This window comes from Ascaphus truei, chromosome 5 (genome assembly GCF_040206685.1).
Source record: "Ascaphus truei isolate aAscTru1 chromosome 5, aAscTru1.hap1, whole genome shotgun sequence".
NCBI lineage: Eukaryota > Metazoa > Chordata > Amphibia > Anura > Ascaphidae > Ascaphus > Ascaphus truei.
In genome coordinates this window covers 174446145-174734502 of record NC_134487.1, presented here as the reverse complement: position 1 = coordinate 174734502, position 288358 = coordinate 174446145, and positions in this window count along the sequence as shown.

The following is a 288358-nucleotide window of genomic DNA, read 5'->3' as shown; positions in this document are numbered from 1 at the left end:
CTGTGATGGCCTATTACACATTTCAAGTGCTCAGAACATTTGAAAACATATAACTATATCTGTTTGAAGATTTCACTTTCTGCAATTTCTGCAATTTCAACTCTCAGTGTCACCGGCGATAGGAGAATATATGGGGTTTATCCCATTGGGCTTTAGTGAGATAGCAACATGTATTGGTGCATGTTTTTACCAACACGCTGGAATGCCAGCACAGTACAGTATATACAGCGCTGCCCACAGTATCAATTATAAAGACAATGGAGAATTATTCGTTAACCTCAACAGTGCTGTGGATTTGGCGGCACCAGAATGCCGCCATCACATGATGCGACCAGGCCAAGGATGATGGAAATGGAAGTGGAGGGGGCTTCACTTCCATTTCAATTATGCCAATGAAGCGATCAGCCCAATAAAAATAAGCAAGTACTCATGACGTACCTAGTACATTATAAAAATGGGAATGATAGAGCCCCGATCGGCACAACTGCAGTTTAATGAATAATTCTGCATCTGCCTTGGCTCAAAATGAGAACCCTTGTAGAGATGTAGCAAGAATTACTGTTTTCTTGCCTAAGCAACTCACAGTCCCTTGACCGCGATGATCATGACCCAAATGAATTAACGCTGCAGAGGATCAGATGTGGAAGCATGGACTCCCTGCAGTAAGATCGTGGCAGACAATGTCCCCAGCGCTGCAGCCGTTTACTTTTTCGACAATCGAGATAGTAAGTATAAATACAAAGAATGTCCCCGGCGCAAAGTGTGGTGATGATGATTACAGTACCATATCAAAAGACAGTCCTGGTTGAAAAGTCAGTCCTGGTAGTAGAATATTTCATCAACAATGTGAGGTAGATTTTCCTCTAGGCGTAGTTCCCTTGTGTTGTCTGCAATAACAGATAAAGAAAACACACCATTGCGCAGTATACAGACTCAATTGCCCCAACCTGAAGAGGAAAATCCCTACTTACAGGATATTTTCTTGTTCATTCGGGGGAGAGGATCTGTTCTTTGGCTCTCTTCCTCCACCTTGATCTCCACGGGCCCCTCGTGGTTCCTAAGGTGGCTCCCTTCAACTCGGTCTGCGTCGTCCCAGGAGCAGCATACACCGCAACAGCCGTGGTTGGAGAAAATTGAAAGACAGCCTAGTGTACTCCGCAAATTTTATTTAACAATGTTAAAAATGTCCAGTGTACTGGACTCCTTCATCCCCTGAGGAAGTGATGTAGCATCATGAAACGCGTAGGGAGGAGGAGCCTAGTACAGTGCACGTTGTAAGCCGTCACCTGCGTTGCATCTCGTGGTGTGGGTAGAACTCCGGGTGCTGCGCTACTGACGTCATCGGTTGGCGCGCGACCTCGTGAACAACACACCTTCGAGTGGACACAAGCTGCGGACGGCATTCTTGAGCGGCAAGTTTGCCCTCGCAACATGTGAGTGTAACATTGCTGCTTTTTAACATTGTTAAATAAAATTTGCGGAGTACACTAGGCTGTCTTTCAATTTTCTCCAACCACGGCTGTTGCGGTGTATGCTGCTCCTGGGACGACGCAGACCGAGTTGAAGGGAGCCACCTTAGGAACCACGAGGGGCCCGTGGAGATCAAGGTGGAGGAAGAGAGCCAAAGAACAGATCCTCTCCCCCGAATGAAAAAGAAAATATCCTGTAAGTAGGGATTTTCCTCTTCAGGTTGGGGCAATTGAGTCTGTATATTGCGCAATGGTGTGTTTTCTTTATCTGTTATTGCAGACAACACAAGGGAACTATGCCTAGAGGAAAATCTACCTCACATTGTTGATGAAACATTCTACTACCAGAACTGACTTTTCAACCAGGACTGTCTTTTGATATGGTACTGTAATCATCATCACCACACTTTGCACCGGGGACATTCTTTGTATTTATATTTGTATGGTATTGGATTGGAACAATCTTTTGTTTATTGCCCCCTTGGCTGCATATGTAATCACATTGTAATCACACAATTGTTGTTATCACACCAATTAGTTTATCACTTGGATCAAGCGCTGGTAGAGAGTTTTTTAGTTAGTTTTGTATTTCATAATCGAGACAGTAAGCATTGATTAATCTGTATATTGCTCCTATATGTAGAAGCTGCGGATCTTCAGCGTTTCAATCTATAAATGATTTTCAGTAAAGCACACTGGATACGCCACCAAAATGTAAACAGTATTAAAAGTCTACTCTTACTCCAAAACATAAGGAATACATATTTTCCACAGCATAATCAGCCACCAGTACTGACCAATAGAGATGAAGAAAAGTCGGAGGGCAAAACATATCAATTTTTTTTATTTGACTCGTATAAAAGGAGGTAAACATTCTACAAAGCGTTTCTCACGTCTGGGTTCTGACTGACTTCTGGATTAGACATCTAGGGTGGTTCCCACCTCCGTCCTCCACTGCCCTCTCCCGCCACCATCGCTACCATTACCGTCCTCCTCCCTCTTCTTCCACTGCAAACCTCTGCTGCTCACATCCTTGTCCACTGCCATCCTCTGCCACCACTCTCATCTGTTGCCATCCTCATCTCCCACAGCCCATCACCGCTGGCCCAATCTTCACCTCCTAAGAACAGTGCTGCACACATGGGGAGAGAGCTGGCATGACGGTCCCAGGCCTGGTAGCTGTGGGAAGCACAGTTGGCTGGTGCTGGGCCCCCCAACATTTGCGCCCAGCTGCGTGGCCTTTGTTGTCTGTTAGGCCCCCCCCCTCCACCCTGATGTGGTCCTGTATCCCCTGCTGTGGCTTCATTGTAGGCCCCACCCTCACGCGCCAAACATTGAGCCTGCCTGGAGGTTCAATTTCTGAATCTGCCAGTGGGAGAGAACTCCACTGCCCATAAGTTAAGGTGTGTGTGTGATATTGGGATGGAGAGTCATTATATATATTGGGGGGTTATGTGTATTGCAGAGTTATTATATGTATTGGGGAAGGGGGTATGTGTATTGGGGTGTTATATGGGAGGGGGGAGATAGAGGTCATGGTAGAGGGGGAGAGGGAAAAGGGGGTGGGAGAGTGATATGTGGGTGAGAAAGGGAGGATGTGGGAGAGGGAGAGAAGAGGGGTGGGAGAGGGAGAGAAGAGGGGGAGGGAGAGAAGAGGGGGAGGAGAGAGGGGTGGGAGAGGGAGCAGGGAGGTGACGGAGGGAGAGAGGAGGAGTGGGAAAGGGAGAGATGGGTTGGGAGAGGGAGAGAGGAGGGATTGGAGAGGGGGTAGAGGATTATGAGAGGGATAGGTAGGTGAGAGTGAGGGAGGGGGTGAGAGAGGGGGAGTGTTAAATGGAGAGAGGTTGGGAGAGCAGAGAGGGGGTGTGGGAGAGAGAGGGGGTGAGTGAGGGAGAAGGGTGAGAGAGGGGGAGTGGGAAAAGGAGCTAGAGGGGTTGGTAGAGGGAAAGAGGGGGGTGGTATAACGTTGCTGACTGCAAACAGGATTCGGACCCGCAGGGCAGAGGTAGGGAGTAATACACTGACCTTGGCCTGGGATCAGATGCCTGGGATGCAAGGGTAGTTAGGTCCAGTTCCGAGGCAGGCAGCAGGCAAAGGGTAGTCAGGTCCGGTTCCGAGATCGAGGCAGGCAGCAGGAAAATGGTGGTCAGATTTAGTTCCAAGGTCAAGACAGGCAGCAGGCAAATCAAAGGCAACAGAGAGCTCAGACAGAACAAGGTATCCAGGACTTTGCAAGAGCAAAGACTAGTAGCAACTGCCATCCTCTGCCACCACTCTCATCTGTTGCCATCCTCATCTCCCACAGCCCATCACCGCTGTCCCAACCTGTGCCCCCTAAGAGCAGTGCTGCACACATCGGGTGAGAGCTGGGATGACTGTCCCAGGCCTGGCAGCTGCGGGGAGCCCAGCTGGCTGGTGCTGGGCCCCCCAACATTTACGCCCAGCTGCGAGGCCTTTGTTGTATTGTGGGGTTATGTGTTTTGCAGAGTTTTTATATGTATTGGGGAAGGGGGTTATGTGTATTGGGACGGGACGGGTACAGGAACAGATCAGACGCATAAGCATAAGCATGGGCATGAAGTCTGGACATATAAAACAAAGGCAAGCGAGGAAGAAGAAACAGGAACTCTAAAGACAGAGAACAGAAGCAACAAGAAGACAGACAGACAGAGGAACCCAGGGCAGACAGAAACCAGAAGCACACCCGGTAGACAGAGAAAGGAACTACAGCTAGGAGCAAGATGTCTAGGAGACCCTGACATTACACCCCCCTCTCAAGAGCGTTCTCCAGACGATCCTCCAGGCTCTTCCCGGAGGCCTTTATGGAAGGTGGACTCAGGGTGACCCACCTCTGGTGGTTTTTTGACTGGCAAAATACTTGTCCCCACTGCGACGGCACAGGGATCAGTAACCGACACATCGGGAGCTGCAAGGACCCTCCAGATGGGTGCGTCCAACTTAAATGCAGGGGCATGGACACCAGGAACACGGGGCACCAGGAACGAGCGCACCAGGCTCTCTACATGAGTCAGTGGGGACAAAGAGTTCACTTTCCGTGGTCCCTTTTTGTGACCAACATATTTCTTTTAGTTTTGGACTCAGGAACTTCCCGATGGGTACGTTCAACTCAATCGCAGGGGCATGGACATCAGGGATGGGTGCATCAGACTCTTCATATGAGTCAGTGGGGACATTAAGTTCACATTCCGTGGTCTCTATTTGTGACTGCCGTTTCGTGGTATAACTTGATGAGAATTTAAGACCAGCTATTTGAGTTTTTAGCTCTTGAAGCTGTCCCTCTGCACTTCTTTTCCCACTCAATGCAGTTACCAGTTCAGCTTCTTTGGCATTGAGTCGCGACTCCATATCTCCCAGCTGACTCAGAGCAAAGCTTAAATCTGTTTCATTTTCTTTATTTCTGACCTGCAGCTGCCGGTACTCCTCCTTGACCTTGTCCAGCTCCAGCTGCATCTGGGCCTTCTCATGGACTGTGTGGTTCAGTAATTCGCAGGCATTGGCCATTTTGACTTCTTCCACTTCTAGGCTTTGCAGCAATTTCCACTCCTCAGCGAGAGACCCCTGGTTGAGTTCACCCTGCAATACTCCTCTCAAGGCCTCTATCTCTTCACTGTGCTCATTCTGAACTTGCTTCCACACATCCTTTATTATATTTTGTAGCTCTGCCAATTCCTTTGCTAGGGTCCCAGCAGCTTACCTTTTCCAGGGTTCTTTCTCCTGGGTGTACTGACTGTTGGGGATGGAGCAGTGTCTCTTCTCCTCTAGCTCTTGCTTCAGTTTCTGGACCACCTTGTGCTCCCTCTAATACAGAGTTACCTGGCCTCTAAGCTCCTCCTCCAGCGAGGCTCTGTTTATGCTCAGTGTGGGTTTCAGCTCCTCATGCTGCTTCCTGGGGACACACTGGGTACTCAAATGCTCTTGCAGCATTTTTACATTGTTAGCAGTCTGGATACTTTCTTCCAACAGAACTCATTGTTTCTCCTCAGCATCCACCTGTTTCTCCTTGGCATCCTGCAGACTCACAAAGAGTTCTTGCAGCTGTCTCTGCAGCATATTTTCTGCCTTTGTGCGCTTCTCCAGGGAGACACGTTCTTCTTGCAGTACTTTCTCTGCATTCTGCAGTGCTGCCTGTATGTTTAACTTTTCCTGGGCCAACTATTTCTTCTCCTATCCTAATTCATGTAGTCTTTTATCTTCTTCACTGACTCGGACATAGAGATTCTTGCACTCTTGTGTTACAGTTTTAAACTCACTATTCAACCCTTTGAAGGCCTCTCACTGGATGTTCATCCTCCAGAGAGGCTCCCATCTCTGTTTTTAAGTAGCAAATCTCCTCCAGAGAGCCAACCAGCTCTGTACTAAGACTCTGAAATTATTTTTTAAAGGCCTCAAGCCCTTTACTACAACCTGTGAACTAACATTTGAGAGGCTTCAAGCTCTGTATTAAGCCTGTGAAATTCTTTCTGAGAGGTTTCCAGTGCTATGCCAAATTGATCAATGAAACTCTGGTCCTGGGCAGAATCAGCATATGCCTGTAACGCTCGGCCTGCCCACAAGCCAGACGAGACCCCGGGACAGAGGTGGAAAGGGTAAAACCACACACCTAGCAGCAAACGGGGGCACGGCCGGAGTGTGGTAGTAGTGTAGGTGGTCCGGGTAACAAGAATGTAAATGATACCGTACTTGACAGCTCTGGCGTAGAAGGGTTAAGTTTATATGCCAAGGGTCATGGATTGGAGAGGGCAGCGTAATCGATTGTCCAAAAGCCTGGGTCATGGAGTGGAGAGAGCAGCGTAGTAGTTTGTCCGTGTGACGTGTCCAAGGGTTGTAGAGGTCTGCAGCTTAGAAGTCCAAAGCAAGGTCCAAAGGGTTCCAGAGAGTAGCGTAGTAGAGTTCAAAGCAAGGGTCAAATCCAGGGAGGTAAGCAAGGATTCCAGGGACAGGAGCAGCACTGAAAAGACAAGAGAGGCCAGGCAACTGCAGACAGCACCAAGGTACAGAAGATATGCAGAGCAAAGAGGAAATGGAGAAGAGGGATTAAAAGGGGGCTGGGACCAATCAGAGATAGGGGAGTGACAGAGGAGCGGACTGAAGAGGAACCTAATAGGAGAGCAGAGTGAGGAAGTTTGAAATCAATGAGAGTGAGGGGAGGAACGGAGGGACGGACAAGGGAAGGGACAGAAAGGGAAGGAGGACCTGAGAGGCAAGGCAGATGGGGAAGGGGCGTGCCGGGCACGTGCGTGATATCCGAGGAGGCGGAGCATGGGGAAGGTGCACCGGAGGATCCAGGAATTGAGAGAAGAAGAGTAGGAGCAGAGGGACGGACAGGGGAAGGGTAAGGTAAGGAGGGAGAAGCGCGAAGGCGGAGCTGACAGGACCCGACCGGCGACACGCAAGGAGCGTGTGCCACGCCAGCGGAGACAGAGTCAGGCACCTGGCGCCAACCAATGGCAGCTTGGGTGCGTGCGCCCGTAGGGCTGACGCGCATGGGCAGGAGGTGCAGGGAAAGCAGCCAGGAGCGGGGAATGCCGCCGGGGAGCCTGAAAGGCCTGAGAAAAGGTAAGGATGCGCTGGACACGGGTATACCCGCAGCGCGGATCCTTAAAGTACCCCCCCCTCGAGGGTCGGACTCCGGACGGACCAACCATGGTTTGAGGGAAAATTTTTGGTGGAAACGTCTGAGTATGGAAGGAGCATGAATATCCGAATGTGAAACCCATGAACGATCCTGAGGTCCGTATCCCTTCCAGTGGACCAAATATTGGAGTTTGCCCCTGGAGAAGCGAGAATCAATGATAGATTGAATTTCAAAGTCCTGTTGTCCAGGTACAATGGGAGGGGGAGGTCGAAGGGAGGGGTGAGCGAACCGTTGGCCTTGAATAAAAGGTTTCAAAAGGGAAACGTGGAAGACGGGTGAAATCTTCATAGATGGAGGCAGTTGGAGTTGATAGGCGACAGGGTTAATCTGTTTCAGAATAGAAAAAGGGCCCAGGAACCTGGGAGACAATTAATGGGTTGGAGCCTTCATTTTGATATTTTTTGAAGAAAGCCAGACCTTCTCTCCAGGGATGAACTTATGGCCCTCCTGACGGAGCTTATCTGCCTGTTTCTTCTGCCTTAACACGGATCTTTGAAGCACTGCTTGAATCCTTTTCCATGACTCCTGTAAGGAAGATACCCTCTCATCTGCTGCCGGAACTCTGGACCTGGAAGGATGCATGGGAAGACGAGTAGGGTGAAATCCGTAATTAATAAAAAACGGTGATTCTTGGGTAGACTCGTTCTTAAGAGAGTTGATCGCGAATTCAGCCATAGGGAGTAACTCAGCCCAATTATCCTGAGAGTCCGAAGAAAAACAACATAAATACTGTTCCAGGGATTGGTTCATACGTTCGGTCTGCCCATTTGTTTGGGGGTGGTAGCCTGAGATAAAAAGAAAAGGTAATGCCCAACCTCTGGGAAAATGCACGCCAGAATTTAGAAACAAATTGCGTACCCGGATCTGAAAAAATGGACCAGGGGACACCATGAATACGGAAGATTTCCTTTACAAAAATGTCGGACAAAGTACTGGAATTGGGGAGACCCTGGAGGGGAAAAAAATGTGCTTGCTTAGAAAATCTTAGAGAAAACACTAGGGTTAGGGAGTGATCACAAAACCACACCAATTGAAACAAAATAATGGGTGAATATATGGTAATCAAAAAAGTGGGTGCAAACTGTGAACTGAAAAGTGAATCAGAAAAAGTGATGGAAGGAAAACACAAAATGGATGTGTCTCCTAAAAGAATTCACTATACTGCACTCCTACTTGATTTAAAATTTAACTTTTAATATATTTACATAAAACATATGTTACCAAAACGTCGTGTATTGTGCATTAAAAATAAATTAAATTAACAAGACCAAGCGTCCGTGTCAGTGAATGTGCGTTGGAATTGTCTCAAACAGCGAATTGATTCCGAATCTTTGGGATAATTGGAATGTCGGGGCGTTTCCATAGTGCTGCGATCTCGCACCGAGTGGCTATTGCAAAATGTGCAATTAGTTTGTTGTTTGACTTTGATAGGCCCTTTAGGGGTTTGTTCAATAGAAACAGCCAAGGGTCTGGGGGAATAGTGAGATCAAATATTCTCTGGATCCAATTTCTGATCGTTTCCCATATCGGGGATATCCGCGGGCAGGACAACAGCATATGTAACAGGTCAGCTGTTCCTCCACATTGTTTAGGGCACAGTGGGGAGGACCCTGGCATAAACTTACCTAATTTGAGTGGGGTGAGGTACCATCTCATAAGAACTTTATATGCGTTCTCCTTTAGTGTGGTGCATACCGAGCTTTTTGCGGCTCCTAAGAATATAGTATTCCATTGTTCGTCATCTAAGGTCTCCCCAAGGTCTTTTTCCCATTGGGTACAGAATGATGGCATTTGTTGCCTTGAATTTGCAGACTCGATTACCTCTCCATATATCGTAGATATGAGTCCCTTAGTGTCGGTTTCTGCCCGACAGAGCTTTTCAAAGTTCGTCAATGGGGGGTATGGGGTGAATTTATTATAGAATGCTCGGAGCTGGAGGTATTTGTAGAATTCAGCATGGGAAAGTCATTTGACCACCTCATGGTGTCACGGGAGACCATGCAATTTACACCTTTATAACAGCGATCATTCACTGAGCAAAACAATGTAATGAAATAAATTGAAGTTTATTCACACAATATCCCTTACGTACAATGGAACACAAAATACAGATTAAAAGACACACTTACTGGGCATCTGGGGTAAAAAAAAAAACTAGACTTTCCTAGGTGCAGGGAACTCTAAATAAGAGTTTAATCCTAGCCCGGAATCTACTGGTTCCCAAATCAGCGTGAAGTTCCACACGCCACCGCTCCCTTCTCTTTTGAGACCTTGGACTTTCTTGTCCACGAGCTACCACCGATCCTCTGGAACCAAAATCGTCATCAAATCCCAGCCGCATCCGCTGCATTCGATTTTGAGAACTTGGTTGCAAAAGTCAGGATTTATAAGCCAGGCCTTTCTGGCTTGAAATCGAAGCTGGTTGCTCTGCTATTCGCGCAAGAGCAACTTTGAAAAGCCTGTCCGCGCTCTTTTTACTGGGAATCTCAAATCTCATTGGATCAGACATTCTTTGTAGTATTCTGAGTTTCATTCATGGAACTCAGCAGCCAATCATCGTGTGGGAACTTTCTCAGCAGCCAATCAGAGCCAAGCTGGTAAGAAAAGCTGGGTCAGTGGGAAATATGAAATTGCCAAGGGACATGCGCAAGTTTGCCACCTATGTCACTGGCTATATCAATGCCACCCACTGGATCAAGCTCCACTAGGTCTGGCAGAGTAAATTGCAGCCCCAGCGACTGCCATTGTTCCCTGGACCTGGGTACTTGAGCCCTTCTATGCTACCCAAATGGCTTTCACACTTTTGACAGCTCTGGCTACTTTGAACTCCGATGTCTAGCAGACGTGCTGGCGCCTATGGGTTAGCCCTTGTAGTCTATTTGGGCATCGGTTCCGAAAGTGCCAAGCACATTACTTTATCTGACATTTAATAAAGCCTGGTTCTAATATATTTCCTAAGTCTCTAGGTATGGGGAATAGAATAGAAAATATGTACTTTATTCCTATCAGCTTTATTCCCCTTACACTATCTTTTGGGACGTAGTTTTGACTCTGAGTGCCCCCCCCCCCACCAACCTTATGTACGGTTGGGGCGCCCAAAAACCCAATACAGGTTCTGGGTCACCTGGGCACTAGCTGGGGTACCCCCTTAACCTAGGGATCCCCTCAACTACCGGGACAATTGTTCATCCCTGTGCCCCATTCACCTCTCTGGGCTATGCTGAAGCAGGCTACCCTAGTGGTGAGTCGCGCTTGTGTTTTCAGGGGAAGATATTGCTGGGACAATGTGCCTATATGTATCTTGGAATTAGGCATGATTCCCGGGTACATTTTATGGGCCGACAACACCGGACCCCAACTAACAAGGCACATTCTGACAACAATTCCTCTGCAAAATCCCCCTTGAAACTCGTACCCTAGCAATCCCTGCGCGCTGGCATGCCGGGAAAGGGAAAAACACATAAAATACTTTTAATACGCAAAGTACTGTAGAAGCATACAATGTTACTGGGTCCAAGAGCTAACTCTTGAACCCTTATACTCGGATCAGGGATAGCCAAAAACGGGCTTAACCTTTATTTGAGAGCCTGGTTACCCCCTACAATCACACCTGGCCTTTCACAAATGGCTGCACACTATCTTGGGAGACACAGATCAGGGATGACTTGAAATGTGAGTACAAGAGTCTTATTATTTTTGTCCAGGGACTACCCCAATGAGGCTCTGAGGGGTGGATTTATATTTCACCAGCTCACTGCTTTAAGGGAATATTTGTCCCTTGCCACAGCCATCCTAGACTCCTCACTTATCATCATCACATATTTTTGAAGGATACACCTCACCCCACTGGTTTCTGTGTCTCAATTTGTTCTATATTATAAGCATATATAACAATACTTGGTGATCCAGTACTTGAGCACCCATACCACTGTTTTGTTGCATTTACTGGTTGCACATTGATACCCTGATTTCCAAAACCTATGCCAAACTAGGTGTGCTATATAGGAACAAATCCTTCCTATGTCTGTAGCTCAGAAACGCATCACACAGCAGATGCTGATGCCTATTATAGACTATGGACACATAGTATATGGTATGGCAACCCAAACGTACGTTTGCAAACTTGATACCCTATACAACTCACTATGCCGCTTTGTCCTCCAATGCAACTACAACACACATCACGGCGAAATGCTCAAAGAACTAGATTGGTCATCACTTGAGTCTAGGTGCAAAGTTCCTTTGATGGTGCTCATCACGAATCAGGAAGCGGACCCAGGCTGAGGTAGGATTGCAGAATAACCGACCAGAGCCCAGGGACAAAATCCTGTTAGAGTATTCATAGTAAGTAAGCAGGCAGGGGTCAGGGCTGGTGGCAGTGGTGCAGAGTCCAGGCGACAGGCAAAAGGTCAGGGCAGACAGCAGAGGTGCATAGTCCTGGCGATAGGCAAAAGTTCAGGGCAGACGGAAGGCAGAGAGAGGTCGGGGTCACGGTCCGGGTCAGCAACAGGGATTCCAAATATGCAAAATGGTAATGTGTGACAGTGAATATAAAACGGAGCTGCAGCAAACAGAACTTTGCTTGGCGATTCCCACTGGGAACTGCAGCCTTAAGTAGCAGGCTGTCAGTAACCAAAATGGCTGAACCGAGGAGAAAGTGCAGACAAGATGGAAAACCGGAACTGCAGCAAACCCCGGCACAGATCAGGCAGAATCCTTACAGTTCCTCTTTCCTGCTTTGCCTTCAAATACTTTTTTGGCAAGCTACCCGCCGATCTGAACAAACTCCTCACCCCTACCTCATGAAGCAGTTATCATCTGAGATCTGCCACCAAAAGACTGCTTGTGATCCCATGGTTCAACGAAGTATCCGGCCGCTCATCCTTCTCTTACCGTGCACCCCACAACTGGACCAATCTACTGGAGACTCTCAAAGGTGCCACAGTCTAAGTGCTTTCAAAACAAAAGCTTTCTCACATTATAATCTGGACTGTAACTGTTACATACGCCTGTAATATATATTATCTGTAACTGTGCATGCAATGTCTTGTATATAATGTATAACCCTGTTCATTTAATGTAACTATGTATTTGTAACCATGTATTATTTGTCATCATAACTCTATGCCAGGACATTCTTGAAAACGAGAGGTACTTAATGTATTACTTCGTGGTAAAACCTCCTTATAAATAACTGTATTATATATATATATATATATATATATATATATATATATATATATATATATATATATATATATATCTATATCTATATCTATATATATATATATATATATATATATATATATGAGAAAAAAAAAAGAAAAGAAAACAGGCGCACACCTAGTGCATTAAAGTTTAACAATAATTTTATGGAACATTTAAAACCAGACAAATGCCCACTCACAAGTAAAGCGTTATTTGAAAGCAGTTATGAGATTGGCCCTCATAAGCCAGTGGTGCCGTTCGAGCCTGTAATGGTGTCCTCTCGTGCGCGGTCTCCTTCTACCGGAAGTGACGCTCACCCGGTCTGGTGTCCCGCACAAAACGGAAGTCCCTCCAGGAAACCGAGGCCTCTCCTGACTGCCTCTAGCTGCTGCACCACCAATCAAGCCAAACGATGTGTCCACTGATCTGCTTTGCTGAGCCTCCCACAAGCTGCGTTCCTCTCAGTCTGCTCTCAGTGGGACAAATGTCTGCTCTGCTCTAGCCACGCCCTACGCGTTTCGTCATCGATGATGACTTCTTCAGGGGATACCCATTGGTTGTATCCCCACAGTATTTATAGTGAGGTTCATTTGCAAACATAATTAAAAACAATTAATCAATTACAACATTAATAAAACACTTTAAACTAGTCCATTGGTACAATTACTAATACTACACTGATCACAATGGACAAGTTCTAAGGACCACACTGTACTATTGGAGAATTTTATAGCTCATAAGATGTTAACAAATATATATGGGTAGAAAAAATGAATATTGTACTGAAACTACCTATTTGTGCAATAGAGATAATTGATAAATGTATTAAATCAACATGTAGTGCCATATAGATGTGTGGCTACTAATTGAATTACCAAGTACTTACTAGTTGGATAGAGTTAACCATACTTCATGACAATAGATGACAATTAGTTGTGATTCTATTACACACCCAGATACCATAGTATTTTTGGATTTAGAACTATTTGTGGGTCCTCAAGATGTCATTCATACCAAAACACACTTTAAAACAGTGGCTGCGAACAGCTACCTACAATATGGTAGCAATCATTATAAAAAAAATGGTTAGACAATGTGCCAAAAAGTCAGTTCTACAGATTAAGACGCAACTGTTCAATGGACATAGACTTTTATACCCAGGGTACAGATCTTTCAATGAAGTTCCAGGAAAAAGGCTATGATATGGCAGTTGTTAACAAATCGTTTTCAGATGCCAGTTTACTGGATCGCGCGTCTTTATTGGAGAAATCCAAAAGTAAAACAATATCAAAAAATAAGGTTAACTCTACAGGTTCTGTACCTCAGTTTATTACACAGTTCAATCAGTCTGCCAAACAAATTAAGAAAATAATAAATGACCATTGGAACATCTTGGTTAGCGATCCAGAGATTGGTCACCTGTTGCCAACACATGCTCCTGTGATCTTCAGGAAAGCAAGGAGTATAAAAACAATAATTGCTCCGAGCAAATTAAAAACATCTAAGCTAGTCAACAATTGTAGAGTGGATGGATCTGTTCCCATTAGGGTTAAGGGAAACTTTGGATGCGGGAGAAGTAGATGCTTAACGTGCAAACATTTGATAAAAACCAATAAATTTAAATCTTATTCCAATGGGACATCACATGATATAGCAGAATATATCAACTGCCTTAGTGACTATGTGATCTATCTTATATCATGTGAGTGCGGTCTACAATATGTAGGCCGCACATCAAGAGCCCTAAGCACGAGGTTTTTAGAGCATCGAAGAAATATAATCAATGGGTGTCTAACACACAATCTCTCCCGCCACTATTGTAATGAACATTCGAAAGATCCTAGGTCCTTACGAGTTATGGGCATCGAGTTCATTCCCCCTACATTTATGGGTGGTGATCGTTTCAAAAGATTGTGTATGAGGGAGACCTATTGGATGTATATTCTAGATACTTTGCACCCAAGTGGACATAATGATCACATAGACATTAGCACCATAGTGTGATCACTCCAGGTGGGTGATCCTTCGGAGGTCTGGTTTGAGTGCTTCGGCACTCCCTCTGAACTATGGTGACATGTCAACTCTCTAAAATATTCATCCTTCACAGAATTTTTTGAGGAATTTTTTGAGGCATTTATTGCATTGCATTCCATTATGGCTATATATATTCCCAATAATGCATTGTACTGCGGATGTGTCTGTTTGAGTCCAGAACAGGTCTCAACATATATGTTTACATTTTTATACATTTTACACGTCATTACCAATAGAGGTTATACATTCATTCATATCATTAACTTCACATTTATATTTCATTATTAAAATATTTGGATAATCACCTACACATACACATTATCCAATCACTTTAATATCTATTCTTTATATTAATATATTTTATCATTACAATTTTTCCATTTCACTTTATCAATACATCACAAACACATTATTATTTAATATCACATATATTATACACCATTTATACAATCACTTCATCACTTCATTGCTAGCCTTTCTGAGCATTCTTCTGTTCTTGCTTAAACCATCTTCTTTGCTCCACCTCTGACTCCAATTGCAATCAATCACAGATGGATCATTCAACATGTATTATACCATGTCCTAAGACCTGATTTGTTTAATTTATGTAGCACATTGTTTGCTGAACATACTATAAAGGGGTTAATTGATGGTATTCAGTTTTGATAGTATTCTCCAATTCTTGGGATCTCTCAATTAAATCTTGTTCCAAATTGCCAATCATGTTTTGTGAATAGGATCACAACTAATTGTCATCTATTGTCATGAAGTATGGTTAACTCTATCCAACTAGTAAGTACTTGGTAATTCAATTAGTAGCCACACATCTATATGGCACTACATGTTGATTTAATACATTTATCAATTATCTCTATTGCACAAATAGGTAGTTTCAGTACAATATTCATTTTTTCTACCCATATATATTTGTTAACATCTTATGAGCTATAAAATTCTCCAATAGTACAGTGTGGTCCTTAGAACTTGTCCATTGTGATCAGTGTAGTATTAGTAATTGTACCAATGGACTAGTTTAAAGTGTTTTATTAATGTTGTAATTGATTAATTGTTTTTAATTATGTTTGCAAATGAACCTCACTATAAATACTGTGGGGATACAACCAATGGGTATCCCCTGAAGAAGTCATCATCGATGACGAAACGCGTAGGGCGTGGCTAGAGCAGAGCAGACATTTGTCCCACTGAGAGCAGACTGAGAGGAACGCAGCTTGTGGGAGGCTCAGCAAAGCAGATCAGTGGACACATCGTTTGGCTTGATTGGTGGTGCAGCAGCTAGAGGCAGTCAGGAGAGGCCTCGGTTTCCTGGAGGGACTTCCGTTTTGTGCGGGACACCAGACCGGGTGAGCGTCACTTCCGGTAGAAGGAGACCGCGCACGAGAGGACACCATTACAGGCTCGAACGGCACCACTGGCTTATGAGGGCCAATCTCATAACTGCTTTCAAATAACGCTTTACTTGTGAGTGGGCATTTGTCTGGTTTTAAATGTTCCATAAAATTATTGTTAAACTTTAATGCACTAGGTGTGCGCCTGTTTTCTTTTCTTTTTTCTTTCATAGGTATTCCTAGGGAGTTGTGATCCCTTATAAACGGGCTGCCTATACCTGGATGCATTCACTTGGAACAGGACTCTGTGACTTTTAAGGTTTTTTAAAAGTTTTTTGGAAAAAAGTTTTTATTTTCATTTTTTCATATTTTTTATATTTTTTATTTTATTCTAGATATTTTTTGTATTACAACAAAAAAATTTTTTTTTTCCAGAAGCATTTTTTAACAATTTTGTTATGTATACTTTGTATTAAAGTTATTACACATTTTATCTTAGAATCACATAGGGTTTTTTAATTATATTATTTCACTTTAGCCACCCCATAGGTTGTATCAACGCAGTTGGCTACTTATTCACAGTTAGGCAGGTTGTTGCATTAGGCGCTCCTTTATTATTTCTGTTTTGTTTTGATATATATATATATATATATATATATACATATACATATACATATACATATACATACATATATATATATATTATATGTATATTAGGTTTTTATCAAGTTAACCAAGATGCAAAGCTGGGGTACAACTGCTGCAAACAGCTTTGGCTCTATCAATTAACCATTTGAGTGCAAGATGGGCAGTGGTACCAGAGTGTCCATGGCGGCCCTTAGCCCAGAAATGGAACAAGAGGATTCGTCCTCTTCTACTGTTTCCCTACACTTCAGATCACATCCTACTCTACATGAGAACATAGGACGGATCTAAGGGGACAAAAATGCATTGTGACAAGATGTAGGCACTACTACTGTACAATAGATCATTGGGCCCCTGGAGTGCCAGACCACATCTTGGGGCACCCAAAGAGTTAAAAGGCATGCAACTAAAAGCAATTGAATGTTTTCCTTAGTTTTTTTTCTTTGCACTGGTTTGGTTCTAGCTTTGCAGGTAGGAGACTTTACAAAATGTAAGAAATAACACACATTAACCCATATTTAATAAGCAGTGCTAATGAATGGTACATTAAGTGACAAAATGCATAGGACCATGTAGAAAATATGACTATGGGAGGGAGGCGGGGAGGTATGTATAAATGTCTTAGGGTATAGTGGAGCATAAAACAGCAACCCACTTACCAAAGAAAAGAAATCCTATTAATTGAAATTGCTTTGATAATTGTGATCTTTCTGTTCTACTCTGGTTATGCAAACGATTTTTCACTATCTACAGTACATCTGTAAGTAATATAGGTGATTGGTTATGTGCCTTAATAAGATGATTTGTCTGACATATTCATGAAATTTATTATTTTCAGTTTGTGTCAATTCAACCAGTGGATCTAATCAAATATATCAAAGTTGAAAAACAAGTTTATTAAATTTGATTCCGACAGTAGGGGACGTGGCGCTAATTAACTTAGTGACTGAATGACGTAGATACAGTATAATTACTATGCAGGCATACTATAGAATGCATCATGAAAAACGATCGTTAGCATCTCAATGATTCTTGATTGTGCTATCTTACATACTCTGCTTGCTTCCTAACGACATACAGTACACAGAGTCCTCTCTATTTTGGGTCTTCATTCATAACACTTCGCACTGTCTTGAGCCTAATCAGTAGTAATTCAGCGATGCTTTATGACCTTGTCATCATCAGAGGTATAACTTTGATAAACGAGATGCAGTAATTTACCCAAAAGCTCACCTAGCGTTGAGTTATCCATCACTCACTTTAATTCATTTTAGTTCCCCCACATCCTACTTCACTCATCATAGAGAGTTAAGGACAATTTTGCTTTTCTGCAAATAAAAACAAACAAACTAAAAAAAAAACCTTATGACATAATGAATAAACTGTGGAAAGATGAAACAGATGGTAGTGAAATCCCAAAGAGGTGTTGGTAGTGGAAGGAACACATTGGAATGCAAGCTGCAACAGAGCCAGAAATAGTATGGCTTTATTTTTATTAGGACGAAATAGCATTTCACAGAGCTCATTTGATATGTGGATCATGGTAACATTCTCACACTACACAGTTTATGAGTCAGCCCAGCGCAATAGATTATGACCCAGTAATTATCGGTCTGTGCTACAAGTGAAATTATCTAGGATGACTTGTAATATTTATGAATGACATAAATGTGTAGTATTAAAGTAGTGCAGACATTTGTTCCTTTGGGAGCATGAGTCACTGACTGCTGTGTTTTTTTATTTTATTTGAGAAAATGTGATAAATTGGGTGAGTTTCAGTGTAACTGAAAGGTCCCTAATTAACCTCATGGGGCTTCTATTTATCCATGAGGCAGATATAGTACAGCAAAGGGAAAGAGTGATGCAGAATACAGGACGATCCTGAAGCTCTGCAGTTTCAGTGTTTGTCATGGCACAGTATATATAGACACAATGGAAGTCTTCAGTATGTGCAAAGATTATTTTGCACCATTATGAGACATAGCCTTAGCTTAATCACAATGTCCTCTGCACACATGATTCATTTTAACAACAAATGTAATTAATCAATGTACCTGCTTAGTGCCTCAGGAGAGAGCCACCTTGAAGCTGCTGATGTCATTGTTGATACAAGAAGAAGACATAACGGCATCTTTATCTGCTGTCAAAGTTCAAGGATCTTCTAGGGTAAACAATTTTATAGCATAATTGTGACTTCACAGAGTGAAACCCCATTAAAATCCATGGGACCACTGATTAAAACCAAGTGAAATTGCCTTCAAACGTGTGGTGTTCATTCCACATATGAAGAAGGATAGAAGAAAAAAACTGAGAGCACTGCAAAAAGGATGTGAACTGGAGGCCAATGAAAAAATAACAAAAACTTTATTGAAACATAACCTAATTGAAAAGAGAAACCTCTAACGCGTTTCTCGCCAGGGGCGCTTTGATAAAGTTTTGATAAAGCGCCCTTGGCGAGAAACGCGTTAGAGGTTTCTCTTTTTAATTAGGTTATGTTTCAATAAAGTTTTTGTTATTTTTTCATTGGCCTCCAGTTCACCACCTTTTTGCTGTGCTCTCAGTTTTTTTCTTATATCCTGCTTGCTTACCTGTGGATGCACGCTGCTGTATACCGGATGTCTTGAACTAACCTGAGAATGAATTTGTGAATACCCCATTCATTGAACTGTTTGCTGCTACATTGTTCATCACCTGGGGATTTGTCTGGCATTTCGGGGGTCTGCTGGTTCCCGTCGGGGGACCTCATGATCGCCGTGGTCAGCCTATACCTGTTCTATGTGATTGCCTTAGGGGCATTACTCATTACAGCTACAGCTTGCTTGGTGTTTAAAGTTCTGGACTCCGGTATGGATCGGGTTAATATTGTTGCCTCTGCGTGATGCACGCGTGTCTATTAGGCTAGTAGCGCCGAACATTGAGGTTCATTCCTCTATCTGCCACATATGAAGAAGGGCAGAAATATCAAGCAAGAGAGAGCATAGGGGTACGAGACACATTTAGAGACAGTTTCACAACTTGGAAAACAGTCTCTATCACATTTTGCACAGGAAAACCTTTTGGCTCCAGTGTCGTTTCAAGCTTTGAAACGGTCTCTGGACAAGTGCAAATTCTGCAGAATGTCTGTTGCCTATGTGGGGCATATCGTCTCTAAGAGAGGAGTCACCACCTATCCAGCTAAACTAGAAGCCATCGCTTCCTGGCCATAACACAAGTAATTAACAGAGTTGAGATCCTTTTTGGGGTTGTGCGGGTATTATTGTGGGTTTTTGGACAATTTCTGAGCCATAGTACAGCCGTTGACTCAACTAACCAGGAGCTACCTAAGATCTTATAGATACAGTTTGGCCCAGAGTGCCAGCAGCCTATTTCAAGACTAGATTTTACTCTATGAGATAGACCAGTTGTTGTTTGAAACGCGTGGGAGGTATTTTATTGTTCACCCTTGTATGTTGCAATAAATATTTTTTCATCTTTACTCATTGATAACTATATACAGATATATTCGGGGACAGTACAGGGAGATTTCAAAATAACTGTTCATCCCACGGGCAGTACTAAGGACTCGGGGCCATCCCTTAAGGTTAGAGAAAGGAAATTTCACCAGCAACAAAGGAAAGGGTTCTTTACAGTAAGTGCAGTTAAAATGTGGAATTCATTACCCATGGAGACTGTGATGGCAGAGACAATAGATTTGTTCAAAAAAAGGTTGGACATCTTTTTAGATGGGAAAGGTATACAGGGATATACTGTACCAAATAAGTACACATGGGAAGGATGTTGATCCAGGGATGAATCCGATTGCCAATTCTTGGAGTCAGAAAGGAATTAATTTTTCCCCTTAATGGGTTTTTTTCTTTGCCTTCCTCTGGATCAATAAGTAAGTATAGATATAGGATAAAGTTTCTGTTGTCTAAATTTAGCATACAGTAGGTTGAACTTTATGGACCTATGTCTTTTTTCAACCTCATCTACTATACTATATTATACTACTATACTATACTATCTCTGGGACCACAGGTTTTTTTTTTTTCATTACACTCAGAAGAGAATTGGATCGTTTTTTAGTGCCCTGGAGCCTGTTTTCAATCCTATTTCAAGACTAACAAGCTATTTGGAGACAGGTGGACCCCAATTAGGAGGAGGACTTCAAAACTATCAAGAGCAATCTCACCAACGCCCAGCTACTGGCATTCGCTGACCCACAGAATGCTTATGTCCTGCATGTGGATGCCAGTCTAGACGGATTAGGAGAAGTATTTTATCAGGAAAAGTCTGGCCAACTAAGAAAGGATTAACGCAGCGGGATTCCCATTCAGAAGCAGGGACCCCGCTGCATTAATCCTTATGGGAAATTAGTTTTTGGGCCGCGGTCAGGCTCCGTTCAGTTGCATTGTCAGGCTCCGTTCAGTTGCATTTTCTATGCGCCTAAATTCAAAATAAAGGTGGCTGCCTCTGTATCTCTATATTAAGATATCTATGAAAGTAAAGAGAGGTTCCAGTTATAACTAAAGAATCTCAAAATATCCATTCACATTTATCTGCTGCAGGAGAAGGCAGAGAAACCACATAAAGACAAATCCAAAAGGTGAATAAAGAAAGAATAGTTTTAGAACTGCTCAGTTGGTCACCATGAAACATACACTTTGTGATCAAGGGAAAAAAGAGTCACTGATTTAAAAAAAAGCCCAGTGCTTTGTTATGTGCAGTATAATGATGCTAGTTTAACATGAGGGAGGTGTAGGCTCTAAAGGGATGTAATTTAATTTGTGATGAATTCCCTTGAATACCTATTTATTTTTGATAATCAGGTCTAAAAGAAGATTACACTTCAGCTTCAAGATATTGTATGTGTTATAAATATACATTTGCTTTGAATTCAATTATATTACAACTTCAGGGTAATGCTTAACATGGCAAGGCATATATAAGATCATGTGGCTCTTTAAAATATAAACTGAATGAACAAAAGGAGATGTAAGAGAAAAGAATGGAAGTGTTACAGCTTTATGTACATACATTTAAAAGGTGCAATTCCTGGTAGCTGAACAAAAACCAACATTTTGTGAATAATTTAACACTATGATTGTCTTCTTTGAATGAGCCGTCCACCCCTGGAAATACCAACCACTTCATGCATTTTTTTTACCTGGGTAGAAAGCAGGGGGTTTCTGGAGATGCACCATGCTAATTGAAGCCCCCGGGACCCCCTGGTTCACAAAATGCATACAGGGAAATGTAGTGCGGTATTTACATGCAGCTTTCAGTTTGGCTCGAGTGGCGCAGGAGATTTAAACTGCCATTACGTCTCCACTGGGGGACAGCACCAGCAAAACCTTTATAGTTATGTATCTGAGGAACCAGACACCCTGCTTCCCACCCATGCTAAAAAAAGGGGTGGGGGATGAGTGTCAAAAAATAAAGTAAGGAGAACTTAGAAGTATGTAAGTAAGGAGAACCATGTAAGTATGCTTAGAGCCAAAATGTGGATGATTTTCTTTCTTTGGATGAGGTCTCTGTATGGGGGAGTGCTTGGCAATCAAGTTTTTCCTCTGTCTGTATACTTCCCTGTGTTTATTAGCGAGCCAAGATAGGCGTCCCGCTGATAACAATCAGCACTTTTCCTTTCGGATAAAACATTTTGGTCCTGAAAGCCAAATCTGACTAATTTGAGTTCTTGTTTGTTGATATCTCTAGGAAATTGAAAAATGTACACATATCATATATACAGATATAGCATATGACACGTTGCAGCGGGACATGCATAACGTGTCTGCAAGAGAAGGCACCAGTCAGCAGAATTGGATGATCTGAAAAGGCGTGGGGCTAAAGTTATCACTCCTGTTGCAATGGGCAAGCATGTGCAATATTATCTGCTTCATCTGTATGCAACACAAGTCCCCCACCCTCTGGGAGATTTCACTGCTACACGGTGTGATGTGGTGCATACCTGCTGGCTCACAGTTGATCTGAGTCTCCTGCAGTGTTTTGGAGGAGAACAGAACAGGACAGGCTTCTGGGGCAGTAACTGATTCTTTCTCTTGGTGACAGCGCCTCCATCTCCTGCAGGCCCCAGGGATGTGGGGACAATCTCTACAGGAGAACTTACTTCTCCTCCCCATGATAGATTGTAGTCTCAGGCTGGAACATATATTTGAACAGGATCACTATATTCATACACACTGCAGATGGTCAGCATACTGTACATAGCTCACATAGTGAGTACAGGAAGTTCTTGGGGCTTCACCCTGAGGATGTACCCTGGACCTCCACTCCAGACCAAGGGGCCTTGAAGCAGTCCTTGCTCTTTCCTTACTCCCTAAGGGAGGGAATACAGATTGGCAGAGCCCTGCACAATTGTTGTAGGTAGACCAGCATCTCTCAAGCAGGTAGAGGCACTGACTAAATGTAGCAGTGCAGCTCTGTAAATAGAAGGGAAGCAGGTACCAAGTCTGAGTCCCTTATTGGACACACACAGGCCTAGCCCCACTGCCTCCCCTGTGACTCACTGAAGCTGATGTGGGTGGGGAAAACCCATTATTACTCCTGGCAGGCCTGCTCTTACTGCCAGGAGGGGGCAGACTGGTAGCCAAGGAAACCAGTCCTGGCAACATGTACATCATTTAACTCCTCCCCTACCCCCCCCCCCCCATTGCTCAATATTACCATTGCCCATATCACATGTAGAGCAAACAAACACAAAACTGAAATGAACTATTTGACAATACATTGCAGTACCCTCTGGCTGTTTAAGAGATGCATTTACCAAATTACTCCTTTCAAGGGTCACATATATAAACCGAAAACGGAATACAATATATAAATCAGAAAGTGTTATAACATTCTCTCAATTATTCCAGAACAGCCGTACTGTGAAAATAATACATTTTATTATATATCTGTGATGCATCAAATAGGTTTTTGATTGATACATAGCAACCAAATATTTCTATAGTTGCCTTATCCCTGCTCCATCAACTGTGGGAGGTAATTGTCCCCATCTCCCTTGGTGCCACAACTGTGCCAGGGAGATCATCCATGCCCCAGACCACCCACGTGCTCTAGCCAATCTGGTAACCACCCTTCCCAACCTCATCTAACCTGCCCTCCCTCTGTCCAACTCCCCCCTTTCCCTTCACTCTAGTTTCCTTCCACCACACAGGCTCCACCCCTGGAAATCCACTCTCTCTTGGCATGGTCATCCCAGACCCCCCCCCCCTTATAAGAGTAGACAGTGTAGACATTGACCAGTCACTTCAATAGAGTTCCTTCGATTACCTTCAATTCTGTAACCTTGGAAGCAAGTCTACCCTTAAGTCCATCACACCCTATAATTAGTCAAGTCATTTCCACTAGGAAATTCCTGGTCAAGGGTACTGTTAAAGGGCCTTAACTCCTGTCTAAAATGGCTTCAATAAAAAGCCGGTATTGCTCTGAGGAATCTAGCAGGGAGCAGGGTAATTTCAGCTAGAGACAATTAACCAGTCTGCACCTGGATTATCAGGCAGGTAGAAAAGACTCCTGCTTGAACTGCAGGGGATCTCTTGAGCACAGAGGGACTGTATTGCCAGCAAGAGACTCACAGAAACATTGTCTTGACCACAGAAGGACTGTGCTTCCAGCAAGACACAAGGAACCAGACCTCTTCCAGGGCACAGCGGACCCTGGAACCCACCAGAGGGTGGCCCTTCAAAGGACATAAACCCTGACCCAGATACTGACATAAAGACCCCCCTGCTTAAGGTACCTCTTTGGATTTTGGGGTCATAGGTTGAAAAGAGGAGCTTATCTTCCCAGCCCTACAGATAGGGACTAGGAAAGCGAGTTAGCCCTTAAAAGGGATAGGATGTTTAATTTGTGTGCATCCGTAAAAAGTATTGCTTAAAGCTACAGGCTGAATAAAAGCCATGGTTTATTTTTCCTAAATATGTCATCCATGGTTATACCTCTGCACATGTCTCATACAGGTACCTTCACCTCCACCACCCTTTGGCCAATTAAATCCCACCCGCCTTCAGTGATATTATTATTTCTCATGTCCATTCTCCTTTCAAGCTCATCAATTAATCTGTAATGCCCTTGCCCCTAACACCAAGTAAGTCTACTCCTCCACCTGACAAAATGTAAGAATTCCTAGTCTTCCATAAAACCTACACCCTACTTGTCCTCTATAGAAGTCATTTTGGCCTTCTTCACCACTAATAGTTACAGACTTCTTCAATCCACCTACAATCCTAGCCAAATCATCAGCAATTTACTTGGACCCCCAGGTCATCTGTCATTGTTTCTTGATCTTCTAAATCTTCTATCTTCTTGTTGTAATCCAAAAAGCCCCATGGTAGATTCTAACCAATGTTTTCTTGTCATCTTCTTGGGCTAAAATGAGGTGTCACGGCCTTAAATATTGCTTTTAACGTCACATTTGGGCCATCTGATTGGCTGTTTAAACCATGTGCCGACTTTAATTCTTTTTTTTTTTCGGACGTCATTTAAAGCGAATTATGCCAGCCAATCAGAAAGGCTGTGCTTCATTTCCCTTTAACATGACATCATCAAAAGCAAGATGGCCACCGTCACATGGTACTTGAGCCAATCAGAGCGTGGGAACTAAATCCCCAATCTGATTGGCTCAAGTATCATGTGACTCCCTTTGCATGATGTCACATCCTTTCTCCCCCAAATCTCTGTCACATGGTCTACTACAGCCAATCAGATTAGGGATTTAGTTCCCACACTCTTATTGGTTCAAGTACCATGTGACAGCGGCAATCTTGCTTTTGATGACATCATTTTAAAGGGAAATGAAGCGCGGCCATTCTGATTTGCTGGCTTCGTTTCCTTTACATGACGTCATAAAAAAAAACCCCACAAAATCACATGGTTTTCACTGCCCAATCAGGGCCTTGGGAACCATTTGATGGAAATGTGATGTCAAAGGCCTAAAAAAAGCCTATGTCGCCACATTTTAGAGCAAGAAGCCGAGGACGACGGACCTCCTCCAGCAAAAAGAGGACAAGGGCGTGCCAAAAGAAAATACAGATGAAGAAGAAAATACAGATGAAGACCCTGAAGACCCCAGAAGACTCCAGAAGAGTGACGGTATGGATTACAAATGGAAAGAAAGAAGAAAAAGACTTGTGTTTTTAAAAAAATATTAATAATAATTTTACCTGGTTCTTGTGCGTGCATTGGTTTGTGAGTATGCGGTGTCCCCGGGATTCAGTGGGTGAGGTCATCTAAAGGTAAGTAAACAAAATAAATGTATATTGTGACAGAAACCAGGGGATGGTAATAAATTCCATATATAGGGCTCCCAGGATACTGAACAGTTTCTATCCTGTTTGGCCTGGGAGTGCAGCCTTATAATACATGCACTCCATCCCACAGTTTGGCAAGCGCTGGAACTGAGGGATGAGGGATCCAGACCAGAGTTTGTCTGCTGCCTGATTTCTGTCACCTGTCATGCTAATTAGAAATCATGTATGTAAGACTGATTTCCTGTTTCCTCTCCCCTCTCCCCAAGAGCCTGGAGACAGGAAGGCTGCTGGAAGCAGAGAGGGGAAAAGCTTCTCCACAAACAGGTTAAATAATTCTGTTCCTTTTTGTCTAAAACTGAAAAGTACCTTGTTTTGTTGTTGGAAGTGGAAAAGCCACTTCCACCCTGAGTTAGGGAAAATCTAAGTTAAGTTATCACTCAGGTGAGCAGCTTTTTGTTTTGATGTGTTTCTGTTGTATGCACTGTGGCAGTCTCAGTGCCTGGGACTTAATAAACCAGGCATAGCCTGTTTAAAGGAACAGCATGTGACGCTTCATCATTTAACCTATCCTAAAAGACCGTGTTCTAACAGTCCCGGACAGGCGGCGGAGCCCCGGAGTAAGCCGTTTGTCACATATGGTGGAGAATGCGGGCAGAACACTAAAAGGTCTGCGGGTTAAAGAACTTTGAAAAAAAAAAGGTTTTTTTTCTCTGCAAACAAGATGGAAGACGTGGTGAGTGCGCTGGTACGCAATGTCGCTGTCCAGAAAGATGCAAATGAAGCCCAGCAAAAGACTAATGCAAACCAGCAAGAGACTAATGCAAACTAGCAACAGCTGTTAATAGCCCAGCGAGAGTCAAATGCAAACCAGCAAGAGACAAACCGCTTGCTGAGAGAGGAGCAACAACGGTTCGCTCAAGGCTTACAGCAGGAACTCGAGATCCTGAGGGGGACTATCAGTAACCTTCCACTGGCAGAGGCAGCCCCAGTCTCGAAAATGATCAGGGCAAGCCACTACCTTCAGAAGATGGGGCCCTCGGATAATGTGGAAACCTATCTTCTCACGTTTGAACGCACGGCACAGAGAGAGGGATGGCCAGAAGCTGAGTGGGCCAGTCTAATCGCACCCTTCCTAAGCGGCGAATACCAGAAGGCTTACTTTGATCTAGAGCAAGCCGAAGCTAACGTCTATGCAAAATTGAAGTTCAAGATCCTCGCCCGCCTCGGCGTAACCACGGCTGTTCGTGCCCAAAGGTTCCATGCATGGTCCTTCACGATGGATAAAGCCACCCGAAGCCAGATGTATGACCTCATCCACTTCACTCGGAAGTGGCTACAACCCGAGATCAACTCAGCAAGCCACATCGTGGAACGGTTGGTCATGGACCAGTTCTTGAGGAAACTTCCCTCTGCCCTACGCCGTTGGGGCAGTCAGTTTGACCCCCACAATGCAGACGAGCTTGTGGCCCTCGTAGAAAGGTACAATGCAGCAGAAAAGCACCCACAACCCATAGTCGTGGAGCAACACCACTCCCCAAGGTTCCAGGACTCTTCCAGAGACGGTAAAAGGGTACCAGGGTTAAGGGGGGCTGAAGAGCGACAACCGCCTTCACACAGCACCAGCAACAGTGGCTCACACACTAAGGGCAACAGCCAACATGGGGAGCCGAAAAAAGGTTTTAAGTGGGACACAGACTATGTACCTAAATGTGTAAATTGTTATGAGAGGGGCCACACCGCGAAAGTCTGCCCACTAAATTCTGAACCCATGCAATGCAACAGCGTTGAACCTTATTCGCTGTGGTCCCAATGTATGGGCCCTAGCCCAGAGGACCCCATGAATAACCATCTGTGGGCATTTGTAAAGGTTAATGGTAAGAGGGTTCGGGCACTTCTTGACTCTGGGAGCATGGTCACACTAGTGTTCGAATACCTGTTGCCTTTAAGAAGAAACAGGTAAACAGTTCACAAAGAGTGGCAATTTGTTGTATACATGGGGATAATCATGAATATTCCACTGTTGATGTTTTTTTTTAAACAAAGTTTGGTTCCTTAGATTTCAAAGTGGGTATTGTACCCAAACTGGCACATGATGTGTTAATAGGGACCGACTTTCCCCATTTTCTAATAATGTGGTCCTCCTCTCAGAATAGCGCCCAGAGTTCAATAGCGGACCATAACGAAGTAACAGAAGAAACAAATCCTTTCCCTTTTTCAGAAATAGAGATTGACGAGGGCCCAAATAAGAAGGGGGAAAAGGAAGAGTGCTGTAAAATTCCCTTCCCCATGGCTACCTTGGTAGGGAATACCCCAAATCAAGATGTTGAACAGGCACTTACCACCCCAGAACAGGATAAGACCCTCGCTGACCTAGAGGTCAGTCCTGGGAGATTTAAGTAGGCCCAGTGGGAAGACCCAACATTAGCAGTAGCAAGGGGGAATATACGGGACCAGAATAGTACTCCTGACCAACCAGATAGGTCACTTGCCTACCCCTACTTCGAGGTAGAGAATGACCTAGTATATCGGGTTGATAAAAGGAAATCAGTTACAACTAAACAATTGTTGGTACCACGGACATTCCGTAATGTAGTATTACACCTCGCACATAGTCACCCATTGGGGGGACACCTAGGGGTGGAAAAGACAAAAGAAAAGGTTCTCCGAAGCTTCTATTGGCCTGGGGTTCTGGCAGAAATTACAAGTTATTGCTCCTCATGCCCAGAATGTCAGATCACCGCCCCGTTCAAAGCGTACCGTAGCCCATTGGTACCCCTTCCCATAATAGAGGTGCCATTTGACCGGATTGCTATGGATCTAGTAGGACAAAGTCCGCTAGGGGACATCAGCATATATTGGTAATATTAGATTATGCCACCCGATATCCGGAGGCAGTTCCCCTACGTAGCACCTCTGCTAAAAACATAGCAAAAGAGTTAATAGTTCTGTTTTCCAGGGTCAGAATTCCTAAAGAGATCTTATCTGACCAAGGAACACCATTTATGTCCCAAGTAACAAAAGAGTTATGTAAACTCCTAAAAATCAAGCATCTCAGAACCTCAGTCTATCATCCACAAACAGATGGTTTAGTGGAACGGTTCAATAAAACCTTAATGAGCATGTTACGCCGGGCGGTCGATAAGGATGGGAAAAACTGGGATTGTTTGTTACCATACCTGTTATTTGCCATTAGGGAAGTTCCCCAATCATTCACAGGCTTCTCCCCATTTGAGCTATTGTATGGCCGACACCCAAGGGGCTTACTGGATATAGCCAAAGAGACTTGGGAACACGAGGTTACCCCTTACAGAAGTGTAATAGAGCATGTTGCCCAGATGCAGGACCGAATAGCTGCAGTCCTACCTATAGTGAGGGAACACATGGAAAAAGCTCAAGAAGCACAGAGGAATACGTATAATAAGGGTGCTAGGGTCAGAATTTTTTTTCCAGGCGATAGGGTGCTAGTTCTGGTTCCCATCGTAGAGAGTAAATTCCTTGCTAAGTGGCATGGGCCATATGAGGTCTTGGAAAGAGTGTCAGAAGTAAATTATAAGGTGAGACAGCCAGGTAGGAGGAAACCTGAGCAAATTTACCATATAAACCTACTTAAGCCCTGGAAAGATAGAGAGGTCTTGTTAACACTAGGACCCCCAGGTCAGTCAGAGAATCGAGAAACTGACCCAGAGGTTAGCATAGCTGAAACCCTGTCCATTCATCAGAAACGAGAGGTTCAGAATTTAGTGAGAAGAAACAAAGAAGTCTTCTCTACACAGCCAGGTAGAACTAGCGTAATTGAACATGACCTAGTCTCTGAACCGGGGGTCCGAGTTAACCTTAAACGTACTGAATCCCAGAGGCCAAAAGAGAGGCTATAAGTTTAGAGGTTAAAAAAATGCTAAAACTAGGCGTAATTGAGGAATCCCAAAGTGGGTGGAACAGCCCTATAGTTTTAGTCCCAAAGCCAGATGGTACAACAAGGTTTTGTAATGACTACCGGAAACTAAACGCGGGGTCAAAATTTGATACTTATCCTATGCCCAGGGTAGATGAACTTGTAGAGAGACTGGGCAAAGCCCGATATCTCACAACCCTAGACCTAACAAAAGAATACTGGCAGGTTCCCCTCACAGAAAGGGCAAAAGAAAAGACAGCCTTCTCAACCCCAGACGGCCTCTTTCAGTATACGGTGCTGCCTTTTGGCTTACATGGAGCTCCCGCCACATTCCAAAGAATGATGGATAAAATTTAAAACCACATGCTCGGTAGGCTGCCGCCTACCTGGATGATGTGGTAATCCATAGTGAAGATTGGCAATCCCACCTTCCAAAGGTCCAAGCTGTGCTCGACGCAGTTCGGTCTGCTGGACTAACTGCTAACCCCGCTAAATGCACTATTGGTCTGGAGGAGGCCAAGTATCTGGGGTATTCTATTGGCAGAGGTTTACTCAAACCCCAAACACTCAAAGTAGAGGCGATACAAAATTGGCCAAGGCCAGTTACAAAAAAACAAGTAAGGACCTTTTTGGGGTTAATTGGGTACTATAGAAGGTTTATTCCCAATTTTGCAACTAAGGCAACCCCTCTAACCGACCTCACCAAAGCAAGAGGACCGCTAATGGTAAAGTGGTCCCCCGAAACCGAACAGGCCTTTAGAAGCCTGAAAGAAGCTCTCTGTGCCCAACCAGTGTTGGTCACACCTGACTTCTCCAAAGAGTTCGTATTCCAAACCGACGCATCTGAGGAAGGGCTGGGGGCGGTACTCTCCCAGGAGTTTCAAGGTGAGGAGCACCGCATCCTTTATTTACACTACCGACACACTTTATTGAAGTGTGGTCGGTACCGCAAGCCGGGAAATCTCCCGGCTTGCTAGTGGCCGCCCCTCGGCGTGCCGCGCGTCATAGACGCGCGGTCACGCGTCATCGGGAGCGTGCGCCCCCTGCACGCGTGTCCAGGGGCTCCCCGAGGGAGCCCTGGTGTCCCGCGATCGCGGGACAGCGGCAGGGGGTTCCGGGGGACCCGGCGGACCCGGCAGCGGTAGGGAGAGCGCCCCGATCGGAGGGCGCTCTTCCGCTGCTTCGGCGCGCGCCCGTCACACTCGGGCGCGCGCCAGGCTACTGCTGCGGCACAGAACGGGCAAATGCTCGAATAAACTGTGCCACAGCAGTAAGTAGGAAACTAAATCCCCAGGAGAAAAATTACTCCATAGTCGAGAAAGAGTGTCTCGCAATAAAGTTGGCTGTAGAGACGCTCAAATACTACCTGTTGGGGAGAAAATTCCGGTTGTCACAGATCATGCACCCCTTAACTGGATGTGTCAAAACAGAGAAAAGAATGCTAGAGTGACCAGGTGGTTCCTAAGCCTACAACCCTTTAAATTTTCTGTGGAACACTGGTCAGGGCACAAACATGGCAATGCTGATGGGTTGTCAAGGATGCACTCCCTAATATCCATGGTCGCTCATCCCTCGAGGTCTGAGCTGGGGGGGAGGATATGTGACAGAAACCAGGGGATGGTAATAAATTCCATATATAGGGCTCCCAGGATATTGAACAGTTTCGATCCTGTTTGGCCTGGGAGTGCAGCCTCATAATACATGCACTCCATACCACAGTTTGGCAAGCGCTGGAACTGAGGGATGAGGGATCCAGATCAGAGTTTGTCTGCTGCCTGATTTCTGTCACCTGTCATGCTAATTAGAAATCAGGTATGTAAGACTGATTTCCTGTTTCCTCTCCCCTCTCCCCAAGAGCCTGGAGACAGGAAGGCTGCTGGAAGCAGAGAGGGGAAAAGCCTCTCCCCAAACAGGTTAAATAATTCTGTTCCTTTTTGTCTAAAACTGAAAAGTACCTTGTTTTGTTGTTGGAAGTGGAAAAGCCACTTCCACCCTGAGTCAGGGATATCTAAGTTAAGTTATTGCTCATGTAAGCAGCTTTTTGTTTTGATGTGTTTCTGTTGTATGCACTGTGGCAGTCTCAGTGCCTGGGACTGAATAAACCAGGCATAGCCTGTTTAAAGGAACAGCACGTGACGCCTCATCATTTAACCTACCCTAAAAGACCGTGTTCTAACAGTTCCGGACAGGTGGCGGAGCCCCGGAGTAAGCCGTTTGTCACAATATGTTATTTTTACAGGTTTTTAAAAAAAATTGGATTGTGCCAGATTTTTTTTTGGCAACGTTATTGTCCCTATATTTATGTATGTCACTATGGTTATATACATACATACATGCATACATACATATATACATACATACATACATACATACATACATACATACATACAGCGACAATATATGGGTGTTACGTATTTTTAATTTTAATGTCATTGAATTGTTTTTTATGCTCATTTCTTGCCCCTGTATTTATGTATGTCCATATATATATATATATATATATATATATATATATATATATATATATATATATATATATATATATATATATATATATATATATAAATACAGGGACAATCAATGCTTGTATTACAAATTCTTGTTTGGCTTGTTTTGATGTTTTTTATATGTAGTTTGCTTGTTTGTTTAGAACTGTTTCTGCAATGTAATTTGTATTTTTATTTAGTTAGATGTAGTTTTGAGTGTTTTTTTAAATAGTTTATTTCAGGGGGGAGGGCTTTCTTTTTAATAGTGGCTTCTTTTTGGTAGTTAGATTTTGGCTGATAGTGTTACTTTGAACTTGCATTTATTTCAGAATTGTTTGGTTTTGTGATTTTAATAGTGAATTGTGTAATTCATTTTCGATTGGATTAATTGATGTTAATTTATTTTGTTTTACTTCTTGCTTTTATAATATGTTCTTATTATTTAGATGGCATTGTATATTGTTTGTAATTGTTTCTTTTAGTTTGAACATTGATTGGCATAGTGTTACATGATGCACAGAATATTTGCATCATGTACACACTGTATCATTCAAGTGTTTGATTGACATTTGTTAGATATTTAATTGGCTATGGGATGTTTTGATTTTGAGATGTGGTGGGTTTTACATTTGGCTAAATCATAATTTTATTTGGAGATGTGCTGTGTTTGATATTTGGCTATGTGATGTTTTGATTTTGGTTTGCTATGTGATGTTTTGATTTGCTATGTGGTGTTTTGATTTTGCTATGTGGTGTTTGGATTTTGAGATGTTTTGGTAATCCTTAACCATTTCTTTGTATATTGGTTAATCATGCCCATATTATACAGTCATGTGAAAAAGAAAGTACACCCTCTTTGAATTCATTGGTTTAACATATCAGGACATACAGTAATAACAATCACCTGTTCCGTAGCAGGCCTTAAAAGGAGGTAAATACAACCTCAGATGAACAACAAAACATGACATATTGTCATGTCATGATTTATTTAACAAAAATAAAGCCAAAATGGAGAAGCCACGTGTGAAAAACTAAGTACACCTTATGATTCAAAAGCTTGTAGAACCACCTTTAGCAGCAATAACTTCAAGTAATCGTTTTCTGTATGACTTTATCGGTCTCTCACATCGTTGTGGAGGAATTTGACCCACTCTTCTTTACAACGTTGCTTCAGTTCATTGAGGTTTGTGGGTATGTGTTTATGCACAGCTCTCTTAAGGTCCAGCCACAGCATTTAAATCGGGTTGAGGACTGGACTTTGACTGGGCCATTGCAACACCTTGATTCTTTCCTTTTTTTCAGCCATTCTGCTGTAGATTTTCTGGTGTGCTTGGGATCATGACCCAATTTCGGTCAAGCTTTAGCTGTCGGACAGATGGCCTCACATTTGACTCTAGAATACTTTTGTATACAGAGGATTTCATGGTCGACTCAATGATTGCAAGGTTCCCAGGTCCTGTGGCTGCAAAAACAAGCCCAAATCATCACCCCTCCACCACCGTGCTTGACAGTTGGTATGAGGTGTTTGTGCTGATATGCTGTGTTTGGTTTTTGCCAAACGTGGCGCTTTGCATTATGGCCAAACATCTCCACTTTGGTCTCGTCTGTCCAAAGGACATTGTTCCAGAAGTCTTGTGGTTTGTTCAGATGCAACTTTGCAAACCTAAGCCGTGCTACCATGTTCTTTTTAGAGAGAAGAGGCTTTCTCCTGGCAACCCTTCCAAACAAACCATACTTGTTCAGTCTTTTTCTAATTGTACTGTCATGAACTTTAACATTTAACCTGCTAACTGAGGCCTGTAGAGGCCGATATGTAATTATTGGGTATTTTGCAATTTCTCGGAGCATTGCACAGTCTGACATTTGGGTGAATTTGCTGGGATGTCCACTCTTGGGAAGATTGGCAACTGTCTTGAATGTTTTCCACTTTTGAATAATCTTTCTTACTGTAGAATAATGGACTTTAAATTGTTTAGAAATGGTCTTATAATCCTTCCCAGATTGATGGGCAGCAACAATTGCTACTCTAAGATCATTGCTGATGTCTTTCCTCCTTGGCATTGTGTTAACACACACCTGAATGTTCCAGATCAGCAAACTGCTAAAACGTTGGCTTTTATAGAGGTGGTCACACTTGCTGATGATCAATTAATCAAGGGCATTTGATTAGCAGCATCGGTCTGCTACTTAGCATCTTAATTCCTATGGAAGCAGTATGGGTGTACTTAGTTTTTCACACATAGCTTCTCCATTTTGGCTTTATTTTTCTTAAATAAATCATGACGGTGTAATATGTCATATGTTGTTGTTCATCTGAGGTTGTATTTACCTATTTTTAAGACCTGCTAAGGAACAGATGATTGTTATTATGTCCTGATATGTAAAACCATGGAATTCAAAGTGGGTGTACTTTCCTTTTCACATGACTGTATATACAGTATATATTATATATGGGCATGATGAAGCCACTGTACAAATGAATGGGTGAAGGGTGGGGGTAGTTGCCTCGTGGGTGGGTATCGGGGCAGGGTGGGTTAACCCCTTAATTACTTTCACGGTTATAAACCAATAAGGTAATTAAGGGGTTAGGGGATATTAGAATGTATGTGCTATGTTTTTGTACTGGCAACAGAGGACACCTGCTGTATCCTGACAGCCATCATATTGCTGTAGTAAGTAGAACTGTATTTATTTACTTCATTTATGCTGGTTTATTTGATTAATAATGGGCAAATAATCAGTTATCCATATCTGGATAATAGTTATTTTGCACATTACTGTACTGTATGTGTTTGTTGGTTGTGGTACAGGGTTGGTATCTTAGGTTTGCGGGGACCTATGGAGACAACCTAAGGACCCCCAGACGCCCACAGGTACTACCTGCGGACCCACGTGGGACACCTGCGGGGAAGAACCAGGGGGCCCACAGCTGTGGGGTCCCACGGACCCAGATGGACCACCCAAGGGCCCCCAGACCCCTGTGGGAACCACCCGAGGGCCTCAGACACCTGTGGGGATGATCCGGGGACACTCGGTGGACCCACTCACGGTCCCAACCGTGGATCCAATTAAGGCCCACGGTGACCTGCGGGAACCAGCTGGAGGCCCATGGCACCAACCGGGGACCACTCGGAAACCCCCAGACACCTGTGGGCACCCCCCTCTTGTGCACTGTGGGGTCTGCGGACACCCATCGGGACCGCCGGGGACTACCGTAGGCTTGGGGTATTAACATACAATTGCCCCCAATAAACATTGCAATACACAACACACACACATGCACACTATTAATAAAAAATGACATTAATGTAGCTTCATTACCATAGCGGATAGCCGCTACGGTAATGAATTATTGTTTATTGATATTTGTGTTTTTTAACTCTAGTGTAGATGTGCAGGGGGTCTCTGGAGCAGAACCGCATTGGTTTTAGGTCCGGGGACCCCCTGCTTCCCGAGATACAGGCCCCATTATGGGGTGCCGGTATCTCTTTGCTTTTACATCCCACGGTCACATGATCAGGACATTTAAAAGCAGAGGGATACCGGCACCCCATAACGGGGCCTGTATCTCGGGAAGCAGGGGTTCCCCGGACCTCAAACCAACACGGTTCAGCTCCGGAGACCCCCTGCACATCTACACTATTAATAAAATTTTATTTAAAAATATTTTTTACGGTGAGATTTGCACAGAGAGATTGGTGGATCTGTCTCTGCTGCAGACAGATCTCTCCAAATAAACCCTTCTCGACAAGCAGATCATCTCGCCATTTAGAAATTTTTTGCTCTCGCAGGTATTCGGGACTTCCTGCATACTGTGAGAGCAACTCACCAAAAACATGGCGAGTTCAAACCCCTGCCGAAAGCGCTTACTGCATAGACCCCACAGTGTCTCCTCTTCCACAGACGTCATTATTGGCTGCTTCTCATGTCCATCACAGCCACGTTGGAGAGGAACCTGCTAGGGTCAGTGTGACAGTGTGTGAGCTCACACACACAGAGGGGGTTACATCTGCTTTCAAGAGGAGGGGGAGGGCACCAAATAGGAATTTCTAGTTAAGTATAAGTTACACCGTACACTTAAGATGTTCACATACACAGTACTGTATGTATCTAAAGAGCTTGAAAGATTGACATTTTTGCTTAAAACAACTTTTTCTACAAATTTAGCAAAGCTCTCCATTCATTCCAGTGAGAGATGGAAAATTGCAGTCTTATTAAGGAGGAATAGTTAAAACTTCTAATACTGCATGATGCATTAAGCTTCATGTGCTCTAGGATTAATAAGAATGTTACTGACATTCTTATTTTCTACTGCTCTTACTGAATCTGATTCAGCTTGTTTAAGAGACCGTTTCTGTCCGCAGTTTCAGTAAGTTCTCTCTAGTGAAACTTGTACAGTATATCATTTAATTAATTCATCTGTATACACCAATCTTTTAATGCCATATCAGATTTAGGCCTGGATAGATAAAACTGGTAAAACAGAGTTAATATCACCAGTAAAAAAAAAAAACCAACATGGTCTTATTACTGCAATTGTAAGTTGGTATACATCATCATTGCACAAATAATTTACTGGGTATGATATTTTATCCAAAGTTGCGATTCAGGAACTAACACAAAATGTAATAATGCATTAATTACTGCATCGCAATCACTTTAATAATATTTCTGTAACCCTCCTTACCCAGCTCTAAAGAAGGTCACATCAAATTGGTTATATACAATGACAGTGCTCCAGACCTTTGCAGGGTGCTGGGTAGGTATAGGCTAGGCATGAATACGCAGATAGTAAGAAGATGGGCGCCAGGAACTATTATAAAAAAGAAAAGGTGCTTTATTGACATACGTTTCATCTGGACGGAACCCGTGGTAAACAATAATATTCAGGACTTCATCCCTTGGTAGCTCTCATTTCTAAGCTGTGGAGGTAATTAACTTGAGGACCTATTGTAAAGGAGATCATGGGAACTGTTTGCAGCTATGAAGCTGTAAGGGTTCTGGTCCAGGGTTTTTCTAGAACTTGCCTTTATGTTGCTTTAGTGGCCATGTTGGTTCCTGGAAAAACTCTTCCTAAACTTGGTAATTGGATACACCTGTTCCAGGGATTTAAATAGCCATCACAGACTCCTAGTACCTGCATACATAAACCCCGCTGAGGTATGGAGGGTTGTGTCCCTCCGGGGCAAACTCCTGGAGACTCACTCCAACCACCTGGATACATTGGAACAGAAGCTGGACACCATCACCATTATGCAGCAGACCCTCTTCCATCAACTCAGTGCTTCAAGTCCTGTTCCTATCCCCCTTGGGATACCCATTTCTTTTTCTAAGGGCCCCCAAGTTAACATTGTCTTCCAGGAGCCAAGAAACAAATTTTCCAAGGCTCTTGCTTTAACACTGGCGACACACTTTATTTGAGCTCGGCTAGTCCCGCGAATTCGGGTATACTCGGGTGTATTGAGGTTTGTGACTGTTTTCTGCCCGAGTGCATTGCGTTATTTTCCCGGCAGGGATTGAAGCATTTTATTCCGGCTAGCTACAATACTGCAATGCCGTGTAAAAACACATGAGGGCGCTTGCGAGCTGTTCTCTTGAAGCCGTCCCCTATAGTGAATTGTAATGCAGTATATATACTGTATATATATATATACTGTATAAAACAACCCCTATAACCCCTAACATACAGTACTGTACACATACAGTACTGTATATGCACATACTGGGGGCGAGATGTGTTTGCAGCAGAGAGAGATCCGCTGCTCTCTCTGCGCAAACAGCGACACATTAAAAATTACTTTAAATACATTTTTATTTATAGTGTAGATGTGCAGGGGGTCTCGGGAGCTGAACCGCGTTGGTTTCAGGTCAGGGGACCCCCTGCCCCCCGAGATACAGACCCCTTTATGAGGTGCCGGTATCCCTCTGCGTTTAAAGGTCCTGATCATGTGACCGTGGGATGTAAAAGCAAAGAGATACCGGCACCCCATAATGGGGCCTGTATCTCGGGAAGCAGGGGGTCCCCGGACCTAAAACCAATGCGGTTCTGCTCCAGAGACCCTCTGCACATGTACAGTATAAATAAAACACATACAGTATATACAGTAAATAAACACTTGTTCTTTACCTTAGCGGCTATGCGCTATGGTAAAGAAGCAGCATTTCTGTATTTTTAATAATATTGTACAGTGAGCAGGGGGTTCCCTGAGCCAGAAATCTAAACTCAGGGGACCCCCTGCTCCTGCACAATATTATTAAAAGTACAGAAATGCTGCTTCATTGCCATAGCGTATAGCCGCTAAGGCAATGAAGGGGTTAACCCACCGTGCCCGCTTTATTGTGGGTAGCGGGGGTGGGTGAAGGGGGTATTTGGCCCTTGGTGTGAGTTTAGGACTTGCGGGGGGGTTGCGGGTGCACTTAACCCCTTCATGACCGTAGCCGTTAATACCGCTACGGTCATGAAGGGGTTAACCACTCCCGCTACCCCCTGCAAGCCCAAAACAAGCACCGTTGGGGCTAATACCCCCTTCACCCCCCCCACTACCCACAATAAAAAATAATCACACAGCATCCCCGCAATACATAAATAAATAAATAAATAAATACAAATAAATACATTTGAAATACATTTTTATTTATAGTGTAGATGTGCAGGGGGTCTCAGGAGCTGAACCGCGTTGGTTTCAGGTCGGGGAACCCCCTGCCCCCCGAGATACAGACCCCTTTATGAGGTGCCGGTATCCCTCTGCGTTTAAAGGTCCCGATCACGTGATCGCGGCCTGTTAAACCAAGTAGAGGGATACCGGCACCCCCAAAAGGGGCCTGTATCTCGGGGGGCAGGGGGTCCCCCAACCTGAAACCAACGCGGTTCAGCTCCGGAGACCCTCTGCACATGTACATTATAAATAAAACACATACAGTATATACAGTAAATAAACACTCGTTCTTTACCTTAGCGGCTATGCGCTATGGTAAAGAAGCAGCATTTCTGTATTTTTAATAATATTGTACAGTGAGCAGGGGGTTCCCTGAGCCATAAATCTAAACTCAGGGGACCCCCTGCTCCTGCACAATATTATTAAAAGTACAGAAATGCTGCTTCATTGCCATAGCGTATAGCCGCTAAGGCAATGAAGGGGTTAACCCACCGTGTCCGCTTTATTGTGGGTAGCGGGGGTGGGTGAAAGGGGTATTTGGCCCTTGGTGTGAGTTTAGGACTTGCGGGCGGGTTGCGGGTGCACTTAACCCCTTCACGACCGTAGCAGTTAATACCGCTACGGTCATGAAGGGGTTAACCACTCCCGCTACCCCCCGCAAGCCCAAAACAAGCACCGTTGGGGCTAATACCTCCTTCACCCCCCCTACCTAATACCTACCTTCCCCTAAGCACCCATGTCTCCAGGTCTAGCTATCTGCGGGCAGAGTGTTCATCCACAACTACAGATGGAGACAGGGTCACCTACCTACGTCCTACTGTATCTCCCTTACCCCACTTTCCAAATACTTTACACGGTGTGTTACAACTAAGGGACTTAGACCCTACACCACATGTCATTTAGGTATGTAATTGGTATCTACATTAATTGGGCACTGTAACCTTAAGAGGTCTGACATATCAGTATGACACATCCAATTCAGGTCTTTGCTGTCTACATCTGCACTTACGAGAAACACACGTAACACAGCATGATCACGTAATGTACCTAAGATGCAGGCACTGCACTATGTTTAATCAACAGGGGCTATTATCCCCACAACATGTGCAGGCCACGTCATGATCAAGACTAATCAATTTGCTGCAAAACTGACAATACAACAGTTCAGGCCAGCAGGCGATCTGGGGGAAACACGCCCCCAGCGGTCGCTATGGCAACCATTAGCTACTTAAAGTGCACATTGACAGCGTGCATGTACCTTTGAGAAAGCGCGATCACGCGCGAAACGTGCGTCAGGTGACCAGAACGTGGTGACGTCACCGCATCCAAGATGGCGCCCCCGCGATTGTAGCTGCTGCCTCGAGACCGGGACACTTCTCCCCTGGCATTCTACTCCCCTTCTCCTCCACATATGATGGCGCAAAGGACGATACAAGCGCCAAGGAGCTAAGTAGTACATCTCACCAGTGTGCAAGACATTTATGTCTAGGGTAATAGGAGTAGACTGCATTATATGTTTTGCCTCCTTCCCCACACAGCTACCAGTGTGACAGTCTTACTACTATGCAGAATACTTACTTTACTGCTATATAACAGGGGGGCTGAATCTGGGGTAGTGCCCACTTACCGTGAACAGCACTAGCTGTTCATGCACTGTGCATATTCCCTACATGGAGACATAGTATGATTAATGAGTCAGTGTGTTTTATGCCCCTAAACCAATCAGGTATTAATATTGATTGGGTCTGATCAGTGTTGTTCACCGGTTTCAAGCTAGATTACTATATATGTGACCTCTGCACCATACAAACGGTAGTATACAGAGGCTATAACTGGATACGGTCCTTGAACCGTGCCTCAGGGCGTCCACAAGAGCACACTTTGTGCTTGCCCTTTGCAGAGCTCTCACATCATTCAGCTACGTATCTCTATGTGTACATCCACACATTATTTTTTGTGTGGTTTAGTATTTATTTTTATTTTTGTCACTATTATCTTTCTTGCGTCGTTATTGTTTTCACCCTGTTCTGGTATTTATTTTACACAACGTATAAGTGGTCTAGGGACATCACACAGATGTATACTATCTGACCATTCGGCTTTGAGTTAATCACCCCTCCAGATTTAGCTTCAATGACCTACATCATGTCAGGTTCATTGAATTATTGATATTAGGATTTCCATAGGTGATATGGGCCTCCCATTCTGGAGCTACATACAGGGGATTATCTGAGCGAAGCAGTCCACATTAAGGTGGTGTAATATCAATATCTCCTTACGATTGAGGAAGATTTTGTTGGTTTGCCTTCAAAGGGCTGGTCCTGGACTGTATATACCATGCCCCTCTTTACAAATATGTTTTAACCTTCTCTTGCGATTAAAAGGTTTTTAAATATATATTCATATTACAAATTACTGGCCTTTCTGAGTGCATTCAGGGAGGAATCTTTTTTCTGTCTGTTTACATATACCTTATCCTCTTTTGCACCAGTATTTGGCACGACTCAATAGTCACTACTGTTTTCATTCTCGCTGATGCGGGAGCATTCCCCATCCCCTCCCTTCCCCTCCTCCCACTCCTGGACTTATTAGTTCACCCCCCCCCCCCACTACCCACAATAAAAAATAATCACACAGCATCCCCGCAATACATAAATAAATAAATAAATAAATACATTTGAAATACATTTTTATTTATAGTGTAGATGTGCAGGGGGTCTCGGGAGCTGAACCGCACTGGTTTCAGGTCGGGGGACCCCCTGCCCCCTGAGATACAGCCCCCTTTATGAGGTGCCGGTATCCCTCTGCGTTTCAGGCCCCGATCACGTGACTGCGGCCTGTTAAACCAAGCAGAGGGATACCGGCACCCCCAAAAGGGGTCTGTATCTCGTGGGGCAGGGGGTCCCCAGACCTGAAACCAGTGCGGATCTGCTCTGGAGACCCTCTGCACATCTACACTATCAATAAAAATTTATTTTAAATGTATTTATTTCTCTTCATGTATTTATTTATTTATTTAGATTTATTTATTAATTGTGCTGCTGCTGCAAGTCCTAAACTCACACCAAGGGCCAAACACCCCCCTCACCCCCAATAAAAAAAATTCACGCACAGCAGCCCCACAATTAATAAATAAATCTAAATAAATAAATAAATACATGAAGAGAAATAAATATATACTGTATATATATACTGGATATATATACAGTATATATATATAATAACAATCCCTATACATATACTATATATACTGTGTATATACAGTATATACTGTATACATATATATATATATATATATATATATAGAGAGAGATATATAGATAATAGATATATAGATATATACAGTATACAGTATATATACACACAGACGATGAACCAATATACAAATACATGTAGAATGGTTATCAAAATCATACTGTCCTACAAATAACGCTTCTCTATACAGACAATAATAACAATCCATTTAATAATCCTAACTGATTTTACAATATAAAACATAACATTCCAATCCACACAGTACATTGCATTTACATTGTATAAATGATGCATAAAATCTATGCACCATATACATTCTGCAAATGAATGTTAACAATATAATTGCAAGCTACTCTACCAGTAAATACAAACACTTCCAAACAAGTCAACTATTTTAACCAATCAAGTAAACCAAAATCAATATGTACTGTAAGTACCAACCAGAAAACACAATTTAAAACCAAAGCTAACCCTTACAATACCAAGGATTACATCTAGCTAATTGTAAAAAACCTTATACTTTATACACAGCATTGCAATGTACATGATGAACAATACAGTACATTCCATGTATCTCCCTGCCTTCAGTGTAATCTGTTTAAAGCCCTCTCCCCCCTAATGTTTCTGTTAAACAGATTACACTGAAGGGAGAGAGATGTAAAGGCCTAAAGCCCCCTCCCCCCTAATGTTTCTGTTAAACAGATTACACTGAAGGGAGAGAGATGTAAAGGCCTAAAGCCCCCTCCCCCCTAATGTTTCTGTTAAACAGATTACACTGAAGGGAGAGAGATGTAAAGGCCTAAAGCCCCCTCCCCCCTAATGTTTCTGTTAAACAGATTACACTGAAGGGAGAGAGATGTAAAGGCCTAAAGCCCCCTCCCCCCTAATGTTTCTGTTAAACAGATTACACTGAAGGGAGAGAGATTTTACAGAAACACACATTAGGGGGGAGGGGGCTTTAAACAGATTACACTGACGGCAGAGAGATGTTTCTGTTACCAGTAAATCTCCCTCCCTGCTGTCAGTGCAGTGTATGTAAATGTGGGGAGGGGGGGGGGACCCAATGTGCATACTGTGAGGTCTAACCACCCTCACCCCCTACCCACATACCGTTACCCCCCCCATCCTGGCCATGGCCCCTCCGCTTCTGCAAAACAGACACAAAAATTAAAACATACAGTACAAGGTAATGTCCCCTAACCCCTTAATCACCATAGCGGTTATTAACCACTACAGTCATGAAGGGGTTAACCCACCCTCACCCACCACTCGGGATGCCTACATACCCTCCCACACTAACCCCCCCCCGTGAGGCCTAACCACCCGGTCAGTACCCACAAGGGAGGCCTACCCACATACCGTTGGGGAAACACCCCACCCCCAGTACCCACACTAAAAACAGTACAATGACCCACAATAAACAGCATTATATTTATTAAATACATTACCCACCCCCTGTGCCCCCCCCATAAATACAAGATTTATCCTTTTACATACAGGGTTCATAACGCAGACCCACGCTAGTCCCCGGTGGGCTGGCAGGGCACCTGGACAGACCTACAATTTACCAGCAGCATTCCACAGGTTCTGGAGGCCTGCTGGTGGATCCTGCCAGCACCATGGCCCTCAGGTGGTCTCCTTGGGTCACCGTGGGCCACAATTGGATCCCCACGGTAGGCCCAAGGATGTCTGGGAGCCCTTGGTCAAACCCACAGGTGTCTGCGGGGCCTCGGGTGGTTCCCATGGGGGTCTGGGGAACTCAAGGGTGCTCACTACGGGTCGGAGGTGCCCCCACAGAAGTGGGACCACACATCGTCATGCCCGCAGACTACGGGTCGGAGGTGCCCCCACAGAAGTGGGACCACACATCGTCATCCCCGCATGTGTCACCCATGGAACCACCAGCCTGCTACCCTTTAGGATACCCAAGGATACCCACAGGTGGTCTCCATAGGCCCCACGCAAAACCACGGAATCAAACCCTGAATGTAAAAAAAATAAACCTGGCCTATACATTCAATACATACACCCTCCCCCCCAACACCTACAGTACAATAATGTGCAAAATAAGTATTATCCAGATATGGATAATAGATTAATTGCCCATAATTAAAAACATTAACTAGCATATACAAATAAATAAAGTACTACTGACCTCATCAATACGAAGTGTCCGTTGCCAGCAAAATCCTTGTCTTGTCCACAACATACATAGCAAATACAAAGCCAATACATTGCAATTACATTCAGATATCAATTAACCCCTTAAACACCTTATCAGATAATAACCGCAAAGGTGATTAAGGGGTTAAGCCACACAGGCCCGATACCCACCCTTCACCCATGAATTTGTACTGTGGCTTCATCATGCAACTATATATATATATATATATACTGTATATATATACAGAGAGACAGAGAGAGAGATATATACAGTATATATATATATATATATACACACGTTATATACACACCCATGATAAACCAATATACAGTACAAATAAATGTAGAAGGGTTATCAAAAGCATACTGCCCTACAACCAAGTAAACAAAAATCAAAAGCCAATACATTGCAATTACATTCAGATATCAATTAACCCCTTAAACACCTTATCAGATAATAACCGCAAAGGTGATTAAGGGGTTAAGCCACACAGGCCCGATACCCACCCTCACCCATGAATTTGTACTGTGGCTTCATCATGAAACTATATATATATACTGTATATATATACAGAGAGACAGAGCGAAAGAGAGAGAGAGAGAGATATATATACAGTATATATATATATATATATATATATATACACACGTTATATACACACCCATGATAAACCAATATACAGTACAAATAAATGTAGAAGGGTTATCAAAAGCACTGTCCTACAACCAAACACTTCTCCATACATACACACTAAATTAAAATCAATTTCCTTTAATATTCATAACTGATCTCTCAATCTAAATCATCACTAAACCTCTGAAAAGCCATTTAAACAACTTACATACATTCCAATATAAATGATGCCTAAATATCTATGCACCATATACATTCTGCAAGTAAACAAAACTCAATTAGCAATCATTATTTACATCCCTAAACAATTCACACTAGATCCCGAACAATAAAACCATTAACAAATTCACGCCTAGAGCAGAACAATTAAGCCTTTGAAAAAATATAAGTACCGACAAAAATACAACCTTTACAAACCAAGCCTATCCCTGACCTTCCTCAAACACACAATACAATACCAAGGAATACATCTATCTAATTTTAAAATACTTTAAACTCACAATAAAGCATACTGTAGCAGCATACACAAAATAATTTAAAACACATCTAATCCAGTTTTTAAAACAACATCATTTCTTACCCTGTACTGTACTGTATGTATATATCTCTCTTGACATATATACATACATGCATACAGTGGCAAGAAATGATATACCACAAAAAAAAAAATACACATGTTTGTTAAAAAACCTTTTGAAAAAATTAAGAAGTTAAATAAAATACATTTCTTTACTGTAGTTCACTTACCATTACTTGCCCCCACCGACTCCCGTTGCGCAGCTTACTCACGAACCAATCCACGATCAGGAACCCATAAAATAATAAACCAGAAAATAATAAACATTAAACTAAAAATCCAAACCAATCCACGGGTCTTCTATCTGTAATCCATCTTCATCTGTGTTCTTCTTTCTTCTATCTCCTTCCAGCGGGGCGGGGCGGGGTCTTCTCCCCGTCTGCGGCCACGCCCTGGTCTTCTTTCTTTCCCGGAGGTCCTTCCTCCGCGGCGTCTGGCTTCAAAATGAGACGACATAGGCTTTTAAAGTCCTATGACGTCCCATTTTGCGTCATGGTTCCCACGGTCCTGATTGGACCGTGAAAACCATGTGTTTTGGCCGACAAAAAAAAATGATGACGTCACTTAAAGGGAATGAAAGCACAGCCAATCAGAATGGCTTTGCTTCAATTGCCTTTAAGATGACGTCATGAAAAGGCACATGGCCGCCGTCACATGGTATGGTAGCCAATCAGAGTAGGGATGGAGTTCCCACGCTCTGATTGGCTACCATACCATGTGATCATTTGATGTCATCATTTTTTTTTGGTCGGCCAAAACACATGGTTTTCACGGTCCAATCAGGACCGTGGGAACCATGACGCAAAATGTGACGTCATAGGACTTTAAAAGCCTATGTCGTCTCATTTTGAAGCCAGACGCCGCGGAGGAAGGACCTCCGGGAAAGAAAGAAGACCAGGGCGTGGCCGCAGATGGGGAGAAGACCCGCCCCACCCCGCTGGAAGCGCTAGAAGAAAGAAGAACACAGATGAAGATGGATTACAGATAGAAGACCCGTGGATTGGTTTGGATTTTTAGTTTAATGTTTATTATTTTCTGGTTTATTATTTTATGGGTTCCTGATCGTGGATTGGTTCGTGAGTAAGCTGCGCAACGGGAGTCGGTGGGGGCAAGTAATGGTAAGTGAACTACAGTAAAGAAATGTATTTTATTTAACTTGTTAATTTTTTCAAAAGGTTTTTTAACAAACATGTGTATTTTTTTTTTTTTGTGGTATATCATTTCTTGCCACTGTATGTATGTATGTATATATGTCTAGAGAGATATATACATACAGTACAGTACAGGGTAAGAAATGATGTTGTTTTAAAAGCTGGATTAGATGTGTTTTAAATTATTTTGTGTATGCTGCTACAGTATGCTTTATTGTGAGTTTAAAGTATTTTAAAATTAGATAGATGTGTTCCTTGGTATTGTATTGTGTGTTTGAGGAAGGTCAGGGATAGGCTTGGTTTGTAAAGGTTGTATTTTTGTCGGTACTTATATTTTTTCAAAGGCTTAATTGTTCTGCTCTAGGCGTGAATTTGTTAATGGTTTTATTGTTCGGGATCTAGTGTGAATTGTTTAGGGATGTAAATAATGATTGCTAATTGAGTTTTGTTTATTTGCAGAATGTATATGGTGCATAGATATTTAGGCATCATTTATATTGGAATGTATGTAAGTTGTTTAAATGGCTTTTCAGAGGTTTAGTGATGATTTAGATTGAGAGATCAGTTATGAATATTAAAGGAAATTGATTTTAATTTTGTGTGTATATGTATGGAGAAGTGTTTGGTTGTAGGACAGTGCTTTTGATAACCCTTCTACATTTATTTGAACTGTATATTGGTTTATCATGGGTGTGTATATAACGTGTGTATATATATATATATATATATATATATATATATATATATATATATATATACTGTATATATATCTCTCTCTCTCTCTCTCTCTCTCTCTCTCTCTCTTTCTCTCTGTCTCTCTGTATATATATATACAGTATAAATATATATAGTTGCATGATGAAGCCACAGTACAAATTCATGGGTGAGGGTGGGTATCGGGCCTGTGTGGCTTAACCCCTTAATCACCTTTGCGGTTATTATCCGATAAGGTGTTTAAGGGGTTAATTGATATCTGAATGTAATTGCAATGTATTGGCTTTTGATTTTTGTTTACTTGGTTGTAGGGCAGTATGCTTTTGATAACCCTTCTACATTTATTTGTACTGTATATTGGTTTATCATGGGTGTGTATATAACGTGTGTATATATATATATATATATATATATATATATATATATATATATATATATATATATACTGTATATATCTCTCTCTCTGTCTCTCTGTATATATATACAGTATATATATATATAGTTGCATGATGAAGCCACAGTACAAATTCATGGGTGAAGGGTGGGTATCGGGCCTGTGTGGCTTAACCCCTTAATCACCTTTGCGGTTATTATCTGATAAGGTGTTTAAGGGGTTATTTGATATCTGAATGTAATTGCAATGTATTGGCTTTGTATTTGCTATGTATGTTGTGGGCAAGACAAGGATTTTGCTGGCAACGGACACTTCGTATTGATGAGGTCAGTAGTACTTTATTTATTTGTATATGCTAGTTAATGTTTTTAATAATGGGCAATTAATCTATTATCCATATCTGGATAATAGTTATTTTGCACATTATTGTACTGTAGGTGTTGGGGGGGAGGGTGTATGTATTGAATGTATAGGCCAGGTTTATTTTTTTTACATTCAGGGTTTGATTCCGTGGTTTTGCGTGGGGCCTATGGAGACCACCTGTGGGTATCCTCGGGTATCCTAAAGGGTAGCAGGCTGGTGGTTCTACGGGTGACACATGCGGGGATGACGATTTGTGGTCCCACTTCTGTGGGGGCACCTCCGACCCGTAGTCTGCGGGCATGACGATATGTGGTCCCACTTCTGTGGGGGCACCTCCGACCCGTAGGTGCGGGGATTATGATGTGTGGTCCCACTTCTGTGGGGCACCGCGGACCTGTAGTGAGCACCCGTGAGTTCCCCAGACCCCCATGGGAACCACCCGAGACCCGCAGACACCTGTGGGTTTGACCCGGGGCTCCCAGACATCCTTGGGCCTACCGTGGGGACCCAATTGTGGCCCACGGTGACCCAAGGAGACCACCTGAGGGCCATGGTGCTGGCAGGATCCACCAGCAGGCCTCCAGAACCTGTGGAATGCTGCTGGTAAACTGTTGGTCTGTCCAGGTGCCCTGCCAGCCCACCGGGGACTAGCGTGGGGATGCGTTATGAACCCTGTATGTAAAAGGATAAATCTTGTATTTATGGGGGGGCACAGGGGGTGGGTAATGTATTTAATAAATATAATGCTGTTTATTGTGGGTCATTGTACTGTTTTTAGTGTGGGTACTGGGGGTGGGGTGTTTCCCCAACGGTATGTGGGTAGGCCTCCCTTGTGGGTACTGACTGGGTGGTTAGGCCTCACGGGGGGGGGGGTTAGTGTGGGAGGGTATGTAGGCATCCAGAGTGGTGGGTGAGGGTGGGTTAACCCCTTCATGACTGTAGCGGTTAATAACCGCTAAGGTGATTAAGGGGTTAGGGGACATTACTTTGTACTGTATGTTTTAATTTTTGTGTCTGTTTTGCAGAAGCGGAGGGGCCATGGCCAGGATGGGGGGGGTAACAGTATGTGGGTAGGGGGTGAGGGTGGTTAGACCTCACAGTATGCACATTGGGTCCCCCCCTCCTCCCCACATTTACATACATTGCACTGACAGCAGGGAGGGAGATTTACTGGTAACAGAAACATCTCTCTGCCTTCAGTGTAATCTGTTTAAAGCCCCCTCCCCCCTAATGTGTGTTTCTGTAAAATCTCTCTCCCTTCAGTGTAATCTGTTTAACAGAAACATTAGGGGGGAGGGGGCTTTAGGCCTTTACATCTCTCTCCCTTCAGTGTAATCTGTTTAACAGAAACATTAGGGGGGAGGGGGCTTTAGGCCTTTACATCTCTCTCCCTTCAGTGTAATCTGTTTAACAGAAACATTAGGGGGGAGGGGGCTTTAAACAGATTACACTGAAGGCAGGGAGATACAGGAAATGTACTGTATTGTTCATCATGTACATTGCAATGCTGTGTATAAAGTATAAGGTTTTTTACAATTAGATAGATGTAATCCTTGGTATTGTAAGGGTTAGCTTTGGTTTTAAATTGTGTTTTCTGGTTGGTACTTACAGTATATATTGATATTGGTTTACTTGATTGGTTAAAATAGTTGACTTGTTTGGAAGTGTTTGTATTTACTGGTAGAGTAGCTTGCAATTATATTGTTAACATTCATTTGCAGAATGTATATGGTGCATAGATTTTATGCATCATTTATACAATGTAAATGCAATGTACTGTGTGGATTGGAATGTTATGTTTTATATTGTAAAATCAGTTAGGATTATTAAATGGATTATTATTATTGTCTGTATACAGGAGCGTTATCTGTAGGACAGTATGATTTTGATAACCATTCTACATGTATTTGTATATTGGTTCATCATGTGTGTATATATACTGTATACTGTATATATATATATACAGTGCTTGACAAATCACCCAAAAATCTACTCGCCGAACCAAAAAATCTACTCGCCACCTAGTCCCGCCCCAACCCCGCCTCTAGTCCCGCCCCCAACCCCGCCTCTAATCCCGCCCCCAGCCCCGCATTTAAAAAAAACCATAAATGAAATAAATTTAATAAATTTCTAGTAAGAACATTCGTTTTTGACATAAATTTATTTATTGTATTACATTATACTACAATTAGTCCTTGTTTTGTGTGTGTGTATGTGTGTGTATAAATGTCGAATCTAGAAAAAAAAGCCAGATGTGAATGACTAGTTTCCTGCACCCCTTAACTAGTGCCTGGATGCCCCCGCTTCAGAATGTTTAAAGCAGCAATCCCACCTGGTATCTTACCTGATCCGCAGACCCTCAATGTCCAGGTACCTCATTCCCACAATGTTATACATTGGAGGGGATGTGTTCCCTACCTGTCTTCTGGGTTACGGGGGATTCCAATGTCTTCTGTGTGAAGCTTGAGTCAGATCTGGAAGAAAGCAGTATAGGTTATTTCGGTGTAGTATAGGGCAGTTAAGATATACAGGGTAAATAAAATATCCAGATCCAGATTTTGAGACAGAGAGAGGGTGAGACAGAGAGAGGGTGAGACAGAGAGAGGGTGAGACAGAGAGAGGATGAGACAGAGAGAGAGAGAGGGTGAGAGAGAGACGGAGAGAGGGTGAGAGAGAGACGGAGAGAGGGTGAGAGAGATATGGAGAGAGGGTGAGAGAGAGATGGAGAGAGGGTGAGAGGACGGAGAGAGGGTGAGAGAGAGACCGAGAGAGGGTGAGAGAGAGACGGAGAGAGGGTGAGAGGGAGACGGAGAGAGGGAGAGAGGGAGAGACAGAGGGAGAGACAGAGGGAGAGAGAGAGGGTGAGAGACGGAGAGAGGGTGACTGTGGGGGGAATGGGTGACTGGGTGGGGTGATGGGGAGACTGGGTGGGGTGATGGGGTGACTGGGTGGGGTGATGGGGTGACTGGGTGGGGTGATGGGGTGACTGGGTGGGTGATTGGGTGGGGTGACTGGGTGGGTGATTGGGTGGGGTGACTGGGTGGGTGATTGGGTGGGGATTATTGACTGACTGGGTGGGGTGACTGGGCAGGGGGGTGGGGTGACTGGGCAGGGGGGTGGGATGACTGGGTGGGGTGGGGGGATGACTGACTGGGTGGGATGGGGGGATGACTGACTGGGTGGGGGGATGACTGACTGGGTGGGGTGGGGGAATGACTGACTGGGTGGGGTGGGGGGTACCTTTGGTGTTCTACACGTTCTCTCTCTCTCTCTCTTACACACACACACACACACACACACACACACACACACACACACACACACACACACACACACACACACACACACACACACACACACACACACACACACACACCACTCTCTCTCATACATACACACACACACACCACTCTCTCTCATACATACACACACACACACTCTCATACACACACACTCTGTGGAACCGGAGGGCAAGCGGGACAGGGGGGGGAAATCCCCTGCCCCGTGCGAGCAGCCACGGGGACAGGAGCGGAGACCAAAGGGGAAGCAGGTTTGGGGGGGGGAACATTCCCCGCTGTCATCTCCTGCCCGGGCGTGCAGCCACAGGGACAGGAGCAGAACCGGAGGGCAAGCCGGGCAGGGGGGGGGGGGGGAGATGGGGGGAGAAATCCCCTGCTGTCATCTCTTGCCCGACAGCAGCGGAGACTGGAGGGGATGAGGAGGGAAGCGCGGGCAGGAGACGGAGACGGACAGCGCGCGCGAGGAGAAGCCATTACCCCTGCAGAGAAGGGCTCCATTCCGCGTCACGACCAATTGGCCAATCAGCCAGGAGGATATTTTTTTTGTTATTTTTTTTTTTTAATTTTTTTAAATTTGCGCAGAGCAGGGGGAAAAAGTAGCTGGCCACGGGCCAATTTCCGTTCGCGCCTGGCGAGTGGGCGACTGGGTTTGTCGAGCACTGTATATATATATATATATATATATATATATATATATATGTATATATATACACAGTATATACTGTATATGTATAGGGATTGTTATTATATATATACTGTATATATATCCAGTATATATATACAGTATATATTTATTTCTCTTCATGTATTTATTTATTTATTTAGATTTATTTATTTATTTTTTGGCGGCTGCTGTGTGTGTGTATTTTTTTTATTGTGGGTAGCGGGGGTGGGTGAATGGGGTATTAGCCCCAACGGTGCTTGTTTAGGGCTTGCGGGGGGGTAGCGGGAGGGCTTAACCCCTTCATGACCGTAGCGGTATTAACTGCTACGGTCGTGAAGGGGTTAAGTGAACCCGCAACCCCCCCGCAAGTCCTAAACTCACACCAAGGGCCAAATACCCCCCTCACCCATCCCCACTACACACAATAAAGCGGGCACGGTGGGTTAACCCCTTCATTGCCTTAGCGGCTATCCACTATTGTAATGAAGCAGCATTTCTGTATTTTTAATCATATTGAGCAGGAGCAGGGGGGGGTACCTGAGCATTAATTTCTGGCTCAGGGAACCCCCTGCTCACTGTACAATATTATTAAAATACAGAAATGCTGCTTCTTTACCATAGCGCATAGCCGCTAAGGTAAAGAACGAGTGTTTATTTATACTGTATACTGTATGTGTTTTATTGATACTGTACATGTGCAGAGGGTCTCCAGAGCAGAACCGCACTGGTTTCAGGTCTGGGGACCCCCTGCTCCCCGAGATACAGGCCCCTTTAGGGGGTGCCGGTATCCCTCTACTTGGTTTACAGGCCGCGATCACGTGGTCGGGCCCTTAAAACCAAGCAGAGGGATACCGGCACCCCCTAAAGGGGGCTGTGTCTCGGGGAGCAGGGGTTTCCCAGACCTGAAACAAACGCGGTTCAGCTCCAGAGACCCCCTGCACATCTACACTATCAATAAAAATGTATTTCAAATAATTTTTAATGTGCGGATGTTTGCGCAGATAGAGAGCAGCGGATATCTCTCTGCTGTAAACACATCTCGCCCCCGCCGCCCATACAGTAGTATCATTTATGTATGTGCATATACAGTACTATATGTGTACAGTACTGTATGTTAGGGCTTTTAGGGGTTGTTTTTATACAGTATATATATTTATATATATACTGTGTATATACAGTACTGTATATATATATACTGCATTACAATTCATGAATTTATGCCATCTGGTGGACACGCGAAGCATTGCAGCCTATTAAATCCTGATCATTATCATTTAACAGATCAGGCCACCGTCAGCCAGGCATGAACCGTGGCTGGGAAGGCAAACGCAACGCGGCTTGTCAGAGGTGAGGAGCGGCGCATTCCAGGTATCTGCCAGGTACAAACTGGGCATTTGCTCGAATAAAGTGTGTCGCAGCAGTAATGTCAAGTTTCTCTGTCTCTGATTTCCCTGCAATGTTTGATATACTTATTATTGATTCGAAGACTCCTGTTTTAAAGACAAAATCCCCTACTAACGGGTTCCCTGCAATGTTTGATATCCATATACGTGTTGCTAAGACTCTTGCCTTAAAGTTCCCCACAATATTTGGTGTACCTACACTAATACAGTACAATTCTCCAGTTTCCCACTTCAGAGACAAGTGTATCCCCTTCTGATTCCTCTGTAGTACCTGTAGTAACCCATGTTGATTTAAAAGCACCTGCTTTAAATACACACTTTCTTTTCGTGACACTTCTGCAGTTCCTGGTTTAACCACTGCTGCTTTTCAGTCTCTCGCTTGAGACAAATTTACATGTTCCTGAGTCCTCTGCAGTTTCTGATGTACCCATTTCTAATCCCCAAATTCTCACAACAAAGACAGGGTTACCTCTCACTCATTTCCCTACAGAACCAGATATATTCCTTACTGATTCAAAGTACCTCGCTTTAAAGAGGTTACTGCTCCCTGATTACTGTGCAGAGCCTAATGTACCTATTGCTGATTCATATGTCATATGCTCCCACTTTGAAGACAAGCACACTCCTTTCTGGTTCACCTGCTGTATCTGATGCATCATCTGTTGATACTATGACCCAGGGCCGCCAACAGAAATCATGGGGCCCAAGACAAATGAAAGGAGCAGGACACCCCCCCCCGCCTCCATAGTGCACCTGCTCCCCCCCCCCCCCGCCGAACCCATAGCACACCTACCATGAAAAGATATATTTTAGCGCGCAACTTTTACTTAACTGTTTTCTTATTGAGATACAGAAAAAAACATTACAATGCAACCTGTTTATTTTTATATTTTCAACAAAAGATAGGTGACTGTCTGCCTGGGTGACTGGGGGGGTGAGTGAGTGAGTGAGTGACTGAGTGGGTGGGTGGGTGACTGGGTGGGTGAGTGAAAGGATGAGTGTGTGGGTGAGTGTCTGGGAGGGTCAGTGACTGGGTGGGTGAGTGAGTGACTGGGTGGGTGATTGGGTGAGTGAGTCACTGGGTGGGTGAGTGAGTGACTGGGTGGGTGATTGGGTGGGTGAGTGAGTGACTGGGTGGGTGAATGACTGGGTGGGTGAGTGACTGGGTGGGTGATTTAGTGACTTGGTGGGTGAGTGACAGGGTGGGTGAGTGAGTGACTGGATGGGTGACTGGGTGGGTGATTGAGTGACTGGGTGGGTGAGTGACAGGGCGGGTGAGTGAGTGACTGGATGGGTGACTGGGTGGGTGAGTGAGTGACTGGGTGGGTGAGTGAGTGTCTGGGTGAGTAAGTGACTGGGTGAGTGAGTGACTGAGTGGATGGGTGAGTGACTGGGTGTGAGTGAAAGGGTGAGTGTGTGGGTGAGTGTCTGGGAGTGTGAGTGACTGGGTGGGTGAGTGAGTGACTGGGTGGGTGATTGGGTGAGTGAGTCACTGGGTTGGTGAGTGAGTGACTGGGTGGGTGATTGGGTGGGTGAGTGAGTGACTGGGTGGTTGAATGACTGGGTGGGTGAGTGACTGGGTGGGTGATTGAGTGACTGGGTGGGTGAGTGACAGGGTGGGTGAGTGAGTGACTGGATGGGTGACTGGGTGGGTGAGTGAGTGACTGGGTGGGTGAGTGAGTGTCTGGGTGGGTGAGTAAGTGACTGGGTGAGTTAGTGACTGGGTGGGTGAGTGACTGGGTGAGTGAGAGACTGGGTGAGTGAGTAAATGGGTGTGTGAGTGACTGGGTGAGTGACTGGGTGATTGACTAGGTGGGTGAGTGACTGGGTGGGTGATTGGCTGGGTGGGTGAGTGGGTGAGTGAGTGAATGGGTGGGTGAGTGACTGGGTGGGTGAGTCACTGGGTGGGTGAGTGACTGGGTGAGTGACTGTGTGAGTGAGTGACTGGGTGGGTGAATGAGTGACTGTGTGGGTGAGTGAGTGACTGTGTGGGTGAGTGACTGGGTAAGAGTGACTGGATGGGTGAGTGACTGGGTGGGTGGGTGAGTGACTGGGTGGGTGGGTGAGTGATTGGGTGAGAGTGACTGGGTGGGTGAGTGACTGGGTGGGTGAGTGACTGGGTGGGTGAGTGAGTGACTGGGTGAGAGACTGGGTGGGTGAGAGACTGGGTGGGTGGGCGAGTGACTGGGTGAGAGTGACTGGGTGGGTGCGTGACTGGGTGGGTGAGTGACTGGGTGGGTGAGTGAGTGACTGGGTGAGAGACTGGGTGGGTGAGTGACTGGGTGGGTGGGCGAGTGACTGGGTGTGAGTGACTGGGTGGGTGAGTGACTGGGTGGGTGAGTGAGTGACTGGGTGGGTGAGAGACTGGGTGGGTGAGAGACTGGGTGGGTGAGAGACTGGGTGGGTGAGTGACTGGGTCGGTTAGTGACTGGGTGGGTTAGTGACTGGGTCGGTGAGTGACTGGGTGGGTGAGTGACTGGGTGAGTGAGTGGGTGGGTGAGTGAATGACTGGGTGGGTGAGTGACTGGGTGAGTGAGTGACTGGGTGGGTGAATGACTGGGTGGGTGAGTGACTGGGTGGGTGAGTGACTGGGTGAGTGAGTGACTGACTGAGTGAGTGACTGGGTGACAGTGACAGGGTGAGTGGGTGACCTGGGCTGCTTTACCCAGTCCAATTATTCTTAGTTGGGTGATTGGGGGGTTTATTTTTGGTAGCACTCTTGGATTTATACATCATAGTTTGTTATTCACTATTCATTATCATAGTTTGTAATATTTTTATTGCAAAATTTAGGTCTAGCGCTTTGTTGAGGTTTTAGTTAGATTTGTTTTTGGGTGGGTGACAGTGACTGGGTGGGTGACAGAGTGGGTGAGTGAGTGACTGGGTGACAATATTGGTTGGTTGAGTGATTTACCTTTACCGGTGGGTGCTGCTTCCTTGCCGCCAGACGCTTCCCCCCTTGCACCCGATATCCCCGGCAGCTGCCAGGGACGGTAGGGGGGCGCGGGAGGTGGGCAGCTGGGGGTGCGGGAGGTGGGTGGCTGGGGGGGGGGGCGAGGCGGGCTGGGGCAGGAGGCCCGTGCGGGGGAAGCTGGGTTGGCGCTTTCCCCTCTGTATCAAGTTGGGAGAGGGAGTGGGAAGGGGGTGGGGTTGGGCTGGGTTGCATGCAGGGCTGGTGTTGGTGCTTCCCCCTCCATCCCACGTGGGGAGCGGGGGGGGCTGGGTTGCTGGGATGGGTTGCTGGGGCCCACAGGCAGCGGGCCCACAGGCAGCGGGCCCACAGGCAGCGGGCCCACAGGCAGCGGGCCCACAGGCAGATGGCAGGACACCCTGCTTTCCCAGCGCATGCGCGCGGGGACCACGGGAATCACGCCATTTTTTTCAACTTTTTTTAAAAATGTAATTAACTGGTGCCCAGCCGAGCAGAGGGCCCGGGCCCCCCTGACTCACTTGGCCCGGGACGCCAGTACACTTTGTCCCCCCCTGTTGGCGGCCCTGCTATGACACCCCCACCCCACTTCAAAGACCAGCTTTCTGCACACTGATTATCTGGCAAAGCCTGATGTATCCATGGCAGATTCCACGGCTCCCACGTCAAGTTTACAGCCTACAGATTCCGTAGCATTTGTATTAATGCCTTTCATTACTCAGCTAACCATGCTGTCCTTTGACTGGATTCAACCTGTGACAGAACATTTTCATGAACTTTTACATGCTTATCTGAGTTATATAATTACTCCTCTAGAACTTTTGCATTATGATTTCGACCAACTGTCTGTGCTTCTTACTTCGTACTCTGGAACTACTACAGAGAAATTCGAATCTGACTTGCGGCCTTCCAACACGCTTATCAGCATGTGCCTGAGACCCCAGGTTTGCAACCACTCTGCATGTCCAAGTATTCAGACTCTCATCATGAACTGGTCTCTATCTATATGCAATCGGCTATGCAGTAAGCCTTGAACTTTGTGTTGACGATGCCTGTGATAGTACCTGAGTTTTGATGTCATACATTCTGCATATCCAGACTTACAGTACCACTACTTTCTGTCTCAGAGGTGGTACTCACAAAGAAATGGTTTTGTCTCATCTGATGAGACAGTTTTGCTTCCCTGAAGAGACGGTTTCATATCTAAGCTGTTACCTTGAGGAGATGGTCTCAGTTCATGTATTACCCGTCCAAGATGTTTCTGCAATAATCCCAAGTCACCAAGATCCCAGAGCGAGGCAGGTTCTGATCGCCCAGATGTCTCTTCTGAAGGGGGGGATACTGTAAGGGTTTTGCTGGAACTTGCACTTACATGGCCGTTGCAGCCATTTTGGTCCCTGGCAAGCCTCTTCCTGAATGTGATCATTTGAAACGTACCGGTTCCAGAGCTTTAAATAGCAGTAATGAACTCCCAAAACCTGCCTGAGCATGGTATTCTGTGCCCTGTTCCTGGGCCCTCCGGCCGACCCCAGCCTTTGACCCCGACCTTGCATCTCTGTTGTCTGGCTTGAACTCTGCCTGCCTCCAAACTATGACTACTCTAACAGGACAATGCCCCCGGGCAATGGTCACCTTTGCTGTGTGGGTCTGCTTCCTATTGGAGACGAGCATCTTTATAGATGCGTTGAGAACCCGCTGGAAGAGCAGGTTCTATATGAATATGTGCTGCAATGTCAGTAACTCGTTGAGAACAGTAGTGGTCAAACTGCTGTAGAGGCAACCCTTCTAGGCCAAAACAAGTGGCAGCCCTCTTCCACAACATAAAGTCCCCATTCCTCTAACGCTATCTTAAAGGCACGTTCCTAACTGAAAACGGCAAACGGTGACATGACACATCTTAATTAATATGACTATACACACAAACCTATTTACAGGACTCATCAAAGGAGAAGGAGTAGAGCAGGGGAGCCTGGTTCAATTCCTGGTGTCTGCTCCTTGTGACATTGTGAGGATTGTCCGTCGGCCCCACCCCCGGGACGCACCCCAGGACGGGTGACGCGCGCCGCGCTACAAGGTTGAGGGAAACTGCACGTCCTGTGCTTAGGCCCCTCCCCCGTGACGTGTCTCGTGACAATGCGGCTGACACACACCGCTCTTCCAGGTTGGAGGACACTGCATGGATCTCACTTAGGCTCTGCCCCCGTGACGTCACGGGTAAGGCGCACCACGCGCAGGTTACGTGCAGGTGCCGCACTACCACAGGCACACGAGGGGTTAACTCCATCTCCAATTACCATTCATCTGCACTTCTCCCCGTCCCTGCCTATCAGTGGACTGCATATGACTAGGGGGCGGGTTTCATTCATTACCTTTCACCTGTGTGCTGCCTTTCCATTGGCTGCCTGCCCTGTCTATACTCAGCCAGCCCTCCTACAAATTGGTGTCTTTTCTTGCGTATCCTGTTCCTGTTTTGACCTCGGCTTGTATCTGGACCTCCGCCTCTCTGACCATTGACCTCGGTTGGCTTTTGGACTTCTACCTTCTCCACTCCTGGACACCGGCACCGAACAACAACTATCTGACTTCCCCAATCCATGGTGAGTATATTCGACCATTCTGATCTCTCCTATCCTGACCCAGCTACACAACCTTACTCTACACTCCAGACGCGGTCTCGCGGTTGAAGGTCAGTGTATTCCAACATCCCCACCTCAGCCACGCGGTCCCGTCCTGTTTGTGGAGCACTCATTACAGACATTGGGCAAGTCACTTTATCTTTCAAAAACATAGATTGTAAGCTCTGGGCAGGGATTGTGTATCTAAAAACTTCTATGTGCTATGTACCATGCACAATGTTACAATTGTGATGTGATGTAATTATATTTATTTCATGTAGCGCTTTTCTCCAAATGAGATTCAATCCCAATGGGATAAAAGCGCTTTATGAAATAAAATTATTATTATTGTGAGAACCCCAGTTACAACAATCCACGAATTGTGGAATCCACGGATCGGGTTCTTCAAAATCCAACCGGATTGTATCCAATGGCAAATTTGGATTGATCAGCATTGATTTTTAATGCCCAATCCGCAGGTAGATTTTTTGGGGGGAAGGCGAGGCGGGGGGGGGGGGGGGCATGGATTTGGTCGAAAAATTCCGTGGAACGAATTTGGACTGGTTCGTCATTCTTTACCTATGATATATATATATATATATATATATATATATGTATGTATGTATGTATGTATGTATGTATGTGTATATATATATATATATATATATACAGCAGCGGCAGCTCTTATTCGAGCAAATGCCGCTGGCTGTATGAGGCTGGAAAGCGGGTAGCCGCGGCGCGTGGCGGCGCACTGTGACGTCACAGTCACAGGCGCGCCCGGCTTCCCCGTCTTCCCCGGCTTCCCCAGGCTTCCCCGACACCCCTGGACATCAAATTAAGGTAAGCGGGGGTGCGGGGAAGCAGAAGGGCAGAGCAGAAGCCGGGCTCGGGGTCCGGAAGGATAATAAATTGCGCGCGAGGTGGAGGGGGGGTGCGTGTGGGAAACGCGGCGGCGCGCGGATATTACTGGCGGCAGCTGGGGTAGATCCCGGCATGCCGCCGGCATTTAGTGCGATAAAGTATGTCGCTACTGTATATATATATATATATATATTGACAAACAGAACAAAAAAGCAGCGCCTGTGGGGGTATGAATGTGTAGGTGTGTTATATTAATAAATATTAATTTAATATGTGTAGTAGAGTGACTAAGTGCCTATCCTAGTGGGTGGGTGTGAATCTAAAATATAGGATGTGCTATAATAATAAAATGAACAATTAATTAATATAGTGATAAGTGACACCGAATAACAATGCAATTGGAACAATTATACAAAAATACAGTGTAATATTAACAATGAAAAACAATAAAAAGAGGGTGATACCAGTCCTCAAATTGAATGTCCAATGATGAAAAAAGTAAAAATAGAAATAAAAAAATAAATAAATAAATAAGTGTTGGGGGTCTCCGGCTGCTCTCAAAGGATTAACCACATCCGAATGGAATCTGCATAAGAGAGAGAGAGGAGAGAGCGCACGCCCCATAGTGTAAAAACATAAATTTATTGAGGGGAGGGGAAAGGCGGGGGTAAAAAATGCACTCACAAGGGTACAAGTTTTAAAGGCATATTGTGATATAATCACCACCATCCGGTAACTTCAACAGGTGCTGGAAAAGACCCTCGGTCCCGAGATATTGTTGAACCACGCTGTTTGCAGGATGTCCTAGGCTTTGTGATGGTAAGAAGCGATTTCCAAAGATCCCAGGAATACACCGCCTTGCTTGGAGTCCTCTGCGATATCCGGCGCTCGATTCAGTTACTTGCTGCGCTCCGTGATGACGTAATGCCCATGCGTCGACGTGATGACGCTCCCTGACGCGTTTCGTCACACACGGGTGACTTTTTCAAAGGGTTGTGGGACAGAGTGGTATGTCCACATCAGAAAATGAAACACAAGAGCGCACCAAGGGTCAAGATTTAATAAAAACAAATAAATAATAACAGTAAAAACTTACATATGGGGGTAAGTATATCCAGTAGAACAGTGCAGGGGAAACAGTCCTGGTGGTGGCCTGGGCACAGGGAAATGGTGCTGAGGCTTACGAGGTAGACCCGCGCGCTGGGGCTGCCTGGCTCGGCACCACGTAGTTCTTCCTTCCGGGTTGCGGCTTCTCGCAGGACCCGTGGATGGTTGCCCGCCTCATCCGCCGGTTCCCAGGTTTGCCTGATGAAGCACAACACCGTGTGAAACGCGTTGCGAAAGCCCTACAGTGCAATTGGAGATTAGCCGACTGGTGTACTAAGCCTCAGCAGTCCCATCAACATCTAGAGACTGTCCGTGAACCGGAGGAAAAAATTATTTCTGGGAACCGGCGTATGAGGCGGGCAACCATCCACGGGTCCTGCGAGAAGCCGCAACCCGGAAGGAAGAACTACGTGGTGCCGAGCCAGGCAGCCCCAGCGCGCGGGTCTACCTCGTAAGCCTCAGCACCATTTCCCTGTGCCCAGGCCACCACCAGGACTGTTTCCCCTGCACTGTTCTACTGGATATACTTACCCCCATATGTAAGTTTTTACTGTTATTATTTATTTGTTTTTATTAAATCTTGACCCTTGGTGCGCTCTTGTGTTTCATTTTCTGCTGCTGCCCGACGGTTGGAGCCATCCTGCGACGGGACCTGTGGAGGAGGGGTGCCTTCACACCACATCAGCTGCAAAAGGGAAGAGTTGGTCTATTCCAAGATCGTGTTAGGAAGCAAGAGCGCGGTTTGACTTTATCTTCTATGGTATGTCCACATATATACCCTAATGGATAGTTAGTAGTCCCTACAGGCAGCTGGGTATAATCGTTGGAGTAATAAGAGCTTGAGTGGCTTCCAAGGTGAATCAATTATTGTAATGAGAGAGACACATACTTAATGAATATATATAGTAAATAAATACAATAAATTGATAAATTATATAATAATAGGAACCGTTAGATTCTATCTACACTCTGGAGAACATGTGGACCATATTATGCAATGATATCAATTCTCAGTGGACATGACAATACGAACAATTTAAAGAAGATATAGGTTACAATTAGCACTCATATATCGTGAAGGTGTTAGAACTATACTAAATATTACTTAATAGGGAAATTATAAACATGCCAGTAACTTCCTAGATTAATAAGTGCCAATTGATTAATGCAAAATATAACAAGTAATAAATTAATCCTAGAACATCTATTGTAACTTAGAACATGTCCCAAACAGAATTATACAAGATTATCTTGTAAGTAAGGCTTATGTGCCTATATGTATGTAAAAGATACAATGCAGACTAAATACTAACTAGTCTTTGAATATATATATACACATGTATACACACATAGTTACTAAGTATATAGATCGATGAAAGAACAATTGGAACAATAAATATATAACAAATATATTGGCAAAGGAGATAGGTATAAAAAAATGTATCTACATTCAACAGTTATCTCCCATACAGACTATATACGGTCTGAACAATAATTATGATATACTAGTTTAATGATTATGAACCCTAGGATCCTGTATATTAATATAATTGATAGAATAGGTTACTCTATTAATGCAACTGTCTATTAGTTTTTATCATTCCATAATTAAATTAAACCTGATAATGTTAGTAAGGACCCTAACGTGTATAATATCATGTATAAGTAATTGTAGTGACGGGGGTAATTGAATTTAAATACCACTATATAGGACGAATGATCTCAAGGAGCCCAAACGGATGATTTACATGAAGTGCAAATGCACACACACATACAATGTACATGTACATATATATACACATGTATAATACCTGCATGACCAATGCTTAAGGGACAAGGATGGATCTAGGTGAGATCCAGACAAAAAGAGATGGCAGAGGAAACAGAGGAGGCAGTTGAGCAGGAAGGGGTGTCCGCGGGAAGAACTATACTAAAGTACTAACATCTAAGCATTCATTCAATCCTCCAGGGGTCATGGTCCCCAACTGGTGGATCCAGAATGTTTCTCGCCTGCAGAGAGTCTTGAAACGATCACCCCCCAAGGCACAAGGAGAAATGGACTCAAGTCCCATGATAGTCAAGGATTTAGGATCCTGACCATGGTGTGATTTGAAGTGTCGTGAGACGCTATGTGAATTTAAGCCCTTAATCACATTCCTCCTGTGCTCTAGGAAGCGAGTACCAAGTGACCTAGTGGTGCAGCCTACATATTGTTGACCGCACCCTCACTGGATCAAGTAGATAATATACGTACTGAGACAATTTATTGAAGTAGTAATTGTATGTATTGTTCCTCTGCTGGCAGAACAGAACTGGGATTTTTTGAGAATGTGTCTGCAGGTGATACACCGGCTACGTCCACATGGGTGATTACCTGAAAGGCCTTGACGAACAGGGACTTTGGATGTACTTACTGACCTCAGTTTGGTAGGAGCCACAAGACTCTTGATATTCCTAGTCCTCCTATAGACTATAGCAGCTTTCTCTGGTATAGTGGCTTTCAAATGGGGGTCGCATCTGAGGATACTCCAATGGTTTCTCAAAATTGCATTAGTTGATCTAAATGACTGATTAAATGTAGTTATAAACCTGACTGTGGATGGTCCTGTTTTCATATGTTCAGTCGGAGCATCATAACTTGAACGTACCCCCCTATCTGATTTAATTTTGGATTTCTTCAGTAAAGCTGACCTCTTCATGGAACTGGTTTTGTTGAGTGAGTCGGAGACCAGATCCGGATCATAGCCTTTGGATATGAATTTTTCACCAAGTAGTTTGGACTGGCTGGCAAAATCTACATCTCTGGTACAATTTCTCCACAACCTGTGAAACTGGCCCAAAGGGACATTGTTGAGCCATTGTTTGTGGTGATTGCTGGACGCATGAACATAACTATTGACAGACACGGACTTAAAGTGCGTGGTAGTGGTGATATTAGAGTCCGTGTCTACTGTTAGAACGAAATCAAGAAAAACAGTGGATACTGCATTGATTTCGAAGGTAAATTTCAGTACAAATTGATTATCATTAAAGGAACTCAAAAATTCAGATAGAGCAGACTCTTCACCATCCCAAATGAAAATAATATCATCTATGAAACGGCCATAGTATACAAGACGCGCTCCAAGGTTGGTATTTTGCCACACAGAAATCTCCTCCCAGTGCCCTTGGAAGAGATTGGCGTATGTATATATATATATATATGTATATATATATATATATATATATATATATATATATATATATATATATGTATATATGTATATATGTGTGTGTGTGTATATATATATATATACACACACATATATATATATATATATATATATATATATATATATATATATATATATATATATATATATATATATATATATTATAGGCTGTGTCACGTATGACCCACCTGTGAGCACATGACCTGCTTATGTGACAAATGTTAATATCCACTTATCACCTCTGCAAAGGTCCCTCAAATGGACAATATCTCCTCTACAGGACAGGGGTTAATACGCAGCTCGCAAGCTTCCCCACTCTTCTGTAAAAAGTGGTAGTGCGCAGCTAATAACGTGGTGATGTGATAAAATACATAAAAGTGAATATAATACACAATAGTGATGACCTTGTAGGTGTAAAGTCACAAATGATGCGTCTGCAGCCTTTCTTGGGGGGTGGCTCAACACCCCTGGGACAAGAGAAACAGAGAAAAGACAAGGCGCACAACGCACATAGTGAAGTACAGTTTAAAAAATAGATTTTACTAGAAGCTAATAAGTTCTGCGTACATCAAAAGATATAAAATCAAGCATTTGTTAAGTGGGGTTACCCCAAAGGGAACAGCTGGGCTCGTCAGGTTTCATCCACTAACAGAAGAGGAACCGGAGACAAACAACAGAGCAGACTGCACGCTTCCTTGGGACTTTATTCCTGCCTGGTTCGCTGTGTACCTTCCTTGGTTACTGCACGGCGCATTGCGCTATACTCTGTGGACATTACAGACTTTGCCTTGGGCTCTGCACTGAAAGTAATACCAGTGACGTCATCAGCGGCGTCCCGTGAGGCGCAACAGCGTGCTACCGGCGTGTAGCAGTGGAAGGCAACAACAGAGCAGACTGCACGCTTCCTTGGGACTGTATGTATATACACACTGTGGATTTAACATCTCAGCATCCAGACACGGCGTGAGTGTCCTCCACGGATCCAGAGGGCCCCCCCCCACCTACCTGGTCAGATGATCGTTGGTCTCCGGTTCCTCTTCTGTTAGTGGATGAAACCTGACGAGCCCAGCTGTTCCCTGTGTGGTAACCCCACTTAACAAATGCTTGATTTTATATCTTTTGATGTACGCAGAACTTATTATCTTCTAGTAAAATCTATTTTTTAAACTGTACTTCACTATGTGCGTTGTGCGCCTTGTCTTTTCTCTGTTTTCCTTCCCCACTCTTCACCTTCGCAAAGCTCCCTCAAATAAGTTAACATCTCCCCTATCTGTCCCAATATACCAACTGTCACGAACAGCACACAAGTGAGCATGTTACTTAGATATGCAACCAGTGTTAATACACACAACTACTCTGGCCAACTCACCTTTTTCCTCTGCAAAAGCACCTCAGTTAATATTAACCCCTTACTCAATCACAATCATATCTATTCACTGCCACTACCTGCGATAGTTATGCAAACAAAAGATGTCAAATTAATATTTGATTGGATCCCTGTCTATGATAAAATAAACTATGTATTTTAACACACAAAAATCCATTGTAGCCAAATAAAATAAAAATACAGTGCTAAGGTTACAGAAAAAAGGATTACAAGAACATACAGTTACAATAAATGCAGAACGGTCTCTAAAAATAAAAAGGATAAACATAGACAGAAAATCCTATACATTTCCAAATGCCATAGATTTTCCCCAGAGAGGCCACTGGTTCAGGAACATGAGTTATCACATTTTTGGTCCAAACACACCTTTGTTGAAATCTAATTTTCCTAATCTTTTCTCAGATGTAACTACATTCTTTCCTCATGGAAACAGCATAAGCCCACCCCCGTCAAAAATCAGCTGTCAGATTGACAGTTTTATGACTGAGTTAAACATTTTTTTACAAACTGTTTAAAATACTTTTCAATATCTTAATGTACTCATAACTGTCCTTAACTAATACTTACACACACGTGAGTCACATCAATATATTCAGGCACTCGTGCCGGACCCGGCATGACTAAATATGTCTTAATCCTAAACCTGAACGACAAATGAATATCTATCCCCCAGTATCTGTTAAACATGCAGTGTGATGTCAGAAAATTCCATTCACTGACATGATTACAGATTCTTTACACTTATTATGCAGAGGAAATGACGTCACATGATATTCTCATTTTTTATAAACGCACTCTTAGGTTGAATACTTTCTTAGTCATCCCCTGAACTCTCCAGAGAATGCCTTTGAAGATAGCTCTCAAAGACTCCTCTTTAGAAACTTGTCACAGGCCATATTTTATTCCCATGTCTGGCAAGACAACTGCCCTTATCCTGAGACTATATCTGCACATGCAACCCATCTGGCACCTTTAGTGGGCAATACAGGATAGGTGCCTCCAATTAAGCTCTCTTTGAAAACCGGCACAAACCCAGGAAAAGTCCTGACCTGTTACAAACCCAAAATATATATATATTTTTTTAAATAAACCTCCAATCACATTATTCCCTGAAGCACCAGATGGATTAAAATATTATGATATGATATTATCATTACAAGCCATCACAGCGTTTTTGATCAACATGTCCACAATTGCCATTCCTTCTGGCACATAAGGATACTCGTATCTCTGTGTATCCCATACATACCTGTCAGGAATCGGCGTTCTCCGCACTCCCCACACAGAGCACTCTCTCCCCTCAGGGAGTCCCTGGACACACAAAACAATCCTGCCTTACCGGCCTACGCGGCTCCCCGCCCCTGCCGCCGTCGCAGGATCACTCCCCTCGACGATTCCTCTGCTCAGCGCCGGGCGCACCCACGCCCTCCCGCACGCACACCTGCACCATCCACTGGCTCGGTCCACGCACGTACACACGTTACGGAGCGCACTCATTCTGCACACTCTTCTTCCCGTCCCCCGGACCTCAGGCTCTGCCCCCGCACACCGCACGGACCATACTCAGGTTACTACAACAAGACTCACCTGGCCTGTTATGCCTGCACCAATCTGCAGTGTCTCCCTGTAGCTCTTCCTGTCCCGCCTCCATTCCTAATTGGACCTTCCTGCTTTATCTAGCTCCTCTCTGCTCTCAGTCTTTGCTCGACATAGTCTCTGTATGGAAGTACTTCTGGATTCTCTCAGTGTTTTCACAGGTTCTGATGCGGCTTGTACGACTACCCCCTCTGGCTCTCGATCCTGGTACTCTTTGGACAATGCTCACTCTGGTAACCCCTTGAACACGGCTTGGACTACGACCTATCTCCACTCTCCACTCCCTGACCTCGGCAAGGCATTCTTCACTCTATCTCTACAACCGGTAAGGCAAGTATTGTCTACCTTACTACACCTGGCCTGGCAACACTTTATACCACACTCCGGACACGCTCCCTTTGCTGCGGGTGTATGTATTACCACTTCCCCCTTGAGCTCAGGGGACGGGTCTGGTCTGCAGGCAGCACCGGCGTAACAATACCGCTCCCATCTTCACTTAGTCAAGTCAGATTCCTGCGGTGGGACACCCCAGGGAGAACCCAGACTAACGATTCCTCTTTAGGGGTCTCTGCCAGAGACATGTCCCACAAACAATCCTCTCTGTAGAAGATCCTATTATCTAGAGAATTGATATAAGTTGGTAAACCTCTTCCTCTTACAAAAAAGTTAACAGACCCTCCTACCATCACACTTTTTTTTCTTCCCAGAACAGACAGGAAAAGGTGGAATCGGTGTCAATCATGCACCTATTCCCCAAACATGCCGGTGGGGATACCCCTGCACCAGCAGCATCTGGTGGTGTAATATCATTTCTGTCATCATCTCCTCCATGATGACGATCAGTTGCTCTGCCATGAAAATAAATGCTAAGTTCTCCTTAGGTGACATCGCATCTCAAAGTGAGGGAAACACATGCTACATTAAAGAATCTGATTAGTTGATGTAACATGTGACTTCTGGCCTTCTGTGTTGTCCCAGTCCCTATATAAGGCTTGGGTCATAATTGAAAACTGAAATTTAGTGAAGGCCACATACAGTATTTTTGCTGAAAAAAAGAAGAGAAGAAGAGTGAAGACAACTTTAAAGTAAAGAAAATGTAAAGATGCTGAAGGGATGGCTCAATGTAAAGGCACTAACTCTGAAAAACAATGACTGAGTTTGAAGCAGGGGAACCTGGTTTAACTTCATTTCAGCTCCTTGTGACCTTCTGCAAATCACTTTATCTCCCTGTGCCTCATCTGGGCCGGGATTGTGGCTGTAATAATCTTATATGCTGCTTACAGCACACTATATTGTAAATTTGTTTAGCACATTGAGTGCCATTGGGAGGAAAGTTCTACATGAAATGTAACTCCTCTATTTTACCTCAGACTAACCCCCACTGCTGAGGCGGGGGCCTATGTTCTACTATTTACTTTACCCCTACCTGTGGGCGTAGGTCAGACAAAGGGAGACTGACTATGGTAATGTTTAAAGCAAAAGGGTATTTATAAGGTAACTGTATTCATACAGTATATCCACATAAACTATATGATCCTCAACTGGAGGATCATTCAATGCACATGCAATACATGAGTACATAAACAATCCCCAAAAACCCAAAAAGGGATGCACAAGTGTGTGTCCGTGTCTCTTCCTCTCTGATACCACCCCGCCCTAAGTATAAGACACTGTGTGAATGTGCAGGCACACTGTTGGAGATCTTCATTTGTGTAGTTATGTAGCCGACCTGTACTTCGCAAATGCTTCGGTGCCCTTTACTTTGCTTCTGTTTAGGATCCCCTCTGATGGTGAATGTGCATCCTACTATTTCTAATGCATGCTCCGCTGGACCCCACTCGAAGAGTCGACCTGCACTCCCTTCAGGCACCATACACTAACCTTGTGTGGATCGCTGCCTGGCTCTTAATCACCATTGGTAGTCATTAGATCCCGCAGGATGCAGATACTCTGCCCCCACATGCTCTGCCAGGGCCTCTTGCAGACTGCTCTACATCTTAGTCCCTCTTCTCTCTAGTCCATTGTCATTGGCTGATGCCATGCCCGTCATGAGTCACATGCTGAGCACACATTGGAGAGACCGCAAGAAGAGTGGTCCTGTTTGACAGATATCTCCTGGTAGAAGAAAACAATAAAAGCCCCAAATAATATGGACTCAAACACCTCTATTTAAGCAATAGGACTGGTTGAAGGCAGACACAAGCAGAATTACTCTACTAACAAGGGATTTGTTAGTTAGAAAATGGAATAGGGCAAAGTGCAAATATACTGAAGACCAAGATAATGTGTCCCCAAATATCAGCAGAAATGAGGATATGAAAGAAAATGTAAAAACCATTTATTTCAAACTAATTAAAAGAATGGGGGGACACAATTACTAACACAACATGGCATAAAAATGTATATAACAAGACTATAGCATGGTCAACCTTACTTGGGTCAGGAGGTAATTATGTCTACCTTATCCTGAAGAACACCTTTGAACTTTTATAACTGACAAGAGAGCAAAGTAAACTACAAGAACTCTAAAATAGTCTTGTATACAATCAAAATGGGCACTGTGGTGAAATGTGCAACACTATTACCAAAAATCTCTCCTGGGGTGTAGTGTAACTTAAGCAGAAAGAGTATCCTCCTAGGAGAATGGCTACATAAGGCTGCGCTTATAGTGCTGGCGACAGCGACGCCACATCAAAACAAATGCATTGCCGCCGTCGCGTGCGCTTATAGTAAGCACGGCGCACTGGAGCGACGGCTTGGTCGCGATCGCTGGAAGTCATCTCAATTTGATTATTCCAGTGACCGCAGCCTCGCGTCGCTGTCACTATAAGCATAGCCTAAGGTGTACTCCCCCACTGGGATAAAGAGGGAAGAATAAGAAAAATAAATGCCTCATAATGCTGACAAGACCGCACAGTGTTAATGGTCCTAGTTAGTATTTAAAAGGATACTTTATGTTGCTCTGATACAGTATATCAGAGTGCTGTGTAGCATATACCAGATATGTATCACGCTCCTCGGTTGTTTATTTGGACCAATAATTATAATGATGGAGTCATATAATTGGTGCTTGGTGGTCAGGGAGACATAGGTAAATATTGTACACTGTCCCGTTATTATTTTACAGAGAGAACCCAAAGAAACGGATTCAAAGCACCCCACTAATTGCACTCATAACCATAAATCACAATCTAACCACCTTAACATTAGGGTTCGCTGTAACCATCTACACACACAGTAGCTATTGCAGGACATTTACCCTTGACGAGCAACGGGCTGCGCTTGTGTATATGTGTATCTGAGACAGAGGATACAGTGTGTCTGCAACTTTGAAATTGATGACTACAATAAGAGTGATATTGTGTGAAAAGACTACACTGACTGTCTAGAATATCATGCGAGGGGAATTTTACCCTGTCTAGTGATATTGGCTTTGTATTATCTGTGTTTGAGATTCTGATACACTAATCCCTGACTAACAGCTAGGTTACAAGTGACAGCGAATACACTACTAACTGTTGCTTGGTCCTAATATATAAGTGTTTGTCCAGCATAGAAAACTGTTGTACACAGGGATATATACCCATTCCCTTAGTGGAAAACATAGGGTTAAACAAGCTTTGACTCGGACACAAGGGGCCCTGAATTGCTGGATACACAGAGCAAATACAGATAGTCTAGGATGATCTGCATCTAGAGTGTAATATATACTCCCACTGTCAAGGATAGTGGTAATGACATGACCTAAGGATCGCAGGAGAGAAGAGAGTTATTTGGCTACAAATTCTATTATAGCTAACTGGTAGCCCTACTCTCTATTTCTCCCTACCTCCTCCGTGGGGAATTTTAACTTTTTTAACTAATAGTGTGTAATTATGTAATAAAACTTTTTTATTTTTTGTCGCTCTTATTGTCCCTTACTTGGATCTGGCTGGTGGACCACAGGAGAATTTAGATTGTGATTTATGGTTATGAGTGCAATTAGTGGGGTGCTTTGAACCCGTTTCTTTGGGTTGTCTCTGTTAAATAATACTATGTTTAACTCCCTTGCACCGACCAATTATACTTTTGGACATTAATATATAGGTGAGCAGTCTTATTCATTCATTTACACTATCCCGTTAGCAATTGTGGCAGGACGGCCAAGCGGCGGGGTCAGTAAGACGCTAGACACGGTGGGAAATGTTCAACTATAGTGGTTTATTAGCCACATCCAAAATAAAGTACGGGTGCACTGTCCCTTTAAGAAACTACTTTCTTGAAAATTAAAGCCTAGTCCCGTTAGGGACACTAACTCACTTCTTGAGCCCTTACTAACAGGACAGCCAGCTAATCTGGTCATGCCCAAAACATGCTACACAAAGGATAACGATACGTATAAGAATAAAGTCTTATCTGTTTTGCCGCTCCAGTAGCAAACAGGAACACGGTTCCGGGGAGCAGGCTGTGTCCAGCCTCGCAGCGATCTTGATCTTTATCCTGGGTTGGGGTCCCAGCTGGTCCCAGCAGCCTAGCTCCTCGCAGGACTGGGGGACCAGAGCAACAGCAACTGCTTCCCAGCCGGGAGAAGTCTCTCCACCTTCCTGTGGAAAAACAAGCTCACCTTGTGTGAGCAACTTCCTGCTTTTTAAAGCACTTGTTTCACTAATAATTCAGCCCCTGTTTAATTAGGCTGCAGGTGTGCTTCTTTCTGTCTGAGGAGATTAACACTCTGTGAACTGGCTGCAGCATCTCTCCATTCACTATTCCAGCCTACTGAGTTAGTGACTCTGTCACACAATATACCCAAAGAAACTGCAGGTTATTCAATGCAACATCGTAAATAAATGTCGGACCATAGTTGGGTAACTGTCAGAATCCGTGATCCTCGGTGTGCTCAGCGCTTACCACAGAAAGGCAACTTCCAGACAAAAGACACAAGCGGACCGTCACAGAAGAAATACCCAAGAGTTCAACCCAGGAGACAGGGTGTGGTTGTCCTCTAAGAACGTCAAGTTCAAGGTTCCTATGCAGAAACTGGCACCTAGGTTCTTCGGTCCATATACCATCACGGAAAAAGTAAACCCGGTCCCATATCGGCTACGCCTTCCTACAAATATGAGGATTCCCTCTATCTTCCACATATCCCTGTTGAAGCCAGCTGTCCAGGACCCCTACTTTCCTGATCCTTCCTCGTCTATGGCTCCTATCCTCATACAGGGCCAACAAGAGTACGAGGTCCAGTCCATCTTGGACTCCAGGATTTCCATGGGATCGATCCAGTATCTGGTACACTGAAGGTGTTTCGGACCGGAGGAACGCCTTCATGCCCCCGACTTTTCCAGCTATTCCATGCCAAGTATCCACACAAGCCATCCCTGAGTCACCTGGAGGTGGCTCCTGAAGGGGGGGTACTGTCAGGATCCATGATCCTTGGCGCACTCAGCGCGCTCCTCGCTTACCACAACCCACGACCAGGTCTTCCGCTTCTCCCACCTACTGCAGCACATCTCACCTGACAGCAAATACCAGCATTCTATCTAGGGGCGCGCGCCGACCACACTCTGCACTAAATGCCGTTCCCCCTGGCCCCGCCTCCAGGCTATGCATATTCAGTAGTATGCCTGGCTGTGATTGGCTGGAGAGAATCAGCACAGGTATAAACTTAGACAGAGGAATTAGCCAGAGGTGTTGTATAGGCAAAGGAGCGAGAAAGGTTCTGCGCATGTGTGCAAGTGCCGCGCATAGCGGGTGCGTGCTGTGTGATGGCCACCATCACACAGCACGCACCCGCTATGCGCGGCACTTGCACACATGCGCAGAACCTTTCTCGCTCCTTTGCCTATACAACACCTCTGGCTAATTCCTCTGTCTAAGTTTATACCTGTGCTGATTCTCTCCAGCCAATCACAGCCAGGCATACTACTGAATATGCTCTCCTCTCATTGGACAATCTCCTTTTATATGCTCAGCTGCCACCCTGGCAAAATGGCTGAGCATAAATCTACCTATGAGCGAAGTGTTCTCTGCTGTCTTGCCTCCACAGTCTTGTCATGCTTCCAGATCCTTGTTCCTGACCTTAGCTTTTCCTCCGGACTCCGCTTTTCTATTCTCCTGACCTCGGCTACGTATGTCTATCCGCACCTCTCCAATACTGACCTCGGCAAAGTACCATGACGATCCGCCTCTCTCCAATCCAGACCACGGCTAAGTACCTCCTATGATCCGCTACTCTCCAACACCAACCTCGGCAAGTATTACTGACCATCCAGACCTCTCCTACCCCGACCCGGCTACCTCGACCAATCTACACTCCAGACATGCTCACACAGCTGTGGGTTAGTGTTATATCAAATCCCCACCTCGGTCACTCCTTGTTTGTGGTGAGTACCCCGTTGCAATAACTTTCCCTAGGTACATAACCCTACAATATTGGGATGGGTAGGGAATATAGAATCAAAGGGAGTAACTAAACACTTTGGCTAAGCTTACCCCATGTTCTGATCTTGTTGCACTGCTGTAGGCTAGTTACTGACCACTGGAAAACATGTGGAGCTCAGGGAGAGGAGTAAATCAGTTGGCGGCTGGTGTACTAGTTGTGGCGGTAGTCTAACGCATAATACTGCCTATGCACATCTGTCATCTGCCTATACCTGCTGTACCCTTACCATGTGTATGTACATAGCCACTCCCTTGTTGTTGCTTAGAAACACTTCCCCCACCACTTTTCTCTTCATTGTGAATTCCTACTTCCTTTTGGGTATTTACATGTTTGGCTCCCAGCAGGCATGTTACCTCTGAAGAAGCCCCCCCTGGGGACCGAAATGTCGGGCATGTCTGTGCATTTTGGACCCAATAAATCACTTTTATGTGATTATCTCTTGTGCTGCACCAGTATATTGGATCTTGATGGATCCTCACAGACTTTAACTATTTACCCTTTACCATGCACCACACTGGCCTCTGCTGAGGCTTTTTATTTGTAAGTGTGTGCTGCCATACTCTCACACTCTCTCACACTCTCTCACACACACTCTCACACACACTCTCACAAACTCACTCACTCTCTCTCTCTCTCTTCACCTATTGCTCCATTTAACGTCTCCTATAACTCCTCCCTAAAGTTTCCTGTTGCTCCATATAACTAATCCCTAACAAATCTTATAACTTCTCCCTAACTCCCGATAACTAGGGTTGCCAGGTGTCTGGTTTTGAACCGGATAGCCCGGTATTGTGCCCCTGAACGTAGGGTGGCTGTGGGGGGCCCAGCGGCCGGTCAGCGCAGTTGTTCTACATGGGACATAAAGTGAGGGAGAAGCCTGCAGCTGGGGGAGAGCCAGAGCCACGTCAACTGCTCTGACCAGCTGCCGCCCCCCCCCCCCACAGCAACTGCCCCCACAATCCTCGCAGCCAGCAACCTCCACCCCCATTACATTTTTATATGTATTGGGGGATGTGGGGGTGTATATTTTTATATGTATGGGGGGAAGGGTTATTTGTAATGTTTTGTTGGGGAGGGGTATTTCTATATGTATTGGGCGGGTGTATTTTTTACATGGGTAACTTTTTATATATATAGGGGGGTTGGTGTTTTTTTTTTTATGTATCCGGGGGGTGTTTATGGGGTGTATTTTTTTATGTGTTGGGGGGGAGGGTGTATTTTTATATGTATTGGGGGAGGGTCACATATTTTACCATTGTATCCAGTATTTTTGGAGAAGCCACCTGGCAACCCTTCATATAGTTCCAAATAACTCATACCTAACTCATGTTCTTCTCTTTATAAACACTCCCCAAACGTAAAGCTGACACAGATTTTAAAGAGGTGCTTCTCTTTTTTACCGGATACACAGACCACATTGCATGCAAAAGGAGTCTCTTATAAAGTGTTTCTAGCAGCTAATATTGAATGGAAAACGTTGAGCCCCATGAGACAGAAAACAAGTGTTTAGGTTCCTTTGAAAACTGAGCTTGTGGTTACTGCGCAGATAAAGGCAAAACATTACATAAATTACCAGGTTCCTGCACCAGACCTTAGTTGGCTGCCTTTGTTATTTCTAAGCGATGCCTGCAAGGCATCATCTGAAGTAGTTTTAAGTAGACATAAGTACAGCATGGCTTTAGAGTGGCAAGGATAAGCACTGGAGGCTGCACTATAATTCTTTTTAAGTGAAAATATCCTTTATATGTACAGTACTTACTATACATCATTTAAAGTTGATGTTTGATGGTCTGGATGAGTACTTTGTTGGGGAGTGTGTGTCACAGTTGTCATTTTGGCTGAGCATTAAGTATTTCAGACTTAAGGATGCACTTCCGCAAAACTCAAGTTAACCTCTCTTAAATGCCCAAGCATGGCAAAAAGGGCAGCAAACAATGGCATTTTTCCCTTTTTCTGAGTCCATGTGATTTCCTGCCCTATCCAGTATCCTGACTATCTGAAAGACCATTTAGTTATTGATTAATTGATTTGATTTTTCCTGGACTGGGGAAGTTCTTAATGCAATTTTTGTTTAGGACACCTTTTATTTCCAGGTATTTTCAGGAAATTTAAAATGTCTGCAACAGGAAGTTGCAGATTAACCTCTCCTTTGCTTCCTGTGGCAAGCTGCCCAGGGGCCATCATGGAATAAATGACTGATAAATGCCTCCCAGTCAGGGCCCTTCCTATTCTTTTTGGGAACATCAGTGTAGTTTTTTTTGTTGTTCTAGCACTAGCTTTGTACTGTTCATATACAAGTAATCCTATTTTATAGCATCCATGTGTGACCTCATATACTATATATATTGTGGAAACTCTCTGGAGTTTTTAAATGACTGAAAGCTGGGGGAGAGTCTGATGGTGCATGGTAGGAAATTCCAGGGAGAGAGGGCAGCACGAGAGAATTCTTGTAGGCGGGAGTGAGAGGAGGTAATAAGTGAGGAGGAAAGGCACATGTCATGGGCAGAACGTAGGGGGCGTCTAGGTAAATATTTGGAAATTAGTGCTGAAATGTAAAGTATGGCAGCATCGTTCAGAGCCTTGTAAATCAGAACTAGGGTTTTAAATTTGATATTGGAAGCCAGTGTAGGGATTTGAGTAGTGGAGCAGCAGAAGTGGAGCGGTGAGTGGGTTAGATGAATCTGGCAACAGCAATTTAGATGAATTGGAGTTGTGACAGATGGACATGGGGAAGGCAAGCTAGGACAAGGTTGCAGTAGTTAAGGCTGAACAAGATAACTCAGTGAATTCGGATTTTAGTTGCCTCATGAGTGAGAAAAGGGAGCATCCCGGTAATATTTTGGAGGTTTAAATAGCAGGACTTCATGAGGGACTGAATATGAGGAATGATGGAGGTTGACTCAAAGATGACCCCTAGACAGCAGGCTTGAGGTGTTGATGAGATTGTGATATTAGTAATAGTGAAGGAAAGTTTTGGTGTAGGAGTTGCAGTGGAAGGGGAATGAATATTAGTTCTGTTTTTTAAATGTTAAGCTTCAGGAAACAGTGGGACATTCAGAAGGAGATGGTAGAGAGACTGTTAGTGACACGGGACATGAGAGAAGGGGAGAGGTGAGGAGAGGTAATTAGAGTGTCATCATATGACACTGAAAGCCAATAGAATGTTTGAGTTCACCAGGAGGTTGTGTAGAGTGAGAAGAGCAAAGGGCCATGAACTGAGCCTTGTGGGACCTCAACAGAAAGAGGAATTGAAAAGGAGGAGAAATCAAAGAAGGAAATACTGAAGAAGCAGTTGGATAGGCACTCTAGGATGTGACCCAGGAGAATGCTGTGTAATGGAGGCCAATGGAGTGGAGAGTGTGCATGAGAATGGGGCAGTTGACAGTGTTGAAGGCAGCCAAAAGATCCAGGACAATTAGTAAGGAGAAGGGACCCTAAGGCTAAGCCACAATGGGTGCACACATGATGGAGTGCATGGCGGCGTGCATGCCCTCCCGAGCGCTTGGTGGACTTCAGATTGCTTACAATGGGGAGGCGTGGTGGGGGCACGGCCATGACATTCGCCCTCATTGCCTGAACCTCTGCCGTGATGTAGCCATCGTGTCAAAAAATTTTTTTTTCGTCTTTTGAAAATGTGATCGCGCCATGGCGCTTGATCATGCCCGTGCACACTCGGACTATGGACAGCACCATTGAGGGCTCTCTTGTTTCCACCACGCATTCTGTTGCATGCGCTGTCGCGATTATTGTGGACGAGTCCTTAGACAAAGCTGAGAGTAGGTCCTTTGCCACTTTTGTTAGTGTTGTTAGTGGAGTGTAGAGGGCGGAATCCAGATTACAAAGGGTCAAGACGGGAGTTTGAGGAGAGAAAGTGATCTGTAGTGCTATATATTTCTATTGTGTATCTCATTTCACTCACTGTGTAGATTAAAAGCCCTGTGGGCAAGAGACGCCCCTTCCACACTGTCTTTTATTATACCCATAAATAATAACTGTTGGATAACCTATAGTAAAATGCTGATTGAGTACAACATCAGAGTAATGAAAGAATAAATAATAATGATCAATTATCATGTAGTCATTAAGTGCTATTCTGTTAGGACCATCTTTGGGTACATGTATAATATAACTTTACAGAAGAGGCGTGGGGGTGCATTTTCATCCACAATCAATACTGTAAACCTCTACACACGTGTTTAATACCAGCCTTCCCCTTCCTTAATTTTTACCCTTAATGCATTAATAAAAATGAATTACAGGATGTAGTGCTTATGCAGTTTAGTTTAATTGCTCAGCAGATGACATGTATCTCCTCCCCCACATCATTAAAACAAAATAAGCACTTTTTAACTATCAGTTTGTATTTCATTATCATATTAATGTTTAATTTGAAACACAAGCTAATTGGAGATTAGGTTTTGAAAGGCTAGTAAAAATGACGCACAAACCTCATGCTTTTATGATGAGTTTAGATTATAATAGACTGGTTTGGCATTTTCTCTATGCTGAGACCATATTAACCAACCACTTAATTAGAAGGAGTTAGGAGTACAGTATATTGGTAACAGTTCAATAAAGCAGCATTTCTACGTAACACTACCAAAAGTGCAACAATTCTCTTATGATAAATCAAAGTATGAATTTATTTCCACACTTAGGGGGCTATGCTAAGCAGTGATAACTGATTTTAAGACCAATACTGCCTGCTGCGCGATTCACTAAGCTAAGATAACAGTGCTTTATCGGCCTTAAACGGCTTTTTTGGAGAAACGGCCATGGAAAAAAAATAAGCCAGAACAGGCAAAAAATGACAAACGCAACGTTTTTTGCCAGTCAGTTGGATTCACAAAACAGTGATAAGTCAATCGTGCTTTAAAAGCACGCCAGATTTTTAGACTAATTATAGGCTGGCGCAAAAGAGCTGGATACAGTCACAAAAGCATTGTTTACTTTTTTGTCAGCACACCATTAATACAACAGGCCGGCGGGTGTCCCCGGGTGATTCCTGCGGGAGTCCATAGGCCCTGGGTTGCCACTACCCACCCAGGAGGTCTAACCACCCTCCCCAGGTAACTACCCCCACATTTCACCCATTCATTGGTACAGTGGGTACATCATGCGCATATAATATGGGCATCATTAACCACTATAGTAAGAAATGGGGTAGGAATAAAAAAAAAAACAGACCCAAATCAAAAACATTACATAGCTAAATAAAACACAGCACATTGCAAAATAAAACACATCACATAGCAAAATAAAACACTATGCCAGTCAATGGTCAACCTAAAAATACAATCACAGACAAGATCCAATGCAATCAAAACAATGAGAAACTAAAAACAAATAAAGAAGTAAACAGAACTAAATAACTACTGTAGTGCCGACGAGTATTCTAAAACAAATCTGGGGCAATCACCAACAAGACCCAGGTACATGCTGGGTACATGTTGCAGCATTTCAGTGACATTTCTGCAGACAGACTAATGGCCCATTGGATTAACAGCGAGGGTCCCTAGCAGTCCCATTCAAATGGACTGCCAGGGACCCCTGCTGTGTTAATCCGATGGGCCATTAATCCCTGCAGAAATACCACTGAAATGTTGCAGCATGTACGCAGCATGTACGCAGCATGTTCCTGGATCTTGTTGGTGATAGCCCAAGATTTTCCAAGGCAAGTTTAAGGCAAGTTTTAGAATACTCGTCGGTGCACCTGTACCAATCAATTAATCCAATCCAAAATAAATACCACAATTCCCAATTAAAACACCAAAACATTAATTGCCACTGTATTTATGTATGTCTCTTTATGGATATATAGAAATAGGTATGTGAGAGTGGCACATCACTGCTTAAAAATTTATAGAGAAGCAATATTCCCTCCTGGTGCTCATCCTCTGCTGATCCCGGTGTCTCAAACCTGGAGCCACATATAATATACATGAATTGAAAGTAGAAGAAGCACACAGGAGCCTTGGTTAGAGTTCAAAACTTATAGTTATATTAAAGCATCAGAGCAAGTGTACAAGTAGTGACATTTCTGGACAACCCTGTCACTTCCTCAGACCATACACAGGTGTAAGGTCTGAGGAAGGGACAGGGCTGTCCAGAAATGTCACTACTTGTACACTTGCTCTGATGCTTTAATATAACTATAAGTTTTGAACTCTAACCAAGGCTCTTGTGTGCTTCTTCTTTATGGATATAGATACACACAATGGTTGTTTTTACAAATGCTTGCTTTTATGTATTTTAAAAGTATTTTGCTTCTTTGTTTAGAAATGTTTGGCCAATTTAATTTTTCGTTTTATTTAGTAAGATGTAATTTTTTGTGGTGTTTTAAATAGTTTCTTTAAGGGGGGAGTGCTTGCTTTGTAATACTGGCTTCTTTTTGGTAGTTAGATTTTCTCTGATGGTGTTTACTTTGAGCTTTCATTTATTTATTAATGGTTTAATTTTGGTGTTTTAATTGATAATTGTGGTGTTTATTTTGTATTGGATTAATTGATTAGTAGTAATTTTGTTCTATTTACTTCTTTATATGTTTTCAGTTTCTCATTGTTTTGATTGCATTGGATCTTGTTTGTGATTTTTTTTTTAGGTTGACCATTGACTGGCATAGTGTTCAATGATGCCCATATTAGATGGGCATGATGTGCCCACTGCGCCATTCAATTGTTTTTTGGCATTTGTTATCTTTTTTAATAGCTATGTGCTGTGTTTTATTTTGCAATGTAATGTGTTTTATTTAGCTATGTAATGTTTTTGATTTGGGCCTGTTTTTTTATTCCTTCCCCATTTCTTACTATAGTGGTAAATCATGTCCATATTATATGAGCATGATGTACCCACTGTACCAATGAATGGTTGAAGGGTAGGGGTAGTTGACTGTGGAGGTGGTTAGGCCTCCTGGGTGGGTAGTGGCAGAGGGTGGGTTAACCCCTTAATTAATAATGCGGTTACTAACCGCTAAGGTTATTAAGGGGTTAGGGGACATTAGATTTTTTTTTTTTAATGTACTGTATTGTTTGTGGCAACGGAGAACATGGACGGTGATGAGGATGAGGACGGCCTTCATCGTGGCAGCCTGGCAGGGGTGAGTGCAAGATGTATTTACTTTATTTATGCTGCTTAGTGTTGTCTTTAAATGGCCAAATGCACTATTATCCATATGTGGATACTAGTAATTTTGGCCATTATTGTACTGCATGTGTTAGGGGGCATGGGAGGGAGGGTGTGTATTTATTTTAAAGTATGTTTTTTTTTGGGGGGGGGGAGCACAGGATTGGTACCGCAGGCAAGCGGGGACTCCCGGACACCTGCGGGAACCACCCGGGGGGACCACCTGAGGGCCACCGCCATCCTGTAGTATAATTCCTGTGCATGAAAAAAAATGTTTATGTATGTTAGGTGGTATAGGGGTTGTTGGGGGCACAGGGGGTGGGTGTGTTGTGTATTGCACTGTTTATTGGGGACAATTGTCCCCAATAAACATGCTATGTGCCTTAAACCCTTCATTGCCTTAGCGGATAACCGCTAAGGTAAGGAAGCTGCTTTAATGTATCTTTTTAATAGTGTACGGGAGCAGGTGGTCTCCTGAGCTGAACCACTTTGATTTCTGGCTCAGAGACCCCCTGCTTCCCGAGTTACAGTCCCCGGTATAGGGCATCGAATGCCAGTGTCGCCGCCATTTTTAAAGCGTCTACGTTGCGTGAAGTGTGACATGTAAATAATAGAAAAACCGGCACCCCATATTTGGGCCTGTAACTCGGGAATCAGGGTGTCCCCGAGGCTGAAATCAATGCGGTTCAGACACAGGGCATCCGGCAGGAACCTGACGAAGCATCACTGCGAAACGCGTAGTTCCCTGCCGGAGCCCATTGAGTGAAGGACCCAGCCAGCCTGCTGACATCCGGGAAGATCTCTTCTTCCGGTCCCGCCGTCGGACGTGATCACGGGAGCCACACTGGTGAGAGGGATACCACCGGATGGATCGGGCTGACGCTGGGCTGTTTTAAAACTGTATCGTGAGTGTTATTCTGTTATTCTGTTGTTTTTTTGCACTTAATAAATCCTATTCGCTTACTCACCGAGTTTGGCCCATTTCTTCCAATTTGGGCACCCGGGAGAGAAGCAACTCACATACTGCCTCCATTGGGAGGGTGAGAAAGCTACCTATTGCTTCTGGCAGTACTCCCTAAGGGAAAGACTGCATATTAGACTTTGTAAGCCAGCCTTATTACCTCATTAACCCCTGACCAATAGCAGGATATCCAAACATACAGAAGCCCACTAGTTACCCATATATATCACATATTTTATTATTTATTTATTTCACTTACCCCCAAGTCGAACTACACGCTTTATAGTTCCAATCTTGCATTTACACAATTGACATTGGCATTTTCGAACTGCACACAAACTGCTCAAACCACACAATTATTTTTTAATTTTTATTTATTTATATTTGGTTTTAAAAAAAAATTTAAATTTTTTTTTTTAAAGATAAATTTATTAACTCTCCATTGTTCTGTTTGCCTACCTAAAACACTGATTCCGTGTTTCCCATTGTTCTATCTCAATTTCTGAGCTAAATCCCGTGCGCTGACCAACCCTCCATTTCCACTGCTACTACAAGAAGATTCCGGGCTTTATCTTCTCTACTGGTCCAGCTGCAGAAAACAACAAGGGCAAGTATACACTACCCTTTCTTTGGTTACACATTACCTCACAGGCAGTACCGCAAGCTTTAATAAAAAGGGAGCGCCCCAGCCTTTTCTCTTTTTATCATGCTGTTCTTAGAGCCCAGGTGACACTCGGCAAGAGCCAGATTGTAACCGTGCGGTGTTTGGGGGCGGACCCTGATCAGGGATAAGTTATGGGGCTGTTGTGTGTGCGCTGTAAGTCCGACGTGCGCATGCGAGGAAGCAATGTGGGGTGCGCGCGGAGCGGTGATTCTGCCCCGACGGTTGAGGCGTAGAGTGTGGAGGAAGTACCTCGTGGAGCGTCCCACCATGCTGAGGGGTAAGTGATGCAGCTGAAGGGGGCTTGCGTGGTTGTAGCGGAAGGGTCTGAGCAGTGAAAGGAGAGAGCCGTGAGCTCTGCATGTGGCGCTGTGTGCTCACATTCCTAACAGTACACCCCTCTTCAGGATTGGCCTCAGGACGATCCAAGAATGGCTTCTCCAGAAATTTCCTCCTTAAAGTCTTCAGGAGGCTGGGTGCATGGATGACTTTGAGCGGAACCCAAGACCTCTCCTCGGGTCCGAAACCCCTCCAGTGGACCAAAAACTGAAGCTGCCCCCTGGAGATGCGGGAGTCCAGTAAGGCTTGTACCTCGTATTCTTCGTTATTGAGTACCGTGACTGGATCTGGCTTGCTGGTCTGTTTAGAAAATAAATGATTGGTAATGTGGGGTTTTAATAGCGAGGCATGAAAAACGCCTGGGATCCTCATGGAGGGTGGTAGTTTAAGGCGAAACGCCACTGGGTTATTCTGCTCCACGACGGGAAAGGGACCCAAAAACCTAGGAGCCAATTTAGGGGAAGGAACTCTCAAGCGGATGTTTCTTGAAGAGAGCCATACTAAATCCCCTGGCTTGTAGTTGGGTGCCGTCCGATGGTGGCGATTGGCCTAAAGTCTAGCAGTATCGGCGGCCTTGTGGAGAAACGATTGTACCTTGGACCAAATGTCTTGGAGAGTGGAAATCCATTCGTCTACCGCCGGTACCCCAGAAGCAACATTGGAAATAGGTAAGCAGGGAGGGTGAAACCCATAATTGACAAAGAATGGAGATTCTCGTGTGGATTTGCTTTGGGCCGAATTGACCGCGTACTCTGCCCACGGGAGGAGTTGGGACCAATCGTCCTGGGAATCGGAGATGAAACATCTGAGGCATTTTTCCAGCGACTGGTTAGTTCTCTCTGTCTGTCCATTGGACTGGGGGTGGTATACAGAGGAGAAGGAAGAGACAATTCCCAGTCTTTTAGTGAAGGACCTCCAGAACTTGGAGACGAACTGGGATCCTCTGTCAGAGACAATGGAAGACGGAATGCCATGGATCCTAAAGATATGCTCAGAGAAAATGTCTGCTAGGGCGGGAGTCGAGGGCAGTCCCTCGAGGGGGATAAAGTGGGCCATCTACGACAACTAAAATGGTGTTGAAGCCCCTAGACCTAGGGAGATCGACTATGAAATCCATAGAGATATGGGACCATGGACGAGCAGGCACTGGCAATGGGAGGAGAAGTCCCTGTGGTATCTGTGGACGTGTCTTGCTTGGGCGCATACAGGACAAGCGTGAGTGTATTCCGTAATGTCTTTAGACATACTGGGCCACCAAAAGTTCAGACGAATTAAGTCTAACGTCCTTCGGAAGCCCGGGTGACCTGTGAGTTTAGAAGAGTGTCCCCAATCTAGGACCTCTGGAATGAATCTGGGCGAGACGAAGAGCTGTTAGAGGGGATCGCCGTGTCTGAAGGGATCTGTTGCTGGTCCCTTTTGATCTTGTCTAGCGATTTGAAGGTGGAAGTAGCCAAAATTATTTTGGGAGGTAGTATGGGTTCCAAAGATGCCTCAGGCCTGTCTTCCGAGGAGTATTGTCTGAACAACGCATCGGCCTTCACGTTCTTCATACCAGGGATGTAGGATAGGTGATAGTTAAAGCGAGAGAAGAAGAGTGCCCAGCGAGCTTGTCGAGGACCGAGGCGACGTGCTCCTTCAATATACAGTAAATTTTTGTGGTCTGTTAAGATAGAAAATGGCTCCTTTGACCCTTCCAACAGCTGTCTCCACGCTTGTAGTAGGAAGGAAGAGCCTGGGCACTACGGATTTCTGCTTGTGAAAAAAAGAATTTATTAAGCCTGTATGATGACGTTTCGCCCCCTATGGCCTTTCTCAAATGCTAATGGCATTAGCATTTGAGAAAGGCCATAGGGGCCGAAACGTTATCATACTGGCTTAATAAATTCTTTTTTTCACAAGCAGAAATCCGTAGTGCCCTGGCTCTTCCTTCCTATTTCACTTGGAATACCACCCAGAGAGTCCTGAACCAGGAGCACCGGTATTTATCATTATTTTATTTGTTGGGGAGTGCAGCATTCATCTTCCTTTTTCCACGCTTGAAGTGCCATCTTAACGGCCAATTACTCTCTATTGCCGACGTCGTAATTCCTCTCGGAGGAGGATAATTTCTTGGAGAAATACACACAAGGGTGAAGTTTATCCTGGGGCGAGAACCTCTGTGATAGTACTGCCCCTGCACCGCAGTCCGATGCGTCAACTTCTATTACACAGGGAAGATCCGTGTTGTGGTGGCGCAGGATCGGTGCCGTGACGAATGACTCTTTAAGGACCTGGAAGGCGGAGATAGCTTCGGCGGACCAGGCAGAAGGGTCAGCCCCTTTTCTAGTCAACACCATGATGGAGGCCACTAGGGTGGAGAAATTATGAATGAACTTCGCAAATCCTAAAAAGCGCTGGATAGCCTTGAGAGTTTCTGGTTTCTGCCTGGAGTTTACCTGGATCCATCAAAAAGCCTTTGTCCGAAATAATGTAGCCCAGAAATTAGGTAGAGCGTTGATGGAAGGTACACTTCTCTAGTTTGGCGTACAGGTGATGTTTGAGTAGACATGAGAGGACGTACGAGGTGTGACGAATGTGATCCTGGAGATTTTTGGAGAAAATCAAAATGTCATCTAAGTAGACAATAATAAAGATGTTGAGCACCTCACGAAATACGTCATTAATAAAGTCCTGAAAGACAGCCGGGGCGTTACATAAACCAAAAGATATGACTAGGTACTCATAATGCCCACTGTGGGTGTTGAAGGCTGTCTTCCACTCGTCGCCCTGCCTGATGCGGACCAAGTTGTAAGCCCCAGGGAGATCCAATTTGGAAAAGATCTTAGCCCCTCGCAGTTTATCGAAGAGTTCCGTGATCAAGGGGAGAGGATAGCGGCAATGGGTAAGTCTTGGACTTGGGCAAGGTGTATCCTGGGACCAAATCGATTGGGTAATCGTAGGACCGATGAGGAGGTAATTGTTCTGAACGGACCTTGTTAAAGACCTCGCGGAAAGGGTGGTACATGGGGGGAAGAATGGAATCCTGAGTGTTAGCCAAGAGTTTGGGACACTTCCCTGACCTCAGTTTTCAGGTGATGGGGGTAGGTGAGACCCAGTCAATTGGAGGGTTGTTCTTCTGCAACCAAAGTAGGCCGAAGGTTACTGGTGCACCTAGGGCCTGGATGGCATCAAGGACCAGGGTCTCGCTGTGGGAGTAGGTAGATAGGTGGAGAGGTACGGTCTGTAGTGAGATAAAGGCTGGAGATAGCAAACATCCGTCAATCCCTACCAAGGCAATAGGTTGGGCCTTCTTCACCAAAGGTACCCGGTACTGTTTGGCAAAATCGAGGTCTACAATGTTTCCTCCAGGACCGGAGTCGATAAAGGAAGCAGTAGATGTGCGAAACTCAGCGCCTGCGAGAGAAATAGGAATCGTAAATTTCTTAGGCAGTGCCTCCTTGGGGAGGGGACAAGAAGAGATAACACCCAGTGAGAGCCCCTCAATACTCAATGAGTGTTCCCATTTCCCAGATGTAAAGGGCATGCACGGACCAGATGTTCAGGAGATCCACAGTAGAAACAGAGTCCGCCGGAGTAGCGGTGTTGTCATAGTGGATTCCGGATCTGTTGCACCCCTAATTGCATTGGCTCGGGAGTCTCCAGTGCCAGCTGCTATGAAGGAGATGGTCTAGGAACCAGAGGAGAGTTGTTGAAGGGTGCTTGGAAGGTTAGTGGCCGGGCATGCTGATGCTCCGAGCGTCGTAACTGGATGCGTTGATCAATGCATACGGCCAAGTCGATGAGCGCCTCCAATTGGTCTGGCCTGGGATGCCGAGCAAGCTCGTCCTTGATGGATTCCGAGAGACCTTGCCAGAAGACGGAGACGAGCGGCTCTTGTCTTTAGTTCATCTCGGCGGCGAGCGTGCGAAATTCCACCGCCTACTGTGTCACCGATCTTCGCCCCTGAATTATCTGGAGGAGGGAAACAGACGCCATGCCCCGGCGTGCAGGGGAATCAAAGACTTGTCGGAACTCACCCTGGAAGGCTAGGTAGTCTTGTGTCAGGTCCGGGCGCAACTCCCAGACTGGTGAGGCAGATGCCAGTGCGCTGGTCGTCAGTAGGTTGTACACGTAGGCTACCTTCTTCCGGCCGGTGTCGTACTGAAGGGGTACAATTTCAAATTGAACCTCGCACTGGTTAAGCAAACCTCTGCACTCCTGCGGGTTGCCGGCGTATGGCTTGGGAGGCGATATCTTCACGTCCAGAGTTCTGGGTCTGACTGGTTCCACAGCCTGTGGAGGAGAAAGAGGTACAGGTGCTTCCGGTACCTGAGCCGAAAGTTTGGCCATTTGATGTGTTAGGGCCACAATCTGATCGGCCATGGCCTGGTTTTGCTGTATCAGCGTAGAGATTGCTTGCCTCAGTTCGGCCTGGTCTGCGTCTTGTGGGCTCGTCATAATGTTACGCCGGAGTAGCCCACAGACCAGACCTGTCCCTAGAACTATATAGGGATTTGAGCGCGCTGTCGCTCCAAATGTTCTCCCTCGACTCCCAAGTCTTCCCTGCAGCACATAGTCTCCCGTGATCAGCGGGGCACACTCAGCACATAATACACAAAAATAGAGCGCATGAAAGGAAACCAGAAAAAAACGAAATTAGTACATATATTTTAATCATAAAATAAACAGATAACCACAATGGATTGTATCAAAATGGAGGCCACATGACACTACATAAAGATATAGACCACGAAGGTCAAAATGAGCCTGTGACACACAGGGGAGTGAGATGGAATTACTCAAAACCACACAGGGAGTCCCCCTAGTTGGAACAAGGGGAAGGGAGTGCTATGGCTGCCAAGATGGTAGGAAACAGACCTGAGCACTCAAAGACCTCCCGTGTGGTATCCTCGTTGTGTGTCTGGCCTGTAGCAGCAGGTGAGAGACTGGAAGGTGGTGGCTCCCAGCACCAGAGATCAAGACACGCCTTCGGAGTCAGACTGCCGACATCACCAAGTGTACTTGGCCGTAAACATATGGTGTCGGTAGCTAAAACAGTAATTTGATCATAAAATGATCCACGCCGGCAAACAGAAGCTTCGTAGCTGGAACAGTACACCCGTCTGCTCTCCCAGCTGGTCACTCTTCCCGTCTGTTTCTGTTCCGGCGAAATCCCCGGATGACGTCAGACGACGGGTGCCGCGCTTGGAAAACAATAGGTCGCGCTGCAATCAGCCTTCCTCTTGGTACAGGATACACTCAACGCGTTTCTCCTCTACTGAGGTTTCATCAGGAGTCTCCTGCAGACAACACAGTTGGATATTAACATGGAGACAGCACAGGAGGCTAACAGATACGTGCCACGTAATTTGTGGGTTCACTTGTTGCATCTTTTCTGTTTTTTGTCTTTAGGTTCTGAGAAAAAGCAGGTTTGGATCACAGAGGGGTTCTGTAATCTTCTGGGCTATTCGCAGAGCACAGGAGTGACCGTACCACTATCAACTAGGTTTCCTCCCAGACCTGCCTGTATAACTTGGTTAGAAAGGAGGGGATTAAGCTGGATTCAGGATTTGCCAGAATTTATCAGACGAGAGGCACGATGCCTCCCGCATGTGCTGTTAGTGCATGCACATGGCAATGACCTGGTATTTAAGAGATCAGATGAGTTGGTGAGGGAAATGAAGAAGGATGTGGCGAGACTGATGTTGGCTTTGTTGTACTAATTTAGACACAGTTAGTACCGTGGCTGGTTTGGAGAATGGCTAGGACCCCTGAAGAAATTAACAGATGCTGGCACAGGATAAACAAGACCATGAGAAAATATTGAACCATGTGGGTATTTACTCCATAAATCACATTGATTTGAAAATGTCATACCTATGCTATTTGTAAGGATGGGGTTCACCTCTCAAATATCTGTAATTTAGCTCTGCAAGAAGGCATTGTGATCGTTTTTGGCTATGGCAGTGCCTAGGACAATTTAAGGTTTTAAATGCCCTTGGTGGTGGTCGGGGTAACCTACCAGGCTGCGGAGCGCAGGAAGTAAGAAGGTTGTTTGGTTTGGTGAGAATATGCCCTTGGTTGGGGCTGGTTTGTAACTCTGCTATAAAATACTGTTTTGTAGCAGCTGGAGTCAGAAGGCACGACTACGCACTATGGACATGCAGCCTGGCAGGGGGTGGAAAAAGGATTTAATATATAACATTCATATTCAATAAAAAGCTTGTTCATCCAAGAAAACAGTTGTCCTTGTCTTTATGGGTTGGGATGAGCATGTGAGTGATGAATGTACTTCTTTGATATATATTAAGAAGGTTTTTTATTTATCATAATACTTTTGCCCCAAGAAGATGTTGATTTGTGGTAGTCCATGGTTTTTGTTACAATAAGTTTATAAATGTTTTAGACAACTTTTACAGTGACAGCTAAAGCTCCCAAAGGAGATGCCATCAGAACTATGAGCCCTAAGGACTTTTCTATCGGGAAGCACAAGCCACAATTTGGTAACTCAAACTTAATGCAAATCAGTTTCCATAGTTGGTGGAGAGCGCAGAAAGATGAAAGTTTGTAAAGATGAAAGAAGCAGCATGAGAGGATGTTAGAAGAACTCACTCTCTTCAAATAGAGCAGTGTGTTTTCAGGCATGTTTACAGGCTGCCCAAAGAAGTCAGAAAGATGCTGTTGGTAACTGCAGACACAGACGGTGTCTCAAAGGCATTTTTCTGCATCCCAAAGGCAATCTACAGAATGACTAAACAATGGTCATTAAGGTATCCGGCACAAGCAAATACTAACTTCCTGCTTATAACCACAAGAAAGACAAAACAAGCTAAAAAAAAAAATGTTTTGGAAAAACAAGATAAAAATATGTTTGCAGACATACTTTGTAAACTAACTGATGAGCCGTAGAGAGGTTACTGTGCACTGAAGCATTCATATTAATAAACTAATGAAATGCCAATACTCACTGAAGCAAGATAGAAAAATATGTACTATAATAGCACCATACAAACCAACGTTTGGTCCCAAGAGTGACCATCATCAGAAGCCTAGGAATCAAAATGTTGATGTACTGTATATAGTGCTTATAATAAATATTGTTGTATTCTTGTTTTTGAAAGTGCTGAAATCTTATTTAGTTAGGTTTTACCTTTGATTTCTGGGTCTATAGAACCGTTTCTTAATTTTGAATGTTTTCACTTTTCTGTATTTTTGCTAAGTTCATATACAGATGCAGCGGGCATTATTGAAACAAATCACGGTACCGTTTTCATGTGCGCTGCTGTACTCCACACGGCATGAACGCCGCCAATCGCCCCAGGTACACGTGTTTATCGCGGTTGCTTTGTTTGAATTTCATGGATTGTGTGCAAATAAATGCAATGAAATGAATAAACTGTAATGGTGTACAGAACTGTGCTACTGTGCTACTGTGTCAATTTCAGGTGTTTAAAAACCAGAACACTAAAATGCCATTTTATGCACTCGCGTCTTAAGGCGGAACGGTTGGAAGAAATCCCGCGCCATGACATGGGTATTCCAAGGTATACACCGCGTGATTTGTTAAAATAATGGCCACTGCAACTGCATCTGTAGATAAAATTAAATTTCTTTAAAAAAAAATCCCTTTTCAGTGCCTTTATTATGTACTAGGTACTAGAACTAGGTACGTCATGGGCACTTGCTGCTTTCAAGGAGCAGATCGGGATGCCCGATTCAAACAAAAGTAGAGCTCCCTCCTTTTCTGTTTCTGGCACCCAGAACCTGGGCACATCTTGTGCTGGTGTTCTGGTGGCACTCTGGTACCACAAGACACCTGGCACTGTAAAGGTTATAGAAGAAACAATATTTATTTTACATATATAGTATAAAACCTACAATGAAATAAAAATATTGTTTTTAAAGCATTAAGCATTATATATCACACACATGCCAAAGCAGCCATTCAGTAATTTTTTTAGCCAAAAATACCCGTACACTTCAATGGGGATTTTCAACCATGAGCGGCCTAAACTGCCTGTAGATTGTAGACATTAGCTCTTAAATCCAGGCATTAAGATAATAGTGATGATGTCTAAAAAATAAAATGCACATTATTTGGTATTGTTGTCCTTGTAAGTTTGTTGTTTACCCTCTGACAATACTGACATACAGTATACAGATGTAGACAGCCTTATTGTCTCAGGTGCCGCTATCTCCCGCAGTCATGCTACCATGGCACTGGAGGGTTAATGCTGCGTGGGTTCCCATTCAGAAGTATGGACAGCGGCAGCGTGATTGCAGCCAGCCCTGTCTCCGGCACCACAGACCTTTTCTTCTTCAACCGCAGTGCCGGGGACAGTTGGTCTTGCTCCTCTATATTAGATCTGCCATTACCGAATACAATGATTTCAAAGAAGATATGTATAATAAAGATTTTACAAGTGTGCCCCTGTTATTTAAATTTTTTTTACGATTCCATGTATTTTCCTATCCATATCAATTTATTAATACCAGAGTATGGAGCCGCTAAGACTTTTTTTTCCAGTTGAGTACACCACCACATGTGTTATCATGTCCTTATCATTCCATTGACCAACCCATGTTGGATCTAAGGGGATCTATTGGTGTGGATAAACCAACAGTGCTTGGAAATAGGAAAGGAGAAAAAATTCAAAAATATTGCCGTAGACTGTCTAAAGAGAGAAGAACAAAGATAAAGGGGTGAAAAGAAAAATAGCGTTTCAAAAATAAATTAAGAGAGAAAACAGGCTCTGAAGAGGAGCCAGAACTTGTCGACATCTGCTGGAGCAAATCAGTGGTTGTCAAGTTGTACCCTGGTTAAAGAAACAAAGCCTGCCACTGTGACTGTTCAGTTTCACTCTAATTTGAAGACACAAATAGAGGAGGTGTTGTGGTGGTGGTGTGTGTGTGTGTGTGTGTGTGTGTGTGTGTGTGTGTGTGTGTGTGTGTGTGTGTGTGTGTGTGTGTGTGTGTGTGTGTGTTTGTGTGTGAGCTGATCCGCAGTGAAGATAATTCTTGATTAAAGGAAACTACTGTGCTTCTTCACATTGACCAAATGCAGGCAGGTTTGCGAATATAAGTGATTGTTAACAATCCCAAGAGAGGTTAAAGCGTTACTGTCAGCAAATACACACGAGTGCAGGCGTTCCCTACCTGTCTTCTGTGTTAGGGGGATTCCGAGGTGTCCTGTTAGGGGGGATTCCGAGGTGAAGCTTTCTAGTCAGATCTGGAATAAAGTAGGTTAGAAATTGTTTAAAAAGCTAGGGTGACCATATTTACAAAAATAACAACTGGGAATCATTAAAAAAATATTTATAAAACAAATTACATCACCAATTGCACCCCTCCCCTTTCTGTCTCTCTGCAACCCCCCCCCCCCCCCCCACCACCACCACCTACACACATGCAGGCACACTATCTTCCCCCTTCCCTCCATTATTTCTCTTCCCCCATTTCCTTCATTCTTTCTTCCCCCTTCCCTTCATTCTCTTTCCGCTCATCTGATACTCTCTCTCTCCTTCATTCTGCCTGTCTCTCCCCCCATTCTCTGTCTGTCTCTCTCCTCACTTTCTGTGTGTTTGTGACTCTCTCCCCATTCTGTGTGTCAGTCACTCTCTTTCTCCATTCTGTGTCTGTCTCTCTCCCCATTCTGTCTCTATCTCCTTCCCCATTCTGTGTGTCTGTCTCTTTCTCCCCATTCGCTGTCTCTCTCTCCCTCCCCATTCTGTGTCTGTCTCTCTCCTCACTTTCTGTGTGTTTGTGACGTTCTCTCCCCATTCTGTGTGTCAGTCACTCTCTCTCCCCATTCTGTGAGCCAGTTACTCTCTCTCCCCATTCTGTGTCTGTCTCTCTCTCCCCATTCTGTACCTGCCTCTCCCCATTCTGTGTCTTTTACTCTCTCCATTCTGTCTGTCTCTCTCCCCATTCTTTGTCTCTCTCTCCTCCCCCCCCCATTATGTGTATCTCTCTCCATTCTCTGTTTCTATCTCCCATTCTGTGTCTCTCTCCCCATTCTCTGTGTCTCCCTCTCCATTCTGTGTGTTTGTCTCTCGCCTCACTTTTTGTGTGTTTGTGACTCTCTCTCCCCATTCTATGTCATTCACTCTCTCTCCCCATTCTGTGTGTCATTCACTCTCTCTCCCCATTCTGTCTGACTCTCTCTCCCCATTCTGTGTGTCTCTTTCTCCAAATTCTCTGTACAGTATGTCTCCCCATTCTCAGTTTCTGTCTCCCCATTATCTGACATACAGGACACCTACAAGCTCATATTGAACACCCAAAATAACCACAACATATATATAAGCATATAAGTGTCACAGAGGAGTGCTACTGAGCATGGCAATATATATTTAAAACCAGAGACAGAACATGAAACACAGACAGAGCTCAGTGCACATCAGTGAAACTTATACACGGTACAGTGCCTAAATAAATATGTATAGATATCTTTTGAATAAAATGGTCTTTTAATTTAACATTTTGGCCAAAGTGTTGTAGCACTTGAGCCACTACACGGCAGACCAAATCTCAAGGCTACCTAACACTAATATAAATTCTTAATAACCTTTGCATTACCAGGAAGAATGATTTATAATAAATCTGTCAAAATTAGTTGCATAGTTCTAAGTCTGATTGAAGCTCTTATTAACCTGTACATTACCAGTAAAAGCACTCTGTATTAGATTTGTCACAATAAAACTGCAAGCAAGCAAGTTCCCCTGAGAGTGGGAGATGCAATTGAGTGAGCTTTTAACCATTTAAATGTGGGAGGGGGTGAGCTTCAAACTAGGTAGGAGGAGCCACCCTCCAATTAGCTAAGACCAGCTGATCAAGAATTGTAAAACATACAGGACACCTACAAGCTCATATTGAACCCCCAAAATAACCGCAACATATATATAAGCATATAAGTGTCACAGAGGAGTGCTACTGAGCATGGCAATATATATATATTTAAAACCAGAGACATAACATGAAACACTTGCTTGCAGTTTGATTGTGACAAATCTAATACAGAGTGCTTTTCCTGGTAATGTACAGGTTAATAAAGTAAGAGCTTCAATCAGACTTAGAGCTATGCAACTAATTTTGACAGATTTATTATAAATCCTTCTTCCTGGTAATGCACAGGTTATTAAGAATTTATGTTAGTGTTTGGTACCCTTGAGATGTGGTCTGCTGTGTAGTTGCTCAAGGACTTACAACACTTTGGCCAAAATGTTAAACTAAAAGACTGTTTTATTCAAAAGATATCTATACATATATATTTAGGCACTGTACCGTGTATAAGTTTCACTGGATGTGCACTGAGCTCTGTCTGTGTTTCATGTTCTGTCTCTGGTTTTAAATATATATTGCCATGTTCAGTAGCACTCCTCTGTGACACTTATATGCTTATATAAATTGTAGGCGGACGCTCAAAGAGGTATGCAAGGGAGACTGTTATGGTGAAATTAAATAAGGCTTTTATTGCACCTGTTTCCTTAACATCAGGAAACCATCCAAACAAGGGGTAAACAAAGCTTCTATTCACTTGGGAATATTTCTAGGGAAAACTATGCAGTCCACAACTCCCTTTAGATAAGCATGTCTCCCAGCCCCCAAACATATATCACGAAATGAGCAGATATAAAAAGTCTTATAAATGAAAGTCTTATCTGTTCCTTGGAGGGAAAATCTTCTCTGTTCCTGGTTGCTACCTTTTCCTCAGGGTTTGTCAGCATTCAGGTTTAGAAGTTTCCCCTGTGTCTTGAAAGCAGCCTCTTCTGGTAGACTCAAGACGTCTGTCCCCATGTCAGTCTCACAAGTTGTGAGAGTCAGGAACAATCTCCCTTTCTGTTTCAAGGGCAGGCTTTTCTAAGCAACCTAATCAGGCAGGTGGTGTTTCTTAATTGACTACCAGCAGTTAACCACCACACTGCTGGATTAGAGGCATATTTCCTGAATAGGGATAACTCTCCTGTTACATACCTCCCCTGTTTGTGGGAAGCTCGGGCTTGCCACGGCCAAAGCCCATCCTTCCACTCTCATTCTAGATATCTCTGTGACTCGAATGAGAGTGGATGGAGGAAGAGAACCCTCAGTCCCCTTGGGATCGGAGCCCTTTCTCCAGTTCATTCGTGTCTCCTCTCGAAGGTGCTTGAGATCAGCACTCCTCATTCGCTCGAGGAGGACTTTTTCTAAGTATAGTCTTTTTGCTACGTGCGCGGTCATGAGATTTCCCTCACGTCGGGTGCTCGTTTTATTGCCGGTAGACTGTATGGCAGCAGTTGCAGAGCGTTTAAAAACAGCCCTTTGAGTTTTCCGCTCTTGAAGCTGTCTCTCTGCCCTTTTCCCACTCAATTGGGTTGCTAGTTCAGCCTCTTTGGGATTAAGTTGCAATTCCACACCCACTTCCAGAGAATGTCCCATCTTTTCAGCTTCATCAGCTAAGGATTCTTCTGGTTTTGATTCAGCATGTGTACCTTCTTTTATTGCCTGTTGGGTGGCTGAAGGTTTTGCTAGTGCTTGTTTAGGTGGTTCAAATTTTGCAACCTTGCCTTTCAGACGAGCGGTATTCCCAGCTCTCACTGTACCCTTGTCTTCATGGGTTTTTGTGGCTGTGGGATACTGACGCTTAATCAGGGTCAATACTTGTCCTTGTAGAACTTTCATCTCATCCACGAGAGATCCCTGTTTTTTGAGTGCGTCTTGCAAGTTTCTTCTCAGGAAATTTATCTGTACACTTTGTTTTTTCTGAGCTTGCTTCCACATTTTCACTGCATTGTGAAGCACTATGAACTTCTTTACTTGGGCCACAGTTTCTTGTTTCAGTTTCTGGACCTTCTTGTGCTCCCTTTTGTGCCGAGTCACCTGGGTTCTAAGCTTGGCCTTTAGCGATGCTTTGGTGATGCTCAGGGTAGCCTTCAGTTTCTCATGCTGCTTTGCAGGAACATACTGGATAATCAGACGTTCCTGCAGCACTTGTATTTCTTTAACAGCCTGCAGATTGTCTTCCTGCAGAGTTCGCTGCTTCTCCTCAGACATCTGGAGGTGCGTACGCAGACCTTGCAATTGGTTCTGCTGTCGGTGCTCTGCTTCAAACTTCTCACCTTCCAACAGTCTATTTATTTCCTTAAGCTCGTGCAGCTTTTCATTCTTTTCCTTGACTTCGTCTGTCAAATGAAAAAAATTTCTTCCAGTTTTAAGTTTTCTCTTTTTAATCTTAAATGTTCTCCTTTTTCAGTTTCTGTACTATTCAGGGCCTCCTTGCAGTCCTCTTTCCATTTACGCACATCTGCTTTGAGATTGACAGTCTCCTGGCGTGAGACTTCCTTCTCTAGGTTGAGGGTCTGAAACTCCTTCTGAGAGACTTTGAGATCTGTATTAAGATTGACAATCGTTTCTTTAGAAATGTCCAGCTCCTCAGTGAGACTGTGTAATTCCTTTCTGTAAACTTCCAGGTCTGTGCGGCAGCTGTTGGTCTCATGATGTGAAGCATCCAGTGCTCTGTGGAGTGTCTGAACCTCTTTATGAGATACGTCCACCTCTGTCCGGACGTTGTTGACCTCCTGTTGTGAGGCATTCAGCTCTACGCGAAGAGTTTGAACCTCTTGCTGAAAGACTGTCATCTGCTTTAGTGCCTCCTCATACTTCCGCTTCAGCTTAGCCATCTTTTTATCAGATTGGCTCTGCTTTTCATCGATGGCGGAAATAGTAGCGTTTGCAGTATCTAGCTCAGTCTTGAGATCGTCTAATTCTGTCCTGGCCAAAGAGTAAATTGTGAGCACATCTTTCTGTAGCTTCACGTTATTTTTCTGTAGCTCTGTGTAACCATCTTTTGTTTGTTTCAATTGTTCACGGAGCATATCATAGTCATGCCTGGCATTTTTCAGGGCATCTTCAGGGCTGGTCAAGGGATCGTCACTCACTGGTTCTGGCTCCACTTCCCTTGGATAGTTGGTTGAGGGTTCCTCACTGTTAGCACCGGACAGACACTTCTTTGGGGTACACGACTTCTGCCTTGGGCCCTCTGGATGTTCGGTTAACGGTGGGACGAATTCTCCATTTTCTCTAGGCTGCAGGGCAACTCGATCTCACTTCTGACACCATTTGTAGGCGGACGCTCACAGAGGTATGCAAGGGAGACTGTAATGGTGAAATTAAATAAGGCTTTTATTGCGCCTGTTTTCTTAACATCAGGAAACCATCCAAACAAGGGGTAAACAAAGCTACTATTCACTTGGGAGTATTTCTTGGGAAAACTATGCAGTCCACAACTCCCTTTAGATTAGCATGTCTCTCAGCCCCCAAACATATATCACGAAATGAGCAGATATAAAAAGTCTTATAAATGAAAGTCTTATCTGTTCCTTGGAGGGAAAATCTTCTCTGTTCCTGGTTGCTACCTTTTCCTCAGGGTTTGTCAGCATTCAGGTTTAGAAGTTTCCCCTGTGTCTTGAAAGCAGCCTCTTCTGGTAGACTCAAGACGTCTGTCCCCATGTCAGTCTCACAAGTTGTGAGAGTCAGGAACAATCTCCCTTTCTGTTTCAAGGTCAGGCTTTTCTAAGCAACCTAATCAGGCAGGTGGTGTTTGTTAATTGACTACCAGCAGTTAACCACCACACTGCTGGATTAGAGGCATATTTCCTGAACAGGGATAACTCCCCTGTTACATATATGTTGTGGTTATTTTGGGGGTTCAATATGAGCTTGCAGGTGTCCTGTATGTTTTACAATTCTTGTTCAGCTGGTCTTAGCTGATTGGAGGGTGGCTCCTCCTACCTGTTTGAAGCTCATCCCCTCCCACATTTAAATGGTTAAATCTCACTCCATTGCATCTCCCACTCTCAGAGGAACGTTCTTGCTTGCAGTTTGATTGTGACAAATCTAATACAGAGTACTTTTCCTAGTAATGTACAGGTTAATAAGAGCTTCAATCAGACTTAGAACTATGCAACTAATTTTGACAGATTTATTATAAATCATTCTTCCTGGTAGTGCACAGGTTATTAAGAATTTATATTAGTGTTAGGTAGCCTTGAGATGTGGTCTGCCGTGTAGTGGCTCAAGGGCTTAAAACACTTTGGCCAAAATGTTAAACTAAAAGACCATTTTATTCAAAAGATATCTATATATATATATATTTAGGCACTGTACCGTGTATAAGGCCTTGGACATAGACACTTTGTCCGTGCGTAGGTGCGCTGAGGCTCAGGGAAAGTGGTGCTTTCCCTGGCCTTAGACAGCGTGCCATCCGTGGGCGTGTCGGGGGCATGTCTGGGGGCGGGCTAGTGACGTCACAGAGCTGGGCGAACCGCTCACGTGACCGGCCCTGCGCTCCGGCGAGCACCAAATCTGAAAACTTGGTGAGACACACGCTTCCACAAGCGTGTGAGAGCCCCTGCTAAAGCCGCTCTCATTGCAGCTGCAGGGGCTCAGTGCTGAGCGTGAGCGCGCCTCAGCACGGATAAGCAAGGCTGATCCCACTATGTCCCAGGCCTAAGTTTCACTGGATATGCACTGAGCTCTATCTATGTTTCATGTTCTGTCTCTGGTTTTAAATATATACTCCCCATTTTTTGTCTCTCTCCCCATTCTCTGTCTAACTTCCAATTATCTGTGTGTCACCTCTCCATTCTGTGTATGTGTCTCTATCCCCATTCTCTGCCTCTCCCCATTCTCTGTCTCTCCCCATTCTCTGTCTCTCCCCATTATCTGTTTCTCTCTCCCCATTATCTGTCTCTCCCCCCACTATCTGTCTCTCCCCCAAATATCTGTGTCTCTCTCCCCATTCTCCGTCCCTCTCTGCCCATTCTCTGTGTCTCTCTGCCCATTCTCGGTGTCTCTCTTCTCATTCTCTATCTCTCCCTCCCTCCCCATTCTATGTGTCTCTTTCTCCCCATTATCTGTCTCTCTCCCCATTCTTTGTCTAACTTCCAATTCCCTGTGTGTCACCCTCTCCATTCTGTGTATGTGTCTCTCTCCCCATTCTCTGTCTCTCCCCATTTTCTGTCTCTCCCCATTCTCTGCCTCTCTTCCATTCTGTCGCTCTCCCCATTCTCTGTGTCTCTCTCCCCATTCTCTGTGTCTCTCTCCCCATTCTCTGAGTCTCTCTCCCCATTCTCTGTGTCTCTCCCCCATTATCTGTTTCTCTCTCCCCATTATCTGTCTCTCTCCCCACTATCTGTCTCTCCCCCAAATATCTGTGTCTCTCTCCCCATTCTCTGCCTCTCTTCCATTCTGTCGCTCTCCCCATTCTCTGTGTCTTTCTCCCCTTTCTCTGTGTCTCTCTCCCCATTCTCTGTGTCCCTCTCCCCATTCTCTGTGTCTCTCTCCCCATTCTCTGTGTCTCTCCCCCATTCTCTATGTCTCTCTCCCCATTATCTGTGTCTCTCCCCCCATTATCTGTGTCTCTCTCCCCATTCTCTGTCTCTCTCCCCATTATCTGTGTCTCTCCCCCCATTATCTGTGTCTCTCCCCCATTATTTGTGTCTCTCCCCCCATTATATGTGTCTCTCTCCCCATTCTCTGTGTCTCTCTCCCCATTCTCTGTGTCTCTCTGCCCATTCTCTGTATCTCTCTGCCCATTCTCTGTGTCTCTCTGCCCATTCTCTGTGTCTCTCTGTCCATTATCTCTGTCTCTCTGTCCATTCTCTCTGTCTCTCTTCCCATTCTCTGTGTGTCACTCTCTACATTCTGTGTATGTGTCTCTCTCCCCATTCTCTGTGTCTCTCTCCCCATACTCTGTCTCTCTCCCCATTCTCTGTGTCTCTCTCCCCATTCTCTGTGTCTCTCTCCCCATTCTCTGTGTCTCTCTCCCCATTCTCTGTGTCTCTCTCCCCATTCTCTGTGTCTCTCTCCCCATTCTCTGTGTCTCTCTCCCCATTCTCTGTGCCTCTCTCCCCATTCTCTGTGTCTCTCTCCCCATTCTCTGTGTCTCTCTCCCCATTCTCTGTGTCTCTCTACCCATTCTCTGTGTCTCTCTCCCCATTCTCTGTCTCTCCCCCCCATTCTCTGTGTCTCTCCCCCAATTCTCTGTGTCTCTCTGCCCATTCTCTCTCTGCCCATTCTCTGTGTCTATCTCCTCATTCTCTATCTCTCCCTCCCTCCCCATTCTATGTGTCTCTCTCCCCATTCTCTGTCGCTCCCCATTCTCTGCCTCTCTTCCATTCTGTTGCTCTCCCCATTCTCTGTGTCTCTTTCCCCATTCTCTGTGTATCTCTCCCCATTCTCTGTGTCTCTCTCCCCATTCTCTGTCTCTCTCCCCATTCTCTGTGTCTCTCTCCTCATTCTCTGTGTCTCTCTCCCCATTCTCCGTGTCTCTCTCCCCATTCTCTGTGTCTCTTTGCCCATTCTCCGTGTCTCTCACCTCATTCTCTATCTCTCCCTCCCTCCCCATTCTATGTGTCTCTCTCCCCATTCTCTGTCTCTCCCCATTCTCTGCCTCTCTTCCATTCTGTCACTCTCCCCATTCTCTGTGTCGCTCACCGCATTTTCTGTGTCTCTCTCCCCATTCTCTGTGTCTTTCTCCCCATTATCTGTGTCTCTCCCCCCATTATCTGTGTCTCTCCCCCCATTCTCTGTGTCTCTGCCCATTCTGTGTCTCTCTGCCCATTCTCTGTGTCTCTCTGCCCATTCTCTGTGTCTCTCTGCCCATTCTCTGTGTCTCTCTGCCCATTCTCTGTGTCTCTTTCTGTCCTTTCTCTGTGTCTCTGCCCATTCTCTGTGTCTCTCTGCCCATTCTCTGTGTCTCTCCCCCATTCTATGTGTCTCTCTCCCCATTATATGTGTCTCTCTCCCCATTATCTGTGTCTCTCTCCCCATTATCTGTGTCTCTCCCCCCATTATATGTGTCTCTCTCCCCATTCTCTGCGTCTCTCTGCCCATTCTCTGTGTCTCTCTGCCCATTCTCTGTGTCTCTCTGCCCATTCTCTCTGTCTCTCTTCCCATTCGCTGTGTTTCACTCTCTACATTCTGTGTATGTGTCTCTCTCCCCATTCTCTGTATGTGTCTCTCTCCCATTCTCTGTGTCTCTCTCCCCATACTCTGTGTCTCTCTCCCCATTCTCTGTGTCTCCCCCCCCATTCTCTGTGTCTCTCTCCCCATTCTCTGTGTCTCTCTCCCCATTCTCTGTGTCTCTCTCCCCATTCTCTGTGTCTCTCTGCCCGTTCTCTGTCTCTCCCCCCACTATCTGTCTCTCCCCCAAATATCTGTGTCTCTCTCCCCATTCTCTGCCTCTCTTCCATTCTGTCGCTCTCCCCATTCTCTGTGTCTCTCTCCCCATTCTCTGTGTCTCTCTCCCCATTCTCTGAGTCTCTCTCCCCATTCTCTGTGTCTCTCCCCCATTATCTGTTTCTCTCTCCCCATTATCTGTCTCTCCCCCCACTATCTGTCTCTCCCCCAAATATCTGTGTCTCTCTCCCCATTCTCTGCCTCTCTTCCATTCTGTCGCTCTCCCCATTCTCTGTGTCTTTCTCCCCTTTCTCTGTGTCTCTCTCCCCATTCTCTGTGTCCCTCTCCCCATTCTCTGTGTCTCTCTGCCCATTCTCTGTGTCTCTCCCCCATTCTATGTGTCTCTCTCCCCATTATATGTGTCTCTCTCCCCATTATCTGTGTCTCTCTCCCCATTATCTGTGTCTCTCCCCCCATTATATGTGTCTCTCTCCCCATTCTCTGCGTCTCTCTGCCCATTCTCTGTGTCTCTCTGCCCATTCTCTGTGTCTCTCTGCCCATTCTCTCTGTCTCTCTTCCCATTCGCTGTGTTTCACTCTCTACATTCTGTGTATGTGTCTCTCTCCCCATTCTCTGTATGTGTCTCTCTCCCATTCTCTGTGTCTCTCTCCCCAAACTCTGTGTCTCTCTCCCCATTCTCTGTGTCTCTCCCCCCATTCTCTGTGTCTCTCTCCCCATTCTCTGTGTCTCTCTCCCCATTCTCTGTGTCTCTCTCCCCATTCTCTGTGTCTCTCTCCCTGTTCTCTGTCTCTCCCCCCACTATCTGTCTCTCCCCCAAATATCTGTGTCTCTCTCCCCATTCTCTGCCTCTCTTCCATTCTGTCGCTCTCCCCATTCTCTGTGTCTCTCTCCCCATTCTCTGTGTCTCTCTCCCCATTCTCTGAGTCTCTCTCCCCATTCTCTGTGTCTCTCCCCCATTATCTGTTTCTCTCTCCCCATTATCTGTCTCTCCCCCCACTATCTGTCTCTCCCCCAAATATCTGTGTCTCTCTCCCCATTCTCTGCCTCTCTTCCATTCTGTCGCTCTCCCCATTCTCTGTGTCTTTCTCCCCTTTCTCTGTGTCTCTCTCCCCATTCTCTGTGTCCCTCTCCCCATTCTCTGTGTCTCTCTCCCCATTCTCTGTGTCTCTCCCCCATTCTCTATGTCTCTCTCCCCATTATCTGTGTCTCTCCCCCCATTATCTGTGTCTCTCTCCCCATTCTCTGTCTCTCTCCCCATTATCTGTGTCTCTCCCCCCATTATCTGTGTCTCTCCCCCATTATTTGTGTCTCTCCCCCCATTATATGTGTCTCTCTCCCCATTCTCTGTGTCTCTCTCCCCATTCTCTGTGTCTCTCTGCCCATTCTCTGTATCTCTCTGCCCATTCTCTGTGTCTCTCTGCCCATTCTCTGTGTCTCTCTGTCCATTATCTCTGTCTCTCTGTCCATTCTCTCTGTCTCTCTTCCCATTCTCTGTGTGTCACTCTCTACATTCTGTGTATGTGTCTCTCTCCCCATTCTCTGTGTCTCTCTCCCCATACTCTGTCTCTCTCCCCATTCTCTGTGTCTCTCTCCCCATTCTCTGTGTCTCTCTCCCCATTCTCTGTGTCTCTCCCCCCATTCTCTGTGTCTCTCTCCCCATTCTCTGTGTCTCTCTCCCCATTCTCTGTGTCTCTCTCCCCATTCTCTGTGCCTCTCTCCCCATTCTCTGTGTCTCTCTCCCCATTCTCTGTGTCTCTCTCCCCATTCTCTGTGTCTCTCTCCCCATTCTCTGTGTCTCTCTCCCCATTCTCTGTGTCTCTCTCCCCATTCTCTGTCTCTCCCCCCCATTCTCTGTGTCTCTCCCCCAATTCTCTGTGTCTCTCTGCCCATTCTCTCTCTGCCCATTCTCTGTGTCTATCTCCTCATTCTCTATCTCTCCCTCCCTCCCCATTCTATGTGTCTCTCTCCCCATTCTCTGTCGCTCCCCATTCTCTGCCTCTCTTCCATTCTGTTGCTCTCCCCATTCTCTGTGTCTCTTTCCCCATTCTCTGTGTATCTCTCCCCATTCTCTGTGTCTCTCTCCCCATTCTCTGTCTCTCTCCCCATTCTCTGTGTATCTCTCCTCATTATCTGTGTCTCTCTCCCCATTCTCCGTGTCTCTCTCCCCATTCTCTGTGTCTCTTTGCCCATTCTCCGTGTCTCTCACCTCATTCTCTATCTCTCCCTCCCTCCCCATTCTATGTGTCTCTCTCCCCATTCTCTGTCTCTCCCCATTCTCTGCCTCTCTTCCATTCTGTCACTCTCCCCATTCTCTGTGTCGCTCACCGCATTTTCTGTGTCTCTCTCCCCATTCTCTGTGTCTTTCTCCCCATTATCTGTGTCTCTCCCCCCATTATCTGTGTCTCTCCCCCCATTCTCTGTGTCTCTGCCCATTCTGTGTCTCTCTGCCCATTCTCTGTGTCTCTCTGCCCATTCTCTGTGTCTCTCTGCCCATTCTCTGTGTCTCTCTGCCCATTCTCTGTGTCTCTTTCTGTCCTTTCTCTGTGTCTCTGCCCATTCTCTGTGTCTCTCTGCCCATTCTCTGTGTCTCTCCCCCATTCTATGTGTCTCTCTCCCCATTATATGTGTCTCTCTCCCCATTATCTGTGTCTCTCTCCCCATTATCTGTGTCTCTCCCCCCATTATATGTGTCTCTCTCCCCATTCTCTGCGTCTCTCTGCCCATTCTCTGTGTCTCTCTGCCCATTCTCTGTGTCTCTCTGCCCATTCTCTCTGTCTCTCTTCCCATTCGCTGTGTTTCACTCTCTACATTCTGTGTATGTGTCTCTCTCCCCATTCTCTGTATGTGTCTCTCTCCCATTCTCTGTGTCTCTCTCCCCATACTCTGTGTCTCTCTCCCCATTCTCTGTGTCTCTCCCCCCATTCTCTGTGTCTCTCTCCCCATTCTCTGTGTCTCTCTCCCCGTTCTCTGTCTCTCTCCCCATTCTCTGTGTCTCTCTCCCCATTCTCTGCCCAGTCTCGGTGTCTTTCTCTCATTCTCTGTGTCTCTCTCCTCATTCTCTGCATCTCTCTCCTCATTCTCTGCCCAGTCTCTGTGTCTTTCTCTCATTCTCTGCATCTCTCTCCTCATTCTCTGCCTGTCACTCTCTGCATTCTGTATGTCTTTGTCTCGCTCCATCTGTGTCTGTCTCTCTCCCCATTCTCTGTCTGTCACTCTCTCCATTCTGTGTGTCTGTGTCTCTCTCCCCATTCTCTGTGTCTACCACTCTCTCTCCTCATTCTGGACCCTACCAGTCAATGTGGAGCAGGGGGGGAGGGAGCCAGCTTGCACCCTGGCAGTAGTCACTGAAAAATCTCAATAACTTCTGAGTTTTACTGCTGGGTCTCCCCTGTAGCTAACCCCGCCCCAACCCTCTACAGCTGTAGCCAGACCCGGCTTCTTCTCTTCTCCTGCTCTCCTCCCTGCAGGCTCCATGCTGGGAGGTAAGGGGGAGGCATGGGAGGTAAGGGGGAGGCATGAGAGGTAAGGGGGAGGCATGGAAGGCAAGGGGAGGGCATGGGAGGCAAGGGGGAGGGCATGGGAGGCAAGGGGGGAGGGCATGGGAGGCATGGGAGGCAATAGAGGCTATTTATTTATAAAATGTTTTACCAGGAAGTAATACATTGAGAGTTACTTCTCGTTTTCAAGTATGTCATGGGCATAGAGTTACTGTATGATGACAAATAATACAAGGTTACAAATACATAGTTACATAAGTGAACATGGTATATACAAGCATTGCATGAACAGTTAGAGATTATATATTATAGGCATATGTAACAGTTACAGACAGATTAAAATGTGAGACAGCTTTAGTTTTGAAAGAACTTAAACTGGTGGTGGATGTGAGAGTCTCCGGTACACTGTTCCAGTTTTGGGGTGCACGGTAAGAGAAGGAGGAGCGGCCGGATACTTTATTGAACCTTGGGACCATGAACAGTCTTTTGGAGTCAGATCTCAGATGATAAGTGCTGCATGTGGTAGGGGTGAGGTGCTTGTTCAGATAGATAGGTAGCTTGCCCAGAAAGTATTTGAAGGCAAGACAGGAATTATGAACTTAACGCCTAGACTCAAGTGATGACCAATCTAATTCTTTGAGCATTCCTCTTCTCCTTCACATTCTTCATACTCTTTGTATTTGTAGCAAAGATCTATCCTAGATCTCCTCTTACCTCTCCCATCGTACTTTCAGTGTCTCTTCTGCTAACACCTCCTCCTCCTTTATCGATCTCTCTGTGGTGGCACCCCAGGTCTCTTGTTACGCCACTGCTGCCCGCAGACCAGACCCGTCCCCTGTGCTGAGGTGGGACGTAGGGATACACATACCCGCAGCAAAGGGAGCGTGTCCGGAGTGTGGTGTTATTGTTGCCAGGCCAGGTATAGTAGTGAAGACAATACTTGCCGGTACCGGTAGTAGAGAAGGAGTAGTTATTGCCGTTACCAAGGTCAGGGATGCCAGAAGTCACGAAGTCCAAGTAGAGCCAAAGTTGAGAGCCAGAGGGGGTAGTCGTCCAATCCGCGTTAATACCTGAGGAGTCACTGAGAGAATAGTCAAATGCTTCCATACAGAACTATGTCGAGCGACGAGTGATGGGAAGCACAGGCATAATAAAGCTGGGCAGGCCAATGGGAAAAGGAGGCAGGCCTGGAGGACTGCAAGGAGTCCTCCCTGATAGGAGAGAGGTGTTACAGCCCAGCTGAGTGTAATCATTGATTTGCCTTGAACTGTGTGATGCTTTGGGGCGACGCCTCGCTGCAGAAGCAGTGGTTAAAAGTGCTCTGTTAGGCGTGTGCTCTGTAAAGTGAGAATGCATGCACATAACGTCTGGGGCTGGCGTGCGTGTAGGAGGGCGTGGGCGCGCTCGGCGCTGAGCAGAGGAATCGCCGAGGGGAGTGATCCCGCGACGGCAGCTGGGGCGAGGAGCCGTGGAGACCGGTAAGGCAGGATTATTTTGTGTGTCCAGGGACTCCTTGCGGAGAGGGAGTGCTTTGTGTGGGAAGCGAAGAGAACGCCGATTCCTGACAGTACCCCCCTCTTCAGGAATGGCCTCAGGACGGTCCAAGAACGGTTTCTCTGGAAACTTTTTCCTGAAGGACTTAAGAAGGGCCGGGGCATGAATGTCCTTTGAAGGTACCCAGGATCTCTCTTCAGGGCCAAAGCCCTTCCACTGCACCAAGAACTGAAGCTGACCCCTGGATAGGCGAGAATCCAAAAGAGAGTGAACTTCGTATTCCTCGTTATTTTGTACAGTAATGGGATCCGGTCTACGAGTCTGATCCGGAAAGAAGTGACTGGAGATAAATGGTTTTAAGAGGGATACATGGAAGACATTGGGAATCTTCATACTGGGTGGTAGTTGGAGCCGGAATGCCACAGGATTGATTTGTTCACAAATAGGGAAGGAACCGAGGAACTTAGGTGCCAGTTTAGGAGATGGTACCTTGAGGTGGATATTCCTAGAGGAGAGCCATACCAAATCCCCTGGTTTGTAACTGGGCGCCAAACGACGACGACGATCGGCCTGTAGTTTCGATCTGCGGGAGGAGTTGAGAAGGGTAGACTGAAACCTGGACCATGCGGTTTGGAGGGAAGAAATGCATTCATCTACGGCTGGTACTCCAGAAGGAATGTTGGGAATGGGAAGACAGGGAGGGTGGAACCCATAATTTATAAAAAAGGGAGACTCCCGGGTGGACTCGTTTTTGCAGAATTGACGTATACTCTGCCCAAGAGAGGAGTTGAGCCCAATCATCCTGGAAATCAGATATAAAACATCTCAGGTACTTCTCCAGGGATTGATTGATTCTCTCCGTTTGTCCATTGGACTGAGGATGATAGGCGGAAGAGAAGGAAGAAGAGATGCCCAATCTCTTCGTGAAAGCTCTCCAAAATTTGGATATGAACTGAGAACCTCTGTCAGAAACAATGGACGAAGGAATCCCATGAATCCGGAAAATCTGCTCCGTAAAGATATCAGCAAGGGCGGGGGAGGTGGGTAATCCTTTAAGTGGAATGAAATGGGACATCTTCGAGAACCTGTCCACGACCACCAAGATAGTGTTCATTCCTCTGGACCTGGGCAACTCCACAATGAAGTCCATAGAAATGTGGGACCAGGGGCGGTCGGGAACTGGAAAGGGGTAACAGAAAACCCTGAGGCTTTTGACGGAGAGTCTTGCTTTGAGCGCACGTGGGGCATGCGCGGGTAAATTCCAGAATATCTTGAGACATCCTTGGCCACCAGAAATTCCGACGAATGAGATCAGTAGTCTTCTTAAAACCTGGATGACCTGCAGATTTAGAGGAGTGACCCCAAGACAGGACTTCTGGAACAAATTTGGATGGTACAAAGAGTTTGTTGTCGTGAACGACCAAGTCCTTGGGAATGCGTCTCTGGGAGTGCAAAATCTTGTCAAGATTCTTGAAAGTAGACGTGGCGCGAATCCTCTCATGTGGATGGATAGTCTCCAACGATTCCTCTGGCCTCTCCTCAGAAGAATGTATTCGGGAGAGTGCGTCTGCCTTTACGTTCTTGGTCCCAGGGATATAGGACAGGTGAAAATCGAATCGAGGAAAAAAAAGAGCCCAACGAGCCTGTCGTGGACCAAGGCGTCGAGCATTCTCTATGTAAAGAAGGTTCTTGTGGTCCGTGAGAATAGTAAACGGCTCTTTCGACCCCTCCAGCAGGTGTCTCCACTCTTGAAGAGCCATCTTCACGGCCAGAAGTTCCCTGTTACCCACGTCATAGTTCCTCTCGGCAGATGAGAATTTCTTGGAAAAATATGCACAGGGATGTAACTTATCTTGGTACATGGGTCTCTGAGACAGAACGGCACCAGCGCCGCAATCAGAAGCGTCGACCTCCAGTACAAAGGGAAGTTCAATGTCGGGATGACGGAGAATATGTGCGGATATAAAGGCTTCCTTGAGTGTCTCGAAGGCGGAGATGGCCTCGGATGACCAAGCAGAAGGATCAGCTCCTATTTTGGTGAGCGCAGTAAGGGGTGCCACAATGGTGGAAAAACTCCGTATAAACTTACGATAATAATTAGCGAAGCCTAAAAAACGTTGTATGGCCTTGAGAGAATTGGGTCTTGGCCATTCAGTGACCGCTTGAAGTTTACCGGAGTCCATCATAAACCCCTCATCTGAAATGATATACCCCAGGAACGGAGTAGAAGTCGTATGAAAGGTGCACTTCTCCAGTTTAGCGTATAAATGGTGTTCACGGAGACGGGAAAGGATGTAGGAGGTGTGGCGTACATGGTCCTGGAGATCTTTGGAAAAAATCAGGATATCATCCAAGTATACAATAACAAAAATATTGAGTACCTTACGAAAGACGTCGTTGATGAAATCCTGGAAGACAGCGGGAGCATTACATAAGCCGAAAGGCATTACCAGATATTCGTAGTGTCCACTACGCGTGTTGAAGGCCGTCTTCCATTCATCCCCCTTCCTGATGCGCACCAGGTTATAGGCACAACGTAGATCCAACTTGGAAAAAATCTTGGCCCCCTGTAATTTATCGAACAGTTCGGTAATAAGGGGAAGGGGGTAACGATTTTTAATAGTGATGTGGTTTAAACCCCTGTAGTCGATGCAAGGCCTCAACGACCCATCCTTTTTCTTGACGAAGAAAAACCCAGCCCCTGCTGGGGAATTGGAGTGACGAATAAAGCCTTTCTTGAGATTCTCCTGGATATATCCATCCATAGCGTGAGATTCTGGTAACGACAAGGGGTAGGTCTTGGTCTTGGGTAGGGAGTAACCAGGAACTAGGTCGATTGGACAATCGTAAGTCCTGTGTGGCGGCAATAGGTCTGACTGTACCTTATTGAAAACGTCACGGATGGTAAACGGAAGGTAGAATAACATCGGGAACAGAGGTATTGGCCAGCAGTTGATGAGTCTCGCCTGACCTCGGCCTCCAGGAAATGGGAGCGGAGGAAGTCCAGTCAATGAGAGGATTGTTAAGCTGTAGCCAAGGAAGACCAAGGGTGATGGGTATCCCAGGAGCGTGAATGGCATCGAGAACTAAGGTCTCCTTGTGTAGATGTGAAGACAGAAGCAAGGGAGCCGTCTCTAAGGAGATGTGGGCCGGGGTAAGAGGACGTCCATCGATACCGACGAGTGCAATGGGAACCTTCTTTCTCACTGGTGGTATGCGGTTAACCCTGGCGAATTCTAGATTCACGAAGTTTCCTCCAGCTCCTGAGTCAATGAAAGCAGCGGTAGAAGTCTTGAACTTATCGCCTGAAAGGAAGACTGGAAATGTAAGTTTCTTAGGGAGTTCACCTTTAAGAAGGGGACGTGGAGACATTAGACCCAGGGAGAGCCCCTCTGTACTCACTGGGTGTTCCCGTTTCCCGGACACAATGGACACTCCCAAATCCGATGTTCCATGGATCCGCAGTAGAAACACAATCCCCCGGCGTGGCGTAACTGCCGTATCGGTGTGCGGATGCGTTGTACCCCCAATTGCATTGGCTCTGGCAACTCCAGTGCAGGATGAAGAGGTGTGGTAGCACTGGAGGGAGCAGGAGTACTGCTGAAAGTACTGGAGAACGGAACTTGAAAGTTATGGAAGCGAGCGCGCTGACGCTCTGAGCGGCGTACCTGGATGCGTTGATCCACTCAGATGGCCAAATCAAACAGGACCTCCAGTTGATCCGGCCTGGATTGGCGAGAGAGTTCGTCCTTGATGGGATCTGCCAGGCCTTGCCAGAATACGGAGACGAGAGCCTCTTGTCCCCAGTTAGTCTCGGCTGCTAGAGTCCGGAATTCCACAGCATACTGCGTCACCGTTCGCCGTCCCTGCGTGATCTGGAGGAGAGAAACAGATGCCATCTCCCGACGAGCGGGGGAATCGAATACCCATTGAAACTCGGCTTTAAATGCTGGGTAATCTTGGGTAAGGTCAGAACGTCGCTCCCAAACCGGGGAAGCCCAAGCCAGGGCGTTGCCAGTTAGGAGGATATAAATGTAGGCTACTTTCTTGCGATCAGTATTGTAGAGATGGGGGGCCATTTCAAACTGCACCTCACACTGGTTTAGGAAACCCCTACAATCTTGCGGTTCACCTGCATAAGGCTTGGGAGGAGGAATTCTTACATCTGAGCTGCTACTGCGCTAGCGGAGTGGGGGCTTACATCTGGCGGGGTCGCGGTCAGTACCCTGTCTGAGAGTACTGCGACCTGGCGTGTAAGTGCCACAATTTGATCCGCCATGGCCTGGTTTTGCTGAAGCAGATTAGAGAGAAACTGCTGTAGTTCGGTCTGGTCTGCGTCTTGTGGGCTCGACATAATGTTACGCCGGTGCTGCCCGCAGACCAGACCCGTCCCCTGTGCTGAGGTGGGACGTAGGGATACACGTACCCGCAGCAAAGGGAGCGTGTCCGGAGTGTGGTGTTATTGTTGCCAGGCCAGGTATAGTAGTGAAGACAATACTTGCTGGTACCGGTAGTAGAGAAGGAGTAGTTATTGCCGTTACCAAGGTCAGGGATGCCAGAAGTCACGAAGTCCAAGTAGAGCCAAAGACGAGAGCCAGAGGTGGTAGTCGTCCAATCCGCGTCAATACCTGAGGAGTCACTGAGAGAATAGTCAAATGCTTCCATACAGAACTATGTCGAGCGACGAGTGATGGGAAGCACAGGCATAATAAAGCTGGGCTGGCCAATGGGAAAAGGAGGCAGGCCTGGAGGACTGCAAGGAGTCCTCCCTGATAGGAGAGAGGTGTTACAGCCCAGCTGAGTGTAATCATTGATTTGCCTTGAACTGTGTGATGCTTGGGGGTGACGCCTCGCTGCAGAAGCAGTGGTTAAAAGTGCTCTGTTAGGCGTGTGCTCTGTAAACTGAGAATGCATGCACATAACGTCTGGGGCTGGCGTGCGTGTAGGAGAGCGTGGGCGCGCCCGGCGCTGAGCAGAGGAATCACTGAGGGGAGTGATCCCACGACGGCGGCTTGGGCGAGGAGCTGTGGAGACCGGTAAGGCAGGATTATTTTGTGTGTCCAGGGACTCCTTGCGGAGAGGGAGTGCTTTGTGTGGGAAGCGAGGAGAACGCCGATTCCTGACAGCTCTGTCCTGAGACCTCTTCTCTTTTCTCTGTACACACATTCTCTAGGTGACCTAACCATCTCTTGGGTTTAAATATCACCTCTACTGCACCGACACACTTTATTCGAGCAAATACCCAGTATGTACCTGGCAGATACCTGGAATGCACCGCTCCTCACCTCTGACAAGCCCCGTTGTGTTTGCCTTCCCAGCCTGGGTTCATGCCTGGCTGACGGGCGGCTGATCTGTTAAATGATAATGATTAGGATTTAATAGGCTGCAATGCTTCGCGTGTCTACCAGATGGCATAAATTCATGAATTGTAATGCAGTATATATATATATACTGTGCAGTATTGCAGCCAGCGGGAATAAAATGCTTCAATCCCTGCCTGGAAAATAACCCAATGCACTCGGGCAGAAAACAGTCAAAAACCTCAATACACCCGGGTATACCCGAATTCGTGGGACTAGCCGAGCTCGAATAAAGTGTGTCGCCAGTGTATGCTGACGACACACAAATTTACTTTTCAACACCTGACCTTACACCTGCTGTACAGACCAAAGTTTCTGAATGTCTCTGCGATATCATCCTGGATGGCCATCCACCGACTTAAACTTAACATGGCAAAAAAAGAGCACCACATACTTTCAGCCAAACATGGCCCTACTACCACCTTCTACATTACTGTTGGAAGCACTATCATTCACCCAGTAGCCCAACCATGCTGTCTAGGGGTCACACTCGACTCCTCTCTCATATTGTCCGCTCACATTCAAAACACATCTAAAACCTGTCGCTTTTTTCTCTGCAATATTACAAAGATACGCTCTTTCCTCTGTTGCTCGACTGCTAAAACTCTGACTCAGGCCCTCATTCTCTCCCGTCTCGATTACTGTAACCTGCTGTTCGGCCTTCCTGCCTCTCACCTGTCTCCCCTACAATCTATCCTAAATTCTGCTGCCAGAATCACTCTACTCTTTCCTATATCTGTCTAAGGCTGAGTCCCCGTTGGCGCTAAGCAACAGGTGTCCTGGCATTTGCGCACATGTGCGGGGGGGGGGGGGCATTGAGCTCGCTTGAAAGTATAATTTTTTTTGTTTACCTAAGTGCGGGAGAGCGTGTGTGGCCATGCATGAGCTCTGCGCGCACTGCGTGAGCAGGGACTTACATATATCTACATATATATCTATATATGTAAGTAACCTCTGCAAGCTCTGTGTGCTCAGCGCGCTCAATGTCAGCAGGGACTCAGCCTTAGCGTCTCGCCTGACGAAAGCACTCTCCTGGCTTCCTATCAAATCTTGCATCTCGCACTCAATTCTCCTCCTCACTTTAAAAGCTTTACACTCTTCTTCCCCTCCCTACATCTCAGCCTTAATTCTCATTATGCACCAATCCAACTCTTGCGTTCTGCTCAAGGATGCCTTCTTTTTACCCCCTTTGTATCTAAAGCCCTCTCCTGCCTTAAACCTTTTTCACTTACTGACCCACACCTCTGGAATACTCCTCCCCTCAATACCCGACTAGCAAACTCTCTATCAACCTTTAAGACCCACCTTAAGAAACACTTGCTTAAAGAAGCCTATGAATAGCACCGTGGCTAATAATATACACATGATGCATAAAGCTTGGACCCCTGCAGACGCACTTACCAGAATGCCCTCCTACTGTCTCTGTACATTCTTACTATCTACCAATTAGATTGTAAACTCTTCGGAGCAGGGACTCCTCTTCTGAAATGTTACTTTTATGTCTGAAGCACTTATTCCCATGGTCTGTTATTTATATGATTGTTACGTGTATTACTACTGTGAAGCGCTATGTACATTAATGGTGCTATATAAATAAAGACATACATACAGTACATACCTTATTGAATTAAGTTTTGGTTCCAAAACTATAAATATACACAAGCACACATGTGTAATTGTTTTTTGTTTTGTTTTATTGCCTGGGGCGTTAATGTATATTGTGTTGATGTTGGCCTTTAACCCTATTGGCCACTTTTGGCTAGTAGGGCTAATGGCCAGTGCTATAAAGGGGGTGTTAGGTTTGTTGGAGGGATGAAGGAAGGGGGTTAAGTTAGTGGGGTAGGTGCCCCATGGATGGAGGTTAGGCTGCTCGGGGAGCTTAGGGGTGGGGTGGTGGGAGGGTTAACCATGTGTATGCTATAGTGGCTAGGATATACAATGGGTAGTAGGGTAGTTAGTCTACTTGTATTAACCCATTGGTTACTCTAGTAACCATGAAGGCATGCATCCATGTCTTCATAGCCACTATTACTTCACAAAGGGTAATACATTGGTCTTTGAAACATTTTTTGGCTCCAAAGTGGCCCACTTCAGAACCCTGGACAAGGCCCAAGAGAAGTGTGCTACTGTACCTGTCATTAGGTGCTAGAAGCACCAAAAACAAGGTATAACCATGTCCTAAATTAAGATATTGTTGTGTAAAGTACCACAGTAGCTTTAAAGGACTGCTGAGTATATGCGTTGAGATGGTCCCCACTTGTTTTGTATATCATTAGCACTAACATGCGTTAAAGCTAACGGCAGGCATCTTAACATTACAACGGCACTTAACACTTCGTTAGGGAAATTTGAAGATCCCCATTAGCACATAACAAGATATTTAGTTAAGTAAATGCCTCGTTAAGTTACTAACAAAGCTTTGTGAATCTGTCCCTAAGGGCCTTATTCTTTACAGCCACATTGTACTTTTTAAATTACCCCCTTAGAGAGCTATTTATCAATGAAAATGAGCTTTATTAAATAAATAGAGCAGGGATTTTTTGCCCTAGTTTTGCAGCCACATAACTTGAATGCATCATCTATTTCATTGCTCATTGCCCATAATTTATTGTCTCTTCCACCCAGTCCTGTCTCCTTAGTGAGTTGCCTCTAATTTGGGAGGGGGGGGGAGGGGAGCATTGTGAAAGATCACCAGAATATCACATTTTGTTCCAGAAAATATCCATGCCAAAAAACAAATCTGATTTATTACATTTGCACTTTCCATCCTTTTGATTTCATCTAATCAAAAAAGAAATGCAAATGAACAGACATACAGGAGTACAGTCTCCCGCACCCCAAGCTGTCAATGCCCAATCAGCCTGTCTCTTTCACTCGCCTTTCCACTGACCTCTAAATATTCAGCCTTAGTTTACCTTACATCACAGTAAGAAAACGTTCTCCGATAGCAAGACTCATTACTCACAGCCTTACTATGTGCTTTCATATATGGCAAATTCTCCCCTTGCTCGACAGGCTATTGTTTCCTGAGTGATTCTGTGGGAGCTTTCTCTTTAGGCCATGATCATGCGTCCGTTTGTCTCATGGGAAGCAAACAAGCTTATGTATAGTTATACATCCGTGGCCGTGCAGATGGATTAACAAGCACATCTCATGCCCCTATGCTGGGGAGACAGGATTACTGAAGAATTTGGTTTTCTAATCTTACCTTGAAATAATGAGTTCTGAATTCAGGATCTTTCCAATGTTGCAAATGTGAGCTGCCTCACTAAAAAAGAATATCCGCACGATACACAATGTATCAGCAATCAAACTTTTTGTTAAGTACTGTATGTTTCAATATCTGTACACCTCTAGCGAGAATCACACTGCAATTTGATTGCAAGCTCATTATGGTGGTAATTGTGTCTGGAATTACTTTTCCTCTGCACTGCTGTGCTATATAATAAAAATACAACACAGAGCTTGATTTACAAGAAACATGCTCAGATCAATTCTGTATTTCTTCAAAGGGGTCCAATCTAAAATAATATTTCTTCAGAAACAAGATTTAGACAGACGCTCCTACTGAGTATAGTGAGAATTGGGATAATGCACTAACTGCTATTTACTTGAATCAATGTATCATTAGCGGCACCTTAGCGCATTAACTTTTGGTTCCCAGGCTTTTTTAACCCAGACAATTCACTCTACAATCAGGTAATACTCTCAACAACTTTATTGATACCAGTTCTACACTAGTGAAACAATACAGAATTACATCTAGAATGATTTACGGTAGATCCTAATTTTGTCATCATACAGGAGGAACCATCTTTGATGATAAGATCGAAGAGCATTGAGATTTATTGTTAATCAGTCTGGCAACTGCTTTTACTAGAAAATCCCATATTTGTCAATATCCATCCCATTATACCTTCCCCTCTCGGCTTTCTCCTGTTTTAGATGTCAGAAAAGAGTAATGTCCATGAAAATTAAGAATTGGAGTAGTTCGCAATAAGTCTGGATACAAATCAGCTTTTCAGTGTCATCAGTAACATCACAAGTTAAAGATGATTACCTTCTGACTCTTAAGAAGTCATTAAGAATCACTGTCATTTTTTTTTCAGATTTCATTTTGTATATATCCTATAATGTACACATATTTTTAGAAACAGGTGTAGCCTGTCTCTATGTCAGGAGACACCAGATTCAGTCATCAAGAGGAACCACCAGGCCAGGTTATCGGGGATATATATATATATATATACTGATAATTAACCAGTCAAAATACAGTACCAAAGCACCACTATGGTTGGTCGCGCTGCAACCCATAAATCCGCTACGGTACCATATTTTTTTGTGCTGATGCGTGCTCGTTGCCTCAGTGAGGAGACTTAATGGCCCATCAGGATTAGCACAGCGGGGGTCCCTGCATCTGAATGGGACTGTATTACTAAGGTAATGAGAAAGGGCATACTGCCCGAAACGCGTTGGTGGACCCCTGTTGTGACCTAAGGGGGGACCTTTGATCCACTTAACATGGAATAAACACCTTTTTGATGCTGCATGCCCTGAGCCTCCTTCTATTCTTTTTTGCAGTGCACTGCCTTATCCTTTACCTGTTCCTGCTACTACCTGGGAGATTGCACACCTAAGAACACACCTGTGGCTGGACACTTCAGGAGAATATAAGTGAGTGATAATTATGGGTCGCTGTACCCTTCATTTCTCCTTTATTATGGGACTCTGGTCTGTACTATTCATATATGGTGCCGCTGGCATTAGGTACTAGTCCCCTAACCCTATTAGGGCTATGCTATGATACATGCTTATATGGAAGGAGTTTATACCAACTGAAGTTCTTTATTACAAAACAGGACTTGTTTTTTCTTATGCGCTGGCTTTCTATATACCTTCAGCCAACCACTCTACCCTCAAGAAACCAGGAACTCTGGCTTAACCCCTGTCATGGGAGACCAGGTTATTTATACCTTTTTACCGGGATCATTCATTGAGTAAAACAAGGTAGAGAAATAAATTGTAATGTATTAGGCATAAATTCGTTTACACACAATTAGACACAAAATAAAGATGAAAAGACATACTTACTTTGGGACTGGGGTTGAAAACTAAAATTTCCTAGGTGCAAGGAATTCTTTGGGAGAGTTTTACAACTTAGCCCGGAATCTCCTGGAACCCAAATTGTCGTAAAATTCCATACGCCACCGCTAAGTTCTCTTCTGAGAACTTGGTACCTCCAGACCGCGGGTCAGCCCAAATCTCCTGGAGCTCAAATCGGTATAAAATCCCAGTCATGTCCGCTATGTTCGATTTTGAGAACTTGGGCACAACATGCTGGACTTAGTCTCTGGCGGGCAGGCTTTTCAGGCTTGAAATCGAAGCCGGTTGCATTGCTATTACAAACAAAGCATCAAAGGGAGAAGGAGCGGCTCAGTGAGTAAAGACACTGACTGGCATGGAGTTTGAAGCAGGGGAACCTAGTCCAATTCCCGGTGTGTCGGCTCCTTGTGACCTTGGGCAAGTCACTTTATCTCCCTGTGCCTCAAGCACCAAAAACATAGATTGCAAGCTCTATGGGGCAGGGACTGTGTCTGCAAAATATCTCTGTAAAGCCCTACGTATAACTAGCAGCGCTATACAAGAACAAACAATTATTATTATCTTTTAAAAGCCTGCCTGCGTTCTTTTGGCTCTGACCCAAGGGGAACACACCATCTGATTGTCTCTTGGCTTCTTATAGTATTCTCTGCTTCATTCATAAAATAGAAGCAGAATGGACAGCCAATCAAGAGCTTTCTTAAAGAGCCAATCAGAGCTAAGCCAGGTAGTAAAACCTGGTCAGCGGGAAATTTGAAATAGCTAAGGGACATGCGCAAATCTGCCACATCTCCCCCTATCTATCCCAGTGCCACCTGCTGGGCAGGCAACCCTAGGTCTGGCAGAGCAAGTGGCATCCCAGAGGACTATCATTGATCTCTGGACCTAGTACTCTGCCATTCCCTGTTAACCAACTGCTGTTCACACCACTGGGAATCCTCTGGCTGCTTTGAACTCCGATGTCCAGCAGACCTACCGGCGCCTATTTGTTTGCACGGGCTGCCTGTTTGGACATCGGTTCCGAATGTTTATTTCAAATTGTTTCATTGGTTTTTCAGAATTGCAGTACAATAACAAATTCAAATCAGGCAAATGTTAACCATAATTATTATCACAATTATATATACACTACTACTAATAAGAGCTGTGGGAATCGAGTCGTTAGTATTATCACTGCTACTATGGGCTTTACTATCAATAGAAAAGAACAGACAAATAATCACACAGTACAGTCAAATAATATATATATAGTAGTTTTGTTCAGAGCAACACCTGAACCCTATTAACTGTGTAGTGTCCAGCACTACAAATGAAAACAAAAACAAAAATATATATATATATACATAACTATATGAAAAAAGACATATTTTTATCATTTAGTTTATACGCGCTTATCATCAGTCATGAATCTCTAATTATTGTTCAGTCATTAATCCAGTGTTCCAAAGTTTTATAGAATCTCTCAGTGGATTGTTTGAGAAAAGCTTTAACATCAACATTATCTCATCAATCCTCCTTTCAACCGTTAGCCCGGAGGGGAAAAGAGGACCCTTCCAGGCAGCAGCCACCAAACACCTGGCAGCAGTCATAATATTGTAGATCAGTCGTCTCATTGGGTGGGTGAGGTCTTCTATTAGTTTTGCCAATAGCTTCAGATGCAGCAGCCGTTATTCGAACACATCTCAAAATGGAATTTCGAGATATGCCTGTGATCCTCACGAGTTGTGCCGCAGCAGAGTAAAGGCCCATCAGATTAACACAGCAGGGGTCTGTGACAGGGTGAATAAACGTCACCAGCCATATACCTGGCAAACCTATCTCTAGGCTTGCAGTGCAGCAGTGACGAGGTTAAGTTTCAGTTGAGAAGAGCTGCTTAATTAGTCTGACCCCAGCTGCATAATCAAGGTGTTTTAAAACCCCCAGGCTGTACACACATGCAGGCTAGCTGGTCAGGAGACAGGACTGAAATACTGAAGAGATTACTGCTATAAGGTCTGTTTATAAAGAACATGTGTAATGAACTGTCTGTGTCCTGCATGCTGAAGAGAAGCTGCCTTGTTTTCTATGCTGAAGAGAAGCTATTTTGTTTTTGTATGCTGAAGAGAAGCTACTGCTGCGGCACAGTTTATTCGAGCATTTGCCCGTTCTGTGCCGCAGCAGTAGCCTGGCGCGCGCCCGAGTGTGACGGGCGCGCGCCGAAGCAGCGGAAGAGCGCCCTCCGATCGGGGCGCTCTCCCTCCCGCTGCCGGGTCCGCCGGGTCCCCCGGAACCCCCTGCCGCTGTCCCGCGATCGCGGGACACCAGGGCTCCCTCGGGGAGCCCCTGGACGTGCGTGCAGGGGGCGCACGCTCCCGAAGACGCGTGACCGCGCGTCTATGACGCGCGGCACGCCGAGGGGCGGCCACTAGCAAGCCGGGAAATCTCCCGGCTTGCGGATCTGGCCGCAGTGCAATTAAATGTGTCGCCAGTGTATTTTGTTTTTGTGTGCTGTATGTTTTTAAGGCTCAATAAATAAGCCTTATCAAGAGAACCCATGTGTGTGGTTGCATGTACCCTGCAACAGGGTCCCTGCTGTGTGAGTCCTATGGGATCTGCCTTTCTTTAATAGACACAAAGTAAGAGATAGGCTGAATCAGTCACTCTAACTGTGCACCTCTCACATGCTATCGTGGGGGTTTTATTAAAATTCAACATTACAGCAGGGGGTCTCTGGAGCTAAACCGCATTGATTTCAGGTTCAGGGACCCCCTACATCCCGAGATATAGTTCCAGTTATGGGGTGCCGGTTTCCCCATGTTAAAATCCTGTGGGTCACATGACCGTGGGACCTAAACAAAGCAGAGGGATACCGGCACCCCATAACGGGGCTTGTATCTCTGAAATTAGGGGGTCCCGAGGCTGAAATCAACTTTGTTCAACTCAGGAGACCACCTGCTCCCTCATACTAGTATCAAACACCCCCCCCCCAAATAAAAAATCATTATCTTAGCGAGTGGTATCTGCTAAGGTAATGAAGCTGCTTACATTTTATTTTTATTCGTAGTGTGCCTGAGCAGGGGGTCTACTGAGCTGAACAAAGCTAATTTCAGCCTCGGGGACCCCCTACATCCCTAGTTACAGGCCCTGGTATGGGGTGCCGGTATCTTCTCCATAATAAAATCCACGTGGGAAGTAAACAAAGCAGAGGAATACCGGTATCCCATACCGGGACCTGTATCTCAGAAAATAGGTGGTCCTCAAGGCTGAAAAAACTTTGTTCAGCTCAGGAGACCCCCTGCTCACATACACAAAAAATAAATATGTAAGCAGCTTCATTACCTTAGCGGCCATGCAATGCCTGCTAAGGCAATGAAGGGGTTAAGACACAATACTGTAGCAGATTACATTACAATATGTACTGTACTACCCACCCACTAATACACAACCCACCAACCCCCCGTGCCCTCCCATAAAACCACGATTTAATATTTTACACACAGAATTAATACCCCACGCCGACGGTGTCCCGACGGGTGTCCGCAGGCCCCATAGTGCACCCCGGAGGTACCAACGGGTATCTGGGGGCCTCCGGGTGGTCCTCGCTTGGTGCGGTGGGCCTCCAGGTTGTCCCTTGGGTTCACGGGGCCCCCACAGATGTGGGTTCTCAGATGGTGTCCGTTGGCATCCTGGGGTGCTTGGATGGTTCCCACTGGGATCTGGGGCACTCAGGTGGTCCCTGTGGGTCCACGGGGCCCCCACAGCTGTGGATCCCCTGGTTCTTCCCTGCAGGTGTCCCCATGTGTCCTCAAGTGGTACTTGTGGGCGTGTGGGGGGCCTCGAGTAGTAGCCGTGGGTGTCCGAGGGTCCTTAGGTGGTCTCCATGGGTCCCTGCAGCCCTGCATTACCAATCCTGTATGTAATAAAATAAAACATGTCCTACATTTAAAGAAATACACCAACCCCCCCCCCCCCTACCAAACACATACAGTACAGTAATGTGAAAATAACTATTATTCAGATATGGATAATAGATTATTTGCCCATTATTAAACACAATATTAGCCAGCATAAAGAAAGTAAATAAATACAGTTCTACTTACCATAGCCAATATGAAGGGCGTCCTCGTCAGGATACTGCAAAGTCCCTGTCCTCCATTGCCAGAAAGCATTCATAGCAAAAATACATTCTAATGGCTCCCAGCCCCTTGATCACCATAGTGGTTAATAACCGCTACAGTAATAAAGGGGTTAACCCACCCTGCCCTGCTACTCACCTGGGAGGCCTAACCACCCACCCATAAACCGAAAATACTATACCCACCCTATTCCCATTGAGTAGTATAGTTGTACATCATACCCATATAATAATATGAGCTTGCTAAGCAACTATAGCACTCAATGGGCACCTAATCACAATACATGAATGCACAAAACACACAATAATAAAACATTCCAAAACACTGAAACACCACAATTCACTAAATAATTACATCCTACGTGGATTTTAACATGGAGGAGATACCAGGGCCTATAACTTGGGAAGTAGGGGATCCCCGAGGCTGAAATCAACTTTGTTCAGCTCAGGAGACCCCCTGCTCACGCACAATATGAATAAAAATAAAATGTAAGCAGCTTCTTTATCTTAGCAGCTACTGAAATCAATTCGGTTCAGCTCCGGAGACCCCCTGCTACATTACTGTAATGTTAGAATTTTAATAAAACCCCTGCGATCGCCTGTGAGAAGTGTGCAGTTAGAGTGACTGATTCAGCCTATCTCTTATACCATTTCAATTACAGAGAGGCAGACTCCGGTAGAACTCACACAGCAGGGACCCCTGCTGTGTTACTCCGATGGGCCATTATGTCTGCAACTGACCATCTCAGATCCACCACGTGCCATAACGCGGGATGTACCCAGGTAAATGTTCGAATAATGGCCGCTGCATCTGTAGATTAGGGGATTTTAAGGGATTTCGACCCCGGTTATAGTATTGATAAATTCTTGGATACTTATCAAGAATTTTTGAATAATTGGGCAATTCCACCATTGATTGGAGGATTCGGGGTATATCTGTTTGCGCCTTTTTGATGTAAGGTACCACTGGTATAATTGTATAAATGTTCTCTTTGGTTATAGTACATATAGATCTTTTGGACGCATTCTCCAAGATATCACTCCAATCCTCCATATCAATTTCAACTCCTACAGTAGGTCGCCGGCCCATTTAGATATATATTTATGGCCTGGGGTGTTTCTGGCTGCTTTGGTCCCTGCATATATTTTTGTTATTAATCCCTTCTGGTAGGTATCTTTATAGCACAGATGTTCGCAATCAGACATCTCCGGGAAGTCAAGTTTGCTTGATAGTTTGTACTGTGGGGGAGTATACCATGCCTTTATTCAGATTAAAATATCCTCTTAAGGAGAGTGTTATTTTTTTTACAACTTCTGGGTCATTTAGGAAGGACTCATTTAACCTCCAGTGGAATAGATTGTTTCTAGTGAAGAGGGCTGTTACTGTAAGATCAACCGGTGCGTGGTCTGACCATGTAATTAGTCCGATGCTCGATTGCAATATGGCTTTAAGGATATTTTTAGTAATTAAAAAGTAATCGAGTCGGGAATATATCTGGTGGGGGGTTGAGTATAATGAGTAGTCCCTTTGGCCTTGGGGTCTAGCTCTCTTGACATCAACCAGGGCAAACTCCCTTATTGGTTCTTTGAACTGTTTTGATGTTTTCAGCACCAGGGTGGAATGGGCCTGACCTGGTGTTGTTGACTTATCTAATTCTGGGTATAGGACCATATTCATGCTTGCAACCAAAACCAGAGAGGACAAAAATCGGGGTTCAACAGACTCCAGTACCTTTCTCAGAAATTCTGCTTGGTTGCCGTTTGGAGTGTATACATTAATATATGTTACTATAGAGCCTGACAGAACCGTATATAATCAGGAATCTGCCTTCCGTGTCTGTGATCACTTTCTGTACTTTGAACGGGACTCCCTGTTTAATTAGAATAGCCACTCCTTTCTTTTGCTGCTGAAGCATGAGTAGTATACAGTTGTAAATAATTTTCTAAATGTATTTGGGGGGTCTTAGAAGTCGAAATGGATTTCCTGGAGATATAGAATGTCACCCTTTGAAACTCCTGGGGGGCTATTTTGCACTTTCTATTTGAGTGAAGGCCTTTCACATTTAGTAAAATTACCTTTATTGGAGTAGAGTTAATCATTGGGTGGTTGTTGGTTGTTTTTGTGAGGTGGCTCTAATAAGGACCCCAACCTCCTAGGAACATTCTGCCAACGGTACCTCCGCAAACCCCCCTTGAAACTCCTACACTAGCAATCCCTGCTTGCTGGCATGCCCGGAAAGGGAAAACCACAAAAAATGATTTAATTACACAAAGTAAAATGTGATCATACAATGTTACTGGGTCCAAGAGCTAACTCTCTGGGACCCTTATACAGAGAGCAGGGGTAACCAAACGGGCTTGACCTTTATTATAGAGTCTGGTTACCCTCTCCCATCACAACCCCTTCATTGCCTTAGCGGCTAGCCGCGAAGGTAATGAAGCTGTTTTTATTTTATTTTGATAACTCTGTATTGAAGCAGGGGTCTCCGGTTCTGACCCGCATTAATTTCAGCCTCAGGGACCCCCTGTTTCCTGAATTACAGGCCATGTTATGGGGTGCCGGTATCCCCCTGCATTGTTTAAATGTCCCAGTCACATGGCCGTGACGCAGGAGAATTTAAACATGGCGGGGGCCTGTAATTCGTGAAGCAGGGGATCCCCGAGGCTGAAATGAATGCGGTTCAGCTCCGGACCCCTTGATTCAATAATGTTTTATTAAAATAAAATAGAAGTCGTGCCATCGCCAAATAGAGACACACAGGTCGAGTGACTGATTCAGTCTCACTCAGTGTGGGTCTCTTATAGTCAGATGCAGCCCGGTAGGATTCACTCAGATAGAGTCCCATTCAGACACAGGGATGTGTTCATCCCGATGGGCCATTACCGACTGGTAGGCGATGTGCCGCAGACTGTCAAGGCATTGCACATTGTCGCAGTCAAGCGACCGACCATAGCGCTACATCAGTACCTCTAATTAAATGTTAATTAGATAAATCTAGAGCACTAAAATTGATGACCCCTGCCTTAAGATAGCTCTCCAATGTTATTACTGTATAAATACATATATATTGTTACATGTCTGTTTAAAAAAAAAAATATATATATATATATATATATATATATATATATATATATATATATATATATACACTGATGAGACCCATCAAGGTCGAAACAGCTGTCTGTGGGTGGTTTTCTGGGTATGCACCTTAACCCTGGCTGTGACCATGCAGCAAGCTTAAGCCTATAGGGAACCATGTTAAAAATGGTTATTGAGGCAAAAAGTGACACTGTGTGCTCATTTGCATGTCATTTCCCAGAATCCCTTGCTTCAGTGGAAGTGCTGTATGCTGGGTGATAATGGGGAAAGGCGGGGTTGCAGACCTGCCTAAGACATGCAGATGAGCATACAGCTATATTTGCATATTTGCTTTCCTGTGGAGGGTTTTTGTCACTTTTTTTACTCACCATAACTTAACTCAGTATTATGGTTTAGCCTATTCCATAGCCTCTCTTGCATTCCCAGTAAAATCAACCCCACACTGATGAGACCCATCAAGGTCGAAACAGCTGTCTGTGGGTGGTTTTCTGGGTATGCACCTTAACCCTGGCTGTGCTCAAAGCTGTGACCATGCAGTCTGAGTGCTGTCTCGTTTCTTGCTGCGTGGTTTTGGACTCCTGGTCTGCCTGGTAAGGAATCTCTATTTTTATTCATTACTATATGGGATTAGCACCTGTTCTCCACTCATTTTGCGAGTGCCATCTGCCTCTGTATGTATATATATATATATATATATATATATATATATATATATATATATATATACATACATACATACACATACACACACACAGTTACATACAGTGTCATTTCCCAGAATCCCTTGCTGCAGTGGAAGTGCTGTATGCTGGGTGATAATGGGGAAAGGTGGGGTTGCAGACCTGCCTAAGACATGCAGATGAGCATACAGTTATATTTACACACACACACACACACATATATATAAAGACACCCCCCAAAATAAATATTAAAAAAAACCCTACCCCCAAATAAATATAAACCCCCTAAATACATATGTAGCCCCTTTCCCTATGCCTAAGGGAACTACGCGGGCAACTACGCTTGCAGGTGTACCTGTATGTTCACAGGAGGCCTTAGATAGCCAAGCAAGTAAGGCACCACACAATGCATATAACTAATCTTTACTGCACACACACTAACCGCAGCTAGCACACAATATCAGGTACCAACAGTATAATGCCGTGACCCCAAACACTGAGTGGTTCCCCTAAAGTACTGAGGTTGCCATGGCACCAATAACCTCTGTTATCTGTCCCAGCAATCCCACCCAAATGTGAGGTAGAGCTACCCCCTCTGAATGTTGCTTCTGCTCTCTGGCCGTACCCGCAGCGTGGCAGCCGCAGCATCTCCGTGCAGTTCTTACAGGCTGCTTTTTTTCTATCAGCTATCACTCTGTTGAACTTTAAGCACGATAGCAGAGGGGAAAAAAGCAGCTTGCGCGATCTAGCATATTTTTGCCACCCGGAAAAAAATGCGCTTCACTTGTTAGTGAATATCGCGTTTGACTTCACTTTGTATCGGGCAAGTGAAAAATACCCAATCGGGCGCCGAAACGTGCTGCTTAGTGCATAGCCCCCATAGTGTGGTGTGGACCCGGTCCCTCATTTAAAACCTGCCCAGTTTGGGCATTATGTGGAGGAAGGTAAATTAAAAACCAAAACATTCAAGCCAGTGTATAGTAACAACTTTATCCTGAACAAATAGAAGGTAAACTGTTCCTGGCCTCTGTGTGGTTACTGGAAAAAAGGGGTTCCTGCAGGGACTACTCTCTGCCTCCGGCAGCTCCCTACAGGATGGAGGCGCTGTACCGGAGAACTACCAGCCTTTCCCATTGCTACTCCAACTACCATCCACGGAGACTCAGGCTTCCTGGCCTACAGCAGGTGAACTAATCAGCACCAGATACACACTTAGCATACAAGTCTCCTGTAGTGAGGGGAAAGGTATATATATAAAAAAACAAAAAAACAAATACATATATTTAAATTAAAAAAAACCCATAAAAAACAAACAAATACATATAAAAAAATCCCCCACTCCAAATACATATATATAAAAAAATACCCCCCAAACACATAAAAAATACAGACTTTCCATGGGGATGTTCTCAGGCCTATAGCCGGTTGCTGGTCCTCTAATTACTACTGGGTCTAGCTCTTCCCCAGCTTTGAGCCACCCTCACTGACTGTCCCACGCTGAGCTTCTGACACTGGCGCACTCCGGGCCTCCCTCAGGCCGGTGAGGCTGGAAGCTGTGCCCAGTTTGTTTCCGGTGTGAGCTGACATTAGAGAGGGAGGCCCGCAACTGGGGGAGAGCCAGGCCCAGCGGCAACTAGACGCCCAGCAACCGTTTCCCCGCAGCCACTGGGCCCGGGAAACTTGTCTCGGCTCTCACTATAGTCGGCGGCCCTGTGTGTGGAGCCATATAGAAAGCCTTTGTAAAGGGATTTAATTGGATTAAAGGGATTTAATGCCTCCTGTACACTCTATATAAATGAGATTGCACAAATCTGGCCTAAGATGATGAAAATGTATAGCATCCATATAGTACAGCTCAACTCCCTTATAACGCTGTGCTTGGGGTCCAAAGAATCACATCATGTTATAAGCGGATTGTGTTAGAAATTATGTACAATTGTATGCACTGTACAATAAAGTATTTAAGATACCAATAATCGTGTTGTAAAGTATTCATAAATACGAAAATTGGGAGCCATGCTTACATCGCGGTATAAGCAGATTTGCATTATAACGGGGTTGAGCTGTACCAAGAATATTCATCTACAAATAATAATCGTGCTTGCTTGAGAAAATGAAGTTATAACTGTGTAGTGCCTAGAGCAGCATCCTATATCCCTACTTACAGTATATTGATCCAGAGGAAGGCAAACGACCCCCCCCCACCCAGTAAAATATCCTCCAATGAGATCTCATAAGGGGAAAAATAAATTCCTTCCTGACTGCCAATTCTTGTAATCACATCATTCCCTGATAGAAGGGAATGTACTGTTTAAACGCTTTCCCTGGATAACTGCAGTTTGTTACTGACTCATTAAGAGATTCAGGCAAAATCCAAGGATCATCTTGAGGCATACTCAGTTTCACAGCGATCAGCAACTTTCCCTTGTGTTTCAACATTGTCCCTTTTTCTCTCTAGATTGCAAGTTCTCACATGCAGGACCCTCAGTGCCTTTTGTATATGTTTGCGCTCATTTGTTATTATATTGTATGTCATTCTGTTTAGAACATTTACAGCTTCGGAATATGTTGGCATTTCATAAATAAATAATATTAATCATAATAATATGAAGTCCTGCCCCAAACTATATAGTATGCTGTACAATAAAATTGCCTTATTCAGCAGCTATGATTGGCAGGAAAATAATACATCCATTATTACCAGGGGGGGGGGGGGGGAAGAAATTGGAAAGAAAAATTGCATCATCAACAAATGCTCTCCATCTAAGCACAGAATAATATTTTAAAAAAAGTCATATATATTATTTGTAATACACAGTGGAGAGTAGTTCAAGGAACAGTAAGGACACTGACCTCACATTTTCCATTATCGTTACAATGCATGCAACAAAATACTTTGCAGAAGGGTTCTTATTATAGGTGCACGTTTGACAGGTTACAATTGAGCAGGCTGGTTTCACACGCTGCCCTGTAACAATGTTAGAAGCAAAAAGGCATTTTAGATCTCTGTAACCTTGTTTTCACCATCCAAACTGCTACGGGGCCAGACGAGGTAATCCCCAAAGAGATGACGTGGCTGTATATAAATATTTTGTGCCTTTCACAACTCATAATTCATTTTCTCAGATGTAATAGAGGAAATCTATCAAAAGCTGGAAGCATTTGCTGAACCAGGGAAAGAGATTTTATTTTTATTTTTTTTACGGTAATGCTGTACCAATTTTTATAACTTTCGTTACTGGATTTCTTGTTTTTGAGTCAAGGAAGCAGAAGTTAATGCAGTGAGCTTCTTTTTACAAGCACTGCTAGTAAAAAGAGCCTATGATGCATCGCAAAACAACTAGGGCCAGATCCAGACCGTTTTATTACGTGACTTAAAGTGACATCAAACTAAGTTAATGTAGCCCCCATTCCCCCCACCTCACCCCCCTTGGGGTCTAATACATAATGTACGGGTTTAACAGCCTTAATGGGTTAACTGTATGAGCTCGCTCACTTCACTCCCGTCCCCATCATGTGATGAATGATGAGTTGCAGGAAGGATAGCCACTCTCTCCAGTCTCGTGACTAGTGATGTCATCATAAGGAGATGGGAGGGTATATAGGTCTCCCCTGAATGTTCTAAAATCAGGTTCCTTGAGAGTGGCAGTTGGAGATGGCATCACTGTACTTTATGTAAATATATTTAAGTGTATAGTTATATGTACTAAGGATGTCTAGTAACTATTATTGTTTTCAATTACAGTAGGTGACCCATTTAGATAAGAGACTAGAGCAATAGCTCAAGATGTTTCTCATTTGGGAAGATGTCAGCATGTGCTTAGCCGGAGTTCTCAGAGTAGTAGCTCCGGAGCATAGTTGAATTGGCCTCACCGGCAGGTCCTTAGTAAACTCCTGATCCTATATGCATAAGGCTGTGAGATCGCGACTCACCCTGTCTCCAGGAGTCCCCAGTTGTAAGTGTTTTTATGCTCCAAAATAACTATCTTCTTGTAAGTGTTGAGTCTGGAGGGTTTTTTATTGTGGATAAAATTGCTTTTTAACACTGCCCATACCGACCGTCTGCACTATTTTGATCCATTTCTCTCTCTCTCTCTTTGCTACAGATTGTGATTTCCTTGTTGTTACCACAGTTGTGACTAGAACAATAGGAGGATACCTCAATTGTGAATAAAACCATTTGAGGATGCCTCATATGAGTGCCACCTTTAACATTGCAGTATTACTCTATGCTGTGTTCTGTGTCTTCTCCCTCGGTGCAGTGCCCGCTCCCCTTTTCTTTCATTATAGTGGGCCCAGAACTTCCGCTAAAGAAAGTTCTGCCAAAGCAAATGATACTGCTGGTTACCGCCAGTGTAGCTTGTTGCACAGTTAAAGTATCAACGACTGTTTATCAACGTTTGTGCATCAGGAATTAAAGTCTGCAATTTCCACGAACTGAGTTTTGCATTGTACAATTGTCCTGAATAAGAGAGTTTTTGCAGTACGAAAGGTCTATTTTTCCTGCTAAAAACAGCGTTTGTAAAGTGCACAGTTGTAAGGATCCGGGAGTCACACTGCCCTCGGCGAGCCTTAACTCCATCCACGATTAGGGGTCCCGCTCCCTGCAACGCTCCGTCCACGTCCACCACCGGTACACTGCACAAAGGTGTGCATCTGGCACACTGCCTTGTGCTGTAAGGGTCGGTCCCGCCTCCAGTTTGCGGCGCGCTCATGTGACACATGCACAGCGCACACAAGCTCTTCGTCAACTAACATAATCAGCAAAATTCACATCCATAGAGGTGAAGGCGCACAGCAAAGAGCGTAGGTCAAAAACTAGTAAAAATGTACTTTATTTGTCCATAAAAGAGAGAATGGAGGTGCAAAAACCCTCCTACAAGTTTCGTGCACCAAGCACTTTATCAAGGAGTGTCGGCATTGGCGGGAAACGGAACAGCAGGTAAGGGGCTTAAAAGGGTGAGTTGTGGTGTATTTAGACACTCCTTGATAAAGTGCTTGGTTCACGAAACATGTAGGAGGGTTTTTGCACCTCCATTCTCTCTTTTATGGACCAATAATGTACATGTTTACTAGTTTTTGACCCACGCTCTTTGCTGTGCGCCTTCACCTCTATGGATGCGGATTTGGATGTTCTAACAAGCTGCAGCACGCTCCACACACCAGTACTGGATTGGGATGATCCAGAGACTTTTTTCTATTCAAGATGATATGCTTTGTGGTTTAATAGTGTTCCAGGGCCCATCCAAATGAGGTTCTGTGCAGGTAGTTTGCTCCTTTGCTCATTTCCTTCAGGGAATATAGGTCCCCATTAAGGATACCATACCACAGGAACTTTTGCTTCAATCTATGCATTGTTACCCCCTATGGGGTTTGTGGATTTATTATTGACAAGCATAATTTTGTATCTATAATGTACTCGGCATTGGAGCGCATGTTCCACACTAAGAATTCAATATAACCTAATCAGCAGCTTAGCCAGCACCTGTCTCCTGCACCACTACCAATCTCCGCTTGCGCTGAGGACGCGCCTCCACTCCGCCATATCATACAGGAATAGAACCCAGGACCTTCCATGTGCTAGACCAATTCTATACCTCCAAGCCACAGTGATTGAAGGAAAACCTTAATTTCCTCGCCTATGCTTAAAAACTGAGAGGAGCCTTTCCTCTGCCAAGAAAACTGAAGCCTTGTGACTGGATACACCATCTGCACCATTGTGCAGCAGACTTCCCCGGGAAGTTTTCACGCCCTGCCACTGTTATCTTCGATCTTTGATGAACTTTCAGGCCTGGTAGAAGAACGAAATGAAACGTAACGCAAGCCAGGTTTCAAATCCTTTGTCTCAATTTATTACTCATGGGGTAATGACTTTTATACAGAAAAAAGAAGATATTGGTTAGAGGCGTAACATAGGCATAACATAGGCGTGTCTTGGGCGTAGCTTTGATTAGAGGCGTGATTTAGGGGCAGGACATATTAGTGGCGTGATTTTTGGGACGTGTCTTTCCCAATACAAGCAATTTCTGAATACATGGCTTATTCATTGTCTGTTATCAAAAGAGACCTTGAATCTTTTGCAACTAATTATACTATTTTGCTTCTTGCAGAGAACCATTCTATTATATTCTAACTAAAACATCAGGAAATTGACAACACAAAAGTATCGTAGTAATATCCTGACCAGGAAGAAAGGAAATGCAATTTGGCAGAAACTGAGTGCATTTAGGAATTATATTTCAGCAAAAGGCTGACTACAGAATCTTAACTAGTTATGACCAGACAAAATGGAATCTTAACATGAGTGCAGATTCTGGCCTGACATACTGGTCCTAACAGTGATTGTGTAATGTCACAGGCTCTAAAAGAATACTTAACATACAGTACACAGTGCAGTCCACTGCCCTGTGCTACAGAGGTTAAGTATATTTTTAGAGTCTATGACATCACACTAATGCTGTGGTGTAGCAGGTAAAGAATTGGTCTAGCAAATGGAAGGGGTGTGTGCGTGCGCGTTACCAATAAAGTACTGAATGTTTAAAGAAAAAAAAATCCACGTGGTGTAAGGTTATGTGTGTGTGTGTCAAGTGACACACCTCTACGCTCGTAAAGTCTACGAGAGAGCGGAGAGAGATGAGGGCCGCAGAGAGGAGAGAAATGCAGAGAGAAGAGAAATGCAGATGCCGGTAAGTCCTCGTGTAGCGAAAGGAGGTGTTTTTAAATCGGGAGCCACACATTTAGACCGCGTTATAAGCGGAACAGGTTTGTAGCGGATCACGCTATAACTGGGTTGAACTGTATATATACAGCATATATACAGTATTTTAAAGGCAATGGTACTTTAAGGCCTAGTCAAGTGAAAATAAATATGATTCTTTGGGCCAGATTCATCAAGCTGCTGTAACCTAAATATGGGCTATTATCGCAAAAAAATTTGCCTTATTTTTATCGTGACCAGAGGTGAAGAGGTTAAAGCGCAAATTTCAGTTGTAAATTAAGGTACTATTAAACCAACCCAGTGACCTGAAAAATGAATGTAATAAGAATAATATACATCAAAATACAAAAACCATAGAGAGTAGTGCAACTCGGATGAAAAAATACTTTTTACAATCATTTTTAGAATTGTTTGGTACAGGATACATAGCACAAATACTCCAAAGTATATGAAAGAATACAAAAGGGGGGAAAATAGTGCAACACAGCAAAAAGCTTCAAAATACAGAAGCTCCAATAACCAAAATCATCACACTCACATGCTACATACAATATGCATTAGAATAAGGCAATGAAGAGATTAACGGGGTCATGCACTAAGCAGTGATAAGTGCTTTTAAGTGAGATAAAAAGCCATTATAGCGTGATATTGCCTGCTGTGAGATTCACAAAACAGTGATAAGTCTTTTAAGTGGGAAAAAATGCCATTATAGCATGAAACTGCACTGTTATCACTGTTTTTGTGAATCTCACAACAGGCAGTATCACGCTATAAAGGCATGTATCTCACCTAAAAGCACTTATCACTGCTTTGTGCATAGCACCCAGAAAACACACTTATCACTGCTTAGTGCATGACCCCCTAAGCCTCTTAAGTTGGTGACTGGAACCTCAGTATTGCAGGCATGGGATGGGGTCACTGATTCAATACATCAACGTTGCACCATCAAAAATATCACATTGGTTTTTGGATGCGTCAAAAATATCGATTTCGATAAAATCAGTCATAATACCACAATTTTTAGTAAAATGATGGTATACATCAAATTTTTAAATTCTAAATAACCACTTGTTTTTTATCGCTAGCGTAAGACATATCTATCCTATGTATATAATGGACATTCAATTTGAAAATGTATACATAGGCAGTACATGTACAGTATATAGTACTTTACATAGGCATCTGCATGCTTTCTGGGAAAAACAGGAGCAGCCTCTCTGGCCTTTCAGTAGGGAGCTGTGGCCTGGGCTGTACCATATGCTGCAGTGACAGAGTGCCATCATAAATAGGTGGGGATGGGAATAGCTCGGGTGAAGACGGTGTAAAGTACAGGGCTGGCCTTATTTGTGGCGGGGCCCACGGCGACGTGCTACAGCAGGGCCCCTCCTGCAGTGTTGCGGCGTCATGATGTAATGACGGAACATGACATTGCATTGTCGTGGCAACGCATCCCAATGTGACGTCATGTCACCATGATAACACAATGCTACAGAAGGAATGCCGCTCCCCCTAAGGCAAGACCCCCCTGTGCGTGCACTCACGCACCCCCCCCCCCGCGTGTTAGCTCTACAAACACACCTCCCCTGTTCGTGCCTTGGAGTAAGCAACAGCTCCCTCCTCCAGCTCTCGCCTCTCCTGCCAGGGGGAATCTGGATCCCGGTGCTGAGAAGCGGAGGGAGAAGAGGGAGTTCAGGGCCCCTCAAAGGCACAGGGCCCATGGCAGCCAACCTTGCTCGGCCTTACCTTAAGGCCTCAGTTATAGTGGGCGCGCACACGAAGGAGCGCATAGCATCGCACGCGCCTGGTGGCTGAGTGATCTGTGGCTTGAGATCCACAGCGACGGGGAGGCCTGGCCATGACGTTACGAGGCTGACTTGCCCTCATTGATTGAACCATGCACATGAATCGGCCGTCCCATGACCAAAACAAAATAATTTGTCGGCTGAAAAATCTGCCACTTTGTCTCGCTTCCTCGCTCTATGACGGGCCCCATAGATCCCCTGCATTTTGTTAGAGCCACATTCCGTCGCTTGAACCAACGCTCGCACCATGGCCGTGGCCTAAGGCTGGCCCTTTCACCATGTAAGTTGCCTTGATGGGCAATATTGTCTGCTGGTGGAAGGACCTATCAGGTAACATAGAATGTCTTAAAGGTTCACTGCATCATGATGTGTTATGGTTTTACCTATGATAAAGTTGTAATATTTTCAAACGTGTATCCTATATATTACAGTCATGTGCAATAACTATATTTGATGGAAATGTCTTCAACCATGGGCTGAAATGAGACATTCATTTATCGAGATGTCATATATAGTTTGGTTGAAGTTTATTATTATGCCATGTAGGTCATATTTTGTCTTCTAATGTATAGTGCCCTTATGTCAGTCACAATGTATGTAGCATAAATAGAATGCTGCAGGTATGTGACTAGTGAAGAATAGTGCTTATAAAATGTTAAGACTTCACACATTTTCATTAGCTTACCTGGAGAAATGGAACTCTGTGGACGAGTAGACACAGGTTCAGGATGGCTGGATCGACCTATAAGAAGGTAACATATACTGTAATTGAATCATTAAAGCTTCTGTACATTATAAAGTATCTTGGTGGTTTCAGACAGTCACATGTACTGACAGAACTAAATGTGTATGTACTATATTTTATTCTAATGAACAAACAGAATAGGCAATAGCAATGTTTGTTAACATTATACATTACATGTACATAGAATGTATATATTGGGTTACTGATGATGGTTATTGCATATTACAAATATGTGGTTATTGCATTTATTGTTACGTAATGTAAGTCTGTAACAAACTTTTCCTAGTTTATTCAATAAATAGTTTCATATGCAAATTGCAAGTGGCAAACAGTTTATCGTGCAGCCCGTTAAAACCTTTTAACAGTCTAAGGATAAACACTTCTGCCACAAGGTTCACAAAGAAAGAAACACAATAGTATTAAACAGAAATACATATGTAGCAGGGCCACCCCTGCCTACTATTCTGCCCTAGGGCTGGCGATAACCCTGGTACTATCAGGTTGCCAGGAGTTGGTATGGGGGTTTCCCCTCACCTTTGGTACTACACTTGAGTGACAGCAGAGGGTGGAGCATCCTGTTGTAGCTGGGACAATGGGGTGCCCGCCTCCTGGCTGTACTTAAAGGCAGGACCGCCCCAAAGTTAGTAGTTTTGCCTTCCCCCACTTGAGGAAGGCAGGTCACACATTGGAGAGGCTGCATATTGGGCCTACTCTATTCCTCTTCCCCTTAGGGGAGAGTGAGTGTGTACCTTCCCTCTGCCTCCACTAGGCAGGTGGGGAAGAGCTAGGATGGCTGCGGGTGCCCTTGGCCTGAAGTGACGGTACAGGGACCATCTTCAGTGATAGCTGACCTGACAGAAGGAATCCGGCAGAAGACTGCCGTGTAACTGTTACTGCAGAGTATAGAAATAAACCCAAGGTAAGAAAAGATCAGAATGGCAGCCGATCCTTGAAAAAGCAGAACTCACCAGCCAGAAGTTGAAATAAAAAAACCTTCATTTAAATTACATAAAAAAATTGAACATCCACAGACAAAAAAGCTCATCCTCCCAGGTGTTTCACGCCATCACTGGCGTTTTCTCAAGAGTATAATAGGAGAGGAGAGGCACTGTTATTTAAACCCCTCCTTTCTGATACTAAATTGCACAAATGTGTGCTTGTTACTTGTCTTTAAAGAAAGACGTAATTGGACAGAAACATATTGGGTATAATGCAAAGCACAAGTAAAGTACATAAATATAATTATATCACTGATCAAAAATATGATGTTGGAATTCATGTACTATATGAAAACAAAAAAAATAAAATTATATATATATATATATATATATATATATATATAAAATTTTATTTTTTTTGTTTTCATATAGTACATGAATTCCAACATCATATTTTATCATATATACTGTATATATACAACACAACAGCACAATTATATAAACAAAACATCCTCAAACCTTGAAAATAACAATAATAAATGAACCCAAAAAATATATTAGAACAAATTAGCCAACTTGATAGTCCAGGAAAAAGTTAATCCAGTCTTTGAACAAGGGAGAAGCTAATAACCAATTGTTATAGCGGGGGCAGCCAAATCCAAAAGGAGGAATCACTTCCACAACTGAAATTAGAAAGAAAAGAAAAAGTGCACCCCCTAGTGCATTATCTTCAAAGTAAGGAAGATGAATATTTTATTTTAAAAATAGGTGGTAGGCAATGCACACTTACAAGAAATAAATATGCAATGTTCACATAAAGGTATCTTTAAGGAGCCTTGAATGACCAGCCGGTGAATGGAAAATGGGGGCACTGCGATAACACTGGGCAGATGGCGTCTCCCACAACATATACAGCTTGTGCTTGTTGGTCAATAGCACAGCCCAGTATCGACAGCGGGGTCCACCGCCCAATAACAGGCAATCAACAGGCACCTAAAAGTTCAATGGAAGTCTCTCCAGGAATAACGCGGAAGTACCGCGAGAATCTAGTGACGTCAGCCCTACGCGTTTCGTCCGCGACAGCGAACTTCATCAGGTTTGCAAGTTGAGTTGTTTTTGCCCCCATTTTCCATTCACCGGCTGGTCATTCAAGGCTCCTTAAAGATACCTTTATGTGAACATTCCATATTTATTTCTTGTATGTGCATTGCCTACCACCTATTTTTATAATAAATTATTCATCTTCCTTACTGTGAAGATAATGCACTAGGGGGTGCGCTTTTTCTTTATATATATATATATATATATATATATATATATATAAAGCAGAAAATAGCCGTGCTAGTCCAGTTGCGATAGTGCAGAATAAATGAGTTCTTCAGTATTCTGTGATATCTTTTTTATTGGACTAACAATTTATGTCATAGGACAAGCTTTCGAGAGTTATCCTTTCTTCTTCAGGTCATTCAATACTGATAAACAAAGGGTTTAATGGCTAAAACAGTGTGGGGAGAGGGAAAAAAACAAAGAAAAAAAACAACAGATATTTATTGTAGATAAGGTAGGGTGTTAAGTGTTTGAAGCCAGGGTACAGTGTCAAAGAAAGGTGGGGAGGGATACTGGGGGGGGAGAGAAAGTGTGGATAAGAATAGAGGCAAGCAGGATAATTACAAGCAATTTTGATAGGGTGTGAGAAAACCCATGTCCGCATTAAGGGCCTCATGCAGTAAGCGTTGATAAGGGAAATATGGCCATGTTATAGCCAAAATTGGGTTTGAGATTCAGTAAGCGCCGATAAGTGCTTCATATCGCCAGGTTTCGGAGCCGATAATTTGGTTATGGCCAGTCGCCTGCCGATAAGCCTGTTTTCGACACTGATCGCCACTTTTTTAAATCGGCTGGATTCAACAAAAAAAAACAGCTTATCGGGGCTGATCGGCACTACGAAATTGAGATGTTATGGCCGATTTCTCCCGCCAACTAAAGTTGGCATTTTGGACGGGAGAACGATCGCTAAGGCTGCCGGAACGGCACTTAGAAAAAAAAAATCTTCTGTACATCAATGGAAGTCAATGGAGCGGGGACGTATAACAGTATAGTACTGTTTACGTTTCATTGCTCACAATACAAGGGGGATTTGCATTACAGTGTGGGGGCATTCCCTGCATTGTGTCACAGCTGATGTGTATTATTTGCATAACATTCGACTTTTACATGTTTTCAGCATTTGCGGGTCACATTACTCATCATGTGATGATGTGGCAAGGGAAAATACTATACTACACTCTTAAAGGAGAACCTCACATCATATCACACATTTTACTCAACTCAGCGACAATTATTTACATGATGTTACACATGTCACACATGTCACACATACACAGTATATTCATCTTCCTTTACATTACACAATGCTTGTAATGTGACACGCATCTTTAAACGTTCATGTACATCTGTCTTCTCATGTTTACATATACTTTTGGGTCCTCCCTATTTTCATGACGTCACTTATTGGACGCTCAATCACATTGCATGTTTACATTGTAACCGTTGCATTACAAGCACTTCAACCTAACTTATACACACATGTACAGTAATTCATCATTGGGACACCTTGTAAACTCATTCTATACCAACTATCCTCCTTACACAAATGCATGCATATGCACACGACTATTCATTGTTGCCAACATGTCACAATAACATGGATAATTACACATGTTACACAAAACTTTTCCCACGTCAATCTCAGCCTTTTTGTCTCATTACATGACTGACTCTTGCGTTCACAAGTGTTACATGCATTGCACATGCAACTATTTATTTGCAAGCAATCTTTGTACAAAGCTTCACGTCACATCATTGCCAAATATCATCATTCCCTGCAGAATACACACAACAAATACTTAGAACAACAAGTGCACACAGCTTGCCACAGAAGTACTTTATTATGTTAATGTAACACCTTGCATTTTACTATGTCACCTGACATCATCACATACCTATTTAAAGGACGCACATTACCTGCTCATTCACAGCTACTCATTTCAAAATGTTGCAAATGTTTAGGAGACGCAGGAACATTCTTTTCTATGACATGCTTGCTGATCAAGAGAATGATATAGGGCAAGGTAGGGACACACCGAGGGACAGTGACAGTGACGCGGATACGACAGGGACAGGGAGAGGGACAGGCCGAGGGACAGGTAGAGGGACAGGAGATCAGAGGAGAAGACAGAGGAGACAACTTGTGCCTCGTCCGCGTCTGTACAGGGAGAGAACCCTGTTAGATGGGATGAGTGAGGAGGAGATTGTAAGTCGCTATCGTTTGAGTTCAGCAGCAATCTTAGCTCTTTATGAGGAGATAAGGGGGGATTTAGATTTTTTCACAGCCAGAGGTCGTGCAGTCCCTGGGCTTGTTAAAATGCTGTGCTCATTACATTATCTTGCTTCCGCGTCATACCAGACAACTGTGGGCATAGTGGGCGGGGTCTCGCAATCTACATTCTCGCGGGCCTTGACCCAGTTTCTCTATGCACTCAATAGACGCGCTAGGAATTATATTCATTTTCCTACAGAGGCAACAGAGTGGCTGGAAGTCAGGACTGGCTTTTATAATATAGCAGGGATACCATCTGTGCTGGGTGCAATCGATTGCACACATGTTGCTTTGATTGCACCTAGTCAGAGTGAGCATGTGTACCGCAATCGGAAGCACTACCATTCACTCAATGTACAGGTGGTATGTGATGCCACGATGAGGATAATGCATGTGGTACCCAAGTTCCCTGGTTCCAGTCACGATTCCTCTATCCTGAGGAACTCTTCAGTCTTCCATGCGTTCGAAGAGGGACATTTTGAACCTGGTTGGCTGCTGGGTGAGTACATATTTACATGTTCTAACACAAAACACATGTTGATTTAGGAATGTTGGCATTGTACAATTTGATCACTAATGTCAGCTTATGTGTGCTCCATTCATTATAGGTGACTCAGGATACGGAATTAGGCCGTGGCTCTTGACTCCGGTGCTAAACCCTCAAACTGAAGCAGAGGACAGGTACAATGCAGCCCATATATCTACAAGATCTGTTATAGAGAGGACATTTGGCCTACTCAAGACCAGGTTTAGGTGTCTGGACAGAACTGGTGGGGCTCTTCTATACAAGCCTCAAAAAGTGTCTGATATTATCCTTGCCTGTTGCATTTTGCACAATGTTGCACTCAGGCACAATGTACAGTCAGACCTAGCTGAGGCTTTGGTAGACGAGCATCCCACCCATGTAGCTGCTGAAAATGAACAAACAGCCAGTGGTGGCCAGACACGACAGAATCTCATCAATTCATTTTTTTCTTGTAAGTACAAACTCATATGTTCCTAGTACTACTTTTATAGTTTAATTATGTTATATTAACAATAATGTTTCTTTATATAACCTTCTGTTAGGACACAGATGAATATGGGTTGCACACCTTTCTTTTCTCTGCTGTGTGCACAAAGGGATGTGGCACCGGTATGTTATTGTTGCACAGGTTATATAATCCCTCTTCAATTGTACTTTAGTTGTGTGTATGTGAATACAACTTGGGTAACAAAGCACTAATATTTTAGCATTGTGTTATTCCTTATGCTAAGACAAAACACATATTATGCCCATAATCATTCATGCTTCTAGTATGCTTACATACAATGTTATTGGTGCAGTGTAACATGTACATCCATATGATGTGTACACCAGGCTGATTTACATTTTGAATGTCATGAAATATACATGGTGTTGTACATTTAACACCAAATACACACTTTGCTGTGTTGTTTACGGTACTGAAGATGGCATGTCAATGTTTGCAATTTATATATTGTTCCTTTGCATTATAGGTATATCTCCAGTATGACTGATCATGGTATGTATATTTGCTGACATCTCTCATAAGATGTGGCTACCTCAATCTTCCTATAATTATTGGAACTAAAAACCCAACATATTGGTTTAAACACAAATGTTACATATATGTACTTTCTGTATCATGTATATGCATTTAGCTACTCTTGAGCTTTCATGTGCATTGTATTACAAAATGATTACTCACATTTCATCACATTTTATGTATGTTTCCTTATAATTTCCATTAATGTAATATAGAGGTGGTTGGAGAAAAGGGGATAACTGTACTTATTTGTTTACTTACGGGAGCACATTCATCACTAGCATAGACACACTTTTTAAGACAACTGTTTGTGTCTCTATCAATTGGTGTAGGATCCATGTATAACACCGACAAATGATAACACCAGCTTTATTATGGTAGCTTATATCATCATATTGACTATACTATGTATTTCTAAACGATTAATAAACACAGTAAACTATAGTTAGTTAGGTTAATGAAATATACACAGAAACGTACTTCATAACATGATGGTGATGTCATATTCAGAACATCATGCATTGGAGGGGACCATAACATCTGGCCAGTAACATTATTTGCTACAGTCCCAAACCATTTTATCTACATACCCATGTAACAAGAGATTTTAAAAATAAATGGCTACTTGGTTGTAAGTGTCCTTTACATTGGGAGAAGGAGTGGCTCAGTGAGTAAAGACACACACTGGCACTGATAGTTTGAAGCAGGGGAGTCTGGTTCAATTCCCGGTGTGGGCTCCTTGTGACCTTGGCCAAGTCACTTTATCTCCCTGTGCCTCATGCGGCAAAAAAACATTTGTACGTTCCACGGGCCAGGGACCTCAGGCTGAAACATGTGTCTGTAAATCGCTGCGTACAACTAGCAGCCCTATACATGAACATGCTCATATTATTATTATTATTGTTACATAGTTTCGACAGTCATACGTTCCATTACATATTATAATACACAAATGTGTTAGCAGAGTGGGAATGGTTGTTATATATAAAACACACCATGTCATAAAATGTTAGTAGTCATTAAAGAACACTCAATAAAAATTCATGAGGCACTCTTTTGCAACATCATTATGTTAATTAAGTGCTTATGCAATATAGGCATAAGGGTATCACATTTTTAATTGTTTGTTAATAAGCGCTGCAAGCAATATAAAATTAGTTCCATATGTAGTATAGTAGTCGGTGGCTCCTCCTCACAATCATCTCATATAAAGGTAGACTCTTCTGAAATCATACATTGATCCGATTGTATCTTCCCCGACATCTCTGAAATACAGCAAACACATGATGGTCAAAGATGGCACCTTACTAGATATGCATCCGTGACAACGCGTTACGCAGCTCTATATGATTGTGTAGATACACACGTCAGTCACTTATATGTTAGAAGTAAAACTGTTCATCAGTATGTAATGTTTCTTTAAATTTGTAGCAGGCATAACTATGTATAAGAAGTGAACGTTGCCTGTATACTGAAAGATGTGCGCGCACATCTTTGTGTGCGCACGCACTTCACGCTTGGCTCCACTAACTGTTAGCGCATGCGCAAAACAAAGCGTACGTTGTGCGTTCAATACATGTTGAAAATACCAGTAAACATAACATCTTTATTTCAAATACAATGAAGACGAAACTACATTCGTTCTAAACGAGTACATCTGTATTCTTTTTAAACAGACGTGTTTGAACAGAAAGCACGGCCGATAACACAATGCGCAAATGCAATACGTGTGACGTCATGTTAAGCCAGCGTGAAACGCACGCTAACACTCCTCCCACTCAATTAACATTCGGCTAACGCCCAGGGTACGCCTACAAACACTGAGCCGCACGCATCACACACTGCAGTTACCGTTACTATAACAAAACATGACAGCCAATAGGCTTTGAGGCGCGCATGTCGCTTGGGGGCGGGACTTACATCACTAATCCTTTTTAAGGACGCCTTGGCCCATGACAAGGGTCCCACGTCATACGTGGTGGACCCGGTTTTCAATGTTGTAGATGTTGCATGATAACAAAACAGGTACAGTATGTGTTAGAGTAATGGTAAAATGTTGCTAATATGTTTAAAGGGATAGGAAAGTACGTATATTTATTCCGTCAGCAATGTGTACTACTCTTTCAGGTCCTACTATATTGTATTAGGAAACAATTTGTTTGTGATCGCTACATGTTATGCAGTCTGCAATGTTACGCTGTATCCACGCATTGAAAGTGAAAATGGTGGTTACAAAAAAAAAAAAAATTTAAACGCAGAGTCAACGCATAACGATTGTTATATTTACCATTCTTCTAGAATTAACTCTTCGCCTGGCTGCAACTGGTCGCTCCAGAAATGCAAGGCATTTTCATCCACGCTTAACCCAACCGCTGAATCCAGTATGGCACATATCTCCTCCAGGATGCGCTCATAGGAATCGCCACTGCTTTCTTCAAATAATTGGTCGGGAGGTAGGTTCATTTCTTCGGGTTCCCATTCCAATGCATTTTCAGCTGAAAGGCTTGGTACATAATCATAGTACTTTTGTTCTTGTACAATGTGGGTTTCAGGAATGGAGGCTGCAGATATTGCAGCACGTATCGATTCAAACGGATCAGTAGTAGCGGATACATTGCTATTGCCATTAGGAATAAATATGCCTTTCACGACAATATAAGTGCCGTCTTTCAGGAGAAATTGTTTTTCCGGGGCAATCTTCCAGAAACCATAGGTGTGTTGTAGCTTATCCTGGTCACGTTCAAAAAAGTCATTACTTGATAAAGTGAATCTTATTGAGGAATTAAAATTCCGTGCATGCTTACGGTCTTGGTAATAAGGATATTTTGCTCGAATGAAATCATCGATTTGGCGTGTGCTTGCTTTCTGTCCGCGACTGTTCAAGATGGCTTCACAGATCATGTACTTATACCCTAAAAGGGGATTAATATTGTTAACGAATTCATCAGCCATGTCTGAGTAGCACAAAAGCTGTGTGCAGGTCTGTGTTATTTGCTCATCAAAATGAATGTGCTGAATGGCTAACAAACTCCTGTTTTTCCTTGTCAAGGTCAACAAAACTAACTACTTTGACTCCTTATTTCAAACGCCAATTGGATTTGTTTGTCTAATTGGGTTAACAGTTGTGGTTCGTGATATGGGACTGTGGGAGAAACATTTCTCCTTCTTTTATCTCGTTTGTGAAAAACATCCCTAGACTTTGAATGCGTTCACATAGTGTTTTTTTGAAAACTAACAAAGACCAGTGTGTGAAAATATTTCTTAGCCAGGCATATCAGTAAAAACACACCTGCAAAAAGAAATGTTTTTTCCCCGCTTACATTTCTGTGTGTATGTGAAAGTCTGGTTAACTCCCTGTCTGCATGAGTTTAAATACGTGTGTATATATATATATATATATATATATAAATATATCTCTTATAAAAATATATATATATTTATATATTATATTTTATTTTTTTTTATATTGCAGGAGTACACACAACATTGATGGCATTAAGTATACCTTGTATGAAACCTATTTAAATGGTGAGAAACATGATTGAATTAAGTAATAAACATTTGTTTAAGCACAATACTGTTAGAGTCTCATACTTAGGATATTTCTCAAACATTAGGCCTGTATTATTAAAATAGTGTTTTCACAAGGAAGCATGAAGTGTATTAGTTTGTGTATACCAGTTTATATAGTACTATATATATATATATATATATATATATATATATATATATATATATATATATATATATATATATATATATATATATATATACATATATACACATATACATATATATATACACACTCACACTCACACTCACACTCTGTGTGTGTGTGTGTGTATATATATTATTATACATTCTGAGATGTTATAGAAACGAACACACAACTGATTAAAGGACAAAATTACAATGGCCAAGCAAGGCAAAGGTAAGTAATAATTTACACATAATCCTGCTGTACACGTACAAGAAAGATGTTTGCACTTACTTAGGTGTTTTAATAATTGCATGTGACTAATATGCATATGCAATTCTTACATCAATTAACACACCCAAATGCAATGTTTTGCTGCAAAGTCAATGGCAGCTTCTCTAAACTTAGCAACTGGCTCCTGGTGGACCATTACTGAACAGACGATTACAACATAAATATTTATAACACAATTAATTATGAGTGTTAACATTTCCAAAACTTCACGTGTACAAGAACATAGTTGAAAGTTTGGAAACAACACAGTCTTCAGCATACATACAATAGTAATTAGATAATCTGAAGTCAACAAAACAAGGCCAAAGACATATTTTCTGAATTATAACATTTATTTTTTTTGTTCCTTTTGCGAGCGAGTAACAGGCCTGCTTGTTGTCTCTTGAATTTTCCTTTTTCTTTTGCCACCAACTTTAGGCACAACAGAGCCACTTTGAGTGGCCTCTGGCACTTCACGGGCAGGGCTTGTGGCCAGTGACTGTTCACCTACGGGGCTTGTGGCCAGTGACTCACCTACAGGGCTTGTGGCCAGTGACTCACCTACAGGGCTTTTGGGCAGTGATTCACCTACAGGGCTTTTGGGCAGCGATTCACCTACAGGGCTTTTGGGCAGCGATTCACCTACAGGGCTTTTGGGCAGCGACTCACCTACAGGGCTTTTGGGCAGCGATTCACCTACAGGGCTTTTGGGCAGCGACTCACCTACAGGGCTTTTGGGTAGTGACTGTTCACGGACAGGGCTTGTGCCCAGTGACACATGTGAGCAAGTTGGTAGACACTGCACAAGTGATGGTTGGTCTGTTTCATGTGTGTCTTGTTTTGTTTTTGTCGCCTCCTTTGTAGGTGTCTGCTGCTGAATTTGTACAGATGGCAGCGGTAGGATGTCATCAGGAACCTGCACAGCAATGTCTGCTACTTGACCGGTAACATTTGGGCCTGGTGAATGAATATCAGATGAATGTGGTGAAAACTGACCTGCATGAACAGATCCTGGCTGGGAGGTGTTGAATTGTGGTACATTAGTCATTCTCCAGTTATTAGCTTGTGTTTGCTGAACAACTAATGCTTCGAATGAGGTGTTGATTTTTTGCAACTGTTTAGGCACTTCAATGAAGACTCTGTGGAGATGTGCCAATTGTGATACTGTTTCTTCCTGCAGTCCAATCATCCTTTCCAGCACTGTCATCATGTCTGAATGGCGACGATTTTCTGCGTCCACTATTTTTCCCTCTGAAGCTACAATTGCATCGTATGTGGAAGTTGATGGACGATTTGGCGGTACAACAGTTTCTATTGGCACCTCTTCATGGTCACATGATTGTATTTCAGTCTCTTCTGTGGCGTCATCCTCATCATACTCATCATCCTCATCACCATGATGTTCTAAAAAGAAATGTACACATTATTAAATGGCATGTTAATGTTTGCTGTGTTACTATGTAATTGTACTGTGTCCTAAGTAACACCTAACATGTTAGCATACGTTTTATAACCTCATTAAAAACTACCTTGACTTACGAATAATGTTTGGACTCAGTATGAAATATGAATGAATGAAAAGTTGCTCTAAACTCAGAAGTCCTACATGATAATTAACATCACTAACACAATACATGTTGCCTTACACTTAATTTTCACTGACACTAAGTAATCCTATTTAAAGAAGATGTGCAAAACAAATAATGCACATGACAACATAACATATAGAAGAGCACATATTATATGGCCAGCAAATGATACACTCACCTTCTAGTAGTGTTGAGCTGGCTGACCCAGGTGAAGACACTTGTTCCATCTCAGGTGACACATGTCCTCCAGGGGCAACTATATATAACAATAACATAAGTTTTACATTTACATGTGTAAATATTGAACAAACACTTATTGTATGTTCTGTATTTATGATTAACTAACAACATCAGTTCCTTAACCGAAAATGTGTGTGAAAGTGAACATAAATAGTTGTAATAACACTGTACATGCCTGTGTACTTAGAATTTTTGAGTTCCCTAACATACAACATACTATGTTTCTGCAGTAATGCGTGAGGATAAATAGATTAAATGAGTACATAAAAATCATATGTTGTGTAGTGATATCAGTATCATAATGTACATAACTATCATGAGATGACCATTCACAATGGTTATCATGAAGGTGGTCATATTGCAAAAAGTGTTGTTTTTGGTAGAGGATATGTGTGGTACATTAATCGAAGATGTGGCACACCTGAATGTGGCTGTGACTCAACAAGACAACACATGCAGTGTGTGATAATGTGTCTTTCATAGTAGTTCAACTATAGATATGAGTGAACTAATGTGTGACGTACGCTTTGATAAGTAATGAGTTGTTGGGGCATTTAGTAGCTAGAGTTAAGCTTTCAAATGAGTGTGATTAACTTCAGTTGTGCTATTCAGGTTGTAAGAAAGGTATTCCCTTCCCCAAAAAGCCTAATCAGCCACACCTTTCAATGACTTGAAACAGGTGCAAATGGTCTGAACTAAGTTGACCGTGAAATGAGGCTGTAATTAGTGTGTGTGCTGAACCCCACCCCCTCTGTTGAAGTGTATGCTGTGATGAGATATTAATTGCAGCTGCTTTAACACAATGGTAGATGAGCTAAGTAGTCATCTGCAGTGTTTAAGTTATGAAAACAATGACATAACATATGATACGTGTGCCTCATTATGCTGTCTGTATATGACATAAAGCAAAAATGGACCTTTTCATAAGCAACTATAGATGTGTTAGTGCCAGTGATGTTTGTAGGCCGTTACATGCAATTTCTTTGATGCATGCTTAAAATAGGCAGTAATGTCATGTTTGTCGGAGTAAAATCAATAAAATACACAATAATATGATACATATTTCTGTTCTGTACCTGTAGCTACTAATAATTTCTCATGAACATGTGTTACACATGTGTACTACCCTGTTGTTCCCCATCTTCGCCCACCATCAATTGCTTCCACTGCAGCTATGCATTTTGGGAATTCACATGTAAATGAGCACGCAATGGCACGTGCTATATTAGTTACTGCTTTTAGTAGGACTACTACATATATGTCTATTTTGAGATATATATATACAGAATCAGACATATACATATATAGATGCAGGTATGCTTATATTGTGAAGACAGTATAAAAAGCAGTGTAAATATGCAAAATAACTGTAAGCAACGACACGCCTAGTACAGTAATATTTATCACCTGCTGGAAATTGTGACGGATAAATTCCAATGTCACGGTCACCAGCCAAGCCTTCCACGACGACGGTAAGTAATTTTGGCCGAAGCAGCTCCTCCAATGGAGTCAATATGAGACGTTGTGGTGTGGGCCCACCTCCAGTGCCAGTAGCATGCACGCGTTGGTCTTGTATTTTCTTTTTCAATTTGGACCTAATATCATCAAATCTTTTCCGACAATGATACTTGTCCCTGACACTATTCCCACAGGCATTGACACCAATGACTATTGTGTCCCACATTTCTTTTTTGCTTGCTGCACTTGTCCGCCCTTGAAAAACATATAAAAGATATGAGGTAAATTAATAATAATATAAGCACCAGTTTCCTACACTGCTAGCTGTTCCAAGAGATAGCAAACATGCTGTTTTATGTGTAATATGTGCAGCACATGAGCATTCACTACTAAACCTATACATGTAAGCAAGGTTGCATTCATATTGTATGCAGTTCTGGCAAATTGACCGCCTGTGTTTATTTGTCCTTGTAAGGCATGATAAAAAGCTGTGTTTCCACACTAATGAACATAGAAAGATATTGTGTACCCATATTTGCATATGAACAAAACTCAGATGACCTAGGATCACATGTATTTGAATAATAAATGTAAAGTTACACTTACCTACTAAATGTCCATAGAGACTGTCATAGTGCTCCAGAATGCCAGTGACAAGAGCCCTATTTTCTTGGTCATTGAAGCGAGGATTACGTGGCTTCTCCACACGTTTTTTCCGAGCAGGTTTAGGGTCAGATTGGCTTGGCTGGTGCTGACTGGACTCTCCTTCTTCCAATGGAAGAGCCTCCAAAAGCTGGCCACCAGCAAGCACGCCACCACCAGACACCCCATCAGCAACTGCGCCACCAGCAGCACTCCCAGCACCAGCACTCCCACTCCTAGCACCAGCACTCACACTCCTAGCACCAGCACTCACACTCCTAGCACCAGCACTCCCAGCACCAGCACTCCCACTCACAGCAACAGCACTCCCACTCCCAGCACCAGCACTCCCACTCACAGCAACAGCACTCCCACTCCCAACAACAGCACTCCCACTCCCAACAACAGCACTCCCACTCCCAGCAACACCACTCGCAGCACCAGCACTCCCACTCCCAACAACAGCACTCCCACTCCCAGCAACACCACTCGGTGCACCAGCAACATCACTCCCCTGAACAGAACGTTCACTCCGACGCGTACTCCCACGAGTAGCACTCCCACTCCCACCAGCATCACTCTTCCCACGCTTTGCGGGCATACTTCCAGCACTCACAAAAAACAGACAAGAAATGTACAGGCAATCACACGACCCACTTCCACATATAAAACAAGACAAAGATGTAAACAAAACAACAAAGGACAAAGCTCACCCAATACACAACAAGTCTCTCAGTCAATATGCAAATCTTCAATCGTCCAGCTCTGTGCGTCTCTCTCTCTCTCTCACTCCCAACAACACAGAGAATGATTAGCAGTACACGTTGCCTTTAAATATGGCGCGCAATCAAAAACATGCTTGTTTCGCCTGATTCAGCAAGATTTGTGATTGTGCAACCTAACAGCACCCCGCCACGCACGCCGATACACCTGTGTGTGATCGGCTCATCATCGTGAGAGTGGGCGGATTTGTTTTCTGGTTGATTTTGAATGTATTCGGCACTTACTGCATACGGAGAGGGAAAAACGCCAATAACATGACTAATCGATAAGCTTGCCGATTTCACATAATCGTCGCTTACTGCATGAGGCCCTAAGTCCTTTGGTTTTAGTGTCAAAGAGTCTTATCATTCTGAGTTCAAATGTTTTCCGTTCTTGGATGCTTTTAAACATTCCATTGAGGATTTTGATTTTTAGATCATTTATGGAATGATCTGGTTGTGAGAAGTGATGTCCCACAGGTGAGCAGTATCTTCCTTCTTCATGATGGAGTATAGAGTGTCTGTGCATATTCATTCTTCCTTGTAGTTTTTGGCTGGTTTCCCCAATGTAGCAACCTTGGTCACATTTGTTGCACTGAATCATATACACTAAATTCCTGGATGTGCAGCTGTATGATCCTTTAACATTGAATGTTCTATGGTTGTGACTGGCTGTGGGATCCTGGCAAATATGTTTGCAGAGTTTGCAGCGTTTGTTGTTGCATGATTTATATATATATATTAATATGAGAGAAGACACGAGTGCCCAGTGCTACATCAAATTGACAAAACATATATAGTAATGAGTATAAAGTTTAAATACTTGAATAAATAAATGGATTTATTGGATATTTACTGAGATATGTTTTTTGGCTCATTACAGTAGTTCAGTTTTTTACTTAGCATATGTTGATATATACTCATATCGTTTCTTGCCTGTTATTTTTTGTTAGGTTACCATTAGTTTATGTATGTTTTTATGTTAGTGTGTTTCACTGCTTCTTATTAAAATCTTTGACGCATTTTCACTGCCGACTCATGGTTCCAGGTTTTTTTGTTTTCTTTTTTGATTTAGTTATTACAGGCTTATTGTGAGTGCTTGATATAGGGATCTTGTCAGTCTTTTTTGTGTGTTTTCATATTATTTTTTATCCCCTAGCACCCCCAGGATTTTTACTATCTTATTATTGGTTTGCTTAATTTAATCTTTAAACATCAATATTATATTTATTTTTGGGTCCTGGGTTAGCCTTTTCTATTAATATAGTGTTAGCGACTTTTCCTTTTTGTGTGTGTTTGATATATATATATATATATATATATATATATATATATATATATATATATATATATATATATATGAACAACAAGAAAAGATAGCGCCCGATCCTAGTGCAGCATGAAAAAATACAATTTAATAAAAATGAATAAAACAAACAAATGCAAACTCACAAACAAATAAAAAGTTAAAGCATGTAATGAGTATACTCATTCGCCAACCGCCCACGGAATGCCTCTGCTTGTGCGCCAATCTCTCCGTCTGTGTAGTCCCAGCTCTTCTGAACCGACTTCCGGCAGGGGATACAGGATTGAGACAGCAAAAGTGTGACCCGGAAGTCCTCCACACTCTAAGTGAAATCCGGATATGAGGTCTGTTCCTCGTGACTCCGCAAGGCAAGGGATATTCAGAGAAATCTCTTCAATGTCCCGCAAGTGTCCGTGGTGAATGGGCAGTGATGAATGAGTGTAAAATTGTACCAGCACTGTAACAGCAGCTGAAAAACACTCTTCCCTACGCATTTCTTCACTCTCTCGGTGATTTCATCAGGGGATATCTGACGGATGTACGTCAGACTGTTTATATAGTTATGAGTCAATCAACCAATTTAGCACCTAAATTGCTTAAATAAAAACACTTGAATTGTTTTGGTTAAATGAACATACATTAAAAGAAGACAATCAGTGTCCTGTTCATGATTCATGACAACCTTTCATCAACAAATGGATTACTACTGTATATCAAAAGTTAATAAATGAATAATAATATCATCAAATGCATAAAAACATAATATAGTCAATTTAGTACAAGTAGTGTTTATGAACAGTCTTTAGATCTATATAGACCACTTATAGATAATATCCTTTCAAGACAGCAATAAGATATTAGACAACATGATTTTAATTATGGGTGGATATCCAATTTAGAATGTCACTAGTTTGTAAGTAACCCCCCAATATGATAGTTTGGGAACCAATTTAGTGTCCTGATTGATAAAAAACTTGCAGACTTGAATGTTCTTATCTACAGTATATGTGGAGACAATGATACAATGTTAAACAATAATGGTATAATGTTAAATTAGAATCCTAAATGCCTGTGTCCCCTATCTACCTCAATGGATATGTATGAGACCTCAGACATGGGCTAATAGGACCTAAAGCATAATATAATATTTTAATATATTATTTGATTTGAAGAAATGAATTTTCTAAAAGGAATAGTTCGGGATAATTGTGGAGAAAATGATAAATATTCTTAATCTTTATATAAATTTGTATATTAATTTGTGTATTAAATAAATTGATGGGAGACGATTAACCTCTTCTTGAAATCTATTGGACCTTAATATAAATGGTCTTAAGGATAGATGATTTTGTATCTATTTTTCAAAAGAACAAGGAGAAATGCAAACTGGGACTTTGTATCCCACAGTCACCTGTATGACAAAATGAAAAGTAAATGCATTAAGGCATACTGTATGTGTAGTTGCTGACCAAGGGTACATGATGTGTAAATTTATCAAAATTTAACAATGAAATAGAATTAAAAATATGTGAATGGATAAATGAAATAAATGTATTTTAATTTGTGCTCAAAATAATTAATGTGTTCAATGTGCTTTTTATTATTTAATTTAAATAAATAATGAAGTTTCTATAGTGTATGAATCTTAAATATTTATTAGATACGTGTGCTCATTATTAAATGTCCAGGACATTATTATTTCTTATTTGTCCAACTAATTATTAGGATATTATTCCAATGTGAAAGTGAATGTGATGTGTAACTTAATTGTATCTAATAATAATTCTATCATGTGGAACTGAACAGACCCAGAAAGGACACTCCCCAAGACAGATGTGGAGGGAACAAGGCAAGCATGTTCAACCCAGACCTCCACATTTTTGCCTGGTAGGAAGCTACCCTCAGATGACTGTACTCACATCAATGCAGTCATTTAACCCGGATGGACTTAGTGTATTTAGAACATAAATCCAGTATGTTTCACGAAGGTTTAGGCTTTTATGTCTGTCGCCACTCAATAAAGTAGATTTTATATGTTCTATTCCCAGTATTCTAAGTGTTGCTGGGTCTTTATTGTGTTTTAATTGGTATTGTCGTGACAGACTATGAGTTTGTAGCCCATGGATTATGTTTCCACGATGTTCTAAGAACCTAGTACTTAGGGCTCTTGCTGTCCGGCCAATATATTGTAGCCCGCATGGGCATATGATGTCATAAACCACAAAACTGGTTAGACAATTTATATGACCCAGAATGGAATGAGTGGATCCATTTGAAGCAGATACAATGGAATTGGATGTGTTTAAATGTTTACAGGTAATGCATCTACTGCGTTTACACTGAAAGTTTCCATTCAATTGATTTTTACTTTCACAGGTGACTATGGTGTTTTTTAATCTGCTTGGTGCTAGAATGGATTTGATGTTTCTTGCTTTTTTGAAAACCACTGGTGTCCTAGTAGGTAATTTATGTCCAATTATTGGATCATTCCTCAATATGTTCCAATGGGAATTTAATATGGATTTTATTTTGGAAAATTAGTTTTTATATTGGGTTATAAAAGATGGTACTTCAAATTTGTTTTCTACTTTATTTACCACTTTTTGATTGTTCTCAAATTTCAATTTGCTTTTATGTAATAGATCAACTCTATCTAGTGTTCCTACTTGTTTGAATGTGTCAGTGATGATATTCTTGTCATATCCCTTGTTGATGAATTTGTTGACTAAAATATCCCCCTGGGTCAGATAATCAGAGTCCAGAGAACAATTTCTCCGGACCCTTAAAAACTGACCGCGGGGGATGCGGGGGATGTTTTCAAGCCATTTGCCATAATGGTTACTCTTGTTGTGAATATATCCATTGGCGGGCACTTTTTTGAAAAATGTTTTCGTAATGATGTTGTTCTCATTATCTACACTAAATTCTAAATCAAGAAAGGTGATGATGGAATCGTTGATCTCGGATGTAAACCTCAACCCCATGGTATTGTCATTGAATGTTGAAAGAATATCAATAAGTTCCTGTTTTGGGCCATCCCATATGAATATTAGGTCATCAATGAAACGGCCATAGAACACAAGTCCCGCCCCCAGCCTTGCATTGTCCCATACATGGATACTCTCCCACAGACCCATGTACAGGTTCGCGTAGCTGGGGGCAAATCTCGTGCCCATGGCCGTTCCGTATACCTGGAGATAAAACTGGTCTTCGAACAGGAAATAATTGTGTTCTAGGATGAATCTTATCGCCTTAATAATAAATTCCCTTTGTACATATTCCAGTTTGGTGTCTGTCTCCAGAAATGTGTCAATGGCCTGTATACCTTTTTCATGATCAATACACGTGTAGAGGGATGATACATCACACGTGGCCCACATATATGTGGACTTCCAGGGGATGTTGGAAATGAGGTCAATGACGTGCAGCGAGTCCCTGATGTGTGACCTCAATTCTACCACAATTGGTTGTAAATAATAATCCACATATTGGGACACGCTGGACGTCATTGACTCCACACCCGATACTATGGGTCTTCCTGGGGGTGCCGTTAGATCCTTATGGATTTTCGGTATGTGGTAAAAGACTGGAGTCCTTGGATGACGTTTGTATAGGAATTCAAATTCCGATTTGCTTATTACATTTTGCACCAGGGCATCTACCAGCAGAGCCTTTAACTGTGATTGAAAGTCAATTAGGGGATCCTCATTTAGCTTGACATAATAAACTTCATCATCTAGTTGGCGTTTGGCTTCTACAATATATGAATCCCTATTTTGCAAGACTACTCCACCCCCCTTGTCTGCCTGTCTTATGACCACATTTTTATTTTGGCTTAGTTCATCTAAGGCTCATTGTTCATTTGGATGTAAAATTTTCCTTTTTAGTGTGGGTGTTTCCTCACAAACTTTTTCAAAGTCACTAAGGTATAAAATGTGTCTATGAATCCCCCTTTAGACAGGTAAGGAAAAAATGTAGATCTTGGGACAAAGGGGGAATGTAGAATCTGAGGTTCAGTTCCTACTATTGAATCTTCCATTATAGTGACTGACACTGTACCTGGAGTTTGTATGAAGTGTTGAGTGAATAGATCAAGATCTAACTCTGTTTGTGTATCTGTGACTTCTATGTTTAGATTGGTTTTTATTGGTATTTGCTCAACCAGATATTGTGACTGCATGGATATTTGAGACGCCATTGCTCTTATGCAATTTTGTTCTTGTGTGCTGAATAGCACTTCCTTCTCTCTACTTTGAATGGCAAAAAACAGGCATCTCTGTAGAATTTTTCTTTCTTGGATAAGTTTTACAATATCAGCATTCTGTGCATGCATTTTCTCTCATCAGGTATACAAGATGAGCTCCAAAGAAATGCCTTATTTGTAAAAATGTGAATATGGGAAGATGGGGGGCTGACAGTTTGTTTCTGTGCTCCTGGAAGGACAGAGCTTCGTCATTCTCTAGCAGATCCGCAACCATGCTAATATTTAGGTCCTGGAAATGACCGATCCGAGCTTGGGCAAATCCAGGAGGGAATGCTGGGTTCCCAAGTATGGGGATGAGTTGGGAGGGGGGTGAAGTTAGGCCATATTTCCCTCTATTTTTGGACCAGGTAGACCACGTGCATTTCATTGCTCCCAAACCGAGTTTCTGGGAGGGTTTTTCTTTCTGGTCCGGAGACCAGAGCAGGACTGGGAGAGGGTCAGGGGCTACATGGTTGGTCTCTATTTCCAGCCAGAGTCCGGGGGGTTATTCCACACCACTGCTTGTCTGAGCTGGGCTGCTTGGTAGTATCTTATCACGTCGGGCACACCTAACCCTCCTCTTGTTTTTGCAGCCATGAGCACTGACCGCGGAACTCTGGGTTTACGCTGCTTCCATATAAAACGCATTATTTGCGTCTGTATGTTCCTAAGGTCAACTAGTGGGATTAGAACTGGGAGAGTCTGAAAATAATATAACAGTCGGGGAAGAATATTCATTTTAGCGGAGACGATTCTGCCAAACCAGGAAATCTGGTATGTATTCTAAGCTTCTAGATCTTTCTTGATCTGGCTAAAAAGGGGGGGATAGTTAGTTTTATATAGCGAGGAGTACATTCTAGTAATTTTGATCCCTAGGTATTTTATGTGGGAGGAGTTCCATCTATATTTGTGGTTGGCTTGGAGAAGTTTCCATGTGGGTTCGGGGAGGGAAATATTTAATGCTTCTGATTTGTCCATATTTATTTTGTAATCTGAAGCGAGACTAAACTGATCAAGCAGTTTGTGTAGATTGGGTAGGGAGACATGTGGGGCAGCTAGGGTCAGAATGACGTCATCCGCGAAAAGGGATATTTTATAGTCTTTGTCCGCTATGGTTATGCCTAGAATATCTGAGTTCGCTCTGACTTGTGCTGATAGCGGTTCTATTGAGAGTGCGAACAGTAGTGGGGATAGGGGGCATCCCTGTCTGGTTCTGTTTCGTATATGGATCGGGCTATTTTGTCCTCCTGGCAACTTTAGGTATGCAGTAGGGTTCTGGTATAGTGCCCTAACCCCTTCTAGGAATGGTCCTGAGAAACCGAATTTGGTCATTGTTTGATCCAGGAAGGACCATTTGATACGATCAAATGCCTTTTCGGCGTCTAGGCTCTGGATCATGGCCTGGAGTTTGTTGAGATGCACGTGGTCAATGATATCAATAATTTTGCGGGTGTTGTCAGAGGCCTGTCTTCCTGACATGAATCCCACTTGATCTATATGAATTAGTCGGGGGAGAATAGGGTTTAGCCTGTTTGCAAGGATCTTACTATAGAGTTTTAGGTCTGTGTAAAGCAGGGAGATTGGTCTGTAGCAACCGCAATTCAGCGGGTCCCTTCCTTCCTTGTGAATGATAGCTAAATTGGCCGCTGAAATTGTGCCAGGGATCGGGGCACCTTCTAGAAAGGAGTTGAACATCTCTAGGAGATATGGGGAGAGAGACGATTTAAATTTTTTTATAATAGGCGTTTGAAAAGCCATCGGGGCCAGGAGTTTTGGCTATCTTAAGCTTATGGCTTGTGCCAGTTCTTCCTGGGAGATTGGGGCGTTTAAGACCTTGAGTTCCTCGTCGGAAAGAGAGGGAAGTTCGCAATTTGCTAGGAATCGAGATGCAGCTTCCGCCGCTGCTGGGGCTTGGTTAGGAGGGTGGAGGTTATAGAGCTCCGTGTAATATCTTGCAAATTCATGGGCAATTTCGTTATCTAGGTATGTGGTGCGACACTCTTTGTTTCGAATTCTTGTGATTTGGGATCTTGTTTTTACGCCTCTTAATTTTGACGCTTGTAGTTTGTCGGCCTTATTACCTTTATCGTAAAACCTCTGATTGGTACATTTGAGCGCTCTCTCCACTTCTTCTAATTGGGATTGCTTTAGCTCAGTTCTTGCTTTGTCAAGTGTTCTGAGTAATTTTTTAGAGGGGGACGTTTTGTGTTGTTGTTCGAGGGAAATTATTTTGTCAGTCAGCGCCTTATGTGCCTTTAGTTTGGATTTTTTCTTGTAGGATGCCAATGAAATTAGGTCGCCTCTGATTGATGCCTTATGCGCTTCCCACAGCATGGATGCTGCGGAAACTGACCCTTTATTTAGTGCGAAAAATGAGGTTAGTTCGTGCCGAATTGTCTCTACCAGATGCGGGTCGTTGAGCAGGGAGTCATTTAGTTTCCAATTATAAAAGGTATTCTTAACAAAAGGGAGAGAGAGCGTCAAATCGACTGGGGCATGGTCGGACCACGTCATTGGCCCTATGTTAGATTGGGAGGACGCCTGGAGAACATTATTGGAACCTAGGAAATAATCGATCCGCGAGTAAGACTGATGTGGGGCCGAGAAGGACGTGTAGTCCCTCTGGCCCACGTGCTGGGCCCTCCAAATATCCGTAAGGGAGTGGTTCTGTAGGATTTCCCTGAAACGTTTCGCCTTTTGCTGGTTCTGAGATGTGTGTTGGGCCGTGGTCAGAGAGGATTTATCCTGCTCCGGTGATAGGACCATGTTGAAATCTCCTACCATTAACAGTGAGGAGAGCACCGCTTGATCCAGGGGCTCCAGTAGGCCCTGAAGAAATTGCGTCTGGTTTTCGTTGGGTGCGTATATATTGAGTATGGAAAGGGGGCTTCCAGACAAAGATCCTTGTAGGAGTAGGTGTCGTCCCTCCGGGTCTCGTGAGATTTTGGTGGGGACGAATGGGACATTATTTCTAATTAGGATGGCTATTCCCCTTTTTTTTATGGGGGATGAGGCATAGAAGGCCTGGGGGAAGGCTTGTTTGAATGTGTTAGGGGGGTCATTGGAGTTAAAGTGGGTCTCTTGTATACATATAATATCACTCCTGGTTTTTTTGAGCTCTTGTAGCGCTAGCTTACGTTTCCTGACAGAGTTGAGGCCCTTAACATTGAGGGAAGTAATCTTAATTGACGACATTATGGGGGCATTTTTCTCCCAAGGTCGTAGGACTGGGTCCCGTATCATTCCCATGACGGGGTAGGGCTGTTTTTTTTGTGGGGTGAGGGGTTAGTGGGCGAACTGTCTGTGCTATAGGACATGGTGCTGTGGAGAGACAGAGAGGGGTGGGGAAGGGGGGGGGGAGGAGGAGACCGGGTGGGGGGGGCAGACACAAAAAGAAAGAAGGAGAAGGGCTAACTGGGAGCCCAATCGTTTGTACCCTTGGCACCGTTTTGTGTCAATGAGTCGGGGATTAAGTCCCCTGTGAGTCCGTCCGGAGCGCCAATCGCAGGGCACTACCAGGATGGGAGGTCCGACACCCTCCCTAAATAGTTGTGGCGGGTAGGGGCGTAGGGGGGGGGTAAAGCCCATGTTTATCTCACTTGGTGGCCCGCAAGAGTTCGGGTTGCAATTTTAGACAGGTATAGGTAAAACAAACCTCAACTTCTACGGTTTTGAACTACATTGTAACATAAACAACTTCACTGTGAGAACTTATCTCAACTTTCCTGAGTGGCGACCTTGTCGACACTGTGGAGGGGGGGGGGAGGGGTAGGGGGGATGTTAAGGGGGGGGTGTAGGAGGTGGGAGAGGCGGGGGAGTGGGGGTGGGTGGGGAGGGAGGGGGAGGGGTTGGGTGGGGGGGAAGGGGGGGTAACACCCATGTTTATGTTACCGGGCTGCCCGCAAGATCTTAGGCTGCATTTTTATACAGGTGTTGTTACAATAAACCTTTACATTTTCAACTTTACATTTAGAACTTATATCAGCTATCTTGAGTGGCGGCCTTATTTTCGCTCTGGAGGGGGAGGGGTAATGGGGTTGGAAGGGGAGGGGAGGGTGAGGGAGGGGGGGGGAGATGGGAAGGGGGGGGGAAAGGGGGGGGGGGAGGGGGCTGGGAGGAGCAGCACGAGTGTGCGGCCTCTCTTATTTCTTCACCTTGCTACTGTCATGAAATCCTATAACATTTCAGTGTATATTGTTGTAAAACAGTTGTCAGCATCAGTGCAGAGCAGAGTTCAGTCGACACCGTAGGAAGGGAAAAATGGGGTGGGGGGATTTTGACAGACATGACCACAGTACTGTGCAGCATATGTGGTCTGGTACTACTTCACAGACAGGAGGGGGGGGAGGGGGGGAGGGGGGAGGAGGGGGGGTGGTGGGTTCTCTCTGGGAGCTTGTACTTCCATCCCGGAGGAGGGGGCACAACTGTGTGATTCACCCCCTTGCGAGTTGTACAGCTAGAGCTTGTGTCAACTACCTTGGGTGACGACCTTATTGCCACTCTAGGGGGGGGAGGGGGCGAGAGAGGGAATGGGGAGGGGGGGAGGGAGAGGGGGGGAGGGAGAGGGGGGGGAGGGGGGGGAGGGAGGGAGTGGGGGGGGAGGGGGGGGTGTTGGCAATGGGTCGAGAGGGGGGGGGGGGCGAGCGGGGGGAGGGAGGGGTGGGGGGGGACAATCATGTTATTCCACACTTCTTAAGACGAACTAGTCATAGGCTGCAGTTTTGTGCACATATTCCCAGCTTGATTTTCTACCTTTGTGGGGGGGGAATCAGGGAGGGGGATGGGGGCGGGGGAGGGGGGTGGAGCGTGGGTTTGCAATCTCTCTCAATTCCCCACATTTCTGCAGTTATGGTATTGCGAAACATTTCAATATATATAACGTTTCCTAACAGTTGCCAGAGACACATAGGGGCCTGTGGTTATGCACAGGGTCCCTTTAACCCATGTCGTCTCTCCCATCGGCAGACCCTCACACCCTGGAGCCAAGGGGCTAAGAGGCCTCAGCAGTGGCCCTCTGTCTCTATGTCGGTGTGTTCCCTTAGAATAGCAGGGGTCCGCCGAGGGGAGAGAGGACCCAGAGGACCCACCTGGAGAGGGCCATAGGTGTTTGCCCTACATCTCTACCTGGGAGGTATATATGGGGAGGGGGGGGGGTTCCATGTATACAACCTGGTTGCCTTGGCTGTTGCAGGGGAGGCGATCAGCGTCAGTGCCAGGGAGGCCAGGAATGTCACCTTGATGTGGCGTGGAGTGTTTGAGGCCTCGCCGTGGGGAAGCGGGGGGGGGAGAGGGGGCCAGGGCGCCAGCGGGGAGAGGTGGGGGGCTCCAAAAACACGTCCTGGTTGCTCCGGTTGCTGCAGGTGAAACGTCCACCGTCTGTGCCTGGAGAGGCCAGGTATGTCCCTGTGCAACGGCTTGGGGTGTCTGGGGCTTCGCCGTCGGGGGACCAGGGAAAGGTTTGGAGGGGGGGGCAGGGGTTTCCACAGCACGGGGACGAGTGGACTCGGCGGGGATGACTCCCTCGGGTGTGGAGCTTTAAGGGACTCCTTTTCCTCTCGGAGCCGGACATCGACTGGACACGTGGGTCGTAGGGGCATCTCTCCTGGTTTCTGGTTGTGCGGCTCCGCGGAGGGATCGAGTAGTTCTCGGCGCCATCTTGTGTCCGGTCCTCGGGAGCGGCTCTGCATCGGTGGTAGATGGACGTCACCAGGGTCTCGGAGTTGTCCGGAGCGGAGGATGAAGACAGGGAAGGTAAGTAGGGGGGGGGAAGGTAAGGAGGGGGGGTAAGGAAGGAGAGGAGGGGGGTAGGGAAGGAGAGGAGGAGGGGGCAGGGAAGGAGCAGAAGGGGGGAGGGAAGGAGAGGAGGGGGGACGGAAGGAGAGGAGGGGGGGAGGGAAGGAGAGGAGGGGGGAGGGAAGGAGAGGAGGGGGAGGGAAGGTGGGGAGGGGGGGAAGGGAAAGTGAGGAAGGGGGAGGGAAGGTGAGGAGGGGGGAAGGGATGGTGCGGAGGGGGGGGAAGGTGAGGAGGATGGGGGGAAGGTAAGAGAGGAGGGGAGAAGGTATGGAGAGAGTGTGTGGGGTTCAGATCAGAGGAGAACCGTTGTGGGAGGGGGGGGGGGTTGTAGGGTGTTGGTGGGGGGGGAGGAGGAGGGGGAATGTGGAATAGGGAAAGCAGGGTACGCAGAGTGCTGGCCACTGTATCAACGCTACGGGGGGTAAAGATCTGTAGCAGCGGTGGGATAGTGCAAGGGAGTTGGGGTTTCGAGAGTTCCAGCAGGTCTTTCAGGGCATCGAAGCTGGCTCACGGGTTCCGCAGGTTGGCGAGCCTTTTGGATGTTCGGAGGGTGTCGGGGGGGGGGGCAGATGTTGTTCCGCGGGGGGCCCTCTCTTCCCCTCGTGGTGGGGCGACACCTATAACTTTCAGGAAGTCGGTCGTGTCGGCTGGATCCGAAATCGTATAGAAACGGCCGTTTCTTGGGACGATGAGCTTGAAAGGGAATACCCATCGGTAGGAGATCCCTTGATCCCGGAGGAGGGTAGTAAGGGGTTTCATGTCCAAGCGTTTCAGGACCGTGGACCGGGATAGATCGCTGAATACTTGGACCGCGTGGTCGGCCATTTTAATGGTTCCCGCGCTCCTCGCCGCAGCCGCCAGCTTCTCCTTGGTGGAGTATGTATGGTATCGGACTATGACGTCCCTGGGGCGATTAGGATCGGGGGACTTCGGGCCCAGGGCTCGGTGAGCTCTATCGAGCTGAAGTTCGTGCTCAGATAGGGTAGGGACCAGGTTCAGAAAGAGGGTCTTAAGATAGGTCTGGAGGGACTCAGGCGTGACCGACTCCGGGATCCCCCTGAAGCGCAGGTTCTGCCTCCTGTCTCTATTTTCCTGGTCCTCAATAGAGCTTTTAAGCGCGGTGATTTCGTGCCCCATACGGGCCATATCATCTTCCATGTTGGAGTGGGCATCTGATATGGTGGTGATTCGTTCCTCCACTGCATCCGTCCTCGCGGTTAGGGTGCTTACGTCCGCCCGTATGTCCCTTAGGACCTTCTCCAGGTACTCCATGAATCCTCGGCTCATTCGTAGGAGAAACTCTTCAAAGAACTCTTTGCCAAGTTCTGGGGGTATCGGGGGCGTTTGACTCCGCGTTGCGGCCTCCGCGGCATGTTCTTGCTCCTCGGCGCCATCTTGGGAGTCTGCAGATGGTTCCAGCGGGCGCGGGTTTGGCTGGAAAAATTTGGAGACGGGGTTCTGAACCCTCTTCGGAGGCTTCCCCGCCATGCCTGAAGTTTCGGGGGGGGAGGTGGGCTCTTTTGGGGGGTCTCTGCGGAGTTTGGGGTGTGCGTTTTAGACTCTTCGTGAGGAGGGTGTCGGGAGCTCTTCTCCTAACCTGCCATTCGCGGTGACATCACTGGAAGTCTCCAAAACCCCTATTTCAATGACCATATTACACTTTGTGATGGGCAAAATAAGGTTTAGCTACTTCAGCAGTCTCTTCTGGGTATTTGTAAGTTCCAGTGCAGTGTGGTTTCAGTGGTGTATATCCCTTTAACTCTGATCTCTACTGCATGAGGTTTTTTTTCTAAGTTTCTCAGATTGTTTGTAGGTAAAAAGCATAAACAAAAAATTTCACATAAATATCTCCGGTTCTTTTTAACTACAAGGACGCCTCTTATGCCACTTCTGACACCAAATGTAGATGGATGTTCACAGAGGTACACAATTGGAGGTTTTTATAAGGTGAAATTATAATAAGGCTTTATTGTGCCTTTTCCTTTTCATCAGGAAATCATCCAAACACAGGGGTGGGGGGAAACAAAGCTTAATTCCCTTGGGAGTATTTCTAGTGAAATCCCATGCAATTCACAACTCCTAGTTAAGCAGGTCTCCCAGCCCCAAACACATAGCATGACATAAGCAGATATAAGAAGTCTCTTTAGAATGAAAGTCTTATCTGTTAGCTGCTGTAGAGTAAGCTTCTCTGCTCTCCTGGAACCGCACCCGTGCGTGCACAGAAAATCAGCATCCAGGTTTAGAAGTCTTATTTGGTGTCTTGCAATCAGCTCTGCTGTATCTTCTTGACAGAGCTCAAGACAGGTCAGCTCCAGAGATCTGTGTCCTCCAAAGTTCAGCCCACAAGTGAGCTAAGGAGCCACTTCCTGTCTCAAAGGCAGGCTTTTTCTACCACCTCTAATCAGGCAGGTGGTGTTAGTTAATTTGCTACCAGCAGTTAACCACGATACTGCTGGATTAGAGGCACATTTGTGAACAGGGATAAGTCCCCTGTTACAATCCTCCTATGTTTTCTTACTACGGATTGAATAATGGTAGCTTGGCTCCAGAACTTTGTAATGAAAAGGTGTATCACGATTCTCAATAGCTGTGCAGTCAATATGACCCACAACATTAGTATAAAATTTACGATTTCTTTTGGAAAAACTTGAAGGATCCTGATTAATCAAATCCTGTCTTGATCTATCTCGTGTATTTTGATATGCCTCCTAAGAAATCTTAAAGTACTGTAGTGCCGAAGAGTATTCTAAAACAAATCTGGGGCAATCACCAACAAGACCCAGCTACATGCTGGGTACATGCTGGTACATGCTGCCACATTTCAGTGACATTTCTGCAGATAGACTAATGGCCCATCGGATTAAAAGTGGGGGTCCCTGGTAGTCCCATTCAAACTGAATGGGACTGCCAGGGACCCCTGCTGTGTTAATCCGATGGGCCATTAGTCTCTGCAGAAATGTCACTGAAATGTTGCAGTATGTACCTAGCATGTACCTGGATCTTCTTGGTGATAGCCCCAGATTTTCCAAGGCAAGTTTAAGGCAAGTTTTAGAATACTCGTCGGTGCACCTGTAAGTTCTTTAGAACTATTTTGAAGTATTCCATAGTAGAGCAGTTCCAGAAACTGCCCATATGGAACACCCCAAAAGAGACCACGGTTGTGACAGCAAGTGGCGTGTGAAAGGTTGTTGCGGGCGTGAGGTTTACGAAATATGTCTGTGTGTACTTTTAAATCTGGTGCCACACATAGATAGAGATCAAGAAAGTGTATATGATGGTGATGGTGATGATGAGTGCATGTGAGATTGAATGGATTAGTGTTGATAAGATTAATGAAGGAGTGTAATTGGGTGACAGTGGGGGAAACACCGTTACATTTGGAGGCGCTGCTGAGATCTGTAACAGGACAGGCTTACAGCGAAACAAAACTGGAAGTAACAAGGTATGCTTCCAGAGTAAGTGCTAATGAAGGAGTGATGCTAGGTGTAGTCAGGGGGATGTATTCCTCGCAAAGAACAAAATAGACGGCTCTATCGGGTGAATGGAATGCTAATGCTGTTCTAAGTCACCCTGAGGTGGGTAGTTGAGATGCCTAGAAAGAGGTGTACCTGGGAGCACCATGAGCCAGTGAAGGAAGGATCTGCGATACTGGCAGCCAAGTGAGGTGGCATAAGGGTACTGCATAGGGAGTATCTTAGGAGGGGTGCCGGATGTACAATGTGCTTGAACCTCCATTTTAAGAACCCAGAGTACTACTAGCCAGTAGCCAGACAATGGAACCACAGAGTACTTGTGATGGACTAAAATCGTGTACAGCGTATCAAGATGGAGCTATGCTAGCCTGGGGTACAACCTACTCTTGGTAGACTGCTAATCTATGAACTGTGTTGAACCACAAGGAATGGATTCCTGTCCGAATCGCGGTCACTGCGTGGTCTGTGGAGGAATTCAACCCAAAATGGAGGTTCCCTTGCCCAGGAATATGCCACGGTAGTTACAGGACTTAAAATGGTGTCTCCCGCCAAGGCTGGATAGCGCACGTGCTGATTGCAAAAGAACTGCACGCCTCACTACAAAATTTTGCCCGGGTCTGGCGCGAAAGCCGGGACCCCACCCAAGCGATGTGACTGGCTCAACTCGGAGTCAGAGTCACGCCCCGTCAACGTCATCTTGTGTCCCTCTAATCTCTACCAGAGGGAGTGGACACACCGACAACCAATGCCTAAAGACTTCATAGAATAAGGGAGGTACCAGATGCAGCAAACTGCACCCTCACTTCTTCAGAGCCTGGCAAGTGAAAGGAGCGAGCTGCCCCTTGCTCTTGTGCCCTTGTGTTCAGCAAAAACTGATTATGTCTGGAGATATGGAATTTGATCCCTATCGATTACCAGGAGGACTCCTGGTGGTAAACGTGGAAAGAAGTGGTACGTACGATGTTTCTGTCCCAAATGCGATTTCCCATTTGGCAAACTGATCTGGGGAGCCCAGTTTGCCTGTTGCAGCACACGTTTCCTGAAGACCACGCCGCTGTGGCCTACGGAGTTCACAGAGAATGATGTGATTGATCCCAGTACTTGGGTGGTCAATATTGCTGCTAAAGCAAAGTCTACCTCAACTATGGAGGCTTCAGAGGGCACATGCTCTTGAGATGAGGCCCAATGGGATCTGAGTATTCCAAGGACAATTGAGCAGGCTGAGATGGTTCCAGACCTGATCCCCGCAGAGGAACCAGAGACCGTCAGTGAGCCAGAACCAGCATCCGAGATGTCGGGTAAGGTGACTGTCTGGAGTGATGAGGCACTGCTGTTCCCAGAGGCGCAGGAGCCCAGAGAGTGTCTTTCCCCTGCCGATGTGTCCCTACCCTCATCCTGCACAAGTAGCTGTTGGTCTTCAGTGGTATTTTGGTCACTGACTGCCATGCTGATCGATAGAGAAGATGGACTGAATGGTGCCAGTTATTCTGCCCGACAGCGGAGCCCGTTACCGATGATCGCAAACGTGAGAACTGGGAGACGGATGAGCCTACCCATAGTGTGGTGGCCAGAGGCCTAATCAGCAATTCTCTGGTACCGATAGAGGTACCTTCTGGTGCCAACGTCCACGTGGTGGAAGCTGATAAAGACAAAGGGAGCACCCCTACGCAATGGCCGAATGTCAATTCCCTTCCAGTGCGGGATCTTGACATGAGCCAGGACCCCGCGAGACCTGCCAGAGATGACATCGTACTACGAGCGACCGCTGTGGCGGATGAAAAGCCTTCGATTTGCTCTCTGGTGAGTACCGCTATAGCTCCGGTGAAAGGAACTGTTGCCTTTATACAATCCATGTAGGAACATTTGGCCCATAAACAAGCGGCCGCTGCCGTGGCCGATACGGCCTTTGTCCCTGAGACAGATAGTTCTTGGTGTGGTCGGGTGTTCTGACATATGCTTTTCTGGCCGGTATCAGAAATCTGTAATGGCCCATAGGCCTATGCCCAAACTGCCCTTGGACAAAAAGATATGTGGGTGCCCAGTATGTTACCAGGAATATGGCTCTGCTCTCGCTTTAGAGTGAGTGGATCATGGCATGAGATGACCCCCCTAAGAAAAAGGTTCTCCATGGTGGGAGGAAACTATGTTTCAGTAAGGCAGTCATTTCAAATGTGTATGAAATAAAAATGTAATGTACTTTGTTCACCAAAAATATATATCATGCATACTACTGTGATATCCATGTGAAATATTATCTTGTTTTTTTCAGGTTTCATCTGACGATGGTACCCAAAAATGTAGGACCCATGCAGGGTTGTTGGGAATCCACCAGAGGGAGAGTGTTGCAGGGCCATCCCTGACTACTATTCTGCCCAAAGGAGGCAGAAAACCCTGGTGCTATCAGTTTTGCCAATAGTTGGTATGGGGTTATCCCCCTCACCTTTCTTACTGCACTTGAGTGACAGCAGAGATTGGTACATCATGTTGTAGCTGGGATAATGGGTGCCCGCCTCCTGGCTGTACTTAAGGGCAGGACCGCCCCAAAGTAAGTAGTTGTGCCTTCCCCCACTTGAGGAAGGCAGGTCACACATTGGAGTGGCTCCATATTGGGCCTAATCTATTCCTCTTCCCCTTGGGGGAGAGTGAGTATGTATGTGTGAGGACATGTGCAGAGGTACACAATGGAGACTGTTGTAAGGTGAAATTATAACAAGGCTAAATTGTGCCTGTCGCTTTAAACAGCAGAAAAATCAACATAAGCGAAATAGTGAGCCAACCAAAAAACCCTATCTCTGCTTTGGAGACTATCTATACATGTAGTTCAGCCCTCTCTGACTGGGTTGGTTAGCTAAGCTATTTACCAGCCCCAAATCATGGTGACATTTTATCAATATACATACATAGATAATAGTCTTAAACGAAAAAGTCTTATCTGTTAGCTGGGCTGCTGTAGGGGAAGCTTCTCTGCTCTCCTGGAACCGCACCCTTGTGTGCACAGAAAATGTCAGGCTCCAGGTTAGAATCTTGTCCTCTTTGTCTTGTGGTCAGCTTGTCACTCAAGACATCTGCCCTTCCTTGGTTCAGCCCAGTTGTGGACTAAGGAATCTCTGCTCTGTCTCCAAGTTCAGCTCAGGTGTGAGCAAAGGAGTCTCTCTTCCTGTTTCAAAAGACAGGCTTTTCTAAGCCATCTAATGGTGGTGATAATTAATTGCCTACCAGCAGTTAACCACCACATTGCTGGATTAGAGGCACATTTGTGAACAGGGATAAGTCCCCTGTTACATACAGTACCTCCCCTGTTTGTGGGAAGCTCGGGCTTACCACGGCCAAAGCCCATCCTTTCACTCTCATTCGAGATCTTTGTGACTTGAATGAGAGTGGATGGAGGAAGAGAACCCTCTGTCCCGCTGGGATTGGAGCCCTTTCTCCAGTTTATTTTTGTCTCCTCCCGAAGGTGCTTGAGATCAGCACTCCTCAGTCGCTCGAGGAGGACTTTTTCCAAGCAAAGTCTTTTTACAGAGTGCGCGGTCATGAGATTTCCGTTGCGTCGGGCACTTCTCTTTTTGTAGACAAACTGTATGGCAACAGTTGTAGAGCAGTTAGTACTAGCCCGTAGAGTTTTCCGCTTTTGAAGCGGTCTTTCTGCACCTCCTCCACACAACGGAGTCGCAGTTCAGCTTCTTTGGGACTGAGTTGCACCTCCACCTCCCTTTTCAGAGAACGTCCTATCTTTTCAGCTTCCTCAGCTAAGGATTCTTCTGGCTTTGATTCTGCACTCCTACCTCTGTTTGTTGCCTGTTGGGCAGCTTTAGGTTTGGCTAGTGCTTTCTTAGGTGTCTCAAACTTCGTAATCTTGTTATGAAGGTGCGTGGAGTCCCCAACTTTCACTGTACCCTTGTCCTCACGGGCATTAGTTACTGTGGGATACTAGTGCTTGGGCAGAGCCAATAACTTTTTCCGTATTGGAGGAATCTGTAAGTTACTGGTCTGCAGAGTCTCAACCTGTTTGAGTGCGTCTTGCAAGTCTCTTCTCAGGGAATTTATCTGCGTACTTTGCTTTCTCTGAGCTTGCTTCCACATTTTTATTGCAATGTGAAGCACTATGAACTTCTTTGCTTGGGCCACAGTTACTTGTTTCAGTTTCTGGACCTTCTTGTGTTCCCTTTTGTGCCGCATCACCTGGGTTCTAAGCTTGGTCTTTAGCGTTGCTTTGGTGACGCTCAGGGTAGCTTTCAGTTTCTCATGCTGCTTTGCGGGGACATACTGGGTAATCAGACGTTCCTGCAGCACTTGAATTTCTTTAACAGCCTGCAGATTGTCTTCCTACAGAGTTTGCTGCTTCTCCTCGGCCTTCTCGAGGTGCGTACGCAGACCTTGCAGTTGGTTCTGCAGTCGGTGCTCTGCTTCAAACTTCTCACCTTCCAAAAGTCTATTTAATTCTTTAAGCTCGTGCAGCTTTTCATTTTTTTCCTTGATGTCGTTTGTCAAATTAAAATTTTCTTCTTTGAGTTTTAAGTTTTTTCTTTGTCATCTTAAATTTTCTCCTTTTTCAGTCTCTGTACTATTCAGGGCCTTCTTGCAGTCCTCCTTCCATTTACGCACATCTGCTTTGAGAATGACAGTCTCCTGGCGTGAGATTTCCTTCTCTAGGTTGAGGGTCTGATGCTCCTTCTGAGAGACTTTGAGATCTGTCTTAAGATTGACAATCGTTTGACAATCGTTTCTTTAGATATGATCAGCTCCTCAGTGAGACTGTGTAGTTCCTTTCTGGAAACTTCCAGGTCTGTGCGGCAGCTGTTGGTCTCATGATGTGAGCTATCAAGTGCTCTGCGGAGTGTCTGAACCTCTTTCTGAGATACGTCAACCTCTGTCCGGACTCTGTTGACCTCCTGTTGTGAGGCATTCAGCTCTTTGCGAAGAGTGTGAACCTCTTGCTGGAAGACTGTCATCTGCTTCAATGCCTCCTCATACTTCCGCTTCAGCTTAGCCATCATTTTATCAGATTGGCTTTGCTTTTCATTCATGGCGGAAATAGTAGCGTTTGCAGTATTTAGCTCAGTCTTGAGATCGTCCAATTCTGTCCTGGCTAAAGAGTAAATTGTGAGCACATCTTTTTGTAGCCTCACGTTATTTTTCTGTAGCTCTGTGTAACCATCTTTCTTTTGTTTCAATTGTTCACGGAGCATATCACAGTCATGCCTGGCATTTTTCAGGGCATCTTCAGGGCTGGACAAGGGATCGTCACTCACTGGTTCCGGCTCCACTTCCCTGGGATGGTTGGTTGAGGGTTCCTCACTGTTGGCACCGGACAGACACTTCTTTGGGGTACACGACTTCTGCCTTGGGCCCTCTGGATATTCGGTTAACCGCGGGACGAATTCTCCATTTTCTCTAGGCTGCAGGGCAACTCGGTCCCCCTTTTCCTCCACAGGATCTGCGGACGTGTCTGTTCCTTCCACGGTAAGTGAAGAACCGCTTTTCTTTTTCCGCTTTTTTGTTTTGGGCGACTCCTTCCCATCAGGAATACTGGGGTCTCTTTCTTTATTTGATACTTTAGCAGCTTCATTATATACGCCAGGCTTTTCTTGCAGTTGCTTTAGCTTACAGAAATATTGGGTGATCTGCTGCTCCCGCTCTTTATCTCATCGACCATATTCATCATGATAGAGAGCGGTCTTTTCGGTTTGTGCCGAGTTCAGGCACCCCCACCATTCTTGGGGTGTTTTGTGGGTGTGACTCGGTTTAGGTTCCCCGTAAGAGATGCAGCAAGAAGAAGAGTGTAGATGTGTAGCACTGCCGCAATCTCCAGCTCCCAGTGAAACCGGAAAAAATGATGAGGTAAGCTTTCAATTGAACAACAGGTCAGGTTTTATTGCAGGGTGGTGCAGCAAGGGGACAACGGAACAACACTAACGCACCTACGCGTTTCGTGCACTAAGCACTTTATCAAGGTGACAAACATACACAATACTGCATAATTTATACTCACCTGGACTGTGCCTCGCGCTACCGGGTGTGACGTCATCGTCCCGCGTCGCAACGGGTCGCGGTGACGCTGCGTGCACAGCCATTGGCTCGGCCAGTCAGGTGGTATGCTGGAATTTTTCTGACTGTCTTTTTTTTCACTTTTTTTCTAAAACAAACTTTATTAGTAATACATGAACAACACTTAAATAAAAACAAAATAAAATCACATACGAAATAATATATTAGCAGTGGATCAACACAAGTATAACCAGTAGGCTTGAAACATAAAGGGGCACATATGAATAAGTATAAATTTATAGAGGAATACTCAGAAAAGCCCCATATAGATAGCATGTTATGGTATATACTTGAGTGAGTGATGCTTGATAGTTCGTGAGGTGAATGTGATCATAAGTCAGTCTGTACAGTGGATACAGTAGATGGGAACAAATATCAAATAGAAGTGTACCACTAGAGATATAATCCATAGAACACTAATGATAATGTTAATAATATATTCCCTGCACAGATGACTATTGTGAAATAGAACCTGATCTCTTGTGTGGATAATACAATACCATTCATATACTTGATCATATACCATATATGAATAACATATATCAATAACATATAACATGAGATATAATAAATTGCTTGCATTATAATTGCAAAGGCATGAACATGGATTGGGAGAGCATGTAATAATTAAATTAATTGAACGAATAGTACTAATTAATAATAACAAATGATGAAAAATATGATGAAAAATATTACTAAGCTCTATTTGTCCACAAGGATTGTGTAATTATATGTTAATATTTGTAAATATAGAAAAATGACAATAATAATGTTTTAATAATATTATACAATTCAACGTAAACAAAGTAAGGCAATGTGTCAAATTATAAAAAATGACTTATATCCCAATCAATGTTCATGCCAAGAGGTTCCCTGGTTCTTAGAGTGAAAATCCAAAAGGATTCGCGTCTGTCTAACATCTTAACCCTATCTCCTCCTCTAGGGGAAGCAGGAATATGTTCAATACCTTGAACCGTGCATAGATTGGCATTACCATAAGGACAATTCGAGAAATGTTTTGGTACAGGGTGATTCATATCTTTGTTCCTAATTAGTCGGAGATGTTCTAGGACTCTGGTCTTTAATTTTCTCGTGGTCCTCCCGACGTATTGACGTCCACAGCCACATTTCAGTAAATATACTATGTGTGTGGAATTACAATTGATGAAACCTGGGACATTATATGTCATTCTCGTAACTGTAGATGTAAATGTTTTACTCTGACACATGGAAACACATGCTTTACATTTAGTACATGTAAACATTCCTTTAGGTAAAGGGGATTTATTCTCGTCTGCTGTGGTGAATAGGCTGGGTGATATCGTGTTAGCTATTGTTTTTGCCCTTTTGAAAATGATGTTTGGGCCTAGCGACACGTATGGTTTCAGCACAGGATCAAGCGACAGTACGCTCCAATGTTTTTTAAAAATGGCTTTAATAGATTGAGCTTGTTTGCTGAATGGTGTTATGAAAGATGGACTGAGATCAATTCTAGATCTTTTCACTGTTGATTGACTAAGTAAACTATTTCTGTCCATCTTCCATACCCCATCGAGCAGTCTGTCTAAGTCTGTTTTTTTATATCCTCTCTGTAAAAAACGAACATATCATTCTTGTGCTTTCACTTTAAACTCTTCATCATTTGAACAATTGCGGCGGGTTCTAATGAATTGACTTTTTGGTATTCCCATGAACGTGGCTTGAGGGTGACAACTACTTGGTCTTAAGAATGTGTTCCGTGAATTTGGCTTACGGTATAATGTAGTTTGAATAGACAGTGCTGTGTCAACATATAAACATAAATCTAAATAATAAATGTGATGATGGTGATAAGAAAAAGTGAAGGAGAGATTAAACTCATTATCATTAAGTGCAGAAATGAACTCCCGGAGTGTGTTGATGTCTCCTTCCCAAATGAACAGGAGATCATCTATGTAACGTCTAAAAAATACAATGTGTTCCCTAAATTTATTCTGATCTCCAAAGACGTGGAACGACTCCCACCACCCCATAAAGAGGTTGGCGTGTGAGGGGGCAAAACTCGTGCCCATAGCCGAGTTTTGCCCCCTCACACGCCAACCTCTTTATGGGGTGGTGGGAGTCGTTCCACGTCTTTGGAGATCAGAATAAATTTAGGGAACACATTGTATTTTTTAGACGTTACATAGATGATCTCCTGTTCATTTGGGAAGGAGACATCAACACACTCCGGGAGTTCATTTCTGCACTTAATGATAATGAGTTTAATCTCTCCTTCACTTTTTCTTATCACCATCATCACATTTATTATTTAGATTTATGTTTATATGTTGACACAGCACTGTCTATTCAAACTACATTATACCGTAAGCCAAATTCACGGAACACATTCTTAAGACCAAGTAGTTGTCACCCTCAAGCCACGTTCATGGGAATACCAAAAAGTCAATTCATTAGAACCCGCCGCAATTGTTCAAATGATGAAGAGTTTAAAGTGAAAGCACAAGAATGATATGTTCGTTTTTTACAGAGAGGATATAAAAAAACAGACTTAGACAGACTGCTCGATGGGGTATGGAAGATGGACAGAAATAGTTTACTTAGTCAATCAACAGTGAAAAGATCTAGAATTGATCTCAGTCCATCTTTCATAACACCATTCAGCAAACAAGCTCAATCTATTAAAGCCATTTTTAAAAAACATTGGAGCGTACTGTCGCTTGATCCTGTGCTGAAACCATACGTGTCGCTAGGCCCAAACATCATTTTCAAAAGGGCAAAAACAATAGCTAACACGATATCACCCAGCCTATTCACCACAGCAGACGAGAATAAATCCCCTTTACCTAAAGGAATGTTTACATGTACTAAATGTAAAGCATGTGTTTCCATGTGTCAGAGTAAAACATTTACATCTACAGTTACGAGAATGACATATAATGTCCCAGGTTTCATCAATTGTAATTCCACACACATAGTATATTTACTGAAATGTGGCTGTGGACGTCAATACGTCGGGAGGACCACGAGAAAATTAAAGACCAGAGTCCTAGAACATCTCCGACTAATTAGGAACAAAGATATGAATCACCCTGTACCAAAACATTTCTCGAATTGTCCTTATGGTAATGCCAATCTATGCACGGTTCAAGGTATTGAACATATTCCTGCTTCCCCTAGAGGAGGAGATAGGGTTAAGATGTTAGACAGACGCGAATCCTTTTGGATTTTCACTCTAAGAACCAGGGAACCTCTTGGCATGAACATTGATTGGGATATAAGTCATTTTTTATAATTTGACACATTGCCTTACTTTGTTTACGTTGAATTGTATAATATTATTAAAACATTATTATTGTCATTTTTCTATATTTACAAATATTAACATATAATTACACAATCCTTGTGGACAAATAGAGCTTAGTAATATTTTTCATCATATTTTTCATCATTTGTTATTATTAATTAGTACTATTCGTTCAATTAATTTAATTATTACATGCTCTCCCAATCCATGTTCATGCCTTTGCAATTATAATGCAAGCAATTTATTATATCTCATGTTATATGTTATTGATATATGTTATTCATATATGGTATATGATCAAGTATATGAATGGTATTGTATTATCCACACAAGAGATCAGGTTCTATTTCACAATAGTCATCTGTGCAGGGAATATATTATTAACATTATCATTAGTGTTCTATGGATTATATCTCTAGTGGTACACTTCTATTTGATATTTGTTCCCATCTACTGTATCCACTGTACAGACTGACTTATGATCACATTCACCTCACGAACTATCAAGCATCACTCACTCAAGTATATACCATAACATGCTATCTATATGGGGCTTTTCTGAGTATTCCTCTATAAATTTATACTTATTCATATGTGCCCCTTTATGTTTCAAGCCTACTGGTTATACTTGTGTTGATCCACTGCTAATATATTATTTCGTATGTGATTTTATTTTGTTTTTATTTAAGTGTTGTTCATGTATTACTAATAAAGTTTGTTTTAGAAAAAAAGTGAAAAAAAAGACAGTCAGAAAAATTCCAGCATACCACCTGACTGGCCGAGCCAATGGCTGTGCACGCAGCGTCACCGCGACCCGTTGCGACGCGGGACGATGACGTCACACCCGGTAGCGCGAGGCACAGTCCAGGTGAGTATAAATTATGCAGTATTGTGTATGTTTGTCACCTTGATAAAGTGCTTAGTGCACGAAACGCGTAGGTGCGTTAGTGTTGTTCCGTTGTCCCCTTGCTGCACCACCCTGCAATAAAACCTGACCTGTTGTTCAATTGAAAGCTTACCTCATCATTTTTTCCGGTTTCACTGGGAGCTGGAGATTGCGGCAGTGCTACACATCTACACTCTTCTTCTTGCTGCATACTTACCTGGATGAACAGCATGCCCTGGATATCGAGGAGTCCTGCTAGCACCAAGGTAAAGGGCCATAGTGCCCCCACATATATGTATATGGTTACCGGTGCCTGTTATTACGTCCTATTTGGTTACTAGGAGGGGCCGTTATGGGGTTTCTTTCTGTGATGGTCAAGTGGACCTCACTAGACTCCTAGCCCTTACCTGACAAATTACCACATCATTTATGGACTTTCTCATGTTATCCAGTATTATCTACATATGTCATGGAGGAATTCTGACCGATTTTGACGCATCACAAACACATTTTTTGTTCCCCGTAAGAGATGTCTTCCTCTTTATTGGACTGGAAGGGCCACTTTCCGTGGGGTAGGGTTCATTACAGGAACGCTGCATCTTGTCCTCCATTTTGGGGCTCTCAGGTGTAATTTTCTTACTGACCTCAGGAGGCGCTATTGAAGCTGTTGCCACTGTATTTGCTAGAAACCCCAATTGTGGTAGTCCTACAGGTGGGCATATTTTGCTTGTAGAGGTCGTAGCTCTCACAGGCATCTCTGTAGACTTTTTCTTTCTTGGATAAGTTTTACAATATCAGCAGTTCTGTGCATGCATTTTCTCTCATCAGGTATACAGGATGTGCAGGATGTGCAGTTGCTAGGTAAAAACGTCTATTTGCTATACACCATTTACTTGCTAGGTTAATCTCTCATTAGGTATGCTGGATGTGTAGTTGCTAGGTAAAAACTTATGTTTGCTTTACACCATTTACTTGCTAGAAGCAAATCCTCCGCTTCAGCAACAGAATTTGGTTTTCTGCTTGAGTTCAGTAACTTTCAGTCTCATCTTTGGGTATTATGGCATTCACACTTCACACTTTGGGTGTCTGTTTTGCTCCCAAGATACATAGGCAGACTTTTTTACTTGCAGAAAAAAAAACATTCTTTGCAGTGGAATATTTCTTTCACTCCCGGCAGGGTGACTCAACACTCAGCAATTGACTTTGGAATACCTTTTACACAGTTCAGCAATTACTTTTTCCCCGATAGGGCAATTTTACACTCGGCATTTGTTTGCTAAAAACTCCCCTGCTTCAGCACAGTCTTGTATCAATTTTTACACTTTTCTGCATATACTCCATTCACAGCTGGTAGTCCTATGCATTGTGGCAACCTTAATTTGCAAAATCAGTACCGCTCGTGGGTCACCATCTGTATTCACTGCTGCCGCGAAACTTTTGAAAACAACAAACACATATCCCTTTTTAAGGGCTGACTCACTTCTTGAACCCTGACTATGGCTGGAAGGTAAAACCCCTATTTCAATGACCATATTACACTTTGTGATAGGCAAATAAGGTTTAGCTGCTTCAGCAGTCTCTCTCCTCTTGGGATTGGGGAAAAGAGTCCATCTGTGATTTTGTAGGTTTCAGCGCAGTGTAAGTTTCCTGCCTGGGTGTGTGTAACAGGGGACTTATCCCTGTTCAGTAATGTGCCTTTAATCTAGCAGTGTGGTGGTTAACTTCTGGTAGTTAATTACTAAACACCACCTGCCTGATTGAGATGGCTTACAAAAGCCTGTCTGTTCAAACAGGAAGTGAGAACTCTTTAGCTGACACCTGAGCTGAACTTGGAGACACACTTGTTTTGAGCTCTGCCAAAGTTAGCAGAGCTGCTTTCAAGACACAAGGCCCAAATAAGACTTCTAAACCTGGATGCTGATTTTCAGTGCACGCTCAGTGCGGTTCCAGGAGAGCAGAGTAGCTTACTCTACAGCTGGAAGGAAGCGTTACAGCTGATAAACAGATAAGACTTTCATTATTTAGAGACTGCTTATACTGTATCTGCATATTTTCATGCTATGTTTGGGGCTGGGGAGAAATGCTTGACTAGGGAGATGTGAAATGGTTGCATAGTGTTTTCACTAGAATTACTCCCGTGAATGGAAGCTTTGTTCCCCCCCCCCTGTGTTTGGATAATTTTCCTGATGAAAAGGAACAGGTACAATAAAGCCTATTATAATTTCACGTTATAAAGCCTCCTAATTGCGTACCTCTGTGAACGTCCGTCCACATATGGTCGTCAGAGGTGGGACAAGAGGTGTCCTTGTAGTTAAAAAGGACCGGAGTTTTTATGTGAAATTTTTTGTTATGCTTTTTTGCCTACAAACAGTCTAAACAACATGGAAAAAAAAAAAAAAAAAAAACCTCATGCAGCAGAGATCAGATTTAAAGGGACACACACCACTGAAACTTACAAAACCACAGATGGACTCTTTTCCCCAATCCCAAGAGACTGCTGAAGCAGGTAAACCTTTAATTACCTATCACAAAGTGTAATACGGTCATTGAAATAGGGATTTTGCCTTCTAGCCATAGTCAGGGTTCAAGAAGTGAGTCAGCCCTTAAAAAGGGATAGGTTTTTCTTGTTTTCAAAAGTTTCGCTGAAGCAGTGAAAACAGATGGTGAAACACGAGTGGTACTGATTTTGCAAATAAAGGTTGCCACACCGCATAGGGCTACCAGCTGTGAATGGAGTATATGCAGAAAAGTGTGAAAATTGATACAAAGACTGTGCTGAAGCAGGGGTATTTTTAGCAAACAAATGCTGAGTGTAAAATTGCCCTATAAAGAAAAAGTTTTTTCAAAGCCAATTGCTGAGTGTTGAGTCCACTACAAAGAATGTTTTTTTTTCTGCAAGTAAAAAAGTATGCCTATTATCTTGGGAGCAAAACAGACACCCAAAGTGAATGCCATATCCCAAAGATGAGACTGAAAATTACTGAATTCAGGCAGAAAACCAAATTCTGTTGCTGAAGCGGAGGGATTTCACCTAGCAAATAAATGGTGTATAGCAATAGACTTTTTTACCTAGCAACTGCACAATCTTGTATACCTGATGAGAGAAAATGCATGCACAGTACTGCTGATATTGAAAAAAAAAAAAAAAATTACCCAAGAAAGAAAAATCTACAGAGATGCCTGTGAGAGCCATGACCTCTACAAGCAAAATATGCCCATCTGTAGGACTATCACAATTGGGGGTTCTAGCAAATACAGTGGCAACAGCTGCAATAGTGCCTCCTGAGGTCAGGAAGAAAATGACACCTGATAGCCTAAAAATGGAGGACAAGATGCAGCGTTCCTGTAATGAACCCTACCCCACTGAAGAGTGGCCCTTCCGGTCCAATAAAGAGGAAGACATCTCTTACGGGGAACCCGAACCGAGTCACACCCACAAAACACCCCAAGAATGGTGGGGGTGCCAGAACTCGGAACGAACAGAAAAGACCGCTCCCTCTGATGACGAATATGATCAGCAGGAGACAGAGCGGGAGCAGTGGATCACCGAATATTTCCGTCAGCTATTACAGTTGCAAGAAAAGCCGGGTGGATCCAGTGACGCTGCTAAAACTTCAAATGAAGATGGAGACCCCAGTATCCCTGAAGGGACGGTGTCATCCAAATCAAAAAGGAAGAAAAAGAAAAGCGGTTCTTCACTTACCGTGGAAGTAACAGACACGTCCGCAGATCCTGTGGAGAAAAAGGGGGGCCGAGATGCCCTGCAGGCTAGAGAAAATGGAGAATTCGTCCCACGTATAACTGAATATCCAGAGGGCCCAAGGCAGAAGTCGTGTACCCCAAAGAAGTGTCTGTCCGGTGCCAACAGTGAGGAAGCCTCAACCAGTCATCCCAGGGAAGTGGAGCCGGAACCAGTGAGTGACGATCCCTTGACCAGCCCTGAAGATGCCCTGAAAATTGCCAGGCATGACTGTGATCTGCTCTGTGAAGAATTGGAAGGGGAAAAAAATAATAATGCTGAGCTACAGAAGACTGTGCTCGCAATTTACTCGGCGGCCAAGACTGAATTGGAGGATCTCAAGACTGAGCTAGATACTGCAAAGGCTACTATTTCCGCCATGGATGTAAAGCAGAGCCAGTCTGACAAAATGGTGGCTACGCTAAAGCGGAAGTATGAGGAGGCACTGAAGCAGATGACAGTCTTCCAGCAAGAGGTTCACACTCTGCGCATAGAGTTGAATGCCTCACGACAGGAGGTCAACAGTGGCCGGATAGAAGTGGACGTAGCTCAGAAAGAGGTTCAGACACTCCACAGAGCACTGGATGCCTCACATCATGAGACCAACAGCTGCCGCACAGAAATGGAAGTTTCCAGAAAGGAACTACACAGTCTCACTGAGGAGCTGGACATTTGAAGGAAAACTATGCTACATCTTAACTTAGATCTCAAAGTCTCTCAGAAGGAGCTTCAGAACTTAAACCTGGAGATGGAAGTCTCACGCCAGGAGACAGTCCGCCTCCAAGCAGATGTGCAAAAATGGAAGGTGGACTGCAAGGAAGCCCTGAATAGTACAGAGACTGAAAAAAGAGAAAATTTAAGATTAAAAAAAGAAAATTCTGAGTTGACAGAATACATCAAGGGAAAGAATGAAAAGCTGCAGGCTCTTAAAGAAATAAATAAACTTTTGAAAGAGAAAATGTTTGAAGCAGAGCACCGACTGCAGAACCAACTGCAAGGTCTGCGTACACACCTCCAGTATGCTGAGGAGAAGCAGCACACGCTGCAGGAAGAAAAGCTGCAGGCTGCTAAAGAGGTTCAAGCGCTGCAGGAACATCTGAATACCCAGTACGTCCCCACAGAGCAGTATGAGGAGCTAAAGGCCATGCTGCAGGTCTTCAGAGCATCATTGGAGGCAGAGCTTTGATATCAGGTGACTCTGTATGAGAGGGAGCGTGAGAAGGCTCAGAAACTGGAGCAAGAGCTGGAGAGACAGAGAGACTGTTCATTCCCTTGAGTCAGTACATCAAGGAGAAAACAGACGCAGCGGCAACCTTGACGAGAAAAATTACAGAGCTCCAGAATATGAAGGAGACTCTGATACAGATTCCTCCAATATGGAAAAAGGTATTGGCACTGCCCAAGCACCAGTATCCCACAGTAACTATTGCCCGTGAGGACAAGGGTACAGTGAGAGTTGGGGACTCCACGCAACTTCAAAACAAAAATACGAAGTTTGAGCCACCAAAGAAAGCACTAGCCAAACCTACAGCTGCCCAACAGGCAACAAACAGAGGTAGGAGTGCAGAATCCTTAGCTGAAGAAGCTGAACTGGTGACTCCGTGGTGTGGAGAAGCTGCAGAAAGACCGCTTCAAGAGCAGAAAACTCCAAGGGCTAGTCCTAACTGCTCTACAACTGTTGCCATACACTTTGTCTACAAAAAGAGGAGTGCCCGACGCAACAGAAATCTCAAGACTGCGCAAGCAATAAGAAGACTTTACGTGGAAAATGTCCTCCTTGAGCAACTGAGGAGTGCTGATCTCAAGCACCTTCAGGAGGAGACAAAAATAAACTGGAGAAAGGGCTCCAATCCCAGCGGGACAGAAGGTTCTCTTCCTCCATCCACTCTCATTCAAGTCACAGAAAGATCTCGAATGAGAGTGGAAGGATGGGCTTTGGCCGTGGTAAGCCCTAGCTTCCCACAAACAGGGGAGGTATGTAACAGGGGACTTATCCCTGTTCAGTAATGTGCCTTTAATCTAGCAGTGTGGTGGTTAACTTCTGGTAGTTAATTACTAAACACCACCTGCCTGATTGAGATGGCTTACAAAAGCCTGTCTTTTCAAACAGGAAGTGAGAACTCTTTAGCTGACACCTGAGCTGAACTTGGAGACACACTTGTTTTGAGCTCTGCCAAAGTTAGCAGAGCTGCTTTCAAGACACAAGGCCCAAATAAGACTTCTAAACCTGGATGCTGATTTTCTGTGCACGCTCAGTGCGGTTCCAGGAGAGCAGAGAAGCTTACTCTATAGCTGATAAACAGATAAGACTTTCATTATTAAGAGACTGCTTATACTGTATCTGCTTATTTTCATGCTATGTTTGGGGCTGGGGAGAAATGCTTGACTAGGGAGATGTGAATTGGTTGCATAGTGTTTTCACTAGAATTACTCCCAAGTGAATGGAAGCTTTGTTCTCCCCCTGTGTTTGGATAATTTTCCTGATGAAAAGGAACAGGCACAATAAAGCCTATTATAATTTCACGTTATAAAGCCTCCTAATTGCGTACCTCTGTGAACATCCGTCCACAGTGTGTATCCCTTTAATTCTGATCTCTGCTGCAGGTGAATCTTTGTTTTTGTTGCTCAGGTTTGTTTGCAAGACTGTATGCAGGCAAAAGCACAAAATAAAAATTCCACAGGCAATCTCCGGCCCTTTAAACTTCAAAGGCCACCTCTCATCCCAAATTTCTGACACCATATGTAGGAGGACATGTGCAGAGGTACACAATGGAGACTGTTGTAAAGTGAAATTATAACAAGGCTTTATTGTGCCTGTCGCTTTAAACAGCAAAAAAATCAGCATAAGCGAAATAGTGAGCCAACCAAAAATCCATATCTCTGCTTTGGAGACTATCTATACATGTAGTTCAACCCTCTCTGACTGGGTTGGTTAGCTAAGCTATTTACCAGCCCCAAATCATGGAGACATTTATCAATACACATACACTGGCGACACGTTTTATTGAAGCACGGCTAGCACCGCAAGCCGGGGGATGCCCCGGCGTGCTAGCCGCACTCCCTCAGCATGCCGCGCATTACCGATGCTCGGTCACGCGTCATCGGGTGCCTGCGCCCCCTGCACGCGCGTCCATGGCTCCCCGAGGGAGCCCTGGTGTCCCGCGATGTGGGGGACGGCGGCAGAGGGTTCCGGGGGACCCGGCGGACCCGGCAGCGGGAGGGAGAGCGCCCCGATCGGAGGGCGCTCCTCCGCTGCTTCGGCGCGCGCCCGGCACCCTCCGGCGCGCGCCAGGTTACTGCTGCGGCCGAGAACGGGCAAATGCTCGAATAAACTCGGCCGCAGCAGTACATAGATAATAGTTTTATACGAAAAAGTCTTATCTGTTAGCTGGGCTGCTGTAGGGGAAGCTTCTCTGCTCTCCTGGAACCGCACCCTTGTGTGCACAGAAAATGTCAGGCTCCAGGTTAGGATCTTGTCCTCTTTGTCTTGTGGTCAGCTTGTCGCTCAAAACATCTGCCCTTCCTTGGTTCAGCCCAGTTGTGGACTAAGGAATCTGTGCTCTGTCTCCAAGTTCAGCTCAGGTGTGAGCAAAGGAGTCTCTCTTCCTGTCTCAAAAGACAGGCTTTTCTAAGCCATCTAATCAGGCAGGTGGTGTTAGTTAATTGCCTACCAGCAGTTAAACACCACACTGCTGGATTAGAGGCACATTTGTGAACAGGGATAAGTCCCCTGTTACAATGTACCTTACCTCTGCCTCCACTAGGGAGGTGGGAAAGAGCTAAGATGGCTGCAGGTGCTCTTGGTCTGTAGTAATGGTCCAGGGACCATCTTCAGTGATTGCTGACCTGCCAGACTGTATCCGGCAGAAGACTGCCGTGTAACTGTTACTGCAGAGTGTAGTAATAAATCCGTTCCTGTTTTGCATTATATCTCCTGCCTGGTGCGTAACCTTACTGAGGGGAGAGGTAATACGTTTATACCGTGGGAGATAACCTTCTGTTCCTGGAGCCTACGGCAGATGGAGGTGCTGCACTGCTAAGGAGATATGTGGAGTATGAACCCAAGAAGCCTGTTCCTGTGTCTCCACTACCATCGGCGGATGACTCAGTCCTCCTGTTGCAAGCAGGTATATGCACCATACACCCTGTAATGGCCACTTTCTGCGATTGGGTGGGGGAAACGCTGTTACACATAAGCAAAGCTTTCTTAATGCATTCTATCACTTGCCTCCTCTGCTCTTATCTCTTCCTTGTGCGAGACCAGAATGAGCCTCCCTGTCTTCTCAGAAGCTTATCGATATAGCTCCTGAGATTGGCTACAGGTGCTAGCCCTCTACCTTAATTAGCTGCATTTCCTTTGAGAAGGGGAGTTTCCAGCAGTCAGGCAGCATGCCCGACAAACCTTTGTTTGTTCTGCTGGTTTGTAAGTGATGGGCGCAGGAAAATACCGTGGTATATAGAAAAGAAAAAATATATATATAGTGCAGACTGCAATTACTGCTTAGGTTCTTTATGTATCAACAAGAATGAAACTCACAAAAATCGCTGTAAATTGTCACATGTCAGAGATCCTTCTCTCTCTGACTGGAGCCCTTTAAACCTCAGATATCAGGATATCCCTCAGTGAATGGATGCGGTATGTAAATAAAGGAAAACCACAATAGTGCATACTGTTTGAACTAAATGTAATACATATTCATCACAAATTATAAGGAAACTCACATTTTCCATAAAATAAACGGATGGTGGAGAGAACCGCTGGTAGAAAGGAAGGACAGTTTGAAGCTGCTTCCCAGTGCTTCCCTCGCTCCTCGCCGTGGGCTTAAGCATGCGTCACTGCCATCGCGTCACTTCCGCTTTTGCGTCACAGCTAAGGGCGGGAGGCCAAACTGGATCTGGTATCAGCAATAGTTTTGCCAGTCCTTCTAAGCGTGGAGTATACTCCTGACGAAGCAGTTTGCGAAACGCGTAGAGTTGAATGAAGGAACCCACGCTTAGAAGGACTGGCAAAACTATTGCTGATACCAGATCCAGTTTGGCCTCCCGCCCTTAGCTGTGACGCGAAAGCGGAAGTGACGCGACGGCAGTGACGCATGCGGAAGCCCACGGCGAGGAGCGAGTGAAGTACTGGGAAGCAGCTTCAAACTGTCCTTCCTTTCTACCAGCGGTTCTCTCCACCATCCGTTTATTTTATGGAAAATGTGAGTTTCCTTATCATTTGTGATGAATATGTATTACATTTAGTTCAAACAGTATGCACTATTGTGGTTTTCCTTTATTTACATACCGCATCCATTCACTGAGGGATATCCTGATATCTGAGGTTTTAAGGGCTCCAGTCAGAGAGAGAAGGATCTCTGACATGTGACAATTTACAGCGATTTTTGTGAGTTTCATTCTTGTTGATACATAAAGATCCTAAGCAGTAATTACAGTCTGCACTATATATATATATTTTCTTTTCTATATACCACGGTTTTTTCCTGCGCTCCTCCTCATCTCCAAGCAAAGAAAACTCAATATCCTGGGACTTGGAACTGTCCCACCAGAGGAAGTTGAGCTGCGATTTACACTTTTTATTTGTAATTCACTATTTTGGTGTAAGGTGTATTTGTGTATATTCTGTGTTTCACTTATAACACTATTTTACTTATTATCTCTTGGGAAGCGCCCCCTGTCCATCCAATCCCCCCTCCCCCCCATTATCACATTGTAAGTGATGGGTCTATAAACCCCATCACATACCTTCAGCCTTAGGCTGAGTCCCCACTGACGCCGACTGCGCTCATGCTTGAGAGTGGTGACGTCACCAACTCTTCAAGCATGAGCGTTCTGCTGTCCTGAATTAATTTTAGAGCAGGATCGGGGGCGTGGCTATAAAGGGAGGAGGTGTGTCATTGGCTGGTATTAAGCCCTTTTATAGGGGAATGGTCAGTTATAAGGCTAAAGTGCCATTCCATCAAATAGTAATGTAGGGCATCAACCGCCCCCTTTATTGTCAAACACTTATCTATAAACACATAATTCTTCCCCCTAGGAAGCAACTTTCCGACCCATATATAACATTGGGTGTTCCTCTCCCTTTATATTTTGAGAGAACTGACCGTAGACCTACTTTTGAAGCATCTGTATGCTGTATATATGTAGTACAAAATCTTCTTCAAGATCTGGGCTATACAGAACTGGCTGGCTGCATAACATAGTAACTTTTGTAAGGTCTCGCTGCACATGTGGGTGTCCAAACCACCCGGTTAGGAGCAGGTTTTTTTTGTGAGGTCAGTTAATGGGGCAGCCACCGTAGAAAACTGGGATATAAACTCTCTATAGTAACCTGCTAAACCTAAAAAAGGCTCTAACCTGTTTTTTTGTCTGGGGAATAGGGGAATTAACCAGAGCTTCAACCTTCTCTACCAAGGTTTTATTACTCCATTTCCCAAAATATACCCGAAGTACTGTACCATGTCTCAGATTTCCCTATTGCACATTTTGTGAGATTTGCTGTGAGACCTGCTTCTCTCAGTGACCTTGTACTGCTGCTACTTTATTCAGATGCTCTTCCCAACCAACGCTGTGTATGACCACATCATCTAGATACGCAGATGCATATTCCCTATGAGGTGGTAAAATTTGGTCCACGAGCCTTTGAAAAGTTACTGGGGCACCATGCAAACCAAAAGGTAAGGTACAAAACTGATATAAGACCATGAGTGTAGTAAATGCATTTTTTTCTCTTGAGGATAGAGTAAGCGGTATCTGCCAATATCCTTTCGTTAAATCTAGGGTTGTAATATATTTGTCTTTACCAAACATGTTCAGTAGCTCATCCACTCTCGGCATGGGATAAGCATCGAACTTTGAGACTGCATTGACTTTCCGAAAAATAAATGCAAAACCTGACTGAACCATCCTGTTTTGGAACCAGAACGATTGGGGTACACCATTCACTTTGTGATGGCCCAATTACTTCTAACTTGAAAACATTTTCTACCTCCACTTGGGCTATTGTTATCATCTTTTCTGGGATAGGGAAGGGTCTTTGTCCTACTTACAGTACAGTACTTCATCCTTCTTAGTTTTTATATGATGGGCAAGTAAAAGTGTTCTACATGTACTCCTGAGAAAACGTCACTAAAGGTCTCCAACAGCTCTTCTACTTCTTTAATTTGGGGAGGAGTTGACTGTTCTCCCAATAGCACATCTCTATTTCTCTTGTCGCCCCAAGCCTTTGGACCTAAATCCAAATCCTAAGCGAAATGAACAGATTCTCCCCATCTCTCCAAGGTTTCAATAAGTTAATGATACATTTGTCTCTCTTTTCTCCGCCCAGGCTGAAAGATATCATAATTTACATCACCTACCCTTATTATAATCTCAAAGTCAATAGTCCCACATATCTTACTATATGGAGATTACATTGTAGGTGATATACCTTGATACAGTGTTTGCATGGTAGCTGCTGCTTCACTATTTCCTCTGTATGAGTTTTGCGGGATTCACCGCCCTTTAATATTTCTCTTCCCTGTTTTTACTATCTTTATTAATTAGCTGTTCACTTTCTTCATGGTAAACATGTGTGCTCCTCTATAGAAATCTTTTTGTTGTCAGTAACTTCTACCACAAGGTTCACAAGGAAATAAACAAAATACTATTAAACAGCAATACATAAACAAGGCTTTCTTAATGCATTCTATCATGCTTCCTCAGCTCCTATCTCTTCCCTGCCTGAGACCAGAATGAGCCTCCCTGTGTTCTCAGAAGCTTGTCTACAGATGCAGCGGCCGTTATTCGAACAAATCACGAAGCCGTTTTCATGTGCGTTGCTGTACTCCACACGGCATTAACGCGGACAATCGCCCCAGGCACACATTTTTATCGCCGTTGTTTTGTTTGAATTTCATGGATTGTGTGCAATTAAATGCAATGAAATTAATTAATTTTAATATGTACAGTACTGTGCTACTGTGCTACTGTGTCAATTTCAGGTGTTTAAAAGCCAGAAAACAAAAATGCCATTTTCTGCACTCGCGTCTTAAGGCGGTACGTTGGAAGAAATCCTGTGCCATTACATGGATATTCCGAGGTATACAAAGCGTAAAGTGTTTGAATAATGGCACTGCATCTGTATATAGCTCCTGAGCTTGGCTGCAGATGCTAGCCCTATGCCTTAATTAGCTGTCTGTCTTTTGAGCAGGGGAATATCCAGCAGTCAGACAGCATGCCTGACAAACATTTGTTTGTACTGCTGGTTTGTAAGTGATGGGTCTATAAACTCCATCACAAAGTCCCATACTATATATAACATGGATATATTCCTGAGGCGGACAGACTGATGGGGCTCCCCAAGAGCTGCTCCCCTCTCACAGGACCAGCGTGCTAAGGGTTAACATTTGCTCGTACTTTGTGGAACGTAAACCCCACCCACTGGAATGTTAATGAGGCAAGAGGATACAAATAACTTTTGTTCACAGCTGCATTGAAAATCAACCACCCCATTATAAATCTTCGTTGCCCCAAAGGTGGACAGCCTTTGATGCAGCCAAAGGGTGTGAGCCATTTGCTGATGTTTGGAGATATTAAAGCTGCTGTTCCTAGCCCATGTTACTGGTTCCTGTGCTGAAGCGTTAGATCTCCAGCGTAACTTCAGCTTCTTGTTTCCTGAGGCCTGCTGCCCTTCCCATAGCAGAGGCCTGTCTCTGGTTCCTGGGGCCTGCTGGTCTCTCTCCCCACACAGGCTCGTTCTGGACTCCTGCGCTGAAGCATTGGTTCACCAGTGCTGCCTGGTGGTGTGCCCACTCCGGTCAACCTTCTCCTTCCTGAGACCGGCGCCATGGGACCTGGACGCCACTCGCGCAAACCCCATTCCCGACCTGCAGCAATTTAGCTGAAGCAGGAAGATCTGCTTGATCTCCTGTTTCCGACTCCCTGCTTGGACTACGTTAACCCTGATGTCTCCTATCCTGATCCTGGCTCGTCCACTGATTACGCTGCTCTCTTCAGTCCCAAACCTGGTATGTACGACCACGAACTGCGCAATCCGGATCCGCCTGCACGGTCTAAGGTCGGTGCTTTTACAACCCCACCTCAGCCACGCGGTCCGACCCTGGTTTGTGGCGAGCACAACCGTGACACTTTGACACAGTTATTTTAAAATTAGGATGGATGCTGAGTATATGCAATGTAGAAATATATGTTAAATTAATGTTATGAGGATAATCTAACCTCTATAGGATTTAAAAGTTTTCAAATAAGTTCAGCTAGCGCTCTTGCCCCAATAACAGCATTAACCGAGGTAGATACACTGTTATAACACAATCAATAATTATACAAATGGATAAATACACAATTACCATAAGTAAAGTCCATATGAGTGTATATAAAGTCCAGATGGTATATGGGTAATGCTGCTTGTATCAGTAGGATCCAACCCTCGGATCTAATGGGCAACTACAGAAAAAGAAAAAGGGAAAAAAGCGCATAATCCAGTGCCTTCCCTCGTCGATCGGTGCAGCTCCGCTTCTGCGTCATGTGTGATTGTGATGACACCGCGCTCGCGTGCTCGCTCTGTCACTCAGGGAGTGGGACTTAGGCTGTCGTGTACTCCTTTGCGGGATAATGCGGACAAACTCTGTCTCCTCCGATGGTGCTGTACTTTTTGTTTTCAGCTTTCTTAGTAGATACAGCCCTATATGTTTCGAGGAGTATCGAGTTTCGAGGCAAGGGCACTGTAACTACAAGAGTGCTGAACTTCCTTTTAATAATGCGTCAATATAGTCCCAACCAATGGGTACACTTTCTGAATTAACCAATCATAGCTGTTGTATGCAAATGACCCCAATTGATGCTTGATATGCAAATAGAAGGCGTATGCAGTCTATGATTGATACAATTTACTGTTAGTCTAAAATAATTAAATAAAAAAGCTATATTACTAATAAACACATTTAATATTTAAATATATTTATGTTAAGATGTTTAAATACTTAATATACATAAATTAAAAAGGATTAGAAGAATAATATAATATTGCAATATTATATATTTTAATAGTTACTATTTAATTAGCTATCCTTGATCTAATGGACATTGGTGTCATTAAAATCAGCAGCTATGATAATTGAGAATCCAAAAAGTCTACTGTACAGTATGATCATAACATAGATACCTCATATTGTGCAGATAGAAAAAAGCAGGCACCAGCAACACAGGATCAACAAGAGAATAAGGAATTCAAATGAGAGCTAGTTCCCATAAAATGGTAGTTTAATGGATTCTACAAGAAAAAATATAACAGCATTATGGGGTACAGAGCCCCCCCACAGCGCGTTTCGAGCTCAAGCTCTTTTACAAGGATTTTGTTTAGAGCACCACACATTTTGCTTTTTTAGTTTTAATAGATACCTCATAGAAATGCTGCTAAATCTATATCCTCATTAAGGCCATTGGGAGACATAGTACCTAACTGGCTTATCCAGTATGTCTCCCTCTGTCTAAGGGTCAGAACTCTATCACCTCCATAGGCATTCTTTTTGATGTACTGTACTCTATACCTGGGCCGGTGGATGTTTGTACTACGGACCACCTTCTATACAGATGTGCCTTATATGTGCTTACTTTTTAAAGTGTTTTTAACCCTTTTTACTTTCATTAAATTTGACATACTGCATAATGGGTTTTGCGCTTTTTTCCTTTTTCTTTAGTTATTTTAGCAATAATGATTCATTATTACTCACATACTGTATGTTACGTGAAGTTCGAGACATTTATGTGAATATTTAATACATTTGACAAAAATGTAATATTAAAGTAAATGTTTTGTACTTTTGTCTTCGAGTCTATTGACAGCTGTCTATCAAATGTTGTATGTTACATGTATGTGATGTAGGTCAGTTGACAACAGTGAATATTGTACATACAGTAAGTTTGATTATCTCATGAAAATTGAATTACCTGCTTTTTCATCAGGCATTAGTCGGCCAGTGTCTCTGAGCTCAGCGATTCCCACTAATATTTTGGTGTGCAGGATTACCTTGAGGGCATTTTCATCGGGCGTGAAGAGGATGTTGAGAGCAGTTCCTCCATGGTTATTCTGGCATGCTTGTCATTTTCTCTTTTAATTTGTGTTTAGGGTCTGTGTAACGTTTTTGCAGTTTTGGTAACACGTGGGAAGATGTAATGTGCTTCAATACATCATTTATTATTCACATGGAGGTTTTAGAGACTATTTTGCCCCACATTACATATCATTGTCATCATCATCATCATCTTGGCACTCAACAATTTTTGTCTATAATTACCAAATTTTAAATTGCGCAGCCGCTGCCTCTCAGCTGCATCAGTGCCATGTGCATGTTGGGGAGGCTCTACATTCACCTACCCTGGACCCTGCTGCTGTACCCTATCACACTCATTGCTTTTCCTGCAGCAGTCCTCCAACCTGTCCCTCTCTCCGTACCTCCATCTAAACTCACCCCTGTACAGCACTTCTAGTTTCTTGCACATCAATCGTCTGCTCCTCACCACTCCTCCTCACATTCCCACCCCACTTCTTCTCCTCCTCACATTCCCTCCACTCCTCCGGTCATCATGCCTCCTCATACTTCCTACACCTCACACTCCCTCCAGTCGCCCAGTCATCACTCTCTCCACTCCTCAGCTCCACACACTCCTCACTCCTCACACTCCCAGCAGAAACTCCACTCACTCCAGTGTCCTCCATCTTTCATACTCACACAAAACAGTACTTTATACAATTATACAACAAATATGAAGAAACAGACAATAGCCAAACTAATTGCAAAGTACAGCACAAATCAAATAGTCAATCACAGAAGCACCCACCCACACAGACAGATAACAAAAGGCACAGAACAACTCAAGCAGCTCTCAAAATCACTATAATATCCGAAAAATCTCCAACTCCCTGCAGCCAATTAGTTCCCATCACAACTAGCAAGTGTCAATGAATCAGTGGTTAATATAGTCTGCTACATAGGAGAATCTCGCTAGGATTTTCCACCATTTTAAGAGGTGAACTTTTTTAAGCGCCATTTTAGCAATATTGTAAAAAAAATTATGTCACTTTTTCATGCCGCATTGCGCGTTTTTGTACGATGGTAGAACTTGTATCCCTACTTACAGTATTGTTGCACTATTAACTTAATTAGGAGAAAACAACACTATAATTCCCTATGAGAAAAGACACAAGGCATATTTAAAACTCAAAAATAAAACCAAAATACAAGCAAATATTTTAGAAAAGCTATAGCATCAAACACAGCATGAAAAGGTCTCTGAAAGGACAACATAACAAATGTGCTCTTTCTTTTTTTAAATCAAGTCTTATGAATTGCACCTTTAGTGCTACGTGACATTAATATAGTCTGCTTGATGTATATCTCACTCTGTCTCTCGTATTCCTTAGGGATATCAGGCTGACTTCCCATAGTTTAATAGGTAGGTCATTTCTCTATGTCAACTCTGTTTAACCTCTCAGGTATGCTTCCTATTTGTCAAGAGGACCCGCCACTCACTGAATCAACAAACCCTTCCCAAAGGCTCATACGTTGTAACAAATATTTGGACACATTAAGAGACAATTGCAAAATGGAGTATAGAGATATTGTCATAGGAACTATAGCAACACCCCAAAAGAGCCCCTTACAATGCCCTCTCCTACATGTATAAATATTTTTTAATATATATACTGCAACAGGACTGGTCACAAGATGAGATATGGAAGATAATACTGGCAAAAACATTCTGTGAGATATTAAATAAAATCTTGTATTGATGGGTATATGAATGTACTGTAGTTAAAAATAAATTCTTTAATAAACTCAACGTATAAAATAAAGCGGGATATAAAAACACCTATACACATACATACAAGAAATAGGTGTACTAGTAGAGACGCCCTAGAGAGAGATTACCTCTCTGATGTACACCCTCCTGTGGATTATGGTAGATCCTTTAAATCAGTTCACTTCAATGGTTTCCTGACTCTTGAGGGTAAAGCAGCAAATAATATGCGTGTTCTGCGTACTCTCTATTCCATATAATTGAATTGTAGTTGACCGGGTATCCTCCTTGTATCAGTAATAGCCCTTTAATAGCCCCCTTAAATAATGTACATGGGGCACATCCCAAATCGAAGTATATACACCTGTTAGGTGCTTGTAAATGCTGCTATAGACCACACAAAGGCTGCAGCCAGGCAGGGAGCGAGTGCGCGGTGACGTCAAGCTCCCTGCTCGCCGGTAGATTTGTGGCTGGCTAGGTGCATGAAGTCACGGAGCTGATTCGCCCTCATTGGGCGAACCGCTCACGTGATGCGCCAGCGAGAGGCAAAATCAATTTTGCTTGCAGCTAAGCACCCAGCATGCGCAGGCGCTCTTGCACTCTGGCCACATGCATTGCAGCAATGTGTTTCATCGCAGCCTGCGTGAGCAGCCTCTCAGTGTCACCCTGGCCGCAGCCTTAACCGTTATAGCTGTGGGCAGTATTGTAATGCAGCTGCTGCTTTGTTTGTGGTTAATATTTTAATCATCCACAACTTGCAACAGTGCTAGCAAGCAATCCATGATGAATCCATACTGTATTCATCACGGAAGTGAGTAAAGGGCTCTCATCAGAAGGGCTGCCAACAGGGTGGGTCTGCCGGGGTTGGTGCCCGGCCCCGGTGAGTCGGGGGGGACCAGCCAGCCGGCACTTCAAGTTGGGTCCAAACTCTGGCCAGGCCCGTCTGCCGGTCCTCTCGCGGCCGGGCCCCAGCTCTCCCTTAGCAGCAGCCTGCATGACTCTATCCATCTGTCGCATGCCAACAAACCTCTCCAATGTCAGCGTGCCGGAAGCGCAGTGACGTCAGTGCTCTCTGCTTCTGGCGCATGATGGCATGAGAGGGAGGCCTGTCGGAAGCTCGGCGTAGGACAGAGGTGGCTGCCCACCCCTCCGTCTTCTGGCGGCTGCTTGCGCAGTGTCCCCCCTCCTGCCCATGGTCCCCGGGACTGCCCGCTCAAGGGCGAGAGGGGGTCGCCTGCCAGGGGGCTGGAGGTGTTCCTTGTCTCTGGAGGGGAGAATGCGCTCCCTTGCCTCCTGGTTCTCCCTTCCCCCTAGTCCCCTTGGTTGCCCGTGTGGGGGGTGGGAGCAGGGCGGTGGTGGTGCGCGGTCACGGCTGGCGCCCGGGGCGGGTGGTGGGTGCAGGGGAGACTGGGAGCCACCTGCTTGGATCGCCGGCCTTTCCTCTCTTCTCCTCAGCCCCCCCGGTCCCGTCACTCACTTCTGTCGCTGCCTCTCGTTCTCCACTTTGTGAGTGTGTGTGTAAGGTAGAGTGTGTGTGGGAGTGTATGGAAGAGAGAGTGTGTGTGTGTGTGTGTGTGTGTGTGTGTGTGTGTGTGTGTGTGTGTGTGTGTGTGTGTGTGTGTGTGTGTGTGTGTGTGTGTGTGTGTGTGTGTGTATGGGAGAGAGAGTGTGTGAGTGTATGGGAGAGAGAGTGTGTGAGTGTATGGGAGAGAGAGTGTGTTAGTGTATGGGAGAGAGTGTGTGTGCAGGACACCTGAAGTAGCCCCCCAGTCAGTCACCCCCCCAGTAAGTCACACACCCCCTGTCAGTCACTCTCCATTCAGTCACCTCCCCCCAGTACATCACCCCCCAGTCAGTCACCCTCCCAGGCCTGCCAACAGGGGGGGTCTGCCGGGTTGAGTCTTGGGTCTGGTGTGTCAGGGGGCCTGGTTGCCCGGCAATCCCTGTGCACATGCGCACAGCAGATGTCTTGGTGTGCATGCGCAGGGTGGTCGGCCTTGTTCCTCCCACCCGAGCAGCAGCAGCCATGAGAACCCGCTCCCCTCCACTCCCAACATTGGATGGAGGGGAAGCACCGTGGTGCGAACACAAATCAAGCTCCCCATGCACCAGCTTTGGGGACCGGGGACCAGGGGCAGGGGGAACTAGATGCTGCTGGAGTTCCGGGGGGGAAACCAGATGCTGCCGGGTGGGGGGGGGGGGGGCGGGAAATAGATGCTCCCACAGGAATCATCTGCCAGTCTTGCCAACTCCAGCCTAACTCCAGCAGTCGCGGGGATTGGGGGCAGAGGGTAAAGCGAAGCAAGGAAGCAGCACCCACCCGGTCAAGATCAGTCACCCAGGCAGCCAATCACCCACCCACAGGCCCGCCTACAGGGAAGTCTGCTGGGATTGGCATCCAGGCCAGTGTTTTTAAAAAAGTGTAAACAAAAAAATGCCGGCAATCCCCGTGCCATGCGCACAGCAGATGTCCAATCAAGCCGAGAAATGCCAACGCTCAATGAGGTATAAGGGGGTCTCATTGGGTACTATCTCTTCTTCCCCTTCTAGTCTGAAAATCCTGCAGACTCGGATAATGCTCCCAATCTCCCTTGAAGTTTCTGGTTTCCAAGCCATCGCATCCGCCTTCGTCGACTCCGGGTCTGGTGGGAATTTTGTGGATCAGGACTTCGCCTAAAGGAACAACATCCCTCTCCTGAAAAAATCTGTGCTCATCGGGTTGGAGGCCATAGATGGATGCCCTCTTCAGCCAGCCTTCATCTCCTTGGAGACCTGTGTACTTACCCTCTCTATGAAAGATGACCATAAAGAAAGGATATCACTGGACGTGATCCACTCATCATCCGTGGAGGTAATTTTGGGTCTCCCTTGACAACAACAACATAATCCACACCTAGATTGGACTGACAAGAAAACTATACAATGGGGCCCTCAATGTGCCAATTCTTGTGTCCCTACGGTACAACAGATTTGCGGTCTAGAAATTCCCAAACCGGATGAGCCAGTCCTTCCTGAGGTTTATGCCGAATTTCTAGATGTATTTCATAAATTTTTTTGGAAGTTCTTCCCCCTCATCGCCCTTTTGATTGCCCCATTGATCTTTTGCCTGGAGCTGTCCTTCCCAAATCTTGATCTTTACCTCTCTCTCTCCCCGAGACTAAAGCAATGTCTGAATACATTCAAGAAAACCTTTAAAAAAGGGCTCATTCGTAACTCCTCATCCCCAGCCGGGGCTGGTTTCTTTTTTGTTTTTTTCTCTTCGCCCCTGCATAGATTACAGGGGCTTAACAAAATCACTCTGAAGAACCGTTATCCATTACCTCTTATTTTGGAGCTTTTTAATCGCTTACAAGGCTCCACTATTTTTTCTAAGCTTGACCTTCGGGGTGCCTACAATCTCATACGCATACGTCAGGGGGATGAGTGGAAGTCGGCCTTTAACACAGGTGATGGCCATTACGAATATTTAATTATGCCTTTTGGCTTGTGTAATGCTCCAGCGGTCTTTCAAGAGTTCGTGAACAAGATCTTTCGTGATGTTCTCAATATTTTTGTCATTGTTTATCTCGATGACATTCTAATCTTTTCTAAATCCCTCTCAGAACATATCCATCATACCAAACTGGTCCTGTCCCACCTTTGAGAGAATCACCTGTACGTCAAGATGGAGAATTGCATTTTTCATCAGACTTCCACATCATTCCTGGGCTATGTAATCTCGGACTCTGGTTTCTCCATGGACCCTGATAAACTCAAGGCAGTTTTGGAATGGACAAAACCTACCTCTCTAAAGTGATTCAATGTTTTTTAGGCTTCGCCAATTATTACCGTAAGTTCATTCATAATTTTTCTTCTATTGTGACTGCTATTATGGCCCAAACTAAGAAGGGAGCAGACACTTCCTCTTGGTCTCCCGAGGCCTTTCAGGCCTTCGACGCACTCAAAAAATCTTTTGCCTCCACTCCCATTCTGCGCCATCCTGACCCCAAACTTCCCTTCACTCTCGAAGTAGATGCTTCTGAAGTTGGGGCTGATGCTATTCTCTCTGAGACAAACTCCTCAAGATAAGTTACACCCAAATCTGGCTCTATTCTAAAAACATCAGGTTGAAGATACCAACTCTCAAATTGGCCCCAAGATTCCTGGGTCCATTTACCATCCTGGAACAAGTTAATACAGTGGCGTACCACTCCCTGCTGTATTTCATGTCACTCTTTTGAAACCAGTCACCTGCAATCAACCACTCCACCTGCCTAATCACAGCTATGTGAAAAAGCCGGTTCCCAGAAACAGGAAGGAGATTTTTCCTCAGTACACAAGGGTGCTGACAAGAAGAAAGAGGTCTTGAGCAGAAAGGCTCTGCTGAGATCAAGACACACAAAGACCTATATTCCTGGACACAGGGGACCCAGGAACCTACCAGAGACTGACATGAAGGGCCACCTGCTTTAAAGTATCTCTTGAGACTTTGGGGAATAAGGTGATAATGGAATTATCCCTCCAGCCCTAGAGAAAGGGACTGGGGAAGTAAGTTAGCCCTTAAACAGGTCTAGGCGTTTGTTGTTTTCATATGTTTTGCTGTGTTAAAAGGGACAGGCGCAGTAAAGCCTTATTTTAATTTCACCTCCAAAACGGTCTCCATTGCATACCTCTGCACACATCTCTTACATATGGTGTCAGAAGTTGGGATGAGAGGTGGCCCTTGAAGTTCAAAGGGGCCCCGGAGATGGACTGTGAATTTTTTTGTGCTTTTGCCTGCATAGTTCCTGCAAACAGCCTGAGCAACAAAGCAAAGAATCACATGCAGCAGAGACCTGAATTAAACGGATACACATCAAGGCAGGAAATCTACACTGCACTGAAGAAAGCCACAAAACCACAGATGGACTCTTTTCCCCAATCCCAAGAGGAGAGAGAGAGAGACTGCTGAAGCAGGTACTGTAAACCTTACTTGCCTATCACAATAATGTGTAATATGGTTGTTGAAAAAGGGGCTTTGCCTTCCAGCCGTAGTCAGGGTTCAAGAAGTGAGTTAGTGCTCCAGAGGAGCTAGGCTTTGTTTATTGTTTTCTTTTTAAAAAAAAATTGCGCTGAAGCAGTGAATACAGACAGTGACCCACGAGCGGTACTGATTCTGGAAGTAAAGGCTGCCACACCGCATAGGACTAACAGCTGTGAATGGAGTATATGCAGAAAAGTGTGAAAATTGATGCAAGACTGTGCTGAAGCAGGGAAACTTTTACAGACGGTGACCGACGCAAGGTACTGATTCTGGGAATTTAAAATGGCCGACCAGCTGAAGTCAAATACAGACTCTGCAAAAATGAGGAAGAAAATGTGTTCCTGGTGTAAAGAACCCCACCAAACGGAGCAGTGTTCCTTCAGGCCTCATTCAGACGATGAGAGTGAATGCATGCACAGAACTGCTAATATTGTAAAACTTACTCAAGGGAAGAAAAAGTCTACAGAGATGACAGTGAGAGCTGCGACCTCTACAAGCAAAATATGCCCACCTGTAGGACTACCACAATTTGGGGTTCTAGCAAATACAGTGATAACAGTTGCAATAGCGCCTCCTGAGGTCAGGAAGAAAAATATACCTGGTCGCCCCAAAAGGGAGGACAAGATGCAGCGTTCCTGTAATGAACCCTACCCCACGGAAGAGTGGCCCTTCCGGTCCGATAAGGAGGAAGACATCTTTTACGGGGAACCCGAACCGAATCACACCCACAGAACACCCCAAGATTGGTGGGGGTGCCTGAACTCGGTATGAACCGAAAAGACCGCTCTCTATGATGACGAATGTGATCGGCAGGAGGAAGAGCGGGAACAGCAGATCGCTGAATATTTACGCCACCTAACGCAACTGCAAGGAAAACATGGCGGATACAGTGAAGCTGCTGAAATTTCAAATAAAGACGGAGACCCCAGTGTCCCTGATGGGACGGAGTCGTCAAAAACAAAAAGGCGGAAAAAGAAAAAGAAAAAAGGGTCTTCACTTACCGTGGAAGGAACAGACACATCTGCAGATCCCGCGGAGGAAAAGAGGATCCGAGATGCCCTGCAGCCTAGAGAAAATGGAGAATCAGTCCCACGGATGACCGAATATCCAGAAGGCCCAAGGCAGAATTTGTGTACCCCAAAGAAGTGTCTGTCCGGTGCTAATAGTGAGAAACCCTCAACCAACCATACCAGGGAAGCGGAACCGGAACCAATGAGTGACGATCCCTTGACCAGCCCTGAAGATGCCTTAAAAATTGCCAGGCGTGACTGTGATCTGCTCCTGGAACAATTGAAACTGGAGAGGGAAGATAATGCTGAGCTACAGAAGACTGTTCTCACAATGTACTCTGAATCCAGGACCGACTTGGAGGATCTAAGGACAGATCTAGATACAGCAAACGCTACTATTACCGCCATGGATGAAAAACAGAGCAAATCTGATAGACTGATTGCTAATCTGAAGCAGAAGTATGAGGAGGCACTGAAAGAGATTACAGTCTTTCAGCAAGAGGTTCGCAAGTGCCATAGAGAGGTGGAAGTCTCTCAGAAAGAGGTTCATACTCTCCGCACAGCGCTGGATGCCTCACACCACGAGATTGGCAGCTGCCACACAAAACTGGAAGTCACCAAAAAGGAACTTCACAGTCTCGCTGAGCAACTGGACAATTCTAAAAAAAACTATTGTCAATCTTAATATAGATCTCAAAGTCTCTCAGAAGGAACTTCAGACCCTCAACCTAGAGATGGAAGTCTCACGCCAGGAGACAGTCAGTCTCCAAGCAGAGGTGCGAAAATGGAAGACGGACTGCAAGGAGGCCCTGAATATTACAGAGACTGGAAAAAAGAAAATTCTGAGTTGACAGACAACGTCAATAGAATAAACAGCTCCACGAGCTGGAAAAAATAAAGAAACTACTGGAAGGTGAAAAGGTTGAAGCAGAGCACCGACTGCAGAACCAACTACAAGGTCTGCATACACACCTCCAGAATGCTGAGGAGAAGCAGTGAACTCTGCAGGAAGAAAATCTGCAGGCTGCTAAAGAGGTACAAGCGCTGCAGGAACGTCTGAATACCCAGTGTGTCCCCACGGAGCAGTATGAGGAGCTAAAGGCCACGCTTCATGTCACCAGAGCATCGTTGGAGGCAGAGCTTCGATACCAGGTGACTCTGTTTGAGAGGGAGCGGGAGAAGGCCCAGAAACTGGAGCAAGAGTTGGAGAGACAGAGAGTCTGTTCCATCCCCTTGAGTCAGTACAACAAGGAGAAAACAGACGCAGCGGCAACCTTGACGACAAAAATTACAGAGCTACAGAATATGAAGGAGACACTGATACAAACTCAGAGAAAGAAAAGTGTGCATATAAATTCCCTGAGAAGAGACTTGCAAGACGCACTCAAAAAACAGGGATCTCTCGCGGATGAGATTACAGTACTACAAGGACAAGTATTGACCCTGACCAAGCATCAGTATCCCACAGCCACAAAAACCCAAAGGAAAAAGGGTACAGTGAGAGCTGGGAGCACCGCTCGCCTAAAAAACAAGGTTGCAAAGTCTGAACCACCTAAACAAGCACTAGCTAAACCTTCAGCCACCGAACAGGTAACAAAAAAAGGTATACGTGCAGAATCAAAACCAAAGAATCCTTAGCGGATGAAGCTGAAAAGATGGGACGTTCTTTGGAAGTGGAGGTGAAATTGCAACTCAATCCCAAAGAAGCTGAACTGGCAACACCATGGAGTGGAAAGAGTGCAGAAGGACAGCTTCAAGAGCGGAAAACTCAAAGGGTTACTCTCAAACGCTCTGCAAATGTCGCCATACAATCTGCCTACAAAAAGAGGAGTGCCTGACGCAAGGGAAATCTCATGACCGCGCACTCGGTAAAAAGACTTTACTTGGAAAAAGTTCTCCTCGAAAAAGTTCTCCTCGAGCGACTGAGGAGTGCTGATCTCAAGCACCTTCAGGAGGAGACACAAATAAACTGGAGAAAGGGCTCCAATCCCAGCGGTACTGAGGGGTTCTCTTCCTCCATCCACTCTCATTCAAGTCACAGAGATATCTCGAATGAGAGTGGAAGGATGGGCTTCGGCCGTGGTAAGCCTGAGCTTCCCACAAACGGGGGAGGTATGTAACAGGGGAGTAATCCCTGTTAACAGGCTTGCCTCTAATCCAGCAGTGCGCTGGTTAATTGCACACCTGCAATCAACCACTCCATCTGCTTAATCACAGCTCTGTGAAAAAAACGGTTCCCAGAAACAGGAAGGAGATTTTTCCTCAGAACACAAGGGTGCTGACAAGAGGAAAGAGGTCTTGAGCAGAAAGGCTCTGCTGAGATCAAGACACCCAAATACCTATATTCCTGGACACAGGGGACCCAGGAACCTACCAGAGACTGACATGAAGGGCCACCTGCTTTAAGTTATCTCTTGAGACTTTGGGTAATAAGGTGGTAATGGGATTATCCCTCCAGCCCTGGAGAAAGGGACTGGGGAAGTAAGTTAGCCATTAAACAGGTCTAGGTATTTGTTGTTTTCAAATGTTTGCTGTGTTAAATGGGACAGGCACAATAAAGCCTTATTTTAATTTCACCTTAAAAACGGTCTCCATTGCAAACCTCTGCACACATCTCTTACAGGGGGGTACTGTAAGGAATCGGGGGACACGTCCCTTGCGGCGTGCCCCCTCCTTACCTTCTGCTCCACACACAACCGCGCCGCTTACAGAGCGCAAACTCACACGGAGGCCTTCTACAGTAGCATCGCTGCGGACCTTGGTCCCGCCACCCTCTCGCGTCATGCGGCGCTCACGCATGGCACGCCCACGCGACGATCGTGCACCACTTCCCAGCTGCGAGGCAACACTACTAACGATGCCCATCTATCTCCTGAGCCCTGCGGCCGCGCCTCCGCTCCGCCTCTCATTCTCATTGCTCCACTCCTCCTACTGTATTTAGTTCCTGCTTGCAAAGTCACTCATTGCTGAGCATAGATCATTGTACCTTGCGTTCTCACGTTTCTTGCTTTGCCTTGCTTGTTCCTGCCTTGTCTTGCTTTCCAGTTGACCCCTCATGTACCCGACCCGGCTAGACTATTGAACCCTCTCTGGATTACGACCCCGGTTTGCCTCTGATCACCCGCACTTCTCCATCCATGACCACGGCTAACGGACAAACTACTAATCTACTGGCTCCAATCCCTGACCACAGCACAATGGACACTGACTATTGTACTAGCTCCTCCCCATGACCTCGGCAAGTATCAGGACTAACCCACTCTCTCCAACACAGACCCGGCTTTGCTGACAATCCACTTTCCTGGCGCGCCTCCGCTGCTCTGGGTGGCACAGTTTATACTTTCCCACCTCAGTACCGGGGTCCCTCCAAATTCGTGGTGAGCGTAGGCGTTACACATAGGCAGGCAGTCAAGGCAGTCATCCACTCACCCACCCAGGCAGTCACCCACCCACACAGGCAATCAGTCACCCACCCAATCAGTCACCCACCCAGGCAGTCAATCACCCACCAACCCAGGCAGTCAGTCAGTCACCCACGCAGTCAGTCACCCACCCACATAGTCAGTCAGTCACCCATGCAGTCAGTCACCCACCCAGGCAGTCAATCATTCACCCAGCAATTCAATAAGTCCCCCAGGCAGTCAGTCACGCACCCACCCAGGCAGTCATTCACCCAGTCAGTCACCAACCCAGGCAGTTAGTCAGTCAGTCCCCCACCTACCCAGACAGTCAGTCAGTCACCCAGACAGTCAGTCAATCAGTTCGCCAGGCAGTCAGTCAGTCACCCACCCACGTGCCTTCCTTATCTCCTCCAAAACTGCCCCATCGCCTGCCAATTGAATCCCCCCTCCAGCCAGTTGAAGGCTCCACCTCCCCCCCCCACCTGGCCGGTTGAAGCGCATTCCGGTTGAAGGCTCCCCCGGACGGTTGAAGCGTGGGCTGATTGAAGGCCCCCCACTGGCTGGTTGAAGCCCCCCTCCCCGCAGGCCAGTTGTAAGCCCCCTCGCTGATCGATCAAAGGCCCCCACCGCGCAACGGAGTTGAAGAGAGGTACTGTACTGTAATTCATTTTAGTCCCATATTGTACTTCACCCCTTAGGTCCATACCTAACCACAGGCCCATACTGAATTCCCCAGGCCTTTTGTCACCTTGGATATTGCATTGTGTATCTTTGTCTTTTGTTGAAAATATTAAAATAAACAGATTGCACTGTAATGTATGTTTCAATATTACAATAAGAAGAAAACAATTAAGTAAAAGATGCACGCTAAAAAAATATTTTGTGGTAAGTGTGCTTTGGGTTTGGGGGCCCTGCACCTTCCATTTGTCCTGGGCCCCATGATTTCTGTTGTTGGCTCTGGCCCCACCCCACCCACTCAGTTACCCACCCTCTCCCTCTCTGTCAGTCACTCACCCTATCTGTCACTCTCTCTCTCACCCTCTCTCACTCTATCTCTCCGTCTCTCTCTCTCTCACCCTCTCTTTCTCTCTCTCACCCTCTCTCTCTCTCTCACCCTCTCTCTCTCTCTTACCCTCTCTCTCTCACCCACTCTCTCTCTCTCTCACCCACTCTCTCTCACCCTCTCTCTCTCTCACCCTCTCGCTCACACTCTCCCACACCCTCTGTCTCTCACACTCTCTCTGTCTGCCTGTCTCTCTCTCTCTTTCTCACACTTTCTCTGTCTCACACTCTGGATATCTTATTTACCCTATATATCTTAACTGCCCTATACTTACACCAAAAAACCTATACTGCTTTCTTCCAGATCTGACTCTCAAACTTCACATGGGATACATCAGAATCCCCCCTAACCCAGAAGACAGGCAGGGAAAACCTCCCCTCCAACATATAACATTGCGGGAATGAGGGTACCTGGACATTGAGTGACTGCGGATCAGGTAATATCCCAGGCGGGATTGCTGATTTAGAAAATTGTGAAGGGGCATCCAGACACTGGTTATGGGGTTCAATAAACTAGTCATTCATATCTGGCTTTTTCTAGGTTAATGAGGTCATCCGAAATTTTCACTTACACACTCACACACACTCACACACACACAACTATGTAACTATGTAATTGTAGTAAAGTATACATGTAACACAATAAACTGTTATGTCTCGTTATGTCTCGTTATGTCTCGTTTTGTCTCGTTTTGTCTCGTTATGTCTCGTTATGTCTCTCTCTCTGTCTCTCTCTCTGTCTCTCTCTCTGTCTCTCTCTCTGTCTCTCTCTCTGTCTCTCTCTCTGTCTCTCTCTCTGTCTCTCTCTCTGTCTGTCTCTCTGTCTGTCTCTCTGTCTCTCTCTGTCTCTGTCTCTGTCTGTCTCGATATCTTATTTACCCTATATACTGTCGCGGCCGAGTTTATTCGAGCATTTGCCCGGTCTCGGCCGCGGCAGTAACCTGGCGCGCGCCGGGATGTCCCGGGCGCGCGCCGAAGCCTCGGAGGAGAGGCCTGCCGATCGGGGCTTCCCCCTCTCCTCTCCGGGTCCGCCGGGTCCCCCGGAACCCCCTGCCGCCGTCCCCCACATCGCGGGACACCAGGGCTCCCTCGGGGAGCCCTGGACGCGCATGCAGGGGGCGCAGGCACCCGATGACGCGTGACCGCGCATCGGTGACGCGCGGCACACCGAGGGGATGCCACTAGCAAGCCGGGAAATCTCCCGGCTTGCGGAACTGGCCGCACTCTAATAAAGTGTGCCGCCAGTGTATCTTAACTGCCTTATACCTACACCGAAATAACCTATACTGCTTTCTTCCAGATCCGACTCTCAAGCTTCAAACGGGAGACATCGGAATCTCCCCTAACCCAGAAGACAGATAGGGAACACCTCCCCTCCAACATATAACATTGCGGGAATGAGGGTACCTGGACATTGGGGGACTGCGGATCAGGTAAGATCCCAGGTGGGATTGCTGCTTTAGAAAATTATGAAGAGAGGGCATCTAGATACTGGTTAAGGGGTTCAGGAAACTAATCATTCATATCTGGCTTTTTTTCTAGATTAGTGAGGTCATCCGAAATTTTCACTTACACTCACACTCACACACTCACACACACACACTCACACGCACACACTCACATGCACACACTCACATATACACACTCACATACACACACTCACATACACACACAACTTTGTAACAAGGACTAATTGTAGTAAAGTATAAATGTAACACAATAAACTGTTATGTCAAAAACGAATGTTATTAGTTCTTACTAGGAATTTATTCAATTTCTTTTTTTTAAAGGTGGGACTGGGAGGCAGGGCAAGGTGGCGAGTAGATTTTTTGGTTTGGTGAGTAGATTTTTGGGTGATTTGTCAAGCACTGTAATATATGTAGTATATATATATATATGGGTATGTGGGGGTTATATGTGTTGTTTTTTATATGTATTGGGTAGGTGTTTTTTTTGTATGCATTTGGGGGGGTGGGGGAGGTTGTATATATTTGGGGTGGGGATTTTTTATATGTATTTGAGGGTGGGAAAGTGTGAGGGGGAGGGAATGAGTGAGCATGGGGTAATTGACGGAGGGAGAGGAGAGAGGGGGTGATTGAGGAAAAGAGGGAGTAAGAGTGAGACGCAGGGAACAGAAATACATGCGGGGTGGGAGAGTGAAAGTGAGAGGGGGTGAGATGGAAGGGAGAGAACTACAGGGAAGAGGGGGGAAAGAGAGGGGGCTTGTGAGGTGTGAAATGGGTGGGAGGCTCGCAATACCACAGACACAGTGGGGGCTGCTTAAAATGTTTGTCCTGGGCCCCACAATTTCTGTTGGCAGCCCTTCAGTCATCAGTGAACAATGTACTTCAATCCAAGTATTGTATTGTATTGTATGTCTTTATTTATATAGCGCAAAAAGTGTACTCAGCGCTTCACAAAGAATACAGTATAGGGAATTAAAATGATACAATAAGTGCAGCAAAATCAGACAATAGGAAAGGAAATCACTGCCCAGAAGAGCTTACAATCTAAGAGGTATGGTGGGAGACTTACAGAGACAGCAGGTGAGGGAATAAGTGCTGTGTATGGCAGTGCTTGGCCACAATGGGTGGTACAGTAGGAGTGGCTGAGTGTGGGACAGTAACCACAAGTGCAGGCTGTTGGGATGCTTAACTTGTGGGGTGAGTTTTTAAGGTTAGTCAGAATTAAATCAGAAGGTTAACACCATTTACAGGGGAAGAGATGGCAAGCTGCATGGGTGATATCAGGTGTGTGTCTTGGTTCAGGCTTAGGGTAGATCCCCAGCAGCAGGAAGGAGTAGATAGAGGATTTGTGTGGGTGCTTTTTATTGAGGGGTAAAGAAGTTGTTGGGAGAGAGGTGTATAAATTATGGTGCAGTGGGGAGTTGGGAAGTTGGAGAGAACAGAGACTTTCACAAAGTAGTGAGGAAACATTAAGCAAAAAAAGCAATAGGCAGGGCATAGTGAGATGCAGGAGGAGACAGTCCAGGTATTGGAGGATAGGAAGAGTACAAAGAATCAGCATTTAGAAAATCAAGTTCTCACAGATGCAGAGTTATTGTTGTGAAGAGTCGAGATTTTCCTCCAATTTCAACTCCAAAATGAACTCCAGACACTTTCAATGTTACACTTTAAAATGTTGCACAGCCATATGGCTCACAGCCAAGTGATAAATATGATGCACAAGATATCACTGTATTATATAAACTCCACAGTGAATCAATACTATGATCACTACAGCAGTGATTAAATTAAATACTTACCTTTGTTGTTCCATGGTGACTCATCTGCAGGAACCCTGAGTAAAATAGAAACCCTGTTTCAACCATTCCAGTAACATTTCTTTGTTGTCCATTGAGGGAGCGCTCTGTGGAAACAAATTTGTATATACTCTGTCAGGATCTTTAAATGCAGAGGGATACCGGCACCCCCTAAAGGGGCCTGTATCTCGGGGAGCAGGGGGTCCCCGGACTTAAAACAAAAACGTTTCTGCTCCGGAGACCCTCTGCACATGTACAGTATTAATAAAACACATATATAAATAAACACTCGTTCCTTACCTTAGCGGCTATGTGCTATGGTAACGAAGCAGCATTTCTGTATTTTAATAATATTGTTCAGTGAGCAGGGGGTTCCCTGAGCCAGAAATTAATGCTCAGGGGACCCCCTGCTCCTGCACAATATTATTAAAATACAGAAATGCTGCTTCATTACCATAGCTGATAGCCGCTAAGGCAATGAAGGGGTTAACCCACCGTGCCTGCTTTATTGTGGGTAGCGGGGATGGGTGAAGGGGGTATTTGGCCCTTGGTGTGAGTTTAGGACTTGCGGGGGGGTTGCGGGTGCACTTAACCCCTTCACGGACATAGCAGTTAATACCGCTACGGTCATGAAGGGGTTAACCCCTCCCGCTACCCCCCCGCAAGCCCAAAACAACCATCATTGGGGCTAATACCCCCTTCACCCACTCCCGCTACCCACAATAAAAAAAACTCACACACAGCAGCCGCCCAAAAAAAAAAAAAAAAAAAATCTAAATAAATAAATGAATATAAATTAATACATTTAAAATACATTTTTATTCATAGTGTAGATGTGCAGGGGGTCTCCGGAGCTGAACCGTGTTGGTTTCAGGTCCGGGGGCCCCCTGCTCCCCGAGATACAGCCCCCTTTATGAGGTGCCGGTATTAACTGCTACGGTCGTGAAGGGGTTAAGTGCACCCGCAACCCCCCCCGCAAGTCCTAAACTCACACCAAGGGCCAAACACCCCCTTCACCCACCCCCGCTACCCACAATAAAAAAATTCACGCACAGCAGCCCCACAATTAATAAATAAATCTAAATAAATACATGAAGATAAATAAATATATATGTATATATATACAGTATATATATAATAACAATCCCTATGCATATACAGTATATACTGTTTATATACAGTATATATACTATATATATATATATATATATATATATATATATATATATATATATATATATATATACAAACACACAGTATATACACACACATGATGAACCAATATACAAATAAATGTAGAAGGGTTATCAAAACCATACTGTCGTACAAATAACACTTCTCCATACAGACACACAACATTACAATGAATTTCCTTTAATAATCCTAACTGATCTTACAATCTAAATCATCAAACGACAAAGAAAAACCTCAACTTCCAATCCATACATTGCATTTACATTGAATGTGAACAATATCATTGCAAGCAAAATACAGATAACTCCAAACAAGTCAACTATTTTAACCAATCAAGTAAACAAAAATCAATATATACTGTAAGTACCAACCAGAAAACACAATTTAAAACCAAAGCAAACCCTTACAATACCAATGATTACATCTATCTAATTGTAAAAAACATTATACATTATACACACATTGAAGCATTGCAATAAACAACATACAGTACAGTACATCCCCTGTATCTCCCTGCCTTGAGTGTAATCTGTGTAAAGCCCCCTCCCCTATAATGTTTCTGTTAAATCTCTCTGCCTTCAGTGTAATCTGTTTAAAGCCCCCTCCCCATTAATGTTTCTGTTAAATCTCTCTACCTGTGTTGCTGTGAGTGCAGTTTATGTAAATGTGGGGAGGGGGAGTGGGTTATAAACCCACCTCCTTGACTGTGATCTGTATAAAGCCACCTCCCCCTAATGTTTCTGTTAAATCTCCCTGCCTGTATTGCTGTGAGTGCAGTGTATGTAAATGTGGGGAGGGGGGGGGACCCGATGTGCATACTGTGAGGTCTAACCACCCTCATCCCCTACCCACATACCGTTACCCCCCCATCCTGGCCATGGCCCCTCCGCTTCTGAAAACAGACACAAAAATTAAAACATCCAAAGTAATGTCCCTTAACCCCTTAATCACCATAGCGGTTATTAACCGCTACAATCATTAAGGGGTTAACCCACCCTCACCCACCACTCTGGATGCCTACATACCCTCCCACACTAACCCCCCCCCCGTGAGGCCTAACCACCCTCACCCAGTACCCACAAGGGAGGCCTACCCACATACCGTTGGGGAAACACCCCCCCCACCCCCAGTACCCACAATAAAAACAACAGTGACCCACAATAAACATCATTCTATTTATTAAATATATTACCCACCCCCTGTGCCCCCCCATAAATACATGATTTATTATTTTACAAACATGGTTCATAACGCATCCCCACGCGAGTCCCCGGTGGGCTGGCGGGGCACCTGGACAGACCTACAGGGTACCAGCAGCCCTTTTCAAACAGGTTCTGGAGGCCTGCTGGTGGATCCCGCCAGCACCATGGCCCCCAGGTGTTCTCCTTGGGTCACCGTGGGCCACAATTGGGTCCCCACAGTAGGCCCAAGGATGTTTGGGAGCCCCGGGTCAGACCCACAGGTGTCTGTGGGGCCTCGGGTGGTTCCCACGGGGGTCTGGGGAACTCACGGGTGCTCACTATGGGTCCGCGGTGCCCCCACAGAAGTGGGACCACACATCATCATCCCCGCACCTACGGGTCGGCAGTGCCCCCACAGAAGTCAGACCACACAGCTTCATCCCCGCAGACTACGGGTCGGCGGTGCCCCCACAGAAGTGGGACCACACAGCTTCATCCCCGCATGTGTCACCCGTGGAACCACCAGCCTGGTATCCGTGAGATACCCGAAGAAACCACAGGTGGTCTCCAGAGGTCTCACGCGGAACCACGGAACAAACCCTGAATGTAAAAAAAATAAACCTGGCCTATACATTCAATACATACACCCCCTCCCCCCCCAACACCTACAGTACAATAATGTGCAAAATAACTATTATCCAGATATGGATAATAGATTAATTGCCCATTATTAAAACCATTAACTAGCATATTCAAATAAATAAAGTACTACTGACCTCATCAATACGAAGTGTCCGTCGCCAGCAACATCCTTGTCTTGTCCACAAAATACATTGCCAAAACAAAGCCAATACATTGCAATTACATTCAGATATCAATTAACCCCTTAAACACCTTATCGGATAATAACCGCAAAGGTAATTAAGGGGTTAAGCCACACTGGCCCGATACCCACCCTTCACCCATGAATTTGTACAGTGGCTTCATCATGCAACTACAGTATATATACAGTATACACACACACATGATGAACCAATATACAAATAAATGTAGAAGGGTTATTAAAACCATACTGTTGTACAAATGACACTTCTCCATACAGACACACTACATTACAATGAATTTCCTTTAATAATCCTAACTGATCTTACAACCTAAATCATCAAATGACAAAGAAAAACCTCACTTTCCAATCCATACATTGCATTTACATTGTATAAATGATGCATAAAATCTATACACCATATACATTCTGCAAATGAATGTTAACATTATCATTGCAAGCAAAATACAAACACTTCCAAACAAGTCAACTATTTTAACCAATCAAGTAAACAGAAATCAATTAGCAATCATTATTTACATCCCTAAACAATTGACAGTCCACCCGAACAATGAAACAATTAACTAATTCACGCCTCGAGCAGAACAATTCAGCATGTGAAAAAAATATACAAACTTTAAAACCAAGGCTAGCCCTGACCTCCCTCAAACACACAATACAATATAAACAATTACATCTATCTAATTTTAAAATACTTTAAACTCACAATAAAGCATAGCTGCATAGTCAAATTAATTTAAAACACATCAAATCAAGCTTTTAAAACAACATCATTTCTTACCCTGTATGTATATATCCCTCTAGACGTATATACATACATACATACAGTGGCAAGAAATGATATATCACAAAAAAAAAAAATACACATGTTAAAAAAGCTTTTAAAAAAATTAACAAGTTAAATAAAATACATTTCTTTAGTTCACTTACCATTACTTGCCCCCACCGACTCCCGTTGCGCAGCTTACTCACGTACCAATCCACGAACAGGAACCCATAAAATAATAAACCATACAAAAAAATAAACATTAAACTAAAAATCCAAATCAATCCACGGGTCTTCTACTTGTAATCCATCTTTATCTTCATCTGTATTCTTCTTTCTTCTATCTTCTTCCGGGCGGGGCGGGGTCTTCTTTCCATCTGCGGCCACGCCCTGGTCTTCTTTGTTGTCCGGAGGTCCTTCCTCCGCGGCGTCTGGCTTCCAAATGAGACGACATAGGCTTTTAAAGGCCTATGACGTCACATTTTTCGTCATGGTTCCCACGGTCCTGATTGGGCCGTGAAAACCATGTGTTTTGGCCGATAAAAATAAAAATGATGACGTCACTTAAAGGCAATGAAAGCACAGCCAATCAGAATGGCTTTGCTTCAATTGCCTTTAAGATGACGTCATGAAAAGACACATGGCCGCCCTCACATGGTATGGTAGCCAATCAGAGCGTGGGAACTCCATCCCTACTCTGATTGGCTCTAGTATACCATGTGACAGAGGCTTGGGGGGAAAAAGGATGTGACGTACTACACAGGGGGTGCCGGTATCCCTCTGCTTGGTTTACAGGCCGCCGTCACGTGATCGGGACCTTTAAATGCTGAGGGATACTGGCACCTCATAAAGGGGGCTGTATCTCGGGGAGCAGGGGGTCCCCGGACCTGAAACCAACGCGGTTCAGCTCCGGAGACCCCCTGCACATCTACACTATGAATAAAAATGTATTTTAAATGTATTTATTTATATTCATTTATTTATTTATTTATTTAGATTTATTTATTTATTTTTTGGGTGGCTGCTGTGTGTGAGTTTTTTTTATTGTGGGTAGCGGGAGTGGGTGAAGGGGGTATTAGACCCAATGATGGTTGTTTAGGGCTTGCGGGGGGGTAGCGGGAGGGGTTAACCCCTTCATGACCGTAGCGGTATTAACTGCTACGGCCGTGAAGGGGTTAAGTGCACCCGCAACCTCCCCGCAAGTCCTAAACTCACACCAAGGGCCAAATACCCCCTTCACCCACCCCCGCTACCCACAATAAAGCAGGCACGGTGGGTTAACCCCTTCATTGCCTTAGCGGCTATCAGCTATGGTAATGAAGCAGCATTTCTGTATTTTAATAATATTGTGCAGGAGCAGGGGGTCCCCTGAGCATTAATTTCTGGCTCAGGGAACCCCCTGCTCACTGTACAATATTATTAAAATACAAAAATGCTGCTTCGTTACCATAGCACATAGCCGCTAAGGTAAGGAACGAGTGTTTATTTATATATGTGTTTTATTTATACTGTACATGTGCAGGAGGTCTCCGGAGCAGAAACGTTTTTGTTTTAAGTCCGGGGACCCCCTGCTCCCCGAGATACAGGCCCCTTTAGGGGGTGCCGGTATCCTTCTGCTTTGTTTACATGTCGCGGTCACGTGATCGGGACCTTGAAATGCAGAGGGATACCGGCACCTCATAAAGGGGGCCGTATCTCGGGGAGCAGGGGGTCCCCGGACCTAAAACCAACGCGGTTCAGCTCCGGAGACCCCCTGCACATCTACACTATGAATAAAAATGTATTTGAAATAATTTTTAATGTGCCGATGTTTGCGCAGAGAGAGCAGCGGTTCTCTCTTTGCTGCAAACACATCTCGCCAGGGGACGGTCTATAGTATCATTGATGTGCATATACAGTACTCTATGTGTATGTTAGGGGTTATAGGGGTTGTTGTTATACAGTATATACTGTATATAGTACAGTATATACTGCATTACAATTCATGAATTTCTCGGCTTCAAAGACAACAGCTCGCAAACGCCCCATGCGATTTAACACGGCATTGCAGTATTGCAGCCAGCGGGAATAAAATGCTTAAATCACGGGCGCGATATAACGCTATATACCCCGGGAGAAAACGACACAAAACTGCAGATAACCGGGATACTCCGAAATTCGCGGAGCTAGCCAAGTAAGAATAAAGTTGGTCGGTAGTGTATGTGTATAGGTGTTTTTATACCCCGCTTTATTTTATAACTTGAGTTTATTAAATAATTTATTTTTAACTACATTCATATACCCAGAATACAAGGAGTTATTTAATATTTCATAGTATATTTTTGCCAGTATTATCTTCCACATCTCATCTCATCGTGTGACCAGTCCTGTTGCAGTATATACCTGTATATTGAAAATGTCTTTATACATGTAGGATAGTGCACTGTAAGGGTTTTTTTTAGGGTGTTCCGGTAGTTCCTGCGACAATAATTCCATACTCCTTTTTGCAATTGTTCACATTTACCCTAGTGCACCCCTTTTACGGTAATAGGTTGAGCGGGTCTGTCCACAGTAACGTTCACATTAAGAGACAAACTAACCTTTGTTGATGCTTTGTTGTACACAATCTTAATATCTGAATAGTGCTCACACTGTCTCTTATACATTAAAGGGGGACATTTGTGCTAGGCATGTAGTACTTATATACTGTAAAGGCAAGTTCCTTTTGCTTGTCCAGTGGGGCTGGATTGGTACTTCCTTCTGGTGAGCCTCCTAGGCTCACAATCATAGGTGTCAGAGGAGGGTCCACGTGGACCCAACAGTGGAAGGGGCACGGCCGGCTGATTGCAGATTGCAGGCCCAAGTTCCAGGATCGGCCACCATGTCGACCTCCCCCACTTGGCCCTTGGCTCTCAATTTATCCCTTCCCCCCTCCCTGCTGGAATCACTGCCCATGTAACCAAAAAATCGCAGGCTAACAATTTCAGCAGCACACAGAAATTTGTAGAACTTGTCAGTGCTCTTGACGGCGTTTATTGTTGAGCTGATGTAGACTACAAATGTACAGTACAGAGTAAGAAATGAAAGATGCAACAAAAATCAGTTCATCTGGTCATTTCTCTGTAAATAAGTTTGACAGACATCTGTCGTCACTGTATCAGTTTTTGCGCAACCCAGGGGGAGCATATAGGAGATTAAAACAACACAAAACGAATCTAAGTGCAGATGATAGTGCTCTAAATGGTGTAGCAATTTAAGTATTGGCTCTTATGTGCAGCCTACTCACAAGATGTCAGTACTTGTGAGTAGGCTGCACATAAGAGCCAAGATTTAAATTGCTACATCATTTAGAGCACTATCATCTGCACTTAGATTCGTTTTGTGTTGTTTTTATCTCCTATATCCTCCCCCTGGACTGCTCACAAATTGTTCTACTTCTGGAAAAAGTGAAGACCGGCCCCACCAGAGGGTGTTTGAGCAGGGAGTGTCAACTTTATTTATTCACCTATTTTGTATTTACCCAAATTATTTTTCAGATTATTTCATAATGTATGCAATTCTTTGTCACTTTAAGAATAGTGAGCACTTTTTGTGTATAAGCACCTTTGAGATCACTTTCACACATGTATAGTCACTGTGTCAGTGCCATATTCATGTCGTTTCAAAACACACATTTTAATAATCAACATTGTGAAAATGATGCTTAGAAGAGGGATTCCATGAAAGACCACGAAGGTGAAACATTTGCTGTTGAAGAAATGTGTAAACCTCTTTTCATGCATAAAGAGAAAGAAATACAGTGCGCAGCTAATAAATCTATATAACTAATAATATATTTCCGTGAAATTATATCAAAATAAACCTTAGTGACACCCTTAACCTAAAGATGTATATTAAAACATAAAATATCTGTGATAGCAATTGGCGGCTGCAGCTGTAGTTTAGTCAGGGTGGCTCAACACTCCAAGAGCACTAAACAAACTGGAAACAAAAAAACACAGCGCAAAACTGCATAGTGAAGTATATCAATATATAATTATATAAAAAAAGGTGAGTATTCAGCGTACATTAAGTAGAAGAAACAAGTGCATTGAGTGCATCAAGCACAACATGTTACCACACTGTAGCAGATGTTGTAGTTCACTGGTAATCTCAGTTAGAAAGATTTGTGATGTCAGCCTCACGTTCTCAGTAGAAGATGGAACAGGAACTCCGTCTATCCTGTGGTCTCATCAAGGGAAGGTTCCTCTCAGGAGCATCAGCGTGTGGATGCTTGAACAACAGGATCTCGTCGCCACTGAGTGACGTCACAGCGACCTGGACAATAGTCTATTCCGCATGCGTAGTGCGGGAATCAGTCCAAGGTAGAACAGAGCCTCAGTCTCACCATAGCAGTGATAGTAACAGCTACTGATAGTCACAAAAGTGATGACTAAATCTGCCACTCAGCGATCAGCAACACTGGAAGTAGGGCTATAAAATCGTAGCAATAGAAGGACATATCCTACGTGTTTCATAGCAATCAGCACCACTTCATCAGTAGCTGTTACTATCACTGCTATGATATCTCAGGGTTAAACGCATAATCCCAATCACACAAAGCGGCCCTGTATGCAGATGATATCCTATTAATCATCTCAAAACCCCTCACATCATTACCTAATTTGTTTGACCTTTTTGACAAATTCTCTAAGGTCTCCGGGTTTAAGATAAACCAATCCAAATCTGAGGATCTGAATATCAATCTCTCTAGACATACAGAGAAACTACTGAAATTGAATTTCAATTTTAACTGGCAAAGGAATTCAATAAAATATCTGGGGATCCATATCACCAAAGATGCAAAAACATCTATAAGGCCAATTATCCCAAACTAATTTGGACTCTAAATCAAGACCTAAACAGATGGTCCTCCAAGAAGATTTCTTGGATAGGAAGGATACACAGCGTGAAGATGAATCTACTTCCCCGTATCCTATACCTCTTCCAGACATTGCCTGTGCCACTCAAACTGAAGGATATACTCTCACTTCAGTCTGAAATATCTAACTTTATCTGGGGAGGTAAAAAACCGAGAGTAAATAAATTGAATATGAAGAGACCTACCTTAGCAGGGGGCTTAGCGGAACCCTGCCTGTTGTCATATTTTAAAGCGACTCAATTAAGCCAGATCATACAATGGCATTCTGACCCTAAAATAAAAAGATGGGTGGAGCTAGAAAGTGCTGCTTGCTCCCCATTAGAGCTTAACAATCTGATTTGGCTACCTAAGTCGTCAAGGAAAAACGCTATGTTACCGCTTACCTCAATGGCTAACTCCCTATCTGTCTGGGAAGTATCAAGATTAAAAAACTCACTCACCTCAGCAAGTTCTCTGATGTCACCCCTTTGGAATAACCCTAGCTTTGCGCCGGGTCTCATTGGTCACAATCACTCAATCTGGAGATGCAAATGATATAATAGACTCAAAGACCTGGAGGGCTATGATCTAAAGATTACATCATTTGACCACCTCATGGGAAAGTCAAGGTTAAATTGTGGTAATTTAATTTTTTATATTTTAATATGTTATTATAATTTAGTAATCTATTAGTGTTTTTTTATATCCTCCTTAGCGCTACTTAATTTTTGTGTTGTCTTTGTGATATATATATATATACAGTGGTCGACAAATCACCAAAAAATCTACTCGCCGAACAAAAAAATCTACTTGCCACCTAGTACCACACGTGTACATCTTGGGCCAATAGGAGCTCGCCACGATGTTAAATCCACTCGCCCGGGGCGTGCAAATGTATAGGTTTGTCGAACACTGCATATATATATATATATATATATATATATATATATATATATATATGTATATGTGTGTGTGTTTTGATTAATCCTATATTTATTTTTTCTGCAACATGTTGTGATATTAATTACACTGAAATTACTCCCTGTACTGTAGGGTGTTGCAGTTCCCCTTGAAGTATACAAAAGTAGGGGGAATTCATATTTTCCTAGATTAATAAAAAATATTGATTACGGACATGTATTTATTGGTCTCCCGATTGCTTCTCAATAATTGAGACCTCCCGTCCGGCCGTATACACAGTTCGGATTACAACACTCTGTGTTTCCAAGGCAACCCTTCTTAAGACTTTAATTGGCTTTATCTTCTCACAGTGGTATTAAAGTGGTTTGAACAGCAGCTGTGTGGGAAGGTCCCTTATTTAAACACACATTCATTTATAAAAGCAATGAGAAAAATAATGAAAAGGGGCAGAGGGTGTATTAATTTCTCACTCTCTATAATAACCTGTTCATTGCCAGAGGGGAAAGGCTGTGCATTTCAGGCTGCTCTGGCAGTAAAAGAGTTAACCCACGGGTTGGCAACTACTATCCTCAAGGGCCCCCAACAGGTCAAGTTGAATGAGCCACTGATTGAGCCACATGTGCTGAAGAAGGAATATTCTGAAAACCTGACCTGTTGGTGGCCATTGAGGACTGTAGTTGCCCACCTCGTGTTAATCCCTCCAGTATTGAAGGCATTGCAGTCTAATGGGGTTTACTGTATGGCTCCTATTCTATATGCTGACATAGAGAAGTAACGTTATAATATATTAATTAGGTGCCTCTATAAGAGAATATATTTGGATTTACAGTGTTGCTAAGGCTGCTGTTTGATATGGTGAGAAGCAGAGAATCACACACCTAAATAATGCACTAGCCAGATATGGGTATAACCTACCAGAAACCAAATAGAAAGTCAAAACCCTTAAGATTGTATTTTAAAAAAAAAATGTTTTATTCATTTTTGAATAATATGAAACAACATAAATACAATAATTAAACATACGTAGTAGAATGAATATACAGTATAAAATATTTAAAACACTGAATACCATACTGTCAAATTATCTACAGTATACAATATAAATATAGCATGAAAAAAACTAAATGTATTAAACCCCCCTCCTTGAAGGATTTAGAGCCAAAACGAAAACATGATTGGAAGCTCACACCCTTAACATTAACTTCCACTCACTTTTTAACATGAATTCATGAAGGTACTTTGCACTTGTCAGACTCTATTCTTGTCATTAGTGTGAGTCATCTTTTAACTCATCTTATTGAGTGACAATAAAAGGAGCTAAGGACCAAATAAAGGAGCATACAGATGTAGCCACACATACTGTTTTTGTGGCCGCGGAGAAAAATGCAAACATCCGCTTCTCAATCGCGGCCCGAACATGCCCACAAGGACAGTACGACTTGCTGCCTAGAAGGGATAAGGCTGTGGGGGTCCATGCTTTTGAATCTGACCCTGTAGCATTAATCCTTCACTTGATTGGGCCCTGGGCTGGGGACAGAAATATGGTACCCCTTTCAGATGAGCAGTGCACTCTCACTTTTATTATTATTTTTCTACATAGGTTTGAAGCAGACAGTCTGCGGAACTTAACCTTATTAATTTCAGTTCTGGGGACCCCTACAGAGATACAAACCTCCGTAGGGAGTGCTGGTATCTCCTGCAAATGTAAATCTGCCACGTCAAGACACATGTGACCGGGACATTTAAGCAGATACTGGCACCCCATACGGTCTGTATCTTGGGAAGAAGAGGGTCCCCAAAACTGAAATGAATGGGATTCAACATCAGTAGTACGCCAGCTTCAAACCTATGTAAAAAAAAAACCCTAGAAAAAAAAACTTCACTACCTTAGTGACGAACCGCTTAGGTACTGAAGAGGTAACCCCTCCTGCCACCCACCTGCCCTAACCTAACCCCAAACAAGCACACACTCACCCTCTAGATTAATGCCAATGTCCCTATTAGGCAAATGTGGCTAATAGTGGTTTTGGGCATTAACCAAAATAAAATACACCATTTAACAAAAAACCCCAAGAACATTAAAAATACAGAAATCATTGATTGTCACTGTGGATAACAAGGCCTTCTCAATGAGCATCCTAGATATCCACATTGGCTATCACTATTAAGTTATAATAAATTAAAAATAAACATTAACAGTAATAAAATACATTAATAACCCCCGTTCATTTCCTTAGTGACTAACCGCTAAGGTAATGAAGGGGTTAAACTCTGTTCCACCTCACCCACCCTGGAGGCCTAATCACCCACCTCCCAGGGAAACTAACCCCATCACCCAACCCCCTACCACCCAAGAAGAGTCCACCGACCATAGTAATTGTAAGGATTCCGCTCCTGGGTTTTGCTGGAACTCATCCTTACAGAGCTATTCAGGTTCCAGACAAGCCCTCACTAAACCTGCAATCAGGTATCACCTGCCTCCTGCTCCCCCCTGTGCAGCTCTGGCCTGATTGGCTTCTTGTGCTATTTAGCAGCTGCCTTTCTTCCAGGAAGTTGATGGACATAGACTTTGCAATCCTTGTTGTAAGTTACTGTACTTGTCACAGACTCCCGTGTTTAGCCTGCTTGGCTTTCTTGCCTGTGTTTCCCCCGTCTGACCTCCTGCTTCCAAGGCCTTCCTGCTCGGTAGCCCCGGTGCTTCTTCTTGTTCCTGGCTGCCTCAACTCCGCCGCGCTGAAGCGGTTCGCTGATGTCCTCTGCGTCTCCTGTGGCGTGTCTGCATTCCTGGTTTCCTGTGACCTTTGGTTCCTGTCCCCTCTTTCCATTAACTCTGTATGTTTCCTGCTTTATACGCTGAAGCAGCCTATCTCCAGGTTACAGTTTCCTTTGCTGAAGCGGCTTGGCTGCAAGTTTCCTGTTCTCCATGCTGAAGCGCTTTCGTTCCTGTTCCCGGCTTTTCCACTGAAGTGGCTTCACTCCAAGTTCTTGCCTTCTACGCTGAAGCAGCTTCACCCAAGTTTGCCTAATTATGACCTCAGCTCGTGACCGCGACCATCGCTCCTATGCTGCCTGCCCTGACCCCGGCTTGTGTATATGGGGAAGAGAGTGGGGGAATGACAGGAAAAGAGAATGAGGAAGAGGGGGGAGTGTGTATGAATGTTAGAAAAAATCTATTAGGCCAGTGTTTCCCAAAGTGTGCGCCACGGCGCCTTGGTGCACCGTGGCTTGGCTAGAGGGGCGCCGCGATCAGGGCCGCCAGCAGCGGGAAACAAGCAGTAAATTAAAAAAAAAAAAACGCTGAACCCGACTCCGGCTCTCCCTGCTCGCGCTGGAAGAGCAGTACCGGGAGACAGATGTCTCCCAACAGAACTAACACCCCACACCCCCGGCCAAAACCGCCACCCCCCGGAAGCATCGGTGCACCATCACCCTCCCCCCCGCAGCACACCGGCCCTCCCCACACAGGCCCCCGCAGCACTGACCCCCCCCCCTCCCCTCACCCCGTGCAGGGACCGGGCCGTTCAGCCACCCCACGCTGCTGCCGTCCCATGCAGCACTGGGCCATCTGCCCCCCCCCATTCCCCCCACCCGCGCAGAATTCCCTCCCGCAGAATTGCCCCCCGCATCACCGGCATGCCGCCCCCCCCGCAAGCCACCGGCCTGACCATCAGGAGATCCCCAAGGAGATGTATATATGTATTGGGGTAATTTTTTATATGTATTGGGGGTGTGGGGGTAATTTTAAAATGTATTGGGGGCGTGGGGGTCATTTGTAAATGTATTGGGGACGTGGGGGTAATTTTTAAATGTATTGGGCACGTGGGGTTAATTTTTAAATGTATTGGGTGTGTGGGGGTAATTTTTAAAATGTATTGGGGGTGTGGGGGTAATTTTTAAAATGTATTGTGGGGGTAATATTTAAAATGTATTGGGGGCATGGGGGGTAATTTTTAAAAAGTATTGGGGGCGTGGGGGTAATTTTTAAAATGTATTGGGGGCGTGGGGGTAATTTTTAAAATGTATTGGTGGCGTGGGGGTAATTTTTAAATGTATTGGGGGCGTGGGGGTAATTTTTAAATGTATTGGGGGCGTGGGGGTAATTTTTAAATGTATTGGGGGTGTGGGGGTAATTTATTTTGTGTGTCTGTGAGAGAGAGAGAGAGAGAGAGAGAGAGAGAGAGTGTCTGTGAGAGAGAGAGAGTGTCTGTGAGAGAGAGAGTATCTGTGTGAGAGAGAGAGTGTCTGTGAGAGAGAGAGAGAGTGTCTGTGAGAGAGAGAGAGTGTGTCTGTGAGAGAGAGTGTGTCTGTGAGAGAGAGTGTGTCTGTGAGAGAGAGTGTGTCTGTGAGAGAGAGAGTGTCTGTGTGAGAGAGAGAGTGTCTGTGAGAGAGAGAGAGTGTCTGTGAGAGAGAGAGAGAGTGTCTGTGAGAGAGAGAGAGAGTGTCTGTGAGAGAGAGAGAGTGTCTGTGAGAGAGAGAGAGAGAGAGAGAGAGAGAGAGAGTTTGTGAGAGAGAGAGAGTGTCTATGTGAGAGAGAGAGAGAGAAAGAGAGTGTCTGTGAGAGAGAGAGAGAGAGTGTCTGTGAGAGAGAGTGTGTATGTGAGAGAGAGAGCGTGTCTGTGAGAGAGAGAGCGTGTCTGTGAGAGAGAGCGTGTCTGTGAGAGAGAGCGTGTCTGTGAGAGAGAGCGTGTCTGTGAGAGAGAGAGAGTGGGTCTGTGTGAGAGAGAGAGTGGGTCTGTGAGAGAGAGAGAGAGTGTGTCTGTGAGAGAGAGAGTGTGTCTGTGAGAGAGAGAGAGTGTGTCTGTGAGAGAGAGAGTGTGTATGTAAGAGAGAGAGTGTGTCTGTGAGAGAGAGAGAGAGAGAGAGAGAGAGTGTCTGTGAGAGAGAGAGAGAGAGAGAGAGTTTGTGTGTGAGAGAGAGAGAGAGAGAGAGAGTCTGTGTGAGAAAGAGAGTGTCTGTGAGAGAGAGTGTCTGTGAGAGAGAGAGAGAGAGAGAGAGTGTCTGTGAGAGACAGTGTCTGTGTGAGAGAGAGAGTGTCTGTGTGAGAGAGAGAGTGTCTGTGAGAGAGAGAGAGAGAGAGAGAGAGTGTCTGTGAGAGAGAGAGAGAGAGAGAGAGAGAGAGAGTGTTTGTGAGAGAGAGAGAGAGAGAGAGTGTCTATGTGAGAGAGAGAGAGAGAGAGAGAGAGAGTGTCTGTGAGAGAGAGAGAGGGAGTGTCTGTGAGAGAGAGAGTGTCTGTGAGAGAGAGTGTCTGTGAGAGAGAGAGAGAGTGTGAGAGAGAGAGTGTCTGTGAGAGACAGTGTCTGTGTGAGAGAGAGAGTGTCTGTGTGAGAGAGAGAGTGTCTGTGAGAGAGAGAGAGAGAGAGAGAGAGAGAGAGAGAGAGAGAGTGTCTGTGAGAGAGAGAGAGAGTGTCTGTGAGAGAGAGAGAGAATGTCTGTGAGAGAGAGAGAGAGAGAGAGTGTTTGTGAGAGAGAGAGTGTCTATGTGAGAGAGAGAGAGAGAGAGAGAGAGAGTGTCTGTGAGAGAGAGAGAGTGTCTGTGAGAGAGAGAGTGTCTGTGTGAGAGAGAGTGTGTCTGTGAGAGATAGTGTCTGTGAGAGAGAGAGAGAGAGAGAGAGAGAGTCTGTGTGAGAGAGAGTGTCTGTGAGAGAGAGTGTCTGTGTGAGAGAGAGAGTGTCTGTGAGAGAGAGAGAGTGTCTGTGAGAGAGAGAGAGAGAGAGAGAGTGTCTGTGAGAGAGAGAGAGTGTCTGTGAGAGAGAGAGAGAGAGAGAGAGAGAGTGTCTGTGAGAGAGAGAGTGTTTGTGTGAGAGAGAGAGAGAGAGAGAGAGAGTGTCTATGTGTGAGAGAGAGAGAGAGAGTGTCTGAGAGAGAGAGAGAGTCTGTGAGAGAGAGAGTGTCTGTGAGAGAGTGTCTGTGAGAGAGAGAGTGACTGTGAGAGAGAGTGTGTCTGTGAGAGAGATTGTGTCTGTGAGAGAGAGTGTGTATGTGAGAGAGAGAGAGTGTCTGTGAGAGAGAGAGCGTGTCTGTGAGAGAGAGAGCGTGTCTGTGAGAGAGAGAGAGAGCGTGTCTGTGAGAGAGAGCGTGTCTGTGAGAGAGAGCGTGTCTGTGAGAGAGAGTGTCTGTGAGAGAGAGAGAGAGTGTCTGTGAGAGAGAGAGTGTCTGTGAGAGAGAGTGTCTGTGAGAGAGAGAGAGTGTCTGTGAGAGGGAGTTTCTGTGAGAGAGAGAGAGAGAGAGAGAGAGAGAGAGAGAGAGAGAGAGTGTCTGTGAGAGAGAGAGAGAGTGTCTGTGAGAGAGAGAGTGTGTCTGTGTGAGAGAGAGAGAGTGTCTGTGTGTGAGAGAGAGAGAGAGAGAGAGTCTGTGAGAGAGTGTATGTGAGTGAGAGTGTCTGTGTGAGAGAGAGACAGTGTCTGTGTGAGAGAGAGTGTCTGTGTGTGTGTGAGAGAGAGAGAGAGAGAGAGAGAGAGAGAGAGTGTCTGTGTGAGAGAGAGAGTGTCTGTGTGAGAGAGAGAGTGTGTCTGTGTGAGAGAGAGAGTGTCTGTGAGAGAGAGAGTGTCTGTGAGAGAGAGTGTCTGTGAGAGAGAGAGTGTCTGTGAGAGGGAGTTTCTGTGTGAGAGAGAGAGAGAGAGTGTCTGTGAGAGAGAGAGAGTGTCTGTGTGAGAGAGAGTGTGTCTGTGTGAGAGAGAGAGAGAGTGTCTGTGTGTGTGAGAGAGAGAGAGAGAGAGAGAGTCTGTGAGAGAGAGTGTATGTGAGTGAGAGTGTCTGTGTGAGAGAGAGACAGTGTCTGTGTGAGAGAGAGTGTCTGTGTGTGTGTGTGTGAGAGAGAGAGAGAGAGTGTCTGTGTGAGAGAGAGAGTGTCTGTGTGAGAGAGAGAGTGTGTCTGTGTGAGAGAGAGAGAGAGAGTGTTTGTGTGAGAGAGAGAGAGAGTGTCTGTGTGTGAGAGAGAGAGTGTCTGTGAGAGTGTCTGTGAGAGAGAGTGTCTGTGAGAGAGAGTGTCTGTGAGAGAGAGTGTCTGTGAGAGAGAGTGTGTCTGTGAGAGAGAGTGTGTCTGTGAGAGAGAGAGTGTGTCTGTGTGAGAGAGAGTGTGTCTGTATGAGAGAGAGTGTGTCTGTGTGAGAGAGAGTGTGTCTGTGTGTGAGAGAGAGAGTGTGTCTGTGTGAGAGAGAGAGAGAGAGAGAGAGAGAGTGTCTGTGAGAGAGAGTGAGAGAGAGAGTGTCTGTTTGAGAGAGAGAGTGTCTGTGAGAGAGAATGTCTGTGAGAGAGAGAGGGTGTCTGTGAGAGAGAGTGTCTGTGAGAGAGAGAGTGTCTGTGAGAGAGAGATAGTGTCTGTGAGAGGGAGTGTCTGTGAGAGAGAAAGATAGAGAGTGTATGTGAGAGAGAGAGTGTCTGTGAGAGAGAGAGTGTCTGTGAGAGAGAGAGAGAGTGTCTGTGAGAGAGAGAGAGAGTGTCTGTGAGAGAGAGAGTGTGTCTGTGTTAGAGAGAGAGTGTCTGTGAGAGAGAGAGTGTCTGTGAGAGAGAGAAAGTGTCTGTGAGTGAGAGAGAGTGTCTGTGTGAGAGAGAGAGTGTCTGTGAGAGAGAGAGTGTCTGTGAGAGAGAGAGTGTCTATGTGAGAGAGAGAGAGAGAGAGAGAGTGTCTGAGAGAGAGAGAGAGTGTCTGTGAGAGAGAGAGTGTCTGTGAGAGAGTGTCTGTGAGAGAGAGAGTGACTGTGAGAGAGAGTGTGTCTGTGAGAGAGAGTGTGTCTGTGAGAGAGAGTGTGTATGTGAGAGAGAGAGCGTGTCTGTGAGAGAGAGAGCGTGTCTGTGAGAGAGAGAGCGTGTCTGTGAGAGAGAGAGCGTGTCTGTGAGAGAGAGCGTGTCTGTGAGAGAGAGCGTGTCTGTGAGAGAGAGTGTCTGTGAGAGAGAGAGAGAGTGTCTGTGAGAGAGAGAGTGTCTGTGAGAGAGAGTGTCTGTGAGAGAGAGAGAGTGTCTGTGAGAGGGAGTTTCTGTGAGAGAGAGAGAGAGAGAGAGAGAGAGTGTCTGTGAGAGAGAGAGAGTGTCTGTGAGAGAGAGAGAGTGTGTCTGTGTGAGAGAGAGAGAGTGTCTGTGTGTGAGAGAGAGAGAGAGAGAGAGAGAGAGAGAGAGAGAGAGAGTCTGTGAGAGAGAGTGTATGTGAGTGAGAGTGTCTGTGTGAGAGAGAGACAGTGTCTGTGTGAGAGAGAGTGTCTGTGTGTGTGTGTGAGAGAGAGAGAGAGAGAGAGAGAGTGTCTGTGTGAGAGAGAGAGTGTCTGTGTGAGAGAGATAGTGTGTCTGTGTGAGAGAGAGAATGTCTGTGAGAGACAGAGTGTCTGTGAGAGAGAGTGTCTGTGAGAGAGAGAGTGTCTGTGAGAGGGAGTTTCTGTGAGAGAGAGAGAGAATGTCTGTGAGAGAGAGTGTCTGTGTGAGAGAGAGTGTGTCTGTGTGAGAGAGCGAGAGTGTCTGTGTGTGTGAGAGAGAGAGAGAGAGAGAGTCTGTGAGAGAGAGTGTATGTGAGTGAGAGTGTCTGTGTGAGAGAGAGACAGTGTCTGTGTGAGAGAGAGTGTCTGTGTGTGTGTGTGTGAGAGAGAGAGAGAGAGAGAGAGAGAGAGAGAGAGAGAGAGTGTCTGTGTGAGAGAGAGAGTGTCTGTGTGAGAGAGAGAGTGTGTCTGTGTGAGAGAGAGAGAGAGTGTTTGTGTGAGAGAGAGAGAGAGAGTGTCTGTGTGTGAGAGAGAGAGTGTCTGTGAGAGAGAGTGTCTGTGAGAGAGAGTGTCTGTGAGAGAGAGTGTGTCTGTGAGAGAGAGTGTGTCTGTGAGAGAGAGTGTGTCTGTGAGAGAGAGAGTGTGTCTGTGTGAGAGAGAGTGTGTCTGTATGAGAGAGAGTGTGTCTGTGTGAGAGAGAGTGTGTCTGTGTGTGAGAGAGAGAGAGTGTCTGTGTGAGAGAGAGAGAGAGAGAGAGTGTCTGTGAGAGAGAGTGAGAGAGAGAGTGTCTGTTTGAGAGAGAGAGTGTCTGTGAGAGAGAATGTCTGTGAGAGAGAGAGAGGGTGTCTGTGAGAGAGAGTGTCTGTGAGAGAGAGAGTGTCTGTGAGAGAGAGATAGTGTCTGTGAGAGGGAGTGTCTGTGAGAGAGAAAGATAGAGAGTGTCTGTGAGAGAGAGAGTGTCTGTGAGAGAGAGAGAGAGTGTCTGTGAGAGAGAGAGTGTCTGTGAGAGAGAGAGAGAGTGTCTGTGAGAGAGAGAGAGTGTCTGTGTGAGAGAGAGAGTGTCTGTGAGAGAGAGAGTGTCTGTGAGAGAGAGAAAGTGTCTGTGAGTGAGAGAGAGTGTCTGTGTGAGAGAGAGAGTGTCTGTGAGAGAGAGAGTGTCTGTGAGAGAGAGAGTGTCTGTGAGAGAGAGAGAGTGTCTGTGAGAGATAGAGTGTCTTTGAGAGAGTGAGAGTGTCTGTGAGAGAGTGAGAGTGTCTGAGTGAGAGTGTCTGTGAGAGAGTGAGTGTGTCTGTGAGAGAGTGAGAATGTCTGTGAGAGTGTCTGTGTGAGAGTCCTGTGAGAGTGTCTGTGAGAGAGAGAGAGAGTGTCTGTGAGAGAGAGAGTGTCTGTGTGAGAGAGAGAGAGAGAGAGAGAGAGAGAGTGTCTGTGAGAGAGTGAGAGTGTCTGTGAGAGAGTGAGAGTGTCTGTGTGAGAGAGTGAGAGTGTCTGTGTGAGAGAGTGAGAGTGTCTGTGTGAAAGAGTGAGAGTGTCTGTGAGAGTCCTGTGAGAGAGTGGGTGTGTCTGTGAGAGTCCTGTGAGAGAGTGAGAGTCCTGTGAGAGTCATGTGAGAGTCCTGTGAAAGAGTGAGAGTCCTGTGAGAGTCCTGTGAGAGAGTGAGAGTCCTGTGAGAGTCCTGTGAGAGTCCTGTGAGAGTCCTGTGAGAGTCCTGTGAGAGAGTGAGAGTCCTGTGAGAGAGACACCAACTGCGCACTGCAACTGTTAGGTATGTATATACAACTTTGTTTTTACTTTGGGTGCCGCGGAAAAATCCTGATCGCCTTGGGGAGCCTTGAAAAAATCCTGATCGCCTTGGGGAGCCTTGAGAAAATCCTGATCGCCTTGGGGAGCCTTGAAAAAATCCTGATCACCTTGGGGAGCCTTGAGCGGAAAAAGTTTGGGAACCACTGTACAGGCATACCCCGCATTAACGTACGCAATGGGACCGGAGCATGTATGTAAAGCGAAAATGTACTTAAAGTGAAGCACTACCTTTTCCCCACTTATCGATGCATGTCATCGACTGCAATCATCATATTCGTGCATAACTGATGTAAATAACGCATGTGTAACAGGCTCAATAGTCTCCCCGCTTGCGCACAGCTTCGGTTCAGGTAGGGAGCCGGTGCTGCTGTTCAGGACGTACTGACAGGCGCATGTGTGAGCTGCCATTTGCCTATTGAGCGAGATGTACTTACTCGCGAGTGTACTTAAAGTGAGTGTCCTTAAACCGGGGTATGCCTGTATTAGGCATAATATTTACATTTTTCAGTTAGAAAACAAAGTTTTGAAAGTTAATTGGTTGATTGTTGGGAAGCGCACGATCACGGCCCAGTGGAGAGTGAATTTCCCAGAAGGATTAATGCTTCGGGTGTCCCTTCTTCAATACTGTGTACTAAAACTACAAATAAAAGCAAATCTTCAGTATGAATAGCATAGCCCAGTGTTGTGTGGTTTGGATTAATCTTGTACTCACACAGAGCCCATTTAATGGAGGTGGATGGGGGAGGCTAGGTGTCAATTGATGTTGCATATATCAGCATACCTTGAATCCGTGATGTACCTCCCCTATCGTCCTCTGTTGTGTCCTCGTGTTCCGTGCAGTCTGCTGAAGTCGTCCCCAAAAATCCACACTGGCTGCTCGTGTAAAGAAAAACAGCTTGCAGTCAATTCGGTAAGAATACTCACAGTAAGAGTGTTAGTCCATTTGGATGGCGTACATCAATCCCAAGGGTACGTGATAGTAAAAGGTTAGGTTGAGCGCTGCAAAAAATCTGGGCTGGAGGCAGGTTAAAATAAACTATTTATTTGGCATATAGCCAATGTCACGGGAGACTCCTGTGGCGGGTAGGATCTCGGTGGCCGGAACAGCACGAGCGTAGTAGGGGTCACAAGCAGGGGTCCGAGGCAGGCGGCAGGTAGTGAAGTCAGGTAACAAGCAGGGGTCCGAGGCAGGCGGCAGGTAGCGAAGTCAGGTAACAAGCAGAGGTCCGAGGCAGGCGGCAGGTAGCGAAGTCAGGTAACAAGCAGAGGTCGGCAACGAGGAGACTGGAACAGGACAGGCGGGGCAGGGCAGGGACTGAGGGCAGGGACTGAGAACAGGAACAAACAGGGACAAGCCAGATTACCAGCAAGGGCTTTTACTGTGAACAGACTTCTATGGTACAGGTACAGAAAACAGATCTGGATCAGAGGCATATGCAATACTGAAGGAGTCTGACTTCAAGCAAAGGCAAAAGCAACAGACAGGAAGCAAGCTATAAAGGATAGAGACAGGAGCAACAAGAAGACAGACAGACAGAGGAACCCAGAGCCAACAGAAGGCAGCAGCACACCCAGTGGACAAGGAAGCTATGGCTAGGCAGGCGGTCTAGGCGACCCTGACAGCCAAAGCACAAACAACAGATAATAGTCCTCTGGCGTGTTTCCTGCCTCGTCGGCACTTTATCAAAGAGCTAAACAATAAGGTAATGAGGTTGTTAAACTCTCCTGCTTCCCACACCCAGGTGACCTAACAACCCTCCCTTGAATAACTAAAGGTTCGAGGCACGGGGTCTCCGGAGCTGAACATCCTTAATTTCAGCTCCGGGAACCACTGCTTTCCTGGATTCTTACCTCTGTAGCGAGTGCCGATATCTTTGTGCTGTTTAAATGTGCCGGTCACTTGGGACAATAGTAAGCTGCACTGATGACACGGCATCTTATTGGTGTGCAGGGTGGAAAATCTCTGAAGAGCCGACATATTTTGAACCCTGGTAGCCGAGGAGAGTGGCTACCAACATCTAATTCGCAGGTAAGAATCTCCAGAAGCAGGTGGTCCCCAGAGCTGAAATTAATGGGGATTCAACTGCGGGGACCCCTTCTTCATGTATGTATGTATGTATGTATGTATGTATGTATGTATGTATGTATGTATATATGTGTAGAGGTATCAGTACCGTGTTAGCCGAGCTTCATTAATCAAAAAATAAATAGATGATACCGTTCTGTGGCTAACGAAATGCTTTTATTTGCGCGAGCTTTCGAGATACACTGATCTCTTCTTCTGGCGATGTTACAATTAATGAAGCAAGCAAAGGGTATACTTAAAAACAGTGTCTCTTGGAATGTTATCTGTGCTTGTCCCTCCCCTGTGTGTGGATGTGATTTATGGCTTGAGGTGTTAAATGGTTCCTGAAAGTTAGTGATGTGTGTGTATCTGTGTGAATATAAATGAATGGAGAGCCCACAGTGTATACAGTGCTTTACAAAAGGTGTGTGTGGAGTGGGAGTTAATATAAATGGTGTGGGAAGGTGAAGAAATGTGGGAGATTGTAGCATAACTAAAAGTGTGTGTAGATACTATGTTGTCCCTATTGGTGTATAGGGATGGAAAAACAAGGAGTATTAGTATGTGTAAGAGACAGCTGTGTGTGCATACATATAGCACCGTATGTACAGACATGGCCTTTAGCGCTCATGGGAAGAGAGTTCACTTGTGTCAGTAATGACTCATAAAATTTCGATCTCTGTTTAGGCCACCGCTAAGTGTCCCGAACAGTTGCATAAATTTGTATTCATGCAACCATCTCTCTTTCGGTGTTTTAAGATTACCTTTGAGTATAGCAACCCTCAGATCATTCACCTTATGGCCAGAGTCATAGAAATGTTCGCCGACAGGACCAACTCTTGTTCCGCGTGTGATTCTGTGGCGATGCAGGTTCATTCTCTTGTTTAGCCCCTGCCCGTCTCACCTATGTAGTAGCAGCCCCCTGGGCATTTCATGCACATGATGAGGACCACGACATTGCTGGAGGAACAGGTGAACCTTCCTCTGATTTTGTATTCCCGATTCCTGTGTGGTATTTGTATTGTGTCCGCTGTGTAGAGCATTGCACAGGTTTTGCATCTAGCGTCCTGGCATGGTTTCGTTCCGCATTCAGTTGTACTGCTGAATACTTTACTCCTCACCATAATATTCTTGAGATTATGAGGTTGTCTGTATGATAATAAGGGTGCTTCAGGGAAGACCTGTTGCAGTCTTGTATCTTCCTGGAGGATGGGTTGTAGTTCCCTGGTGATCTTGCGTAGGGCTCCTAGGTGTGGGTTATATGTGACCACCAAAGGTACCTTGTCGCTTGTCTCTTTCTGTTTGTATGCAAGGAGATCACTTCTTGGTTTTCTGGTGGCTTTGTGAATTTGCTGGTCTACAATTCTGTGGTTATATCCACGGTTTATAAAATCTGATCTCAAGGCTTTAATCCGCTGGTCTCTGTCTGCTGTGTCGGAGCATATCCGGTTGAATCGTATGGCTTGACTGTAGATGGTTGCATGTTTAGTGTGTGTCGGGTGGAAGTTGTTGTCCCTCAATTAGCTGGCTCTGTCTGTAGGTTTGCGGTATACAGAAGTCTGTATTTGGTTGTTCTTTATAGTAATGGTGGTATCTAGGAAATGTACTTCGTCCGGGGAATGGGTGAGATTGAGGTTGATGGTCGGGTGGAACGTATTGAAGTTGTCATAGAACTGTAGGAGGTCTTGTTCACCAGAGGTCCAAATCAGGAGGATGTCATTGATGTAGCGAAGGTATGTAAGGGGTTTCAAGTGACAGGTGGAAAGAGTCACTTTCCAGTTTTGCGCAGAACACATTGGCATACTGTGGCGCCATCCGAGTACCCATAGCGGTCCCGGTTGTCTGGAGGTATGTGTCATTTCCAAATGTGAAGTAGTTATGGGTCAGAATAAATTCGATGCAAGAGACACTGTTTTTAAGTATACCCTTTGCTTGCTTCATTCATTGTAATATCGCCGGAAGAAGAGATCAGTGTATCTCGAAAGCTCGCACAAATAAAAGCATTTCGTTAGCCACTGAACGGTATCATCTATTTATTTTTTGATTATATATATTTATATATATATATATATATAAATATATATATACAGTATATTACTGCAGTGGAAGTGCTGGGTGATAATGGTGAAAGGCGGGGTTACAGACATGTCTAAGACATGCAAATGAACATACAGTAATATTTCCATTTGCTATATGCTTTGCTTTGGAGGGTTTTTGTCAGTTTTTTGTACCCATCATAACTTAACTAAGTATGGTAAAACCTATCCTTGCTTAATTTTTGCATAGCCAGTATAACCAACCCCACACAGATGAGACCCATTAAGGTTCAAACGTCTGTCTGTGGGTGGGTTTGCTGGCTATGCATCTTAACCCTGGCTGTGCTCAAAGCTGTGACCATGCAGCAAGCTAGGGAAGCATGTTAATGGTTTTGAAGCAAAAGGTGGCACTGTATGCTCGTTTGCATGTCATTTCCCAGAATCCACTGCTGCAGTGGAAGTGCTGTGTGCTGGGTGATAATGATGAAAGGTGGTGTTGCAGACCTGTCTAAGACATGCAAATGAGCATACAGTAATATTTCCATTTGCTATATGATTTGCTGTGGAGGGTTTTTGTCACTTTTTTACCCACCATAACTTAACTAAGTGTATGTGTGTATATATATATATATATATATATATGCAAATACAGCTGTATGCTCATTTGCATGTCTTAGGCAGGTATATGGTATATATATATATATTATTTATTTTTATTTGTTTTTTTTTATATCACAAAAAATCTGCCACCTTGGATGCCTTTTTAAAGACACACTAGTCCCGCCTATTGTTCCTATAGTATGGCATCCGCAAAACACTTTTTGGCAGCCACGGTCACGGGACGTAACATGCAATGAAGTGCCGAGGGATTTTACTTTGTTTCCCATGGTCACGGAAAAAGAACGTCTTTCTATATCTGTATGCTTGAATCCATTGTTCAAAAAGCCATACTGTACATATTCATTTTTCACAAGATAGAAATAAGTAAGATAGTTATTTTAACAGTCATTCAATCTTTCTAAGGAAGCCGATTACACTGATGTGTTTATATACACAGATGCAGGATCGTTTCAGCAGTGGTTCCAATTGTGCGACAACACATGCAGCAAGCCCAGAGTTCACAGTAGAACTCTTATAATCGGAATTCCAGACTAGCTGTTTAGGCCGGGGGATAAGTTATTAGTGCTAGTACCTGCAGTAGAATGTAAGTTTTTGGCCACCTGGTGGGTCCCTACGAAGTCCTAGAAAGAGTAAGATAGGTCAATTATAGAGTTTAAAATCAGAGACGAACATGAAACACAGACAGAGCTCAATGCACATCCAGCGAAACTAAATAGTACAGTGCCTAAATATACATGTATTGATATCTATTAAATAAAATGGTCTTTTAGTTTAACATTTTGGCCAAATTGTTGTAAGCCCCTGAGCCACTGCACGGCAGACCATATCTCAAGGGTCCGTAAACTAATATAAATTCTTAATAACATGTGCATTGCCAGGAAGAATGATTTATAATAAATCTGTCAAAATTAGTTTCAAAGTTCTAAGTCTGATTGAAGCTTTTATTAACCTGTACATTACCAGGAAAAGCACTCTGTATTAGATTTGTCACAATCACACTGCAAGCAGGCAAGTTCCCCTGAGAGTGGGAGATGCTATGGAGTGAGCTTTTAACCATTTAAAAGTGGGAGGGGGTGAGCTTAAATTAGGTAGGAGGTTGCCACCGTCCAATCAACTAAGACCAGCTGAACAAGAATTGTAAGACATATATGTAGAGGGAGAAAGGGGGTGGCCCGGGATTAAAGGGGTTACACCCCATTTGGCCATACCCTGACCTCACCAGGGAGACAAGGGGTTAACTGGGCTGAGGTCCAAACATGTGATTTAACCCTTGTTATGACATGTAAATGTGTATTCCTCTGTTCCCATGCTTTATTGTAATATCTGGTTTAATCAGTGTCTGCATCACACACACACTAGAATCCAACCCGGGAGCACAAGGGTTAATAGTTGTTTAGTGATTATAGCCCTTTGTGTAATTTTCCCGCCTTTTCAGGCACCATTTTGCAGGGTCCCATAAGCCGCCATTGAGGCTCCATGTGTTTCAATGGCGAATCTTGCTGTTGGGTTCTGTTTCCTGTGAAGACCAGCAGATGGCGTCCGAGAGGAGGAGCGGCGGTTTCCCATTGTAAGTCAATGGGCCCATTGACTTCAAAGGAGAATCCTCGAAAGAGCTTTCCAGGAACGAGTTGGCTGCCGTCCAAACCGCTAAACCGCAAAGCGGATACATTTTAAATAGGAGAGCTTTGATCACTTAACAGTCAAGTTCAACGACAAGTGGCGTGGGAATAAACAGTTCTAGGGCACATAGAAATAAAATTATTTTTGCCCCTAGTTCCTAGACCTCCCCCCACTCGACCACAACCGGGTCCCCGTATCCTGGACCCCCGATAAGAGTCGAACCGAGAAGTGCGGGTCGCGCCATAGGTTCCAATGGCGGCGGCAGAAACGGCTCAGGAAAACGGCTAAGTGTCAAAAGCTGAAATTTGGGAATCCATAGCTCCGGTTCGGAGGGTCCAGAGGATCAGGGTTTGGGGTATCTGTAGTCACTGCTCCGGCATCGCTGCAGAACCATCCTTGACCCTCTTGGACCAACCCGACGGAGTATGGATCCCCTTGAAAGTTCGGCGTCGCCCCGTTGAAAGTCTATGACGGCGGATTCCCATAGCCGCCAACGGCGGCGGTTTGCCATTGAAAGTCTATGGCGGCGGAGCCCGTTGTTTTCAATGGGGATTTAGTGAAAAAACGTGATTTAATTTACAGTGGAGATTTTTGTATTAAAATGAGAAACGGTTTTAAGTGTATTTGTGTAACTTCGGTTCTGAAGGTCGTAGCAAGTCTCAAATTGGACCATAGGGTGTCCCAGTTCCGGCATTGAGAACTGGGAAGTTTGGACTTGCTGGACCCAACAGAACCGGATATTTTAATATGTTTGTGTTTTATCCTTCATACTGTGTTCCAAGGTATGGGTAAAACCCAGAGGAAATTCCTTTGCATACCAGGGTAGCATATAGCCAGAGAGGTGACCCAATGTCTAGGACTTAAGTATTGTTCAAAGGAGTTTGTCACCTCCACTGTTTACATGAGGGTGGAGATTACTCAAACCAGAGCAGTCTTTAAGTGTCCCATTTAACACCTTACAACAAAGAATATCCTGCCAGGAATCCAATCTGGTAGACTAGCTGGCATTCTTGATAAAGATGAGGGGCTACAGAAATGAGACCCCAGAGTTCTACTGCGCATGTACCAGCTAGCAGGGGGGCATGTATCAAAATGTGTTCCCACGTTAATGAGTGGCTAGAGTTAATTGAAGACCAATCACCTGTACTTAATGTTAAGGATAGGGTACAAAAGTTTTATAAACTGTTGTCCACCCTTTATCCTTTGTCTTCTGATATCATCTGAATTGTTACCTGATTGCGAGAGAATTGCTATGCTAAATACTTCTCATCCCCCAACCCCAAAGTAAGTGTACTTCTTGTCTGTTACTGTATTATTCGTGTGTTCACCTATCCAAAGGAATAAATATACTTTATTATATCTAAGCCTCGTTCAGTTCAAACCCAGTATTTTGTGTAAATTACAACCTTTGATAAGCTATCGTCACAATATAGAACACCCACAAGCTCATATTGAACCCCCAAAAAAGCCACATATATATTATAGAGTTTGCCAGCCCAGGAGGAGGAAGCCAGAACAGTTATATCATGTGAATCTCTTAAAGCCCTGGAAAGATAGGGATGCAGTGGTTGCTGTAGTTAAGACTATTCCTGTAAGGAATTGGGGAGCGCATCCTCCACGGCACATTCCCTCCTTACCTGATGTCTCACGCAACCCCGCTGTCCTTACAGTGCGCAAGCGCTCCCGCAGGAGCTTTCTAGATGTTGCGGAGTCTAGCTCCACCCCCCACTTGCGTTGTGCATCAGCGTCACGCGGCGCGCAAACGTGACGCGTGTGCACCGCTCCCAAGCTGCGTGTCAACTTTCTTTATCATGCCCACCTGTCTTCTGTGTCTCTCCTCCTATACGTGCCTCCGGAAAGGCCGTGCCTCCACTCGTGCCCCCCTCTCTCATTGGTCATGCTCTCCCATATATGCTCAGCTGTGCCACTTGCACTTTGGCTGAGCATAGTTCCAGTTAGCGCTGTTCTTCCACTTCCTGGTTCCTTGTCCTGCCTTGCCTTTACTCCTCGCTCCTTTGTTTCAGATTGACCTCCTGTGAACCGACCCGGCTATTACCTTGAACTCCGCACTTCTGGCTTACCGACCCAGTTTACCTCTGACATTCCGCATCTCTCCAATCCTGACCACGGTTTATGGACCTCTACGCTTCTACTGGCTCCAACCCCTGGCCATGGCTAAATGGACACTGACCCTTCTACCGGCTCCTACCTAAGACCTCAGCAAGTACCTAACCATTACTCTCTTCAATCCTTACCCGGCTGCCTGACCATCCGCACTCTAGACGTGCCCCCGTGGCTGTGGGTGGCATTTATACCCATTCCCACCTCAGTACTGTGGTCCCGCCTTGTTTGTGGTGAGCACAGTGGTTCAGTTCCTTCTAGGGAACCCCCTATTCCTGAAGTAATAATTGCTGACACCTTGTCTGGCCCTCAGAGACAAGAGGTAAAGAAGTTCCTTGTACACAATGCCCAAGTTTTCTCCCCTTTACCTGGAAGAAACTCTGTTATTGAGCATAATATCCATACAGAGCCTGGGAAGGTCAAACATGTTAAGCCCTATAGATTACCTGAGGCTTGTTAACAGACGGTTAAAAAGGATGCACAGAAAATGTTGGACCTCGTCATAATCGAGGAATCGTTCAGTAACTGGTCGAGTCCTATCGTACTGGTTCCTAAACTGGATGTCCTAAACTGGATGGCTCGATCAGGTTCTGCAATGATTTTAGGAAACTAAATGCAGTCTCCAAATTTCAAACGTGCCCTGTGCCCCATAGAATTCAGAGGGTGTACTTTCTTTTTCACACCACTACTGCACCGACACACTTTATTCGAGCAAATACCCAGTATGTACCTGGCAGATACCTGGAATGCGCCGCTCCTCACCTCTGACAAGCCCCGTTGCGTTTGCCTTCCCAGCCTGGGTTCATGCCTGGCTGATGGGCGGCTGATCTGTTAAATGATAATGATTAGGATTTAATAGGCTGCAATGCTTCGCGTGTCTACCAGATGGCATAAATTCATGAATTGTAATGCAGTATATATATATATACTGTGCAGTATTGCAGCCAGCAGGAATAAAATGCTTCAATCCCTGCCTGGAAAATAACCCAATATACTCGGGCAGAAAACAGTCACAAACCTCAATACACCCGGGTATACCCGAATTCGTGGGACTAGCCAAGCTCGAATAAAGTGTGTCGCCAGTGTATATATATATATATTAGAAAAAACAAACCGCGCTAATGAAAAATAGTGCACCGCAAACTGAAATATTAATACTTATAATAAAATGTATATTAAAGGCTGTACATAGAAAATGTATAGTTACAAGTCCAATCCTGAATGCACAGAGTATATGATGAAAGTCAAAGGGTTTGTAAATTGTCTTACTTCTTTTGTAGTGTACCTGTTGACTTGTGGTTGCGGCCTACATTACGTGGGTCGCACCACGAGACCACTCAGTATGAGATTTATGGAGCATAGGAGAAATGTCATTAATGGAGTCACAAATCATTTTGTCTCTAGGCATTTCTCCTTGGTTCATGACAAAAAAACTGATATTAAAATTATGGGGTTAGAGGCTATTCCTCCGCCTGTGCTGTCAGGTGAACACTTTAAGCTCCTTTCTAGGAGAGAATGCTATTGGAACTTTCGTTTGCATAGTTTAGTGCCCTTTGGTCTAAACGAGCAGTTAGATATTAGCACTATTGTATAGATATATTGAGGTCTTTCTTTTTGTGTTCAATTAATTAAAGGTCAGTGCATTCACTGTCCAAATTAGTTGTAATATATGATTATATATGGATATAGGTATCATTCACTCTCAGAAAGTTATTTTTAATTCTAGTCAATTTACTAGTTTTAAATATTTACTTTTTATTTGTAATTTTATAAAGAGCTTTTTAAATGAATATATATATTTATTATTTTAGTAGTAATGATGTGTATCTTGTATATATATATGTATGTATGTATGAGCATACAGTTATATTTCCATTTGCTATATATATATATATATGTGTGTGTGTGTGTGTGTGTGTGTGTGTGTGTGTGTGTGTGTGTGTGTGTGTGTGTGTGTGTGTGTGTGTGTGTGTGTGTGTGTGTGTGTGTGTGTGTGTGTGTGTGTGTGTGTATATATATATATATATATATATATATATATACTAGCTGAGAGACCCGGCGTTGCCCGGAATTTAAATAGATAAAATAAATTTCCCGCTAGGAGGGGGAGGGGGGGGACGACAGTGGTGGGGGGGGAATTAAATAGATAAAATAAATAGATGTTGTTTAAAATAAGAAGTATAATTTTTAGTTGTTCCAGTTGGAGCAAACATATAAAAACAAACCCACAACTGCACTGCGTGAGTAATAAATGTAGGCCAACTACACACTGACTGAGAAACTTCTGATCTGATGTCAATAAGGGGCGGAGGCAAAAGGATAGTAGGCATGAAATGACAGTGAGGAGATTCTCACAGCAGCCATTTTGTGTAAAGACAGATTCATTTCTACATACATAATAATAGCATGTGAAAGCAAATAAATAACAATATTTGTAGGCATTCAATGACAGAGAGGAGATTTTCACAGCAGCCATTTTGTGTAAAGACAGATTCATTTCTACATACATAATAATAGCATGTGAAAGCAAATAAATAACAATATTTGTAGGCATTCAATGACAGTGAGGAGATTTTCACAGCAGCCATTTTGTGTGAGGGCAGATTAATTTCTACTAAACATATGTTATTTTTATTCCCTTTTCAGTTAAGCAAATAAATAACAATATGTTTAGGCATTAAATGACAGTTAGTGAGGAGATACTCACAGCAGCCACGTAATATTGTAAAATGTACATTCCAACTTATCCCTTTAAGAAGAAGTGTACCTGTTCCGGTGAGGAGAGGCAATTCAGCGGGCACCACGAACATTATTCCAAAATAATCCAACATTAAAATGCAAACACAAATGAAAAGCCAGAAATAAACAATTTAAAAAACAAATGACCAATAAACATGTGAAATACATAAAAGCAAGCATTTGTCAAAACAACCATTTCTTGTCCCTGTATATATGTATGTATATCCATAAAGAGACATACATACAGTATATACAGTACATACATACATACATACATACACTGGCAATAAATGGTCATAAAAAAAATACAATCACATTAAAAATAAAATTTAAAAACGTGTAAAAATAAAAGAACATACATTCAATATTGATCATGTCTTTAGAAGTGTTGCCCCTCCGAATCCTGGGGAATCAGCAAGCTCTCCTCCGGTGACATCACAGAACACAATCCAAAGCCATCCACGATGAAGATCCGGACCAGGTAACAAATTCTTCCTTCTTTCATGTGGTATCACCTTCTTCTTCTTTTATCTGTGACCCTTTCTTTCTTTTCTGTATCTTCTTTCTAAATGTGACGTCACAGGCCATATTTAAGGCCGTCACAGCTCATTTGAGCTCAAGAAGCCAGCGAGGCAACGTCGTGGATTTAACATGGGGTTGGATTGACAGATGAAGAAAGAAAAGAAAGAAAGAAGATAAAGAAAAGAAAGAAATGGTCACAGATGAAGAAAGAAGAAGGTGACATCACATGAAAGAAGAATTTTGTTACCTGGTCTGGATCTTCCGGATGGTGTTGGATTGTGTTCCGTGATGTCACCGAAGGAGAGCTCGCTGATTCCCCGGGATGTGGAGGGCCAAAGCTTCTAAAGGTAAGAATGTATGTATTTTTACAGGTTTTGGATTGGATTTTTCTATTTTTATGTTTTTCAATGCCCATTGACTGCCAATGTATTAATCTGTACCTGTTTAGAGTACAGATGAATACAGTATAGCCAATGCATTTTTGGCAAATGCATTTCTTCTATTGACTGTTATATTTTCTATGTATGTTTATTGTTTTAATTAAAAGTGTGTTTAATTGTGATGGCTTGTTTTGATTTGTATTTTTTTTCAGATTGTTGGTCGTTTTTATTTAATGATGTAATTTGTTGGCGAAAGGTTTAATTTATGTGTTGCTTAGTCGATCATGCCAAGGTAGATTTAGGTCCCACATTAGAAAGAGATGAGTAACAGACTTTAACATTTCCCCTTTTACACTTTACAATTCCCGCTTGCACATGTTCACTTACAGAAGGAAAATATCACTGTTTGTCTCTTTAGCAATTGCTTACGGGGAAGTTCGATTTTAGCTGAAACAATTTAGAACACAATGAAATTTTATCTTGGATCGTAAAATTGCCATTTCAGTTGAAGAGGCTGTGACTCCCGGGAATAAGGAATTAAAAGAATCTGAACATTTGTTAACCACTTGACCTCTGATCTGTAATGAAAAATAAGCCTTGTTGTTTGTATCTGTCAGGACTTTGCATGCTACCTGTGAAAGACAGAAGGACATCATACCATGTTTCTAAACGTTACCGTCCAATTAAACACTTTGTCCTGTCTCTAATTAGTCTTAGTCTCCTACCTTGTGACTGCAGTGTTTTTCTAATCTCTGTATGCAGGTGAGACATGTAAGTGTGCAGCAATCTTCAAAATATATTAATTCTTACAAAAACAGAAGTAGCAGCCATTACTGCCACGTTGCAGCGGGACATATAACACAACAGCAGCAGCAGACACCATTGTAATGTCACATATTTTGCCCCCTGTACACCAGTTTATCTGGGGAGGCTCTATTAATCACTCCTTGATAAAGTGTATGTTTACACGAAACGCGTAGGAGGGTGTTAACCTCCACTTTTAGATGGATTAAATAAAGAAGATTTTTTACAATACATTTGCTTGGGACCCACTATGGCGGTGCGCTGGTTTGTTTCTTTTTTTCTATTTGCCTTCTGAGACCAGCATCTCCCTACCAGGCTGCACGCCTCCACAGGACATTGGAAAAGGGGATTTTGTGAGTATCATTCATTACTGAATACTTATTGTGAGTCCAGGAACCATCCCAATGAGGGCTTGATTGAGGTTAGGTTATTTTAGCCTTTTTCTTGCCCTTCAGGGATTATTGGTTCTTCTGGGGACTTTACTTCAATTTTCTCACATACCCTCATGTCCTATATTGTTCATCTGTTTATTGCAATCATACAAGGAATCAAGCATTGAGCGACTTTATCACTTCAATTGTTGTTCTATTAATCAAAGGCCCAGATCCCCAAGCTCCATTATTGATTTAGCGAGATGATCACTAATGCAGTTTTAAGTGCTGTTTTCAGCAGTAACAAGCTTTTGCGCTGCCATAACTGCTGTTAATGCTAAAGATATGTACAGATGCAGCAGCCATTTGATTATTTCTCGGTGCCATTTTCGTAAAGTCTGCTGTATTCCAAGCGGCATTCACTCGTTAATCTTCCTTGACAGCTGTCAATTACACGCATGTTTACCATTGTTGATTTTCCGTGATTAATGTGATTGTGATTTGTTTGGGTGCAGTTCTGCGTGTTTCCGCCATATGGCAAAAGTGAATCCCTTTGCACAGGGCAACCAGTGAGTTGTGTGTAGTCGATTTGCAGGTGTTTAAAAATGAGATAAAAGAGTGGCCACAACAGTCATCCATTGTAAATTGATCTTCCTCGCTGAAGACGTTATCAAATGTAGACGTTTCATAATTAAAATCACCACAATATACACAATGCTTGTCCTTGTAATGCGTAGCTCACCACAAACGAGGCGCGACCGAGAGGCTGAGGTATGGAATTGTATAGAACGCCAACCACAATCGCGAGGGCGCGTCTAGAGTGTAGGATAGTCATGCAGGCCGGATCAGGGTAACAGAAGGCAGCGTAAATGAGGTACTTGCCGGATCTTGGAGTATAAAGCAGCGGATCGTTGGGGTACGTAGCCAGGGTCAGGGTTGGAGAGCGTAGAGTAGTCGTGGAGCCAAGCCAAGGTCAGTGCAGGAGAGAGCAGCGTCATCATGGTTCCAAAGCCAGGGTCAGTGCAGGAGAGAGCAGAGTAGTTGTATCCAAAGCCAAGGTAAGTGCAGGAGAATATCACAGAGTAGTATCCAGGCAGGGTCAGGCAGCAGGGTTCAGGCAGACAGGAACTAATGATGAGTGCAGTGTCACACAAACAGAGGTTATGCTCGGCAATGACTGGGAGCTCTGAGAGCATATTTATAGGACCTCCCACCAATGGGAGGCAGCCAGGAAGCAGGAGTGCAGTACAGGATATCCAAAATGTAGTGTGTGTTGCACAGCAGCAAAGAACAGGTCGTGTGGCAATAAGAGAATAGTTTATTTAAGCTGCATTAAAAAACGGTGGAGAGTACAACACTCCTATGCCTTTTGTGCTGTGAGGCACTTTAACTCCTTGATAAAGTGCCTCACAGCACGAAACGCGTAGGAGTGTTGTACCCTCCACTTTTTTTTTTTTTCAACTTCAGTTTTATTGGTGTTTCTTATACATACATTATGCCACAAACCATTGTGAAGTACACCATCTTTTTTTTTCCTTTTAACAACAAATAAAGTGTTTGTACATAACATATATTAGGGACTACATACAAGATTGGACATGACTTACAGGACACACGAGACAAAAAGGGCCTGGGGGGGGCGGAGGGTGGGTGGGGGTGAAGGGGCGGTGGACGGAACCGGTGCATCTTTTGCTTGGGTTTTGGTTCCTTTTTGATTTCTTGCATCGTTTTGTTTTATAATTCTCCAAGGGACTTTCCACCTATTTCCTGCTCTTCTCTTGCCCTCGTGTAGTCAGAGCTATTGTCCGCTTCAGGCCTACCTGTCCGTCGCTATGTGGTGTCAGATCTCTTACCTTCAAAGTAGAACGCATTTGTGGCTATCATTGAAGCATTAGAGCAGCATCCACCCCTGGGATATCTGTCTGGGCCAGCCATGGGGTCCAGACTTTTAGGAAATTTAGGCCGGTGTCATTAACTAGACTCGTTAATTGTTCCATCCGGCAGACATGCCAAATCCTGTTTCTGATTTTAGGGATGATTGGTAGTTAATTTTGCTTCCATAATGTTGCGATCTCGCATCTTGTGGCTGTTGAAAAATTCGCGATTAATTTATGCGTCGCATTTGATAGACCCTTGTATCCGCCTGCCCAGCAGGAACACCCACGGGTCCAGGGGGATCCCCAAATTGAGTATCCTTTGTAACCATTCTCTAATTTGTTCCCGAACCGGGACCACTTTTGTGCAGGACAACAGCATGTGTTGCAAATCCGCCACCTCCCCGCAATGCTTTGGGCAGAGCGGGGAGTAGCCCCTGAAAAAATTTAGCTAATCTTCATGGGGTGTAATACCATCGCATAAGGACTTTATATGTGTTCTCCTTTAATGTGGTGCATATTGAACTTTTTGCTGCTGCTTGTAGGATCCTGTACCATTCCTCGTCCTCTAAAGTCTCTCCTAAGTCAGATTGCCACTATCTGATGTAACTAAGGGCCTCATGCAGTAAGCACCGAAAAGCCGTTTATCGCCATTTTCTCGCCAATATTGCCTTTCAGATTCAGTAAGCGCTGATAAGATCCAAAAATCAGCATTTTTTTGCCGAAAAAAACTTTTCGGCAGCTGGCTGCCGATAAGCCAATTTTCGCCCTTTTCGGCACTTTCTGAAACCGGCTAAATTCTAGTAGCCCCGATCAGTTTTTCGCTGTTGATCGGAACACTAGAATTTAGATTTTTACGGCAATCCAGCCCGCCAACTAAAGTTGGCAAGTTGCTGGGGGAGAAGCATCGGCAAGGTCGACACTTAGAAAAAATCAGGCCTTTTTCCTGCCTGGGATTATACCGGGGGTCTCCGGAGCTGATACCCATTAATACCAGCACCGGAGCCCCCTGGCATGCATCCGAGGCAGGAAAAATGTATTTAAAGGCCACTTCATGACCTTAGCGGCTAGCGGGGAGTTACCCGCGGGCCTGCAGTACCAATTCTGTGCCCCCCCAAATTAATTTAAAAACACATACATACTTATAAAGAAATAACCCCCCACCCCCTAACACCTACAGTATAGTAATGGGCACAATTACTATTATCCACAAAGGGATAATAGTGCATTTGCCCATTTAAAATACATAACGAACAATAAATACATTAAATACATATTGCACTCACCCTTGTCCGGCTGCCACGATGAAGGCCATCCTCATCTTCATCACCATCCATGCCCCCTCCGATGCTGCAAAACATAAACAAGAATAAAAACAGCCAATGTAATGTTCCCTAACCCCTTAATCACCATAGCGGTTATTAACCGCTAGTCATTAAGAGGTTAACCCACCCTCACCCACCACTCGGGAGGCCTAAATACCCTCCCTCACTAACACCCCACCCACGTGAGGCCTAACCACCCTCACTCACCCAATACCCAGCCGGGAGGCCTACCCATATACCCCCTTCCCCGACCCCCAGTACCCATAATAAAAACAATACACAGCCCCACAATAAACATCATTCTATTTATTAAATACATAACCCACCCCCTGTCCCCCCCCATAAATCCATGATTTATTATTTTACATACAGAGTTAATACCCCAGGCCCACGGGAGTCCCCGGTGGGCCTGACGGGTCACCTCACAGACCTCACAGTAGCCCAGCACCATGTTTCAAACAGGGTCTGGAGGCCTACGGGTGGTCCCCGCCAGGCGCCGTGGTCCACCAGGTGGTCTCCACAGCTCACCGTGGACCACAATGGGGTCCCCACGGGTAGGCCCGCCGATGTCTGGGGGGCCCCGGGTCAGACCCACAGGTGTCTGAGGGGCCTCGGGTGGTTCCTATTTGGGTCTGGGGGCCCTCGGGTTGTAACTACGGGTCCACGGTACCCCCACAGATGTGGGGCCACCGGTTCTTCCCCGCAGGTGTCCCCTGTGGACCCGGCAGCTGTTTAACCGTGAGAAGCCCGAGGAGACCGCAGGTGGTGTCTATAGGTCCCCCGCAGACCTGAGGAAACAACCCTGTATGTAAAAAAACATAAACATGTCCTATACACTACCGACACACTTTATTCGAGTGTGGCCGATACCGCAAGCCGGGAGATTTCCCGGCTTGCTAGTGGCCGCCCCTCGGCGTGCCGCGCGTCATAGACGCGCGGTCACGCGTCATCGGGAGCGTGCGCCCCCTGCACGCGTGTCCAGGGGTTCCCCGAGGGAGCCCTGGTGTCCCGCGATCGCGGGACAGCGGCAGGGGGTTCCGGGGGACCCGGCGGACCCGGCAGCGGTAGGGAGAGCGCCCCGATCGGAGGGCGCTCTTCCGCTGCTTCGGCGCGCGCCCGTCACACTCGGGCGCGCGCCAGGCTACTGCTGCGGCACAGAACGGGCAAATGCTCGAATAAACTGTGCCGCAGCAGTACATTAAAAACATCAATCACCCCCCCCCCCCCCCCCCCAACACATACAGTACAATAATGTGCAAAATAACTATTATCCAGATAGGGATAATAGATTATTTGACCATTATTAAACACATTAACTAGCATAATAAAATAAATAAAGTTCTACTGACCTTATCAATAAGAAGCCCCCTCACCAGCAAATTCTGTGTCCTCCATTGCCAACAAAATACATAGCCAATACATTGCAATTACATTCTGATATCAATTAACCCCTTAATCACCGTATCGGATAATAACCGCAAAGGTAATTAAGGGGTTAAGCCACCCTGGCCCGATACCCACCCTTCACCAATTCATTTGTACAGTAGCTTCATCATGCAACTATACATATATATATATATATATATATATATATATATATATATATATAATATATTACACATGATGAACCAATATACAAAGAAATGTTTAAGGGTTAACAAAAACATGCAGAAATAAAAATACCACTTCTCCATTGCAGCCACAGTAAAACAAAATCCTATTTTCTATTAAAATCATTCTCATCTGCCAATCAAAAGCCGTGGGCCATGAAAACGATGTGATTTTGGGGGAAACAATTAATTTTGATGACGTCATTTAAAGGCAATGACGCCAACCAATCAGAATGGCTGTGCTTCATTTGCCTTTAAGATGACGTCATGAAAAGAAAGATGGCCACACTCACATGGTACGGTAGCCAATCAGAGCGTGGGAAATACATCCCAACTCTGATTGCTCTAGTACCATGTGACAGGCTTTAAATGACGTCACATCCGTTCTCCCCAAAGCCTCTGTCACATGGTCTACTAGAGCCAATCAGAGTAGGGATATAGTTCCCACGCTCTGATTGGCTACCGTACCATGTGAGGCCGGCCATCTTTCTTTTTATGACGTCGTCTTAAAGGCAATTGAAGCACAGCCATTCTGATTGGCTGGCGTCATTGCCTTTAAATTACGTCATCAAAATAATTTTTTTACCCCAAAATCACATGGTTTTCACGGCCCAATCAGGGCCGTGGGAACCATATGACGATAATGTGACGTCATAGGTCTATAAAAGCCTATGTCGTCTCATTTTGAAGGCAGACGCCGAGGAGGACGGACCTCCGGAAGAAAGAAGAGGACCGGGGCGTGGCAGCAGACCCCCAGAAGACCCCAGAAGACCCCAGAAGAACAAGAAAGAAGATGGAAGAACACAGATCAAGATCTCGTTGATGCTTTGGATTAGAAAAAAAAGTCTTGGTTTATTTATTTATGTTTTTTTATTTTATGGGTTCCTGTTGCTGTGCGTGGATTGGTTCGAGAGCTTGGTGTTCAACAGGAGTCGGAGAGTTGGGCAGCTAATGGTAAGTTAACAAAAGAAATGTATTTTTTTTTAACTTTAACTGTTTTTTGTAATTTATTATATGTGATACTATTTTTTCCCATTCTCATTTTTTGCCACTGTATGTATGTATGTATGTATGTCTGTATCGATATATACATACAGGGTAAGAAATGATTTGGTTGGAAATGCTTGTTTTGCACTATTGAAATGTATTTTGATATGCTGCTATTATTAAATGTGTGTAATGTAATTTTTAATTAGATAGATGTCATTTTTGGTGTTGTATGCTGTACTTTAGGTCAGGGTGAGGCTTGCTTTTTTATAGTGGGTTTTTTTGGTACTACTATTTTGTCAGATGTTAACTTTGTTGGATAATGGGTTTGTTTAACGATTAAAAGAGTTAATTGTGTAATTGATTTGGAAGGTATTTTAATTGTTTTGGGATTTGATTAAATAATGGTAATTTATTTCGGTTGCATTGCTTGGTTTAAATAGTATACTTGTTTGGATTTCATTGTATTTTCTTTTGAATATTTTATATTTAACATTGATTGGCAGAGTGTCCATGGTGCACAGATTTTATGCATTATGTATACAATGTAAATTCAATGTTTTGATTGGAATTTGATGCTTTTGATTGGCAGATGAGAGTGATTTTTATTAGGAAATAGGATTTTGTTTTACTGTGGCTGATATGGAGAAGTGGTATTTTTATTTCTGCATGTTTTTGTTAACCCTTACACATGTCTTTGTATATTGGTTCATCATGTGTATTTATGTATGTATATATATATATATATATATATATATATATATATATATATATATATATATATATATATATATATTAGACATACGTTACCGTTCCAAGGTCTGGTGAAGCAAGAGACAGCATTCAATTGTAGAAAACTTCACAAAGTGTATTGGTGAAAATAGTGGTACATGAAGAAACCCATTGTTATATATGTATGTATATATATATATATATATGTAGTATCCAGGGTAATCCTGAAGACAGCACACCGCAATAGTAGTCCAAAAAAATGTGTATTGTGAACACAGGGCCCTGTGTTCACAATACACATTTTTTTGAACTACTATTGCGGTGTGCTGTCTTCTGTTATCAGGATTTCCCTGGTTACTACATGTCTCTACTTTCATTATGGGACAAGCAACTGCCTTCTGACAAACATGAGTGCAAATCTCCATACCAATGACATATATATATATATATATATATATATATATATATTAGACATACGTTACCGTTCCAAGGTCTGGTAAAGCAAGAGACAGCACTCAATTGTGACCTAGGATACATGTCCGGTCTAAACTTCAAAATTTATTTCTAAACTCTGTACTAAATTTAGTTTGGACTATCATGTTGCTCTCTTCCACGCTGTTTCTACTATATAGGGAGATCCATATATCTAGAAGATTTCCCTTGTTGGAGGAATTCATGCAAATTAGCAAACACATTAACCTCTAATCTACGGGGTATTAGATAAGCATGCCTAGTTATTATACTCATTACCCAATATTGCTATATAAATTTAATTGGTAACATAAGAATAATTTGTAATGGATTATTGCTTAATTCAATGATGGATTTTTTGATCCACAAACAGCCCAATTAAGATATATTCAGTTTATTTATTTATTATATCAATATAAGTTAACCAATTGTTCAGAAACTATTCAACTCTTCATCATTAATGTTTGTTATTAGATCTACCCTCCTCAAGCCATACCTATTAAGTGTTAACTAGTATTAATATCATCTCTGTATAATCAGTTCAATTGGGGTATTTTGATATCCCTAGATACACCCTGTGGTCCGTATAATCAAGTAAGGACATCAATTGTAAGTTTGTTTTAATATTTTAATATATAAACACAAATATGAATGTCATTAATTTTATATTATGTCATTGTGTGTTGGCAAATATCTATTTGTGGAGATCTATTATTAGGTGTTCACATATGTACACAATTTGATTATTTAGTTATGCAGATTGCCTACACACTGTTTGCCTGTTAATCAATCCAGCTAATTGGACTCGTGGGTATATATATATGCCATACTACACACCCAGGGCCCTTCCCCTGATGAAGTCAGTCCATCTGATGAAACGCGTAGGGAAGGTGTGCAGTGTATCTTCCTAGACACTTGCTTCAGAACTGCTCAGACACTATACCGATCCGGTATCATCTACCATCTATGTGACGTCATCCGCTGGTGTGCCGCATCTACCATCCCCGGTGGGAACCAAAAGATCATCGTTGGTGTTGTACCCTGGGAGAGATCATTTGCGGAGTGCCTATGACGTTAGTTCCTGCAGGCGGTGAGCAACAAAGGCAGCATTGGATCCAGTGGTGTCACGGACTCATCACAGCAGCGAAGCAGTGTTTCCTGGTCCTAGGAGCATGAGTATATCTCATAACATGCTTGTATTTGTTCTATGTTTGTGAGTTCATTTTTATTGAGATTTTTGGGAATTAAATATATCGATTTTGCACAGTAATGCACTAGGATTTGGCGCTTCTTTTTCTTCTATTTTTATATATATATATATATATTTATATATATATATATATATATATATATATATATTAGACATACGTTACCGTTCCAAGGTCTGGTAAAGCAAGAGACAGCACTCAATTGTAGAAAACTTCACAAAGTGAATTGGTGAAAATAGTGGTACATGAAGAAACCCAATGTTTCGGTCCTCCAAAATGGGACCTTCCTCAGGGTAACACCTGAGTGCTATCTTGCTTTACCAGACCTTGGAACGGTAACGTATGTCTATATTATCCATATGGGGCAAGCACCTACAGCCTATCAGCACCTAAGGAGTGCCAACTGTTCTATTTGACTATATGTATATATGTATAGTTGCATGATGAAGCCACTGTACAAATGAATGGGTGAAGGGTGGGTATCGGGCCAGGGTGGCTTAACCCATTAATTACCTTTGCGGTTATTATCCGATAAGGTGATTAAGGGGTTAATTGATATCAGAATGTGATTGCAATGTATTGGCTATGTATTTTGTTGGCAACGGAGGACATGGAATTTGCTGGCGAGGGGGCTTCTTATTGATTAGGTCAGTAGAACTTTATTTTTTTTATTATGCTAGTTAATGTGTTTAATAATGGGCAAATAATCTATTATCCCTATCTGGGTAATAGTTATTTTGCACATTGTTGTACTGTATGTGTTGGGGGATTGATGTTTTTAATGTATAGGACATGTTTATGTTTTTTTACATACAGGGTTGTTTCCTCAGGTCTGCGGGGGACCTATGGAGACCACCTGCGATCTCCTCTGGCTTCTCATGGGTAAACGGCTGCTGGGTCCACGGGGGTCACCTGCGAGGAAGAACCGGTGGCCCCACATATGTGGGGGCACCGCGGACGCGTAGGGACCACCCGAGGGCCTCCAGACCCCTGTAGGAACCAACTGAGGCCCCTCAGACACCTGTGGGTCTGACCCGGGGCCCCCCAGACAGTTGCGGGCCTTCCCATGGGGACGCCATTGTGGCCCACGGTGACCTGCAGAGACTACCTGGTGGACCACGGCGCCTGGCGGGAACCAGCTGTAGGCCTCCAGACCCTGTTTTAAACATGGTGCTGGGCTACTGTGAGGTGACCCGTCAGGCCCACCGGGGACTCCCGTGGGCCTGGGGTATTAACCCTATATGTAAAATAATAAATCATGTATTTATGGGGGGGCACAGGGGGTGGGTTATGTATTTAATAAATATAATGATGTTTATTGTGGGGCTGTGTATTGTTTTTATTATGGGTACTGGGGGTGGGGGAAGGGGGTATTAACCCCAAGGGTATGTGGGTAGGCCTCCCGTCTGGGTATTGGGTGAGTGAGGATGGTTAGGCCTCACTGGGTGGGGGGGTAGTGGGGGAGGGTATTTAGGCCTCCCGAGTGGTGGGTGAGGGTGGGTTAACCCCTTAATGACTGTAGCAGTTAATAACCGCTATGCTGATTAAGGGGTTAGGGGACATTACATTGGCTGTTTTTATTTGTGCTTATGTTTTGCAGCATCGGAGGGGGCATGGACGGTGATGAAGATGAGGATGGCCGGACATGGATGAGTGCTATATGTATTTATTGTATGTATTGTTCTTTATGTATTTTAAATGGGCAAATTCACTATTATCCATATGTGGATAATATTAATTTTGCACATTACAATACTTTATGTGTTAAGGGTGGTGTATTTATGTGTTGTAATTTTTTTTGGGGTGCACTGAATTGGTACTGCAGGCCTGCGGGGAACATCTGAGGGCCACCGCCGGCCTATAGTATCATTGCTGTGCATCCATAAATGTGATATATGTAATGGGGGTGTAGGGGTTGTTGGGGGCACAGGGGGTGTATGTTGTTTATTGCAATGTTTATTGGGGCAATTGTCCCCAATAAACATGCTATTATGCCTTAACCCCTTCATTGCCTTAGCAGCTATCCGCTATGGTAATAAAGCTGCATTAATGTATTTTAATAATATTGAGCGGGAGTAGGGGATCCCCTGAGCTGAAGCGCATTGATTTCTGGCTCAGGGACCCCCTGCTTTCCGAGTTACAGGCCCCGGTATGGGGCATCGGTGCCAGTGTCAACGCCATCTTTATAGCGGGCACGTCGCGTATGGGATGCTATAAAGATGGCGGCTACACTGGCACCTGATGACCCATACCGGGGCCTGTAACTCGGGAAGCAAGGGGTCCCTGATCCACAAATCAATGCGGTTCAGCTCAGGGGACCCCCTGCTCCCGTACACTATTATTAAAAATACATTAATGCTGCTTCATTACCATAGCAGATTGCCGCAAAGATAAGGAATGATTGTTTATTTATATGTGTAGATGTGCAGAGGGTCTCCGGAGCTGAACCGCTTTGGTTTTAGGTCCGGGGACCCCCTGCTTCCTGAGACACAGGCCCCTTTATGGAGTGCCGGTATCCCTCTGCTATGTTTACATTCCGCGGTCACATGATCGGGACATTTAAATGCAGAGGGATACCGGCACCTCATAAAGGGGCCTGTATCTCGGGAAGCAGGGGGTCCATGGACCTGAAACCAATGCGGTTCAGCTCATGAGACCCCCTGCACATGTACACTATGAATAAAATTTGATTTGAATTTTTTTTTATTTTGCCGATGTTGGCGCAGAGAGATTGGCCGATCTCTCTCTGCTGCAGGCAAATCTCGGCAGGGGACGGCGTAACGCCAGGTTATCGGTAAACAGAACAAATAGAAAAAACAAATAAGTGCGCACTAAAATATATACTTAATACAAAGTGTTAATTGTGATGTCAATTTAAATTAAAAAAACACACCCCACCATGTGGAAAAGGTAAATAAATATATACCAATGTAGATGAGCGTCTGCTGCTGTGTAAAGGGTAGCCCAAGACCCTAGAATCTAGTAACAAAAAAACAAACAAAGCGCACAACACTCATCGTGAAAAATGTAATAAACTATGTTTATATATAAGGTGTTTCAAGGTTATGCGTACATAAAGGTAGATTAATCAAGCATAGAGCCACAGAGTGGCAGTTACCAGCGTCTGCAACCAGGAACCACCAGAGCTTCACTCTCCTTTCCACCTACAGGTAGGTGAAATGCCAGATAATTGATGACTCTGACACAGTCTCAATGTCCTGTAAATGGCGTCAATGTGCTTAGTGGATTCTGGGGAGTGGTTGTCCTTTGCAAACAAGTAGTACACAGGTTCCTCTGCAGACCTCACTGTGTTTCCCGATCAGTCAGGCAGCGTGACGGCGTGGTCCCGCGGGCCCTTCTGTGACATCAGAGCGCCCGCTCTGCTTTGAGTAACAGCGTCTGCCAGTAATGATTCAGACCTCACTTGGCAACCACAGAGGCAGGCAACAGCGCGGCACATGCGCAGAAGAGGAAATCAACTCGGTGTTCAGCAACCCATTTGACAACAATAAAATACACCTTGGAACATGAATAATAAAAATATATAGGTTGAATGGTATCTCTCCTACGTGGCGTTTCGTAGCTCAACAGGCCACTTCTTCAGGGAATAAAACACATGATATCTGTATCAGAGTTTATACCATTCAAAACCATATGATTGGTTAACAATTTAGTAGTATCAACGAATCACTATGCACCATGCTAATGCAGTACAGCTGCAAAATCAGAGCTGCCTAAAAAAAAAAAAAAACATTTTATTTTTAATACTTAAAAAGCTGCATAAAACACAATACTAAAATTAACCATAAAAATAACAAATGGTAAAGATTTATATCTGAAAGAAAGAAACAAGAATTAGTTCCGAAGCAGACATGAATTATTTAAATGACAGAATCAATACAAGGACCATATATCCACATCCTCATTTAAACCTTTAGAGGTGTGTGATTCTAATTTGTAAATCCAGAATGTTTCTTGGATAGAGAGATTCTTAATTCTATCACCACCTCTCCTCCCTAAGGGGACAGTGTGTATACCCTTAAATCTAAGGGAAGATGGGTCTTTTTATGGTGTACAGAGAAATGCCGAGTTTCAGTTCAGCAGCAATCTTAGCTCTTTATGAAGAGATACGTGGAGATTTAGATTTTGTGACAGCCAGAGGTCGTGCATTCCCTGGGCTTGTTAAAATGCTGTGCTCATTACATTATCTTGCTTACGCGTCATTCCAGACAACTGTGGACATAGTGGGTGGGGTCTCGCAATCTACATTCTCGCGGGCCTTTATCCAGTTTCTATGTGGACTGAATAGACACGCTAGGAATTATATTCATTTTCCTACAGAGCACACAGAGTGGCTGGAAGTCAGGAATGGCATTTATACCATAGCTGGGATACCATGTGTGATGGGTGCAATAGATTGCACCCATGTTGCTTTGATCCCGCCTAGTCAGAGTGAGCATGCTTACCACAACCGTAAGCACTACCATTCCCTGAATGTACAGGTGGTATGCGATGCCACGATGAAGATTATGCATGTGGTAGCCAAATTCCCTGGTTCCTGTCACGATTCCTCTATCCTGAGAAACTCATCAGTCTTCCATGCTTTCGAAGAAGGCTATTTTGGACCTGGTTGGCTGGTGGGTGAGTACATATTATGATGTGTTAACAAACAACTCTAGTTTTTCTATGAACTGTTGAATGTAATAATGTTAACACAAATTGTATTATATTTGTGCACAATGGATTATAGGTGACTCAGGATACGGAATTAGGCCGTGGCTGTTGACCCCGGTGGCAAACCCTCAATGTGAAGCAGAGGAGAGGTATAACGTGGCACATATATCTACACGATCCGTCATAGAGAGAACATTTGGGCTTCTCAAGACACGATTTAGGTGTTTAGATAGAACTGGTGGGGCACTTCAATATAAGCCTGCTAAAGTGTCAGATATTCTAATTGCATGTTGCATTTTGCACAATCTGGCACTCCGCAATAATTTAGAAACCGACATACGTCAGGCCTTGGAGGAGGAGCATCCCGTACATTTACCAGCTGACAGTGAGCAAACAGCCAGTGGTTTGGAGACACGTCGGAATGTCATAAACACCTATTTCTCATGTAAGCAAATACATTTATGTTCATAGTACTACATATATGTAATAATTCATTGTAATGATAAATACATGTGTCCAAATACCAATCACTTAGGAAACAGATGAATATGGTTCTCACACCTTTCTCTTCTCTGCTGTGTGGACAATTGCATGTGGCACCGGTATGTCATTCATCAACAGGTTTTATTATACTTCTTACCACTAAAAGGTGTTATGTGTACGTCAGGAAATAATGTGTACTAAATCTATATTTTCTGTACATGCTCTTTTTGGTTATGCATACACAATAAACCTACTATGTCGATAGGCAATAGCTAGTGCAGTATGGTTACTTAAATTTTTTCTTTAGGAGTGTGACATGTGTGTCACAATGAAGTGTACACTATTGTCTATTTAAGATCATATTTGACGTATTGTAGATTTTGTTTCATATCACATACAAAATTGTCACTTCTGTGTGTTGCTTACCTCAATGAACATGTCATGACAATGATTTATATTCATTCATGTTTTCTTTTTCAAGGTATATCACTCCAAGGACTGCTCATGGTATGTATTTGAATTCATATCTGTCATAAGATGTGCTAACCTCGATACAGGTATAGTTACAGGATGTATAGACATAACATTATGAAAAAGATGTGACAATTGAAACATGTCGTTTCTGTATTGTGTCCTTGCGTTTATCTACACTTGGAGGTTATTGTGCATTGTGTTTTAGAATCATTACGTACATTACATAACATGTAATTTTGGCAACCTAACAACATACATTCATGCACATGAGCGCTGTTAACACTCAATGCATGTTTGTATGAAAAGACCCAAATGTCTTCAACATCATTAACATTGCAATGTATGTGATTAGTTCTTCTCTCACTTCATCTTCATGTTGATTACTACATTGTCACATGTGTATGTATAAGTCAAAAATGTGTGTTGATTTGACGTTCATCTAACATTTGTCAAAATGTTAACACCATTCCAAAGTTCTTTGGATTCTCAAGTTTTCCTAAATCATTCAACACAATGACAATGTAGTTAATCAAAGTTTTATTTCATTCACGTTAGTTCTTCATAATGATCATGATCCTTTATAACTACTGTCAACATATGAACATAAATGAAGTGGACATTTGCATATGCACACATTTCAGCAACATAGTGTGTGTGTGTGTTGTATTTTTTGTGTGATGCATGTATTTCTAACAGGAATAATATAAACCAACATAATAATGTTGCTTTTATCATAGGCCTCACTTAGCTATGTATGTGTTGAACGTTTACTAATAACACTAAACTATACTTACTCGTGTGAATTAAATGTACACACAAATGTTCATGCTTTAATGATGTGTACCTAACATTCATTAGCTCATGCATGTTAGGTTACCACTATAACTTAGGTGATAATATAACATTCACATGACTAAACAGTTTCTATCACCTCCCTATTGTTATTGTGTACGTTCAGATACAATGTCTACGAGTTTTATATAGCATTTACATTCTTTGACAAGTCACACATTAGATTATAATATATAGTAGATTAATGTGTTTGCTGAGTGATAATGTTGGTTGCATATATCACATGGCAATACATTTAATGTTAGTAGAAAATAAAAAAATATCAATAGAAGTTCTAACTTCAGTGCTTAGCAACAGCATTATGATAATTAAGTGCATAGTAAATATTTGCACAATAGGATAACATTATGTAGTGATTGTTAATCTGCGCACCAATCATTGAAAGCATTGTTACATATTTATTATAATAGTTGTTCGCTAGTCGTCACCATCTAATATAACGATTGGCCCATCGGAAATCATACATTGGTCCCATGTATTCATCCTCGACATCTGTGAAATACAGCAAACACATGATGTTCAAAGATGGCACATTTATATATGTCTCAGCATGAAAACGCTTAACACATCTCTATATGATTGTGGAAATTCACGCATAAGTTACGTATATGTTTAAACTACAAAGATAAAACTACAGATACAGAACTGTCTCATTTTTCAAATCGTGTTGCTGACATTACTACTGATATGTTTGTTCCGGTGCCTGTATACATAATAATGTGCGCGCATAACGTCTGTTGCGCGCGCATGTCACAAATGTGTGGACTAAGTCTTAGCGGATGTGCAAAACGATGTGTACGCTGTGCGTTCAATACATGTCCCTCCATGGTGCTGCTAGCAGTATGCATATCATGGCTGAAAGTTAGGATATGGAAGTGAAACAAATTCACTTCTACACACGTACATATCTAAACTTTGTAAACGGACGTGTGCCCACGGCAAAAATGGCCGATCAGCCAATGAGCGAACAAAAGACGTGTGACGTCATGTTAAGGCACCGTGAAATGCACGCAAACACCCCTCCCACTGAACGAACATTGGCCTCCAGCGCTGTGCACGCACCGCCCCACCGACGCGCGCGCATGACACACTGCACTGACCGTAACAATAAGCTACGGGCACAGCCAATACTGTTTCACGCTCGCACGTCGGTTGGGGGTGGGGCTTGCATCGGTAACCTTTTTAAGTACGCCTTGGGACATGACCAGGTTCCCATGTCATATGTGGGCGACACTTTGTTTTTATATGTTGAATGCTAAACAATGATGTGTGTGTGTGTGTTACAGTTAGTGTAACAAGTTGAAATGATACTTTAAAAGCGATAAGCATCTATGATTTAGGACTCCGTCACCAATGTGTACTAATGTTTCGTCATGTAGTATATTGTTATAGGAAATAATGTCTTTGTGCACGCTACATGTAAGGCTGTCTGCAATGTTAAGCTGTATACACTCATTTGGCTAACAAATGGTGTATATTATTAATGTACACATATATAATTTGAGTAAAGGCATAACGAAATTTGTATTTACCATTCTTGTAGAAGTCAAAACTGATTTGGCTGCAACTGCTCGCTCCAGGAAGGCATAACAGTATCATCCATGGTTGAGGCAACCGTTGAATCCTGAATCACACACATCTCCATGAGGGCGTCATATGGATCTGCAGTGGCTTCTTCAAACAAGACGTCCGGAGGTACGTACAGTTGTTGGTTTTTTTCACATCCACATTGGTATTGCCCATATAAGTTTGGATACATATCATAGTAGTTATGTCCATCTTGCATCTGGTCTTGATAAATGGAGTTTGCAGGTATATCAGCAGATGCGACAGTCGGTGCGGCTTCAGTGTAACTGGTATTAGGCAAATATATGCTATTTAACAGAAGATATGTTCCATGTTCCATGGTAAGTTTAAATGATGGCGCAACATGCCAGCATCCATATCGTTGATCTTGGACACGCTCAAAACATTCATTTGCGGATAAAGTGAATCGTACAGAAGTTTTAAAATTTCCTTGTTTGTCAGGTTCTTTGTAGTATGGATATTTCTTTTGGATCAAGTCATAGATTTTGGCCACGTTTGCACTCTTCTCTTGCACTTTTCTCTGATTCGATTGCTTCATAAATCATCAATTTGTATGATTTACGTGGATGGCTGTGCAATGTGGAAGCTTCTGCCATTTCTTCTCTCTTCAAGTGTACGTTGTGTGAAGTTGAACGCATACGGATGTCTGCTGAATGTGTGAATAGTTGTTCCAAGGTTATAATACAACCTAGCAGTTATACGCCTAGGTTTTCTCCCACAAGAAATTTGTTACAATAATTGACTGAAATTCTTTTTGTAAGATACTCTTTTCACAGGAATCGGAACTTTACTTTCGGCTTAGGCAATCAACATGTGCAAAACAACTTGACTCTTTTAATTACAATAACAATGTGTCTGAAATCATCTACAGTGCTATGATGAACAGATTTCTGGTTACACTTAGCTAGATTTAACCATACACACACATCTCTCTCTTTGTCTCTTTTTCTGTTTTTCTCTCTCTCTCTCTCTTTCTCTCTCTTTCTATCTCTGTTTCTCTCTCTCTTTGACTGTCTCTGTTTGTCTCTCTTGATATATACATAGATATTCATATATATATAAATATATATATAATTATATAAATATATATTTATATATATCTATATAATTAACTATATATTGTGTGTGTGTGTGTGTGTGTGTGTGTGTGTGTGTGTGTGTGTGTGTGTGTGTGTGTGTGTGTGTGTGTGTGTGTGTGTGTGTGTGTGTGTGTGTGTGTGTGCGTGTGTATATATATATATATATATATATATATATATATATATATTATATATATATATATATAGATATATGTCTGTGTGTGTGTGTGTGTGTGTGTGTGTATAAGCCATGCAAATGAACATACAGTAATATTTATCGTTGATAGATATATTTAAATATATATAGATATATGTATATATATATAATATATATATAATATATATATATATATATATATATATATATATATATATATATATTTATATATATATATATATATATATATTGCTACATTGAAGGCCTTGTGTGCAAACAGGCCTTGTTGTAATTATCTTAACAGTTCATTACAGTTTATAACATTACTGGGTGAGTATGTTTGAGGACCTAATTGAGTCAGCTGTGTAGAAGTTGTATTTAACAGCAAACAAGGTCTCTTTGCAGCCATGAAGGCCTGTATTGTTCATTCAGATTATATATATAATATATAGAGTGCAAAACTAAAGTCATTGATGTTTGTAAGTAGGCCTTGTTGTAATCATATTCAAAGTTTAATATAGCTGAGTGAATTAGGGGCTCAATCATACTGATACCATAATTTTAGCAAGTGGCCTCACATTTATATCTCATTAACACAAGGCCTGTTTGCTGACAACAGTGGCAGATATATATATATATATATATATATATATATATATATATATATATATATATATATATATATATATATATATATATATATAAGTTAATATATAAGTTAATATATATAAAAATACACAGACACACACACACACACTGTGTGTGTTTACATATAGATAGAGATACAGATAGACTACAGATATATTCATACACACTGACAGATCTGTTATTGTAACCAAAAATCATACATGATCACATGCCAACATTATGAACTATGAATGAAGATTAAGGTAAGTAATGTTTTACAGAGTTGAGACACCAGAAAATAGAACATAAAAATGTATGCTGTTCTATGGGTACTTACTTAAAGTTGTATGACAATAATATTAGCATGAAATGACTATCTACATTACCAAAATAACCCACATACATCTCATCTTGAACAAGAGCTAAGTGAATGTCATCTTCCATTAACATGGCAAGTGTGTAATAATGTTGTACCATTAATCAACTGATGATTAATACATACTCGTATGTTATCAAATATGCCTTCATTCAGTCAGTGAGCATATCTAAACATTCATGTGTACAACGACATACTTGAATGTTATCAAGCATCTGTACATGATCATACATACACTATGCATGAAATAGTCTGCATTAAACAACACCAGGACACCAACACATTTATCAATGTGATTATTTATTTTTGTTTATCCTTTTGAGAGCGAGTCACAGGCCTGCTTGTTGGCTGTTGTGTTTGCCTTTTCCCTCTGCCAAGTACTCTGGCCTTAACTGTACGATTTGTACTGGCCTGTGGCAGTTCTGTGGCACTGGGTGTGGGCTGTTGCACTTCAGGAGCACTGGGTGTGGGCTGTTGCACTTCAGGGGCACTAAGTGTGGGCTTTTGCTCTTCAGGGGCACTGGGTGGGCTGTTGCACTTTAGGGGCACTGGGTGTGGGCTGTGGCAGTTGTGAAACACTTGATAAACATTGCAAGAGTGATCGTAGAGTACTTTCTTGTTTTGCTGTTTTAATTTTTTTGCGAAAGCTGGTTATTAGTAATTGTTCCCTAACTTTCTATTGCATGTCTCATTTGTAGGTGTCGGTTCATTATATTTTGAACAGATGTAAGCGGTTGAATGTTGACAGGGACCTGCACAGAACTTGCACCTACTGTACCGGTATCATCCAGAACTGGGGATTGAAGAAATGATGACTCAGGAGAAAAAGTAGCAGTATGTAAAGATCCATCCTCTGATGGGGTAAAGTGGAATTTTTTTTCTCTTGCTGTACTCCGCAACTGATTTGATTGGCTTACATTGAGAACTAGTGCTTGTAATGTCCTGTTTACATTTTGGATTTGTTTAGGAACTTGGATGATGACTTTTTGAATTTGTGACAGTTCTGATATTGACCTTTCATGCATCCTTTCATGCAGTGACAGCATCCTTTCAAGCACTGACATCATTTCTGAATGGCGACGGTTTTCTTCACCCAAGAATCGTTCTTCAGAAGCTGCAATGGCTGAGTAGGTGTCACGAGCAGGAGGACTTGAATGCTGGGTTAATCCAGGAGTGACAACATGTTCATGGCCACTTGAGTGAATTTGTCCTTGAGTGGCAACATCTGGTTCTACAAAGAAAGAAAGACATTCTGAACTGCCATGGAACTTTCACTTTGTTTTCACTATAATGATAGTTGTTCTCATAGTGTAACACATAACATGTTTCCATAATTTATAATTTGTGTCCAATTAAAAGATGATGCTTGAAGTAACAATGATGTTTTGACTCAGTGTGAAAGAAGAATGAATTAAAGGTTGTTGTAACATAACAACTCCTAGCTGATAGTTTAAAACACACACAATACATGTTGTCAGGAAACACTACATCTTCTGTGACAATAACTGATGTGAAGTTCATTACATGTGAAAGGCATTTGTTTTGCATGGCAAATGAAATTCTTCAAATGTACACATTATATGTGCTGCACCTCATATACTCACCTTCCATTCTTGATGATGACCTTGATGAGACAGGTAACGAGACATGTTCAGTGTCAGGTGACCCAGGAGCTGCAGGAACAACTATATAGAAGAATAACATCAGAATTTAATTGTCATGTGTACATAATTAACATGAAGTATCTGTAGTGGGAGTAGTTATGGCTAAATATCAGCATCACATAACGAAATGACAAATATATGGTTCGGCCAATCTGAATATTATCCATCTTAACATAAATGTACATGTGAACCTAATCGGCACATTTATTTTAAACACCATACAACATACAATGTTCATGCATGAATGCGTTGTAAAATTAAGGGGCTTATGCAGAGAGGAACGGTAAAAAAGTTTCAAATGGCTGTAAATTAGTCACAGATTTGCCTTTAGTGAATGTGTTATGCAGAGAACGTCGTTAACTCATTTCGGCAAAAAACTGCAAATTGCCAACTTTTCCTGGCTATTTGAAACTCGCCATACTAATGCACATATTGGTGTGTTCCAGCGATTCGGAGCTTCTGGAATACCACGCTATATTAGCATGGCGAGTTTCAGGTTCTCGCCACGAGTTTGGCGAGTTTTACAGCTCTGAAAAATTTTCAGAGCACTTTTAAAAATCGCGCCATTTTCTCCCGAGTTTAAGGATTTCTGGCTAGTTTTTTCGCCACAAGATGGCGCTATTTCCTTATCTATGCTTTCTGCATGAGCCCCTAAGTGTTCTGTTGTACATTCACTGCATATGTTGAGTAGTAATCTAACAATTATAATGTACATCACTACCATGAAAGCAAAGTTGACTCTGCTTATAATTCAGTACCTAATTGTGGAAATGTGTATGAATGTTTTTAGGGATCTGTATGAACATTTAAGAGAAGCAGGTGTAGCGCTCAATGTGGCTGACACTCAGCAACACATGCAGTGTGTCGCTCACAGATGGTACTGGTGTGATAAGATGGCGTATCTATAAGGTTAAAATAAGATATGACTGAACGAATGACTAACGTACGTTTTCATATATAGTGGCCTGGTGGCTGAAAGTCTTCAGATAATTACCATTTCAAATGAATGTGATGAACTTCTGTTAACCTTGTCAGCTTCTAACAGCTGTAGTCCATCCTCCAAGACGTGACATCAACCTGACCTTTTATTTGGTTCTACCACCTGTAAGCCGTCCCACAAGACTTGACCCTACCATGACCCTGTGATCTGGCTCTGTGCCCGACCCCCACCCCCTCTGTTCACCTCTATGCTGTGATTACATATTAATTGCAGCTGGTTTCACACACCGGTACATGAGCGAAATCAAAAAAAAAAGTTACCTACATATTAACACAATTAAATACCATGTGGTACATGTTCCTATTTATGCTCACATTATACTACATGAAGCGAAACAAGAGCTTTAATAACACATAACGAAATGTGTTTGTGCAAACTATTTATGTTCGCCTTTGAATGCACAATATTCCATGCAAGACTTGATTAGGCAGTAATGGCCTGTTTATGGGTATAACATAGATTATCACTAATATATACATATATATATATATATTATATATATATTATATGTATTTAGGTGTCGACACATACATGAAAAAGTGAATAATGCATTTGTGTGCACAGACACAGTATAACGAAGTTATACTGTACTGTGACAAAGAATGAGTGCGGGTGTGCTTTGTTGTTATGCATGTGAACCCATTGTTTGTACAAAGATTCACACATACATTCAGCTTTGAACTATACAGCAAAGATGTTGAATGCTTTGTAAGGTAGAAGGTTGCAGTGTATGTCATTTGGAAGATCATTACACATAATCCCTTCATGCTGGTCAAGTTGTGTATGTTTACTCTCATAATGATGTCATCCACGATAGCTCAGCCAATACATGTTTCCAAACATATATATATATATATATATATATATATATATATATATATATATATATATATATGTAACGGGTTTCCCCCCCCCCCCCCCAATCGCAGATACAGTGTGGGGGTGCAGGGAACTTATAGTGTTACTCGGTGTTTGGTGCTATACCTGTTGGCTCACAGGAAGGCTGAGCTTCCGCCACGGGGAACCTGGGGCAATTATACTAGGGGTACTTACTTACAATGATGCAGCGCCTCCACCTGCGATGGCTCCCACCAGAGGGGGAGTGGTTCCTCGCAGGACAAACACAATAATCACATAGACAGCATGTATATTAACTAGTGACTTTACTAATATGCAAGACAACACATCACATTCATAATAACCTATGTCCCTCTCACGAGGAGACAATAACTGTGACGTCTCGCAGGACGCTTCCCCAACACCAGGTGATCCCACCCAGTGTCCAAAGAACCCCACCCGATGTCCCGCACTTTTACGGAGAGGGTCAATGGGTGACTGCGCAGTCACTATTTATACTAAGGGCCCGTTGGTGTACTTGTGTATTAGATAGTACCTGCCGAGCACTCCCATGCTCGGATCTCCAACTGGCTTCACAAAGGATTAGTCGTGTGAGGGTTCCGTCTGATCCTACACCGGACTCCTCGCTCGCGGACCGCCAGGGGTGATCCGAACCTGGAAACAGTCTCTGCGGACCCCAACTTGGATCCGGACCTCGTAGCAGGAACCGCAGCGTCCGCTGTGTCCCTATCTGATCTACCCTACCGTGACAGAATCCCTAACATAGGACCTGTCCCATCAGCACTAAGTGACACGTGCTATACTATAGGCCGTCCCTATAACACAGCAACCTGTAATGGCTTTGGGGAAACTCCTAGGGGCCTACAGGGGTTAATGACCTGCCCCACTCCCCTAACTACCCAAGTCCCCTCAGCCTCACTAACACCTAATGAGTCCCAGTGCCTACAGCAGCAAGCTGTAGCTCACTGGATGCTGGCAGCCAACGTGCTGCGCAACAAGGTGCCTGCCTGTCAGACCTCACAGCACTGACAGCCGTGACTCTGACAAGGCAGCACTCTAACAACACTAAGGGCAGCGTCCCTATCTTGGTCTCCCTCAGCACTTACCCACTAATCTACTGGGGAGTTGGGGCCTACCTGTGGTGTGGGTACCTATAGGGGTGCAGGAGCTGCACTCGCTCCCCGCACCCTTCCTTCGCACAGCTCCCCTGCTCCAACTGACTATCCTGAGTGACAGGGTCCCTTAACCTAGGGCATTCCCTGGCAACACCCACTACATTGGGGTAACTAGCAACCTCGGGCCCTGGGGGTGCTGGCCTAGTACAGGGAGTCCCTGACTCCTGTACCCTATCTCCTTCCCTGGGCTGCTCCGGTCTCTGACTGCCTAACATGGCCTCAGCGCGCGAAATGTCTCCACTTGCCTGCCTGGAGATCCTAAGCCCTATTGGCTCCCTGGCATCATGTGGGGCGCGCAGAGGCTCTTGGGATCTGTAGTCCCTGCTCAGAGCCTTCCCTGGTAGGCTAGGGCTTCGCGGGCTTTTCCTATGCTGTACTGCACCTGCGCAAGCTATCTGCGGCTGCCTCAATCTTTCCCTGTCTAGTGTCGCACTCACGCGACTTCTCCCTGGCTCTAGAGGCTGTACTGCGCATGCGCGACCACTGCGCAAGCGTGAATCACTGAGAAATGGCGGTGCCCTCTTCGCCAGCCGCCTGGACCCTAGCGACGTGACCGCGGCCCTAGCAACAGCCCGATCGCATCCCCGGCAACCGGCCGCATGCGGGGGAAGACGCGCTGCTCCCTGCTCCGGCCCCCACCCTTGGAAGCAGCCGTCGGGTCCGTCGACACCCGCGACCGCGCTGCAGAAGAGGAGGGGGGTCCCAGGAGCCATGGGAGCCCCAGGCTACACTCTCCCCCTGGTGAAAAACGAACGCCCTCGCTTGGGGCACGACATCACTCGGCACAATTGTTATATAATCAAAATGCAGTGCATAGAAAATGCAACTTATCATTTCGACTTTACACAACAGAGTACATGGCAATTCCCACCCAATAATACCCGAGACTAGCTGAGACCATTTGTGGGGTGCCCCTAACTGCTCATGTGGGGGTACCTCAGTGTGGCGTCCGTGAGTTCCCCTATGAAAATCTCTTGGAGAGCACATCTAAGGGCAACAGTCACTGGTTCCTCGCTACTTCCTCCCCCTGGTGGACGGAATAGCACCATGTCTCTTAAGCAGACCTTTACCTGGTCATCCGCGGCATGGATGCGGTAGACCAGGTGGCCAGGACCTTTCCCGTGGTCCACTACGTGGTGAATGGAGCGTTCCTTTTTGGGCTCCAAGGAGAACATTTTCACTAAATCCTTCGCTACACAGTCCTTGTCCCTACGGACTTCTGAGGCTTCCATCGGGAAGCGAGAAATGACCAACGTCTCTTTTCTCAAAGTCTCTGTTTCACCTAGCAGGGGGTAAAGAGTAGATACCTTACCACTGTGGTGATTCGTGGTGGCCAATAGGTCCTCAGGGATGCTATCAGTTCCCACCTTGGCTGTATCGGGACCCGTCCACAACACTTCTGGGACAGTCCACTCACTGTCTTGAAACTCGGGAGCGTTGGATCCCAGTCCTGGGACCATTTGGGTCAGAGCACACAGGCTCACACTCCGTTCAGGAGCCGTAACTCTGGCCTTTTTCATGGCCACCACCATCGGAGCCTGTGGGGAGCAAGGGGGTTCCTTACCACTCTGCTGGCTTGCGATGGGTTTCTCTTCATCTGGAACGATAGGCGGTAGATATTGATCCGTTCGCCCCACTGGACAATTATCTTCCAAGGAGGACACCTCCGCCAGGAAACGATGCAGAGGGGAGCCCTTCGCACGGGTGACCAGACTTAAGGAGCCATCGTGCTCCGTGGTCACCTGGAGGCTCATCCCCAACACCCCCGGGGCAGTCAACTCATCCTTGTCTTCGATCGGTACGGGTCCTCATTCTAGGACCGATGGTACCATAGGAATACGCCGGACAGGCCATCGTAGGGCACACGGGCCCACAGCAGGGTCCGCAACATCTGGATACACTTCCTCTAGGGCACACGGGCCCTCCAAAATGTCTATGAGAGGGGTAGATGGGTTAGCTGTACTGACCGGTTCAGTATTAAAGTCGATGGCTTCTTCCCTGGAGGATTCTGCAAGCCGCAGCAGTACGGGCTTCATGAACTGCGCCCCGCAGTCGGTACACTGGGGCCCCCTTGTCAATTCACCGACGGGGCAATCGCAACTGCTCAAACAGCCGTGTAGGCATCCTTCCCCATCTACCACTGTCATCGTGAGCGCCAATGGTAATGTAGATAACTTGTCGGTCCAGCCACCAATCACCTGCCAGTCGTCTACTACACACGGGCATACCACCAGGGGCAATTCAAACTTTGTGACCCGTATGACTCTATACATCCGAGGGAGTGTATCTCTGCATTCAGTGCTCGCTTTATGGGGAACAAAAGTTGGTGACTGCTGCTCAATGTGCTCCAAACTCTCGCTCCCCCTGGTGGACTCTAGAGGGGCAGCACACTCTTTCAAGGAGTGATTCTGGCTCTGCACTGTGTCACTTAGTTGGCAGGGGTGGGGCTTAGGTTTTCGCACCAAACCCGGACAGATTTTTGCAATACTTTCCTGTGCCGGCGTGCAGTCAGCAGCACGTGCGCTCTCCTGTTTTGGCAGTTCAGGGTACAGGACAGCCTGAACCGGCCGACCCTTCCAACCACAAGCTGGACGGACCCTGGCCTTCATTTATATCTTGCCCGAAACTCACTAAAACGGAGCAATACTTCTCGTCCTCCAAGTGTAAATCTACCACGGCTATGGGGGCAGTCCCCTGGAGATGAGGGTTTTGCCTCAATGCTACTCGTATAGCTATAGACGGAATATCTACAGGGACGCGCCTCCCTGGCATCACGTGGGGCGCGCAGAGGCTCTTGGGATCTGTAGTCCTTGCTCAGAACCTTCCCTGGTAGGCTAGGGCTTCGCGGACTTTTCCTATGCTGTACTGCACCTGCGCAAGCTATCTGCGGCTGCCTCAATCTTTCCCTGTTTAGTGTCGCACTCGCGCGACTTCTCCCTGGCTCTAGAGGCTGTACTGCGCATGCGCGACCACTGCGCAAGCGCGAATCACCTGGAAATGGCGGCGCCCTCTACGCCAGCCACCGGGACCCTAGCGACGCGACCGCGGCCTGAGCAACAGCCCGATCGCGTCCCCGGCAACCGGCCGCATGCGGGGGAAGACACGCTGCTCCCTGCTCTGGCCCCCACCCTTGGAAGCAGCCATCGGGTCCGTCGACACCCACGACCGCGCTGCAGAAGAGAAGGGGGGTTCCCAGGAGCCACGGGAGCTCCAGGCTACATATATATATATATATATATATATATATATATATATATATATATATATATATGGATTTTTGCAGACAACTATATATATATATAAATACATAGATACATAGATAGATAGATAGACAGACAGACAGACAGACAGACAGACAGACAGACAGACAGACAGACACTCAGATAGATAGATAGATAGATAGATAGATAGATAGATAGATAGATAGATAGATAGATAGATAGATAGATAGATAGATAGATAGATAGATAGATAGATAGATAGATAGATAGAGAAGACATATATACAGATATATATGTAGGTAGGCTTATATTGTGAAAAACTTTACGCTTCTCTGGAAATATAGATAAGAACCATACGACATGCGTAATACAGTAACATTTGTCACCTGCTGGAAATTGAGCCGAATAAATTCCGATATCTCTGTCCCCTTCCAAACCCTCCACGACGACAGGAAGAAATTGTTCCCGCATCTGCTCCTCCAATCGAGTTAAGATTAGAGCTTGTGCTGGCGGCCCACCTCCAGTGGTAGAAGCATGCATCCGTTGTGCTTCTATTTTTTTCTTTAAGTTTGCCCTGATATCATCGAATCTCTTCCGACAATTCGCCCGGTCCCTGACATGATTACCACACGCAGACACAGCCAATGTTATTTGCTCCCACATTTCTTTTTTGGATGCTGAACTTGTCCACCCTTGAAATACATACAAAATATATGACGTTAATTAGTATTAGAAAAATGAGCAGTTTCCTAAACTGCTAACTGTTCCAAGAGATACCAAACATGCTGGTTTAGGTTGAATATGTGTAGCACATGAGCATTTACGTGTAAACATACAAATCTAAGGAAGCTTGCATGAATATTGTATGAACTTTGGCAAACTTTTTAGACTGATTGTTATGGTCGTTATAAAGCATGAAGGAATATGTGTGTAACAATTCACTTTAATTGATAGATATTAGAGAATAATAGTTTGATATTAAGACATCTCACATGACCATACAGAGGTCATAGTGCTCCAAAATCCCTGTGACAAGAACTCTATTTTCCTCTTCATTGAAACAAGGATTACGTGGCCGCTCCAGATGTTTCCTCGGAACACGTGCAGCCCCAGAGCTTGGATGCTGCTGACTGGACTCTCCTTCTTCCAATGGAAAGACTCCAAAAACGGGCCACCACCAACCATCCCACCACCAGACACACCAGCAGCACCAGCAGCAGACACCCCACCAGCACCAGCAACAGACACCCCATCAGCACCAGCAACAGACACCACAGCAGCACCAGCAAAAGAGCCACCAGCAGCACTCGCACTCACAGCAACACCAGTCGCACTCGCAGCAACAGCACTCCCCTGAATCCTACATTCACTCAGACGCGTACTCACATGACTACCAGTACCACTCACACCAGCATCACTCTTTCCACGCCTTTCGGCCATACCTATAGCACTCACAAAGAACAGAAAAGAAATTTAAACACAATCGCACTGAACACTTACAAAGTGAAAACAAGACAAAGATGTTAACAAAACAACACAGGACAAACCTCTCACAATACACAACAACTCTCGCAGTCAATATGAAATATGTAAATCGGCCAACTCTGTGTCTCTCTCTCTCTCTCTCCCAACAACACAGAGAATGAATAAAAATACATGCTGCCTTTAAATGGGCAGCTCAATCAAAAACATGCTTGCTTCGGCAGATTCAGCAAGAAGTTTCATTGGCGAACCTAACACCACCCCGCCATGCACGCCGATACACCTGTGTGTGATCGGCAAATCATCGGCAGAGTGGGACCAAATGTTTTCGGCTTGATTCGGAAGGGATTCGGCAGTTATTGCATACGGCGAGGGAAAATCGGCAGAATCATGCCGATAAGGAAAACTTTGTGAGAGGACTTTTTCGGCGCTTACTGCATAGAGCCCTATGTCCTTACTCATTGTTGAACTTGTGTCTTTTTTCCTGCCGAATTTTGCTGATTTTCTGAGGTGTTTGTCCTCTCTTGGAGCCGCTACCTGCTATGTTACCCCTCATCTTTCTACGCCCACCTATGGAAACAGAGGAGGGGGACACACATATGGGGAAACATGGGTGCACAAAAACATGAAACAACGTATTACATAAAATGACAGTTCTCTGTGCCTCACCGTCTCACTCCTGGCGCAGAGTCCACCGCCTTTGGGCTCTCTATCGCTCTGCTGAACACCATCTCTTGACTTGGAGTGTGCAAAATCCCCTCCAAGTGTTTTGGCCCAAAGGACTTCGCTAGGTACATGAAGAGCCTCCGTCTTCATTCCTAACGTATGGCCCATACGGACTCCGGAGCAGGTCCCCTCCCACTACTCCTGCCCCGCTTTTCAGCTAACTTTAACAAAACAAAAACCTATCTATTCTATGTTATGTTATATTAACCTGTTCCTATAACCTCCTTCTGAGTCTCACACCGTCACTTCCCCCGCACTTTGCCCATCTCCTAACTCTGCTAGCAAAACCATCCCTTGTTGCTCTTCTTGAACTTTTCCCCTTCTGTATTCCTTTTCCCGGCTTTTCTTATTCTTTTCATTATAACTGCTTTATCCCTGCCCGACTTGATCCATGTTACCTGAGCTGCAGACTAATCTCCCTCTGCTTCACCTCGTTTGTACTCTTTTTTTACTTTTCTTTTCTAACCTTCTCTGTACCCCGCTTGTAACTTGCTTTATCTAATCTTCTACTTGCTCTCACTTTCTACTTTCTGCTTTCTCTGATTACATTTCCTTATATTAACTGGCTCCTGCTTCCTTTCTTTTAACCTTCCTTCTCACCTTCTGTCACTTCCCTGTCCCTCTTGTTCCATGGTTCCACCCTTCCCTCTCTCTGTATCTCTCTTTCTATATCCTTCCTCCCCTCTCAGTTCTTCCTTCCTCCCTAATCATCTTATCACTTCGTATACTCTGTCTTCTACTTGCCTCTTTTTTCTGCGTTCTCGACTTGTCTCTACCGTAACTTCCCTTCCCTTTGAACTTCCTCTTCTGCGTCTGTCACTTCCCTGTTCCCTTTCTTTTTTTTGGCTTCTCCCCTGCTACTCTCCTTTTCCTTTCTCTTCATCTGCCTTCTGCTAGGTCCCCTTCTCCTGTTCCCTCTCTTCTGTGCTCAATCTCCTCCCGCTTGTCCACTCCCTCTTTTACATCCGTTCTGTCTCACAACCTGTTTCTACTTCCTTTCTGCTCCCCCCTACTGTCCCGCAATGTGCCTTCTTGTCTTCTTTCCGTCCGTCGCTGTCTCCCGGCATCTCCCACTGCTCCGGCGCTTCTCCGCCACCTCTCGGGTCCTCTGGCCGTGGCTTCCTCGTTGTCTGACGTCATCTGTGTGTGCCGCCTGTGTTCCTGCTGTGTACCACCTCCAAGATGGCGCCCGTGTAGACGTCTCTGGGTGGTGACGTCTTTCCGGGTCGCCGCCATTTTGGATCCTGCTTCTCACCGTGACGGAGGTATGTGCGCTCTCCCCAGGTTCCCGCTACCTTGTACCTTCCGGCTTCTGCGTTTCACTGTGGTTCCTGGGGACCTTCTGCTCCAACGCCATCTTGTTTGTTTGACCAAGTTTTCAAGGGAAAATGTACCGACAGCCATTTTTACCAGGTATTGTGTCTGTCTTTTACGATTTCGATATGTTGTGGTTGCTCTTGCTTTGCAGGTTTCTTAACATCACTTTTGGGTATGTTGGTGTGTCTCTCAACGCTCCTGGAACCATTGGAACTTTTTTAAACTTTTGTAGCAGATTAACCACAGTACTGCTTAACTTTTAACTTTTAGCTCTAATTTGAGCTATCACAGTCAGCTTTTGTCTCGTTGTGCTCTGGGAGACTTGGAACTTTGTGACCATATGGGGTCTGGAACCGGCTCTGCGGTATCTGCAGTTGTGGGGGCATCCCTCAATCCCAGTTTGTGCATGAAGGAGGGCCCTTCTTCTATATCCCTCATGATGACCGCCTTGCCACCTCTTGTTACCAGTAGCCCAAAGGGAAAGGTCCACCTGTACTACCCCCTTTTCCCTCAGGGCCTTGGTGATTGGTAAGAGATTCCTTCTCCTAGCAAGTGTCACTGGGGCCAGATCTTGAAATATTTTAACCGGGCTCCCTCAAATTCCACCGTCGGCAAGGGTCTTGTTTTGTGTAGCAGTGCTTCTTTCGTCTCGGTAGTGGTGCATTGGGATCACAATGTCTCTGGGCTGTTCATTCTGTAGCGGTTTAGCCCTTAGTGCCCTGTTGCATCTGTCCATTGCCAGGTAGTCCTTCGGGGTGTCAGGGAGCAATTTTTCCAGCCATCGGGTAATGTATTAATCGCAGTCCAGGACTGCCTCTGGAACTTCTCTGATTCGTAGGTTATTTAATCTATCTCGGTTTTCAGCATCTTCCTGCCTTTCCCGAAGTTCATTTATTTGTTCCTGCAGGTCTGCTGTCTTTCTGTCTTGTCTTTTCATTGTTTTAATGGACTGATCCACTTTTGTTTCATGGACACCGGTTCTTTCTCCTAGCCCAGACACTTCTTTTAAAATTCCTTTATCTCAGCCTGCAATAGCGTTCTCAGGTCTTTATACAGTCTTGTGAAATCACATTGCCGAACCGGCATTAGAGCTTGGGTGTCCTGCTCTTCCTCTTCTACATTGAGCTCCGTCTCCGATCCAGCATTTGAAATGGGCGCCATTTCTGCTCCCGCTCCACTCAGCCGGGCTCTCCCAAAACAATCTGGCAACCCCTTCTTTCTTGTAGATTTTGTTCCTCTTTTTTGACATCCTGAGATTATATATCGTCAGCGGAGGTGTGTGGTATTTATTTATTCTCAATTTTGTGGTTTTTGTATGCTATTATAACAGAGCGAGGCGTGGAGCACTTAGTCTATGCGACCATACTCCTTGCCGTTGTGCATGCGCCTCCCCTCCACCTTTTTTTAATGCAGTTTAAATAAACTATTCTCTTATTGCCACACGATCTGTTCTTTGCTGCTGTGCACCACACACAACATTTTGGATATCCTTGGACTTTGGACGCAGTTGCACGCTTGAGGACCCACAGGGGAACAACAGTGAGTACACTCATTTTTTATGGGCCACCCTAAGGAGAAGTAGAAGTGATGACACCCTCACCAGATATCTCCAAGGATTATTGTGTCAATACACGCAAAATTGTAATTTGAGAAATGTACTTTAGTCATTTATATTCCCCTTGTGTGGTTACCTCTGGATGCATGAACTTATAAAATAAAGGGACCAAGCATTTGAGTTCCTACAGAAACATTTACATACTAGTGCGGTACAGGACAGGCTGCTGGATCATGCAGGTGCGTCCTATTACACAGCCAATAGCTACCACATTAGAATGTGCGCGCAACCCGTGTGACACTCTTGCGCGCCGTCATCGCGTACCACAACACCCACGCCAACACGGGGCGGAGACAAGAGGCGGGACCTGCGGAGGTAGAGGCGGAGCGAAGGGCATAACCATGCTGCGTAGCGGTGATGCCAGGACAGGGACGGGGCGGAGACCGCAGATTACCGGGGGAGACCGTGTACAGCGCACGCACCGCGAGTCAAGACAGGAGGGGCAAAAACATACCCCATGCCCAGAGACCAAAGGGGACCACGCAGAACCCAGGCCGCACGTAAATACCATCACCAGGTTGCCACTCTTGGGTGCCATGGTAGTCCAATGGGCGAGTGAGGGTTAAAGGGGCTGGAGCAGCAGAACGGCGAATCCTCACAGTCTTATTATTCTACATTCCTATCCTTGCAAATGCTGAATGGACATCATGTCAAGGCAAATCATGACAAGTCCTTATACCAAAACACAATGTCGTTACGCATTTCTCCTATTTTCTGCAATTAATGCTGGAACAGATTAGAAGGCGACTTTGGCAGAGATTTACGACTATATAATTGAAAAATAAGAATTCTTCAAATTTTAACCGAACCAACGTGGCTGGAAGCATTCGATACAGAAAACATTAACTAATGATGATTGATTTATTCGCACAGCCTCTTCTCTGGGAGATACATGAGATACCTTTACAAGAGGATATTGGTCTGTGCACACAGCTTTTGCCGGTATGTTTGCTCATCACGACTGCAAAAGAAGAAAGGTTGGGTTTTATCTATTTTAGATTCGTACAGTACCTGTACGTACTTCCCGACCCTGTAGTGTACAGGTACCCAAACCGACTTCCCAATACTATTGCAATAACGGGCCAACCATAACTGAAATCCTGGTGAGCAGCAATCCTTGCTACCTGACCCCAACTGATTACTGGCTTCAGCAGGCACCTGTCAACTATAATGCTGATTACATGAGTGATCCTGGCTGTTATGCACAATGCTGTACACTCCTGACATTGTGTCATTTCCACCCGGTTGGCAATGTATGTAATGAAGATAAAGATAATGTAGACTAGTAACCCCAGCTTGTATGCACAATACACCTCTGACATTGGCTCATCTCCATCCATTTGGCAAAGTTTATAATGAAGGTAAATATAATGTACTATACAGTATAAACTTGAATTCCCCTGGGGGGTGTAGATTTTCTGGGTGGGGGGGGGGCGGCAGTTATAGAGGTCCCACGCTCTCCCCCCAGGCAATGAAATTAATTGCTGGGGGATCACAAGAAGCCTTCATAATACATTTACAGTACCTTCCCTTCAAGCAAAAAGTCGTCATGGTAACCCGGCATCAAATTACCATGGTAACGCGACGTTACATGATCCTGCACATCATTTGACGCCGGGGCCGAGCAGGGAGGGTAGCACAAGGCACCGAGGAGAGCAGCCTGGTATAGTGTACTGTATGCCTGCCATAGCCTGTCAATGCTTGTACACATGCGCACTAGAGCGTGACTTGATGCATGCGCACTACCGGAATTTATAGCATCATTTTTTTTCCCCAGAAATGAAACTTTGAAATGAGCGTCAAAAGATAAAGATGAAGTTCGATGGAACTTTAATATTGCTTTTTTTAAATGTTGCTTTTTAACTTTTATACAGTCAGTATCACCAGCTTCACGTTTTTAAAAATTTGCCACGCTAAAGTATTATTTTGGACAACTCACTATGCACTGTGATTCAATTATATGTCATATCCTATAATACAATTTAACACGGGGATGTTGATTGATTTTATTCCACTTTGTGGTTAATGGAAAACATTAAGTGATGCTTTTTTTACATATTTAATCAATCTTAAGATTTAGAAAATAACTACATTTGCAAACAGTTCAAACAGTTGTTTTCTAATCCTTCACAATCATCTGTGTAGTACTGTAAGACAGACCAATTGAGTTGCATCTCACCTCCCTCCCACCCCCACAAATCAAAGGCATGTGACTACAGTACTGTAGCTATCTAAAAGTCTAAGACGGTTTCATGATTTGTCTGCTGGTATAGAAATTTATATTTCCTGGTTTCTCACGCATGCACATTGTGAACTAGTATACAATAGAAAGCCTTCATTGCCATTCGAACTTACAGTACTGTAGAAATCCAACAGTAAATAAAAATATTTAAAGTAACATTTTTTTTAGAGAAGGAGAAAATAATTGTGAGCTGTAAACAAAACCTTATGCGATGCATTTTCTTAATACTTAATCAATTTTAACAATTATAAATCACTACTTTTTATTTCTCTATGACTCTCCAAGGGACTGAAAAATGTTGTTTAAATTTTACAACATTTCAAATGATTTCTTTCAACTGTAATCCTGCATGCTCATCACAGCATTATGTACAGGTAGACCAAGATGAAACATTTTACTGTAGTTGCACTTTCCCCCCCACAAAACCAAGGAAAAGGCATTCGACTCGTTATCAACACCTCTCACGGCCGATCAAGGATATTCACACAGAAAGACACATTACGTATGCTTCAGGTCTTGCATGGCTGATTAGAAGACCTGCACTGTGACTTGGCTAGAATGACTTCACAAGGCATATCCTTTTTTTCTTCTTTTTTTCTCTTGAAGGGATTCATAAATGAGTGATTTGAAGAAACACTTTATGTAATGCTTTTTTTAATATTTCATCAATTTCAACATTGTTCAAATCACAACATTATTATTTTAGCAATGAGGTTGCTTCTTACTGTATAATTGGGCTTTGCAGATGTAATTTATTCGGGCAAGAATATGTTATCAATTTTTACACGGTCAACCCAGAATTACACAAAGATTAAACAATTTACGGAGTTGCACCCTCCCCCACACCTCCCTCTGTAAACCGAGCAAATGGTATTCGGCTCCTTATCAACACCTCCACTCCCCTGGGCTATTAAAAAGAAAGTAACATTATGTTTGAGCCTTTTGTTCTTGGCTGAGAATTTACTTTATATGGGGCAGGGGGAAGGGAATATTGTCCGCATCAGCCTAAGAATAAGAATTAAGTGAGAATTCACTCTGGTGCAAAATAGGGATATTTCAGGAATACATACAAGACAGAACAAGCTCCCTACTGAATGCGCTCACTGTGTGAAAATGTGTAATGGTATAATGAATTAAACCCTTTCAATATATATCAACAATGTTTGTAAATAGGGACTAGGTATATAGATTCATGACCTGTCCCTAGAAAACGACTTCCTACTATGCTCCTAACAACATGAGTAGTGCTTCATCATATTTCATAAGTAGTCCCTGTCTAATCAAATCAGGTCTCCTGTCAATGATGCACAATAGCGTATATTAGTATCCAGCCCATATAGTATATTCTCTTCTGCAATTATTTAATGCAGGATAGACAATTCACCCAAAAACATCTAACCTGGAAAATTAATATCCCTAGTTAGATGCACAAAATCACTATAAAGTGCTAGAGCTTAAATCAAAGACAGAAAATAGATAGCCACAAAGTATAATAAAAAGCTAATAGCTCATAACGTATATCTCCACAAAGCATTCAGTGGTAACATAACCATGCATCATACTTAGCAAGACATAATATAAACTTACAGAGAGGTGGAGGATAGGCCCTCTTGTTTACCACAAGGACACTGCTATATAATACAGCCCTTATACATATTGGTGGGTATATAACCAACAAACATGCTCGGGTGGGGCAATTGCTTATGTAGATGTATAGAGTATAATTAATGCAAATACTACTCCACTCGTATACACTCTGACCTTTGAATAAACAATTGCCCCACCCCGGCAATTGCCCTCATTGAGTGAGGGGGGTATTAGGACAAACTATTGACTGTTATTATGCCACAGTACAATAAGATTGTACATCTCCCTCCACCCCCCTTCCAGAAGTGTTGCATCAGTGAAAGTAAAATAGGTAATACTGTACAAACATGTCTAATACAAATACTATACATACAGTACAGTTCTGTATGTAATTAAGTATATATAAAGTGGAGAGTAATCGCCGACATAAAATAGTTAACAGATATATAATGTGAAAAGTGGTGCTCAAAAAAGCACCACTATTCACATTATATATCTGTATTACTACTACTTGTTGTGGTTGCTCATCAGTGTAGGTCTTTATTTATCCATGAAGGGCAACTCCAATTGATTATCCTCTAATCACTACATTGATGGCTCTTTCCACTTTGTGGAATTACACATTTTTGGGGATAATTACTTTATACACTGAATACCAAGAAATTGGCTGAACCCATTGTGTAAGTAATGGGCGCTGTGACATAGGACCGATGACCTCAGTGAAACCACCAATTCTGATTGGGTTTAATTATCTTGGCAATTCACAGAGAGTTAAAAAAGCCAAACGAGTCTTTGATAATAAGTAATGAAAAGTTCAGTCCGCGCTCTGGCTCTTTAAACTTGGAGTGTTGGTCCCTCTCAGTTCTCTTGCTGCTTCTGTGTTTATGAGGTGTCTCCCCCACCTCCAAATGTGGTCTCCACCGGAACCCCGATGGTGATACCAATATCAGCAAAACAAGAAAAAACACAAAAGCGCACCAAGATGAGAGATAGATAATGTATTAGCAACAAATAATAAAATTAATGTGCAGGAACCAGCACACACTCAAGTGTACCGTTCCTGCTTATTTCCGATCGTTTCTATGCTATCAAAAACGGACAGGCATCCTAAGGACACCTATTGAAGGCCCCGGTTCCTGCACATGTGTGCTACACTCTGCACCACGCTACCACACGTGGAGGACAGGAGAGTGAACAGAGACAGCCCCAGCGCGCGGGTCTGATCTCTCAGAACTGAGATTACCCTTCATACTTCCTATGTCATGCCCTACTCCTGTGATAGACACCAGAATCGGGGATTATTAAAGAAATTTTATATGTAAGTTACTAATTTTATTATTTGTTGCTAATACATTATCTATCTCTCATCTTGGTGCGCTTTTGTGTTTTTTCTTGTTTTTCTTTGATAATAAGCCTGATATGAACTGTGAAGATACAGTGCATCTGACCTTTATGACCATTTTACAAGACTGAGCAAACTACTCATTAATGACACAAGACAGTGTAACTTTGGAAAATTAAATACAAGTTAAGAGGATCCCTAGAGGAATACGGGTAAACAAAATCTCCCACATTTGGGTTTGTGGATCATGATTTCAAATCCAATTGGAAATCCATTCTTAATGATTGTTCATTTAAACTAATTGCACTAATTGTTCAATCCAAAGCTAAAGAGAAATCAGCACTTGAAAAAGATATTAAAATCATGCAAGCACAATTCTCAAAGTTCTCTAGAATGGAGGGCTTTAGAGAATTTGATCAGACCCTAGCACAATCTATAAAGGACTTAATAATTATTTCTATGTCCAAAATGCAACAAAAATTTTAAAGGGACAAGCTCGACTATGAGCGTAATCAAGTTATTCCTGGGAAAAAGTTTTGCAAGCCAGGAGAGGAAATAAATATCCCCACCTAGCCCATGCTACACCGGAAAACAAGTCTGGCAATAATTCATAGGCTTATAAGTCTATCCTGAAAAAGAAAAAAACCTCTGTTGACCTGCAGAGTGCAGATTCGGACATTTCGGACACTGATACTCTAGGTCACTCTGTTTCGTTTTTTTACCACACATGAAGATGACAACTCTAATTCTGAACCAGATGGTAACAAGGGTCAACGCACATTCTGGAACAGAGGTCAAAAGGATATAGAGATTGGTGCCCAAAAAGTGTCCGGAATGAATAAGTACTTAGATATAATACAGGCTCTGTAGTTATGCTCTCTTAAGGAGTGGGTCTGAAGAATAGCAAAAATAACAAACCAGTCAGTTGATAATAAAGTGTCTCCTGAAGTGAACGGACAAGATCAAAAATAAATCCACTTGTAGTTAACTCATTGGAGTCAAACTAAATTAAAAACTGGTAATGCTCACATTGTTAAAGATAAGAAATTAAGTTGATTGCTTACCCACTCCTGAGCCTCCAAGAGTCCCTGATGGCGTGTCCAGCCGCTGAGGAGAAGATCCAATGTAGAGAAAAAGAAGAAACAGCAGCGCACTGCCAGGGAGCCAGGTGGTTAAAAAATTGAATTTATTAATCAAAATGACATCACCCACAAGGGTAGTGCCGCCCTCCTACATGTTTTGGACCTACGGTCCTTTAACAAGGAGTCCGAAACGCGTAGGAAGGCGGCACTACCCCTGTGGGTGATGTTATTTTGATTAATAAATTCAAATTTATTAACCACCTGGCTCCCTGGCAGTGCGCTGCTGTTTCTTCTTTTTCTCTACAGAGGTCAAAAGGATAAGATGAAAGAATATAGGCCCCGATCAGGGAATCTTCCTGAACATTCTGGACATCACCAGGCGTCAAAAAACTTAAATGCACAAGACGGGGGCAAAACCAAAAAGATCAAAGTTATTAATATATCATTAACTAGTGATGAGTTATCTTTGTTAACAAAGGCCTTGAGTATGTTCCTGATACAGACATCAGGCTTTTTGATACAATAATTGACATACATAAATTTGTAAGAACATGTACTTTGAAAAAATTCTTTAACAACAAAGAGGAATTGATGTTGACCTCATCTCCTGTTAACTCTGATTCTCTTTTAGGTAGTATGTATCCAGATATGTTATCTAATCAATCCTTTGATAATTTCTCTTTTAGAGATTTATGTGGCCTCCAGGATATGGAAGAACTAGGGGGCTATCAAGACCTTGATCATAATCCAGATGATTTTCTAGGAAGACGCAATACAGGCCAAAATCCCTTTTCTTCGCCACTTTTGTGAAAGGTAAATTCCTTTCCACCTTTGAAAGTCTGGTGGAAAGGGATCTTATGCTATTACATAAGGGATTTTGTTTTGACACATTTCCAAAGAGAGCGTATGTAGGGAACTTAACAAAAGAAGAAGTGATGGCCCCACAAGACCTTAAATTAAATAAATTGTTGGTGATCAAATATGCAGATAAGGGGGGAGACGTGGTAGTGCAGCATAGGGATGACTATTACAAGGAAGCTATGCGCCAACTTGATGATATTCGTTCCAATGCTGTACTGCTTACCGACCCTACCCTGAAGTTTCAGAGAGAGCTTAAGGAGTTATTGGATGAGAGTACTATGATAGGCTTACTGAATGCAGATGATTTTAACTTTCTGTATAATGCTACCCCAACCACTGCCGTGTTTCACCATCTCCCAAAGATTCACAAGACATTGGTCTCCCCTCCAGGGAGACCCATTTTTTCCAGTATTGAATCTTTGGGGGATAGTGTCTCATGGTATGTGGATTGTTTTCTCTAACCACTCGTTAGACAGTTGCCCTCTTACATTCTTGACAGTGGTGATTTACTTACCCATATCAGCGGCTTCAAATGGAAGTGTAACCTTGTATGGGTGATGCTCAATGTTACCTCTCTGTATACCGTTATCTCCCATGAACAGGGTTTGGCAGCTGATCGCTATTTCCTTACATGGTCTGATTTAGCTCCAGCACATATCACATTTACTTTAGATTCCATTAATTTTCTACTCACACACAATTTATTATTGTTTGGTGGGGCTCATTATCTCCAAAAAGGTGGAACGGCAATGGAGACTAGTTTTGCCCCCTCCTACGCTAATCTATTCATGGGAAGGTGGGAGTCATTCCACGTGTTTGGAGATATGAACAAGTATAGGGAGCACATTTTTTTTACAAACGTTTCATAGATGACCTTATTTTAATTTGGGAAGGTGATATCTTCACTCTTTTACAATTTTTTGATTCACAATCACAATGGTTACAATCTTTCTTTGACACACACTCATCACTTACACAATATAAACTATTTGGATCTTTGTTTATATGTTGATACTGTACTTCACATGCAGACCAATTTATTTTGTAAAACCAATTCACGAAACACTTTCCTTAGAGCGAGCAGTTGCCATCCCAAAGCCCAGTTCAGGAGAATACCGAAAGGACAATTCATGAGGGCGTGGCGCAACTGTTCAAGCAAGGAGCATTTTAGAATTCAGTCAAGAGATTTGTATCAACACTTTCTTTATAGGAGGCATAATCAGAAAGATCTGGATAGATCTCTTAAAGAGGATACATCTATGGATAGAACCTCACTTTTGAAGTGGACATCTAAAAGACCAATACGCAATGAGATTCCCTCATTCATTACTCCTTACAGCACACACACTGAATACATAGAATCTATTTTCAATAAACATTGGAGTGTTTTAGCACTTGATCCTGTTTAAAAAACCCTTAATCTCTTCAGGCACAAATATAATCTTTAAAAGAGCTAAAACAATAGCGAATACACTATCACCAAGTCTTTTTGGACATAAAACTGATAATAAGTCTACTACCTATAGAGTCATTTAAAATCATTGCAAGATTTGTGCGAAAATTAGTTCAATGCACACTTTTATATCCTCAGTCATAAGAGAAACGAACAAGATCCAGATGTTTATAAACTGTATTTCAACTTTCATCATTTACTTATTACTGTGTGACTGTGGGCAACAATATGTGGGTAGGACCACCAGGTGTTTGAAAATTATAATTATGGAACACCTTCGACTTATTGTAAAAAAGGACCAGAACCATTTTTTCAGCTTGCCCCAGGGATAGCATTGACTCTTTAAATTTCAGGGTATTGAGCATCTGCACTCCCTACCTAGAGGAGGTGACAGAACAAAGGCATTGGATAGGTTTGAAACCTTTTGGATCTTTAGCCTGAGAACTTGGACACCATTAGGGATAAATATTGACTGGGATTTAAGCCATTTTCTTTAATGTGCATTCTATTTACATAATACTTGACACTTTGTGGGCATGTTGTATGTCTCTCATTCCATTTAGGAGTATTTTATTCCATAAAAGTTATCTGGGATTATATACAAGCTATTATTGTTAACACATACAAATGTATGTTTAGCCTTCCACGTGTCCTGACTAAATACTGTACCCTCATATGCTCACAATTTCTATATTGACTTCTCTATGTGATCCATGTTAAATTCTCAACTGAGGTCATACTTATATTGTTCTGTGTATCATACACCAGTATATATGTCAAATAAACAATAATTCTAATATTATGGTTAAATCAATATCTTAAAAATATCCATTGCTGTCTTATTATGAGATGTTTGTACTATATACTGGTCTATGGCTAAAATGAAACAAAGGTTATAACAATTCCCTGTCTCTGCTATAGATAATATTATAGAATTAGAATATTTATTATTTATGACACCTTTATATGCATATACAGTATCTAGAATAGATATTTACAAAAATATTCACATACTGCATTTGTTTAAAAAGTAGTGCACTTTATTATTTGTTACATTATTATACTCATATGAATATATTATTAGGTAATTCTTATCTTTACATTTGTACAGGGGTTGGCATATGATTCATACAATTGTTTTTATATTTGCTTATTTACTTTTTATATATATTTGTTCTTGTTCTTTAATTATTTTATTATTAAAGTTTGTTTTATTGAAAAGCAATACCACATGATCCATTGGGCTAATGGGAATACACGTTGTGTCGGTGCGACTCTTCTCGTGGTCGCACGCCAATGATGTCATCCTCTGCATCGCAATGGAACAGGCAAGTATGTATAAAATGCAAGCAGTTAATTCTCCTTTACACCTTGATAAAGTGCTCCGGCATGAAACGCGTAGGTGCGATAATTTATTCCTATTGTTACTTAGCCTGCAATAAATTGATCTGCTTATTTGGAGTTTGCCTTGGATTTTTTCATTTTTACTGTCCGATATATCCTGTTTAAATCAGGTGTGAATAGAAACACGAACTGCTGACTCCAGATGCTTACAACTAAACGCGATGTGTATTGGTAACTGTACATCTCCAAAACAAACATTGATTCCGGACTTTATTTAAGGAAAACCGAACAAATAGGCTGTATCTGTAGCTGGCAACGAGATGATCGGCCCCCTGAAATGGGCTCACCCAGCGAGTTCATTCTGCTGCAGAGAGAGAGTCGCCTCTCTCTGCGCAAATCTTGGCCGAAATATTTTTTTTAAATTTAAATGGTATTAGTAGTGTAGATGAGCAGGAAGTCTCTGGAGCAGATGTCTGGGGCCCCCCTGCTTCCCAAGATACAGGCATCGTTATGGGGTGCTGGTATCTCCTATGCATTGAAATGTTACGGTCACGTAACCAGGACATTTACATGCATAGGACATACCGGCACCCAATAACAGGGCCTTTATCTCGGGAAGCAGGTGCTACCCGGAACTGAACACAATGTTTTTCTGCTCCGGAGATCCCCACTGATCTTCACTAGTAATAAAATTAAAATATGTAGTAAGCACCAATACACAACCCACCCCCTGTGCCCCCACATAAAACCAATATTTATTTATTTGAACACACGATTGATAACATAGGCCTGCAGGGTTGTCCCCTGTGGGCATTCAGGGGTCTTGGGTGGTCCCTGTGGGTCCCCACTTGCCTTTTGTTCCCATTCGTGTTGAAAAAAAATAAAGATGGCCTACATTTCAATAAATACACCTCCCCCAAATAGATACAGTACAATAATCTGCAAACTAACTACTGTATTATCCAGATATGTATAATAGATCATTTGCCCATAATTACACAAAACATTAGCCAGGCAGCATAAATAAAGTAAATAAAACCGTTCTACTTACCCCTGCCATTATGTAGGGCGTCGTCATCAGCATACTGCTGGGCATGTCCTCCGATGCCAGCAAGAATACATTCAAAAATACAATCTAATGGCCCCTAACCCCTTAATCAACTCAGCAGTTAATAACCACTATAGTAATTAAGGGGTTAATCCACTCTCCCCCACAATCCACCCGGGAGGCCTAACCACCCACCCCAGATCCACTATACCCACCCTGTACCCATTCATTGGCATAGTAGTACATCATACCCATATAATATGGGCATGATAAGCTACTATAGCAGTCAATGGTCACACTAATACAAAAGCATGAATCTCAAAAACATGACTAAAACAGATACAACACGCACCTAAACCCCCAGAAACAAAAATTAAAAGCACTAGCCAACCAAGCAATTACCTAAATAAAACCACTGGCCAATCAAATAAATAAATAAAACCACTAGGTATTCAATAAAATAATTAAAACCAATAGGCAATCAATTACATAAATCATATCACTAGCAAACAATACATTTATTACATAAAAGCAGTAACCAACACAACAATTAATGAATACAACCACTAGGCAACACATACATTTAAACCAGTAACTAACAAAATACAGTTGTGTGAAAAAGAAAGTACACCCTCTTTGAATTCTATGGTTTTACATATCAGAACATAATAACAATCATCTGTTTTTTAGCAGGTCTTAAAATTATATATATACAACCTCAGATGAACAACAACACCTGACATATAACCTTATATGTTTCTTTGAGGAGGTAAGTAGGAATTTTGATCAGGGTAATGCAGTTGATGTGGACTACTTAGATTTTGCAAAGGCTTTTGATACGGTTTCCCACAAGAGGTTGGTGTACAAAATTAATAAAATTGGACTAAGTAATAATATATGCACCTGGATTGAAAACTGGTTAAAGGACAGACAACAGAGAGTTATCATAAATGGAACTTTTTCAGGTTGGGCTAAAGTCGTGAGTGGAGTACCTCAGGGATCAGTACTGGGACCCCTGCATTTAAACTTGTTTATTAATGACCTTGAGGTTGGCATCGAGAGCAAAGTCTCCATCTTTGCTGATGATACTAAATTGTGTAAGGTAATAGAATCAGAGCAGGATGTAATTTCTCTTCAGAAGGACTTGGAGAGACTGGAACCGTAGGCAGGTAAATGGCAGATGAGATTTAATACAGTAAGGTTATGCATTTGGGATGCAAGAATAAACAGACGACTTACAAATTAAATGGGGATAAAATGGGGGAATCCTTGATGGAGAAGGATTTAGGAGTGCTTGTAGACAGCAGGCTTAGCAATAGTGTCCAAAGTCATGCAACAGCTGTAAAGGCAAACAAGATCTTATCTTGCATTAAACGGGCAATGGATGGAAGTGAAGTAAACATATTTATGCCCCTTTACAAAGCATTAGTAAGAGCTCACCTTGAATATGGAGTACAGTTTGGGGCACCAATCCTAAGAAAAAACATTATGGAACTAGAGAGAGTGCAGAGAGAGCCACCAAATTAATAAAGGGGATGGACAATCTAACTTATGAGGAGAGGCTAGCTAAATTTGATTTATTTACATGAGAAAAGAGGCGTCTAAGAGGAGATATGATAACTATATACAAATATATTCGGGGACAATACAAGGAACTTTCAAAAGAATTCATCCCACGGGCAGTACAAAGGACTAGGGGCCATCCCTTAAGGTTGGAGGAAAGGAGATTTCACCAGCAACAAAGGAAAGGGTTTTTTACAGTAAGGACAGTTAAAATGTGAAATTCATTACCCATGGAGACTGTGACGGCAGATACAATAGATTTGTTCAAAAAAATGTTGGAAATCTTTTTGGAAAGGTATACAGGGATATAACAAATAAGTATACATGGGAAGTATGTTGATTCAGGGATTAATCCAATTCTTGGAGTCAAGAAGGAATTTATTTTTCCACTTAATGGGGTTTTTTGTTTGCCTTTCTCTGGATCAATAAGTAAGAATAGATATAAGATATAGTATCTGTTGTCTAAATTTAGCATAGTTTGGACTTGATGGACGTACGTCTTTTTTCAACCTCATCTACTATGAAACTATGTAACTATATTACACTGTGTCGTGATTTATTTAACAAAAATAAAGCCAAAATGGAGAAGCTATGTGTGAAAAACTAAGTACACCCTTACTGCTTCCATAGGAATTATGATGCTAAGTAGCAGACAGGTGCTGCTAATCAAATGCCCTTGATTAATTGATCATCAGCAAGTGTGACCACCTCTATAAAAGCAAAAGTTGTAGCAGTTTGCTGGTCTGGAGCATTCAGGTGTGTGTTAACACAATGCCAAGGAGGAAAGACATCAGCAATGGTCTTAGTGAAGCAATTGTTGCTGCCCATAAATCTGGGAATGATTTATTTGGCCACTTCCAAACAATTTAAAGACCATCATTCTACAGTGAGAAAGATTATTCAAAAGTGGAAAATATTCAAGACAGTTGCCAATCTTCCCAGGAGTGGATGTCTCAGCAAATTCACCCCAAGGTCAGACCGTGCAATGCTCAGAGAAATTGAAAAAAAAAACAAGAGTTACATCTCAGACTCTACAAGCCTTAGTTAGCATGTTAAATGTTAAAGTTCATGACAGTACAATTAGAAAAAGACTGAACAAGTATGTTTGTTTGGAAGGGTTGCAAGAAGAAAGCCTCTTATCTCTCAAAAGAACATTGCAGCACGGCTTACATTTGCAAAGTTGCATCTGAACAAACCACAAGACTTCTGGAACAATGTCCTTTGGACAGACGAGACCAAAGTGGAGATGTTTGGCCATAATGCACAGCGCCACATTTGGCGAAAACCAAACACAGCATTTCAGCACAAACACCTCATACCAACTGTCAAGCACGGTGTGGAGGGGTGATGATTTGGGCTTGTTTTGCAGCCACAGGACCTGGGAACCTTGCAGTCATTGAGTCGACCATGAACTCCTCTGTATACCAACGTATTCTAGAATCAAATGTGAAGCCATCTGTTCGACAGCTAAAGCTTGGTCGAAATTGGATCATACAACAGGATCCCAAGCACACCAGCAAATCTACAAAAGAATGGCTGAAAAAGAAAAGAATCAAGGTATTGCAATGGCCCTGTCAAAGTCCAAATCTCAACCCGATTTTTATGCTATATACCTTAAGAGAGAGCTGTGCATATACAAATGCCCACAAACCTCAAGGAATTGAAGCAAAGTTGTAAAGAAGAGTGGGCCACAATTCCTCCACAACGATGTGAGAGACTGATAAAGTCATACAGAAAACGATTACTTCAAGTTATTGCTGCTAAAAGTGGTTCTACAAGCTATTGAATCATAAGGTATACTTAGTTTTTCACTCATGGCTTCTCCATTTTGGCTTTTTATTTTTGTTAAATAAATCATGACACGGTGTAATACGTCATGTGTTGTTGTTCATCTGAGGTTTTGTTTACCTAATTTTAAGACCTGCTAAGGAACAGATGATTGTTATTATGTCCTGATATGTTAAACCAAAGAATTCAAAGAGGGTGTACTTTCTTTTTCACACAACTATACATCATTAAATAAAAACACTAACAAATCTGTCAAAAAACAATAAACAAGCCATCACAATTCAAAACAATTTAACCTAAACAGAAATATAAAATATAAGTCAATAGAAGAAATGCTTTTGACCGAAAATGCATTGGCTATTACTGTATTCATCTGTACACTAAACAGGCACAGATTAATACATTAGCAGTCAATGGGCAATAAAAAACATTAAAAAAGAAAATCAATCAAAAATCTGTTAAAAATAAAAGTACATGCAGTACATTCAATATTTATCTTGCCTTTAGAAGCGTCGGCCCTCGAATCCTGGGGAGTCAGCATGCTCTCCTACAGTGACGTCATGAAACTCAGTCCAACACATCCACCATGAACCAGAACAAGTAACCAAATTCTTCTTTATTGAATCCTCTCTCATCTTCTTCTTTCTTCATCTGTGATTATTTCTTGTTTTCTTTATCTTCTGTCTTTATCTTCTGTCTTCATCTGTTAATCCAATAACCCCATGTTAAATCCAAGATGTTGACCCGTCGACTTCTGAGCTCAAATGAGATGTCACAGGCTTAAAAATGGCCTGCAACATCACATTTGAGCAGCAAATGCTGTAATTGGCTGTGAAAACCATGTGCCCTTTCTTTTTTTTAAATGTGACGTCATGTAAAGGTACTGAAGCAAGCCAATCAGAATGTCTGTGCTTCATTTCCCTTTACCATGATGTCACAAAACCCAACATGGCTGCTGTCACATGGTACTTCAGCCAATCAAATTGGAGATATTTATTTTTCTCTGCAAAAAAATGGCAAATTTTGCTCTTATCGCCGGCTAATCGGGGTTTACTGAATCAGTGTAGACTTTTTTGGTGAAAAGATGCGATAAGTGGCTTATTGCTGCTTAATGCATGAGGCCCTGAGTGTCAAATAATCATAGTCCATTTGTATATACATGAACATTAGATATTGTTGTCCATGTGTAACAACTCATAATTGCATCATAAAAATAGGACAATTATTATTCTTTATAATGTCACATAATAAGATAAATGTGACGTTATGTGGTGTAACAAAACAATGCTGCAGATTCTTCAAATTTGACATTTAGAATATATATAATGCTGTATGTTTTGTTTATAACTTTCTTATACAATGTATTATACTTAAAAAAATATTTTTATGTTTCTACCCATCCTTCATGGTTGAACTTCTATGTTGTTGACTTGATATTTGTGTTAATTAGTTATTATAATGTATTTAATTTTTTTATGAATATACATATTACAGATGCTTGTTTGTTCAATACATCTTCACATACTTGTCATACTTTAAAATACTATATTTCATTATTTATGGTATGGATATAGTACGAAAGTAACCCACCAGCTGTCTCAACACAGAGGAATGTTTTGTGAAAGAAAATAATATAGACTTGGTATATGCTATTTTATCAAACTAATTTTATTTACACAACAGTCAAAGAGCTAAAATCAAAACTATTAGCCGGGATATATCAGTGCATGTTAAACATATTGATGTGTAATTCTTTGTTAATATAATGAAACCGTCAACTACATATTAGTCTTGATATTTAGGAATTGAGCTTTCACTATCAGTATGTTAAAAATTTGACGTATATAATGTAGTATTTAAAATATATATTCCACTAGCGAAAATAAGCATCACTGTATTAATCATCTATATACAGTAGTGTATGAAAGCATTACAAAACGTTCTTTTGAAGCGATTCTTTTAGACACGTCAAATCATATATTAGGATATCGATGTTAATAGTTGATTTCTGAAAGATAAATAACATCATATAAAAATATTATACAATAATAAATTTGCTGCTTGAAGCAGACGTGTGCTCTAATATTATGTATCTAATATTTTTTAGGTTAACACAGAAGGTAGACATATGCTTAGAGATCCGCGTAAATAAATCAAATTTAAATTATAGTAGCTGTTATAAACTGCTGCTTGTATTTATCTGGCTCTGAGCATCTCTCACGGCGGCCATCATAATGTATCTTGTGCGCCCGTGATCTGGGTGTCTTCATGCATCTTCTCATAGTGCCAAGTCAGAATCGTCACATGACCACGTACCCACGTCACATGAGGACGCGACATCGATATTATAAGATGCTAAATAGTAATCGATCGTCAATTTAGCTAATAACTTGTCAGTGTGCAGATTGTATTGATGCACATATAGAATGTGATAACATAAATGTGATTTTTAAGTGGCATCTTCAAATGCAGTTTTACACATATATATTTATTTAATGTTTCTGTTAGGCATCATTATGGCTGTGTAGTTTAGTGCATGCGTAATGTATATCATGCAGATGATGCTTTCATATTTAATTAAGTCCTTGACAATAATGTAAGTAAAGTCATATTACATGATATTTACCTTTCTTTGTAAAAGTCACCAATGGTCTTGCAGGTATCCATTGTTCCAGGCAGCCATATCCAGTACGTCCATGGTTGAGTCAATCATGGGATTCTGATGCAAATAAATCTCGTTGCCAGCATTGCTTTGTTCGCCCTCCTCATTTTCTGTCCAGTACACGGGCTGAGCCATATACGGAGCTTGGCTAATGTATTCCACTGCACACAGGTATTGGGCCGGGACGTTTTGCACGTTCCCATAGTAGTTATCTTTGGCATGCTAATCATATGTGAGGCACTGTACTGGAGTCTGATATGAGACACCACTATGTGAACATCAATTATTCCTGAGATAGCTGAAGAATAATCTATTTCTCATCCGATAGGTGCCATAATTGAACATGCCCTTACACGATTTGTGTACTTCCAAGCAGCAGCACCTCTGCCCATTACATGTTATTATTCAAATTAAGCATTCATGAAAGGAAAAGCTGTGTCGAATAAAATTTTTCCATTTCTTTGGGTGAGTTGCTTCTTTGTACTGCTGCGCCAGCATTTATTCTAAAACTTCTCAGAGCCGTTGTCGCTGCATCTTCCGTATTCCACGCACTATAAATTTGGCATCCCCCGTGAACATGCCGCATTTGCGTCGCAGTTGATCTACGGTTGATCTGTTTAATTACTAGTTTCAGATTTCATTGGGGGCAATTCTTCGCGTATCCGTCAGATGGCAGATATTCATGAATTGTAATGAATTTTAATGTGTACACTGCTTGTGCCACAGTAATATGTTGACTTGCAGGTGTTTAAAAAAAACAAGTCTACCACAGTGGTCCATTGTGAATTGACCTTGGTACTGAGGAAGTTACTGTATCAATTTAGGCGTTTCATAATAAAAACTCAATGCTCTGTGTCTTTTTTAAATTCTTTATCCTGTCCTGCACAATTGCCGACCGGACGCAATGATTACACAGCAGTATGTGTGCAAAAGACCTGACTGCATTTTTAATATGTTCGGCAATTAATGCAGCAGATGTTAAAATGGCCACAGTTGCTGAAATCTATGATTTTTTCCATCTCAAAGTCTGACTTTTTCAAATTTTAACCTGATGCTTGTGGGTGGAAGCGTGCAATAAGGAAAAAGTTAAGTAGCGATCCGTGTTTTTTTCGAATTGCCCCTGCACACAGAGTTAGAGGAGGGTATTGGTGTGTGATGCCAGATTTTTCCAGTATCTTTGATCATGGAGACTTCAAAAGGAGAAAGGACAGATTTAATCAAAATAAGATTCGTCAATCCCAGGCCAGCAATGTAACAGCGCCTGCACCGGCGCCAGCACCGGCTTACAATAACGGTCCGACCGTCAGTGAAAACCTGGTGACCGGCAACCCTCGCTATCTGTCCCCAACAGGATACCTGCAAAACGTCCAGCCTGAGTCTGATTTTACGTACAGATACCAGCAAGCTTGCTTGTGCCAAAAAGATTTCCAGCTTCATCAACGGTCAACTACAGGTGTAGCAGGCCTGCTGTTACCTGTCAACTACGTGTATAATGGAGACTACAGCTGTGACAGTGGCTCATCACCACCCGTTTGGCAAAGTCTGTAATGAAGATAAATACAGTATAATTTACTACAGTAACTACCTGTATTACACTACCTGCAGTTCAAGCTGCCGTATTTTATTCTTTTTTTTAAAATATCAATACATTATGCACACAGACAAGTGATTAGTTACTGCAGATCGGTTCGTTCTCCTGTAATCAATCGCTTTGCTCAAGATTATTTGACTCTATTATTTTATTCACAATTCTAGAAAATGTAGTCCAGCAATATGATTGGCTGAGCAGTTACTACAGTAGATACTGAACAAGTGGTGAACAGCTAGGCGCATGCTTGTATGTCTCATGGTACCTTGTTGAAACGCATAGGCGTATCATCACATCCCCACCCCCCACCCACCTCGCACGCAAAGTCTTACAACTGTAACAAGACAACGTTAATGCAACCACTTATCAACACAACTCCCCCCCCCCAGATCCTTTGATGAAAATTCTTATATGATGTGTGAGACATACACGCATGCGCAAAAATGTGATAACACGCTCAGGAAGATTAAACTAGCCACAAAGCCACACATTACAAATGAATGGTTTTGGGGAGGTGCCGCTAAGAAGTAGAAATATTTTAGCCTTGTGTGTGGGGGGGGGGAGGGGTATAGAGCTGTATGCTGGATTATTAGTTCAAAGAAATATTATCAACAGGTCACCATAATGTTTTGAGCCCCACACCCCCAAATAAAAATAACAGTATGCCACCCACCTCATAAAGTACGTACATGACTAGTGAAGAATTAAAAAGCTACAGTAGTGATTGATTCTCAGAATAGCAAAAATTGTTATGCAAGCTCTTATCGTCCTGGAATTCAATAACTTGACATATCATATATATATATATATATATATATATATATATATATATATATATATATATATATATATATATATATATATATATATATATATATATATATATATATATATATTGGCGTAGATGACCTAGGCGCAAAAAATACTTGCAGGCAGGAGGAAAAAATAATTTGTAAATTGTGTATCCCACACCATAAATAGAACGGAGAGACATTCGTAGCTGGTTGGAATTTGAATATATTTGTCTCTATGTTCAATAATAGATCTCAATCAGCTAGTCAACAATGTTGCATCCGTAGAATATAATAATCGAACCCCTGGTTAGTATATCAAATATCCAGGCTTGATATAGAGGTATAAACAGTGCAGGGCTGAGAAAGATATTATCTTTGGAATATTTATTAAAAGACCTATGTAACCAATAACTGGTGTACAACCATATTAAAACATGCAAATTAAGCAGTCTATGAGAGAGGAACACTGATGCTGAGCTGTATATGGAGATAATGTCCCAATGAAAAATGTAAGTCTTTAAAAAGACTGACTATATCCTTTAGACACAATTCCTTACATGTGAGGTGTATAGTGAGTATGAATCTCAGTTGTTCATCTTACCCGCTATGATAATCTTCTGAAAGGTGGGTCTGGAGCAAAACTGCTTGCTAGCAGTGCAGTAGTGTAGAACGCAATTGCGAGGGAGGGAGCGAGATGGGTGAAGGGGCTAGACTGCCTCTCCTTCTGTCTGTTAACTCACCCCTCTTCACGGTACCCATCTGGGGGATTCCAAAAAGGAGTTCTTCAGCGTCTCCAGACGCGCAGCTTTCCTCCTGCTTACCCGACCTCACTCACCGCTTCCGCATCACGTGGGGGTGTTTAACTCTCGTCCCGCGAGATTTCAACTTAGGAATGATTTAGTCCCATGTACCATCTAGGTTGTAGCCTATTCCATTCTCTGGCTACTGGCTCTAGCAATCTGGCAATCTTAGGGGTAAAAGGCAGTCCTCCCATGCTTGTGATCCTCTCTGCAATAATACCCTACGTGTTTCAACAATGATGTCTTCTAGTGCTGATCCTAGTGCTTTAAGAAGCTGTTGGTTCCATTAGCTTGCTAGCCTCTGAACAAGTTGCTAGTGTATGACGAAACGCATAAGGCAGACTAAGTCTCCAGAAGTGCGGCGTCTCTCACTGCGTCTCTCACTGCATTACCGTTTGTCGCGAGATTCAATACAGAATCATCCTTTTGACTGGCTGTGGATTGGAGAGAGTGATCTGAGTGCTACAGCCATGATCTCACCCACAGCAGAGCCTGGGAATGCGCCGGGT